Source organism: Marmota flaviventris, chromosome 8 (assembly GCF_047511675.1).
Source record: "Marmota flaviventris isolate mMarFla1 chromosome 8, mMarFla1.hap1, whole genome shotgun sequence".
In the NCBI taxonomy this organism is placed as follows: Eukaryota; Metazoa; Chordata; class Mammalia; order Rodentia; family Sciuridae; genus Marmota; species Marmota flaviventris.
The window spans coordinates 58,246,324-58,495,049 of record NC_092505.1 but is presented as its reverse complement, the minus strand read 5'-3'; the positions used below and the strand labels follow the sequence as shown (position 1 = coordinate 58,495,049).

The 248,726-nt window shown below is 38.9% G+C and overlaps 4 protein-coding genes across 4 annotated transcripts; 2 read left to right on the top strand and 2 right to left on the bottom strand.

Annotated features, from left to right (window-relative positions):
- Positions 1–95,198: 95,198 nt before the first annotated feature.
- Ndufb4 (NADH:ubiquinone oxidoreductase subunit B4) lies at positions 95,199–101,830 on the top strand. Its single transcript, XM_027935976.2, has 3 exons — positions 95,199–95,430; positions 100,234–100,380; positions 101,711–101,830. Exons 1-3 carry the CDS (start codon positions 95,251–95,253, stop codon positions 101,771–101,773), a joined length of 390 nt encoding a protein of 129 aa, XP_027791777.1. The 5' UTR covers positions 95,199–95,250; the 3' UTR covers positions 101,774–101,830.
- A 15,412-nt stretch (positions 101,831–117,242) lies between these two features.
- On the bottom strand, positions 117,243–162,509 carry Hgd (homogentisate 1,2-dioxygenase). The gene is made up of 14 exons (XM_027936093.2): positions 162,403–162,509; positions 155,278–155,349; positions 154,308–154,396; positions 150,253–150,358; positions 135,194–135,253; positions 133,005–133,096; positions 131,848–131,882; positions 130,821–130,900; positions 130,144–130,243; positions 128,254–128,378; positions 126,336–126,440; positions 123,992–124,118; positions 120,215–120,396; positions 117,243–117,603 (listed from the first exon to the last, which is right to left on the bottom strand). Exons 1-14 carry the CDS (start codon positions 162,415–162,417, stop codon positions 117,454–117,456), a joined length of 1,338 nt encoding a protein of 445 aa, XP_027791894.2. The 5' UTR covers positions 162,418–162,509; the 3' UTR covers positions 117,243–117,453.
- Positions 162,510–169,624: 7,115 nt separating this feature from the next.
- Rabl3 (RAB, member of RAS oncogene family like 3) lies at positions 169,625–218,353 on the bottom strand. The gene is made up of 8 exons (XM_027935977.2): positions 218,284–218,353; positions 213,721–213,812; positions 182,886–183,015; positions 180,852–180,966; positions 178,090–178,240; positions 174,213–174,284; positions 171,389–171,427; positions 169,625–170,809 (listed from the first exon to the last, which is right to left on the bottom strand). Exons 1-8 carry the CDS (start codon positions 218,327–218,329, stop codon positions 170,744–170,746), a joined length of 711 nt encoding a protein of 236 aa, XP_027791778.1. The 5' UTR covers positions 218,330–218,353; the 3' UTR covers positions 169,625–170,743.
- Positions 218,354–218,520: 167 nt separating this feature from the next.
- Gtf2e1 (general transcription factor IIE subunit 1) lies at positions 218,521–245,825 on the top strand. Its single transcript, XM_027936159.2, has 5 exons — positions 218,521–218,617; positions 222,759–223,241; positions 236,020–236,221; positions 240,582–240,823; positions 244,075–245,825. The coding sequence occupies exons 2-5, from the start codon at positions 222,794–222,796 to the stop codon at positions 244,503–244,505; spliced, it is 1,323 nt and encodes a 440-aa protein (XP_027791960.1). The 5' UTR covers positions 218,521–218,617; positions 222,759–222,793; the 3' UTR covers positions 244,506–245,825.
- The last annotated feature ends 2,901 nt before the right edge of the window (positions 245,826–248,726 follow it).

The window sequence follows — 248,726 nt, the reverse complement described above, 5'->3', positions numbered from 1 at the left end:
AGGAGAAAAACTGAAAGCATTTCCTCTAAAAACAGGAACATGTCAAGGGTGCCCACTTTCACAAACACTGCTATTTAATATAGTCCTTGAAACTCTAACCAGAGCAATCAGGCAAGAGAAGGAAATTAAAGGGATATAAATAGAAAAAGGAGCTCAAATTATCTATTTGCTGACAACATGTTCCTACATTTAGAAGACCCAGAAATTCTCCAGAAGACTTCTAGAGCTGATAAATGAATTCAGCAAAGTAGCAGAATATGAGATCAACACTCATATATCAATCATGTTCCTATACTCCAATAATGAATCTGCTAAAAAAGAAATTAGGAAAACGATCTCATTTCCAATAACCTCAAACAAACAAACAAAAGTTGGGAATCAATCTAACAAAAGAAGTGAATGACCTCTACAATAGAAACTATAGAACACTAAAGAAAGAAATTGAAGAAGACCTTAGAAAATGGAAAGATGTCTTATGTTCTTGGATAGGTAGAGTTAATTTTGTCCAAATGGCCATACTACCAAAAGCAATTCAGTGAAATCCTCATCAAAATACTGGTGACATTTGCCGCAACCAGTGTGGCCAAACTCATGGTTCCAATGAGGGGTGGTAGAGGAATTAGAAAAATAAAGACTCACACACGCAGATTGTGAGATTCTTTAGCTGGGATCAGGTGGAGTACTGCTCTCTAATGAAGAAGCAGATCTAAAGAGTTACGCTGGCCATTTATTTTATATGTGTCTCATTGTCAGGTTAAAAACTATACAAACATTTTTCTTTGTATTCAGGAAAGTTACAGAACTAGAGACATCTATGCAGCTTTTCCGCAATTGCAATCCACAATTGCATTCCACAGTTGCAGTGTGCAATGTTACGAGCTTTTTGTAATGCTCAAGAAGATCCATTGTTTAAAGTTACTGTTAAGGGACAGGATCAGGAGTAGCAGAGTTGGTGAAACATTGTGGTTGTCTAGCACGAGAATTCCTTTGTCCCCAGGAGCTATGAGCCTGAGATCAAGGTAGAAGTTGATAAGACTCTTGCACAGAACCTCCTCAGGCAGGGTGTTACCATAGCAGCTAGGCATCCTATACCCTTGCACAGAAACTTCCCCAGGCTCCGGGCATGCCACAGCCATGAGATCATCAGAGACACCCAGTCTTTGCTCTCCCATTCTCTGGCACCACTCTCCACAGACATTCTGACACAGAACTATAAAAACTAGTGCTGAAATTTATTTGGAAAACTAAGAGACCTAGAATAGCTAAAGCAACTCTTAGTGAGAAGAGCAAAGTGGGAGGCATCACAATATTGAACTTCAAATTATACTATAGGGCTATAGAAACAAAAACATCATGGCACTGGCACCAAAACAGTCATGAAAACCCATGGGACAAAATAGAAAATAGAATGACAAGCCCATATAAATAGTTACCTGACATTAGACAAATGTACCCAAAACATACATTGGAGAAGAGATGGCCTTTTAAACAAATGGTGCTGGGAAAACTGGAAATCTATATGCAGAAGAATGAAATTTCACCCCTATTTATCACCCTGCACAAAAATCAACTCAAAGTGGACCAAAGACCTAAGAATTAGATAAACAAACAAACAAAAACTCTGCAACTGCTAGAAGGAAATGTAGGCCAAACACTCCAATGTGTCAGTACAGGAACTGACTTCTTTAATAAGACTCCTGGAGTGCAAGAAATAAAATAAAAAAAACAATAAATGGGATGTCATTAAACTAAAAAGCTTCTGCACAGCAAAGGAAACAATTAAGAACACAAAGAGAAAGCCTACAGAGTAGAAGATCTTTACCATATGCTCCTCAGATAGGGCATTAATATCTAAAATGTACAAAGCACTCAAAAAACTTAACATCAAAAAAAATATCCCCAATTAACCCAATCAATAAATGGGCAAAAGAACTAAACAGATACTTCTCAAATAATGAAATACAAATTATCAACAAATATTTGAAAAAAATGTTCAACATCTCTAGCAATAAGGGAAATGCAAAATCAAAACTACACTGAGACTTCATCTCACTCCAGTCAGATTGGTAATTATCAAGAATTGCTTGTGGGACTGAAAATTAGTGCAACCATCCTGTAAAAGCAGTATGGATATTCCTCCAAAAACTAGGAATGGAACCACCATAGGACCCTGCTATTCCACTACTTGGTATTTATCCAAAAGATTTAAAATCAACATGCTGTAGTGATGCAGCCACATCCATGTTTATTGTAGCACAATTCACAATAGCCATGCTATAGAAACCTATATGCCCTTCAACAGATGAAGGACAGATAAAGAAAATGTGGTATATATACATAATGGAGTATTACTCAGCCATAAAGAAGAATGACTTTATGGTATTCATGGGTAGGAGAATGGAATTGGAATCTATCATGTTAAGTGAAATAAGCCAGACCCAAAAAATCAAAGGCTAATTTTTTCTCTCATATGCAGAAGCTACTTTAAAATAAGGAGATTGGGGAGAGAGATAGGGAAAAAAAAGAGAGTGTAATCTCATCAAAATAGAGGAAAGATCAGTGGAGTAAATGAAAGGGATTGAATAGTAGAATGGATCTGACCGAACTTTTGTATGTACATACATGAATATAGCACAGCAAATCCCAACATCAAGTGTATCCACAAGATGCTGATTTTAAAAAGCAACTATAAATAATTACAGAAAGAGGAGAGGAGGGGAGCAGAGGGAAGGACAGGGAAAGAGGAAGTGCTTGGAACTAAATTGGAGCAAATTGTCTTCCTCACTTTTGGGATTATGTCAAAACATATCCTAATTTTTTTAAATATTTTAAAAAAACAATTATTATATTACTGTTTACATAAATTGGTTAACAGTGATATGTGCTATAACTACTGTTTTTATAGAATATCAAGAACTAGTAAAGGGAAATATAAAATTATTTTTAAAAACTGCATATTAGAATCACTTAGGAAGAGTGAGGCTACTAACTCATTTTTGGCATCCAGAGAAATTTGCAGAATTCACACTTGTGTTGGGCTGAAATCAATGTTATAGAAAAAGGAGAAAGTCTCCAGGAAAGCCATGAACCACTGCAGCCTTTATCTTATTCATATTCACTGTTATTTCAGGGCATACCTTGGAGATACTTCTTCCAGGAAGCCTTCCCTAACCCCAGGCCTGAGTTAGATTCTCCCTTTTTAAGCATTTTTTAAAAAAATATTTATTTTTTAGTTGTAGTTGGACACAATACCTTTATTTTATTTCTTTATTTTTATGAGGATCGAACCCAGGGCCTCTCATGTGCGAGGCGAGCACTCTACCACTGAGCCACAATCCCAGCCCCCTTTTTAAGCCTTTTAATAGCCTCAACTCTAATCACTAGATGCCCGTAGTGCTTCCTGAATCGTAACAACCAAAATTGTCTTGAGATTTTGTCCTGTGTTTCCTGGGGCCAAGATCACTCCCAGTGGAGAACCACTGGCTTGGAGACACGAGGCACTGGAAGGGCAGCACAAGGACACCAACCAACAAGTCAGATGTGCTGGGCTCCGCCGAGTCCAACTGCAGGTTATTCCTCATCGCCTCATGACCTCACCTACTTTCCATCTTCTTTCTCCATCTCAGACTTTCACTTGGATGTTGGAAGTAGCAATGAGGCTTCTTCAGAAGCAATGATTATGTCTATGCTGCTTAGAAAAAAATCTTACACTCTCTTAGTCTTATAAGCAGGGCTTCTTTCCCTGGCCTTATTCCCATGCAAGAGGAATGCCTTCTTTCTGAGTGGGAGCTGCTCTCTGTGGGGCTTCATAAATACTCTAAGCTTTTAGGGCCTGGAGATCAGCTGAGACTCTTCAGAGAGAGCAGGTCTGCCTGGGGCTGGGGAGGTTCTGAGGAAGTTGCTGTCACAGGTACCCCACATAAGACATTACTTCTGAGGCTCCTCACCTCAACTTTTCTCTTTCATGCTTGGAAAATTTGAGCTGAACCAACTGTATAACATTAGCTGTAGTCAGGCCAAGGAGTGACGTTGCACAGAATGAATTTAATCATTGGAATGCTGCACATAAGTTGAATTCACTCTTCTTTCCAAAATGTAGTAACACAAGAAATAAGGCCACAGAGAAACTAGAGAGGGGGGATACGAATATATGTCATCCCACAACAGTACTGGGAGAGTGTTCCAAGATCCTACCTTCAAGGTCCAAGTTGGGGTGCAGGAGTGCTGATTTTCCTCCTTATATCCCTTCCTGTATCTCCCAGAACATTGCCAAACTTGTGAAAACCTTGTTTAGGTTGTTGTGGAACAGACAGCTCATCTAAGAAATCATGTTTTCTGCTGTATTAAGGGTACTAAGCTTCTCATTTTTCACTATGCCTCGTGATGAAATAGTCATTATCACATGACGGGGATCAAGGTGTGAAGGTAGGAAACGTGGAAGGACCAGTGGTCTCTATTAGAAGAACATGGGCCATACAGATGAGGCCCTTGGCCTCTCATCATTCCACATTTATGGGGCTTCTACCATGTTCCAGGCTCTGGGCTAAGCACAGGAGATGTAGATAGAAAAGATAGTTAGAAACTACTAGTTGGTGGACAGAGACAAAGAAGTGAATAACTAGCTGCCAGCCAGAGGGATAAGGATGGTGACAAGGGGTGATCGAGGTCTTCATAAGGGGCACCCTAAGTGAGATGGAACAGGGAAAGGGTTCCAAAGAGGACGCCTTGTAAGCAAATGGAAGCCATCCAAGTGAAAGACATGGATGGTTGGGAATAGGAATCTAGACAAAAGGCAATTTAGAGGCTTAGCAGGGAGAGAGAAGCCATGGACTGGAAGCAGTTTAGTGTGGTGGGCACCAAAAGGGTCTGTGGCACTTGTGGCATATACATGGAGGAATCTGTGTGAGGTACTTGGCTGCTTTTACTGGGAGTAAGGAGCCAGTTCAAGGCCAGATCTAGAGACACAGATGTCCCCACCACTGAAGCCTAGCTTGGCCTCAGCCAGAAAGCCCTGGGCTTCCTGCTGATTCTAAACGCAGGGATTCAGGTCCATAAGAAGGTAGCAGACCTAGAGTGTGTGTGTGTGTGTGTGTTTTTCCCTTTCTTTTTTATCTTGGCAGGTGGTGGAATTGAATTTCTTGAACTCTGCATGGGCATAGATATGCTAGTAACATTGTGTTTTGAGAGCTGCACCGAAGTGACCTTGAAGAGGTGTTCTGAGGGAGTGGACATGGGGAGTTCGGAAGTATAGTTCATTTTCATTTAAAAAAATGTTTCTTCCTATAAATCAGGGGGAGAAATGCAACTTTTATAGGTTATTGATACTAATTAGAGATAGGCAGTAACTATCGTCTGAGTTTCAAGGCACAGAGTCACAGTGGACCCTCTCAACGCCAGGTGTCACAGCTCTTTTGCCCATTTGTCCACACCCAACATCTCAGCAGAGTTAATAAACAATAATAAAGACTCAGAGATCCCAGCTTGGAGCTCCGAGTGTGAGACCCAGCCTCCTTCCCTAATGTGCGCCTGCTCCCTCATGTTTACCTTGCTCTGCTTTCCACTCTTCAGGGTCCCTCCCGTCACCCACAACACAGAACTCGTAAGAGAATTCCATCACATTTCAGAGCCAGATGGAACTTGCATAGCATATTAGCCAACCTCCTCATTTAACAGCTGAGGAAACATAATTCACCACCGAGAGCTGTTGGTAGACACCATTGTCTGCTGTACGCGCTGCGTAACAGAGAAATCTTGGTGGGCAGCAAGAGGACAAGAAGCAGAGGGACACAGAAAGGAGCAGAGGAGCTGGGCACACAACTGTAATCCCAGCCTCTGGGGAGGCTGAGGCAGGAGGATCACAAATTTAAGGCCCACCTCAGCAATTTAGTGACAACATGTCTCAAAATTAAAAAGGACTGGGATATAGTTCTTGCCAGGCTGCCTGGGTCTGTATGCTCTTGGGGTCCAGCTACATGCCTGCCTTCAGGCTCCATAAGATAGCACTGTAGGGCTGGGGATGTAGCTCAGTGGTAGTTTGAGAGGACCTGGGTTCAGTCCCTAGCACCATTAAAAAACACAAAACAAAAACACCCCTGTACCCTGATGACAAGAATTCCTTTTTTGATTTTGGTAGCTAAAATCGGTTTGTTACTTGGTATGCATAATGAGTCAATCCAGGAATGCAAAGTCACCTATAAGAGCAAGAATAGCTTTTAAGATGAAACCATGACAATTAGTTTCCTGTAGCTACTATAGTACATTAGCACAAACTGGATGGCTGGAACAACAGAAATTCATTCTCTCACAGTTCAGAAGCCCATAAGTCTGAACTCAGTATCAACAGGCTGAAATCAAGGTGTCAGTAGGGCATGCTTCTTCCAGAAGCTCTTGGGGAGGATCCACACTCTGCCTCTTCCAGTTTCTGGTGGCTGCTGGCATTCATTTACTTATGGCCACATCAGTCTAATCTCTGCCTCATGTTGCCATCTTGTCTCATGTCTGTTTATGGAATGTCCTCCCTCTCCCTTTCTTTTATAAGGACACTTATGATCACATTTGGGGTCACATGCATAATCCAGGATAATCTCATCCATCTCAAGATCTTTAATGCAATCACTTCTATAAAGACTCCTTTTTACCAATTAAGGTAACATTCCTAGGTGTGAGGAATTAGGGTTTGGATCTATTTCTGGCCATTATTTAGCCTAGTACAACTGGGCTATTTAAAAAACAAAGTTCCAGTTAAAAAGTGCGTTAGTTTTCTAAGGAAGGATAAAGAAAGGTAGAACCAATGAGTATTTTGAGCAGAAGGTGTCCAACCCAAAGAACACAAGGACCTGACTTTCAAGGTTGCTGAATCTCCTTGGAGAAGGTGGAGGCATCATGTTGTTTTGTTCCACCAGCTGCAGTCACCTAGCTAGCATCTATTTTTCTGAGTTCAAGAAACTTATAGTTTGGCTGCATGTATAGATTAACCTACATGACAGAATATGCTAATTTGTACACCAGATATCTAGTTTGTTAGCTCATTATATTTTCATTGTAAACTTAGAGGTCAGGATTTCAACTTTTTGTTGACTAATTTCTAAGTTTGGATCACAACATAATCAGGTTGTGAGATGAGGACTGTCCATCTACAAGTTCAGCAATACATTCACACACCAATAATGAATTCATCTCTGAAGGGAGAGTCAACTGAGTTTTAATTTCTCCAGTTTTCTAAGCAATGAGTCCTAACTTGAGTTACCTTCCCACTCTGGAACAATCAACCATGGCTAGGGAATGAGGCATCTTGAATATGCTGCTTTTATTTTATAATTATTTGGAAGGGATAAGTTGTTTTCCTTAAAAGTTGAAGATCATGGCAAATGAATGAAATATATGGTTCCCTGCAGTCTTTATTATTGTTTATTAACTCTCAGAAGTGTCACCCATACCATCTATTCAATCTTCTTCATGATCTTGTATTTGTGTATCTTTATAATTCATGGTAAAACTATAATTTCTCCTCCTTCCAATATATTTTTATTGCTTCTCCCCAATTAATCTTTATAAAGTATCTTTGATTTACTCTGTGGTGATTATTATTTATATATCATCTCTGTTTTTAGTCATATCTATGTACCTCATGTATTTTATTTTTAGTAATGAGGTTTGAATTCAAGAGTGCTCTACCACTGAGCTACATCCCCAGCCCTTTTATTTTTTATTTTGAAGCCAAATTTTGTTAAATTGCCCAGTCTGAACTCGAACTTGTGATCCTTCTCCTACTAAGGAAATTGTGAAGAACTAGTTTCATGATTTTTGAACTCCTAAGATAGTCCAAAAATGTCACAGTGTAGAGAAAGAGGAGGATTTGTAAAAGATCTCTTAGGCAGGCATGGTAAGCACACACCTATAATCCCAGCTACTTGGGAGGCTGAGGCAGGAGGATTGCAATTTTGAGGCCAGCCTGGGAAATTTATCAAGAGGAGCTTTGTATTATGCCAGAGACCCAAGAGAGGGAGTGCTGCCTTGTCCTAAAACCTAGCATAAGATGCTACCTTTGGACCACATGTGGAGCTGTGGAAGAAGGTACTCTCTGCATTTAGGGGACATAAAGCAATGGCACCTCAGTCCTACCTAAGTAAGGGTAGAAGTGTCTGGGTTAGGATTGGTTTCGCCTTTGGATTAATGCTAGATTTTAGCTTAAGCTAACTGTCCTGTACCAGAAAATGATGGACATTTCTCTCCATGAATGAATAATTAGGAGGAATGGTGTGGGACAAAGCTAGTGTTTGTTAATTACCTACTTGTATTGAATATTCTATAAATATCTTATTTTTTTATTTTCACTTATTATTTATTTCTTTGACGCAGTGCTAGAGATTGAACCCAGGGCCTTGTGCATGATAGGTAGGCAAGCACTTTACCTCTGAGCTACATTTCTAATCCTTATTTATTTAAAAATATTAACAAATATAAATTGCATGTTATGGTATGCAACATAAGATTTTGAAATATATAAGCATTGTGGAATGGTTAAATTAAGTTAATTAACAGATGTATTACCTCACATATTTATCCTTTATTTGTGGTAAGAACACTTAAAGGCAGACATGGTAGCACACACCTGTAATCTCAGCTACTTGGGAGGTTGAGGCAGGAGGATTGCAATTTTGAGGCTACCCTGGGCAGCTTATCAATAATCTGTCACAAACTAATTAAAAAAATAGGTGGGATGTGGCTCAGTGGTTGAATGTTTGCCTCATATGTGAGAGATCCTGGGTTCCATCCTCAGTATCACACAGAACAGAACAAACTCAAAACACTTAAAATCTGCTTTTTCAACAGTTCTCAAGTATACAATACATAGTTGTTAACTATAGTTTCCATGTGATACAGTTGATTTCTTAAATCATCAATTTTTAAAATTTTACTTATTTATTCTGATTTGTTATACATGACAGCAGAATACATCTCAGTTCATAGTACACATATAGAGCACATTTTTTCATGTCTCTGGTTGTTCACAAAGTAACATCACACCATTTGTGTCTTCATACAGGTACTTACGGTAATGATGTGCATCTCATTCCACTGTCTTTCCTACCCTCATGCCCCCACCCTTCCTCTCCCTTCCCTTTGCTCTATCTAAAGTTCCTCTATTCCTCCCGTGCTCAGCATCCACATATCAGAGAAAACATTCAGCCTTTTGTTTTTTTGTGGATCGGCTTACTTAGCATAATATTCTCCAACTCCATCCAGTTACCTGCAAATGCCATGATTTTTTTCTCTTTTAATGCTAAGTAATATTATTTCATGTATATATATCACAGTTCCTTTATTAATTCATCTATTGATGGACATATAGGTTTTTTCCACATTTAGCTATTGTGAATTGTGCTGCTATAAACACTGATGTGGCTGTGTCCCTATAGTATGCTGCTTTTAAGTCCTTTGGGTATAGACAGAGGAGTGGGATAGCTGGGTCAAATTGTGGTTCCTTTCCAAGTTTTCCAAGGAATCTCCTTACTGCTTTCCATATTGCCTGCACAAATTTGCAGTCCCACCAGCAGTGTATGAGTGTGCCTTTTCCCCCACATCCTCGCTAAACTTATTGTTGTCTTCATAATAGCTGCCATTCTGACTGGAGTAAGATGAAATCTTAGAGTAGTTTTGATTCACATTTCTCTAATTGATAAAGATGTTGAACATTTTTTCATATTGTTGATTGATTGTATATCACCTTCTGAGAAGTGTCTGTTCAGTTCCTTGGCCCATTTATTGATTGGGGTATTTGGTTTTTGGTGTTAAGTATTTTTAGTTCTTTATATATCCTAGAGATTAGTGCTCTTGTCGTGAGCCAACCGTGGGCTGTGTGTGTGAGCTATGAGCATTTGAACACATGAGGGGACTGGACTGACATTGCTGCTCTGACTGGGCTGTGTGACATAAGTGTCCTTTTTGCTCGCTCTGCCTTTGATCCCACACACCACCTGAGATGAGTATGGCTTTCCCAGATGTCAGTCAATTTGCTGACCACAAGACATCACCAAGCAACCCCAATGAAACTCAATCCCTTGCATTATTTGGGTTGACCTTTCTTGAATGTCTTTCCCCTCAATAAACAGGGTTTCAGGCATGCTCGCTCTCTCTTTCCAACAGACCCTTCAGGTGGAGAGTCGTCCCTGAGTCCTGCAAGCAAAAGTATTTCTGTGTGTTGTGTGTTTCTTTAGCCCTTTTCTTGGTTATTTATTTAGTCAGCCTTTATGAACTCAGCTCAGGGTGCCAGCCCAGCTAGCTGGTTATATGGTTTATCTGATGTGCCTGTCATAAAAATTTGCTTCCATTCTCTAGGCTCTTCTCTTCACTGATTGTTTCTTTTGCTGAGAAGAAGCTTTTCAGTTTGAATCCATCCCATTTATTGATTCTTGTTAAATCATTAAAGGGCACATAGTCTTGTTGATTTAAAGGTTGATATTATTGTTCCTTTTTTTACTTTTTCTTTTTGATAACTGGGAATTTAACCCAGAGGTGCTCAACCAATGAGTCTCATCCCCAGCCCTTTTTATTTTGAGGCAGGGTCTTGTTAATTTGCTTAGGGCCTCACTAAGTTGCTGAGGCTGGCTTTGAACTTGTGATCTTCCTACCTTAGGAAGTGGTTGGGATTACAGGCATGAGCCAATGCCCAGTTTATCTTTCCTTTTTTACATATAAACTAAGGCTTAGAGAGGTTAAATAAATTGTTTAAAATCACATTTAATAACTGGCAGAGCCCAAATTCAAATGTTAAGGTGTCAAATTCACAAATCTTCTGCTTTGCTGTCTGACTCTCAAGGAAGAGGGTGGAGTTTGGGGGAAATTGTCACACTTGTAATCCCAATGACTCAGGAAGCTGAAGCAGGAGGATCCAAAGTTAGCAACTTAGTTAAAAGAAAAAGAAAAAAAAAAGACTGGGGATGTAACTTAGTTGTAGAGTAACTCTGAGTTCAATCCCTAGTACCAAAAAAAAAAAAAAAAAAAAGAAAGAGAGAGAGAGAGAGAGAGAGATGGTTGGTAAAGTCTGTTAGGTGGCTGGCCACAGAGAATGGATGGGATTGGATCTCACTGTCTTTATTATTCCTTCCTGTTTTCCCAGTTGTGATGTGCATTGCCCCAGAATTTTCAGCCATCTCTTAAGATGCACTTTTATTTCAAAGGGAAAGGCTGGGCTGAGTTTTGCTCTCCACTGGGATCTGAAGGAATCAGCCAGGTCACTTCTTCCTGAGTGTACATAAAGAGATGGGAGGGGCCCACAGCAAGGGACCCATCGCCAAGAACATCTCAGGGTGGAGAGACCTCTGGAACATTTTTTCCACTCTGCATCAGACAGGGTAAAATTGATTAGCACTTAATTGGTTTCAGCTGTTCTTAACATGCTGCATAGAAAACTTCTATGTACTTTTCTAAATTCAATATTCCTTATGGTTAACATATTGAAAGCCAAAAATGTCCCTGAAGAAAGCACCAGAAATTAGTGATTTGGATCACATTGGGTTGTTTGCTATTGCTCACACATTTGGAATGCTCTGGGAATGCTAAATACCTTGGGTTGGATATTAGAAAAGTAAGAAACAATTCTATGTCTAGTAAGACTCTTGGGTAGATAACTGCCACTTATAGACATCCATGTTGAGTTCCAGCTTTCTTTGCATAGCCATGTGATTTGGAGTAAACCTTTTCACATCTCTGGACTGCACTGCTGAATCTAGTCCTGAAAATGAGGAGATTGAATGCAGTGATCTCAAAAGTTGCTCTCATACCTCAATTCTGTGATTTTCATTATTCTGATGTTTCACTATAATTCTGGAAACACAACAGTACAGTTCTAACTTGGTAAGAAATGTGAAGAATAACAACAGCAAATAGTGTCCAGGAAGCCAATGAGGCTTCAAAGGGCCAGAGGATACATTATAGGGTGGGAAAATCTGTTTCACTGTGTTCTTGGGCAAGGATAATTTAATCCCTCTGCCCTTTGTGTCTCCATCTATAAAAGGCAAATAAGAACACCTACTAATACAAAGATGTGCTCAATGCCGGGATGTAGCTCAAGGGTAGAGCATGTGCTTAGCTTGCACAAGGCCCTGGGTTTAAATGAAAGCATCCCCTCCCCAAGAAAAAATTTTGGTCAAAAGGTGGGGTGCAAAACGTGTGTGTCAGACACTGAGGGCCACAGATAGGTTGTAGCTTCTCAACTATACTGCTTTCTCAGTCCTCCTTTCTTTTCTTCCTTGCTTTCTCTAAAGTTTTTACCTTCCAACTTTGTCTTTTATTTATCCTCCCTTGCTACTTCTCATTTGATAACACCTTTTTTCTGGATCTTCTATTTTCCAAAGCTTGTGGATGACCAAGGTGGCAGCTAGAAGAGTGAAAAGTCCTAGAAAAATTCTGCCTTGTGACCTGGATGCTTAGGAGACCCTGAGAGGGAGCCATGTTCCCTACCCACTAGACTCTATAAGGTCCCAACACTTTTTGGCCCATTACTACCAGATCTCAAGTTAGCATTCATTTGACTAACTTACAGGCCTAACCCCAACACCTGGGGAACTCCTGACCCTCTTCTAGCTGCACCAGGAACTTCCTCAATCACCCCCGGGGATATAAGTATAAGTAGACTTACTTATACTTGAGCAGAGAGAAGTGAGGTACCTCCATTAAATGCCTTTATGTCCCTCAAAGCTAAAGATTCCTTTATGCCTGTATGCATAATAGCTTAATGTTGAAGATATCTCATGACTGGTACGCTGAACCCAGGATCCAGAACTTTAGGGTCATAGACTTTCACTATGGGTGCAGGGACATTTTTTAGAGTGCTGTTGTGAATGGTAGCAATGAAAGACTGATGGCTTTGGCTGTGATGGTTCTCTGGGAGTTATGTCCCTTCCCGATGGGGTATTTTGCATAAGGAATGCAAAGGGCTGTGATACTAAGGCAAAACTAGATATTGGATGTTTCAGGCTGTTTGTGAACCTCCCGGGCGGGGCCGGGGGGGGGGGTGTATTAACTGCGTGGAACTCTTTCCCAGGGACAAATCATGTACTGGGAGTCTGACATGTGGGTGAGAGTTCAGTCTTGGGCATTTACTCATGCATTTGGTGGTGCTAGCTTTCCTACATTGAAAAATGGACAAAAGCATTCTCTCCCTTTGGAAATGTCATGTGCCCACCTGAGAGGGGAGGGAAAGCTCGTAGGCAGCCAAGGCTTCCAGATGTCTTCTAATGGCTCTTTACCAAGCTCTGTCAGACTTGTCTGCGCATCCCTGATTCATGAAAGCAAAAAAAAAAAAAAAAAAAAAAAAAAAATAGAGGCTACCCAGGGAGCTCTTAGGAGCAGCAGAGTCCATAGTGCTGCCCACTCTTGTGTGCTAACTACCGTCTCGGAATCTGGATCTTTCCTGATTTTATTGAATACCCTTTACTGGACCTTTTCCTGGCATCCTGAGACTTCCATGTTATTTCAGGCAACAATCCTTTTGAGTTTAGCCATGGTTGGAAATGTTAGGGCATTTATGTAATAGAAATCAGAAAAAGAAGATAAAAGTGCTTTGTGCACTCTAAATGCTAGTGTTTATTACTTCGGTTGGTACATAAACCCCCATAACACCTCCCCCGTGGCACCCCTCTGTGTGCTGACAGAGGGCACAGCACCCTGTCATCTTGTGACTACATGCTGTTGTTCCCCAAGGAGAAGCCCAAGAACATCCTTCTAGCTTGGTCAGTCTTGGCGGTAAGCTCAGTCCCAGGAGGTCCTCATTCTGTTCTTCTTCCTGGTAGTCATGGCAACACTCAAACATAGACCCCAGGCATTTCCCATAATTAATCAACTCCAATTCACCTTGAGTTACAGATGGATGATGGAACGTCACCTAGTTTTAAAAATTATTAAAAAGAGAACAAGAGAGAACTTTTATTCTTAGAGTCACCCGCGCTCCTCAAGTGTTGCTCTGGCTCAGCTGTGGGGAGGAGGGTGTGGTTGGAATCATGGCCAAGCCCCACAGGCTCTCAGCACAGCTCTGTTTCTCCTCTGGGCTATTCTCCCAGCACTTCTGAAGGCTGCCCTTTCTTTCTCTGGCATCCTGTTAGAGTCAACTCATGTAAGCAATTTAATGAGCCAGCCAGCATTATACGATTTTTGCAAATTGAATGATAGAGGTTTATAAGGAAACAAGCCCTGATTATGAAAGGTGCCATGAATATCAAGTTCTACACTGCTGCTCTTGAATTGGCTTTTTTAAAATTAAAGAGCTGATTATAATTTTGGCATCAGAACTGCTAAAAAATATTAGGAACTGATTTGGAAATTCTAGGCTTTCAATTTGCCCATCCCCCCCCCTTATTTTTTTTTTTCAATCAGAAAATTTGGTATATCTTAAGATATTGCTTTTACCATAGGCCATAAACTGTATTCTCAGGTACTACGCCCTGGAAATATTCAGCTACTCAGAATATTGCTATTTATATTCAGAAAAGATTTTCTTTAAATCAATCAGGTTGACTTTACAAGTAATTAGGTTTGCTGAGACAAACCTCTGCTTTTCCAACTTTTTTAGTGGTGATGAAATTATGAGAACTATTCTATATCAAAATTATGCCTTTAGATATTATCCTATCAAAAATAAAGATTAAGGGAAAACAATGAAAAGAAACAGAGGAATAGGAGCAAACTCTATCCTTCCCTTGCCACCAGGCTCCCTCAGACTACTTGAGATTGGGCAGTTTCACTGTGGTCCAGTAGAGTTTAAATTCCCCTTCCTGTTAAGGATGACTAGGAAGAACTCCTCCCTAACAGAAGATTTTGTGTTCTGAAGTCATTGTGTTCTTAGGCTTCGGTCCAAAGTGACTTCATTTTTCTGCCTACTAGGATTTAAGAGAGGCTGTTCATGTGAGGGCAGCAGTTTTGTGAGCCAAAGTTGTCTTCCTTTTGACTGATATTAAGTAATAGTGAGCTGTGTGTTAAGAAGTCTATCAAGTTTCTCCAGAATTTCAATTAAGCATTGTAGAACTCTTGGCCAACCACACAGATAATTGAATACACATAATGGATCTGATAAACTTAATGAATTGGCATTGGGAAGGTATAGGAATAGCTGCTAAAACTCCAAAAACAGCAGTTCTCAATCTCACACTAGACACATCAAAATGAATTTCAGCTGTATCCTAACGTTGACATGAGAGTCATATGAGGGTTTGTGTTTTTAATTGGTTTGAATGGAATGGAAAAAATAATTCTAGAGTTTCAAAAGGAAATGAAAGGTTTAGTAATCCTGAGCCCATTTGCTAGGAATGGCGCAACCTTCTTAGCTACTAACATCAAACTTCCAGTAATTGACACCACTGTGAACCTAAAGTCCGTATTCTTGAGAGATGGTGGGAGAAGAAAATTGGCACTTGAAATCTATCCCTCAAGGTAGTTACTCTAGCCTTCAAGGAAAAAAAAAATGTTTCAAAAGCTACTTTAAAAAGATTATTCAAAGCTAGACCAAAATAAGGGGAATAAAAGAAAGGAGATCCCATGAAAATAGAACGGTGATCAGTAGAATAGAGGAAGGGTAGAGAGGGAGGGAGGAGGGATGAGAAAAAGAAGGAATGTTGGAATGAAATTGACCAAATAATGCTATGTACATATATGGATGTACCACACTGAATTGCACCTTTGTGTATATCTATAAGGCAGCAATTAAATAAATAGAAGGAAGACCAGTAGGAGACGGAGAACAGGGGAGGGGGAGGAAAGAAGGAGGAAAAAAGTACTGGGAACTGAAGTGGAGCAAATTATGTTCCATGCACAAAGATTATGTAAAAATGAACTCCAACATTATGCATAACTATAATACACTGATAAGACACTTTATCAGTACACTATAATATACCCATAAAACATCAGAAAGATAGTTCAAGGTGTGCAAAAAAGGATTTTTGTAGAACAATGGTTATGACAACATTATTTACTTTAGTGACAAACTGGAAACAAATAGCCAAAAAAAGTAGAAAACTGGTTAAACAAATTATGATACATTCACACAACCAAATCTCATGTAATCATAAAACAATGCCATGCTGCAGTAATTAAGTTCATAAGAACAATTGCGATATACATTAAGAGAAAAAAAAAACAGATTATAAAATTATAGAGTCTAAGTTAATAGTGGTATTTCTGGGGTGATGCCAAAAACCCTGAATTTTTTCTGCCCTTTTCTACATTTTCTTTGTAATCAAAGAGCAATAATTATCATAAGAAGCCACTTTATTTATGAATCTGCTGAAAGATGGTGCATAGCTTAATTCCATTTTTACTTGAGAACTCTCAGATTACTTAGCTTGTCAGAGATGCATCTACTTATAGTTCTCATCAATTTTTTAAAAATACCTATCACTTCCTCTCATGTTTGGAAACTTTCTGCTTTCTGTTTATGCAATGCATTGGGAAAATCAAATTTTCTTGTGCCAAAGCCATCAGAAATGGCCTTAATTTTGTTTCTGTGAAGTCTCTTTAGAAGTTGTTGGGTGGTGTTAATAGGCTGTTAAGTTGGTCAAGAAGCCATCAGGGCTGCAGTAAAATAGCTCTTTATTACTGCAAAAATCTCCACAGAAAAACTCCATCTTTAAAGCAGCAGGCACAACTCAGAAACTGAAAAGAAGACAGACATGTTAAGCCAGGGTGCTCCTGCATACACAGCATGGACCAAAATGCTCCTCTAAAGATGGAGAATTGAAGCTTCCAGCAGTAAAAGTGTAGGCTGGGAATAGATCAGTCTGTAGGTGAACTCAACCTGGTGGGGAAGGAGCCCTGTCCACTGCAATGTCACAGCACAAATGAAAATGAGTCTTGGCTAGACAGGAAATTCCATTAAATCATATTATCTTAGCATGTCAGGAAACAGTATCCATATACTAGCTGTGTCTGATTTAAGACTCATACGTTGAGGGAAAAATTACATTTTAAAAACTACAAAATCTCCGCAATAGCATCTCAACTCATGTCTGTCTGTATTTCACATACACATACACACACAGTGGGGGAAAAGATATTTAAAAATGGCAGTATCTGGAATTCTCAGTGTTCCCATAGAGCTCTTCCTTTCTCCAAGGTATTCATATTTTTTACCTCTACCCCACACCAGGTGCAAACCCAATTGCTTGAGGGATAATGAAGTAGCATTACTCCAGGCCCCTGGCTGCTCAGGTTACATGCTCTAGGGAAGGAGAAACTCCAACATAGACAGTGTGACTACAGAGTAGCTGACTGTGGGTTGAGAGGCACAGGAAAATGCAGTTGTTTGGTCCCATACCATGGAGAGGAGGAAACCAGGTCAGTGGAGGAAGAGTAAACTGAGAATGAGTAGAGATGGAAGAGAAAGGGTTAATAATATGAGCAAGATCACGATACCAAAGCGTGACCCAGGCAGGGTGGAGAATGAAGGAGATGTGTTCTGAGAATGAGCTGCTAAAGAAGGGTCACAGTAGGAGGTGTATAGTAAAGGCTGACTATTGAGGTAGAGATCTGTACATTGTTCATTGTCTTGGTTTTGTGTATCGAAAAATATCTTTAATTTTCTGTCTCTTAAGTTGTAGTCTACCTAGATGTAACTCTACATTGGGAGTTTTGTTCTTTCATCATTTTGAAGACTGCTTTCTCCGTTGTTTTGAAGTATTTAGGGTTGTAGCTGAGAAGTCTACTAGCATTTTTGTTCCTCCTCCTCCTCTTCTCTTAAAAATTAATCTCCGTTTTCTTTCTAGCAGTTTTAAGATTCCCTTTTATTCTCAGTGTTCTAAGCTTATTACAAAGTTCTTGGCTGGGGTTTTTATTTTTATTTTTTTTCGTATCAAGAATGAACTTTCAATAGGAAGGTTTGTGTGTTTTGCTCTGGAGAATTCTTGGCCAGCATTTTGATGTTAAGCACCTTGTGTTGCTTCTCTCTCTTTCTTTTCACTCTCTTTTTCTGGGATGTATATTATAGACTTATGACAACTCTTTTGAACTTTCTATCTTTCTGAGTTGAATTTGGGCATAAACTCTGCCCTATGAGCTTCCTAGTCACCAGTACTTCCTTTCCTGAGTCTAGAATTTATTCCATGTACTCAGCATTCTTATTTTACTAATTTTATTATTTATTTATTTATTTGGTAGTGGGGATTAAACCACTTTACCACTGAGCCACATTCCCCAGCCCTTTTAATTTTTTTGAGACAGGGTCTTGCTAAATTGCTTAAGGCCTCGCTAAGATGCTGAAACTGGCCTTGAACTTGGAATCCTCTTGCCTCAGCCTCCCCCGCTGCTGGAATTACAGGCTGTGCCACCGTGCCTGTCTACTCAGCATTTTTAAAATACCAAGAGCCATGGTTTCACTTCCCAGAGTTCTATTGGGTTATTTTGTATGTTTATCTGTTCTCGCTTCATTTATGCCTGTTTTTGTTTCAAAATGGCTAGTTCTTTTTTATAAATGTTATTTATAACTATTTGAGCATTCTTATTTTAACCAATTTGTCATACTTCATTAAAATTAATTTCCTACTGGAGTTTTATTCTGATTTCATATTCTACTGACTGTGTTTTTTAGGATTAGTTTTCATGAATTTTAAAATTTTGATTTGTAAGCTTTGTTTTTAATCAAAGTGTTTTGTTGTTTGTTTTTTCTCTTTTGTCTCCCTGTGTCCATTTCTGTAAGTCCAGTGGTTCTTTTACCTGACTCTCTGGAATCCCACCTCAAAACTGGGCAACTCAAGGTTGTTGGCCATGGTGATGTCACAGATATCTCAGGTCTAGTCACCAAGCCAGCATGTGCCTTTGGTCTTTTCCTGGTTTGAGGTCTGTATCTGTGATCTCTCACCTGGCTGGGCCCACAGATTCTCCTCAATCACAGCTCAGGCAGCCTCTGGCTAAGGACAGTGATCTGATTCAGGTCCCTTGTGTCAAACTCCCACACTCAGCCACTACCACCTGATTCTGATCCTAGAGACCATCAGGTCTGTGGTCTCAGTCCAACTCCCTCTTTTGCATTCTTTTTTAAAAAAATAATTTGTAGACATAGTACTATTTTCTTGAACTCCACAATGCCATTTTTGTCTACTTTTTTATAGTTTATCCATCTTTGCCATGTGTTTGGGGAAAAACAACAAGTTCAGTATAAACTTTCTGTCTAATTTTTAATTTTATGCAAAATAATTTTGCATATAGTGTGATATAGCATGATATTATGATACATATGTTCAATGTATAGTGATCAAATCAGTGATTGGCATATCTATCGCCTCAAATGTTTATCATTTCTTTGTGAAGAACATTAAAAATCTGTTCTTCTAGTTATTCTGTGATATACAATAAATGTTAACTATAATCACATTACTGGGCTATGGAACACTTGAACTTATTCCTCCTAACTATGACACAAACTTTAAAGTATTATTATTTCATTTTGATTTGGTTCAAAATGTTCCTCATATACTCTTTTTCCCTTTTTATTGTTTCCTTTTAGTTGTACATAACATTAGAATTCATTTTGACATAATTATATAAGCTCGGAATATGATTTTCCCTAATTGAGTGCTTAGTTACTTCCCCTTTCCGTCCTGTGCTCCTTCCCTCCTTCCCTTTCCTCTCTTCTATTGATCTTTCTGCTATTTACTTACAGTAATTTTTAAAAAATATTTATTTATTTTTTTAGGTGTAGATGGACACAACACAATGCCTTTATTTCTATGTGGTGCTGAGGATCAAACCTGCTAGGCGAGCGCTCTACCACTGAGCCACAATCCCAGCCCCTACTTACAGTAATTTTTTCAAGTTAGTGTCTTGTGAATATACATGATGGTATATTCATATATGTACATAGGAAACTTAGGTTAGATGCATTACTGTCTTTCCGTACCCTGTCCCTCCTTCTCTCTCCCTCTCAATCCCCTCAATCCCTTTTATCCAGTCCACCAATCTTTCTTCTTCTATTTTGATGGAATGCCCCTGACTTTTTTCCTCTCTCTTTCCCTTCCTCCCTCCCTCTCTCTCTCTCTCTCTCTCCCTTCCCTCCTCTCTCTCTCTCTTTCATTCTCTCCCTCTCTCTGTCTCTTTCTCCCCCGTCCCTTGTCCCCAACCCCTTATTTTGAATAGCTTCTGCGTATCAGAGAAAACATTCAACCTTTGACTTTTGGGGTCCAGCTTATTTAGAATGATAACCTCCATTTCCATCTATGTTCTTGTAAAAGCCATAATTTCATTCTTTTTATTGCTGAGTAATAATATTATGTCGTGTATATATACACCACATTTTCTTTATCCATTCATCTGCTGAAGGGCACCTGGGTTGGCTCCATAGCCTGGCTATTGTGAATCGTGTTGCTATAACCATTGATATGGTTGCATCACTGTAATATGCTGATTTTAAATCCTTTGGATATATACCGAGGATAGCTGGGTCATATGGTGGTTCTATCCCTAATTAGTTGTGGAATCTCCTTACTGCTTTCCAGAGTGGTTGCACCAATCTTCAAGACCCACCAGCAATGTATGAGTGTACCTTTTCCCCCACATCCTTGCCAACATTTACTGTTACTTGTATTCTTGATAATGCCATTCTGATTGGAGTGAGATGGAATTTCAGTGTGGTTTTGATTTGCATTTTCCCAATTGCTAGAGATTGAACATTTTTTCAAATATTTGCTGACCATTTGCATTTCAGCCTTTCAGAAGTGTCTGATTAGTTCTTTTGCCCATTTATTGATTGGGGTATTTTTTATTTTAGTGTTAAGTTTTTTGAGTTCTTTGTATATTCTGGGTATTGATGCTCTTAGGAGCAGGTGGTTAAGATCTTCCTGTCCAATTTTATTAGAAGTCCAACAACTGTTTTTAAACACCAATCTTGTTATGCTTTTACTTTTCTTGGACAAATGGTCATTAATAGTACATAGGCTATGGGTTATCATGCTTAAGGAAAAATGAGAATTTATATTTCGCAAAGCTAAGATGACTTGCTAAATATAAAAATAATGGGGCAGGATTTTCCCTCTCAAGAGAAACTGTTCTCACTAGAACACCAACTCTGCATATAGCTGGGCACAGTGGTACACGCTTATAATCCCAGCAGCTCGGGAGGCTAAGGCAGGAGGATTGCAAGTTCAAAGCCAGCCTCAGCAACTTAGTGAGGCCCCAAGCAACTTAGCAAGACCCTGTCTCTAAATAGAATATAAAAAATGGCTATAAACAAAAAACAAAAACAATAACAAAAGACAACTCTGCATCTGAATTGATTTGCAAATTTGGTGGTCTTTCAAGATCTAAAGTTTAGAAAAAGCTAAGTCTATGCTCTCAAGATTTTATGAAATCACAGGATGTTAGAGTTCAAAGGAACATCAAAGATCATGTAGCATATGGCCTTCTTTCTGGGTCTGGAAGAGGACACTAGGAAATTAAAGGTCTTGTTCAAGGTTACATAGTAAGCTAGAATTTGAATAACTGGGTCCTTTTAGGTTTATATTTTTCCAATAAAATCGTCCTTTGTGTATAGAAATGACAGAACTAAGAGCTTGAAAATTTCTACTGCAGTGTTTATTTATTTACAAAGTAGAGGTACTTCAAAGAACAAATCACATCCAGGTGTCTTAAATTCTCAAATGCAGTCAATTATGTGTTTTGTAAAAGGCAGTTATTTACACACCAGCATTTCTTGGTTTAGAAAGAAAGCTGAGTTAGCAAGGAGTCTCTTTATTCTGTCTGTCACAGGGTCATGTCCTTTTCAATGTCTGATCTAGATAAATATGAGAATAAAAATGAAAAATAGCTGAAAATATAAAGCTTCTTATATATTTCGAGGTGAGGCGTCCAAACATCAAATTCTGACTCTGATTAAGCAGAGAAGTGAAGTGGTTTACTACAGGAGTTTCACGTATCTCACAAATTCATGGAGAATGCTAGAGAACCAGATAAGCTTCCAGAAAGGACCCTACACTTTAGAACAAGCCTGCTGAGAAAAATCCCTGCTGCTGCAGGCACTGAGCACTATGTGCTAGAGTGACCTTGATGCTTATAGGAACTGGGTTTTATTGAAACCATAACTACCACCACAATCCCCACCATTTCTGCTGTGGATAATGCTCTGTACGGCCATGGGAGCTCAAGTTGTGACCTCTACTGACCCTGTAAGCCAGTCAGCTCCCTGTCCAAAGCTTCCTTCTTCAAGCACGAAGAAGGAATTCTTCACAGAAGATGTATCTGCTGTGTTTGGATATATCTAATTGGCACACTCTGGTTCACATACTAACAAGCTAGCTCCAAATGAGGGGAGGGGGGAAGCAAGTTTTCTTCAGTCGTAGAGAGACAGGGCTCTTAATATGGAAACTTCTTCCAATACAGCCACAATGTTCAGGTACCAGGTAGAGAGCAAGTTTGCCAACGTTTACTACATTTATAAGTTAAAATTGCCAAACAAATAAAAAATTTGAAGTGGCCACAGGGTTGCATTTGAAGTAAGATGGTCCATTTTCTAGACATTCTCCATTAACACTGCTAAATCCACCTCATTCTTCTGCACCCTGCACAGTGCTGCAGAAGGCCAGCCTATAAGTACTACACCAACCAGCTTCCTTTCCATTGACCTCTGGGTGGGTTTAACCCATGGGAGGGTCTGGCAGGAGTTGGGAAGTTAGCAGAAAGATGAGGTTTGGACATGTAGTCTCCAATTCCCTGTGTGTATATGTGTGTGTGTGTGTGTGTGTGTGTGTGTGTGTGTGTGTGTTACTGGGGATTGAACTCTGGGGCACTTTACCACTGAGCTGCTACATCCCCAGCCCCTTTTAATTTTTTTTAATTTTGTGACAGGGTTTCACAGGGTCTCACTTAGTTTCTTAGGGCATTGCTAATTTGCTGAAGCTGGCCTTGAACTTGTGATCCTCCTGCCTGAGCCTCCCAAACTGCTGGGATTACAAGCATGAGCCACCAAGCCTGATCCCCAAATTCCATCTTGATTGGGCTGCAGGTTATTTCTCTCCTGACAGCTCTTGTTGGGTGGTTCTCTTCTACTGTTGGGTTCTGACCGCCACTCTTCCCTCCTACATTTCAGATCTATGATTCCCACTAGACAATCCATCTCTTGTGGTTTATTGTACCTCTTACTACACCTTGTAATTTCTTTAAAATCTTCTCAATTATCCTATTTTCATGTGCCATCCCAACCCTGCCAGGATCCTGAATAACACACCCATCCCACCATGACACGTGCTCAGATCTTGTATTCTCTTTTCACCAAAGTGCTAGAATATATTTTTTGTTTTCCTCTGAAATATAAACTACTAATTAATTGAATTAGATGAAGATAATATTTTTAAATATGACAGTAGGAGAAATTTTTCATTAGGTTTTGAAATTTATTTTGTGTAGCTCTTGTCCTTTTTAGTCCTGGCCATGCATCATAGAAAGTTCTGGAAAAAAAAACAACCATGAATTTGGGGCCCCATTTCAGACCAGGGGATACCAGGGCATATGCCCTGACTGGTTCTGAGACAAACCACAGACAGATGTGAAGGAAGATGGATTCACAGAAACAACACAGCTTTATAGCTATTGCTGCTGCCTCTCTACACATACCAATGGACATATTGCCTTCTCAATACCACAACTGTGACAGTACTAAAATTAGTCCCCAAGTGGGTTTTTTTTTATGCAGAAGAAAATTATGTCTGAATTTGAATTCTCATAAAATTCTATAAAGGGCTTCTTTGCTTAAATGGCTGTTTTCCCTAGTTGGCTCTGATTGATGGATAATTTCTCCTCACATTCTAACAGATGTCTTAGCCATTTCTACCCCTGTTAACATAAAATACTCTCCACATAAAACTTTTACTTATATGACGTAGCATTGAATCAATGGAAATTTCTGTTGCATTCTTCTTTATAAAAAACAACAGCAACAAGGAAATAATAATGCAACAGAGTAAAAGAAATCAGCTGGCAGTGGAGGTTCAACCAACCCTCTCCATCTACTCTCATTGTGTAGGTAATCACTAATCTTCAGAATGAAGGACAGAGGAATTGCATTATCTTTGGTCTTGAAATACTGTTTTAGTATGGTCACTATTTACTAAATGTATTTGTGTGCCTATGTCTCCTTCACGTTTTATGGAGAATGAAGACATATGATATGTATAGCTAACAATACACGAGGAATGATGGTGAGAATTATTTAAGTCATATTAAATGCTAAATTGTGTGACATTCAATGGAAAAATATAGGGACGCCTAGTATGTTCTAGTGTAATATGTGTTTCAGTGTTTTGTTTTTTTTAACTAGTCAGCCATCTTGGACCAATGGATTTTGATGGATGACCCAGCTGGCAGTTATGATAATACCTCTCTTCCTAAGCCTCCTCTTAACATGGCTTGAAATTGCATTCCACTTGTAGCACCCACATTATAAACCTCTTCTAAAACTATTCCACAATAATGACTCTAAAACTAGATTTCTTATATCCCCCACTTATACAATTCATTTTTTTGAACCTACAAATAAATTCATACTCATTCCTATTCCATTATTCTGGTGTTTGAGGTCCATTATCCTAAGATAATTTGGACCCTGGTTCTGTCATTCAAAGTATTTAGGTTTCCTTCCCAACTTTGCTCACCTGAAACCACAATTGAGATAGGTCTTAACCATAAGGAGTTGTAGTGTGCGGTGAAGTTTGTGAAACTCTGTTGTCTGTATTATTTCATGTTGTCATCCAAGTCTCAGGAAGTGATTGTTCCCTTTCTCACAGGTGAGACCACTGAAGCTCAGGACAGTGAGATGACTTCCTAGTAACTGCAGCAGGATGAGAATACATGTCTTCAGACCAGTGCCTTGAGGCACTTTCTTTCTTTAAAACATTGAATATTTTTAATGGATTCTTTTATTTATTTGTAATTTTATAAATAACATGTTAAGTACATTAACATTGCATAAAACAAACACTAGAAATAAATTAATATCTTCCTTGGCCTTTCCTTCAACTCTATGTCCCTCTCCAAGAGCACAGCTTGGATTGTATTCTTCTCTTGTGCTTCATCGCTTTTGAAAATGGTTCATTTTGTGAAATATCATACGGTAATTTTTCTTCTGTAACTTGCTTTTTTCACATTTTAACACATTTTAGAGCACTTTCTAAGACAGTATTTACATATATTTTTTGTCTAATGCACAGTGTTACATTATAAGGATGTGTGTACAGATGGTCCCTGACTTATAATGGTCCAATTTATAATTTTTCTTTACAGTGGTGTGAAAAATGATATACATTCAGTAGAAAGCATACTTTGAATTTTGGTCTTTTCCTGAACTGGTAATGTGTGGTATGATACTCTATCCTGAGGCTGGCCAGTAGTGCCACAGCTCCTAGGGAGCCAGCAACTGTAAGGGAAATGACCCATGCTCCATAATGTCCTATGTTGCTAAGCTATGATGTATGGTAAATTAGGTGTATTAAGCACATTTGCAACTTATGATATTTTCAACTTATGATGGATGTTTCAGGATGTAGCCCCATCATAATTCCAAGAGTATTTGTGATGTATTTAACTGTCAATAGACATTACTATTGTTTTCTTTCATTTCATTACTTTTCATTACTACAATATTCAAAATATTGTAATGAAGATCTTGTGCATGAATCTTTGGGCACATTTGGGGAATTTCTCTAGGCTGTATATCTGGAAGTAGAATTATTGCTTGAAAGGGATGTCCACTTAAGATTTTGATAATGAATGCCAAAATTCCCCTCCAGAAAGGACATTTCAATGTGTATTTCCACCAAGTATATAAGAATTTCATTTCCTCATACTTTCAGTAATATTGATTAGCACTATTTGTGTTTTTTTACTAATGTAAATTACTCCAACTTTAATGAGCCTGAGCATTTTGTATTTCCTTTTCAAAGAATTGCTCATTATTTTTATAATATTTTCTGACTATACCTAATGTCTTCTTATGAACCAAAAAGGTGTTGAAGAATACAGGAATATGTATAGAGCTATAAACAACTTTATAGGCTTTCCCTACAATGGGTGTACATCTGCTAACAAAGAAATGAATGCAGATATTTGATGAGCAGCAGACCCCCCTATCATTCTACAAGCTGGGCAACATCCCTTCGTGGTGTTCAAATGAGTATCTGAGCATCTTTGCAAAGCACTGTGCTGAAAAAAAGATTCACTTTACCTGGTATTTCTATATTCTATATATTTTTGTTCTATCAGAAAATAATATGAAGGTTGTTTGTACTGTCTTAATGATTAGTTAATGTTTATGTAATGTCTCTTCAAGAATATTTTGCAGAAAGTAATGCTCAGCTCACTTTATAGATTCTCCAATTAATTTTCTTTCCATTTAAAAACATCTGTATTCTTGCATGGCTCATATTTCTGGCACTTACCCATTTTCTATTTCCCTGAGAAGAGAGGCAATGGTTCTGAGACCTATAATATTTTGCCAGTCTGCACAGCCTGTCTACTGAGTTCTGTCTGACTCTCTTCATTTCAAATTACTCTCTATGTTACCTATTTTACCTCTCCCAGTTTGAAGATCAAGTTCCTTAGTTGAGAATAAAGAAGCAATTGAGTGGCTCTGCCTTTCTTCTCTAAGAAGTCAGTTATTCTTTTCTTCATCTTTCTGCTTCAAACTGTGGTGTGTTTTTTAAAGTCCTCTCTGTGGTCTTCATTTAGCACTCCTCAGCTCATTCTTGAGTTTCACCTTGTAGGGTTTATATCACTGTCTTTCTCACCTTGGTATGTGTCCCTTCCCTAATTTTTTCATGTGTCATTTTGAAATACAGATTCATCCCAGAACCCCATGGGGGGTCATATTGGCTTCTGCAGTTAACATTACAGTACAAAGTTCATTTTTAAGAGATCCACATTTTAAAAAATCCTTTTTGTTGTCTGTAGCCTTTGTGTTATATTTATATTTCTACAGATTTTTTGAAGTTTGTTTCCCTTAGAACCTCAATGATATATCTACTATGATCAAAGGTTCTTCTTTTTTTTTTCTTTTATAGAATCTGGTATAACTTAATCTCATTATTTCATCTTCAGGAAGGCAAAGACTGCATTTTATTTCACATTTGTTTAAGTGAAGATTTCACACACACCCCTTCTATAATACTGGTGTTTGTAAGCCGGGGTGCTCTAACACTAAGCTATACCCCCAACCCTTTTTAGTTTAATTTTGAGACAAGGTCTTGCTAGGTTTCCCAGACTAGCCTTGAACTTGGGGTCTTTCTGCCTTCAGTTTCCTAAATAGCCGGGTATAAGCGTGTACCACCACACCCAGCTTGAAATCAAGACTTCTGTCATATAAACATCACTAACAAATTCTTCCTTGCTAGTTAGAATGCAGTGTAAGGTAGCAGTGCCTGTTATGTCTTTTAAAAAATGGAATTATCAAGAAGGCAAATCAAGAATGCACTAAAGTCTAAGATTGTTGTAGAGAGTTAGAACAGATATCTAAATAGTTGAAGCAACCAATCAGTATTACATCTTGCCTCTGACATTTTAATTATTTGATTTAGGAAAGCATCTTCCAGCTTCTCCATTCGGCCTGGCGTTCCTAGCCTGCTCCCATAAATAACGGTACTCCTTCACTCTTGTTTAGTTCTCTCCATATGCTGTACTTGTGGATGCCACATATTTTCAGTTTAGATGCTTGGTGGTAACATATACCCATTTTTACCTGACGTGTTTGATATTGAAAAGAACACACCATTCCACTGTTTTACCTGGTTCCACTTCCCAATAATATCTAGAAAATCATATTTATCAATGTAGTGGTGCTGTGGTACACCATCCATTCCTTTTCAGGAATAAATTTCTCAGTCCCTTTGGGGACTGCCTCAGCTGAAGAGAGTGTCCTCATCCCCAAGGCCATTCCAGGGTAGCCTACCTTTATTGACAAATCAGTGTGGATGGTAAAAGACTGGGTGTCCCTCTTGCCCCAGTTCAGGACAGCTCTATAGGGCCATCAGAACTCCTCAGCAGGGCTGGCTGCGGCATTCCACTGAGACTGCCTGAGTGCTCCGCTTCTCCCTCTGCTTAGTCTTATATCTTTCCTTCCCTTCCACAGGCCTTAATTCCCCAAATCACTGTCTAATAAACTTCTTAAATGCCAATCAGATTCCTGAGAAACCCAACAGGGGACCATCTGCTTATTTTTTGTTGTTGTTTAGTTTCCTTTTTGACAGAGTCTTGCTGTGTTGTCCAGGCTGGCCTTGAACATGGGATCTTCCTGTTCAGTCTTGAGAGTAGCTGGGACTATAGGCCTGCAGCACTGCACTTGGCTCAATTGGCTTGTTTTAAAACTTTGGTTATATTGTGTTATCTTGTACACTGAAATATGAATAATTGAGCCATCAGTATTATTCCCAGCCTAGTTCTTAAATGTATTATATTCTTGGAATTACTGGATTTCTCTTTCTTTTTCTGTGAATTGTTTTAATCCTTTTTATATTAACTTCTTTTTGTGGGATTTAAAAATTTTTTTCTCAGCCTTTTCTCCCTTCCCTCTGAACTTCCTGCAAAGACCTATTGTCATCCCCAAAGCATTTTTTCTATCCTTTTTAACATGCTTTTTAATTTGCTTTGGCAATAATATGCTATTTTGATATTATAAATCAGAGTTGAGAAGAAAATATATTAGCAACATCTTCTGAGACACATTTTCACCTCCAGCAATCTTCTTTATCCTCCAAAGGCACAACTGGAGGAGTCAAGAGAGTGTTGCTGCAGTCAGTCCTTCACCCATAACCCTCCCTCACCAGCAGTTCAGGGCCCTCTGTCTGAGTCTCACAGCCAGCAGGGATTCTCAGTAAGGTACTTCCTCTCAAGGGAGGGTCAACCAGGCTCACATTTTTGTAGGGGTTCTGAGGGCCAGGGAGCCCTCCATTGTCAGTTTGCTTCTGGCAACAAGATAGGACAGATTCAAGAGTTTACGAATCAGGATGAAGCAGGAGGAAGCATACTAGAGCAGGGAAAGGTTTCAAACCATGACGTGGATCTGACATCAGTGAAGTTAAAAGTGAAGGGGAACAGAATTGGACAGGGAGAACTTCACCCAGTGCTAGAGATCAAACAAGGTCTCAGCCAACCCAGTGAAGAAATTTGGAGCAAAGACTATTTGTTTTAGGTGTTCTATAATAAAGGAATGGCCAGACCCTCACATCCCTGCTGTGCTTAGTCACTGAAGGGGGCATGCCCCAGAAGAGCATGGCCTGGGCTTGAAGGTTGAGGTGTATCCTGATGGCTGAATGACAAGCTCTTTCTTGCATCTATAGCTGGCCCAGTCTCCTTCTTTATACATGGTCAGGCAGCTCCTTCAGGATCTAGTGGGCCTGTCTTTCTGCAGGGAGACTTAGGGAAGGAAGGTTGATAGGATGAGCTACATCCTCCATAACTCCAGCACTATCCAGGAGTGACCTTCTCATGGCTAACTGGGTAATGGATGATCCAGGCCCAGTATTTCATATTTTCACATGCTTTTTTGAACCATTGTCTATATCAACTGTGTCAGTTGGGTCCTCCAGGAAGAGATGCTAAGAAACAACTAAAATTCTTGAGTTTTGAAGTGGAAGGTACCTGAGAAAGATAAAGGGAAGAAAGCAGGACAAGATAGGGAAAGTTTTAGACCATGATACAGATCTAACCTCTGTGAGAAGGAAGAGCAAGGAAGCAGAATTGGAAAGGGAGAGAATCAGATTGCAATGCAGACTGATAGTTTTGGTCAACCCAATGGGGAACTGTTGAGAGCGGAAGGGGCCCCAGCAAACTTCCAGCTGCCAGCTGATGATTGGCTCACAGCGCCCCAGCAAACTTCCAGCTGCCAGATGATTGGCTCCTCTGCGGTGATGCTCATTGGGCTGTTTCCCCGCCCTTTCAGACCACAGAGCTGCTCATTGGGGGACTCTTTTGGCTCTGCCCGCAGGACCCAGCCAATCGGCCTCAAGAGCAGGAGGAGTGGGGGGTGGGTTGAGAGGCTTGTGGGAAGCAGGTGGTGGCAGTTGGGCTCTGAGGGAATTCCTGAAGAGCTCCTGTGGTGTGGTGTGTGTGTTCTAAAAATAAAGTTCGTTTGTGCTTGATAAGTGGCTCCTGAGTTGTGCCCAGCCAGACTGCGGCAGGGAACTCTGGATTAATGATGGTTTGGTTAGAGGAGCCTTGCATTGGAAGAAATGGTCAGTCCCTAGTCCCCACCATGCTTACTTCTGACTAGAGCTGTCTGGGAAGAGCATGGCCTTGGCATTAAAGCTGCAGAAAGTCAGCTGATTGGGTCTTTTAAAAATATTTTTAGTTATTGATGGACCTTTATTTTATTTATTTGTACGTGGTGCTGAAAATTGAACCCAGTGCTTCACGCATGCTAGGCAAGCACTCTACCACTGAGCTACAACCCCAACCCAGCTGATTGGATTTTTTCAGCTAACAGCAAGTTCTTTTCTGAAGGGAGATCTATGTGTTGCACCTCTCTGTTACCACACTTTGCCCAAGCATGCCAACTCAGACTTGATGGCATTAGAGAACTAGGTTTTCCCACCTCTTAGGTACAGTCACATATCCTGATTTGACCATGGCTTCACAAAGTGACCTATTATCAGGGGGTCTGAAAGTTTAGTTGCAGTAGAGGAAGGAAGCCCCTTTTATTCTGTAGTCTACAGAATAAAATAAATCTCATTGATGGGGAATCTGTCTCTAGAATACTAACATGATCTTCAGTGCTCATAAAGACTGAAAGCTTTACTACTAACTCTGCTTTTGGATTCTGAGATAGTCAAGACATCTATCCATTTCCAAAGAAGTGTTAAGGCACTAGGCTTTGTTGAAAGGGTAGACTTTAGGCAGGTCATGAGAACCTGGTCTGTCTTTGTTAGGTATCCAGAGGCCTCATTGTCCATATGTGGACTTTAGGTTGGATCCAATGTTCAAGAGATGGGTGATATTTAAATTCCTGAAGGACAAGCCATGCTTGTGATGCAGATTGTCATATTAATGGTATCTTCTGTTTTGATTTCTCATTTGTTTATTCTCCCAGTCTAGTTCAGCCTTACATAAACAATCCTGCCTCATAGAGGCTGTTCTAAAGTTTTTGAGGGAAGTATTCTTAATAGGAAGGACCTATTTCTCTAGAGGACCTATGCTTTGATAATTGTTTTAAAAAATGAGATATTAAAACAAATATTAGAGGGACTAATCTAAAGTTCTGATAACCAAAGAATGATCTTTCCACAGGGGCATTCATTAAGTCGCTCTCCTACACAATAAATACTTGGTACTACTCAGGTAGAAACAGCACCACCCCTCAAGTGCTACAATATCTTCCTCAGAGAGTATACTTTTTAGTCCCAAATCCTCCCTTATGAAGAAATAATTTTATTAGTAGTAGCTAACATTCAAATAGCAATTACTACCCAGGGACTCTTCTGAGCAACTTATAATTGTATAGTAACCCACTTTATTTTTACAACAATAACAGTACAAGGTAGGTGCTATTTTCCCCATTTATCAGATAGTGATACTGGAAAATAAGGAGTTACAGTTACTTTTTGAAGGTGATATAACCAGTAGGCAGTGAAACCAGGTATACATCAAAGTAACCTGGCTCTATGTCCACCTAGAAACCCCTAGACTACAATGCCTATTAAAAGATGCATCAAAGAGCTGGGGTTGTGGCTCAGTAGTAGAGCACTTGCCTAACATATGTGAGGCATTAGGTTCGAGCCTCAGCACCACATAAAAATAAATACATAAAATAAAGGCATTGTGTCCATCAACAACTAAAATTTTTTTAATTAAAAAAATGCATCAAACTTCCCTATAGCGCCTCAAGAAATCTTATAAGAGGATTCAAAAATAGGTCACTAATTGTTAAAATTTAAACCAGAGATGGGTCATTTGCTGGATGGAACCTCCCACTGTTTTATCCATTGGAAATCAATATTGCCATATGCCAGGGCTTTTCACCAGGGCTGATGATTCTGGAGCTGCAGAGAAGGTTAAGTCTGAATGGTGATCTTCTCCTAAACTGTTACTCTCTCACTCTTCCTTTCTATGCAGGCTTGGCCTATTAGCAAAGTAGTTAAGGAGAACCCCTCCCCGTTAGTTATCTACCATAACCAATTTATCTCTTCTCACCTGTTTGCCAAGACCATTCTGTGAGGCTCTTGTCTAGGAAACTATTCTGAGCCTCTTGATCTAGGAAACTGTGAGAAATCTTTTAATTTACTTTCTTCTTTTCTAAATTATTATTTTCTACCCTTAGGAAACAAGCAAAGCAATGAATATTTAGTAATAAATGAAGGTGGAAAGTAGACTAATCCATTTTGGAAAGATTTTTTGTACTGGAAGATTTTTTTCCCAGTTAACCTTCCATCTCCCATTACGCAGAAAATTAAATTAAAAAAGAATGTCTATTTCCCTGACCATGCTGGTTAATCCATATTTAAATGGAAAACAAAATTAATATTTACAATCATTATCAAATTTTTCTCTAGAGGACCTATTCATTTGATTAATGTTTCTTATTTGTAACTCTCTTACTTTGTGAATATCTCCAATCTAGTTTTTATTTTTCTTGTTTGAGAATGGTTTAAGAATTCTGCCTTAAGTACAAGAAAATGTTCCTGGAATTGGTCCATGAGATAAATATCACAGAGCTACTTGTGGAACTTGAAAATCTACATCATTTTTCATATGACCTAAACTGGAGTAGTGAAACATCTATGTGGTTCTGGTTTGTGTACTAGCACTGACTGGATCACACTGATATTGTATGATATACATTTACCAGCTTTTAGAAGTAACTGTGAACCCAATGTCATGTCCTTTCATCAAGTTTGTGGATGTAATATCTACAAGATTCTTCAAAACCTGTGGAGCATTTTCTAGTTTACAAGGAAGCTAAAACGATGATTTCTCAAATTGTGGTCCACCTACATCAGATCACTTTAGAGATGGTGCTAAAAATGAAGATTCTTAGGCTGCTTGCAGGATTACTGAATAAGAATATTCAGAAGCTGACCCTAAAATATGCATTTTTATAACTCTTAGGTGCACTGAAGTTTGAGAACCACAAGCTAACTATGGTAAATAGTGCAAGTTAAAATGGGTAACTTAGGAAGGTTTTTGTACTGGAAAACAGTTTTTTGGTATTCATAATCCAATTCTAAAATTTTTATAGAAAGGCAAACAAATTAGAATATTCAAAATAATTCTGAAGAAGAATAACAAGGTTGGAAGATTCATATTACTTGCTTTTAGGACTTACTAAAAAATTATAGTAATCAAAACTGTGTGGTATTGGCAAAAATTTAGACACATAGATTGGTGAAATAGAATAGAGTCCAGAAATAATCCATACACATATGGCCAAATGAGCTTTGACAAAGTGCATATGTAATTCAAAAGAAAAAGTACAATCTTTTCATCAAATGGTGCAAGAATAACCTAATGTCCATATTCATGAAAATGGATCTCAAATATTCTACAAAAATTAACTCAAAATGGATCATGAACATAAATATAAAACATAAAGCTATAAGACTTTAAGAAGAAGACGTAAGAGGATATCTTTGTGGGCTTGAGTTACTCAAGGTTCTTAGAACAGCAAAAGCACAATCTCTAAAAGAAAAACATTGGGATGGTGAACTAGAGGGAAGCTGTGTTTCTCAACTCCAAGACACAGGACTCAAGAGGGGGAATACTGCTTCTCTTTGAGATGGGTGAAAAAGGGACTTCACTGATACTCAATAATGGACAGAGAGCCTGGGAGGCTTGAAAATTTGGCGTGCATTAAACAAAGAAAAGGAACACAATTGGAGTGGGGCTCCTGGTGGGAGCAGGGAATTCCACGATTGGAAAAGGCTGAGAAGTGCTGCAGACATGGAGAACCCTGGGATCAGAGGGGCAGCCTGCCCTGGGCTGACCCAGAGGCTATTTGGCTCATTAAACTGGTGCACAAGATACTCTGAGTGTGCCATTTGTGCATGTGAAGCTGAGATAGGAGCCATCTTGGGGGGACTGCCCTATAGTGGCACCAACAGATTTGTAAGTTTGGGGCTGAGTCCAATACATGATTCCAGCAGATGCCAGCCGTGGGATCTAGACTGAACCTAGCAAATCCAGGGAATTTCAGTCATGGAGAGTATTTTTCCCTGGGGGAATACAGATCAGGGAGACCAGAGATAGCCTGCCTCCCTCCCCTCCTTTGAGTCCAGCAGTATGCAGAACCAGCAGCAGTAGGTTGGAAATTTGAACAGGCAGGAGTGATAATGCTTTGGGACAGACCCCAGGAGACCAGGAAGGACAACATACAAAAAACTTTCCTCTCTAAACAAAAGTTAACAATAGAAGGAGCTAAAGATAGGCTCCCCCATCCCATGAGTGGAGTGCTGAGGAACTACTGGGGTACAGTCCTAGAGGTGCATTGATTTAATATTGCCTGAAAACTCCCTACCCAATGAAACATCTGGGACTATAGTAGACCTAAGCCCTGCCCCCAGGAACTTCACCTACAGAAACCAATCTCACAGAACCCAGCAGCATCTATACCTTGAGAATACCTTGGGAACGAAGCCCACAGTGCTTCCCATTCCAGCCCACACCATTATACTGAGAAGAGAAGCTGAGAAACAGAAAGGCAGTTCAGCATAGACAGCAGCATATTTTCTCATTGACTATTCTGTTTTTTTTTTTTTTTTAATATGTACTGATTGATTCATGGCATTTACAGTATACATATTTGTTCCTGCTTTCTTGTTTCTAACATTTCTTGAAGGTAGTTATTTTTCCTGTGTCTTTTGAGGATTAGGGTTTTTGATTAGTCCATTTTGATTTGCTTTTGCATGTCTGTTTCATAGTTGTTTCCCTTTCCCTTTTCTCTTGCCAACAATCAAATGCTATTGTTCTCTTTTGCTCTTCCTTTAATTTTTTACTTCTATTTTTTCTCCTCCCCTATTATAAACAATACATCCTCTACCACCTCCGCATCTGCCCTACTCACCTTTTGAAATTGAAAGCCCTTTTCTACCCTCAAATCTCTTTTTTCCCTCCTCTTAATTAACTCAATTTTTAAGTTCTCTTATCACTAATTTCTTTATAAAATGCCAGACCCAACTACTAATGCTATAGCAACGATTAATATAGCAGAAGTTATAGATCACACCTATTGATTGATTTTATGCCAGACATAATTCATCATTACTTACTGTCTTTACTATAGAAATTGCTGATCCTGCCTTTTCTGCTTATTGTGTCAATTAACATTGTAAATGTCATAACAGGGACTAAGTATTTAATTTAGTGTTATATATTGTATGCATAGGTTGTGGCTGTTAGTTGGCTCTTCCTAATCTGTGAGGCACTAGAGACCTACAGGATCACTAAAAGCTCATAGGACAGAAACTTGGCTGCTTCAGATCCATTGAGGTAGATGGGTAGACACACAAACAAATATGAAATCAAGGGAACAAACCATCCCAAACAAACCAGAATGACTCAACAATAGACTCCACTGACACTGCAGCAATGTCAGAGATGGAATGTGGAAAGTTTATAGTCAAACTGATTTATGAGATAAAATATTATATAAGCAGTGAAATCAGGAAGGAAATACAAGAAGTGAAAGATCACTACAATAAGGAGATAGAAATTCTGTAGAAGAATCAATGTAAAATTCCCCAAATGCATGAATCAATAAACCAAATTAAAAATTCAACAAAAAGCATCACCAATAGACTAGACTATTTAGTATATAGATTTTCAGGCAACAAAGACAAAGTACATAATCTTGAAAATAAAGTTGATCATGAAGAAAAGAGGTTAAGAAACCATGAACAGAATTTTCAAGAAATATGGGATAATATTAAAAGGCCAAATCTGAGATTCATAGGAGTAAATGAAGGCTCTGAAGTACAAACAAAAGGAATGCATAATCTTTTCAATGCAATAATAACAATAATCATAAGAATGAAATGGAAAATCAAATACAGGAGGCATACAGCTGACCCACTCCTAGGCACATTATGAAAGTGCCTAACATACAAAATAAGGATACAATTTTAAAAGTTGCTGGCAAAAAATGACTGATCACATTTAGAAGTAAACCCATCTGTATCTCAGCTGATTATTCAACCCTGACCCTAAAAGCTATGAGGCCAACTAGAAAATGAGTTTTCTAGAAAATGAGGCCAACAAGAAAATGGATGCCAACTAAGAATACTATATCCAGCAAAACTAAGTTTCAGATTTGAAAGTGAGGTAAAAACTTTCCACTCTAAACAAAAGGTAAAAGAATTCACAACTAGAAAGCTGGCACTACAAAACACACTGAATAAACTATTTCATGAAGAAGAGAATACAAAGGAAAACTAGTAGAGGGTGAAATTACACTAGAAGAATAGTATATCAACAAATAATCTAATTCAACTTAAAAACTAGAAATAAATCAAAATGACAGGAAATAAAAATCATCTCTCAATGACTCTGAATGTTAATTAACTCAGCTCATCAATCAAAAGACCTAGATTGGTAGATTCAACAATATGCCGTCTCCAAGAGATTCACTTCATAGGCAAAGACATCCACCGATTGATGGTGAAAGGACGGGGGCGGGGAGGGGGGGAGGGGGGACACGGGACTTATCATTTACGTAGATCTTGTAAACAAGCAGGCGTTTCTATTCTCATATCTGATAAAGTGGACTTCAAGCCAAAGTTAATCAGAAGAGATAAAGAAGGCCATTGCATGCTACTTAAGGGAGTCACACAACAACAAGAAATAACAGTTGTAAATATTTATGCCCCAAACAATGGAGCATCCATGTACACCAAACAAACCTCCTCAATGTAAAAAAATCAGATAGATAGACCTCATCACAATAATGCTGGCTAACTTTAACATGCCTCCCTCATCCCTAGAGAGACCATCCAAACAAAAACTAAATAAAAAAGCTATAGAACTAAAAACATACAATTAATAGTTTAGACTTAAGAGACATATATAGAATATTTCACTGTCAATGACTGAATACACTTTATTCTCAGCTGGCACATGGAACATTTTCAAAAATAGACCATATTTTAGGCCACAAAGCTAATCTTAGTAAATATGTATTTTAAAAAAATAGAGATAACACCCTGCATTCAATCAGATCAAATTGGAATGAGATTAGAAATCAACAATATGATAAAAAATAGAAATTACTCTAATACTTGGAGACTAAATAATTCACTATTGAATGATAAATGGATAGTAGAAGAAATCAGGCGTGAAAAAAAAACTACTTAGAGGATAAATGAGACTAGCAATGCATCAAAATCTCTGGGACACTATGAAGGCAGTTCTAAGAGAAAAGTTCATAGCATTGAGCTCATTCATTAAAAAAAGTATAAAAATACCAAATAAGTTATCTAACATTACATCTCAAGGCCCTAGAAAAAAGAGCAAATCAACACCAAAATCAGCAAAAGACAGGAAATAATTCAAATCAGAGCTGAAATGCATGAAATTTTGAGATTAAAAATAATTCAAAAAATTAATGAATCAGAAAATTGATTCTCGAAAGAATAAACAAAATTGATAAACCCTTAGCCAAGCTACCTAAAAGAAAGAAAAACTCAAATTGTTAAAATATGTTGATAAAAATGGAAACATCACCACAGATACTACTGAAATATAGAGAATAATTGGAAACTGCTTTGAAAATTTATAGTCTAGTAAGCTAGAAAATATTGAAGACATTGACAAATTCCTAAAGACATATGACCTAGCCAAATTGAACCAGGAGGATGTAGAAAATTTAAACAGATTAATTTCAAATAATGAAATTTAAGAAGCCACTAAAAGCCTACCAACAAAGAAAATCCCAGAATCAGATAGATTCTCAGGAGAGTTTTATCAGGCCTTTAAAGAAGAACTAACACCAATCCTCCTCAAATTATTCCGTGGAATAGAAAAGGAGTAAACTCTTCCAAACACATTTTATGAAGCTAGTGTCACCCTGATTGCAAAACCAAAGACACATCAAGGAAAGAAAACTTCAGACTAATATCCTTGATGAACATAGATGCAAAAATTCTCAATGAAGTACTGGCAAATTACATACAAAAACACATTAAAAAAAAGATAGTGCAAGCTGGGTGCCTTGGCTCATGCCTATAATCCCAGTGGCTTGGGAGGCTGAAGCAGGAGGATCATGAGTTCAAAGCCAGCCTCAGCAAAAGCAAGGTGCTAAGCAACTCAGTGAGACCCTGTTTCTACGTAAAATACAAAATAAGGCGGGGGGATGTGGCTCAGTGGCCAAGTGCCCCTGAATTCAATCCCTGGTACCCCCCAAAAATAGTGCATCATAGGCTAGGGTATATAGCTCAGTTGGTAGAGTGCTTGCCTCACATGCAAAAGGCCCTGAGTTCAATCCCCAGCACCATACACACACACACACACACACACACACACACACACAAAAGATAGTGCATGATCATCAAGTGCAAGTTTGGTTCAATATATGGAAATCAATAAATGTAATTTATCACATAAATAGATGTAAAGACAAGAATCACATGATTATTATCTCAATAGATGCAGAAAAAGCATTTGACAAAATAGCATCAATTCATGATGAAAACACTAGAAAAAGTAGGGATAGAAGGAACAGACCTCAATATATTAAAAGCTATATATGACAGACCCAAGGCCAACATCATTCTAAGTTTAAGAAAAACTTAAAGCATTCCCTCTAAAAACAGGAATAAAACAAGGTTGCTCATTTTCACCACTTCTATTCAACATAGTCCTTGAATCTCTAGCCAGAGTAGTTAGGAAAAAGAAAGAAATTAATGAGATATGAGTAGGAAAATAAGAGCTAAAACTATCTGTTTGCCCACAACATAATTCTATATTAGAACATTACCCCCCCCCAAAAAAAAAAAAAACACTAGAAAACTTCTAGAACTCATAAATGAATTCAGAAAATTAGCAGGATACAAAATTAACCATCATAAATCAGTTGCATTCCAATATTCCAATGATAAAGCAGCTGAAAGAGAAATTAGGAAAACCATCTCATTCACAATAGCCTAGAAAAAAAAAGCAAAAAACAAACAAACAAAAAACCTTGGAAGTCAGTCTAACAGAAGAGGTGAAAGACTTTACAATGAAAACTACAGAAAGAAATTGAGGAATACTTTAGAAGATGGAAAGACCACCCATGTTCTTAGATAGGCAGAATCAAAATTGTCAAAAAAGTCATACTACCAAAAAAATGCGATTTCCATCAAAATTCCAATGATGTTCTTCATGGAAATAGAGAAGGCAGTCATGAAATTCATTTGGAAAAATAAGAAATCCAGAACACCCAAACAATCCTTAGAGGGAAAAGAAAAGCAGGAGGTTTCACAATATCACACCTTAAATTATACTACAGAGCTATAGTAACACAAAACCAGCATGGTATTGGCACCAAAATAGGCAAGAACACGAACGGAACAGAGTAGAAGACACAGAGAGAAACCCCAAAACCATGGTTACCTCATACTAGACAAAAGTGCCAAAAACCTATTAGGGAAAAGATAGCTTCTTCAACAAATGCTGCTGGGAAGACTGGAAATCCTTATGTAGTAGAATGAAATTTGACCCCTGTCTCACTCTGCACAAGACTCATTCAAAGTGGATCAAGGACCTAGTATTAGATCAGAAACCTTGCACTGACTAGAAGAAAATATAGGCCCAACACTCCAATATGCCAGGTCAGGAAATTACTTCCTTAACAAGACTCAAAAAGTACAAGAAGTAAAATCAATAATCAATAAATGGAATGGCATCAAACTAAATAGCTTCTTCACAGCAAACGAAACAATCAAGAACATGAAGAGAGAGCCTATAGAATGGGAGAAATCTTTGCCACCTGCACTTCAGATAGGGCTTTAATTTCCAGGATATATAAAGAACTCAAAAAACTTAACACCAAAAAAACCAAATAACCCAATCAATAAATGGGCAAAGAAACTGAACAGAGGCTTCACAGAAAAAGAAATAGAATAGTTATTTCATATATACAAATATATGAAAAAGTGCTCAACATCTCTAGTAATTAGGGAAATGAAAATCAAAACTACACTGAGAATTCATCTTACTCCAAGCAGAAGGATAATTATCAAGACTACAAGTAACAATATTAGTGAGATTGTGGGGCAAAAGGTACACTCATATATTGCTGGTGGGACTGCAAAGTAGTACAACCACTCTGGAAAGCAATATGGAGATTCCTCGAAAAACTAGGAATGGAACCACCCATATGACCCATTTACCCCACTCCTCATATATCCAAAAGATTTAAAATCAGCATACAGTGATGCAGCCACATCAATATTTATAGCAGCACAATTCACAATAGCTAAACTATAGAACCAACACAATAGCTAAGCTAAGGACACCAACATAGGTGCCTTTCAACAGGTGAATAGATAAAGAATATGTCACACACACACACACACACACACACACTGGAGTATTATTAAACCATAAAGAATGACTTTGTCATTTGCCAGCAAATGAATGGATCTGCTAATTGAATTAATCTGCTAATTAATTCAATTAGCATCATGCTAATTGAAATAAGCCAATTCAAAAAATCAAAGGTCAAATGTTTTCTTTGATATACCAAAGCTAAGGGGGAGTGGGTTCCACCATGCGACCAGCTCACTGGTTTAATTAAAGAGGTTCGTGGCATAAAAGTTAAATAGTGAAATCAAAATAGACACAGAGACTCAGTTACCTTTTTCTATGACCAGGTCTGAGATGGCTCTCACCTCTCTGGCTCACACCTCGAACCACCCAGTAGGGCAGCAAGGCTTACTCAGGGCTGGCAGGAGAGAGAGACAGAGCACGCCAGGGAGTGCCCTTTAATTGGGGAACAATAAATTCAGGGGAAAATTCCATCCAATGAAGGTCGAGGGGGGCAGCATTCCAAGGTCAGGGTCAGTGATTGGCCTCAGGGTCAGTGGTCAGTCACACCCCCACACGGACAGGCTCTCGCACCTGGAGAGGGTGGGGAAAGCTCCGACACAGTTTAGCCAGAGCGCCTCACACCCAATCTGGGAGTTGCCCAATTACGTGCGAGAATGGCTTCCCACAGGGGGGAAATAATAGATGTTCAGAAGAATGGAGGGAAGGGAGGAGGGTAGGAAAAGAAAAGACAGTGGAATGAATTGACATGATTTTCCTAAGTACATACATGAAATGAATTCCACCATTATGTACATGTACAGTCATACTGTATTCTTACATAGTATCAGCAAAGTTAAACATACACTTAGTATATCACCCAGCAATCTCACTTTTAGGTATTTGTTGTGGTTTGTAGAAAAGGTGTTCCACAAGATTGGGGTCCTAACTAGAATAAGACATATTCCATGTTTGTGAAATTATATCAAAATGAATTCTACTGTCATGTATAACTAAAAAGAACCAATAAATAAATTTAAAAAATTGATAAATGAGACTTGATCAAAATGTAAAATTTTGCTTTGCATAAACATTATTTAGAGAATGAAGGATAAGTTACAGATTGGGATAAAGTATTTATTTGCACATTGCAAAAATGGACAAAGGACTTTTATCCAAAACATATAACTCTCAAAACTCAACAGTAAGGAAAAAACTCAATAAAAATGTCATATTTGAATAGGTACTTCATCAAAAAATATAATGCATGAATGGCAAAGAAACACATGAAAATGCTCAACACCATTATTTATTAGAGAAACACTAATTGAAATCACAGTGCACAGTGAGATAACACTACATCTACTAGAGCGTCTAAAACCTCTCTCTCTCTCTCTGTTTCTCTCTCTCTCTCTCTCTCTAACAATTCTAAGAGCTGCTGTAGATATTGTGGAGAGACTGGAACTCATAATTGCTGATGATAACACCATGTCATAGTCGTATTGTATTCTTACATAGAATCATAAAGTAAAGTTAAACATACACTTAGCGTATCACCCAGCAATCTCACTTTTAAGTATTTGTTGTGGTTTGTAGAAAAGGTATTCTGCAAAAGCTCCTGGCTTTATTCAAGAGGTGAAATAATTAGATTATGAGAGCTGTAACCTAATTGATGGATTAATGATTTGAATTGACTAACTGGTAACTGTAGGCAGGTGTGGAGTGGCTGGAGAGAGTAGGTCACTGTGGTATGCCTTTTGGGTTTATATTTTGTCCCTAGCACTTAGCTCTTCTCTGCTTCTTGACTACCATGACATGAACAGCTTTGCTACACCATGCCCTTCCTCCACCCTTCTACCATGACTCTCTGCCTCACTTTAGGCCTAGAGAAAAGGAGGTGGCCAACTATAAACTGAACCTCTGAAACTGTGAGCTCAAAATAAGCTTCTCCTTTTGTCCTGGTCAGTGATTCTGGTGACAACAATGAGAAACTAAATAAGTATTTATCCAAGAGAAATGAAAACATATGCTCATAGGAAAACCCAGCATTATTCAAATTATCCCAAATTAGGAACTGAAATATCCTTCAACTGGTGAATAGATAGACTATGGTATGTCCATACAATGGAGTAGTACTCATAACGAAGAAAGAACCAAAGTACACCCAAATTAATGACTCCCAAATGCATTTTTTTTAAGTGAAACAAGCCAAAGGTACCTGCCCTATGATATATCTATTATATGACTTTTAGGAAAAGGCTAAACTGGACAGATAACTGATCAGTAGTCTCCAGGGACTCAGGGAAAGTGAAATTTTGACCATGAAAGGGCAGAATATATGAGGTGCCGCAGTCTGGCTGGGCACACAATCACGAGCCACCACACAGCTTGTAGATTCAAACAGCAACTCTTTATTCCCGAACTCACACCAGCCGTCTACAATCACGTTCTGGGGAAATCCACGTTCTCTGCCCAAATTCACGTTCTCTCCCAAATCCACCTCCACTGGGCTTCTGTCTCCCAAAATATACTGTCTGAATCACGTGAGAACTCAAGGGGAACTCAGGCAGCAGGATACGCCCTATTCCCAGGAGGAATAATCTTAAACCTTAAACCTGGAACCTAAACTGGGAACGCCCTAAACAGGATTATCTTAAAACCGGGAACACCCTAATCTGCCTTGGTCCTTGAGCAAGGTCACCTACATTCAATGTCGCTGCAACATGTCAGCAACATGGGGTACGCTGGCAAGGAAATTGTCATACCTACTTGGCTAATGGCTCCCAGCATCTCCCCCCTTCTGATTAATTAAACAACAAGCAATGTGGCTTAAGGACCGTGCCTGGTAGGTTGTCCAATTCAACATATGGTTCTTACCCGTCATCGGAAAACTGACCTTTAGGCGTCAGCCTCCTGTCTTAGGTTGGTACCACTGCAATTGAATCATACCCGTCACTGACTACCGGTCCAGCATACAGCCATACTTGTGGATAGGTCTATGCACCAGTGGGGGGGTGAGGTTCTTTGCCTCACCTCTGTTGGCCCCCAAGTTTGGCCTTGGTGCCAGTGGGGGAGTGAGGTTAATGTGGCTTATGGACCGTGCCTGGTAGGTTGTCCAATTCAACATATGGTTCTTACCCGTCATCGGAAAACTGACCTTTAGGCGTCAGCCTCCTGTCTTAGGTTGATACCACTGCAATTGGATCATACCCGTCACTGACTACCGGTCCAGCATAAGCCATTGGCCCCCAAATTTTAGACCATCATTAGCAGAAGGGAGGAGGATACAGAAATGCCACGACACCAAGCCAATTGACGGCTCCTTGAGAAAAATTGCATCACTGGTGACACCATCAGCAAAGATATGTCAGCACTACCACAATTAACATGGGGTGCGCTGGCAAGGAAATAAAAATTGCATCACTAGTGACACCATCAGCAAAGATATGCCAGCATTACCACAATTCGCTGCACCAAACGATAGTTACATAGTCCAGGCAAGTTCTGCAAGCAGTTCAAAGCAGAGGAATCTATCAATATGTCCATTTCCTCCCAAAATCCGTTTCCTCCCAAAGTAAGTTGACTCTTTGATTGAGCATTACTTGTTGAGTTCTTCACCGGCACTGGGATGGAGATAGGAATTCTGGCAATGATGCTAAAGAGACATTATCCTGAAAAGAATTATTAAATATAATGAAAAGGAAAGGTGAAAGTAAACAAACAGATCTGTTAACCTACTTTAAAAACAATCCTTAACAGCCTTTTACCTAATTTAAACTAGTAAACAAACAGATCTGTTAACCACCTTTAAAAACAATCCTTAACAGCTGTTTACCTAATTTAAATTAAACCATTTAAATCACGTGAATAAAAATAATAATAATTCGGATCCATTTTTTCATGAGCGCTCCTCATATAAGAAATATGGACATACGCACATACAGACATACAACACAAAACACAAGAGTGTACACAAACGTACAACACATAAGAAAATAGTAAAGGCCTTGTAGCTTTACCTAGGTGAAATCTCCATTGCAATGTTTAAAAACTCCACAGTCAAAAAATAAAACTGATCAGAAAAACATTAACCTAGGTTTGTATGAGCTCAAAAAATAAAAATAGAACCTTATGATGTGGAAAAATGCAATAATAAAATAGCTATTGAAAAAAGCATCCTGGTTAATCACTGTCGCAGATGTAAGAATGGCCAAGCTGGAGTTCTGGATATCAGCTGTTATGGATTTGAGTCAAATCATCTTCTTTTCGATCTGTAGAGACTGTTTTAGTTAATCTTTCTGGAATCCAAATGGGCTGCTGTTCTCCCTGTGGAAAAACACAAACAGACCCCCGACTCCAGACAATCACTGGGTCAGGACCTTTCCATTGTCCTGTTAGAATATCTTTCCAAAGTACTTTAGGCTTATGTACATTTTTTGGATACATATGCCTTTCCGCAGCACTAAGTCCTGATGAATCCAAATTTAAAAAGTTTAGAGTAAAAAGCGTTATTTTAAGTTTATCTTTGGGGGATATATACCCCCTTCCAATTCCCTCTTTTTGCTTTAATAAGTATGTTTTAATAGTTTGATGAGCTCTTTCAACTATGCCTTGTCCCTGTGGATTGTATGGGATTCCTGTTATATGAGTAATACCAAATGATGAGCAAAATTGTTTAAAAGAGGTAGAGGTATAGCCAGGACCATTATCGGTTTTTAGCTGTTTAGGAACGCCCACAGTGGCAAAATTTTGTAAGCAATGAGCTATAACATCTTTAGTTTTTTCTCCGGCATGAAGGGAGCCCATCAAAAATCCGGAAGAAGTATCAACTGTAACGTGTAAATATTTTAATTTTCCAAATTCTGGCAAGTGTGTGACGTCCATCTGCCAAATATGGTTAGGTATCAGTCCTCTAGGATTGACTCCAAGATTAACTTGTGGTAAAAATGTCACACAATTTTGACATTGTTTTATTATATGTCTGGCTTGTTCCTTAGTTATTTTAAAACGCTTTTGTAAAGTATTAGCATTAACATGAAACCTTTTATGAAAATTTGTAGCTTCTTCAAATGTAGAGAAAATATGTATGTCATGTGTAGTTTTATCTGCTAAATCATTGCCTAAACTAAGGGCTCCAGGCAATCCTGTATGTGCCCTAATATGTCCTATGAAGAATGGATCTTTTCTGTCCCAGATTAGACTTTGTATAGTGGAAAACAAAGAGAAAACAGTAGAAGAAGGGGAAATCCTACCAGCATCTTCAAGAGATACTATAGCATTAACTACATACTGACTAATTTCTTTTTGATGACAAAAATGGGAGTATTATGGGGAGATATGGAAGGTTGTATATGTCCTTCCGCTAATTGTTGTTTGACCAGATCATGGGCTACTTGTGTCTTTTCTTTAGTCAGGGGCCACTGAGGAACCCACACTGGTCTTTCTGATTTCCAAGTAATTTTGATTGTCTCAGTGGCCCTTTCTGAAAATCCAACCCATGTCTGTCTGTTCCTTGATCTATTTGTACTGGTGCTGCTATACCTTGCCCTTGTTTTCCTAATCTTTTTTCTTTCCTAAAGCCTTGTCTAGCCCTAGTAGTGGGCACATTAGGATTGATGTTATTTGTTAACGTCAAACCTAATTGATCTAGGACATCTCGTCCCCATAAATTTATAGGAAGATGATCCAATACATATGGCTGTATAGTTCCTTCACATCCTTCAGGATCCTTCCAATCTAATATCATAGAACTTCTATGGGGATTAGTCGCCACTCCTAGGCCTCGAAGCGTTTGAGTGGCTTGTTGTAATGGCCAATGTTTTGGCCATTCTTGACGAGAGATAATGCTAAGGTCAGCTCCTGTGTCCAGTAGCCCATTAAACTCATGACCTTGAATATTTAGTTTTAGCATTGGGCGAGAATCTAAATTTAAAGACAACATAGCCCAATCTACACCTGTGGAGCCTAATCCCCTGGAACCTCTTTCTACACTATGACTAGGAAATTTATTATGTAGGCTGGGTATTATTAACAATTGTGCTATTCTATCTCCAGGTGAAATTACTGATATACCTCTTGGAGAACTAGCTATAATTTTTATTTCACCTACATAATCGGGATCAATTACCCCAGGACTTATCATAAGTCCTTTTAATGTAGATGAACTACGTCCCAGTAATAAGCCTACTGTTCCTTGGGGAAGAGGTCCTTTTACTCCTGTGGGAATGATTTGAACTCCCATCTCTGGAGTTAATACTGCTCTGGCAGAGGCGCAGATGTCCAACCCTGCGCTCCCTCGGGTTTGTCTGATGAGGGATTTAATGGACAATGTGTCCTGGGCACTACCCTGATGGTGTTGCTGGGATCCTCCACTGCCCCGTATATTTGTGGTTGTGGGCCCCGGAGCATTGGGCCCCCCTGTCCGTTTTTTGGCAATGGAGCCTGATGCCTTTCTCCACGATATCTTGGATAAATACCTGGTCTTTGTCCGTTTTTTGATAAGGGAGTACCCTCTATGGTGGTTTGAGAACGGCATTCATTAGCCCAATGTCTCCCTCTACGGCATCGTGGGCAAATACCCGGTATTCTATTCCTTTGATACCTACTTTTGTTAAACCCTCCTCCTATGGGGCAATTCCTTTTAAAATGTCCTGTTTGTTCACAATCATAGCATGTTTTTGGCCTGGCATCTAAAGCCTGTTGTACTGCAGCTGCCAAGACTTGCCCTTGTTCATTAATATCTCTACATAATTTAATATATGTGTTTAAATCTTCATGTCTCCATGGTCTAATAACCTCTCTGCAGCAACGATTTGCTTGGTCATAAGCCAGTTGTTTTATTAATGGCATTGCTTGTTCTGTATCCCCAAAAATTTTGGCAGCCGTTTGAATTAGCCTATCTACAAAGTCAGCGTAAGGTTCATTAGCTCTCTGTATTACCTTAGATAGCTGACCTTGTAAATCTCCATGTCCTTGTAAAGTCTTCCATGCCCTAACTGCGTCTGCAGCAATTTGTGCATATATAGCAGGATCATATTCAATTTGTTGCCGTTGACCCTCATAAGGTCCTTTTCCTAACAACATATCTAGATTTCTTTGAGGGTAACCGGCTGCTGCATTTCGCCTAGCTGTCTCCGTGCAAAATTCCTCATTGGCAACCTTCCATAACAAATATTGTCCTCCATTTAGGACAGATTTACACATGCTAGCCCAATCTGCTGGCGTCATGTCCAAGTTAGTAATGGACTCAACCATGCTTACCGTGAAGGGAGCTTGGGGACCATAGGTTGTTACAGCCTCCTTTAACTGCTTCACTGTTTTAAAATCTAATGCACGGTGAATTCGCTGCCCTCCAGCCTGTTCAAGTACAGGGCATGCTAATCTTTGAGGTCCTGTCTCAGGATCCCATTTATCAACTACGGGGTTTGAGGGCCACTCAGCTGTCTCCATCGGTGGGGCTGTTGGTTGAATTACGCCCTCTTGTGATAAAACGGAGTTAGTAACAGCCTCCTGTTGTGGCCTTTTTCCTAACAACCCCTTTTCCTTTAAATTTTCTTCCTCTGTCTGACTAGCTCGAGAGACCTTCTCTTTTGCTTGATCTAGAATGTCTTTCTCCATGGTCTGAACCTCTAACAATTTACTTAACATCTTTTCGGTTTGTTTTTTACTAATTTCTAATCTACTATAAAGATAACGCAACCCAATAAGATAGCACAAAACAAAGCCGAAACTGAATGAAACAAAAACGGAATAAAAAATCATTGTATCAATTTTCTCTTCCTCAGGGCCGACAAACTTCAAACCTTTAGTCAACCATTTTTTCCAGTTTGCCTGAGAAATTTCTAGGGATAGGCAGCTTGAAACAAAAACAAGATAAATCAAAACAATAACACATTGTTTTTTGAATTGGTCACCCATTCTTTCGCTCTTCCTCAAGAGCGAGAAATTTCACTTACCTCTAAGCTTCAGAAGTTCCCCGTAGGGGCCACCAAATGCCGCAGTCTGGCTGGGCACACAATCACGAGCCACCACACAGCTTGTAGATTCAAACAGCAACTCTTTATTCCCGAACTCACACCAGCCATCTACAATCACGTTCTGGGGAAATCCACGTTCTCTGCCCAAATTCACGTTCTCTCCCAAATCCACCTCCACTGGGCTTCTGTCTCCCAAAATATACTGTCTGAATCACGTGAGAACTCAAGGGGAACTCAGGCAGCAGGATACGCCCTATTCCCAGGAGGAATAATCTTAAACCTTAAACCTGGAACCTAAACTGGGAACGCCCTAAACAGGATTATCTTAAAACCGGGAACACCCTAATCTGCCTTGGTCCTTGAGCAAGGTCACCTACATTCAATGTCGCTGCAACATGTCAGCAACATGGGGTACGCTGGCAAGGAAATTGTCATACCTACTTGGCTAATGGCTCCCAGCAATGAGGGAGCTTCTTAGAGGTAATGGAACTATTCCAAATTTTGATTGTGGTAATAGTTATATCACTCTATGTATTTGCCATGACACAGGACTATATGCCAAAAAGTACAAATTTTACTACATGAATTTTTTAAAAAATTTAATAATTTAGCTGAGACATATCTGATTTGAAACCACCCACAGAGGCAAATTAATATTTATTGAGCACCTATTATAAACAGGACCTGGATTGGTGGTGTGAGGGAAAACAAAGCCTCATGGTAAGCTCCTGTGCACTGATGCCAGTATACTGGGAGACAGGACACTACATGAGCAACTTCTATGGGGAAATGGAGGATTTTTTCCTAAAAAGGAACAAACAATGTATAAAAAAGGAACACTGGATTCTTACCATGAAAATAGTAAGCTTGGGGGAACTGTAAGGATGAGCCACATAAAACATAAATAAGATTGCAAACTAACCTAATTAAGATGGGAGAAAGTAATGAACAAGGAAAAATGTGGTCGTCTATCAGGAAGGGTAAGGCAGTATAAGCAAACTTTAAATGTTTTGAGGTTGAACCCAAGGATTGATGCTGTTTTTAAAAAGGCAAGTCAAGTAATTCAGTACAGATTCCTCCCAAGAAAGGGAAATGAAGAGATAAAAGGGCATGTAGTGTGTTGGTTTTGGATTCAATGAGAAATTTCTTTATTCTGTTTCTACCTCCTGTAAAATAGCTTCCTGCACTGAGAACTACTACTGAAAAGAAGTATCTCCCATAAGTGGAATGTTAAGGTTATTATCCAGCAACCTTTGTCTTTCCTGGGTGTGAGGGAATCACAGTAGTTAAGACTTTGTGATCAAAGAGGTCTAAAATTAAAGTATATGACTAAATAGTGCTTCTCAAAGCATGGATCCTGGACCAGTTTGCAAGACATCATTTGGCACTTGTTAGAAATGCAAATTATGAGGCTTTGTGCCAGAACTACTGAAGAAAAAACCCTGGAGTTGGCCCAGCAACCTGTGCTTTAGCAAGCGCTGCAGGTGATTCTGGTGATTAAAACTTTGGAGAATTGAGATGTTAAAATTCAATCACAAAGATATAATGAAAATCAGTGGAGTTAGAAGTAAGACAATGAGAGGGAGGGAGGAAGGAAAGGATTAGGAAAGAAAATATGGGAAGAATCTAATAGAACCGTGTGTGTGTGTGTGTGTGTGTGTGTGTGTGTATGTATGTGTGCGTGTGCGTGTGTGTGTGTGTGTGTGTATATATATCCCAAAGGGAATGTCTCCTTTCTATTTGTATAAAGAACAAATCAAAATAAATAAATAAATATGTGAAAGGAAGATCAGTAAAACAGAGGAGAGAGAAAAGGGGGGAGGGAGGAGGGAGGAAAGGGCAGGGAAATGGGAACTGAAATCGAATTCCTTGTAAGTATAATTATGTCAAAAGGAACCCAGATCCTATGTATAGATATAATGCTCTAATAAAAAAATTAAAGGATTATCTCTCATACAGTGAATGCTGTGCTTGACTTGTAACTTGCTGAAGCTAATTAAGGAATGTGACCTTTTAGTGATGCTCCTTAGGCAGACCCTCATTGGGCCTAACTGAAGGTTCTTCTGAAAAATAAGCACTGGGAATTGCTTATTACCAATCATGTAAGACTTAGAGGTTGGGTCTGTCCTGTGCAGAGTATTAGTTTTCAAAGCTTAATTAGCATGGCCACCTTGAGTCTCCTCCACCTTTCTAAAGCATCTCTATAAAGTTCTGACATTTCCTCCTCAGCACGATAGTAGGTGAATTTATTCCCCCTGACAGATGTTTTCTTTTCAGGCAAAGAAATAAACTCTTAACTCTGCTTCCTTTCTTAGTGTTAAAGGTCTGGTGGGCTTTGTTTTATCCATTTACAGACAGCAGGCAGTCATCAAATGTAAATTTATAAATCTAGGAGGTCAGGTTTATAAGTTTACATTTTCATCCCTGGACAAGCACTTTAGAATAATTGGAAGACCTCTGTTCTAATCCTTGTGCCAACCCAAATTGTGGGAAGGCCTTGGGCAAGCTACTTAGTGTCTCTTAGAGTCAGTTTACTCATCAGTAAACAGCCAGGGGCTAATTATCCCCATCCACCTCAGCTGACATAATGGCTGTGGCATTGTTTGGCAAAGTAGAAAGTGGATACACATGTAAGCATTATTATCATTTTGTGAGACTTTTTCAATACTGTACTTAATACCCTCAATTCCCCCTACCCCTTGTCATCAGAGCAATCCATCAGGAAAGTCTGCAGCCTGGCCATGGTCCAGAGTCTTCTGGAGGCCGAGGCAGCAGTACAACTAACATAATTTTGACATTACTCTGGTAAAATGGAATAACATAATATTCCAGCCTAGGGGATGATGGATAAAAACACTAGATGACTGTTGGAATACATAAAAGACTTTCCATCAGAACTTGGAAATGACATTAAAAATGGTCTCTGATTTCACAATAAAATGTGCTCCGATCCTTGGAATGAGTAATGAGCTCAGAGCAAATCCTCTGAGCTTCCCCAAAATGATGATCCAGTGAAAGCATTTTGCATGCTGAGTATATCATAACATGCAGGAAACAGGGTCCAGCTGATGTCCATGTCTATCCATCTTGGAGATGAACTTCTGCTTCTGGAAAAGAGGTGGCAATTTATGTGGAATTATTTGCTCAGGGTCAAATTGGTTCTTGCAGTGTAAACAGCATTTCTGAAGTTTTTCTGATAAATAATGTCTAGGTGCATTTTTAAATAATGTCTTGGTGCATACAATTATTACTGTATCTGTTATAGAAATGATCCAGAAATGTTTCCAGGGCCTGTAGGAATTACGGGTTTTCCAAATGTATTGAATTCCCATAGCTCTGGAGAATGGCAAGTCCAAGGTCAAAGCACCTTGAGGGTGTATCCTCACAGGATGGGAGGTGCAGAAGGGTTGAACTCATTCTCAAGCCCTGCTTTTGGTTTGTTTCTTTTCTTTTCTTTTTTTTGTGTGTGTGTATGTGTGTGTGTGTGTGTGTGTGTGTGTGTGTGTGAGAGAGAGAGAGAGAGAGAGAGAGAGAGAGAGAGAGAGAGAGAGAGAGAGACATACTGGCCATTGAACCCAGAGCCTTGGGCATGTCAGGGAAAGCAAGTGCTCTACCACTGAGATACTTCCAAAGCCTCTTTTTTATTTTTATTTTTTGAGACATGGTCTCACTAAGTTGCTCAGGTAGGGCTTGAATATGTGATTCTCCTGCCCTCGGTATCCCACATAGAGAGGATTAGAACCTATATGGTTTAGATGTGAGGTGTCCCCTGCACAGGGTCCTGTACTAGTGCAGGGATATTCAGAGGTGAAAAGACTGAATTGGGAGAGCTGTAACCTTCAGTCCACTCCAGGGTGAATGGACTGACTTGCTGGTTACTATAGGCAGGTGGAACATGGCTGGTTACTATAGGCAGTGGATCACTAGGGTCATATCCTGAAAGGGTTCTTCATCCCTGTAACCACTGCCCCACCCTCTTTCTCTCTGTGTCTCTGTCTCTGCCTATTGGCTGCCCTGAGGGGAGCATCTTTCCTCTGTTGGGCCCTTCCCCCATGATGGGCTGCCTCACCTTGAACCCAGAACAACAGAGTCAACAATCTATGGACTGAGACCACTGAAATCTTGACCCCGTGTAAACATTTTGTCCTCTAAGTTTTTCTTGTTGGTGTCTTGACCACAGCAATGATAAAGTTAAGTAAAACACAGCCGTAGGCCATGGTTCCTAGCTTGACATATACTTGTGTATATATGTAGTTTCTCATATCAGAGCCTATTAAATCATATTCAAATCTGTCTTGCATACATGTGTAACAACCAGTAACTAGTCTGGGACCTTGACCATGAACTGTTCTGTAGTTCAGTCTTAAAGTCAATGACATGCTGTTTATGGTCAGATCTATGCATGTGCCGTACAGGACTAGGACATTTAAAAAACTGAAAATCCCAGCTCTGCTTCTCAGAGAGCTAGGTTCTCCTCCCTTCATCTATACTTTGGACTCCTGCAGTCCCTGTTTTGGCTACTGTTGCTCACTCTGCCATGCCGCCATGGGATTTCTTTGGAGCTGGGTGTGAGAGATGGGGAAAGGGAAAAAAAGTTATTTTCTCCTGATTCTCTCTGATCATTGGATGACCTTTTCCTAATCTTTGAACCATATATAGAGGGGGCTTCTTCTAGAACTCTGCCCAGGCAAATGCCCACTTTCAGCTCTTGGTTAGTTTAGAGTCCATCCTGAGTTTTGATGGAGAAAACTCATCACATATTTTATGGTAGTTAAAATTCTGGTCTTTCCCACTCACCAGGTGCCATTTAATTTGTTAGCTCCATTTTACTCAGAATTGAATACTCTTTTTGAACCACTGAATTATTGTTGGGTTGTTGTTTTGGTTTAGTTTTTTTTTTGTTTGTTTGTTTGTTTTTGTTAAAGCAGCTAGGCCTTTCCTAACTTATGGAGTCCATTCCAGCACCCCTTTGTTTTTGCATTGCACATTTCTGCAACCCCTTAATCTTAGATTAATCCTAAAACCCACCTCTCTGCCCACTATACCTTAGTGATGTGGTGGGCTGAAGAAAATTAATTTATCCATGTGGCCTGGTGAGTTCCACTTGTGAAATACCTTCCTCCCATTTTTCAAAAAATTACTCTTAGTATTTGCCTTTTTATGCAAAACCCTGACTGCCAACCTCTTACTTTCTCAGAAAATGCCTTTACTACCTTCTTCTCAGAGAAAATGTAGCTAATAGGCAACTTCTTACTGATCACTTATAGATGTATCTAGCTATGTATCATTCCTCCTGTTTAATATAAAAATGTAATTCCTCCTTCCCTTCTCTAGTTGAAGAGCTGTTGCTTCCTATGCTCTGGATCCCTATCCTTCTGCCTTCTCATAGTAGTCACACATTACTGTCTCTCTTTCTTCCATTTCCCACTGATATTTAAGCATCAACTTGACTAGATTAAGGGATGCCTAGATAGCTGACAGAGTATGATTTTGGATGATGTCTGTGAGAATATTTCTATAGGAGATTGGCATATGAGTGGGTGGGTTCAGTAGAGAAGAGTCCCCCTTAACATAGGCAGGTATTCTTCAGTTGGCTGGGGACCTGGATAGAGGAAAACGCAGATGAAAGGTAAATGCACTCTCTTTTGGAGCTGGGATGACCTTCTTCTCCTGCCCTTGTACATCAAAACTCCAGAATCTCTGGCCTATGGACTCTGAGACTTGCGCTAGTGTCCTCCACTCCATCCTCCCCATCCCCACCTGCATTCTCAGGTCTTCCATCTGAGATTGAGGACCACACAATCAGTTTCCCTGTTTCTAGGGCTTTCAGACTTGTGTTGAGACCTGCCACCATCTCCCTGGGTCTCCAGCTTGCAGGTAACCTATTGCGGAGACTGCATATTCTCTATAATCACACAAGCAAATTCTTCTAATAAATCCCGCTCCCACTCCTGCTCCCGCTCCCCTCCCCCCTTCTCACCCCCGCTGCTCTTTCCTATTAGTTCTCTCTTGCTCTGGAGCTGACTAATTAGCTTGATTAATGAGTCCAACTAATACAGGCTCCTATACTTCAATCTATAACATAAAAAGTCTGCATCTCACTTCAAATTTTGCAAAATTTCCTAATGTCCCTCTGGCAATAGGGCAACCTAGCAGCTTTAATAATATTTAGATCTATGAGACTTAATATAATAAAATTTCATTTTTTCCTCATGAAAAATTCAGTGTAGGTATTCTTGATTGGGTTGCTCTTTTGGACGCTTCTTCTCTGACTCAGGGATGCAGATTTTTTTCATGCTGACCCACAAACATTTTCTACATGAGAACTTCGGGGTTGCTGTAGAAGGAAAGACATCTTGAAATAGTTTTCTACACACTTGGCCTGAGTGACCTACACCTTTTTACCCAGAGTTCTTTAGTCTAAACTGGTCCCATGGCTCCACTTGAAGAGAGCTGGGCAATGGCATCACTCACTGGGCAAATGCTTCCCAGCCTCATGTCTACTCTATGGAAGAGGAACTCAAGACTTCAGTGTTCAGCAGTCCCTCAGCTGCACCCCTTGCCCCTGGTCCTGCCACATATCCATCCACATGGACTGCACCATGATCTTTCCAAACTTGAATCCGATCATGTCCGTTCTCCATTTGGTACCTATCAGTTACTCCACTGCCCACTGAAAGAAGTCCAGCCCATTCATCAAGGCATTCGAGACCATTTAGAATTGAGCCTTTCCAGCCACACTTCCTACAGGATCTTAGACACTAATCCCACCAAACTGCTTCTAATTCCCAGAAGCTACTATAATGTAACCTGCCACTGTACACTAGCACATGGTCTTCCATTTTTCTGAAATGTTGCTCTTTGCTGTGTTTTGTGGACAAATTTCTACTGTCCTTTATTTGGAACCCCCCCTCCTTAAGTTTTGATGGTCATTTAGTTCCTTTGTGTCACCACTGAGTTTATGGAAAACCTCCATAGTGAGACCTTATGCCTTTTCCTGTTTAAACTGAGTTCCTTGAGAACTGGGATCATGATTCACTGTCTTACTATTTCCAATGACTAACACAGTGTTGGCCAAATGATGGATGCTTAATAAATATTTGTTTAATGAATAATTAAATTATTGAACCAGTGAGGTAGAATTTCAAATATTCCTTCTACCTGAATTTTAGTTTAATATTTATTCAATATTTTAAAAATTGGGGGCAAAATTATGAATTGGTGCTATAGTTATTGTATTTTCATTGATTAAGCAAGAATGACATTAAATTAAGATCTTATAGAAGTGCTCTCACATAAATTTTTGATTTGGTGAGGGAAGCTTCTTCACACTGCATCATTGAAATTCTTGAAGGTGATACAAGGTGGGCTGATGTGACAGGAAGTTAAAGTGACATGGATTTTTGCAGAAAGAATAGCAAATGTTTCAATTCAAAGTGCACAGAGAACAACCATAGAACTGAGACGACTTGAGTGACTGAGACAAAGAACTTGAGGAAATACTACTGCAGTCTGTAATATAAAAATGAAGCATGCAGAAGACGACGCTTCCCCAAATTCATCTTTTCTAAACCATCAAAAAATAGCTAAACTAGTTTAATATAGTTTTGAATTAATTTTATTTAATTAGTGATTCTTTGAAAATCATTCTCCCTCTATGTTGCATGTGATAATTCTTAGACTGGTTGATCAGCTCACCACCACTCCATCTCTAGCCAGTCCATGTAAGTGGAAATCACTGAATATTGAAAAATAACAAACAAAACCAAATACCTTGATGCCTTAATTATGTCCTTTGAACCATCGTGAGTTACTGTGACAAAGTGGGTGGTCTCCAATTTGGTCTGTTCTTGGACTTTGCCTCCCAGGGGGAGAGTCAGAGTGAGGCAGGAGTCTGATTTACCAAACTGAGATAAGGATCAGGAAAACTGTCCTTGCTGTGGAGGCTGGTGCAGAGCAGGAGAGGAGTGGAGATGATCTCAGCCTTCATTTCTGACATCAATTATGTCAAGGGATGGAAGCAACGGTGGGAAGTTTCCCTCTCTATTTGGAGATCAGGGTCACAAAGTCACCTTCTGAGTTGAACTAGCGAAATTTACACACAATGGATGAGATTAGCCATCTGTTGAAGAAATGCCAGAGACTGTGTGAAATAGGTGGGCCTCACTGCCGCAGTCTGGCTGGGCACAAAATCACGAGCCACTCAAACAGGAACAAACTTTATTTTTAAACTCCCGCCAATGCCCTGTATGCTCTCGGGAAAAATGCTGACCCACACATGTGGTGTTTCCTCGACCCCTCCAACAGGAAGTCCCTCCTCCGGAATTCCCTCCTACCACACTTTCCCAACCAATGGGAACTCTCCAGGAGTCCCGTGGCAGGCCGGGGTGGACAGCAGAGTCTAATATCCATATGAATGCAGATCTTAACATAATCATATCATCTCAATGGCTTGCTGGCATCACCTTTCAACCAAAAATGCCATGCATCATACTACTTGGCTATGGCTCTTAGCACCTCACAAAAATGCAATCTAGGTAGGTGATTTGGGAGTAAGCAGACAAAGACAAGTCCAGAATATATGTGTCATTTAGTAGTAGACTAAATCAATTGTATTGTGTATTGTGGGACAGAAGACTGTGTGAAGGTAGGTGTGGTGATGGTGGTAGTGGTAGACAGATGGAAGTGAAAGTGGTCAACTTGGGTTGAAATAAGTAAAAGCCCAAGTTCCCATAACTTGGCAGCGCTCACTCAAGCTCTGTGCAGATGAGAGACCCTTCCTTTTGCGCCCTTGTCATGACTGGGGCGCAATAGTCTGTAGTGAAGAGGAAGTTCCTTTCCCAGGCTCTCCTGCCTCCCTGAGTTTCCTTTGCCTGGCATTCTCGTTCACCCATTGTTGCCCAACCAGGGTTGTGCTCCACAGTGGACAGAAGCCTTTCAGTTTGGAGGAAGAAATGTGTCCCAGGGTAAATTGGTAAGCAGGGTATGAGATGAGGCTTATAGATTTGGAGTGACTCTGTATTCTGAAAATTTCTGATCCTGGTGAGAATAAATGGTGGCATTTGGAAAGAGGTCAGTTCCTTAAGCAGACACCACCCAAGAGACCTCTTGATAGGCAGCACAGTTCTCACAGAACATACCAACATTGTCATGGCCCCTCGCTGCCTGCAACAGACAGTGCCACAGTTTCCACTTGGGTTAATGACTGTCAACCCTATCAGACCTAGAGTCCTATTTTTAAATGAATGTTTTGTTATAGCACCTTTACTATTCTGAAAATAAATTTACAAATAATATAGCCTTCTACTCAGGGATTTTTAAAAACTCAATGTAATGTCTTAACTATAAAATAAAGAAAAATACTGGTAAAGAAGAATAAAGAATTTCTAATAAAATATCATGTACTGGAATGTGCTGATGCTTGGGGATGACTCACCAGAAGGCATAATGAAGTAGTGACAGACAAATGTAAGTGGTGCTAGGTGTTCAGGCAGCTCAAATACAAGATGCTGCTGCCAGTGGCGTGGTTTTCTGACACCGTGACTACTGTTGGTAAAGTTCTCAACCAAACAAAGTCATTCTTCTCTTGCTTTAGAAATATTTATGGGGCATTTACTGAAAAAAATCTAATTTATATTAGAACTTCATAAAAGTAATCTGTATGTCCACATAAAATGGAATTGAGTTTCACATCCAGATAAATACAAATATGATTTTCTTTTCTTTTTTTTTTCTTGGTACCAGGGATTGAACATTCAACCATTGAGCCACATCCCCAGCCCTTTTTTTGTATTAGGGTCTCTCCAAGTTGCTGAGGCTGCCTTTGAACTCACAATCCTCCTGTCTCAGCCTCCCAAGCTGCTGTAATTACAGGTATAGGAACTACACCTGGCTATAAATAGGGTTTTCATACTCATGTCTGATGTGACTTTTGAAAGTTACACAGAACACACATTTGGGTTTTTTGTTTGTTCGTTTTTGGTACCAGGGATTTAACCTGGGGTGCTTCACCACTGAGCAACATCCCCAGCTCTTTTTATTTTTATTTTTTAGACAGGGTCTCACTAAATTGCTTAGGGCCTTGCTAACTTGTTGAGATTGGCCTCAGACTTGCGCTTCTTCTGCCTCAGCCTCCTGAGTTGCAGGGATTATAGGCGTGGGCTGCCATACCCAGCTGGATGCACATTTCTTGATTGTGGTGCCTTGTGCTGTGCATGACTATGAAAGAAGTAGGCTCATCCTCTCACTACCTGATTGCCATCTTCTTACAATGACGAATCTGTACCTCTTGCACCCCCTACCACCTTCACTTCTTCTATGGGTATGTGTGTGTGCCAAAGGCACTCAACAGAGGGGAACTTTCCCATCACAAGGGGACACAGGGAGATGAGGATCACTAAAGGTATATATTTTAATGACCCAATAGGAGATAGGCCAATCAGTCCTGACTAACAAGTGGTGGCTGTGTCCCTTTCCTCAGTAGCTATTCAGGACAAAGATTTTGCAATCAATCCCCACCAATGGGCAATGGCCAAGTACTCTTACATCAAGGACAAAAGTTGAGGAGACTGCCTGCTGGGTGTGCCTGCTTTGGTTTTGATTGCTGTGTACCCTTCAGCATGTAGAAATAAAATTCTTGTCCTACCGACAGAGCTGATTAGTCTCCAAGTGTTTATTCTTGGCTCTTGAGGTGTCAGGACCCCAGGACCCCTGCTATTTCCAACAACTGGACCCCTAATATCTTTGGTTGCCCCTCAGTAAATGCCATCAGTGCCACCTAGGGAGCAGTATTAATGCTGTTGGAAAGCACTGAATTAAGTAAACAGAAACCCACATGGGGGTCCAAAATGATTTAAGTACCTATCCTGTGGCACAACCATCCCATGGCCTGGCATAACAGATGAATCCTGCTAGCAGGGGAAAAGGACAAGGCTGGATGGGTTGGATTGAATATCTAGTTTAGAATGAGAAAACAATTCCAGGTGGGACAATTAAGCCAGAACTTAGAGTGGAAACCAGGGTAAGAGTTTCAGGGACTCAGGCCAACACACGGAGAGGGTCAACCTAGAAAGAACTGTGGCTGCAGGTTATGTGAATACCCAAGTGTTATATTTTGGATCTTGAATGCCCCCAAAGGCCTGTGTTAAAGGCCACCAGCCTGTGGTGCTATTGGGAGGTGGTGGTACATTTAAGGGGGGGTGAGGCCTAGCAGAAGGAAGTTAGGTCACTGCGGGCAAAATGTTGAAGGGCCTATTGGGACCTCATTCCACGCTTCTCTCTTTGCTTCCCAGCTACAATGAGGTAGTTCCTCTGCGACATGCTCTTGCAATGATGTACTGTGCTGCCACAGGTCCAAAGCAACAGGGTCAAACAACCTTGGACTGGAAACAAACCAAAGTAAACTTTTCCTTCTTATACATTGATCATCTCAAGCATTTGGTCCCAGTGATGGAAAGCTGACTAATAGCAGATTTATTCTCCATGCCAGAGATCCCAGATCTGCCTGAAGGGGAAGAATTCTGGGTGATTCCAGGAGCCTAGAAGCATTGGCTTTGTTTCTGAGATTTAAGTCTGGGAAGGTGACTTATTTCCAAACTCCTCCTGTAGGCACAGCCCCGATCATAAATGCCTCTTCATCAGGCATGAACTCAAATAGCAGCAGCTGAAAAAGAAAGCCGAGGCTGTAGAGGCCAATAGCCTCAGTTCACCATTCCCAAGCATGTGCTCTTGAAGAGGGTATGTCTTCCACAGCCACACTGTAGTTCTTGAATTATTTTTTGCCCTAATTTTAACACAAGCTTATCTACTCATTACTAAAATGAATATATATATATGTTTTTTTTTTAAAGAACAGAACTTAAATGGCGTTCACAACCATTCCTCACCCTTCCCATATACCAGTTATCTATTGATTTTCTCAGGATAGACACAAAACAGCTGCTTGGAACTCATTTGCAGTCCATTTCCAAAAGTGAGGTCATGAAGGTGTGGCCATGAATTCAGGCAATGTTTATACTGACTACCACAATTTACAGGGATAAGTACATAATTCTGCTTGGAGCCCAGCCTGAGATCAGCCCCACAATCCATGCTTTGTGACTCAGAAGCCGAATACTCACACACTTGATATTCCCTGAAGTCCCTCTGAACGGATGATGCTTCGTTTCCTGTGATTTTGTTCCCAAAGCCTCATCCAAGGCAACTATCTATCTAATCTCTGCTCAGTGTTCAAATTATTTGATTTTTTTTAAACTCCAGTGGGTTGAGCAGGTTCTTTTGTGCACACAGTTCCTGGAAAAGTTGAAAGAAAGAGAGAGAGAGAGAGAGAGAGAGAGAGAAGCTCTTGTTTCAATTACAACCCTTTCAGAGGTCCTATTACTTCATCTGTCCCACATTAACCATAGTGGAGGGTCATGTTAGTGGAGGGTCATGAGAATAACAGGTCCAGCTTTATAGTCCTTGATGGAATGTATTTAGCAAAATTGAGCCTTTTTTAATTTAATTTTTTTATTAGCTATACATGACATTACAATGCTCTTGGCAATTCACACATTTGTATCATTGGGGTATAATTTCTCATTTAAAGAGAAAGGAAAGTTTTCTGTGCCTGAAAAAAGATTTTCCATTTTACTGTGTAATAAGAGGAAAGGAACTGCAGAAAAAATTATCTGCAATTACAGAACAATTAAGGAGACAGCTGATTTTTTTTTTCCTTCCAGAAGTTCCTCAGTCATGCTTGATATAACTGCTAAAGCACACACCTGAGGTCCCAAGTCCATCAGCTGACTTCTCACCTGCTCTGGACACCTCTGTCCCTCCACTCTCCCATCTCTTTATCCATAGCAGTTTCCAATCCTGGCTCAGCCCCTACGTTTTGAAAACATTTCTGGGCAGACTTGAGGGCTCCTTACCTTTTGGTTTTACTCTCAGTGCCACAGACCAACAATTTGGTTCCTTGGCAGTTGATGACCTGAGAGACCACCAGAAGCAGATCTAGAATGATACTTGGTGAAAAGGAATCTTCATACCTGTGCTAATCAAGTCCTCAGTGCATTTTTCTATGTGTCTTTTAGATTTTCTTCTTTTTTGTGTCTCAATTTAATCCAGATCCATTCCCCTCTCAGAAAATCCTTGATGGTTCCCTATGCCCGCCCCCCCCCCCCCAATCAAGCCTACACTTGTTAACATAGTAGTATCCAAGATCCTCTAAGATTTGCCCCAAGGAGCCTTTCTAACAACTTCTGCCATTGAAAAAGCAAAGCAGCTGAGCATGTAGCCCCAGGACTCAAAATCTGGCTTAGTGACTGTGAGCTGTGCGCTCAGCTAAGTAACTTAATCCTCTCTATGACTCAGTTTCCTCAACTGAGGAAATGGCATAATAATAATAATTATTTGAGTTGTGTGAGAATCAAGAGAATTAATAAATGTTAGGTGTTAAGAATAGCATGCTGCGGCTGAGGCTGTAGCTCAGTGGTAAAGTGCTTGCCTTGCATGTGTGAGGCACTGGGTTCAATCCTCAGCACCACATAAAAATAAAAAAAGATACTGTGTGTTCATCTACAACTAAAAAAAAAATAGCATGCTGACACACTATAAGCACTGTCTATTGCTATAGTTGTTATTACTCACTACCCTCAATTAACTTGAATTTTTCTATCTTTATGCCTTTTACCATAATTACCAATTTCTGAAATGCTCTCTCCTTCTTTTCACCCTCTAAGTTCTTCTTATCTTTTAAAGTATTCATCAAATTCTTCCTCTTCTGCAAACTTCCATGGACCATTCAATTTTCAATGTTCTCTTATTTATCTGTAGCTTTTGTGACCTATTCCACTAATTTCACAAGTAGTCATTTGTTACATCACGAAACTTCTTTTACTGCTGCTTTTACTCTTTACTGCTTTGTGGCAGTAATTTTGAATGTAATTTTCTCTGGAGCCCCCTGTTCTTTACCCTGTGAGTTCTTTGTACAGAACCGAATACCTGGTATATTGCCTTTCCAATATTAGCTCAATAAATATATATTTTTTTGAATTGACTTGATCTAACAGGTTGAATGCAGGATGCTATTCTTAACACCTAACATTTTGTTGGGTGCCTTTGGGAGCAGTGAACTGAAGTGAGAGTGGAAGAGTTGAAATTTTATTCTTTGCTTATGGAATATTTATGAAGTGTCTGTGCAAAACACTTCACTTTCACCTTGAATGTGGCATGGTACTCCCCACCCTGCCTCTCTCCAAGAGTAAATGCTGGGATATTCTGATTGATGAAACTAGTATGAGACCAGGCACTGTTTGGGGCCAAAGGGGTAGGTTTGGCAGCCAAAGGGCTCTTAGAACAGCAAGTTAGCCAGATGCAGAGAGGCAGGGGCAGAGTCCCCCAGGCATGGCTACAATTGTTGCTTCTACAAAGAAGTGTTATAAATTCAAACTTCCCTTCCTTGGCTGCTCAGATTTCCCCGTGGAAATCTTTGGCATCTAAGGGGAAGAGCCAAGCAAGATAGGAAAAGAGCCAGTGTGTTGTTAAGTCAATTCTTTGTGTTCTACAGGACTGGGCAAATTATATTGTTATTTTGTGTGTATATATGGATATGCACAAATTCCACTCTTACGTATAATTGTAATACACCAATAAAACCAAACTAACAAAGACTTTTGTGTTCTAGTCCAAATTATTTCATTAACTTCCTGGGTGGCCTTGGACACACTTCATAGACATGCAGCTCCCCTGCCTACCAGCAAGAGTGTTAGATCAATGTGTTATCTCGTGGGTTTCTGCCGACTCCAATATTCTATCACACTTGGATTCTTCTCACAGTGGAGTCATTGGTATCTACTAGTGGGGAGAGACACATCCTTCAGCTGGAATTCGCAGTCTTCTGACTGCTGAGATCCAATAGGATTTCTATAAAGTGGAGCTCAACTGAGTCAGTCCCTAGGGTATGGGATGGTCTCATTTCCTTGGGAGTAACCCTCTTACCACAGTCTTGAAATCCTTTTCCCTCTCCACCCAATCTGGGAATGTAAGGACTCACAGACTAGGATAATGAAGACAGAGCAGGGCAATAAGGAGCAAAGGACTTAAATTAGGGAGGTCTCTATTACTGGGTCAGTTGTCCTTCTCTCTAGATTACCAGTGAATGTTGCTGCCTTACAGTCCCTCCTGAAAGGACCAATGTCACAATTGTTGGTGACATTAGGAGATGAAGCAAGATTCCTCTGAGGCTTGGTGCCAAGTGTGTGTGCCAGTGGTCTGAGAACCCATCCAGACTTGGGCTCAGTTCTTACTAGGACATTACATTTGCCCATCTCCCCTCCCACTGCCAGAAGGTCATCCAGGATGTCCTTGGCAGCCTCATTCAGATGCTCTGGACAATCTCTCCTTTAGCACCACCTCTCCCACCCAACTTCAACCCACAGCAGCTCCTCCCACTAATCCTCCTCTATTCCCCCAGCCAGGGCAGTAAACCTGCCTTCTTATGTCCAGTTCCTGGGACGTGCAAGGCCAGAGCCTCATGTCTCTGGCCTGTAAGTTCATCTTGTGCCTGGAAAATCATGCTGCTATTACCTCCACCATGGGAAATTGTGCTATGTTCTAGGAGCCAGGAAATATGTGTGGCAAGCAGGGCATGTACAAAGATATCAGTTGTGGTAGAATGAGTAGCCAAGTGTGGAAACAGACATCTGTCCCAGTGACCTGCCTCACTTCCTGCTTTGTTTTCCGTCTTCCTGGCAGGGTAGCAGCCTGGCTAGGCACTTGGCTCTGTTAAGACTTGCTGGGTGGGGAGGAAGAGAAGAGAAAACACAAGGCCTGGACCTCCAGGGAGCTTTCTATCTGGTTAGAGCAGTAAGGCATGCACACACGTGCATTTGCACACACACGTTCTTGAGGGAGGCAGAGGGAATTTTACCCTGGGGCCCAGGTTCGGCTTAAGGCAACTTAAAACCCCAAGTTAATCTTTTGGGTGAGAAGATCCATAGTTATTTGATATGGAAGGCACAGTAGACCCCCCACCCACCCAAGAGGATGAAGAATCAAGCTTAAATTGGAAGATCTGGGCTCTAGTCTTAGGTTTCCACGTGTTATTTATGTGATGATAAATCCTCCCAATCCTCGGTTTCTTAATCTGGAAAATGGGGGGGGGAATAATTTCTCTTGCTCATCTCTCAGGGTTGTTGAGAGTACCAAATGAGATAAGTAGGTGAAAATGTTTTATGAGACACCATAGAGGTAAAAGATATCATTAATATTTTAAACTAAAATATATGATCATACAGAATGACAAAGTCTAAGGTTATTGGAACCTTAGAGATATCTACTCCAATATTTTTCACTTGCAGGCAATGAAATTGAGACTGGTAAGCAACCCAGGGATAAATAGCTAAGCTGGGCAGAGCCAAGACCAGAGAACAGCCTCTTCAAGGCTGTTCCCTGGAGCTGCAGGGGTTACCCCAGATCACCCAGTACAGCTCTCTGCCTCTATGAATGAATCTTTTGCTGCAGGCAGAGCCCCTTAGTCCTTTAGCCTCATGGAAAACATTATATGGCTAACCCTGGAGTCATTTACCCCCTTACTTTACCCCATACCAGCTCCATTTCTATTCCTTACCACCAGCCAACTCCTGTGAAAATGGCTTCCGAAGGAACCATGGATTGCAAGTTACATCACCCCCACATAATTGATGACCTTGCAGAAGAGACCCAGAGACAGGTTTGGGACAGCTTGTATGAAAAAGTGAGAGTCTTAGTAGCCAATCTAAATATTGCAGACAGAATTCTTGCAAGCCAGAGCTTTCTAAAACATCATTTGCCAAGATGGCTCACACCGTTGCAAGGCAAGAATCTAGGTACAAGCTTATGAAACAACTGGTACAGAGGCAGCCTTGGAGGGCATCCCTGGCAGGTAGGTGAAAGAGGACCATGAGCTTTTCAACTATTTCTCTCCAGCTGCTGCTATGGGCCTCTTAAGTTGTGAGTTCTTTTGTTTCTCAACGGAGAAGAGAACCCTGGAAGTTAGCTCATTCGGGGTATGCTTCCATCTCTACACTGGATGTTACCTGCAGCTTTTCCAAACATGAAGGTTCTGTTCTTTCAATGAATGTTTCCGGAGAAAAGTACATTGGCCTTGGCAGTTGACCTTCATTTCCTCTGACTCCTACTGATTAGAAGCAGGGAAATAGCCACTCCCCAAGTTTTCCACTTGAAAGTATGCTAAGTACTTGATCATAATAAACCCCTTTTACCTACATTTATCCAGACCTAATAATTTTAGAAACATTTTATCCACTTATTTACTTAATCATGTCCCTTCCCAAATGTTACCTCACTACCCCTTCCCTTTCCCCACAGTGCCCCTCACTCTTTTCTGGGGACCCACCTCTCTTTGCTACCTAAAAAAAGAAACTTTCCCATTTTCATTTCATCAACATTTGAATAAGCACAAGATGTTTAATTTGGGAACAGTGTCTGTGGGAAGGAGTGCTTTGTTAGTTCCTAAGTAATGCAAAGCTTAATTTAGAAAGTAATATAACCTTGTTGTTGTTTGGAAGTCACAGATTATGAATTGCACTGCAGAGGCAGCCTGCCTGATGATTTTGCAGCACTGGGTTTTTCTGTAGCAATTTCATTTCACTCTTGTTCAGTGACACAGGGGTCAGTCTAATGGAAGCATTTACTCCTTGGGGACCAGACCTTGGTCTCATTCATCCTCTCTGTGAGGCCAGGACCTGGCAAGGGCAAGCAAGTGTGGAGTTTTTTTTATAAGTTGAACTGCATCCTGTTGCCTGTCTGCCCCCTCCTCCCTCCAACCAGATTCTAGAATAGGAAATAACAGCAGCTACCTAGATTTGAGCAAGGCTGGGACAGGTGTGATCAGATCAAATCACCACTACCTTCCTTAGATCTTGGAGAAAGTTAAAGTGCCCCAAATGAAAAGTATCCTTTCCTATCAGATCAAAATTAGTCACTTCCTCTCAGGGACACACAGGACTAGACCCTGAAAACTGATGGGAACATAAATAGAATGGGACAGATTTGGAGGCAGGGTCCATGAAAGGAGGAAATTAGGAAGCTACCTCATCCCCACCACCTTAATACAAGTATTCAGGGCTGGAACTGAGATACACCGCTGTTGAGCCTCGCTGCCCCAGAGCTCTCAGTGAGTTCCAGGCAAAGTAGTCTTCTGTCACTTGATGGGGGTGTTTCTTGACTGTCATGGAATGTTCTAGCACCTTCAGATAATGATCATTCACATTTTTTTTAAATTCCTCAAGGCCCAAAATTTCTGAAAGAGAATATAAAATTCTGTTCCCTTCAAAGGTTGAGACAGATCTAGACTATGTGAGGGTGATTTGGAGAGAAAGACAAAGGACACATGGCTGTCTCTCCACTTCTCACCTGGAGTCCCTCGTCCTCCATCCTGAGAGTTCCAAGTATTTTCTGGAAATGAGAGGGGCTGCTTGGTTAGGACACTATCACTGGAGTTATATTCCATCTGGTGTAGGCAGCTTCTTTAAAAAAAAAAAAAAAAAAAAAAAACAAGAAAACCTTGGTCTGGCTGATCTAGGAAGGAGATGAGCATTGGGCATCAGTGGTTGGGGGGGTGGGGGCAGGTCGCAGTAACCAGTGGGCAGCAAAAATAGGACAGGGCAAGGGCAGCCCACTTGGAAGTCAGAGACATGAAAGATGTGACTTCACCGCCACACGCTGGCAGAGTTAGCCATTTTTGCTTCACAGCATATTTTAAGTTTTGTTCTGCGTTAGCTTGTGCCAAATCTTAAAAATCTTTCCGAGCTAAGCTTGTGGGTAGGTTCATCTCCATGCATTTTTTTTTTTTGTTAGGATTTACAAGTGGGTCAAGAGTGACACAGAGAAACAAGAAAACAGCTTTGACAGAAACACAAAAGCAGGAAAACCGAGGACAACAAAAATATACACACAAAGAAAAACTGGGAGAGCCTGAGAAAAGGCATGAGAGCAACGCAGAATGCGTTTTGGTTCTAGAGATTCCAGAAAGCCTGTTAAAACGGCATTTTCTGAGAGATGATAGCTGGGTCCCCCAGGATGGGCATCAGGCCATTCTGGCTGAAGCCATCCGGGATTAAGAACGAACCCGAAGAGAAGACAAAGCTCCATTGTTCTGTTAGTTCTTTGGCTTGGCTCCTGCCAACCTGTGCTGGGTTCTGACACACACCCTGAGCTCCCCCTGCTGGACACTCTTCAGAATTTCTTCATCTGGATCCAAAGTGGAATCGGATTACGTAACCTCTTCTCGAGTTGCTCCTCCCACCCACACTCCCCCCGCCAAATTCCTGGCTTCTGCAACGCCTGATTTCTATAGACTGGGCCGAATGCCCTGACTGATTGCCCTGGCCCTAAGGCCCAGAGAGGTCAGTCCTGAGAGACCCATGCTATAGAGAGGGCACGGAGGGAGGCTGGATGAACAAACCTCTACCGAACACGCACCACATAAAAAGTGCTGCGGAAAGGTCTGAATTAATCTGGCTTTCTGAGCTTGGGGAGGGGCATGGTCCCATTCAGGCCTGACCAACTGGAGCAGTCTTCCAAAGAAAATCTGAGCAAAGCCTGGCGCTGGTAGCAGCGATGGCTGAGGGTCTTCGTTGCCTTCTCTCTCCAGCTTCATCTTCTCTTCCTGCTCTGCATGAAAAGGAAGAGTTGCAATGAAGAGGAGAAATTGCAAAGCTCTTGGGCCAGAAAAGAGAGAAACACAAGTCTCCCCAAATGTCATGCCTATTCTACTACCAAGAATACCCTTTATTTCTGGGATGAAGGGCAGAGAGCTGGTCCCCACCCCTGCTCCACATTTCCCTCTCCTTAAGGTTGACATAAAGGCATATAGTGAGCCCTGTCCTGTCGTTACTAAAGTGGATTGAGATCTGAGCCACAAAAGCTGGACAGAGGCCTATGGGAGGAGAGAATCCGAGTTCAGAGAAGGGCACAGAGGTGAGGGAGAAGGAAAGAGGGAGAATAATAGAGGAGGAACAGGAAGTCTGCAACTGGGGAGTCTGCAACACCAGACAATAGACAGGGCTTAGTCAGACTCTCCCAGAAAGACTTTGAGTCAGTAATGGGGCCAGTTGAGGCTCTAGGCAGTAGACTCCCACTCTGGCTGTACATGGGCATCACCTTAGGACAGGGGGACAGATATCCAGACTTCTGGGTAGGATGTATGCTCACAAAAGGAACTCTTTTCCCTCCTCCCAGAGATTAGAAATCCAAACCATCTCTCTAAAAATCAGTAAGTTTTTCTTTCATAAATGGGCTGTGCTTCTCTCAGGGCAGAAAATAAAAAGGCTCCTAAAATATTAGCGTAGTGGTATAGGGTTATTTTCAAGGTCTGATTCCCTTTCCTTTGTTAATGATGAACAGAACAAACTTTACAGTAAAACATATTGCAAAAAGCAGTAATTGCCCTCAGGGAAATAGGGCCACTTGTGCTTTAGCTTCATTTTTACATGCTTGGCCTTGGCCTGCTGTGTCTTTCTCTTGTCCATCTTTCCTCCCTAGCTCCCCCTTTTCCTCTTATTCTGTCAGCCTTTTGCTCACTTTGTCCTGATCTCCCTGAGTTTCTGGCTTCCTGCCTTACTTACTTTTCTGTTGCTCCTATATCTGCTTCCCTGGTCAGGGTGCTGATGTGGAAGGACAGGGAAGAAAGCACTGGCTTATCTGTTTAGAGTTCCCAAAATGTCCGATGCCCAGCAGGGTTCTAATGGATCTACCAGATAGCCCACAAAACTTGAGGAGAATCAGGCTCTTTTAGTCAATATTCAGTCTGCAAACCACCTCTGAAAAACTACTGGCCAGCTGACAGCCCATAAAGTTATATTATTTTCTATCTTGAATAGCCCCTATTCATTTTTAAAAAATTGTTCTTATTAGTTGTACATGACAGTAGAATGTATTCTGACATATTATACATATACAGAGTATAATTTCTCATTCTTCTGGTTGTACATGATGCTCCTGTCCATTTCTACCATAGAAAAACATTTTATTGATTCGTGAGTCAATAGGAGCAGAAGGGCCTTGGCAGGCACTGCATATATACCAATAATGGTTATTTTTCACCAATGTAAGTCGCTAAAAAAATAACTGAAACTGACCCAGTTTAGTTTCTGATATATAAAAGAAAAAAATCAAAAACATAAAAAATGAAAAAATCAGGAATGCTCTGTAGAAGACATCATTTCTCTGTGCTGTTATAGCTGGAAAAAAAAATGTAGTAGTTTCTAAAATGCTCCTGGAATAAAATGGTTATTCAAAGAAGCCTGTTCTGCTGCCTGGTGGATCTCAGCTGGTCATAGCCAGCAGGGGGCGGCCTTCGGTCACAAACGAAGACTGCAGGGTGCATAGCAGGGACAGGGCAAGTGAAAATTCCAAGGTCATAAACTGGTTATTCTGAGCTGTAAACACCCACTTGGGCCTGTGCAGGCCCCCAGAGATCCTTGTCCAAGACTCTTGATAGATTATGAGAAGCTAGATTTCAAGTGACCAATTCTTCGAAACACTTTTTCTTTTGTTTACATGATTAAAACCTGGGCAGAAAAGCTGGATCTGAATTTCGCCCTCTGGGTGCGGCAAGCTATTTAACGTGCAGTCACTGCAGTGACTTGTGCCTTAAAGCTGCATAATGTTTGGAGTGAGGATGTTTGGGCTTACATCTGACTTAGAAAAGCCCGTGCTGGGCTGGGGTTGTGGCTCAGCAGTAGAGTGCTCTCCTAGCCCAGCCCTGGGTTCGATCCACAGCACCACATAAAAACAAATAAAATAAAGGTATTGTGTCCAACTATAACTAAAAAATATTAAAAATAAACAAACAAATGCTGTGTCATGGACTGGGTGAAGGCATCCCTACTGTTGGCCATTCCCTTTTGTTTAATGAATGAGAAGAAACCCTAGGAAAGGTAGAGATAGGAATGAAGACTGCTAGAAACGTTTCCTTGTGATCTGGGCCATGGTAGAACTCCACTCCTAAGTGTATACACCCAAAGGAACTGAACACACGTCAGCCCAAAAACCTGTATATGAATGTTCAAGGCACCATTATTCATCATAGGTAGAAAGTAGAAAGAAGCCACTGTCCCTGGACTGATGAATGGCTAAACAAAAGGTGGTACATTCACATAACAGAATATTAGTCATAAGATCTATGAAATATTGATACAACGTGGATTAATCTTGAAAACTCTGTACTAATTGAAGGAAGCCAGTCATAAAAGATTATGTATGATACCATATGAGATATCCAGAACATACAAATCTATAAAAACAAAAAAAAAATAGATTATTGGTTGCTGGGGGCTGGGGGAACAGAGGGATGAGAATTGACTCCTAGTAAGAGTGATATTTCTTTTTTAGAGCGATGAGAATGTCCTAAAATTAGATAATGGTGATGGTTGCACAAATCTGTGAATATACTAGCATCCACTGAATTGCACACTTTTAAAGAGTCAGTTTAAGTATGCAAATTATAACTCCATAAAACTATATACATATATGTGTGTGTGTATAAATATGTGTGTGTATGTATATATATGTGTATAAAATTTTTGGATATATATCATGAAGCAGAACAGACATTATAGAGGGAAACTTAGAGCAGGAAATCAGGAGAATATAAAAGAGTATTTGCCTTCTGGGAGAACCAGTCCCTCTTTCAATTAAAAAAAAAAAAGGTTTTAGATGAGAATAGAGTAGATTTAATGCAGGATAGAGATAGAGGTAGCCAAACTCAGCGTAGGAGGCAAAGAGAATTGTCCGCTGTGATGAGCCATCTCTGCGTCCTCTCCAGCTGACCCACTTGTGAAGAGTTTACACATTCAGTGTGGTCATGCTGGCTGTGGTAGGGTGGGTGCTGTTCTATTCAAGATAGGAGGGCTATGGAGAGTCAATGTCATGATGAACCCCTGTGCGGAGGGAAATGAGGGAAGATCACACTTTTCAGGCCACAGTAATAAGAAAGGCTTCCCAGGCTCTCAGGAAGTGGCAAAGAAGGAAGGTGATAATAATTAAGTCATCAGCTCAGCTTCTAGAGCCTCACAGTCACACTGGAGTCCCAGGAATATTATCAATAATGTCCACGGGGGCCGAAAAGTTGTGTTCTTTCCTTCTGGAGTCCCTACACATCACTTTCTAGACACCGAGCCCATGAGACCTCCCTTAATAAAACTTGGAAAAAGGGAAGCAATAGTGAAATAGATAAGGACCCAACTGAAAAGTCCAGTTAGTGTGACTGAAGCCACAGGTACAGCCTTGGTGGACACATCAGAGAGGACGTGTCCTATGAAGAAGACAAGGAGACTCATGTCATACTATATAATTGTGAAGAAAAAGTAACTGGAAGAATATAGGTTAAGTGCCAAAATAAATATTTCTTAAAAAAAAAAAGAAAAAAGAAGATGACAGTGGAAAATTTTTTCACTTGCCTGTTTATCAGAACCACCCAGTGGATCTGTCTTCTTGAGGCCAGAGACATTAAGCAGGGCCATTGATGTCCCACGCCTGCCTGAGCATAGCCTTCCACTACAGTTCGCTTGATATGTCTTTGATCTCTTACCTTCATTCAGTTCCTGGACAGAAATTGCAATACATTAATATCATTAGGTGCTATCAAATCAGAGTTTGTTTCTAAGATACACTGCAAGAAACTATATAAGAGTATACCTTTGAAATTTTTTGTTTACTGATTTAAAAAACTCAACAAAATCTTTCTGTCCTGTAATTGTTTATGGTGATCAGAGATGGCAATGATTCTAGAGTGTGATAAAATATTTATCACACTCTTGTGTTTGTCTCCGTGCCTGGTCCTCTGGGTGAATGTTACGCATTTTAGGAAACGGGAATATGTGTGACTACATCTTACAAAACTTGTCTAATTATAGGTTCAGCCAGGAATTGGGAACTCAGGACTTTCTATGTAGCTAAAGTTTCAAATGGGCATTGAAACTGGAGCTCAGAACACTTTCAGCTACATAGTAAGTAAGAAGTTAAAACTGTCGCGACCCCTCGCCAGCCAGGGAAACACGACACAGGATTCTTCTTTCAACAGTTTATTCAGGCCTTGAGTCATGTATCATCTTCTAGCGCCCGCGCCCGATACCCCCAAGCACAGCATAATAAAGCCCCCCGCATCCCAATCCTAAGCCGCCACGTGGATCTCTCTCATAGGGTGGTAAGGGATTATGTGCCAACTCTCCATAAAAGGAGTTGTTTACCACAGGCCACAGTGGAAGCTGGTGCCATCTTCTAATGGCGGCCACGATCTATAACAATGGCTTACCACAGTTCCCCCTTCTATTTTATAAAACAATGTAGGCGAAAGTAGAGGTCCTATCCCACTGTGCAGAAGTGGCTGCAATGTATGGTCCAGTCCTAAGGAGGCGCCTTCCCCAGACCTGATCCCATATCAGCCGACGCCTTTTTTCGTAGGGCGGGGCGTGGACGTTAAACCCGCATGCAATAGGACATGCTTTCCTTGAGGTCCGTTGAGGGATCACTCAAGTGCAGTGCTTTGCCTTGCATCCTGCATCGTGACGACGGCGAGAAGTAGGATAACACAGGTAGCCTGGTAATAATAACAAATTTTAAGTTGGCAACATAATCCCTAAGCCCCAGAGGAAGGTAAAGAGTCTGTAGCCGAGAAGAAAGACCAGTCCTGAAACCCATCTGCGTGCAATGGTAACAAGACCTGCAGAGTGCAAGGGCTATTCAGCACTGGGAGAGAATAAGGAAGAGGACATGCCAATCCCAGTGCAATGTGAAACTAACTTGGGGTGTAATGGCCCTGCCCAGAAAATCACTGTTTAAGATGTGCAAGCCAGATTTGTGGAGAAATGCCATTTTCTAAGGCCGCAAGAGCTTGTACAATCATAGCCTTTTCTTGTGCATGGCGAATTTTAAGGCGACAGAGAAGCCACAAACAAAGTACAACACCAAAGCAACACATTGCCCCCAAAATGCCCACTTTTATCCATTCCTTAAAGAAGGAAAAGGCAGAAGATAGCCAATTGGTGAATTGACCCAAAGTCACTGGTTCGACACGGGTGCTATTCAAAACAGCAATCTGAGTTAGTTGAGACTGGATCAAGTTTTCTGCTTCCATGGACCAGGTTCTGGATAGATACTCTCCGATGATGCGGGAGGCATTTCTGGAATCATTAAATCTGATAGAGGTTATACATAAATGCGCACGTTGATCGATACAACCCAAATGTACTAGATCAGACAACTCCTCAACTTGAGCTTGAAGCAGATCTATCCTTTGATTAGCAGCCAGAATCCCAGATAAAATGTGTTGATTAATTCTACTTTGAGATTCAAGTATAGTGGATGTTTGTTGAATAACCTGATTAATAGTGGCAGCAGTTTGTACCTGGCTGGCCATGGCTACTTCAGCTGTAACTGCTGCAACAGCAGATACCGCCATAGCTGTCACTATAGCTGCCGTAATTCCAAAATCTCTACGGGCTCTAATCAGTTCAACAATAGGAAAAGACTCTGGATCTGCAGTAACCGGAATTGGGACAAAGGTCGGAACTTTCATAACCACTGCCGTAGTCCAGGAGCCATTCCAACACTCAGACAAATAGCAGGTAGTATTAGAACAATTAAGCATCCCCTGTGATGTATCATTAGCCAAAATAAACAGGAACAGAGATTGGAGACAGACTGCTGCGGAGGGTAATGTAGCATTAGATAATTGTGAATTATTTGCAGAAATTTTAAGCCTCCTATTTCGCCCCGAGTCTTGGGTACTACCAGAAACATTAGACAGCCAACTTTGGACTCCTCGTAACTGAGCCAAAGCGGAAATATCAGCTGTGGCTCCCTTTTCATTGGAAATCAACCATTGAAACCAAGACCAACCTGCTCCTATAGAGGAATTATTGTTGGAAGAATTATACAAGTATCTTTTAAGAGAGGGGGAAAGAGAGAAACCTTTAGCGACCTGATGTTTCTCCCAAGAATGATCTTGGCAAGGTGTGAATGTTGGGGGGAAGCCACACTCAGGAGTGCAATAAGGAGAAGCCTTGAAATGAGTGGCATTAGAGGTCTGATTAGAAGGAGACAACGGAATTAACACCTGGGAAGTAATGGCCAGAGTGGTAATATTAAGCTCAGAAGTATTTGTCAAGTTTCTTGAGTTTTGGTTTTTCCCTGAGCTAATTTGTAGGAGCGCTGCAACCAAAACTCCCTGCGAGATCCAACTGTACTGCAATGGGTCCTCCCAGTTAGTCAAGTTCTTAAGTTTTAAATGGATGCAATCACCCTTGGAAAAACTGAAGCAAAAAACTCCTGTGAGATTGATGCTGGAGAGATTGAAAGACCGATCTTGGTCCCCTCTAGGGGAAACACAAGGAGCAGACATCTCACATGAAGTAGAAAAAAGAGTGGGGAGAACACTAGAATTGCTGTGAACCGGCATCAGCATTGGCCACGTTCGAGCTACCGCCCACCACTGCATTGATATCCCCTGTACCATCGATATCAGCATTAAAACCAGGACATTCAGTAGAAGGATGGTCCTCATCATGAGACTGTTGCAGCGCCTCCTGTTGTTGGTTGATTGATGTTGGGACTCTTCTTGTCAGGCGTTCTGGAACCCACACCGGCTCCGTCCGGTCCTGTGGGAAAACACAGACAGAACCTCGTGCCCATGCCAGCACGGGATCAGGCCCATACCATTGTCCAGAAAGTACATCTTTCCACTTAACGTGCCCAAAGTTCAGGGCAGAGGGCGAACAGTGCCTAGTCGCAGCAGAGCGCCCTTGGATGTCCAAATTCAAGAAATTAATAGTAAATAGAGCCAGGGAGAGGCGCTCTTTCGGGGTGTGGCCTAAGCCAATTCCCCCTTTTTGTTTTATTAATATCTCTTTTAGAGTCTTATGAGTATGCTCTACAATACCCTGACCTTGTGGATTGTAAGGTAAACCATGGACAAGCTGGATACCCATCTGGTTGCAAAAGGAAGAAAATTGTCGTCCAGTATACGTTGGACCATTATCCGTTTTAATGGTCTGTGGTAAGCCCCATGCTGCCCAGGCTTCTAAGCAATGCATGATAACATTTCCAGCCTTTTCACCAGACAAAGCAGAAGCATGGATAATGCCAGAACAAGTATCCACAGACACATGGACATACTTAAGTTTGCCAAAGTCGGGAACATGAGTAACATCCATTTGCCATATAGTTAAAGACCGCAAACTATAAGGATTTACGCCCACAGAAGGAGGATGATGTAAAATGACACAATTAGGGCAATCCAAGACAATCTGGCGAGCATCAGCACGGGAGATAGTAAAGCGCTTTTGAAGTGCTCGTGCATTGACATGAAATTTACTATGAAAGTTTCTAGCTTGATCTAAGGAGGAAACGGGGAACATCCAAAAAGGACGAGTAGCAAGATCAGCTTGGGCATTGCCAGCAGAAAGAGCACCCGGTAAACCTGTGTGGGCTCGAATATGCAGGGGGTGAAAACAGGCGGAGCGATTCCAAATCAATTTTTGAAGGTGTAGAAAAAGAGAAGACATCACTTCTGATGTATGTATGGGACCTATAGCTTCCAACACTTTTAAAGCTTGAACTACATAGACAGAATCTGAGATCAAATTAAAAGGAAATGGACATTGTTCAAAAACTTTTATGACAATTTGTAGTTCCACCCATTGCGGATTGCCAGGAGCAAACTGATGTTGAATAGGAGGTTGATCATTTATCACATAAGCCCCAATACCAGTTTTAGATCCATCTGTAAAGATATTTGCAGCTCCTGGAATAGGCGTAGAAGAAGTGATTTTAGGAAAAATAATAGGATGTTCCTTAACAAATGTTATAAGAGGATGTGAAGGATAGTGATTATCTATCTCTCCTGGAAAAGAGCATCGCAATATAGCCCAATTATCCAGGTTGGCACACAAAACTTGAATTTGTTGACAAGTATAAGGGACAATCACAGACATTGGAGGAAAACCAAAAAATTGTATGCTTTGTTGTATCCCTAACATAGCTAAGGAAGCAACTGCATCAGGATAATACTCAAGAGATTTTGCAGGGGATATACGTGGATGTATCCACAATAAAGGACCATCTTGCCACAAAACTCCAGTGGGTTGCCGTACAGTGGCGAGCACACATAATTGAAGAGGCTTATCCTCTTGACACCTGCAAAGGCTAGCATGCTGTATAGCCTCCTCCACTTTCAGCAGCGCTGATTTTGTTTCCTCAGTAAGATGCCGAGGGGAAGAAAGGTCTGAATCACCTTTAAGAATTTCATACAAGGGTTTTAATTCAGCATTGGGAATATGTAAATAACCCCTAATCCAATTTATGTCACCCAATAGTTTTTGGAAATCATTCAAGGTACGTAAATTATCAGTCCTGAGAGTCACCTTTTGGGGTGTAATAGTTTTACAAGAGATACTAGCACCAAGATAATCAATAGAATCTCCTGTTTGTACTTTATCAGGTGAAATAAGCAAGCCCTTTGATTGCAATAAATGTACCAAATCAGTGTAAGCTGCTTCCAACATATTTTTGGTTTTGGCTGCCAGCAATATGTCATCCATATAATGTATACACTTTAACAATGGATACTTTTGTCTGAGTGGAACAATGGTCGCTCCTACAAACATTTGACACATTGTAGGACTATTGGCCATGTCTTGAGGTAAAACCACCCATTCAAACCTTTGATCAGGTTCCTCATGATTACATGAAGGCAGAGTAAAAGCAAAACGTTTGGAGTCCTGAGGATGCAATGGAATGGAAAAGAAACAATCTTTAATATCTATACATATCATTGGCCAATTTTTTGGAATTGTTGAAAGCAAAGGCAAACCTCTCTGAATGGGTCCCATGAGCTGCATTTGAGCATTAATGGCCCGTAGATCATGTAACAACCGCCATTTTCCAGACTTCTTTTTAATAATAAATATGGGTGTATTCCATGGAGAAGTGGAGGGCTTTATATGTCCCAACTTTAATTGTTCTTGTACTAAAGCACAAGCTGCAGTCAATTTTTTAGAGGGGAGCGGCCACTGAGGAACCCACATTGGCTCCCCTGTATTCCAGGTAATGGGCACCTGATCCTCAGCGGCCCCTAAGAAAAACCCAGCCCATGTCTATTAAATTTTTGTTGAGGTTCTAAGTGATGTCTACATCCCTGCAAAATTTTTCCTAATCCAAGACCTGGTCTATATCCCATGTCCTGCATTATCTTTTGGGCAACTGTTGAATATTCATTACTAAGTTGAAACCCCATGTCCTTCATAAGATCACGTCCCCATAGAGAGATTGGGAGATCGAGCACATATGGTTGAAAAGTGCCAGAACGTCCTTCAGAATCTTTCCATGATAAATGCCTGCAGCTGACTTGTGGAGCTTGAGCATATCCCAAACCTCTTAGTGATTGATCTGAGAGCTGCATTGGCCATCCCTTTGACCAGTCCTTTAAAGCAATTATGCTACGATTTGCCCCAGTATCTAGTAATCCTAAAATTGATTTGCTTTTTATAGTTAACTTTAAAGTAGGATGGTTCTTCATATCTAAGGACAAGTAAATGCAATTCCCTCCGGTGGTTCCAATTTTATCATTTGTCCTCAAAAAGGAATCAGCAGGAAAGCGGGTATGTAAACTGGGTAGAATTAGCAATTGGGCAATCCGGTCTCCTGGGGAAATGGACACAATGCCTTTTGGGGCCTCCACCATAACCTTTACTGTTCCCACCATGTCCGGATTAATAATCCCAGGGAAAACATGAAGGCCCCGTAGGATAGAGGAAGCACGCCCAATCAGTAAGCCCACAGTGCCAGGTGGTAAAGGTCCTTTAAATTCAGTTTCCACCAGTTGGACTCCCATTTTAGGTGTTAATACGAGTCTGGCGGCGGAGCAGAGGTTCAGTCCCGCGGCACCTGCAGTGGCTCTCCGCGATTCTTGGGATGGTGCAGGGACGGCTAGGACTCGGTTTTCATTGTCCCATTTTCCATTGCCCCATATATTTGTGGGCCCTGGGGTCGCGGGCCCCCCTGGCCGTTTTTTGACATGTTTCTATCTTTTAAAGGCTGACCATGTATATCTTTGATGGACCTACACTCATTAGCCCAATGCTTTCCCTTTTTACATCTGGGGCATAAGCCCAGTTGACGGCTAACAGAGGTGGGCTCAATTTTGGATGTTCCCTTTTTGTTAGGACATTCTCGTTTAAAATGTCCTCTTTGATTGCCCCCAAAACACTTTTCGGCAACAGGGCTGGATTTATGTGATAATTGAAGGACAGCAGCAGCAAGGCCTGCATTAGTTAACGGCCCACCTATTTTTCTACAGACTTTCATCTAGGCCTTTATACCTTTGTTTTTATAAGGAGTAATAGCTGCTTTACATTTTTTAGTACATTGTTCAAAGACAAGTTGTTTAATCAAGGGCATTGCTCTATCAGGGTCACCAAAGATTTTTCCTGCGGTATCCACCATCCTAGCAACAAAGTCTGAGAAAGGTTCTGTAGGGCCCTGTATTATTTTAGTCAGATTGCCAGACACTTCTCCTCTATTTGGGAGTGATTTCCATGCACGGATACAAATGTTATTAATCTGTTCATATACCTCAGGGGGGTATCCTGTTTGTTGATTAGCAAATCTGCCCTGTCCCAAAAGCATATCCTTATCCCAGGCAGGGCGTCCCGCTGCATGATTTTGTGCAGCCTGCTTTACCGCGCCCTCTAGCATAAATGCTCTTCAGTCCAAGTATTTGCCTGGGGAGACACAAGCGCGCACTAGACTAGCCCAATCTGAAGGAGTCATGCAAAATCTAGTAAGTCCCTCCACCTGAGTAAGGGTGAAAGCCGCATCCATGCCATAAGTGCGGACAGATTTTGCCAAGGTTTTAATTATCTTAAAGTCTAAAGGCTCATGATATCTTCCCCTGTTATTGTCCTGAAATACAGGGTATGCAAGTCCCATATCTGTATTAACTGTCCTCCAAACTTGTGCATGAAAAGATCTCCCGGAACCTTGGCTCCCCCCCACATACGGGGGTGGGGCAACCGGCACCATATCTTCTTCTAGGTATTCTACCTCCTCCTCCTCAGAGTTTTGTTGACCGATATTAGATCCCTTCCCCTTCTTACAGTAGGCCTGCGTGCCCTGTATCTCCTTTTTCTTCTTTTTCATTTTTATCTTGCGTAGTTGTTGTAGCAATATATCAAGGTCCTCAGAACTCTCTGAGTCGCTTGTGTTCTCAGGCGTTTTTAATTCGGTCAAGTCTGGGTAGAGCCTTCTCCTATTTTTAGTTTCAGGCTCTCTTGCTTTCTCACTACTCTTACTCTTAATACTCTCTGCCACTTCACTATGTGATCCTTCAGATTTTTCCTCATGTAGTTGCTCAAGAACAGCTTGACCCTCACTCACAGCTTCTTGGCATTTACTATCTACTATACATCCTCTAACTAACTTCCAAAGTGGTATAACACCACCCTCTAAGGTGCCTTGCTCACGAGCGAAATCTAGATCTTTCCCTAATTTGTCCCAGCTAGGAACCGTAAGACTCCCTGAAAAGGCAAACCAAGGAGCTGCTATATCAGCTTCTCTCAAAAACATCTGCAAAGTACTCTGCTTTACCTTAAGTCCTTTTGAACGTAGCAACCCATCTAGGGCCAACAAAATTGGGCTTGAAGAGGTAGCGCCCATAATGTTTTCAGAGCTATAAAGAAAGTGAAAGTACAAAAGCTCCGCTCTCTCTTTCTTTACAGAGGAGCGTCCCGCTATTAGCTTGCGGATTCCCACTTTACCTGGGAACTTACCGGTGCACCCCCTGACTGCTGAAAGTTCTGGATCCTGGGTTCGGGGAATATGGTTCCCCGTACGGGCCACCAATTGTCGCGACCCCTCGCCAGCCAGGGAAACACGACACAGGATTCTTCTTTCAACAGTTTATTCAGGCCTTGAGTCATGTATCATCTTCTAGCGCCCGCGCCCGATACCCCCAAGCACAGCATAATAAAGCCCCCCGCATCCCAATCCTAAACCGCCATGTGGATCTCTCTCATAGGGTGGTAAGGGATTATGTGCCAACTCTCCATGAAAGGAGTTGTTTACCACAGGCCACAGTGGAAGCTGGTGCCATCTTCTAATGGCGGCCACGATCTATAACAATGGCTTACCACATAAAACAACTGGTGAGATACCAATTGTCTTTGATAAATTGCATGAGCTTAAAAACTGAAAGGATTGATTTGGGAGTTGGGCAGATCTGGATTTAAACCGGGCTTCTTCCTTCAGTTACCTCTTGAGTAAATGTGTTTTGATCATCTACCACCTGCCAGGCACTGTGTTAGGCAATGACACTAAAAAGTACATGAGAAAGACAGTCTCTGTCCTTCTGCAGCTTGGAGTCCTACAGCCCCAGTAAATACTAGTTATCTCTAAAAAGTTATTAAACTTTCTGCATCTAGATCTGTAAAATGGAAAAGAACACACCTAATGTTGAAGGTTGGTATAAGGGTTCAACTGAATCCCTTAAACAAAATGCCTAGGATGTTGCATTTTGAAAGCATTCTTTCCCTTCCGATGTACACACCTTCTTGGTACCATTTTGTCATTTGATACCACATACTATTCCCTCTAACTGAACCTTCCTAGCTTAAAAGGAGACCAAATGGGCAAAGGTGCTTTGGCAAATCCCAAAGCACTTCCATTAGGAGACACTAAGTATTATAGTTGAGAACTTGGGGGTTGGCATCAGAAAGACCCCGGTTAGAAACCGACTCTGCCACTTGCTGATATGGGGCAAGTTATTTAACCTTTTGAGCTTCAGTTTCCTCCTCTGTAAAATGGGGCTAATAACCGCCATCCTCCTGTAGTTATTGAGGGATTGAGGAGATACTATATACAAAACACTTGGCTCAGTGTTTGGCACATAGCGGGACTGAGTAAAGCCTGCTATCATTATTTGTCTTACTTGTAGAACATCAATTTTCAGCACTGGCACTGGTCTTGATTGGCATCATGGCCAACTCCACACTTTAAAGAAGAGGAAACAGGTTCAGAGTGGTTTGGCCAAGTCATACTGTTAGTTGGAGGCAGAACAGGAAACTCTGATTCTTACCTCGAAATCCTTCATCTTTATTTCATGTTTCACAGATGGATTTGACTAAAATGTTGGTTCGAGGAACATTGAGTTTGCACATGTAGAGTGGGATAAGAAGCCATGCTCCCCTCCTGAGACTCATTTCTTTATGTACAGTGTTGGAGTTGGCTAATTGATTCTATTCAAGGTTCTAAGACACCAAGCCTTTCTGAGGAGAAGACATGAAAAATAAGTAACCATGAACTACTTCACCTGACCCTTACTAAGTTCAGACTTGTGATCTATTTCAATATCAGGTATAAACAAATATAGGATTCTCCCTCCATGCTCCTCTTTACAAGGCTGCTATGTCTGACCTTGTAGGTGGCTGCTCATTCCATGACACTGATTTCCAAACTGCAGAGCATAACCTATGAGTGAGTCTTGAAATGAAGTGAATGGGTCAATAAATTAGATAGAAGAGAATTTAAATTATCAAAATGGATCCCGGGGCTGGGGTTGTGGCTAAGCGGTAGAGCGCTCGCCTAGCCTGTGGGTAAGCCCTGGGTTCGAACCTCAGCACCACATAAAAATAAGTGAATAAAATAAAGGTATTGTGTCAACTACAGCTAAAAAATGATTTTTAAAAAATGTATCCCAAGTAGTAATAAGTATGATTTTGTAAAATCCTGTGCAAGTTGATTTAAGTACTATGACATCACAATTTAAAAATATTTTTTAGGATGGGCAACAACCAAAAAAAAAAAACCTGAAAGGTACTGCTTCAAGACATGATCTTATTTTTTTGCACTTTTAAGTTACCCATTCATTCATTCACTCAACAAACATTTGTTGAACACCTACTAAAAGCCAGACACTGTTCTAGGCCCTGAAAATACAGCAGTGAGTAAAATAGAGAAAGATTCCTGTACTCATGGGGTTTGCTCTTTGATGAGGGAAACACAAGAAATACATAGGTAAGGTACAAAATTTAGGAATAGAAAAATTACAGATAAAGAGAGGAACAAGAAGGAGGGAAGGAAGGAATCCATGACATTCATAATCAATAACCCAGAAAAAGCATTGTTGTCACTTTGGTTTGTGTCCTTACAGACCTTTCTCCATGTGCAGGTGTCATTCATCTTGACATTCTGTGGACATCAGGATTGCAGGTCATGTGATGTACATGGTGGACACTGACCAAAATCTGGTCCTTGGAATTATGGGTTTCTCTAATTCTACTTTTCTCCCTCTCCCATCTGTCTCACAGTTGGCTCCACGTAGCCACTTTTTTTTTTTTTTTTTTTTCTGTACTAACTGTACTGTCAGGTCCTCAATCCCAGGCATCTTGATCTCTGTTGCTTATGAAATGGGCACAGTGCCGGGGTCCACTCATGGGAAAGTTCTGTGTCAGGGTTCTGTTGCACAACGATTTCTAATGTCAATGATTTCATCACTTTATAGATAACAACATCAAAGTCCAGAGAGACTGTGACTTGTCCAGCTTCTCCCCAGTGGGAAGTAGAGGCAAAAGGCTGAAATGTCTTGTGTGTCACCATTTGAGAGCTTTGGTTTGGCTTCTCCATCCACCATGCATTCTAAATTCCCTCCTTATTGTAGCAACATGTTTTAAAAAATTAAAGATACTAAGGTTTCATATTTGCTGTTTTAAGTTGCTGTTTTCCAAGAGGTATAAAGTGGTTAGACTTATCCTGGTATAAAAGATAATTAAAGTAGTAAAATTCCTTGTATTTTGTGATTGCCATACTAAAAGCCTTAAAAAGGAATGGACTAAGAAGCTGCACCTGGGCCCAGCAAACCAGAAGATAGAATTGCATCCTTTCCAAAAAACAGGGTTTAGGCTTCAATGGCACTGACTTTCCATCCTACTTTAACAAGCTAGTCCACGAGGTAACTTTACCCTTAAAAACTCTGAAAAATTTTTTTGAAGAGATGGTTTATGGTAGAGAGCAAGGAACTTAAAATGGAAGAGGTTTGGACTCTAGCCCCTTCTGCTGGGTGACCTGCAACTAGTCACTTCCCCCCTCTGAGCCTGTTTTTTCCTTTCTTTCTTTTTTTAAATTATAATGTGCAGTGTGGACTAGATAGAGATTTGCAAAGGGTGGTCAGTGGGGCTTTCCAACACATATTGAGTGGAGGCTCAGAACCTGGGATTCCAGAATACTGCCTCCTCACCCTCTCCTTTCCCCTCCCTCAAAACAGCTACCTTTTGATTTAACAGGAAGAGAATTGTAAAAGATTTTCTTTAAAAGAAAGGTTCTGGTTTTGTTTGTTTGTTTGTGGTGCTGGGGATTGAACCCAAGGTCTCTGGCATGCTAGGCAAGCTCTCTACACTGAGTTACGCTCCTAGCCCAGATCTACTGGTTAATAGCATTTAAAATTCACCAGAACAGCCAGGCGTGGTGGCACATGCCTGTAATACCAACTGCCTGGGGAGGCTGCGGCAGGAGATTTGCAAATTCAAAGCCAGCCTCAGCAACTTAGCTAGATACCACCCCCCACTCCCCCACCTACCCCCCAGGTCTCAAAAAGGTGTAGGGATATAGCTCAGTGATAGAGCACTTCTGGGTTCAATCTCCAGTGCCCGCCCTTCTCCCTGCCCCCACAAAAACAAAATCACTAGAAATGCTTTGAAAGATCCTTGCCACTTCTAACATTCTATAGTTTCTTTGCTCTGTGGACATACCCACCAATCATCCCTAAATTATAATATTCTCTCTGCTGACCCATACTGTGCAGCATGTATTATGCTGGCCATAAAGCTTCTGGAAGAGAGCTTATCTGGTAATCCTGCCCTAATAATGTTGCAGCCAGCAGGGAAGAACATTCGAGCAGCGCTTTTTGCTGACCAGGGATTTTATTTTATTTTCTTAATTTGCAGGCATTTGTTCCAAGTGCTTTGGAAGAACAATCCCAAAATTGTCCCCAGTCCTGGCCAGCACGGCAGCATCTCATTCATGAGCTGCTCCTTTGTGTAGCAAAAGCCATTGTGCAAAGCCATTCCTAACTGCTGCCTGCGGCCGGTGAACAGCGATTCAGGTTGCATCCCACACTCTCTCCTGCACACTGTTTTTCTGGTTGTCTGTCTCATTGTGTGCTCCCAAAGTTGCCCCTGAAATCCAGCCATCTTTGGCTGCACCACAGTCTGGGCTGAACCGGGCCGCGCCTTCCTAGTCCTGCCTAGAGCACAGCCCTTTCTGGTACTGAGGAATTTCACACGCAAGGTGGCTGCTTTTCTTGCTCCAGAGTGGAGTGAGAGCATTTTTCCTTTACAAAGAACAATTTAAATTTCCATTAAAGCTCACAGATGCTAAAATCAGACAGAGATAAATCAGCAGTTTCTACTCACTGCCGGTCAGTAAGGTTCAAGAACTTGCTGGAAGACATGTACATCAGGATGTAGAAGGGGAAAGTGAACAGTGAGTATAGCATTCTGAGTGTTCTTTGCCTCATTTAATCTTTATGACAACCCTCCTAAGTAGGTATCGTACTCTCGGCCCCATTTGAAAGACAAATAAACAGACTGGGAGAAGTAGAATAACTTGTCTAGACACACGCTTAAGAAGTGGCAGATGCAGGAATTGAACTTGTTCTATCTGGCACCAAATGCTCTGTTCTTCCCACTACACCATGCTGCCTTCTTGAGCATGCTGACTCATTTGGGAAGTTATATAAGCTTGTAAATCACTCTGAGATTCCCAGATAATGTGACTGCATAAAGAAGAACAAAGTGTTGCCATGAGGAGCTCTGGTGCAGTGGCGGAAGCTTGTGCTAGGCACTGCGCAGTTGGGAAGGACTCGGCAGAACTCTGCACCAGTGGGCTCTGAACCAGAGGCGATCGTTTGTTCCTTCCCCTCCCAACCTGTTCTGCAAATAAACAGAATTTTCATGATAAATATAAAAATAAATCTATTCCTCCATTTAATGTATAGTTAGTGACTGATACAAACTTTGGTCACCCTCAGAAGGTATGCCAAGGTGCCCAGGGTCAGGCATTTTGGTATCACTCAAGACAGTGCTTCCATCAGGGGAAGTAAGGAAAGCTGGCCTTTAGTATTACCTACATACCATTTTTATTGACTAGAGAAGTGTCACAGTCAGATTTGGACTTCAGGAAGTTATTTTTGGCCTCACCCCTATTCCATATGTTCAGCACTCCACACTCAAGGCCTGTGGCCCCTGCAGCATGGCTTGGCAGCATGCTCAGTCCATGTACCACGCAGACCAGAAGTTCTGGGGAGCACAAGACCCTGAGACCAGCCCTACAGCAATGATGAGTGAAGGGTTGCAGGGTGAAGACCCCCAGCTTCCCTGTAAGTCAAGTGGGATGACTCTGAGCCCTGTTCTATACTGTCTTCCAGAATTTTCTAGTAGGATGAAGCTTCAGAGCCTCAAAGTGCTTGGTAACACACCTTTTATTGGTTCCCTGTCTCATGTCTCAGCCCCCAGGGTTTCCTGGGGTCACCTCTCAAGTAGGTTATTTATCATCAAATCCTGTCTCAGGTTGTGTTTTTAGGAGAACCCAAATAGTGACTATTAAGTACTTGATGTAAAGATAGGTAATGGAGGTTGGATTAAGGGAGCTAAAGTGGGAGTGAAAAGGAGGGGAGAAAGAGGAAGAATATTTGCTCTGAGATTGAGGACTTCAAATAGGGAACTCCTACAACTCAATAGGAACAAAACAAACAACAACAAACCAATAGCCCAATTTTAAAATAGTCTAAGGACTTGAACCGACATTTCTCCAAAGAAGATACATAAATGGTCAACAGGTATAAGAAAAAATGCTCACCATCACTACTCATCAGGGAAGTGAAAATCAAAACCACAGTGAAATATCACCTCATACCTCACAAGATGATGAGGATAAAGAAACAAGACAATGTATGTTGGTGAGGATGTGGAGGAAAGTGGAACCCTTCTACACTGCTGGTGGGAATGTAAAATGGTGCAGCTGCTATGGATCCTCAAAATTATTGAAAATAGAACTATCAAGTGAACAAGCAATCCGCTGCAGACTATTTATCCAGAAGAAAATAGTAGAACTGGATCTTGAAACAGTATAAGCACTCTCACGTTCACAGCAGCACCCATCACAACAGCTAAATTGTAAAAACAGCTGGAATGTCCATCAAAAGACAAATGGATTTGCCCCATGTGGTGGTGTGGTGGCGCATGCCTGTAATCCCAGAGGCTCAGGAGGCTGAGACAGGAGAATTGCCAGTTCAAACTCAGGCTCAGCAATGGGGAGGTGCTAAGCAACTCAGGGAGACCCTGTGTCTAAATAGAATACAAAATAGGGCTAGGGATTTTGCTCAGTGGTCAAGGCCCACGAATTCAATACCCGATACCCAAAAAAAAAAAAAAAAAAAAAGAATGGATTAATGTATATTATATTTATATGTATTATATATGTAATGTATAGTATATATAGTATATATAAACCTACATACAGTAGAATACTATTCATCTTTAAAAAGGAAAGAAATTCTGTAGTAGAGCAATATGAATGAAGCTTGAGGACATGCTAAGTGAAATAAGCCAGTCAGAGAAGACTAATATTGTAGGATTTCATTTATATGAGTACCTAAATAGTCATATTCATAGAATCATAAATCATAGAATGGTGGTTGCTGGGGGGTTTGAGGGAGGGAGAAGGTCAAGTTATCAACAGGAGCATTGTGTTTCAGTCAGGGAAGGCAAATGAATGCTCCAGAGCCACTGGACAGCATTGTAACTGTAGTAAAATTAATACATACTTCATGTTGTTAAGGGGGTAGATCTGGTGTTAAATGCTCTTTCCACAATAAACAACAAAACAGGTTAAACAGTGGTAAGTGAATAGGGAAGGAAAGAGGAGACCATGTAAGGCCTCTGGGCCTCTGGTGTAAGCTACTAGACGGATGCCGATGCCATAGCTGAACCGGGGACTACATCCAGGAGGTAAGAATCTGTGGGAGAAAAGGGCATTGGGCTCTGGTTTGCAAGAGTGAAAGTGCCTCCTTTGCCCAGAGCATCTTCCCAAACCTCTTACCAGAGTGCCTGAAGCTCTATATTAATCACTCCTTTCACTTGCTTTTTTCCAGACTCCAACTTTTTAAATGTTCCTGAGATTATTGGTACTTTTGTTATGTATGGTAACAGCACTGGGATTATAGAGGAAAAAAATCCTTAACTGTGAGAAATACATGCCACAATATTTAATGACAGTGTAAAATGAAACACTGTCAGGGATTGCTTTCAGCTAATCTAGCAAAAAGAAAACTGAAATGTATACGTACAGAGATGAATAAAACAGTATTGGAAAAATACATAAAATCATAAAAGCTGGGGACTAAAAGCATGTGTTCATTACACCATTTCCTCTACTTCTAAGTGTTTGAAAATTTTCACGATAAAAAGAAGTACTCTGGGCTGGGGCTAGGGCTCAGTGGCAGAGGGCTTGCCTTGCACATGTGAGGCACTGGGTTTGATCCTTAGCACCACATAAAAAAATAAGTCAACAAAAAATAAAGATATTTTTTAAATGCCAGATATTTATTTAAGCATAAAAATCAATTAAAAAAAAAAAAAAGTACTCTGGTACTTTCAAAAGCTCCCAGGAGGATATTCTATCCAATTGTCTTTAACACCTGTGAAAAAACAACTACAAAAAATGTATTTTACAAGAATAGGAAGCTATATTCCATGTATGTATGGTATGTTAAAATGAATTCTACTGTCATGTATAACTAAAAAATAACAAAAAATAAATAAAATTTTAAAAAAAGTGTTTAAAATTTTTGCCTTTTATATATTTAGAAGCAAAGAAGCTTGGTTCTTTCAAGAAATAGATTTGTTAGGAGCTGGATTTTAAAAGAGAAAAAAAACAGGATTCAGGATGTAGAATATTATAAAGTCAACTAGATTCAATAGCTAGTTGATTTTACCTAAGGGAGCCTAAGAAAGCATCTAATGACTCTACCACATCTTCCCATGCTGGTTCTACATCAGGCGATTTGTATGCATGATCTCATTTTATTTCCCAAACTGTGAGTAGGGATCCAGAAAGGTTCAAAGGGTCAGGTCTTTAACTTAACCATGAGGTGATATATTGCAAGGGTATTGGGAGAAATATTCTGGGTTTGGAGCTCCATGTTTCTAGTTTCAAAGTCTGGTATATTCCACAGCCTTCAGCTCAGCTCACTGAGGTCACCTAGGTCAGCTTGCCAATCCAAGAGGTGATCACTCACAATATGGCTCCTCAAATTGATTTCCTGAAAATTGGCTTTGGTTAGGACAAGCCTAAATAAAGAGAAATGAAGAGCATGCTCCATGGGCAGGGATGGCAAGGTGCATAGATCAAGTGAAGATTGTCAGGGAAGCATCAAAGCTGTTCACCCCAGACCCTTGAGAGACTGATGGGTTGCCAGGAAGGCTGAGGTAGACACAGCACTTAGAACAGCTGACTAGGAGAGAAGGAAAGATAAAATGAACTGTAAATAAGCAAACAACTCCGTGAGCAAATATAAAATGTTAAGAAAAGTGCCGTTTCCTTATTCTAAGTACTTATTTGCTTTTTTAAAAAAAATCAACTTAAGGCCCATTAAAGGACATTGTTAAGTAATTACAATTTTTTCCTTCTGTTGGAATATTATATGTTCATAATACTATGGATATTATTATCTATAGTAAAAATGCTAGAAAGCTGCATATAGATAGATAGATAGATAGATAGATAGATAGATAGATAGATATAGATATATAATTTTTTTTTCAGTACTGGGGATTGAACCCAGTCAAATGCTCTACCACCGAGCTACACCCCCAGCCAAAATTACAATTTTCTAAAACCATTTTCTATGTGGAAAAAAGATTGAAAGAAAAAAATATTTAAAAAGTTATGTGATTGTTCTTAGTTTGTAGAAATATGGATTTTTAATATTTTTTCATTTTATTTTTAAATTCTCAAAATGAAATGTGTTAATTTTATAATAGGAGGTAAAAACAGAAAAGAAAAAAGAAATCCAAAAATTTTTTATTTTATTGTTTATCCTGACTTAATCTGGGTAATGAAAATGATTATAGGAATAAAAGAATTTAAAGACATTTATAGTTGCATGTTGACAATTTAAATATAATTTAATTTAAGTATAATTTGGTAGGAAATCTGAGCAAACTTCATGACTGGGTCTCCATCCCTTTTGCTTGATCTTAAACTTGAGAAAGTCTGTTCATCTCAAAATCATACCAATGATACCAGACTTCTAGCAACAGATCTTTCCCTAGAACTCAGGAGGTTAAATATATACAGCAATATTTTAAATAAGCCAACTTTTTGGTATATTCAACAAGACTCAAGAGTTAGACTTTGTAAATCATAGTCTTTGAGGGGGCAGACTTTGTGCTGAACTTTAGAAAGCCAGAGTCAATCCAAGAGAAAAATTCTACTGTATCTCCTACCTGGATTGAAAACTTCTCCCCAAGACCCTTTTACCAAGAGCTACACCCATCTACAGAACCTATAGTGCTTTGGCAGGGGGTAGTGTCTTCTTTTCACTGACTCTGAAATGGAAACATTGGATATTTGTCATTTAGAAATATGAAACTCGGTAGTTTCCTTTTTTCATTTTCTTTTTTAAATTTGGTATTGGGGATTGAGCCCAGGGGCACTCAACCACTGAGTCACATCCCCAGCTCTATTTTGTATTTTATTTAGGGACAGGGTCTCACTGAGTGCTTAGTGCCTCACAGTTGCTGAGGCTGGCTTTGAACTCGAGATCCTTCTGCCTCAGCCTCCTAAGCCACTGGGATTACAGGCATGTGCCACCGTGCTCGGCTCAGTAGCTTTCTTTAAGAAATTTTAACCAACTCTGAAGAAAATAAATACATGTTTCACATTAGGACTAGCCATGTGTCCTACATCCAGGATGTGAAACTCTGCAGCACAAATATCCAGTAAGAAACAGACTTGCTCTTTAGAAGAGAGGAAGAGAAAACTAAGTATAAAACTGTATCTGTATCTGGGGGTTTTAAGGGAAAGGTTTTCCAGGGGATGTGACCTTTGCAGCAGACCTTCATGGACATAATTTAGTCAGCTGCAGACAGCAGTAAGGGCATAGGATGGCATTAATGGGGAGAAGAATATTAACAAGCAAAACACAAGATAAAAAGAACCAATACTTTCTGTTCCAAATTTTATAATCGTCAAGTGGTCCTATGAACTGAGACCCCAGGAGTCATGGCCTGGCCTATGGCAGGGCTTTGTTTTGGTGGGTGAGGACTGGAGCCCTGGGAGGCAGGTGAAGGAGGAGGCAGCTTGGCTGGAGGGGCTCCAAAAGAAGGGATGAGACAGCTCCTATTGCTGGAGAGATAAGAACTTACCAGCAAAGAAGAGATGTTTGAAGGGCACTGTGAAGGGCATTTTGTTTTGTGATATGCTCCTCCTCTTCGGCATATTCTGAAATCTTTGGTAAAAATCTGTTTCCGGTCAATGTGCTGGACTTGAACGTTGAATTAGTTGTGTGGGGGGACAGTGTTGAGGGCTAATGTGTGTGGTATATGGTATGTGGCCTGGAAGTACAGGTGGGATGGAAGCAGAGGCAGAAAGAGGGGTGCAGATGCACTTGGTTAATATACTCATTCTGAGGTGACGAAAGGCAACTAGTTATTCATTCATCACTGTATGATGTGCCAGTACTGTGCTAGGTTAAGCCAAGTGTGATGTGGTCCTGGTCTTCAAAGAGCCTACATTCTAGTTAGTGGAGGCTGGGGGTGGGGGGGTGGGCAGGAATTGACTAAATAATAAAAATGATCAAATTAGGATTGCAGTTAGTATTATGAAGGAGAGGTCTATTGTGCTAGGAAAGTTCATGGAGGGATTTGACATTGTTGGTTAGTTAAGGAGAGAGAGAATTGAGTTCTGAGGGATAAACAGGAATACAGTGTAGTGTAAAGAAAAGAAAGTGCACAGGCCCTGTGGAAGGCAGGAACTAAGAGAAGCTGGTGTAGTCTGGGCACAGAGTGACACAGAACATGGAGCCTAGCGTAGCTGAGAAGGCAGGAAGCAGACTGCATGGGGTGCCATAAACCAGGTACCCCATTTAATAAGAAGTGATAGGATCGTATATATTTTAGAAGAGCACACTGGCTGCTGTACAGAAAAGAAATGGTAATATGGAAAGAGTAGACGCAGGTGAGAAAACCAACCTGGAGGCTGAGCTCTCCCCAAGCAGAAGATGATGACAGGGCAATATCTGATCACCAAGAAGAAGGCATAACTACAGCCTCAACTACAGCCTCAACTATGAGGATAGACCCTATCATATATTAAATTAAAAACTTCCAAGAAAATGTCCCCTTACATTAGGTACAAAACTTATTGCTCCATTCAAGTACAAATATGCACTTATGTAAGTGACTTTAGTAATAAGAACAGATATATGCTAACATAGGAAGCAAAGACTGTCTCTGAAAAGAGGAATGCAAAATGTAATATTCATAAGCTTTTGGATATGTCTACTTGACAGATGTGTTTCTAAGTGTACTGTATATTTTTAGGCAGAGATCTTTTTCTTTTTTTTTCCCTCCTGGTTGGTTTGTATACAGCACACTAAATGGATGGAACAATGAAACTATTATGTAGGAATTACTTTGTCTTTGTGATTACAACAATTAACTGAAGCATGCATTTAAAAAATTTCCATATCACCTTCAATTCACACTGAGGTCTCTAATCTTGCTCAAGGAAAAATTAACAAACCATAATGGCATTAAGAGATTATAGTAAAATTCTATATTGGAATTAGATCAAATAGACAAAATGAATAAGGTTATGAAGAGATCCAAACCACACCATTACCAATCTTGTCCTAACTTTGCACTCACAAAATATTTTAAAAGTTTACGTGGCAGTATTATGAAAGCTGATTATTCATAATTACAAGGGTGTGTGTACTTTGTAATAACACATTGAACAGAATATGTATGATTTGTGCATTTTCTTTCTGAAAATTATATTTCAGTAAAATATTTTATTTTGAAAAAGTCAACCCAACTACAAGACCAAAAAAAAAAAAAGCTGACTACATATAAAGTTCCAAAGAGAATCTAAGCAGATTTCAAAGGACCAAAATTTTCTTATCAAAGTTCTTTCACAATAAGGCAATTAAATTATAAATTAACAATAAAAATATGGTTAAAACATATTTTGGGGGGAAAAACATCTTTTGGGGGGGGAACATCTTTTGAAAAACAAGAAATTAATTTCAAGTAATATATGAATTAAAAAATAATGAAAATTATGAAATATTCAACACTATATGATAATGAAAATACTAAAATTTATGAAGATGTAACTAAATATACAGAATTAAATTCACATTACAAACTATAAAAACAAAAAATGAATAAGAAAAGCATTCAGTTTAAGAAGCTAGAAAAAGATAATAAAACGTAAGAAATGCAGAAGTAAAAGAAATAATTATAAAATTAAAAATTCTTGTTTATAGGTAATTAAAACAATAAAAATGGAACCCAAATAAAAAAACATCTCAGCAATTTATTATGTGGATGTTGACAGTCTGATTCTAAAGTTCATTTGGAGAGGCAAAATAAAAAAAAAAAATTTCAGAATAGCAATATTTTAAGAATCTCCCAGAAACTCGAAAAAATACAGACTCCTAGGTTCCCTATGAATTTCCAAGAGGAGAATGAAATTAGGAGTTTAAAAAACTCCATAGTTTTTAAAATTTTTATTAGAGTTTTATAGTTATACATAGTACTTGGGTTCATTCTGACAAACTTATACATGCATGGAAATCTATTTCAGTTCATGATCCTCCCTTTTCTCTCTCCTTTCTCCCCTCTCTCCCCTCTCCTATTCTCCTTCCTCTACTCTACTAGACTTCCTTATACTCATCTATTAATTTATATGTTATCCTATCCTTCCCTCCCCCTTTCCTTTATTTTTACTCTAACTTCCACATGAGAGAAAACATTGGATCTTTGGGTTTCTTAAAACAACCCCATATTTTTAACAATAATCTTAAATGATCCTTATGATAATCAGCAAAGTGTAGAAATAACCAATTACCTTAATTCATCCAAAGATCTTGCTTTAACAAAGTTTCTCTTTCCCTCTTAAGAAATCTTTTTTAACCTTGTCAGCCAGCTTGTACACACTGTACTTCTTCCTTTATCTTTTTATTCTTTTTAATACCCCTCTTCCTAGAGCAGGGTCTAAAACAAAAGATTTTCCCCATTGTATCTACTAGTCTTTAGAATTTTACCACCTGCTCCTGCCTGTTCTTTTTGCACTGATTGTCAGCTCCTGGAAGACAAATACCCCAGTCTCCATTTCTTCTGTCTTTCCCTCCACTGGGCCTAGAAGATTGACTGACTAGTGTGCAGTATGCTTCACGTGGTGGGTGCTTAATAAATTTTTTAAAACAGTATTAAAATGCTGAATAAATTTGACAGCAGTATTGCTCTTCATTACTTAAAGTGCCAACACTTTCTAGCTCCCTTCTCTGCCTAGCAACCATTTTCCACATACCTTTATGTCCCCAGACAGTACAGCCAAGCTGAGGCTTTCTTTTAATTCAGTTTTCCTTGCCTGAATTATGGAAAAACTGTTTACATTGTTTCCCCTGAGGAGTATCTTTATTGGTGCCCAAAGATACTTCTGTAAAACTTGTTTCTTTTTCCCTTTGGGGATGGGTGCGGGGTAGAGGAATGAAGGTTACGTTTAGTATGCTAACCACACCCCCTCCTTTTTTTTTTTTTTTGTATTGTTGATTGAACCCAGGGGCACTTTTCCACTGACCTGCATCCTCCGCCCTTTTTAAATTTTGAGACAGGGTCTCCCTAAATTGCTGAAGCTGGCCTCCAACTTGCAATGATCCTGCCTCAGCCTCCTGAGTCCCTGGGATTACAGGCGAGGTCATCTTGCTGGCTACTCCATCTTTTATGGTGAGAGACAATGCCCCTTTGTGTATCTTCATGTCTATAAAGATGTTTTTCATTTTTAGTACCCGAACTGTACTAAGGAGTTTAAGTAAGAAGTTTTAGCTTCTTAAGGTATTGTTTCTTCATGAGCTTTATTCAGTTTCTCATTCTCCGCCCACTACACTTAGGCAATCCTTCTTTCTATATATCGTTCTTATCATCCTCCTATTATTTCATTCCTACGAAAAGTGTGGTACTATGTTGTGTAACCTAACGCGGTAAGGTACAGACAAGCTTTTTATTTTGGATTGGGAATTACTTTTCACAAAGCACTTCGACATCTACTTTATTTATTTAGTGCCCGCAATTTTGCTAGATGGATAAAATAGGGATCATTATCTCCAAGATAAGGGAAAGGAACTCAGAGACATTGACTTTTCCAAGGTCACACAGTATGGTTTTACCCACAACGAAAACTAGACTTTGAATGCAAGAGCTAGACCGGTTTCATTGTCCCGTCCAGTCTCACATGTCACCTTCACCAAGGTCTCCTAAAACGCAGCAGAAAGACTGACAGTGGATGGCTACGGGGAGCTGCACACTGCGCATGCGCACACCGCGCACACACCGCAGATACAGAGCTCGCTAGTGGAGGAAGGTCCAGAACAAAACGCGGCTTTTGGTTAAACTCCACCCCTGCGATCCCAGTAACGCGCAGGCGCACTTCCTGAGGCTGCGTTTCCGATTGCCAGGGGCGGGCCTCAGCCACGCAGGCGCAGTTGCGCCAGGGCGCCAAGATGTCGTTTCCAAAGTATAAGCCCTCGCGTCTGGCCACTCTACCCCCTACCCTCGACCCCGCCGAATACGACATATCTCCGGAAACCCGGAAGGCGCAAGCTGAGAGGTTGGCCATAAGAGCCCGGCTTAAACGGGAGTATCTGCTTCAGTACAACGACCCCAACCGCCGAGGGCTCATCGTGAGTGGGGGGCCGGCCGGGCGGGACTCTCGGGCCGGAGTCTGGACGGTCCCCGCAGACTGGGCAGCCCAGATAGGCCAAGGGGGACCAAATGGTGGGCGGCCGCCGTACCCAGTCCGTGTTATACACCGGGGCCCTCTTCCAGGCCCCGAAGACAGGCTGACTCCTTAGCCCTTTGACCTTGGCCAGAGAGCTTGGTCAGGTTGATCACTTCCCTTCTGGGTGATCTTGAGAAAGTGGCTCAGCTCTGCATAGCTCCGTCTTTCCTACCTGAAAAACAGGCATAACTGTTACTTCCTCTCTTACCAGGCGGTTTTGAAGATTAAATGAGATAAGACACGTGACTGGCCTGGCATGTAGCAAGTGTGTTCAGAACCCCTCCACATACACCCATATATGTATAATTAAAGAAGGTATTTTTATATCTTTCTGATCACAATTAGTAGGAATACTGCTCACTCCTGATGGGAATATAGTGATTCTTCATCTCATGTTTTTTAAAGACCCCACAGCTTCCTGAAGCTTTGGACTTTAGAAGTAAGACCCCAAGGCACTACACATTGGCAAACTTGACTTCGGGCAACTTACTTAACCCCCCTAATTCATAGTGGTTTTTTTTTGTTTGTTTTTGTTTTTTAATGTTCATACAGAATTGAGATTAAATGAGGTAGTTCGTGTAACAGTTTCAGAGAATAATATATGCCCAGTAAGTAGATAGTTACTATTTAGCAAGTGTGCTTTTACACAGTTTTCTGTGCAAGAGCTGTCAAAATATTTCAAAGAAGATGTTTAAAAAGATGACTTTTTAAAAATATATCATTATTTTATTTTTATGTGGTGCTGAGGATTGAACCCAGTGCCTCAGGCACACCAGGCAAGTGCGCTACCACTTGAGCCACATCCCCAGCCCTAAAAAGATGACTTTTAGTGGGCATAGTGGCACACTCTTATAGACCCAGCGGCTAGGGAGGCTTGAGGCAGGAGGATCTCTAGTTCAAAACCAGTCTCAGCAACTGCTAGGAACTAAGCAACTCAGTGAGACCCTGTCTCTAAATAAAATCCAAAATAGAGCGGGGGATGTGACTCAGTGGTCCTATGCCTCTGACTTTTGCACTGGTGTTCTATAGAAAATTTTGAAAGTTGTGAGTATTGAAGGAAAGTTACAACGTGCCAGACACTGTACCTTTCTGAATATTTCTTTATTCAAATGTGGTCACAACTATTCAATGCATTAAGGTCTATTACTCTGACATTTTTCCAGATGAGATGATAGCAGGGGAAAAAAGATATCTCATTCAGATATACCCATTAGCAAGTCATAGAGCTGAATTTGAACCCCGGTCTCTGCAACCCACAGTATTTGCTTTTACCTAGTTAGCGGTACTCTTTGCTACCACAATTTGTCTACTTGGGAAGAAGGTTCAGAAAAGCACATCTGTTATGTACATGTGCACATAATTGAATTTGATGTTAGATAGTACATACTAAAACAAGAAATAAAAAAAGATGAACCCTAGATTTTCTCTTTTCCAGCTCTATGACCCAGGGCTGTTTTAGTTTTCTCATCTGTAAAATAGAAATAGCAATACCTGTCTCTTTAGTTGTTTTGTTAATTGAATATGTGGCATGCTCATTAATCAATACCTGTAAATTCTCTTTCCTAATCTTTGGGCATTTAGGAATGATTGATTTAGTCAGTGAATAATTGCCAGGGTCTGTTATGGGCCTATTTTAGATGCTGAGGTAACAGGAGGACAAATCCAGCAAAAAAATCCTCTCCTTGTAGATCTTTCTTTCCAGTGGTAGAGCAAGCAAGTGGTAATAAGCAAGTTAAAAAATGAAATAATTTAACATAATAGTCATAAGTGGTATGAAAAGAAAGATAGTGAAGGGATTAGACTCCACTCGGATATAGCAGGAAGGATAAGCAGCTGCTTGGAATATAACATTTTGAATGAAGGTCTGATGAAATTAAGGCCAGGGAGCTAACCTCATGTAGGAAGTAGCATGCTAGTTAGTGAGGATGATAAATACAAGGCTCTTAGGCAGGAGTGTCCTGGCTAATTCAAAAAATGTTATCCCAGTGAATCTGGAGGCTAAGGCAGGAGAATCACAAATTCAGTGATTTAGCAAGATTCTGTATCAAAACTATAAAAATAAGAAAGACTAGAGATATAGTACGCTCAGTGGCAAAGTGCCTTTGGGTTCAGTTCGCAGTACCCCACCTCACCCCACCCCACCCCACCCCAAATTGCTTAAGTAGAGAAGGATGATGGCTGAGTGGAAAAGATGAGGTCAGAGAGGTACCTGGGACTAGGTCACATCAGGTTTGTAAGGATTTCTACTGAGAAGGGAGTAACATAATCTGGGATTTAGATTTTAACAAGTTCTCTCTAGTTGCTTAGTTGAGAATTGAATATGGGGAAGCAAGGGCAGGAACAGAAAGATGAGTTAGGAGTAACTGAATGTCTTAATTTATAGTTGCTACCAGGATAGTGGCAGTGGAGATGGTAAGAAGTGGTTGATTCTGGGTAGGTTTTAAAAATAGAGCCAAACAATTTTGCTAGCAGATTGTATGTGGTATATGAGAGAAAGGGAGAAGTCCAAGAAGACCTAATGTTTTTGACCTAAGCAATTAGAAGAATGAAGTTGCCTTTTAAAGGATAGAGAAGGAACTGGTATAGAGATGGAATTGAATATTATAGAGTCAGTTTTGGATGAGTGACATTCGAGATGTCTGTTTGACAATATGTCAGTGTTGAATAGGTGATTGGATATTAAGTCTGGAGTTCAGGGTAGCAGTCTAGGGCTAGGGGTATAATTTTGGGAGTTATTAGCCTATGGATAGCTATGAAAGTCAAGTGGCTGGATAATATCATTAATGGAGTGAATGTAGTTAGGAAAGAGCAGCAAGGCCCGAGGTACTACTGTATTGGGTACATGGAAGAGATTGGGGACATGGAAGGAAAAGAGCAAAAGAGATGAAGAGAGCATGGCCAGTTAGGAGGAAAATTAAGCAGGTGTGGACCCTGGAAGTCAAGGGAAGAAATAGTTTCAAGGACTATTCACTATGTCAAATGCTGCTGAAACTCCATTGGATGATGAGCAGTGTCACAGAAGGAAAGCTGTTTCCCATGGTGTGTCTTTTAGAACATCTCTTAATCTCTCTTAATGAACCATGGTCATAAGGCAGTTGATGTCTTTATAAAAAAATGTCTGTTTATGGAAGATAGATCTGGCAGGTAGATATTAAAGCATAAAAAGGTGTCTGGCAGGTTGAGATGTCTGTTGCTAGATCATCATTCAAATGCCTTTATAGCAGAAGTGATAGAAGAACAGATGTATTTATCTTTCATGTATCGAGATCCAATATCCCTTTGAACCTGTATTTTGTGTCCTTACCCTCTTTACTGTTTCTGTTCACACTGTAGGCATAGTAATGAACACTGCAGCAAAATGCTGTTGTGTTTGCTTTCATTTTAATATGGTGTGTTAATATTAATAGTTTCTAGAGCAGCAGAAGGTATTTTTGGATTTTGAGTCTAGTAGTGAGTGTTCGCACCCTGAAGGAATTTCAGCCTGATTGAAAGCAAGGGGAGCATTTTCACCAAAAGGTTTTTTTATTTCCAGCTCTAGCTGATTATCTCAGGGTAAAATTGCTGTAATTCAGTTTGGTTTAAAATTTGACTGTGGAAGACCCAGTTAAATTATTTTAGTCTTACCACTTGTGACTTAATGTTAGTTAGGACCCTGAATGTTCAGTTAATTGGAGAGAATAATTTTGTAAAATCATTTGGGGATTGAGCTAATTAAATTTAATTATGTGTTTGGGTAGGTTTGCTATTCTTAGGTAGTTATTCTAATATAAAATATGTTACAATGGGCAATTACCTGTCTTTCTTTTAACCAAGACAAGCTGATTATTTTTCTTTACAACTTTGACCTTTCTATAAAACTTTTAATAGTGTGAAATACACTAATTTTGCTTTTAAAATATCAGTTTAAGAAACTTACATTTCACTTAACCTACTTCTGCCTTCGTCTTCCTGCAGCTTATTTGTAGCCTGGAAAGATCAGTATTGGAATGGCACTAAGAAAGTTCCTAGACAAAATTCAAAGCTTGATACTTCCCTTATCACCTTTCAGCTCCTCTTCCTTTCAATCAGCTTGAAATCTTCAGGGTGTGAACACTCACTTGACTCAGAAGTTCAAAAATACCTTCTGCTGCTCTAGAAACTATTAATATTATCACACCATATAAGATGAAAGCAAATATAATAGCGTTCTACAGCAGTGTTCATTACTTTGCCTATAGTGCAAAAATAGTGAAAAGGGTGAGGACATAATATACAGGTTCAAAGGGATGTTTGAGCTCAGTGTAATACATTCTAAGGTATGAAATCTGCCTGTCTTCACGCACCATGGGAATTCTGTGTGGTTTTGATAGTCATACTTCAAGAAAGATAATGAAGCTGAAAACAGTCTAGAGAACAATAGATAAAACTAATAAGGGAGAAAAAGTGGCTTCATGATAGTTTGATAAGGATTCTTAAATAAATAGAAAACTAAAGGATGTTAAGAATATTTTAAATTCTGAAGGATTTGAATAGGATTATCAGTATTATTTTAAAAATAGCTAGAAAGGAAAGATCTTTACTGAAACTAATTAGGAATATTCAGGGTGTATCCTTAACTGTTGTGGAGAAGGAAATTTACATCTTCTATGCTCCTTCACAGAAATCCTGATGAATTTGTTTCTTAGTATCACCCAAGTTTTATAATTTTTGTTTTCATTTATTTCAGGAAGATCCTGCCTTAATTCGCTGGACCTACGCAAGATCAGCAAATATCTATCCAAATTTCAGACCCACTCCCAAGAACTCACTCTTAGGAGCTCTGTTTGGAATTGGACCCCTCTTCTTCTGGTATTATGTTTTTAAAACTGATAGGGTAAGTATGAGAACCAGGTGTTTGTTATTAGTGTGATAGGTTCCTTTGGGAGATACCAGCTACAGCTCCTAATATTGCCACCAGTGCCCCTTCCACTTTAGCCCTGAACTCTTCTTTCCCTTTCTTCTTTTATCTTTATTCCTTTCCAGTAAGAGTTAAAATAGGAAGTTTTCAATTATATGTTTGGTTTTATTGCTTTGTTGTTTGTATATCAATATAAGTGTACTTTTTTAAAAATCATGGTAGCCTCTAGGCATTTCAGATTTGATTTAATGACTACTCTATAATTTAAAGAAATAAAATGGCCAATTTAAATTTCTAAAACTTGACCTTAGCTCATGAAGTAGTTTTTAGATAACATAAGGACCTTACTGTGATTGTTAAGCAAAAGAATACTGAAATAACTTTTTTTTTTAATATTTTTTTTAGTTGTAGATGGACACAATACCTTTATTTTATTTGTTAATTTTTATATGGTGCTGGGGATTGAACCCAGTGCCTCACCCATGCTAGGCAAGCACTCTACCACTGAGCCACAACCCTGGCCCCCTGAAATAACTTTTTTAAAGTTAAATTTTTTTTTTTCATTACAAGATATGTAGAAACTAAACTTTTGTGATTAACTTTAAGATACCTTTGCAAAATCTTCATTTAGTTTCTTTGTTCATTTGTTTTAAAAGAGAGATTTATTGGGTCAAGTATTAGCAGAATACATAAATCATATAGCATGTTCCCCTTTGGCATGAATTCTCTTTATGTTGGTCATATTTTGTGAATTAATGTTAAAACATGTTGATAACCCTAACAACAGAGAAGCATAGGCAGCCTGGGCTGGGAATCACTGCGCTGAGAGGCCTATGTGTATGATTGCAGAGAAAGCTAAGCTTACCTCTGGCACTAGGCCACTTACTCCTGGCTCTGGACCCTGAGCCACAGCCCCCAGGCCTTGTGATGCCATCTGGACTGGAGCCCATTCAATCTACCATTGTTTTAAGCTGTCCAGCCCATTCTCTATCAGAGTTCATGTCTTTTGATTGTGTGATAAATTGGTCACTCTTTCCCACAAGGTGTTTGGTTTTGTTTTTCAATATATGCTTTTTAGTGGAGTAATTTATTTTTAATTCCTGAAATGTGGGTAAGGAAATTTTTGAGTAGGAGCAATTTCTTGTTGTCTCTTTAATTCTTCAGCTTACTACTTCCTCCCACTCCTTGAACTTTAGATGATGGGACTGCAATTAAGTTTGGAATATTTTATTCTGATTTTCAGAATTGTACCGTGAGTCATTCCAGAATGCATTGTTTTTAATGTACTTTTTTTCTGTCTATACAGGATAGGAAGGAAAAACTTATCCAGGAAGGAAAATTGGACCGAAAATTTAATATCTCCTATTAAGTCTGGGAATGATGACTAATATATTCTTGCTTAATAAATCTTCTAATAATTATTAAATAGTTTCTCTTTCTTGGCATTATTTTGATTCAGTGTTAAAACTTGCTTATACCCTAACAACAAAGAAGCAAAAGTATCCTGTTCTGGGAATCACTGCCATATCACTGTTACATGCTGAGAATACAACATGTTAGGACAGACTTAGTATCTGTGCTTAAGGAGTACATACTCACAACTGTTCATTGAGCAGTTCTTACTTGAATTAGCTTATGTGTTTGGTACCACTTAATACCTAACTCCTTGTCTGGTCCCAGTTATAATACAAGGGAAAAGTAACAACAGTTTAAAAGATATTCAGGGAAAATGATATAGGTAAACTGATAAGGAAATAGCTCTGTTTGAATTTAGGAAAACGACATTTGACCTGGGTTTAAGTTCATAAAACAAAACAAGAGCACAAAAGGGCAAAATATGTAGGAATATGGCTGGACTGGAGGCCTCAGTGGGGTGAGAAGATGGAGGGTGGAGGTCATGGTGAGGAACAAAAATACATTGGTCAAGAGTGTGGGCTTTGGAGGTCAGATCTGGTTAGAAGACACAATTTAAATTTAGCAGTTGGAATTCTGGGCTTCTGTTTCCTCATCTACAGCATGGTGATAGTAATGATCACTACCTCAAAAGATCAGGAACATGAAAATAAAATAACAGTGCTAATAAAATAACACCTACTCCCTGCTTTATAATTCAGTCCTGAAACAGTGTGATGACAATTTCATCCATGAAGACAGTAAAATCAAGTACTGTAGATGAACGGTATACTTTGTAGGGATAATTTACAGGAGTATATTGGTTTTTAACTTTCAAAGCATACATACTACTATTCTCATTTGATTCTGGTATTAACCTTTATTATACTAAAAAACAAAGCCAGAGAGAGGCTTGTGTTTACGTAACTTATGTTAGGATCTGAAAGAACAGGAGTGGGAGACTGGGAAGAGTGAAACATGGAAGGAGGGAAAGCCCATCAAATGTGTGCTATTGACCTCTTGCCTCTGAGAGGAACAGGCTCCCACAAGGGACCTCTGAGGAGACCTATAGAATGTAGAGTCTTTTCCTTCCAACATTTTGCCACTGAACCACATCCCAGTCCCTAAAATGGTTCTTCCAGGCATATGTGGAAGAGGAAGGAATCTTAAGGCAGAAAGCAAGGTGATGGGCTGTGCATCTGAGGCATTGTATTGTCAGGTCACACCTGCAGGCAACTAATAGTGGCAGCCATAACAGGAGTGAAAAGACAGATCAAATGGTTGTGAGGCAGGCACACAGGTATATGATTTCTTTACTCCATTGACTATTTAGATCTGTTTGTGCATAAAATCCAATCTATAATATGTCCTCGAAGGTGATGGCTAGATAGAATCTAGAGAACAATGTAGGAGAAACAAGCTACAGTCTACACTATTGCTACTGGCCCCTCTCCCCCAACCATGTCCCTTTCTTGGTCATCACTTTAGCAGATCTAGATTGCTTGCCTGATGGAGTCACCAAGAACTACATTTCCAAAGACAAGAACCTTAGTTACTCTACTCATCATCAGGCCTTTGTTGTGGCAATCTCCTGTTTATAGTTTGCTTGGATGCTAAGGCATCAAGATACTCCAGTGAATTCCTTGGTCTCCAGACAGGAAGGGATCTTCCTGTCCCCATTGTGTAGCAGTTACTCTGGCTCCCTGTAATTAGTGTCACTGATGCCAATATGGAAACTTATGGTCTTCGTTCCCAGACACAAGAAGAAGCCCCCAGATAACCAGTAGGTAGTCATAGCTTCAGATTTTTTGCTTCCCTGGCACAGCTGTGTTCTCCCCATGTTCCACCATGCTGGGACTTCTTAAGTAGCAAAACAAAATTCATGGAGAAGTGAAGCACACATTCCACAAGTTAGTCATTGGGATGGCAAAAGGAGCCAATCCTACTTTTCTTGGTTCTCAGACTCAGGGGTCCTAGCTGTTAGGGCATAGCACTGTATCTATTGCATCCACATAGCCAACTCTGCAGGATGTCCCCAAGCAGACACCTTAGCTTAGTCTTCAGTAGGTTTACCTGAACTCACTTGTGCTATGTCCACCTGCCATCATGACCCAGTGCTTCTGAAATGCAGATCATGGTGGAGAGCTTTTGTTGAATGGTTACTTGGTATGGTGGATGCCCAGCTGCTTTTAGAATGGTGAATTGTTCTCTGCTGCAGAAGGCATAATCTTTCTTCAGAATCTTAGGAGCCTGCACGACAACTATACTATTTGCAAGAGACTCTAAGCAACATCCAGCTATACCACAAATTCCTGGAGTGTTGGGCTCCATTTAAAACTGGTAGCTTGGCTGGGGGTATAGCTCCATGGTAGAGTGCTTGTCTGACATGTGTGAGGCCCTGGTTTTGATCGCCAGCACCACACACACACACACACACAAAAAAAAAAAAAACTGGTACCTTTATGAATCACCCCATAAGTAGGTCAGAGCAGTGTTTCCAAGCGGGGTATGCATTGCCTCTGGGATCCAGAGACTGACAAAGAGGTACTTTTTTCTTAATAAGAGTGTATGTTCTGTGGAAAAACTTGTCCTTGACTTTGGAGGTGGCTGTCCTGGCATGCTGAAAACCACTGGATCCTCAGACATCCTGATTTGGAAAGCTTCTAAACCTGTATAGACATTATCTCCCACTTTCTGCTATCTCATCCTATGATACTGAAAAAATGAGAAGCCTAATCTGTGAGTGAACTGAAGCTTTGAGGCAGAAATAATGGACAGTATGAGAAACAGCAATTCAGGGGGACCAGAGTGCTAGACACATGGAGAAGCTGTGTGTAATGGGGGAATGTTGGAGTAAAAATCCAGGAATTTCTGCAAAATGGACCTTCAAACCATCTTGGATCTATAGCCAAATCATGTGATTCTCATTTCAATATCCATGGGATTCCTGTTTTTAATTTGCTCCTGACTATATCATTACAATTACTGTCTGCCCCTGCCTCCCCCAGCCCTCTTAATGGCCATTATTCTTAAATTGTTCTCCAGACTTCAAAGAATTGTAATACTTTATTCTCATTTTACTAGAGGGCAAAAGCGGTAGGAATCCTACTTTGACTTTCAGTTGTCTCTTTTAGGTAACTGTGATGTATTTTTCTCTTAATGCAAATGTGTAAGTCTGTTGTAAGAAAACTATAAGGTAGTTAAGTAAGAGAAAAAAATAAAAATCATTCCCAATTCCATCACACAGAGATAATATTTTGGTATGTATCTTTCTAAAGTGTTCTTTTTGCCCTCTCTGCTTATATATCCCCACCCCCAACCAAAAGAGATCCACTGTGCATAATGATTTGTAAGCTTCTGGTTCCATGATTTGTCTTGAATGTTTTTCCATGGAATGACATGATTTTCCTGTAATTAATTTCTTTTTCCCTTTCTTTTCTTTTTTCTTTTGTTTTTGGCTCCAGGGATTGAACCTGGGGCACTTACCCATGGAGTCACATCCCCAGCCCTTTTTATATTATATTTAGATCAGGGTCTAACTAAGTTGCTTAGGGATTTGCTAAATTGCTGAGTCTCACTTTAAACTTGAGATCCTTCTGCCTCAGCCTCCCGAGCCACTGGGATTATAGGCATGCACTACAATGCCTGGCTCTTTTCTTTATTTTTAATGCTGGGTATTGAACCCAGGGCCTGGTACCTGTGCTACCACTGAAATTATAATGTACCACTTAGCCCTACAGCATTTATTTAGTGGTTGCTATTATTTAAGTATTTAAAGTCTTTGTGCCTCAGTTTCCTTATCTTTATGATAGATATACTAATTACATAGTATTGTTTCAAGAGCTATTACTTATAAAAGACTTTAAAAGTGAAATATAGTCTCAATGATTATTTACTATTATTATTTTTAAACCTGAATGATGAAATATATTGAAAATTGACCTTTTGTTTATTATTAAGACTTAACATTATTCACATATTTTTTTGTCCATTTATGTTTATTTTGATGATTACTTGTTCAAATCTATTACCTATCTTTTCTGATGTGATATGTCTTTTTCTTAATGATTTTAAGACTTAAATAAGATAAATTAAATATAGTAATCCTTGATCATACCAATATTCTTTTATCAGGAATCATCTAGTGTCCCTTAGTAATGAGAAAAAATATTTACAAAGTATCCTTGATGCCAAAATGTTGAAAGAAAGCAATATTCAGAGCAGTTTTTGCATAGCAGGAATTAAAAAAAAATTGTAGTTGTAGATGGACAACATGGCTTGTTTTATTTGTTTCATTTTTTATTTAGTGCTAAGGATCGAACCCAGTACCTCACACATCCTTGGCGAGTGCTGTGCCACTGAGGTACAGCCCCAGCCCCGCATAGCAGGAATTTTTAACACTAAGAATTATTGAGCAGTGTGTTCTTATGAGTCTAATCAATTTAAAAATATTTTTTAATCAGTAAGAAAAAATGTCTCAAATGAGTAGTCTGATGAGAACATACCAATTGCCACCTTGTCTGAGTTCCAAATGCTGCCATCTGTCTCACTGTTGCTGCTAGCACAGGGCACTGGAGCCCACACTGGTACTGCTGAGCATCCAGAAAAATGACAAGTGTGTAATGAGGAAGGTAATCAGGAACCAGATCATAAGGCCCTTGTCACACAAAGAGCTCAGACTTCTGCATGATGGAAGTGAGAGCCATTGAAGGTATTAAGCAGGACTAACCTAATTGGATTTGCATTCCTGGAAGAGCACTCTGGTTCCTGGGTGGAGGATGATCATAGAGCAAGGGAGGCTGCAGGAATACCAGTAATGAGGCTGTGAATTTTCAGTCAGACATGATTTTCAATTTTTGAGGCAGTCCTCATTGCAGAATAAAGCAGCCCCTGCCAATCCCAAGATGACTCATCTGGATGTGAACTTGTCAAAAGCTTTATGAATGTCTAAGTATATTATCTCTATTAGTTTCCCTTTATGCACATGCATGAGGAGTCAGTCTTCTTAATAATTCCTTATCCTTGTATGACACCCTTCCCCTTTTCTGAAATAGTCTTGCTTCCCTGACAGACTAGTTTGTTTGAGTACTATGTCTTTTTATCTTTTAGCATGGATCCTGCCTGTAGAAAAAGATCATATCTGTGCTCTGAAATCACTTGGATCCTGTCCCTGATTTGTTTTCCTTATTGTGTTTTTTCATTTCTAGAGGCAGCTGATACAGTCTTCACATAACTTTGGGGGAGGTACAGTGTACTTCTTATCTCTCTCTGTATTGTTCAGGATATCAACGAGGCATCTGAAGATATTAGAAATCTGTAAAAGAAGCTGTTTCCATCAAATTTTCATGATTGTAAAACGTGGACAACACTTTAAATTGCTAAAAATATAATTCTATAATGTATTAAACTATCTGGGGCTGGGGATGTGGCTCAGTGGTACAGCACTTGCCTAGCATGGGTGAGGTCCCAGGTTCAATTCCAAGCACCACAGAAAAACAAAAGAAAAAAATATTCTGAATTTTCAAATTTCCACTGCCACTTGCTATCTTTGTGTGAACAAAAACAATTTTATCGTGTTTCTATTTCTCTTTTGGCAGACCTGTTGGTGCCTGTGTCTATGACTATAATTCTTCCCCTCTTACTGCCTTGATTAATGCCATTTTTCTGGCTGAGATAGAGACTTCTCAGTCTGCTGAGACTCACCATGGCCTGGGGAAACACCAAGACATATCATCTACCTGGAGACTCTTCATTTCGAATTACTAAGAAAGTGCAAGGTGAATCAATATCTCATGGCCAAACTTCAGACTCAGAGGATTAAAGAAAGCTCAACATCTGACCTCTGAATTTCCCTGGAGATGGATGGCTGGTAGAATTCTGAGAATTCTGGAGCAAACCTGGCACTAGAGTTCAAGTTAATTTCTTTCCCCTGATCACAAGGAATAACACCTTAGTTTTGAGTCAATTCTTTGCTTCTGTCACCAGTTGCTTTAAAATCATACATCTCTTATAATTAAGCTTTGGAAGAATTTGGGGGCTGGGCGATGGAGGAAATTGGCTAAGGCTACTGCAACAGAGGAGGGACTTGAGGGCTGTAATCTGGTATGAAATTGTTAAGGGGAAGACACTGGGCAAAGGAGCCTGTGTCTTACTGAATTCTTATAGGACAAAAATTGGCCTGCAAGCATTCTGTGCATTGATCAACCACTTACTGAGCCCCTGTCATTTTCTAGAATACACCATCATGAAGAATATATAAATCATTCTTAGAGGAACTCACAGTTGAAAAAGACAATTATAGCAGCCAATACTTAATTGTCTTTTTTAATGTGTCTATTTTTTAAATGTCTTTGTTAGTGTGTTGAGCTTTACATTATAGTGGGGTTCATTTTGACATATTCATTAATATTTATATAGCATAATTTGCTCCCTTTCAATTCCCAGTACTGTCCTTTTTCCTCCCTCTCATCTCCTTTCTCTATTTTACTGGTCTTCCTCATATTTATTTAATGTTTTTAAATTGGTATAATATGATTATATATAAAAGGGGAACTCATTGTGATATATTCTATGCACACAGCATAATTTTGTCAATTTTATTCTGCACTTCCTCCCCTCTCCTATTGTTCCTCTCTCCTCCTGGATCGCCTTCCTCTACTCCACTGTTCTCCTTTCTAAGTTCATGAGATCACCCTCTTTTTTAATTACTTATTTCTCTTTATCCTCTGTATATGAGAGAAAACATTTAAGCTTTGACTTTCTGAATCTGGCTTATTTCACTTAGCATTATGTTCTCTAGTTCCATTTTCCAGCAAATGACATAATTTTGTTCTTCTTTATGGCTGAGTAGAACTCCATTGTGCATACATACCATATTTTATCCATTCATTTGTTGATGGATACCTAAACTAGTTCCATTACTTGGTGATTATGAACTGAACTACTATAAGCATTAGAATGCATTTATCACTATCATATGCTCATTTCTGCTCTTTTGGATAAATACCAAGGAGTAGAATAGCTGGGTCATATGGTGGTTCCACTTGTAATCTCTTGAGGCATTCCATGATGCTTTCCAAAGTGGCTGTACTAATTTGCAGTAGGTAGGAAACGTCTCTGGAAGTTCTTTGCACATTTAAGTACTTAAAAAACATTGCGTGTTTTATACAATCAAAACCACAAAGTTTTATAAAGAGGTTTTATTCATATTTTATATAGGATGTAAAAAGCATCAGGGTCTTATTATTCTGCGTGAGGTGGCTGGGGTGATGATGGGATTGTCAATTATGCTGAAGCCATCTCTTATAAACTAAATAGGCAACTCTCCCTCCAAAATCATGCTTTGCAGAAGGGGTAACCCATAAATGATTTGGTTCTTTCAGGTATTTGAGAGAAGACCCCAATACAGGCCATAAGAAGGATAAGCTGCCATTGGTCTGCAGATCCTAGGGACAGGTGATTTTCTGGAGACACTGGGAAAAGAAGCCTGTGTCTTATTGAATTGTTATAGGACAAAAATTGACCTGCAAGCCTCCTTTGCATTGATCAAACACTTACTGAGCCCCTGTCTTTTCTAGCATTGAGGACACCAACATGAAGAAGATATATATCCCTCTTAGAGGAACTCACACAAAAGACAATTGCAGCATCCAGCACTTAAGAAGCTCTGACATTTGGGCTGGGGTTTGTGGCTCAGCAGTAAAGCACTCACCTAGAATGTTCGAGGACCTGGGTTCAATCCTCAGCACCATATAAAAATAAATAAATAAAATAAAGGTATTGTGTCCACCTACAACAGAAGCCCTGACATGTATACTAAGTTAAACTAAGGGATTTAAACATCTCCTAAAATACTTCAAAACAACCTTTGCATGTAGGTCCTACTATCTTCAATACATAGGCAAGATTTAGAGGGGTTAATAATGCCCATGTCCACAGAGCTGGTAAGGGTTGAAGTAGGACATATATCTGGGCATCCTCCCTCCAAAGTGTGTCTTTCACCACTCTTTGAAAGGGATAAAGATAGACATGGTGGGGAGTTGGGTTCAGAGAAAGGACACCAAATCCAGCCCGGAGAATATAAAACATGTCACCATACAGAGCAGGGACTTTCACTTGCACTTTTAGGCTTTCTAGGACATGCCAAATGTTAAAGCTGAAGAATCTTTAAAGATATGCTAGGCTCGCAGCTTTCTACAGGAAAGGTTTGGATAGGAGAAATGACTTTTCCAATTATTGAAGAAATCCTGCTAATTTGAAGATTAGGATTTTTTTTTTTTTTTTTTTTTTTTTTTTTTTTTGTGGTGGACAGGGGGTACCAGGATTAAACCTAGGAGTGTTTAAACACTGAGCCACATCCCCAGCCCCTTTTTAAATATTTTATTTAGAGACAAGGTCTTGCTAAGTTGCTTAGGGCCTCACTAAGTTGCTGAGGCTGGCTTTGAACTCCGCGATTCTTTTGTCTCAGCCTCCTGAGTCGCTGGGATTATAGGTGTGTGCCACCACACCTAGCAAGAGTAGGATTCTTGGTTTTGGTTAGGAACCACTGCTCTGATTGCCTTTGTCACCTACTCGTGATTAGTATCTGACAATTGCCAATTTTCTGACCTCATATAAACAGAAGACTGACAGGCCATTTTAATTGGCAAAGATTTGGGAATAAATCAGGCAGATGTTTAAAGCATTTTATGTGTAAACCAAGTATTGGCAGACATACCTTTTCTTGAGACTGTGAAGGCATTCAAACCCAATGGCTCCTGTACTAGTGGCTGAAGTGCCATTAGATGGTATTTATGGCAGGCACTAAGTGTTGCCCACAGCCCAGTTGCACTAGGGGGAAGTGGGATATCCTCACCCATGTCCCCCACGTGCGTGGAATTTTCCTCTGCGTGGAGTGAGCTGGCTGTGACATAAAGCTAAGAAAAGAAGGAGGTGAAAAAAAACCATACTACACAGAAAGTAATTTCAGAAAGCTGGGGTGGGGTGGCTCTTTGACCTTAGAGGTTGAGCTTCTATACTGGGAAGAGAGAGAGAGAGAGAGAGAGAGAGAGAGAGAGAGAGAGAGAGAGAGAGAGAGAGGCCACTTTTGCTTTATTATATATGGGGAAACCTCAAAGGTTTTCCATAGAATGTTCTTCTGCCAAATAAGGTAGGAGGTGGGCTGTCCCTGCCCAGTGGGTTACTCCCAGTTCTGGAGCTGTCCCATTAGTAGAGTGAGAGCAGACATCTCAGGCCTTGGGCAGTCTACACACAGGAATGCTGGGATCATTCTCAAGGGGAGATCTAAGTCCTCCATGGCTCAGTATCAAGTCAAGATCACTCAAGTAGCTTAACGAGTGGCACACCACAGGATGTGTGACTGAGAGATCAAAGAAAATATCCAGAAATGGCATATGAGACATAAGGTTTATCAAAAAATGCTTTTATTGGGCTGGGGATGGGGCTCAGCAGTAGAGCACTCGCCTAGCATGTGCAAGGCACTGGTTCAATCCTCGGCAACACATAAAAATAAATAAATAAAATAAAGACATTGTGTCCAACTACAAATATATATATAAATTCTTTTATAAGGAAGGTCCTGTGGTGATGAGCTGGATAAATAGTGCCTCCACTTTCCATGGTCTATCTGGTACTTTGCCAGTGAACATTTCTCCATCCCTCATGATGCTTTGACCAATGGTGTTCGGCTAGACAAGCATTTATCCTCTCCACTGTACTCTGCTCTGCCCCAGTTACCACAAGATGGCGGTTTTATGGGTTAGGTGACAGAAGCAGTGACATCATCAGCTTATCTCACTTTGTCCCATTGTATGACCAGCATTTTAAGAAATTCGGTTGCATGCAAGAAAGCAGCTTTTTACCAGTGAAACTGACTTGTCCCAAATCCCAGTATGCATGAGAGAAAGCCAGTGTTCTTCAAGATAATTATCTGGAATGTGTTCTTAGTGGATCTATATCCTCTCATTAAGAGAAATGACATCATAAAATATACCTGCCCTTCAGATTTTAATTTTATGCATGTAATCCAAAACGAAGGCAGTAAATGTTCATGAATTTGTGATACAGCTCCGTTTGTACAGTTTTTCTCCCAGGGACTGCATAGCTTTGCATATGCTTAACTTTTTCAAGGCATCACCATTAATAGTGCCATAGAGGTTTGAGTTGAAGCTTCCAATATAAAAGTTTAGATTTTAAAAACCTATATTAGGCTATTAAGAGTCCCAAAGATCCCCATCATTAACCAGGATTGTTCCAGGAAAAGCTCTGTACATAGTCACACAAAAATGCTTTTTTTTTCAAAGCCAGTTTAGAGTCTGTCTTTAGCTCCTACTTCAATTGATCCATTAACACACATTGTAGAGATTTTAAATTAAACTTCAATTAAACTTGCTTAAATTAAATTTTCTTTCTCTTAGGCCTAAAATGACTAGAAGGATAAAACATTTCCTTTTTTCCCATACTTTAGACATCTGTTACTTACTATATTAGAAGGGTACACACCTTTCTCTTCTGCTAGATGCTAATTTATTTAGGGACAAGGACTCTGGCTCACTTACTCTGGTATCTCCTACAGTAGGTGGCACCATAGCCTCCCTGAGCCAGGAACTGAGGATTCACTGAGCCACAATGGTAACAATAAACAATAACAATAATAATAGCCGGCATTTTCCTTTGCTCCCCCTGTTCTGAAAACAAGTGGGTGCCTTCAGCACATTAGATCATTTAGCCCTCACAAAATCCCTGTGAAATAAATAATTTTCTTTTTCCAAATCAGGAATAGTAAAACTTAGAGAGGTTGTAAATTGCTCAAGCTCACTTGATTACAAAAAAGTACAGTCGGAATTTCAAATTTATGTTCTTTATTTCTTTCTCTTTTTGTGCTACTGGGGATTGAACCCAGGGGCACTCAACCACTGAGCTGCATCCCCAGCTTTTTACAATATTCTGAGACAGATTCTCACTACGTTGCCAAAGCTGGCCTCAAACTTGTGATCCTCCTGTCTCAGCCTCCCAAGTTCCTGAGATTACAGTGATGTGCTATGGTGCTCAGCCAGAGCATATATTCTTAATTACTATTCTTTACAAAAGTTGAAATTCAGGTATAAAAGTTATTATGTTATTAACTATCTAACAGTTATATTTAAAAACTAGTGTTATTGAGGGAAAGGTGAAATACTGGAAAATTATATTGACCAAATAAATTATTTTGTTATATCATGTACATGTATGTATGAAGCAATGACTCCCACTATTATGTACAATTACAATGCACCAATACAAATATGGGAAAAATCATGAAGAAAAATATTTAGAATTGCTTCCCAGTGTAAAGACTCTTTAAATTCCTTTACTTAATTACAATAAAAATAAAAACAACAAAGAAAAGAAAACCTTAGTGTATCAATATCAAGATTTAAAAAACTCACTCTGAATAATAGTGACTTGCTGTACAGTGCTTATTATATGATAGGCATTATTCTAAGCAACTTACCTATCTTAACTCATTTATCTAATACTGTGAAGTAGGTACTATCATTATCATTTTATAGCTGAGGAAAGAGAAATTCAGAGAGGTTAAGTAACTCAGGGTCACATAGCTAACAAGTTGTAGAACCTGGATTTGAACCTGGGCAGTTTGGATTTAGCATTTGTGCCTTTAACCACACACTATACTGGCTGACTAGAGTATAAATTTAGAACATACCTCAGATTTTGTGATATAATTATATAAATTGATTATATCAAGAAGGCTAGCAGATCACTAAGCATAACAAAGAAGTTTAAATGTCAGCGCTCAAGCTATTATTTTTATTTAGTAGTAGACTATCTCCAGAAGTACAAAATTTCCTTAAAACTCAGTAGTGATAACTCATCACTCTGGACAGTCATAAAACAGAAAGTGCATGTTAACTTCTCACTTAATAGTTTACATCTAGGTCTTAGCTTCCATTCACACCCCTTTCCCCAACTCTCACTTTCTGATGGGGATAGTCACCTCAAAACACTGCCCAGGAGCCTGCTTTTCCAAGCCCTCATCCCACTCTGCCATCCCATCCCATTTCATGTTTACTGGAAACTGGAGGAGATTCAGGGATTTTTCTTTTTCTTTTCCTTTTTTTTTTTTTTTAATTTGCCTCCTTTTTGTAGACTCTAGGAAACCCTGAGTTGGACCAAGATCTGAGGTTGGAAAAGTATGTTTTTACTACTGATTTTAAATTTCTGAAACAGTGGTCCTTGGCCTTACCTGTGCATTGAACTCAGCTGAGGAGTTTCAAAAAAGTTCTCACAGCTGGGCTTCCTCTCTAATGCCTCTGATTTAGTCAGTCTGTGGTGTACCCTGGGCTCTGAGAGTTCAAGAAGCTGCTGGAAGCTCCAAAGCACAGCTGAAGTTGAGACCCACTTTGTCTACTGACATTTAGCACAGGACAGCTCTTTGTTGTAGGAGACTGTCGTGTGCATTGGAGGGTGTTTCTCAGCATCCCCAACCTTTACTGGCCAGGAGTCCTTTCTCTCGTTGTGACAACCATACCTGCCTGGAGATTTTGCTAGATGTCTTGCTAGGTGGAGGATGGGGGAACAAAACCACCTGCTTTGAAAACCACTGGTGCAGAGTCATTGTTAGTAGCCTGGGCTGTGAGACAAATCTCAGACGGGAAGAGAGAAGGGTGGCTGCTATCACACCCTTCTCTAATAGCAAAATATGCCAAGATGCTGCCGGGTACTGTCAGAAAACCCTCCTGTCATGGCAAGAAGCCTGATCAGGATTTTGTTCTTTAGGTTTTTGTATTTCGAATCAAAGAGATGGAATATTTCTTGAGGAACATCATAAAGGAAGGCATCATGGAGAACAGGGAATTAAGGAAATGATACAAATCTTCATAGATGATCTGAGGCACAACAGAAGAAAACTAAATCTTTTTTTAATTAGAGTGAACAGTCTGGCCTGGGTAAAATACTGTCTGTAGCTGGAGTGTAGCTGCCAGGAGCAAGGAAATAATGCACAAGGGCTTGGGTGCAAAGTGTGTGGACACCTGGAACGCTGGGGAGAGCCCAGAAAGCACCATGAGACAGAGAAAGTGAGAGAAAGAAAGGAAGCAAATAGTGATGCATTAACAATAATTTGACCCTGTGGGTGCCTGGAACTTACTCCCTTGGAGAGTCTCAGGGAGCCCAGGGCAGAACATAAGCCTCAGAAGTGTGGGGTGAGAGAGCTGCTGTATTTATCCACCAATTTCCATTTATCATTTGTCAGGGCCATTTATCCTCAGCAGTTAGGCTGAGCTCTGGTTTTGTCCTCAGGTGGAGTTGCAAGTGTGGACCATTGAGAGCAGTGGATGGTGATTGCTGATGGAATATGGTAGGGGCTGGGGGACACTGGCAGTTTCTGTGACAGTGGTCAAATTTTAAAATTATTTAAAGGCATTCATGCTTTTGCTAGCTAAATATATTTAATTTTTAATAAAGATTTTATTATATTGAAGAATATTGGGAAAGCATACCAATATTTGTCACTCTCAAAGTTACCTCTACCTTATTTTTGAGACCATGAAGTACCACTGCCAGAAACCCAGCAGTCATCTCAGCCCTGACTGAAATGACTCAACTCCTTTTCCTCACTCTTTACACCCTATGCAACAAGCCCTTTCAGGTCCACTCCAGAACATTCTGGAAGTTTTCAGGCCCTGTCTGTGTTGCTACCCCATTAGTTCAGGATGATGTTATTTTTCCCTGGACTATTAATAGCCTCCTCCTATGCTTCTCACGTCTCCTCTTCTTTCAGCTCCTTGAACCCACAAGGCACTTTGTTGGAATATTACTCCTCTTCCTCCTTCCACCCCACTCCACCCCCACTCTTCCAATGACTTGCTTCTTCCCATCCTTCAGATCTGGATAAATGTCACTTCTTCATTGAGGACCAGATCTCCTACCTGTTGTTCTATCTCAATCCCTGTTTATTTTCTTCTCAGCATGCTTTAACTGTAATTATTTTGTTTGTTGATTTTGTCTGTCTCCCTTTCTAAAATGTAATCTGTGTGAGAGCAAGCATCACATCTATCTCCTTGAGCCCTTCATCCCTCATAGGATTGCCAAATTCACAAATAGATGATACCAAGTTAAATTTGAAGTTCAGATAAACTTTGAGTAATTTTTTAATAGAAAAATGTCCAGGAATCGCATGACATTCTTACACTAAAAATGATTGGTGGTTTGTCTGAAATTCAAACTTATCTGGGCATCTAGCAGAACGGGCAAGTCTAGTCTTTAGGTCCTGACCCATAGCTAATTCTCATTACACATCTTTGAATGAGAACTTGGTAGCAGCATATCAAAACTGCTACTATGGCAACAAAGTGGGGGAAATGTAATAAAACTACAGAACTGAAGCAGTGACAAACATCTGTTCCTATAATGTTTCTGATTTGTGTGTCTGCTTAACCCCAGAGCATCTAATCAACTCAGACCCAAAGTCTTGGGCAGCTCAATAGTCTGGGTGGGATGCTGACCATAGTAAGGGAGCTATCAGGTACAACACTGTTATTTATTTACGGTTTTTTTTTTTTTTTTGGTACTAGGGATTGAACTCAGGGACACTCAACCACTGAGCCACATCCCCAGTCGTATTTTGTATTTTATTTAGAGTCAGGGTCTCACTGAGTTGCTTAGCTTCTCACTTTTGCTGAGGCTGGCTTTGAACTCATGATCCTCCTACCTTGGCTTCCCAAGTGGCTGGGATTACAAGTGTAGGCCACTGTGCCAGGCCCTGCCTCATTTTTATCATGGCTCTATGCCTCAATCTTGATTTCCTCTGACCCTGATCTCCCAGAATGTCTGCAACCCAAGGAGAGATACTGCTTCTTCCTTTTCAACCACTCATCTCTAGCACCTTGCTTTGGAGCTGGGAGTAAGGACTCAACATACAGGTATCAAATGGTTTAATAAATGAGTGAATAGTAGGTTGAACAACTATTCCAGCTTGACTAGGACTGAAGGGTGTCCTGGGATACAGGGCTTTAGTTGCAAAATTTGGAGTAGTCATGGGCAAATCAGAACAGCAGATCACCCAAGAGAATGAAATCTCTCTTCTTGGGGACAGGGATTTTTGCTCAATATCATCATATTGGCTGTTACATGACCACCAAGATTAGATAGACTATAGTCCTGACTGCCCATCTATTTTAGGCTCACAGATGTAAGTTTGAAACTCTGCTGACCCCTTGGAATTCCCCATGCATGGAATAAATCCTAAGAATTTGACCTCATGCTTCATCCTTCCTGGTCTTGTGGACCCCGAGGGATGCTTACATTGTTCTCATAAAATGAAGGCCCTCTGGACAACTACATGGGCAGGAGTGTTAGCCTTGGTCCAGCCTCTTGGATTTACTTGGCTCACCAGTCCTGGCCAGTACAGATAAGCCTCATCTAGACTTAATTATAATCATTCATCATTTCAACAGAATAGCAGCAAATTTATTGAGTAAGTAAGCTGATAGCCATAGAACTTTACTAATAGATTTCCACACATGTTCTGACTTATTTGACTATGAAAAAATGAGTTCTCATTCTAACCAACCCTCTTCCCTGTTACTTCTAGAAGGCACAAGGTTCTCAGGGAAATGGCACAAATCCATTCTCATGTATGGTAACGATGCTCCAGGCTCAGTTGAATTCTGCTGGTTTCCTGGAATTGGGGGTGAAGTGGCTCTTGAGAGGCTCCCAGCATTTGTAGTAGTTCTCATCTAAACAATTGGAGGTCTTGAGTCCCCACTTGGTGACCACCAAATTTAGGGAAGATTCAAACATAAATGCCTGTAGGAAATGAGGATGGAGATAAGAAGGGACCAGGTAGACAATAAAGAACATTTCATTAACTGTCAAGAGAAGGTGTAGGTTAGCAAAATCTTCAACTCATCAATTGGTGAGGAGAGGAAATCCACACCCTGGGTTCTGGCTCTGGTCCTACCACTCAGAAGCTGATGAGACCTTGTGCAAAACCTTTAGCTACTCAGGGCCTCGAGTTTCATTCTGTGAGGTGGAATTGGGCACTTAGGCCTCACATTATTCTCATAGCATTATGGAGCTCATTTTACTAGATCCAAGAGCAGAGGTGGGAGAGTCCTAAGATATTCTTCTTCTCAGGGGTCATCACTTACCATGGCCATGTCCTTGTGAGAGAGGACAGTCTCTCTGTTTTTCAAAGGAGGAAGCTAAGGCTCAGAGCTAGGAAGTGAATTGATAAGTTGTGGCAAGGCTGAGATTTGAGCTTGCTCTTTCAAGACTCTGACCAAGAAATCAGATGGGAAAAAGAAAAGGAGGAAGAAGAGGAGTGGAAAGGAAAAGGCAGGAATGACTATAGCACTTTTAAAGTCATATCCCAGTAGGGTCTGAATGGTGTATCTCACACTGTTCTGGATATTTTTGTCAACAACAGAAAGAATATTTAAATATTCTGTGCAACTTAGATATTTCAGCTTCATCAGTAGCTGATATTCCTACCACAGTGGCCTTAAAAAATAAGAGCAAAACCAAAAACCAACCAACCAACCTATGATTCTTATATACTCACATTAAAAAATTTAAAGAATATAGCTTTTGTGTGTGGGGGGGAAAGGGGCTTCACACATGCTAGGCAAGAGATCTATCGACTGAAAGACATTCCCAGCCAAGATATTTAAAGAATATAGCAGACAAAAGAGAAATGATACAGTTTTCTTGTGATACTATTTGGAGCACCCATATTAATGTTTGTTGTCTCGTTACATTACCTTCTGTTTGCCTACATCAATGGAGATAAGTGTTCTTGCCTGACTTCCTATGGCAGACTCCATGTGAGCTCTGGATGAGATTTATGGAGTGTTATGTAAGGTATAAAGCTCTATTCAGGTATAGCTGTTATGGCAATTAATATTGCTGTCTTTTGCTGACTGCTTCCTAGGTGCTTCCTAGAATACTAAAAGCCCCGTCCCAACTAAGCTACAGAGACCATATTATATCAAGTTAATCATTCCAAACTAGAATAAGAATAAGGCGTCTACAATTCCCTTAGGTCTAAAATTATATAATGGGAATGAGTGAGGGAAACTCAAAGTTGGGTAAAGTGTTGGGTACTCCTCATCAGGTATTGTGGGCTCCCGGATACTCTGGGTCTCTCAACCTAATACCTCTACATGGACAGCTCTTTCCTACTACTCGTCTAGATCCAGACATTACCTGAAGTCTCGCTCGTTATAAAAACTGCTTCCTGGTAACAATGACTATCCAAAGCCAATTTACGGGACCAACCAATGGTTACTGTGTGACAACTCAGGAGTAGCCTGTGCACTTTCAGGAGGCTTCAGAAACAATAGCTTAAATAAGATTGTCAAACCATGAGACAGAGATATAGGGGTCTTATAAGAACCCTGCAGATACCCTTGCAAGGGACCTCAGCATAAACCAAATCCAAGCAGATGGGAGGTACTCTATTCCTTCCTCCTCCAAGCAGCTCCACCAACTCTGGCTTTGCAGTTAAGACCCAAAGCAAATTGCACTGGACAGATGGACAGCTAGGGCTCACTGCTTAGGTAATTTATGAGCTGGGCAGGGAGTCAAGCAGGTCTGTGTTATAGATTTTAAACCAGGTAACATTGGAGACATTTGTTTAAAAATGTAAAACGAATTTGCATATGATTTAGCATAAAATTACTTCTTGTGGTCGATTAACTCTACCTCCAAGAATGCAAGAATAAAATAAAATCAAGTACCGCAGCCAACTGCAATTGTGTTCAGCCTCAGTGTTTACAGCCGGACACCGGAAGAATACAAAACAGTTTCTAAATCCCATCAGTTTCATTCTATGCCAAAGCAGAGCCAAGAAAAATGAGAAAACAGCTGAGATCTTGCTCACAAGCTTTGACCAGAGTAAGGCAAAGGCTTGCTGACCCTCCTTGGCTTGAGAAACAGGCTGAAGGTGACATCCTGCCTCCCCTGCTGTTGTGGCCCTGGAGGGTTATTGCCCAAAGCAGAAGACTCAAAAACAGAGCGCAGGCACAGGGCTGCATATGGATATTAATAATATTTCCTTGCATTTGAGCGGTTCATAAGATTAACTCACAACCATCTGCTGGGCTGGATAGCATGGCTTTTCTACAGATGGGGAAAATGGAGCACAGAGAAGTAAAGTGACTTGTTCAAGGTCACACAAGAATTAAGGATAAGATTTGAATGTAGGTCTGACTCCAAGTCCAAAGGTCTTCCTACACCCCATACCATAAGTCTAGTATGTATATGAGTGGGTATATTTATATACACGTAAACTTGCACAATCAGACACACAACTCTTCCTAGTCCACCTCTGTGACTTTGGAGAAAAAAGGCACTTTCCTCTCAACACAGTTGGGGAGCCCAGAGGCCACCAGAGCCTGGCATTTAATTTGCTTACCATGGTGCCATCAGCAATCCTCTCAGGAGCCAGCTTGGCCTTGCTGGCCTTCTCAAAGCAATCTGCATCAGGGCCGTGGGGGGTCATGGCACTGTGCAGGCTGCCTCCCCCTGGCAGGAATCCACCTTGCTTTGCCTCGTAGTGACCTCGGATGAGTCCCATGAATTCACTCATGCAGTTCCCTGGGAAGGTTGAAGTATTATTATTTTTATTATTTAAGGCAAGAATAATAAACATCAAGACCTCTAAAATATTATTCCTGCAGAATGCCAAGAAGATACGAGGATCTGATAAATTTTATAGGATTAATAAAGAGTATGGTTAGACAGAAAAACAACATTCTTGGTAGGCAAAGCTCTACTCCATGGCATGTAGATGAAAGTCTTGAGTTCCTGCATCTGAAAGAAACTAGACTAGATCTAAAGAAATCAAGGCCCAGACAAGATAATAATAAAAATGGAAATCATAATAACAAGTGGATAGATTCCCGTATTAAAGTCATCTTCTCTTCTAGATCAGAGCTCCTTCCTCAATAGCTGCAGCACAGCAGTACATAGTGTCACCACATTTCTGGTTCCCAGTCTAGAAAGATGAAATGGTGTGTGTGTGTGTGTGTGTGTGTGTACTGATGGACGGTGATGTAATGGAAAGAAGCTTAGATTTACAGTTCATTATTAAATGATAATCTGTGTGACAGAATCTTGATATCTACAAAACACAGACTATAAATGATATTCATCTTAACAAAGATTATCTTTCTGTATCTTAATTGAATATAATCTTATTCTTCTGTGCTGAGAGCCACGGCTGAGTCTGGCTCTCAGCACTTCTGTTCTTCTATAATACTAAATCTTAAAATTGGAAAGGATTCTTACTGCTACTCAACACAGAAGAATTTTCTATTCTTTTTTTTAGTTGTTGATGGACCTAAAAAAATATTTTATTTATTTATATGTGGTGCTGAGAATCAAACCCAGTGCCTCACAAATGGTAAGCAAGCACTCTGCCACTGAGCTACATCCCCAGCCCCAAATTTTCTGTATCTTTATTGACAGATTCCTGGATTCTACCTGAATGCCTTCTAAGAATGGAAGTTCTCCATTCTACCAAGAAGTCTATCATGTAACTTAACAACTCTGGGTGTAAGAAAGTTCTTTTCTATATTAAATGGAAATGTACTTTCATATAATTTAAATTCATTGGTCTTAATTGTGCTTTCTGGAGTCACACACAATTTGACAGACATTACCAGCTCCCACTCTTTCAATCTTATGTTTTTATTGTAATAAAGGTTTTTATTAGAATAATAACACATTTAGAACAAGAATTAAAGAAATATAACACCTGAGTGAACTTAAGTGTCTTTCCATCTCCATCTGCCATCTACCTATCTCTCCATTCATCACCCATTTCCTACTTTACCCATCTGCCCATCTTTCCAATGTATATAATTAGACACTATGCTAAGTTCTGTGATACAGACAGGAATAAGAAATAATCTGTTTAATGCTATTCATAGTCTGTCCTATGAAGAGTGCTGAGAATGCAAACCATGCCAGAGTAGAGATATGGAAGTCACAACACTTGCAAAGTCAAACATTTGTCTTATCCATGCCCTGCCCTTCTTTCTCATATGCAAAGTACAAATGTGTACCCAAATACTTTTGTAATCCACTGAGCAGCTGCGCCCACCCTGCCTCCAAAGTAAAAGCTGCTGTGGGATCCTACAGAGTAAGTGAGAAAGTAACAACCCTTACTAAGGGGATGAGACCCAGGTCATACATAGTTCTATTAGGTTCTCCACAAAGCAGAAATACAGGAAAAGAAGCGAATGGAAGCAGGAAGTATCCACATTTTTAAAACAGTTCTGCTCTTAAATTTGCTGTCACGCTCCCCACTCTAGTATATATCCTCAGGGTCACCTTCCCAGCTTAATTTTAAGAAGAGAGCAAGATGGAATTCAGCTTTGATCTGAATATGAATTTAGGTAGCAATGAGTTTGGCTATAACATTTCTACATCACTTTCGATATTTCAAAGGACAGTGGGAGGGTAGACCTTGCCTTTCTGATTAAAGCTGAATCTCTTTGACTAAAATGCATTGAAATGACTAGAGGCAATATTTCTAGGGAAATAATTCTCTGCTTCTCCTTTAAAGTCACATCAAAGTAGCAAAGATTCTGAGTATTGCTAAAGCAATAGTTTTTAATATCTCTGGCAAAACTAATTTCTAACTTAGGGTTCCCAACCTACTCAGGATCACCATACATTTATGAGATCTATCCTGGGGCCAAATTTACTTAGGGAGTCATTAAAAAAATTATAGGAGGCATTTCACAAGGCCATTTGTTTCACATGGTCTGAAGGAGAGATGAAGACGAAGGAGGGTTGATATTCTATAGCACAGTAGTGAACTTGACCATGTCATAACACTCTATTATCCCTCTGCATAGGTGGGGTGACAAACCTGTTACTATTTCTCAACAAAAGGTCTGTAGACCTTCTTCTACAATAGAGTACCTTGGCTTGCTGGCCTAACATGCAGATTTGGAAGTTCTACTTTAAAGCCAATGAATTAAACTCCATGGGGTGGGCCTTGAGAATAAACTTAAAAAGAAAAAAAGAAAGTCATTTTTGATGGTAACACCTGAAAAGGGAGATGCCAACATCCGACTATGAGATCCTCATCCTGAGGATCTTACTTCCCCAACCTCACAGATGCCTAAGTTACCCATTTTGTTTTCTAGAATGTTCTAACTGAGATCTATCCTAGAGTCTTTCTAGAGTTCTACATCCAAAAATGACAATCTCTGGGAAGCAGAATTATACATCAAATTTTAGATTTGATTTTTCAGCTAGTTATTGTACAGTTAAAAATGTCAAGTTCACTAAAATAGCCATGACCTAATGTATTCTTGATGATGTATTCACTTGTTGAATAAATATTTATTAGATGTGTATTATGTGCCAGGCATTAGGCCAGCAGCAGCAGTGAGTGGTCATAAATGTCTTCTGGCATCAGAGATGTTCTGCAATTAAATCCTTACTCTTTCAGTAACTAGCTTGTGAGGGCTAGAGAGTTACTTAATCTCTCTGTGTCTATTTCATCTTCTGAAAAATAGAAGGAGGACAATGATATTACCTACCTCTTGCAGCTGTTATTTAAATTAAATGAGTTAATATTTTTAAAGAATTTATGATGGGGACTTAGGAACTGACCAATAATCATTAACCATTAGTCACAATAATATTAACAAAACAAAAATAGTAGATTTGTTAGCTCCAGTTCTAAGCAACAAATGTTCTGTAGAAACTCCTTCCAGAATAGAGTCTCTCCCCTAGTGTAGACAGTAATCTGCTTGGTCCTGCTTAAGTAACTAGAAAAGGCACATTTTACTGGCTCTTGAACCATGCTTAAGTAATAAACTTCCTCAAATCAACGAACAACTAATTACATCACTGCTATTCCCCATTCTATAAAAGAAAAATCTGAAAATTATGGAAACTTCTTGTTTTCTGCTTTACTAATCTTTCTGCATCTCTTCAGGTCCAGAGAAATGGGGATCTAGGCCCCAAATTGATGCATCCCTGCCATTCTGCAGGGATTATGCTTGAGCAGCTTGAAGCCTGGGTACAGCATGGGACTGGGGAGGCAGGATCCAGAGCTCTGGGCAAGGTGGGGTGTCCAGAAACAACCTGGGCACTATTCCCAGTGCTTAGTGTTCACTGCTTTGCTGTCTCTAGTCTCCAAATGTGGCTTGGTAAAAGAAAGACTTACTGTGGTAATAGGGAGGCCTGAAAGTCTTATCAGCAACCCCCCATCGAGGTGGGAAGATAACAAAATCAGCAATGGCCACTCCAGGGCGGACAGACTTGGCAGTCAACACTGTGAAAATGGATGGGTCCTGTAACACAAAAGGAAAGGCAGAATGCACAATGCCAGGAAGGGACTGGACAATGACAAATGCGTCATCAGCACATGAAACTGCTTTCAAGTTGACAGTCTAATTTCTGATCCAATGACAGAAGTCTGGACTTCTGCTTGAGGTGCACTAATCACTCATCTGACTGTCCCCTCGCTGTGCTTGAAGCAAAACGAATTCACACCAGCTAAGAGCATTCTGAGCTGCCTTTTCACCCTGCTGAGCCCACATTATCCACACCCTGCTACCCTACTAATCCTAGAGCCATTGTGTCTGCCTTCCAATCTTGGACCAGGGTGTCAAGGAGCTCCAAACAAAAGATATGCTCAGAGAAATGTGGACACAGAAATAAAACAGCGTCTAAGTTTTGGTGTCGATGGGTTTCTCTTTGGGGGAATCAGAGATTCCAGATGGTAACCATGGAAAGTCACTGGTTCATTGCTTTCTGATCAATTAACTCTCAGATCTAAAATACAATATTTATATCAACTATATATATATATATATATATATATATATATATATATATATAGTTGTATATAGTGATAACTATATATATAACTATATAGTGATAACTATATATCACCAACTTGTTGGTGATAGTGTAGAGGAGTTAGGTTGAGAGTCAAGATTATGCTTTTAAAGATCTTTAGACTCCTTCAGTGGAAAAGCTGAGATTCAATTTAATTGAAATTAACAATTGTGTTCAATTTCAGATGCCATGCCAACATCTAGGGAGTCCAAGATGATCGGGTCGATTCTCTGCCCCGTTAGCTCTAACTGAGGGGAGAGGAAAGAGAGTATCTCTACCCCCAAAAAAAAATCAGGAAAGGCTTGAAAAAGCAGGTGTCCTTTAAGCCTGGTGTTAAAAATGAACAGAAGAAAGGAAAGAAGGGAGGGAGGCAGGGAAGGAAGAAAGAAGGAAAGGAGGAGGGAAGAAAAGAAGGGGACTTTAATCACAGAAAAGAGAAACAACATCCAAGTGCACAGAGGTTTTGTTAAGAGGAGAGATAGTTAAAACCCAGGGTGCATTGACAGAAGGAAGAGGGGCAAGAGGTGGTATTAAAAAATGAGTCCAGGACCAGATGGTGAAAAGCATCAAATACCACGCTTCAGAGCTCAGACTTAATCCTAAGCCATGGGGAGCTTGTGAAGGTTTTCTAATGCAGTGGTGGAATGATCAGATCTGAATTTTGGAAAAATAACTACAGCAGCAGCACAGAGAAGATTGAACCTGTGTAAATTCAAATGAAAAAAAAAAAAAAAAAAAACAACACAATCTTCATTGCTTGGAGAGTTAACATTGCTTCATCCATCATGGGAAATGGCTAAAACTATTAAAGGAAACATAGTAAGGCTAAAATAAAGCTTTATCAGTGCCTCAATATGCTTCTTCATGTTGGTATGGGTTTGGCGTCCCAATTTTCTTTTTTCCCTTTGGCTTTATTAAGAGTTACTCTTGTTCAGAAAGGTAGTTTTGTTCCTCCAGAGATAAGCTGAACTGGTTCAGAATAATCCTTCTTTCTCTGATTTTCTGGCTAATTATCCCTCCTGCTTGTGGGCTGTTAATCTATTATGAACTAGGCTGCAAAATGAATTTCCCCCAGGATCTCAGAACTAACACTTATGGAGTATCTGGAGCCTCAGGAGGGGCTACATTGTAGACTGGGGACCTGTTTGTGGCCCCCTAATTGACTGAAAATATGACCAACTTCGTATACTAGGATTTCTTTGGTGGAAGTTCAAGTACTGAATATTATGAGTGACTTTAAGAGGGCTGTCTGCTCTATCGCTATCAATAACAGCCGGGAGTAGAGGTACCTGGGTGGCAGCCAGAGCAGTAGGGTAGACTCCTAAGATGTGAGGAGGACAGAGACTTCTTGAAATCCATAAATGTTCTTTTCTTCTGACTCTAACACTAATATTAGCAGTTGTGTGGGGTTTTTTTTTAAGTTTTTGCCCACTTATGAGAATTATTGTGATTACACTGTAGAGAACTAGGCTGTGTTGAAGGATGAATGTTGAGTTCTTGGTATCCTCATTAGCTACATTATTGACACCTTCACCAAAGGACAAATGACTCTCTCTAGGCCTTCCAAGGGTGACCTTGGAAATATTAAATCTGTGACTGCTACCAATCTGCTGTGGATCCCCTTCCACCCAAAGGTTGCCCCATCCCCAGGACCCCTCCAGACTTACTGCATGGTCAAAGGCCACTGAGTTGATGACCATGAAGTTCTCCAGGTTGTACTTGTAGGGTGTATAGTTCCCGTGCCACGCCACGACATTGAACGGGGAGACAAGCTAATCACAAGAAGGATAAAAAGATGATCTTAGTATCTAAAGTTTTTGTAACTGTGATCTTACAGTATATATTGAGCACAACTCTTTTTATTTGATATTGTTTAAATCTAATTATACCATCCTTCGAGAGAAGTATACTCTTAATTACTCTGTGGTTGCTTCACACACCCTTGACCAAGCCCTCACTTGGCTACTGACCCTATCTTTCTTGTTCATAAGCCGCAGCTGCCTTTTGATTACATGTGCAGCAGAAGCACAGTTACCAAGTGGTGTCTCTTCAATGATTTTTACCATAAATATAGGAATCTGTGGATGCTATCAATTCTCAATCTTGGCTACCCTCTGTTTCCTGGTACAGTGGGCACTTCCTATGCAAATCTCAGGCTTTTGCAACCTAGAAGAGCTACCCATAAACATAATGCTTGAGTTGGTGAGTATAGGGGTAGGGAGCAGACCCCTAATATTTCTAGCCCCAAGGATTAGCAACTTCAGAGTGACCCCAAGGTCCTTCTTGATCCTGTATGGGGTAGGAGGGGATCAGTGTTCTGTTATAGAATGGTGGTCTCCAGTGCTGCTTAGGGTCTATTCAGGAAAAGGGATCCAACTCAGAATGTTCTAAGGACTTCAGTGAACAGACTACCCACAGAGGTGTGATTAGAGATAAGTAGAGGTGTGGAGGTATCTGAGCCTCACAGCAGTGGGAAGGCATTGTCATTCCTAGATGTGAGAAATAAGGGAGGGCAATACTGTGACAGAACTCCAGCAAGGGCTAGAATCATGAAAAAGAGGTGTCCCAGAGGTATGCTAGTATATATTTAACAACTGGCTTTCTGGGGGAAAACATCATTGATTTACAGCATTTGCTGATTTCTGGAGCACAAATACCCTCACCACGATCATTTTTGTGCAACTAATGTGAAATTGCTGAAAACAGAGCTGTGAAGAGGTGTGCATATCAGCTCTTGTGAGTTAACATCAACAAGCTTCTCAGAGGTTTCAACACAAATAGTTCCTGAACCACTTCTGAGAACCCCCAATCCTAAGATGAGGGTGACAATGTATGTGCCTCAAGGGTTGATTTCCAGAACCAAACTGGTTGGCCTCTGCTAGTTGGCATGACCTCTAGGTGCTGTTCAAGGAAAATAACATACCTTGTCAAATACAAGCAATAAGTCAGATGGACAAAAAATAACGTTAGTAGAAGAGATCTTTGGGTTCTTTTTATTATATGATTAATTTACTTTAATATATACAATATATTAAGAACAACACATAGTAACATTACCAGTTCTATACAGTAATCATTTATAAAGTTATTTTTATTATTTTCTGGGCCTTTGCTTATGCCCTGGGTTTACCAAGCTGGTGGTATAAACCAAACCAAGTTAATTAACTGAGTTCTATTTGTTTTGTATTAAACATTATTTGTATTTGAAATAAGGTAGTCACTGCAGAACATAAATCTTAGTTGATCTTCTTGTTAACTCATTTTCCTTTTCAGAACACATTCTCTGCCTGCATATTTTGTTTTCCACAGCATTTATAGAGACCTACATATTTCCAGGATTTTCATTGATTGGTGAGCAGAAACAGCATAACCTTAGGAGTCAGAAGGATGTGAATTTGAATGCTGGTTCTGCTATTTACAGGGACATTTGTAAATTATTTCTCATTACCTGGTCTGTTTTCAGGTGTAGCACTTTTAGTGGTGTTTTAAAGATGAAAGGATGTATGGAAGGTACCTAATACTGGTCTTGGCCATCAGTAGATACCTTTTCATTCCCTCTCCTGTCTGCCAACCCTCTTATTTTACCTGTTTGGCAGCAAACAGCTTGCCCTGGTATTTATTAATCACAGTGTAACCACCTGGTACTTGACGATCTTCATACCAGGCAACAGGTATCAAGAAATCACGAGGATTGGCCAAGCCATTGGCTCCTAAAACACAGTAACCCAAAGTCCTTTTAGACACTTGAAATCACATATGAAAGATGCTCACAAAGAGAAAGGCCTTCTTTCTGGTTAAGAGCCACTCAACAAATTGCTTTCATTGCTTAAAGACAGTCGATTCCTAATCTTCTACCTTTTCTGGAGGACCCAAGGAATTTGGTCAATTGGAATTTTACAGTTATCACCTTTATCATCACCAACATCATATCCTAAAGTTTTGGAGTGACTATGTTTTACAAAATCATTTTATATGCATTATTGATCACTACAGGTGAGAAGAAAGGACTAGAAAAGAAGAAAAGGGAAAATCTGACCGAAAATCAGGTATTTGTCTTTCTGAGGAAACTCTGATGACTCTAGAACACATCTACAGTCCTTGATCTCAGATAGGAAGGACCACCACCATCATTCCAGGCAGGCCTCTGCTCCTTAGTCAGAACTCAAAATCCAGGACTGTAAAGTTGCTCTCCAGCCTGAAAATTCTATCTTCCATTCAGGGAAAAAGGCTTCAGGATGTGCCTGCTTAGCTCTGCCTCAGAGCTAGTGTTCCCTCAGAGAAGGAAAATAAATCAAAAGACCAAATATGAAAAGCATAAGTGCAAAAACATAATTTAACTCTGAGAGGAAAGACCTGGGGAGTGTTTTATCATTTCCAGCTCCTGGGGTTAAATAAAATAAGCCCCCAGCTGGTTAGTAAATTATATATATTTTCCGGAGGGTACATGTTCCGGGGAACCTGGAGGCTACGCTGCCTGCGGAACAGCAGGAAGCCAGACCAAAGTGGGAAGAGTGGGTGGTGAGCAGGATGACAGACGGCCCACCAGGGCTCCAGCTGCTTCTCTGCTGCCTCCCACCTTCCTCTGAATATTTGGATCCCCCAGGGGAGTGACCAGAAGGCACATGCTGGCCTGTCCTTGTTTTGCTCTGAAAAGCTGTTGACAAGGAAAGCAACTGGGAGGTGTGGCCACAGATGGAACCCAGGGCCAGTTTCCCAGCTCTCCTTGCACTCCAAAGGGAGGCTTCGAGAACAACCCCTCCTAACACCTTCTCTTCTCTCCTGAATCTCCAGCCTCCAGCTTGCCAGAAGAATGAGGACTGGGGGACCTCGGTTCACTTTAGGAAGTTTTAATCTGCCTCACGGCAGCTGTTGTTTCTGTTTTTTCATAGTACTGAGCGATGCCCTTTTTTTACTGTTAAGCATGTGGATTTTGTGCAGTGTGCTCAGGAGAAAAGTGAGGTTCCTAGACTGTGTGTCACTCAGTCCCCTCCCCCTTTCCATAGGAATGGCCACCTGGCTATTGTTATGGCTTTCCCCACTTCCTGTCTATACCCAACCCACTAATGTAAGAAAGTAATTATTCACAAAGCTCATTCCCATTTGTATGCTTTTGCTTAAAGTTATTCCCTTTCCTCTTCTCCTCAACTTTCCATCAAGAATTAGTCAAATCTCATCTCTTTTGTGAAGCTGTTTCTGGTGACCCCACCCACAGTAACCCAAACTTCTACATCCTTTGCAGAAATGTATTACACACTGTCTTTATCTCCAGTGGTTTATAATATTATTCTAGAAGGAAATTTGTAATGTGTTGGCTTAGGTCATTTTCTGTTATGCATATATTTTATGGGAAGACACTTGGTCTAGCTGAAGAGGAAAGCTGAGATTTGAATGAGGTGGAGAGGGGGAAGGATTTTTAGCTTTCATGCAATTATCTGTGTCCTCAAGCAAGGCTGAGAGGCTAGAGTGAAGATTTACCAATGGGTCCCAGGTCAGGTAACTCAAAGTGGACACCATAGACTTCCAGGATGTAGCCCCTGGTCTCTTCAAAGACATCTATGCTGAACCGCATTCCTCTCTGGAATTGAAAGCAGACACAGGGGTGGCCTCTTAAATCATACTTGTAGTTATAGAGAAGCTGCCACAGAGCCACAGGCAGTCCCACATGCAAAAGCAAAGCACTAGTTTGTTGAGGTATGTTGGAGAGGTGACCAGATCAAAGATGAATTAGGAAGAAAAGCTTCATTTCTAATCATGCCTGTGACTCAAGCCAATTCTAGTCTAATTTCTGCTTGGGTCCAGAAGTAAAAGTAGCCCAGATTTAGTCACATTAAAAAATAAATAAAAACAAACAACAACAAAAATAATTTTCACTGCCTCCTACCTTCAATAGAACCTTATCCACAGTGGGCATAAACACTTAGAAACATGAATGACGAATGCTCTTTGCTCCGTGGTTGTGTGCTATATTAAAGCAAAGCAGCACCCAAGCCTGCTTACCCTTCGGCACATGAAGCCTTCTGAGCAACTCAAACTCCCTCCCCCTTGCCCAGACATGACAGAGAAATTTTATAGTTGGAAATAGAAGCAGCTGAAACATCTGATTGCTCCCAAATTAGGGAGAGGCAGGGAGGAGAAGGGGGCACATTACCAACCTGAATGACGCAGATCTCATTGGGCTGCACAAGCATCTTGCCAAACTCAGTGTAAATGAGAAGCTTCCCTTTCTGGGGAACTGATAAAAAAAGACAGGGCATTGGTGAGCAACCCTCTTTGTGCAAGAACTATTTCATAAAGGCTTAAGGGCTGCATTTGCTTTTTATTTCACATAAAAAGAGCTTTACTCTATGTCTGGCGGGGGTGGGGAAATGCATATTCCAACAACTTCAGTTAGTTATTTTACTATCTGGAAGAATGTGAATAATAATAATAATAATAATAATAATAATAATACCGATTTTTCCCCCAGCTTCTAGGTGAGGAGCTTGTAAATGTACAATTTTGTGAATCGACAAAAAAAGTGCATTGCATTTCTAATGTCTATACCAAAATGTTGGTTTCAAGATATTAACACTAAAACCACCAAATGGAATGGGAAGATTGGAAAAAAAATGATTAGACCTTACATTTTAGATGGTCTCATGAAAGTTTGTATTTCTATTGCAGTTATCAATGACAGATGGGCTTTTCTTGGGTAAGTTTGAAGGTAAACAGAGTTATATTAAAAAAAAATTTAGTTGTATATGGACACAATGCATTTATTTTATTTATTTATTTATATGTGGGTGCTAAGGATTGAATCCAGTGTCTCACACATGTTAGGCAAGTGATCTACCACTGAGCCAAAACCCCAGCCCCCAGAGTTAAGTTAATAAGTTAATCACATGCTGGTACCACTTATTTCTTCTCAGCTGCCCAGATCTCCCACTTTAGAAAGGCCCAGAGAAGATGATTTAGTTCTGTAATTGTAAAGGCAGAAACCAGGAAATAGAGTAGGAGTTTTGAGGTATGCAAGGAATCTTTTCCAGAGCACCAGTGGCCTCTAGACTTCAGTCTATAAATTGCATTAAATTAAATAAAACAGATTTGAGAATGAAGGAAAATAATAGGTCGAAAATTAGAAAGCAGCTTGTGGCTAGAGATCAATGAACAGTGAAGGGGTCTGAAATCGTCAGAACTTACCAATCAAGAAGTCCCCATCTGAATTATAAAAGCATCTGAAACATACAGAGTATTTCCTGTCATCTTCAGTTTTAACACTGTCTAGACAAGTGAATTCATTTACTAATTATTGCTTTGTGCCTACTATGTACCAGGCTTAGCATTGGGTATATCACGGTGAGCAGAATGACCCAGTCTTTGCCCTCATGGAGCTTAGAGCCTGGTAGGGAGTCAGATCGCAAACAAACAATTACAGAACTAAATCACTGCAAACTACAATAGCCCTTGAAAGTCAAGTTCAGATAAATGAAAGAAAAGGGATCTGCACTAGTTTGGGAAGATAGCAAAAATTTCCCTGAAGGCGGGACTCTTGGCCTGGGAGCTGAAGGTATTATCCAGGCCAGGGGAGAGGACAATCCAGACAAAAGGACCAGCATGCACAGGTGCTCTGTGGCAAAAGGGCCCATGCAGGTTGAAAGAAGTGAATGAAGGCCAGTGTGGCTTGAGTGGAGGGGAATGTGGCTCAATATGAGGCTGGACTAAAAGGGAGGTTGCCAATGACTTGCCATAGGACTATGATCTTGGTCTTCATTTGGGGCTCAGAGAAGTTAAATGACTCATGCAAGACCGAAATTGGGTTTTGGATGCAACATCTGGTTCTACTGGCAGGACAAAACAGCTGCACTAGTCTGTTTCCCAAAGAAAACGCAGGAATGCCATTTTTTAAAAAACAATTATTTAAAAAACGCCAGTATATAAACTGCTTTTCACAGAAAGCTTGAAGCCAAGTCTATCAGCGTGGCCTGCCACTGACAGGTGGCCTAATGACTGCCCCTGCTGTGACTTTGATCTCAAGAGCAGACCTTAGAAATTGAGAATATTCTGGCCCAAATCCACCTAAAGATAAAATGCTTTTTGTACCACACCTTCATTCCAGGGTCTCACCTTCCTTTTTTTCTGTTGACCCTCTTGTTTGTCACAAGAGTCAGTAAAAATAGAAAATGCTTATTTATTATTATTTTCAACAAATATATATTAATATTTCTCTGAGGGAAAAAATAACAAAAATAACAATGTCTGTGCAGGTGTGACTGTGTAAAAGTGGATACTTGTCCTTCACCTTCTGGCAACAGCCCTTGGGGAATGGGGATGCCCAGCCCTAGCACTGAGTCCCTTACCTGTTCTCCATGGAAGTGTTGCACAGGAAAATATGGACAGCAAGCCCATTGTTAGACCTGATGTCTCCAGCTCCACACAAGGTGTGCAGACCCTGGGAGAGACCCATGGGAGACAGAGGTTGAATACTAGTTGTGCCCAAGAGACCAGCCTTCGCCCTGCCCCCCGCATCCCCCCCCCCCACCACGGCCCACCAAGGTCATGAGGCAAGGTTTCAGAAGGCTCTCTCCTTGGGGACCAGAGAGACATTTGGGATCTGGGCTAACTCTGGGGAGCCTGGAATTTACACTTATGTATGGTTGTTTGTGCTCACCCTACCTTTCAGCTGTGACCTGAATATGGCTATCTTAATGGCTACATCATATAGATTTATGAGGCAAGAGTTCACTAATTTTAATTACTTCAAAAGTGTGCTTAAGTTCAACCTGGAGGAGCAATTCCATTCAAGGTGATATTAAATATCAAGGGGGCTTAGGGAAAATGGTGGCAGCTTCAGGTGCCGGTTAATGCCCTCCAGTCCACCCCCATATGAGCAGTCCTCTGCTTGTGAAGCAGTCAATCTAATCTCTCCAGAATAGGAAAAAAGAAAAACATATTCTAACTGACTATTCTAACATATTCTCTCTGCTGTGTGACCAGATGATTGATACCCAGTGGGGAACACACAATCCTTCTCAGAAAGCTCCCAGCCCCAAAGCTATAGATGGAAGAACCCAAAAGGAGAAGGTTCTGCTCCTCAGAGACCCATAATTCACACAGGAAGTGGGAAATTTCTTTTTATATTTTAATTTGGATTGCAAGTTTGTGGTCTATTGAAGTGAGTCTATACAGGATTTTGAAGCATTTACTAAGGGTAAAGATTTTATCAAGACAATTTAAACAATTTGGCCTTCTGGCTGAATACCTAGACAGTCCCTAGGTAAACTATGTGCCAAGTTGATCTGCAGAACACTCCACTGGCCTTTTGGAGCCCCACCTCCCTATGGCTCCCTCTGGGCACAAGTATTATTATAGTACTCCACCCCTGTAACTGCCAACAGAGCTGCCAATCAGCTATGTACTAACTACAGCTGCCGTCCTGCGTTGATGCCCACTCATCCACTTCAGGGGTTCATGAACTTGGATGAGAAAATTTTTCTATTTATTTTCTCTAATCTTTGAGTGAAATTCATCATTCCCTTTAATTAATATGAATAGAGGCAACAAATCACAGCAGTATTAGAGGTGCCTGTGTTCAATGTTAGAAATCATGGATATTTTCATGTCATATATCACAGGTATATCAAAGCATCATTTTTGCTCATATCACAATTATTTCCCATATAGCTCATTACTTAGTACACTAACAAGAAATCATATATATGACTATAAATCAAACACAATTTGATTTTTTAAAATTTTTTTATCATTGTGTTTCAATATAATTGTCTTCTTTGTGATTTTAAGTAATTTCTTTCACACATTAAAATTATAGGTATCTGGGCTGGGGATGTGGCTCAAGCGCTAGCACACTCGCCTGGCAAGCGCGGGGCACTGGGTTCGATCCTCAGCACCACATAAAGATGTTGTGTCCGCCAAAACTAAAAAAGAATAAATGTTAAAAAGTTCTCTCTCTCTCTATTAAAAAAAAAAAATTATAGGTATCCCTGGGTGCAGTGGCATATTCTTGCTACCGAGGAGGCTGAAGAAGGAGGATTGTGAGTTTGAGGCCAGCCTGGGCAACTTAGAGATAAGCTGTCTCAAAGTGAAAAACAAAAAGGGCTGGAGATATAGTTCAGTGGTGCGGTACTTGCCCAGCATGTACAAAGCTCTAGATTCAATCTCCAGCACTGCAAACAAAGCAAACAAAACCCCCATGGGTCTGAGCAGACTATCAAAGGGACCCATGGAGCAAAAAGGATAAGATCCTCTGTTCTAACTTCAAGAGAAGAAGCTCGAGGTAGGGACACATCCACTGCCCATTGGCCTTTCTGAGATGTAAAAGCTCACTAATGCCCTTTGGTGAACCATGGACTCATGTTGTGCCTATAAGGAAGACATCCCTTTGCCAGCTCCCCATTGGCAGACACAGGTGGGTTTGTCTCTGCTGCCTCCAAATAAGGCTGCTTCTGATTGGCATTCAGCCTGTGAATGGTGAGGTCATTCACTGCAGAAGAGAGGAGGGCTATGGGAAGGTGTAGCATTGACTTACGCTCACAAAGTCCACTTTCTTCTGAGAGGGTTTTGGAATCTCAAATGGTTTCCATCTAAGCTGGAAAAGAAATATGCACACAGGAAAAGGATTTCACAAAGGGAAAACCATAGGCTTTCTAAATACAATACAGAGCATCAATTACAAGGAAAAAAGAGGTCAGCTGCTCCCTCTGAGGTTTGGACTACTTTTGATTTTGTTATTTTAAAATTAATGATAATCCATCATTTCTTTAGAGGGGGTCTACTGGTGTATGTGTGCATATCATGTGCACATGCGTGATGTGTGTGAGTTGAAATCTATATGAATAAAAACTGTCTTTGTTCCTTAGAACTTTCAATTATAGAAATAAAGAGAAATCATTGCTTTCTCATATAGAAGCTGTTTGTTTCTTTTAGCATTTTGCTCAGGCACATCAGCAAGTTTTGACTGATGCCGCTTTTCCTGCTATTTATAATCAGCTCCTTTTCCTGGCATGCCAGCTTCTCTGTGTGGGCTCCTGACACTGCAGGGGAAGGTTCTACTTCTACTTCCAGCCCTTCGAGTTTTGAATTATTTCCTTAAGAGAAAGAAAAAGCACCCAGCTGAGATTGGATTTGGTAAATGCAATACCGGGTTCAGTTTCTTCATCAAACCCTGCGTTTGTCCCTAGGCTGCCTGATGGTTCAGTTTAAATCATAACAATCTTTAATTTAATAATGAACTGATCTAAGGAAGTGGGGAGAAGAATCAGCAGGTTCAGACCTCACTTGGATTGTCAGCCCAGCACTTATTAATCAACGCAATGGCAGCCTGATCCAGCCAGGCTGGTGGCTAATACACCCAGCCACCCCAGGGCATATCTCAGGAGTGACCTACACCCCAGGGCTGGCTCCTTTGGCTACAGTGCCTGATGAAGGCAGGCTGGAAAGGGCCTCCCTCAGGTCCCAGGGCTCAGCTCATTTGTATGTCTGATGGGCAGCCAGATGGGAAAGAAAGCAGCAAATGCAAGAGGAGGCAATGGAGTTATTCTGCCTCTCTGACACACACAGTCAGGCAACAGCCTTCATTTCTTAAAAGCAAAGCAGATTGATCACATTCTGAGACAACTTTAAAAGACCTGAGCTGGGCATGGTGGCACATATCTGTAATCCCAGCAGCTCAGGAGGCTGAGGCAGGAGGATTGCAAGTTCAAAGCCAGTCTCAGCAACTTAGTGGGGCCCTAAGCAACTCAATGAGACCTATCTCTAAATAAAATACAAAAAAGGGCTGGAGATGTGGCTCAGTGGTTAAGTGCCCCTGGGTTCAATCCTCGGTACCAAAAAGTAAAATAAAATAAAATGACATGAAAGGTGGATTTGAAAAAGATCATTCAAATAATGCTTCCAAGAAAGAAGAAAATACTTTAGGACTGATTTCATTAAGGATGATTTCTCTTGGGGGAAGAGAGGGGTACTTGAAAGCAAGGATGTAGGAAAGGCACTGTTGACATTTTTGTGCTGCATTTATTGCAGGGGCTGTGCTTCATAGGATATTTAGTATCAACTCTGACCTCTACCCACTAGATGCCAGTAGCTTCCCTCCAAGTTGTAAAAATCAAAAATATCCCCAGACATTGTCAAATATCCCTTGAGGGGCAAATATCCCTTGGTTAAGAACTATGGAAACAGAAGGACATTCCCCTGACCTCAGGAAGAGCTACAACTGAGCACTGTTGGATTCTGTGTGTGTGTGTGTGCTGGGATTGAACCCACATGTGCATGCTCAGCGTGTGCTCTGCCACTGACACAGCCCCAACCCTGAGCACTGCCGGAGTTTTGAGAGGAGGTTCTGGTCTGCTACTAACTACCTGCTGCTTCAGTCTAAGTAGCAGTGCAGTGTTTGCATACCAAGGAAAATTGTCAGAAAAAGACTCATCATTTTAGATTTCCCAATGGAAGAGATTTAAGTATCAGATCAATGGTTACCTGGGCAACCCTTTAGCTCTAACCAGAGATTCCCAACCTGATTTTTCAACCCGACCCATGGAAATTACCTGGAGAGGTTTTGAATCCAAGACCAAATTAAATCAGAATCTAAGAAGGTGGGCCCTGGCATCAGTATTTTATAAAAGCTCTCCTAATGTGCAGCTACACTTTAGAATCACCACACCCAACTTGGAGATTCTGATATTATTGCATTGCTGAACCAAATATCATGCTCGGGAAAAAAAACACCCAGTCAACCAACCAAGCCACAAACCAACCTGACAACCAACCAATCAATCAACTAACCTGTGGCATCCTGGGCCAAATGACAGTGACAATGCCACTACCAACTAGCAAAGAAATTTAAATAACGCAAGCGTAAGGATCTACAATCTAAGAAAAGAACAAGAAAAGAGAGAAGAAAGCAAAAAGGGAAAGAAAGAGAGGGAGAGTGAGAGATCCAGCTCTCAACAGCAAGGGAAGTGAGAGGACCTGAAGGGCAGATGAAAAGACAAGCATGTGATGATGTAGGAAGCATGCCTTCCTCAGGGCCCACAGCCCGATGAAGCAGTGGCCTTGATGAACCTTCTCTAATGCAAAAAATGATTCCCTTCAAATGACAGATGGTGTGGGGAGAGGAATCATTTATTTCTTGGGTCCAATGGCAACAGATTGTTCATAGTCTATATTCCAAATGTGTTGGGCCTATTATGAAGGATGATAAAGACCCCAAGGTGATTCTGATAAACTCAGTACCCAGAGAAGGAAGCCAGCTTTGGGTACTCTAGCAAGATTTTGGTAAAGAGCCTTGATGTGATATTTTGGTGAATGTGAGCAAGGGGATTCAGGAAAAGGATGAACAGGAAGAGTCCATGGAGTGCAGGGTATAAACACCTCCTGCCAAAAACAGATGCTCAGCTTAATTGTACATATGCTGTGGATCAGTACCCCTCTGATCCAAGGCCAGACCAAGGGGATGGTGCATGCGGCTGAACCAGGAGACTTGGTTTGGGGTACTGCCTCCATTCCCATTTACTCTGTGACCTCAGGCAGGTCATTTTCTCTCTCTGAATTGTGTTTTCTTACATGTAATAATGAGGTACTGGTAAGAACTATAGTTCCATAAGTCTCTTCAGAGAAGAGCTTTTATAAAAAGTGAAGAATGCTTATTAGCTTATTCACTCCTTGCTGTGGATTGTGTCCTCTCCAAATTCCTATGTTGAACTTCTAATCTCCAATGTGATTGTTTTGAAGATAGGAACTTTAGGAGGTAGATAAGGTTCAATGAAATCATAATTTGGGGGGTTCTAATCCAATAAGATGGGTGGCCTTCTAAGAAGAAGAGATCTCACTCTCTTTCCATATGTACTCAGAGGAAAAGCCACGTGAAGATGTAGTGAGAAGGTAGTACAAGCTAAAGAGAAGAGGCCTTACAAGACACCAACCCTCCTAGCAACTTGATCTGGGACTTCCAGTCTCCAGAACTGTGAGAAAATAAATTTCTATCGCTTAAACCACCAGTCTAAGGCATTTTGTTACAGCAGTCCAATAAGATTAATATAACCCAACAACTTTCTAGTTGTAGGTTTTAATGGTGTATTTTATTCATACTCTATGTTATCACTAAATGGCTCTCCCATGCAGAATTTCATAATTAAACATTTCAAAAACAATGACATCAGTTGTAATGCATGATGCAGTGTCTTGATTATGATAGGCATCAATAAATATTTATTGAATGATTGAATGAGTAAATAAATAAATGGCACTGAGCATGATGCTTATATTTCAAGGAATGAGAATAAAGCAAATTTGTGAGAGCTTTCAGAGTAAAATGACATTCAGGCAATAATTAGCAAATTAACATATTTTTAAAAATCCAAAGATGATTTCTAAAACATAAGTCAGTTCTTCATGCATGTGAAAAATTATCACTTCTACATCCATTCTGATTTTCTGTCCAGTTCTATCAACTATTGAGTGAAGAGTGTTAAAGTTTCCAGCTATAATTGTGGATTTGTCTATTTCTCCTTTGAGTTCTGTCATGGATTTACATACTTTGCAATTGTACCCTACAAATCCTATTGGAAAATAAACTGTTTCTTACTAAATGTGGGGTGATAAAAATAATTTTAAAAGCATCTTCAAGAGTATCCAAAGTTATAATTAAAAATTCTTTAACATTATCCAAGGAGGAAGACAGATAATTGGTGGCAATATTTAATGAACAAGATTCAAAATTCATACTCAGAGATGAAAAGGAAATATGAAAGAATCAGTCTCAGTATTTTCCAAAGTTAGAAGACTGGGAGTTGGGCTAGATGATCTGAATATCCCTTTCAACATTGAGATTCTTTGATTTACTGAGATTCTATCCAAAATTGCCATGAACTCAATTAAATTGGATGAATTGAAGGCTCTTAATGACATTAACTGGCTAGAAGTAGACATGTCATTAGAAGTCAGTACCAACTATCCAAGAATTTTGAAGTAATTTGTGGGTTAGATAGTGATCCTAATGTTCAAGCAATTATTAGCAGCAGCCATGACTGAGAGAAGTCCAGGGTAATTGGTAGTGGTGAGTTTCAGTCCAGACAGGGAATATAAGGGTGAATAAAATAAAACAGTGGCTCATTGAATTCCTCAATAAATAGCAATTTGAGGGGAAAAGGAGAGAGAATCAGGCTTTGATTCTCTCTTTCTTTGATTCGTTGGACTTCTTTGATGGGCAAGAATACAGATAGGGAAGATCCAAGTCTCACTAATTTATCTAGACTTTCTAAAGTCTTTCAAGAGGCTACCAGAAAAGATAAGCCATACTTTTTGACCTTATCTTTGAAAGTAAATCTAAGGGCTTTATATTCATTATTCAGTGCCATGGTTTAAATGCCATATTATTCAGCTTCCCTTTTCTATTATGAAATACCTGATAGGAATAGCCTATAAAGAGAAAAGAAAGGTTTATTTTGGCTCATGGTCCGAGATTTAGAAGCCCCACTTCTTTGGGTCCCTAGGGAAAGAGGCACATCATGACAGGAGCATGTGGCACAGAAAACCGCTCAATTCATGAGCAAGGAAGCAAAGGAGAGAAAGAAGAAGAGACTAGGGCCCCACTATCTCCTCAAGGGCACACACTCACTGATCTGAGGACCCACAAAGGCCTTACCTCCTGGAGGTTACATCAGCTCCCAATAGTGCCACCCTGGGAACCAAGTCTTTGATACATTGGGAGACAATCATTCAAACCATAGCAAATGCACTGAAAAGTTTATATGTTGAAAACATAATCCTCAAATTCATATGCCAGTGGTATTTGGAGGTGGAGTCTTGGAAAAATAGTTAGGATTAGATGAGGTCATGAAGGTGGGGACCCCAGGATGGTATTAATTACTTTATAAGAGGAAGAGAAACCTAGGCTAGCATGTCTGCTGTGTCTCACCATATCATGTCTTTTATCATGTTATGATGCAACAAGAAGGCCCTCACCAGATGCAGCACCGTACTCTTGGACTTCCCAGCCTCTAGAACCCTGAATTAAATAAACCTTTATTCTTTTTTAATTTTTATTTTTTTAGTTGTTGATAAATCTTTATTTTATTTATTTACATGTGGTGCTGAGAATTGAACCCAGTGCCTCACACATACCAGGCAAGTGTGCTACCGCTGAGCCACAGCCTCAGCCCCCATACTTCTATTCTTTATAACTTACTCCTTCTCATGTATTTTGTTACGGCAACAGAAAATGGACTAATAGGGTTGGAGATGTAGCTCAGTGGTATAGGACTTACTTAGTCTGCATTAGCCCTGGGTTTCATCACCAGCTCCACAAAAGTGAGGAAATAAAGAAAAGAAAACAGACTAAGATACTCATCACCTTGCATAGATCATGGAAGACAGTAGTCAATATATGTTGGATGACTTCATCCTCACAACTCTCTGAAGCACTTATGATTATTATTCTCTCTTATTTTAGAAGTAAGAAAACTGATAACTTAGAGAAGATAAATTTTCTCTCCTAAGAACTGATGCTAAAACTCTTTTGGTCACTTTTTAATGTATACCCTAAGCACTTTGAGCTCAACCCGTCTTGATCTGCTTCACAAACTACTGATTTTCTTTCCTCCTAAACCCAGCTTGACCTCTATGTTCTTGACCTCTAATGTTGGTCTTGGTCTTTCATTCTGACCCTTATTTGCTCCAGTGCTGAGTTGCCCTGGCCCAGTCTGATTCCTGGGACCCTACTCCTTATATGACCCTTCAGGATCCGAATTCTTGTCCAAACCCTTCACATTAATTTGTTCAAACAATATTCATTGATTCTTTCCATGTGTCAGATCATATGCTAGGTGCTGAAGGTTTCTGCTCTCAGGGAAACAGTTCCAGAAAATCCTGGAAGTATGGAGAATTTCTTATAAGAAAACAAGGATACAGATAATGTAAGTGACTTTGGAAGAAACACGTAAACAGGAATATTCCCTCAGGAATAAATGCTGGAACGGGGCCTATTTAACACTCTTATATATGAAAAACAAGAGACACAAGCAATAAAATCATTGGTTTGTGGACAGCTTCAATTTCTTTCCAAGGAGTAAAATGTAAGTTGATAAAGATGTATTGTAAAAAAGATCTAGCAAGCTGTCCAAAAAGGGCTGAACAGGGCAATGTACATGGTAATGTTGGCAAACTCCAGTGGATGCATTTATGGAAATGCAATCTAGTCTATTTATAGGATGATGAGATCTGAGCTACAGGAAGTATCAACAATTGCAATATTAAATGTTTGGAATACGGTACATGCTGGGTACTGCAGATAAGACAAAGATGATGGAGATATAAATTATATTCTAAGATACCCTGAAAAATATTGAAATTTTAGTTTTTTTTTAAAAAAAAGTGGTATTTAAAATGAGTCTTAAATTATGGGTGGGATTTTGGTGCGTGGATATTTGTAAACAAAAGGAAAATCCAAGTAAATGTAACAGCATAAAGCACCAAGGAAAGAGAATTCAGGATATTTTCCTGGAAAAAAGTATGGTTTTAGTATGACTGAAAAATAGGGCACATGGCAGAAAGTAGAGGGTTTGAAAGCTCATGACAGGGAACTGGTCTTGATCTTCTATCTTGGGAGCTTGTACTTAACTGTCTGGGCAGTGGAGGGGTGGACTGATGGTGGGGTTTAAAGATTTCAGAGATAGTAATTCAGTAAGCTGAATCTGGCAGCACAATGTGGGATGGGGTAAGGAAGCCCCATGGATCAATTAGGAGGCCATTATAAAGTTAGGCAAGAGCAAATGAAGCCTGTACTAAGCAGAGTCAGGAGAAGGAAGAAGAGAACCAAAGACATTTTAGAAGCAGGCTCTACAGCAATATTTCTTAAAGTGTGGTCCAAGGCCAATATGAGTGGAATCACTTGGAGGCACTCCTGTACACCATCTTAGATCTATTAGACTGGAATATTTGGAGAGCAAGGCTTTGGATTCCACATTTTCAACAAGACTCTCTGGTTAACTCTTATGTATACTTTGGGAATCACCATGTTGTGGACTTGCCACTTAATTCCACATAGAAGGAAAAAATCAAAAGTTCTTAAAAATGACTCTAAGGTGGGCTGGGGTGGTGGCTCAGTGGCAGAGTGCTTGCCTTGCACTTGTGAGTCACTGGGTTCAATTCCAGCACCACATAAAAATAAATAAACAAAATAAAGATATGTGTCCATTAAAAAAAAGACTCTAAAGATTCAAACCTGGGTGTGTGAAAGAATGGTTGTCAGTAACAGGCTTAGAAAAGCCAGGGGGAGACAATAGTTTGGATGGGACTGTCACATCCTCCGTACAGGATCTTTTGAGTTGGAACATACACATGGCAACATCCAATGCAGTTTCTGAAATTGGAGGGAAGATTTGTAAAACATACTTCAGAGAGATGACATTTAATGTCATGGCTATAAATGACATTTATTCAATTTTTTATAAGAAGAAAACCTGGGAGATTAAAAAGATGGCAAGAGGGAGATAAAGTGGATGATAGGATGTAAATATTGACACTAGCTCTAGAATGGCTTCTGAATTCCAAAGTTGTATGAATGACTCCTTGCAATGTGGCCTACAAGGTTATAGCAAGCTCTGGGCTGGAGTTATGTTGGATAAAGTTATGCCTTAACAATACTACCTGCTGAGGTGTGTACATATACATGTGTTGAGGGGGCCCCAGGGAGAGGTGAGAAGCAAAGTGAGCTAGAAATATCATCTGTTGTCAAGGAGTTCCTCCCCGCAGTTCATTCCAGTGGGGCGTTTCTCATCAACAACTATCCCTTCAGCTCTAAGGCAAAGAGAATCCAATAAAAGTGGTAACCAATGGCCAACATTTGGAAGGAAATGGGGAGAAAGTAGAGGAAGAGTATTATAGGCTTTATTGTATTTTTCTTAAATTCCATATGTTGAAATTCCAACCCAGTACCCCAGATGAAACTGCATTTATAGATATAATCTTTTTTTTGTTCTTTTTAGATATATGTGACAGTATATTTTGACACATAATACATACATGGAGTATAACTTATATAGATAGAATCTTTATAGAAATAAGTTAAAATGAAATTATGTTCCTAGGATTGGCTTAACTGAATATTCTTATACATTCTTATATAAAGAAGAAATGTGGATACACACACAGGGAGAAGACAACTGCCTACAAGCCAAGGAAAGAGGCCTCAGATACTTCAATCTTGGGATGAAAGTGAGAATGTAAATCTTCCTTGGTTAGGTCACCCAGCCTATTTTTTGTTATGGAATCCCTAGGAAACTATTACAGAAGGGGAAGGGGAAATGTGTGTAATAAGAAGGGAAAGATAAGGGTGAAAAAGACAATTAGGAAGAGGAGCAGGGAAAAGAGATAATGTACTTCCCCATTTTCCAGGCAGAAGATGGAGACAAGAGGGAGGTAGAATCTTAGTTCAGGACCCTGGAGAGCACTCATTTTGCAGGTTTAGGAGTCAATGCAATGCTATAAAGGTCAGAGATTCAGGAAAGAGGGAGGTCAGCTGTTCATGCTTTGGGATGCTGCAGAGACAAGAGCTGGTATTAGCCATTGATGATTTATAATGGTTGATGATCAACTATTATAAATCATGGATGATTAGAAATCATGGATCATGGATGATTTATAATAATGGAAACAACCTAAATATATGGCAATAGAAGAATTGCTTTACAAACATATTGAATTATAATACAGCATTAAAAATTTATCTTCCCTCACCAGGCATGGTGGTGCATCCCTATAATCCCAGCGGCTCAAGAAGCTAAGGCAAGAGGATGGCGAGTTCAAAGCCAGCCTCAGCAATGGCAAGATGCTAAGCAACTCAGTGAGACCCTGTCTCTAAATAAAATTGGGAATGTGACTCAGTGGTTGAGTGCCCCTGGGTTCAATTTCCGGTATCCATCCCCCCAAAATTATCTGTCCTCAAGGAGTTTACAAAGGCACAAAATATAATATTTAAGTTTAAATAAATAGAATGTAAATCTGTATTACATCATGACCACAATAAAAGTAAATGTATGCGTGTGTATATATATATATATATATATATATATATATATATATATATATATATCTGATTTCTTAAAAATTAATAGCATTCACAGCCTCCTCCTCTTTCCATCCAGATTCTCTATGAAAAATTCTGATTTCCCCATTTTCACTGCAATCCCTTGAACTCCAGCGTCACCGCAGAGATCAGTGCTTTGTGTGTGTGTCTCCTAGGAAAAGAATGGGAGAATCTACACAGCAAGTGCCATTTTATAGAGGAGGAAGGTAAGAGGAAGAGGAAAGCTGAGAAGCAGTGGTAACATGGTACCAGGAGCTTGGGGAAGGGAAGAGGTGAAGGAAAAGAGAACTCTGGGCAAGAGAGGGTAGGTGTCTGGGGAAAATTGGAGAAAGGAGATTTTTTTAAAAAGTTTTGCCTAGGCTGAGGGTGTTGCTCAGTGGTGGGGCACTTGCTTAAATACATGAGGCCCTGAGTTTGATACCCAGCTCCAGAAAAAAAAAAGTGGGGGCTGGGCTAGCTGCTCATAGAGTCTTGGGCAAAAGCTTCAAGATGTAGGAAAACCTAAGACATTTGGGTAGGGAGGGGCTTTCAGAATGGCAAAACCTGAACAGTTTGACAAATTAGACAGCAAATAACTCTGTAAGGATATATTGTTTTGAAACATTTTTTGATAATTTGCATGAACTGGGGACAGAAGGAATTCTATGATATGGCCTTTACTTAGCTTTGAGGTAATTCTAATATGGTAATTGGAACCAAGAGGTAATTTCCTCAGTTGATGTTTTAACTGGGCCAAGAGTCTGACTTCCCCCAAATCAAAAGTTCAGGATGTAGTAATAAGAAGTTTTTAAAAACTCTGAGTTCTACACTGGAATGCTGATTCAAGAATGCTAATTGAAATCTGTAAAACTGTGGTTGAATTGGATGCAGGCTTATTCATTAAATTCTGAGACTTCACAAACTAGAGGAAGACATATGATAAAATTAGACATACTTCTTATGTGAGATATTAATGTACTGAGTTTGTGTCCATGGGCTGAATTTAAATGTACTTAGGAGTTCGCATGAATTCTTGCATGACTGATTAAATATATACTAAAGGAAATGAAAATTTGGGGGGGAATAGTCTCCATCTTCCTAGGAGTGACGATGATGATCACTATCAAGGGTGACGGTGATGATCATCTATCCCATAATGCTCTCTGTGGCACTGAATGTTAGACTAGAGGAAACATTAGGCAGTTTTCAGGTCTTCACATTTCCAGAGATGGCCAATATGGGTAGTTAGTGAAACTGTTGAAGTAAAGGCTTTGATTAATAGTTGAAGGCATACTTATATAGGCTGCAGCTGGGAAGTACTGTCAGGCACCTAAATATAATTTTCTCAGACTTTCTGGGTGAGAGTCTGGAGCACATATTTGGAAGAGGTTATGAGAGGGAAAAGTGATGAATGCAGAATGTTGTGGTTAATTAATGAGGCATAAAATTGGAAAGAGATATTAACTTGTCAAGGAGAAGATGAAAAGACAAAAGGATAGATTTTGCCAAGAACAGCCAGGGTGTGTGTATCAGAGAAGGGGAAGCAGATGGCAGGTGACACAGGTCACAGGTCGGGAGGATGGTAAAGAGCTACCTCGTTGGAGCTGATGTTCATGAAGGCACTGTGAAGTTCTGAAGTATGTCTCTCCCAGTGTGTGAACACAGGGCTGTGAACGAGTAGGGGATATATTGGAGAATGGTCACCATCCAAAAAATGTTCAAAGAATTCAAAACAGGAGAAAAGGAACAAGTTGAAGGGCAAATGCAAAGCAATGTTAGAATGGAAAACCACAGAAGCCAGTGGGAAACAAATACAGATTGAGCAGATAGGAATTTCTGATACAGCTCTTTTGATGACTCTGTGAACTCAGACTTTGAGTACAGTGCCATGAACTTCTCTGTTAAAATGTATGTTAACTGTGAAAGAATGAATTAACATCTGCAACTGATACACCCATCACTCTCACCTCTGATGTGAGACTTCCACTTTTTTACTTTATTAATTCCTATATCATTTGAGGTTTTTATAAACATATGTTACTTGTGTAATAAGATGAAACTAGAAAAATTCTATTGGAACAGGGTTAGTTTTGATAAAAGAAAAAAGTTTTGAAATGTCCTAAACTTAATGATAAAAGCCAGAGGGTGGAGGGCAAAAGAAGTCAGGAAAGTTAACCAGCTAACAGCTTGGGGAAAAACCAGGAAAAAAAAGAAAGAAAGAAAGAAAAAGAAAAAAGGACAATAATGTTGAAATCTTGAGTGAAATCCAAACATAGTGAGCAACAGGGTCACCACACTTTGTTTGCTTATAACTTTTGGGACTGTTAACTTCAACCAATCTAGACACAACAGTTGTTCTCTTCATGACTTCCCTCCTACCCAAAAAGCTTTCCTGCTCAAGATTATCCCACCTCTTTGATCTATAAGTCAATGTAATTCACAGTGCTTGCCTACCCCAAAGTTTTTTTTTTTACCAAGAAAAAATTACCCCAAGAATTTTAAAGTATTCTTGGCTCTGATCTGCTTCACAACTTTGCTATTGATAGTTGTGGCAACCTGTCCCAAGATCCAGTCCTTTCCTTTTCTGGGTAGCATCTATGAATGGCTCAATAAATGCTTGGTTCCTTGGTCCTTAGAGTTTGAGTTTCATGGCTTCCATCAATATGTTATCTATACCTCAAAATAACTATTAAGAAGATATAAAATGGACTTACAAATTGAGTTATACAAAAGAATTATATTAACAGGGACTTTACAAGTAAAATTATATTTTAAAAGTATGGCTCCACTGTTGCCCACAAAACCACAAACAAATACATCTATGAGGATGTATTAAGGTTTGGAGGCCTCGACAACTGCTGTGATCAAGGCGAGCAGGTAGGGGGCGCTGGAACTCCAAGGCCCAATCCTGTTTACCACTAGTGATTTGTTATCTTAAAGACCACATGATTGAAATTCCTGAAATCTGTCCATGGAATTTTCTGGAAATCCTTCATTTAGTCTAGCTCAATAGTCCTTAAATTTAGTATATGTAAAAATTACCTTACTAGGCAGCACACACAGAACCATGCATCCTATACTTTATGGGTGATTAAAAAGATTTTCAGTTATAATTTTGTGCCTAACTTTTGTCTTGCTAATTTTACAACCACATGTAATAGGAACTTTGGCTCTGAAAGAGTGAACAGTCAGAAACATAAAAGAATCACCTGTGCCACCCAAAGAAAGAACTAGAAAACTTACTGGGATCCAAATACCTTATCAATCTTCCCAAAGTGGTATATAATAAACGTTCAGTGGGCGTTAAGCCTGATCAGAAACCCCACAAAAGCACAGAGAAGAGATTAATAGTTGTTACCACACCCTGACAGGATTTTCATCTATTCTTCTGAAGGCAGCTCTAAGAGGTTACCTGAGAGACTTCATCTGCAGAATAAGACAACCTTTATTAGTAGTGAAGTGCCCCTCACCTTTCTTGAGCCTCAGACTTGAGGAAGAGGGGAAGTCAGGGTTTCCCGGGGTTAGTTGTGCAAATTGTGGCCCTGTACACACACACACACACACACACACACACACACACAAGGGATGTGTCCAGCTGACGGAGAAGGGGCAGGAGCTTTCTGAGCCCTTGTGTGGGCAGAGTCTGTGTGTGGGGTGGGGGTTGGAGCAGGGGCTGCCTGTTCCCCAACACGCTCAAAGGCAATATACAGGCCAGTGGGGGGCTGGGAGGATGTCTTCTGCACACATTAAACTTCAAAAAGGTTAAAGGTCAGATATTTAGACAAAATATACCAGTTTCATAATGGCTAACATTTTAATATTGATAATATTTTAAGATGGATAATTTTAAGGTGGATAATATTTTAAGATGATAACTCATATTTTCTGGACCCCGAATGCTAGTTTCCTTTTCTGTCCCTCCTAGAGAGGGGTAGGCCATATGTCAGCTGTACTTAGCTCTTCGAGATTTCTATAATTAAGGTAAGAAATGTAGCAGGGCAGGAAACCAAAGGTGACCATGAATTATTCCAGCTTTTGTTCTACAAAAAGTCTAAGTGCTTAGGGGAAGCAGATTTGCAGAGATTTGCAGGTTTAGATGAAATGTCTTGGTGGACAAAGGAGAAGCAAGTGATTTCCTTGGCTGAGGAGAGGAGCGACAGGGCAGATGGGGACCTCAGAATAAAAAAATAGCATAAATAGCATCAAATTAAAAACAAGTTTATCTGAATTTTATAAATTCTGAGATTTATATTCTACCACTGTCTTCAAGCGAATATATCAAAAGGGCTGTCTCAGAGTCATGGTTCTTGACAACTGCACGCCAGGCACTTTGTTCACACCTATTCTCTCTAGTAATCCTCACAACAACACTGCAAAGCAGATGCTGCTATCACATTTTATAAGTGAAACAACAGGGATCAAGGACACAACTAGTCAGTAGAAGGACGAGGGGTGCAAAGCCACGTTTGCTTTTTTTCCTGCACTGTAGACCAGTTATCAGTGACATGTACCTAAACTCAGAGACAAAGGGAATACACTGAGGTTCTCAGAAGGTTCACAACAAAAGAGCTCAGTCCTGTATAGTATTGAGTCTATCTCATTCCATGAGTAGATATCTCATTGATATGCTCAGCAGAGTATGTAGATAATACTGACCCCCAGAGGAAAAGCCCACTCCTCACTGAACCAAAAGGAGGGGTTCATGGGCAAAGACTAGAAGTTCCTAAGTCTGAAGAGAATGTGAAAGCAATCTGTCACAAGACTTAAAGAATCCTGCTCAGACAATAAGACCCTTATGTCTGTGCCAGAGTTCAGAGGCCTTTCTTCAAGAATGTCAGATATTTTGTGTATTCAATGGTAAATTTAGGCTAAAACAAAACTAAACAAGGGGTTGGGGATGTGGCTCACATAAAAATAAAACAAAGATGTTGTGTCCACCAAAAAATTAAAAAATAAATATTAAAAAAATAATAAAAATACTAAACAAAAAGCCTGTGGGCATGAAGGCATTTTGACCAGCCTATATAATTTCCATCCATCCAATTCACCCAGGCACTCCCCCCAGGTCTATAACACTCCTGTGGCCTATCTACATGCCATTAGGCTAGAAACAAACTCTCTCTCTCTCTCTCTCTCTCTCTCTCTCTCTCTCACACACACACACACACACACAATATCTCTCTCTCTCTCTCTTCTCTCTCTCACACACACACACACACAATCTCTCTCTCTCTCACACACACACACAATATCTCTCTCTCTCCTCTCTCTCTCTCTCTCACACACACACACACAATCTCTCTCTCTCTCTCTCTCTCTCTCTCTCTCTCTCTCTCTCTCTCACACACACACACACACACACACACAATCAATTCCCAAATCCCCTCCCAAGTTTGAGCCCCAAACAGACAAGCTAGCATTTATTTTAAAAAGCTGCCTTACTTTTCAAAGACTCTGTTCCTGACTTAAAGATTTCTAATCAAGGTATTGGTTATATGAGTAAGCTCCGATTCACAGGACCAGGTTACCTGGTTAGGATCAGGACCAACTTCATCCCAGTTGTGAGTGACATGGCCTTGGTCAATGGATTCAAAGGGCTTGTGAGAAACTGAAGGTAGAATCCTGTACAGCCAGCTAGGGAGAAACAAGAACACAAAGCCTCAGGGTAATGTTCTGAGTGACACAGAGACTGGCTCAGGAAGTGCCATCAGGAAGACCGTCAAATCAACAACCATCTATGGCTTTAATGTGAGAAGCAATGACAGCATTATTTCTTTTTTTATGTATTTATTTTTAATTGTGGATGGTCACAATACCTTTATTAATTAATTAATTTATATTTATGTGGTGCTGAGGATCAAACCCGTTGCCTCCCATGTGCTAGGCAAGCACTCTACCACTGAGCTACAGCCCCAGCCCAGCATTACTTCTTAATAACCATTTGCTGTCTGGAGCTCTGGCCCCTTCTCTATTTTACACTATATCATTTTTGGGATTGAGCTCCAGCTCCTAGATATTCCCATGCTGCCAAAAAATAAAGGACTCTCTTTCCCTCCCACCAGCTGTAAGAAGTACCTTAAGGGATATCAGTGCAGGGAAATCCATAGAAAAACCTTAGCTTATTATACCTCAAGGTGCTAATCCTTGCTCTCAAAGGCCAGGGAAGTGAATTCTATGTAGACTGAGAGAATATGGGTGTTATCTTTGTTATATAAATCTGTCTTTTTCTTTTAAAAATTATAGAAGTGATACATGGAGATGGGAAAAATAATTCAAGTAATTAAAAAAGTTGTGAAAGGCAAATGGTACCTTCTCTTCTACTTTCTTCATAGCTATTTCTTAGAGGCATCAGAGCTTAATGGGTTTCTTACATATTCTCTTAGATAATTCAAATGCGTATATAAGGAAAATTGTCAAATCATTTTACCACTTTACTCTCATACCAAGAATACATTAGAGGGGCTGATCATCCCCATCTTCCCTAAGATTATTTTCATCCTGAATGAGTAAACATTAGGGTTAGAATTAGGCTGAATATAAAGGTTTTTACATATTAGGTGCAGGAATTATTTTTATAAAAATTAGTAGAAGTTATTATAGAAAATAAAATAATAAGAAATGATATTATAATAAAAGAGGAGAATAGTAAATTATTTTTATTTGGAGCTATACCAGTTTTGTGGTTCCTAAGACCAACAGATCCTTTAAAGATCAAGAAAGCCATATTATTAGATATGGAGGCATGAATTGGCAGTTCTTGCATACTTTCTCAGTAAATGAGCTTTAATCTTCTATTAAATCTTTCTATTATGAAATATCTTTAATATTAGTCTTGTAGTGAAAAAATAGTCTCTTATTTTATATTTCCTTTATTATGAGTAAGGTTGAGAATCAGTTCATTTATTAGCACTTTGTAATTTTTCTATGAATTATCTGTTCAAGTCCTGTACTGTTTTCAGTTGGGTTATTTGTCTTTTTGACATTAATCTGAAGAGGTTTTTAAATCAATACTTCTGTACTCCAAAAAATGTTAGAGTACACGTCCATGTTTTATTTCAGTATACTTATAGTTTGTTGGTTTTTTTGTTTTCTTTCTTTTTTCCTCTTCACTTCCACTCTCTGTATGTGTTAAGGCCTGGGCTAATGTTCTGTCCACCAGGACCAGATCTCAGGCTTCAGGAAGGAAAGAAGAGTCTGATGAAAGAAATCTGAACAACACCAGGAGGAGAACCTTCCAGAAGTTGAGTGGGACACTGAAACTCACTACAAGGGACCAAAGTCTTTCCAAAGACCATTACCCTGATGGGGTACAGAAGGAGGCAGGACCCTACTTCCGACAATGGAAGAAGAGATCTGCTTAAAAGCCTTTGATCCTTTAAACCCAAGGAAAGTCTGCTTCAGGGCATGGGGGTAATTAATCTGGCCTGGCCCAATACTGAACCATCCAGGAGATAACTGGCTGACTTTGTTCTTCCATCTGATTCCTCCAACTCTTGAGGATGTGACCTCAGACCTTGGACCCACTAAACCTCTCCAACACCCAGTGGCATATGGGGTTGAAGGAATGTATGTGTATCTTGGAACCAGCTGTGTGATTCAGGGCAAGTTACTAAACTTCCCAGACCCTATGTTCCTCATCCTTATCTCCTAGGATTGTTGTGAGGACTAAAACAATTCATGTGTCGGAAATGACTGGCACGTATTAGGTGATCCTTTATTAGACGCTTTTGAACATTTTCACAAAATTCTTGAGGATATCCTTAGAGAGTTCTAAATAGATAGATGAGCCATGCCTAGTGCCCCTTATTTATTTATTTATTTATTTATTTATTTATTTATTTATTTATATCTGAGTTTATAAAACTCCCCAGGCACCTCTATGTTGCCCTGGACAGAGATTTAATTCTGACGCAGGGAACTTTGCCAGCTTCTAAATGAAATGCCAACAACTCCTTTTCAGCCTCCTGGAACACAACTCAGCTCCTGCTGGCTGAAGATATTGCTGAATAATGGGGGCAGGCAGCAGAATCTGGAGACCAGGTGGCCTGTTAGTGGATGGGCCATTAAAGTCAAGAACATAGTCACGAGGCCAGGTTGTCATAAATTAGAATGGATAGAAATTGCCTGTGTGCTTACCTTTATCCTATCCATTTGGGTTTGCAGAAGGAGAAATAATTAAATGCAATAGAATTTACCTCTGATTTTTAATATATATGAGAAACTATCTTCCCCTGTTCTTCCATGCACACATCTATCAAGAGAAACCAATATTGATACACATTTACTGCCTCCTGATACTGACCTTATACTATAGCACCTGCCATATCTTGTGCTTCAGCTCTCTAAAATACTCTGGAAATACTTCTAGAAATATTTCTAGAAATACTCTGGGATGGAAACAGAAGCTCTTCTATGGTGTCAATAATGATGATGATTTTATAATAACTCATGTTAATTCAGCACTAACCATGTGCCAGGAAATATGCTAAGCACTTTACACATATTCTTTCCACAACATCCTCACTAAAACTCTGAAATAGGTCCTGTAATTATCTCTGTTTTACAAATGAAGATCTAGAGGTTCTGAGAAGGCAGATGATTTGCCCATGGTCACCCAACTGAAGAAGAAGGAGCGTGGATTTAAAGTCAGGGGCCTGATTCCAGAGTGGGTAAGACTAACCACCAATGGAAACAATAGTTACATTGGTGTGGTCCTTTGTGTTTTTGTATTCACCATCTTACTGACTTCTCAGGAGGACCCTGTAGAGATAAACCCACCTCCTCCTTCTAAGCAGTATAATACCACCTGTCCTCTCCCCCAGATCTCCAAGGTCAGCAGCAGCCCTCTTCACAGATGCCTTAACCATAAAGTCCAATGATTAGATACTACTTATTTAAATCACGACACTTACAGCCTCCTCAATCTACCTCATCTACGGCAACCAGCCTGCCCCAGAGGAGTTGATCAAGAGAGGAAGTTCATTGGCTTGGCTTACAGGAATAGAGCAAGCAAGAATGTGACCTTCTGTGCTAATGAATGTGCTGCTTTCTAGGAAAGTCAAATTCCAAAGAGCAAAAACCTTACTAATTCAAAGCAGAAGGGGCCACAATACATGAATTTTTCAACTACTCAGGTTTTGCTTATCCAACATTTTCATGCAAAGAATGTAATGTTTTTGGTCAGCTGAGAAAGACACTGCTCTGAATCTTCTATAATTGTGATTTAATCATATGCAAAAATCAAAAAATAAGTAAATCAAAAAACAAAACTCAACTGAACAATCCTTAGAAGAAGACCAGAGTATTAGACATATTTTATTTTAAAAGAAGAAAAACACACTTCCTTCTGAGTACTGGTGAGAATTTGTAAGTGGAACTGGACTTGGGTTTTCTGTGTAGTTTGTTCCCTCACCATCTCCCACCAGTCACTTGATTCCAACTGGGAACAAGGCCCATTCCCCTCTACCTGTAACCCAGCACAGCCTAAAAGAAGAAGGATCCATGACCCTGGTAGGGGAGGTGGCACAAGGTCCTGGTCATAGTTCCCACTGTCTGCAGGTCAGAATTCATCTCATCCTCGTACCTTCTCTTATTGGTGCTCCGGGGACAAGTGAAAGCTGATCCTGAGAGCTGCTCAGCGTACAGATTGTAGGGGCAGACTTGAGGATTATTCTAAAACCAAAAGAGGCAATAAACAATGTTATTCAAATCCAAAAAGCATCCCCCTAAACCTTTCCACCAACCAGTTCAGTGGGGGAATCCTTCCTGAATGGGGAGACTCTGGGCGACTGCACATGACCACCCCAAGTCATTAATATTTCTTGTAATACCTTTTTATGTAAATGTCCCCCTGATTATAAAAGTAATATATGCTTATTGTAGAAAATTTATTAAATATGAAATCTAAAATCACCCATTATCTCACCAATCAGAAATAACCAATGTTAATCTGTAAGTGTATTTCTTTTCATTCTTATCCTCCAAAAATGAGGATCTTATGATACCTGTAACTGTGATAATCAGGACTTGCTTTTATTTTTTTAAGGAAATAATATATCAAAAGCATTTTTTGTGTGTGTGTGTGTGCCATGAAATATTCTCCAAAATATAACAGAGACATAAATGCCTCCAAAAAGTTTTGAGAGAATTTTGTTTACTGTAGTTTTGCAATTATAACCAACACTGGTACAAACGTCTTTGTACATATATTTCTAAAATAACTTATTTTCTCATCATTGTCATATCTTCTGCTGTTCAAAGGAACTAGAAGAAAAGACCCCTACCCCTGGATGTTGGGGTTTCTCCTGGAAATCCTACAGCTAATTTTACTAGTTTGAGTTGGGTACTTTGCCATAGGTAATAACCAGCAGTCCCCAAGTTGAATTTTTGTATTGTCATTGTTCTATATTCCATTTTTCCTAATAATTTGTGAAGCTTACAAACAGTTTACCTGCTAGATTAGAAGAACTTTGTTGGGTGGAGGCCTTTTGGCCTGAGGGATGGTCATCCAAGCCCATGAGTTAGTATTCTCTAAGAATTTTATTCACTCATACCTGTCCTTCAGGCAAGGAACCTGGACAGCGAGGGTCCTCTGAAGCACATTCATTCCCAAATCCAGAAATGTACTGCATGTAACAGAGACATAAATGCCACCATTATTGGGATATAAAGAACATTTCCCAACACTGACTGACTACAAAGGTAAGAATTTCTGCATGGTCACATGTTTGAGTATGATGTTCCAGACACAATATCTTTGCTATGTCTTGACATGTAAATCATTTAGGAAAGACTATGTATTTTGTATAAATTTTAAAGACTTCTATTTAATCAATACCCTTAGTGGTACTTGGTTGATTATGGGCTTATTTTTGCTTATCTCATCTCAAGAATAAGCTCTTTAATTCTAGTTCCATCTGGAAGTTCTTGGGAGGAAGATGGTTTAAGTCCAGATTAGAAGGATCTTGCTGGGCCTAGATTGCAATCTCCCTAAGCTTGGGAATCCATTCTCCCTCCATATCCTAGAAAAAAAAAAGAAACTGGGAAAATGTATGTGCATCTAAAATCACAGCAAAATCTTTGCCAGAAAGCTCTCTCCAAACTAGCCTTGCTGCAGGCAGAAACCTACGTTATCTGGCTCATCTATGGAGCACATGTATATTTATACTTATATCTGTGAGGATATGTGAAAATGAAGTTGAAAGGTAGGGGTGGCTTTCAGGAGATGTCTCAGCCCATAATTTTTCACAATGGCACAATGGAGCCTATTGTGATTGACATCTCTTAACTTTATACCCAGAAGGGAAAAGTTTAAGAGATTTCTCAATAAAGCAGATCATGGGGCATCCCTTGAAATTTACCGTCCCCCCTCCCATGGTAAATACTGCCTTATTGATCATAGTTAGTAAATGTCAATAAATATTGATTCCCAAAGCCATAGAGAGTGAAACTGAACCAAGTGTACTAGGATGACTGAAGTCACAAGCCTCTTATGAAATAAGTCCACAGTCAGCTGACATGGCACATGCTATTCTACCAGCTGTAAGAACCACAGTGGCTCTATACAGGAAAGTATCAGCTCTACCTCGCCCTTTGGATGTACTACAATTCCATTATCCTTCTAAAACAGCTTTTGTTTCTATGGAACTTTATTTTCAAAATGCCTGCAGCATTTATGGTCCTCTGGGCAATCTGATGAAGAAACAACAGATTTGTAGCATCTTGGCTCCTTACTGCCACCATCCAAGACCTGAGATTGACTCTTGCAGTATTTAACACACCTGTGAGTTTTGTCACAGGTCTGTCACTGGCTTCCTTGTTCTGTTATAAATTTCATGAAAGCTGGGACTATGGCAGTCTTGTTCTCTATGTACCCTGTGCCCTGAACCATGGAAGGTATTCAGTAGCTGTCTGTGGATTGATTTAGTTTTTCACTTATAGCCAGCTTCTACTATGAGTGCATATAGGGTTTGCTAAGTGGGGTTAGAGCCTCCTTTGCTCTAACTTAAACACCAATTGATTTTAGTTCAGGATAAGCAAAGTGCAGCCTCGCTGGGTGAGTGAAATGCCACCATCTGAGCACATTTCTTTAGAAGATATAAGAAGGATGGATGTGGGTGGAGGGTAGGCCCTCCAGAGTTCTTGGCAGCTCGGGGAAGGATGAGCTAGATGTAACATGCCTGGATGTGTGAGCGATGATCAGGCCAACAGTGTCTATATTTAGAAGGAATATTGAATGTGAAATGTTATGACCTAGAAAGCAATGAAAGTGAAATTATTCTTTTGCTTTCAGACACAGTTTTTGGGGTGGGGGGTGCTGAAGATTGAACCCGGCATCACATATGTTAAGCATGTGCTCTACCACTGAGTTATGTCTCCAGCCCCCGCAAATTTTTTGTATATTTGAAAATTCATCATCACACAAAAACCCCACCAAGTTATAATCAGATTTGTTCCCAGCAGCACTGTGCTGTTTGGAATGGTATTTTGGAGGAAAGTGGCAGAGATCATCCAACATTTTCATTCTCTACAGTGAAGCTGGCCAGAGACTCCCACCCAGAAGACCCTTACCCTAATTAAGCAGAAACCCCTACTATATTTGTAATATATAAGTTCCTCTTCAGAACGTTTTCTATCAGCGAAAACTTCTGCGTGCAGAAGGGTATGGGGGTCGGTAGTTTTCTCATTTTTGGCAAATGCACGGTTTGCAGGAAAAAAAAAAAAAAAGCTCGTGAAACCTGTCTGCAGAATAGAACAAAACACGCTCGTTATATGAACCTCCCAGCACCCCCCACTACTGGGTATAAAGTTCTAAGAATTTCTGTACACATTGTTCAGTAGAAGAATTCTTAGGCAAGAGCCACCTCTGATGAACCCTGCAGTCAATAAACCTGCTTCCTGAAAATTCCTCAGGTGTCCAGCCTCTTTGTCCTACTTCAACAGAATACAGTTTTCTTTTCTCAAAATGAACCTCATGCTCACCATCAACAGGGATTGAATTTGAGTTGCTGAGAATCGGTAATGACCCCAAATTATCTTCAATTCTGTGAAATGGAATTTTTGCCCAGCTTGTAACTGAAGCCACTGAGTATGACAGTGCCTTCTCTTTGTTCAGCTGCTGCATTGTTTCTCTCTGCAAGGAGAAAGGAAGGTTCCAGAGCTGCCCAGTACAGCTGAGCTTTCTGGCAGGCATGAGTGGATTTACTTATTAACCTTTCCCATTCTTTGCAGCTGTTGGCCTCAGAACAGAGGTTATATGTGTGTTCGGAACAAGGAAAAAGAGAGTTAGTGTATGTGATTCTGAAGCATTTGATTCAGGCTGTGCTTTAGAAAATAGAAAAGAAAGCAGAAAGAACAGCTGGTGGTTTGGAAGGGAGCCACCCCAGTGCTGAGAGAGGTGTGAGTTCTGAATCCCTTTCTCCAGTTTAGCTGCAGTGCATTGGCTCAAGAGGAGGTGGAAATTGCTGAGTCACTATTGACTCCTTTGGTTTTCTTAATCCTCGAGAGCAAAGTTACGGATGAGTTTATTAGAGTTTTAAAATGCCATCTCCCTCACTGCTGAAAGCTTCTGAATTGGGGAAACTGCACTTTGCAGCTGCTTTCTCAAGGCTCTGAGCTCAAAGACAGAATCTGAACTCTGCTTTTATCAGCCCTGAAAATCCAAGCATTCGACTCCAGCTGGTTCAGTGATTATGTAAAAATTACCTTATAGGAAAATGTAGCAAAATAAAAATCTGACATTAAGCTAATGTGTTTGTATGTTTGCTTCGTTTCAGATTTCAGAATAATTTGATTCAACATAAAAATATGATTTTCTTTCCAAGAGAATTTTATGCACATTTTCTAACTAAAGAATAAATTACTAAGCTCCATGTGACTTCAGTACCTTCAGTTCTTTGGCAGCTCACTAGTATACAGCTTTTTAATTCTCACCTGGTCCCCAGGATATGATTTACTGGTCAGAATAATTTTATGAGGTGCTTTCTTCTGAGTCAGATTCTAAGTACTACCTAATGGGACTAGCAAATGGTATATACCTCACTTCCTTTTACTGGTCATGAAGTAAAGTGAGAGAAGCCAGGGTAAAGATGGAACTACCATTACCTTTTTTACCTATGCAAAGAAGGAATCTGGTATTTCTGGCTAACATTAATTGTTAGGTCAACTTGCAGATATTGCTGTAGGTTGAGTAATGGACCTGAAATGTCTTAATCCCTGGAATTTAAGAGTATTACATTATGTAGTGAAAGAGAATTTTGCAGATATGACTAAGTAAAGGATCTTGGAGTGGGGCAATTCCTGTTTATTTGGGTGCACCCTAAATGTAATCATAAATATCATTTTGATACAGAGAAAGAGGGAGATTTGATTGCAAAAGATGATCTAAGTAGAGATCTGAGCAATGAACTTTGAAGAGAGAGGAAGTGGCCACAAACCAAGGTATGGAAACTGGAAGCTGATGGGACCAGGGAAACAGATTCTTGTGTAGAGTTTCCAAAAGAAAACTTCCAAGTTGACACCTTGACTTTAGTCCAGTGCAACTAATTTCAGACTTTTTAAGGCAGGAGTATAGGGTTAAAGTTTAAGCTGGTTGTGCATGCCTGTAATCCCAGTGGCTCAAGAGGCTGAAGCAGGAGGATTGCAAATTCTAAGCCAGCCTCAGCAATGTAGTGAGGCCCTAAGTAACTTAGTGAAACCCATCTCAAAATTAAAAAATAAAACTAAAAAGGGCTGGAGATATGACTCAGTAAGTAGTTAAGTGCCTCCAGAGGTAGGCAATCAATCTCTGGTTTAAAAAAAAAAAAATTAAGCTGGTGTTAGGAAGGGACTATATGCTTTATGCTTAAGATGAATAGGAAAAAGCCTCCCAACTACATTGGTTGTTTAAAATAAATAACAAGAAAATATCAAACTCATGCAAGCAGATCTGACCAAGCCCTTGACTGAAAGTAACCAGGAACCTCATTTAAATGCATTTCCATATTAAAGACATGCTCAGGAGGGAGACCTAACACAATTTTAGACACAATTTTGACCATGTGCCAAATGGTGCAGGCACAGTAAGAGATTGCAATGTAATCATGAATATTGTTATGTAACCTACAAATATGCAAATTCCTGATCCACAACTATATAAATATGTTGTTTGCCTTTTGACTTTCTTGCCATTCTGTCTATGGAATGGTCACTGCTGCCTGGCTACTCTGTTTATGGGGCTGCCACCTTTCTAAATTAATCAATGCAATAAATGATTCTTTCTAACCCTCTCTTTATTAGCCATGTTTGATTTCTGTCTTGAATGAGCTGATTGACCTGCTGAGCTGGTGACATTCTGACCTCCAGAACTGTAAGAGAATAAATTTGAGCTGTTTTAAGCCATAATACTGTGGTAACTTATGACTGCAGCAAAAGGAAACTAATTATGTAAGCCAATGTGTCCCCTCTCTAGCTAATCATTACAAGTCTTTTCAGAAATGTGATCAATATAAATTCAAAGCTAGGGAATCAAGTATCGGTGATGGGCTCCAATGTCTGCATGTAAAATCAGTTCTTCATTTTAGAAATGAAGAATCCAAAGCCTGGAGAATGAAGCAACTTAAGACTGTGGGACAGTTCACTTTTAGATTTAATTTTATTATTTTATCTTTTTACTTTTCTTCCCCTAGCTGTGCTTTAATGGAGATGTGATTTCATTTGAGGTTTTATGTTGATATATCCATTAAAATGAAGGAAAAAAAAAAAGACGAGAAACCTTTCTAAAGTTATGTAATGCTTATTGATTAGAATGTGCATGATGCAATCTGACTTTCTGCATTTAGATTTCTGACCTCTGCAGCTAACCTTTTCTTCTGGAGATTAGATAGCAGGCTGAGAATGCCTTTGAACTTGAGAACAAAGACCAGCATGCAATTTGCATTGGTGTGCTGGTGCTGTGCATAATAAATTGCTTAAAAATTACAGAAGGATAAGATTTTAGGTATAATTTATTTATAAATGGTAAGGATGTTTCCAGCCCTGCTGAAGTTCCTTGTAGGATTTTCATCAGAAAACAAAGTTTCTATGTTTTCTCCCTTTTCCGTGACCGAGCAGCCACCATTGACATGATGATCACATATCTATTCCCCTTACCCCTGCCCACTGCCCTGAGTTCCGGATCCATACATCCAACCACCTCCCAGGTATTTCCATTTGGCTGGATCTCCAGCAACTCCAGTTAAGCTGGATCACTGGGACTCCAGAACTTGCAGAACTCTGCATATTTTGTGTCTTTGCAGATGCTGTTTCCTCTGGCCCCATCATTTTTTACTTCACCAATGCCTACTTTTTTCCCAAGACTCAACCTAAGAATAGTCTCCTTTAGAAAGTTCCTCTTGACTCTACCTAAATTGGACTTACTTCCTACCCTAGATTAATCTGCAGCATCACACACTAGCACATACTATTTGCTGAATGAAAGAATGAGAGTAAACTCTCAGTCGGGCATAAAATAAACTCTTATTCTGGTGTTGAGTGTGTTTAGGATCCCTATTAATTAGAGAGATGTTAGGTTCTTCAAACTCAGCATATGTTAAAGGGCATTAGGGCAATGCTTAAACCCTGCATTCTGGGAGGGGGTCTGTCCCACTCAGTTTGAGCCAAGGTTCAGGGCAGTTCTGTTTAGCTCTACTTGCATCAGGCCCTGATGTCAGCCTGGGCTAGGCATTAGACATGATTGTAGATACTGGGGGATATTTTCCTTTCCCTGGCCTGAAGGCCCCAGTTTAGGAGAAGCCACCAAGACTTTTTTTCTGAGTCTGGGATTTGGATTCAGACAAAACCTAAGTACTAATCCAGTCTCTATCACCTCCCGGCAACAATCTTGAGCAAGTTATTTAGCTCTGAGCTTCACTTTTGTTATTGGTCAAATGGAAACAAGAGCATCTAGACACCAGGATTCTTTTGAGGATTACAATATAAGTTAATTCATAGTTAAATACATAGCACCTAAGAATACATAACCCACTCATGCTTTTCTAATGCACATTAATTGGAAAGAATTATTTCCTAGGGGAAGTGCTAGATACTGGTCAAAGCTGATTCTGAGTATCAAGATAACTTATCATATTAAGCATATCTGATTGGTTGCTGGAAGCAGTGCAGGAAGCTGTAGCTACAGGAACAGGTCAGAGACCCTGGGGTGAGAAACAGACTCAGTGAAAAGTGTGTCCATGGTGGAGGAGAGCCTTAGGAAATGCCTACATGTCCAAGACCATATTTGAAATGAAAAAAAGACAAGAGGTGGTCAGTATTGCTTTCCTTTATCAATTCTCCCTTGTCTCCCCCGTTATCTGCATAGACATTTCTGTGAAGCCTCTGAACACAGTTTTTTTCTTAATATTTATTTTTTAGTTGTAGTTGGATGCAAAACCTTTATTTTATTTGTTTTTATGTGGTGCTGAGGATTGAACCCAGGGCCTTGCCTCTGCAGTAGGCAAGTGCTCTACTGCTGAGCCACAACCCCAGTCCCTAACACAAGGATTTTGATCACTGGAGTTTTCAGAAACTTCTATCAATTCTGGCTAAAGAAGCCACTGCAAACTTGCTAGGTGGTTTCTTTTGGTGCTGGGGATGGAACCCAGGGCATTGAGCATACCTCTGAGCTATACCTCAGCCCCAGCCCCAGCCAGATGATTTCTTACCTTCAGCTCAGCCATTTCCCTTCTGCTTTAAGTGTGATGACTTGGAGAAATCCAGATCCAGGGAGAGTGTGCAGTCAAATGCTTCTTACCACCTTCCAGATGTTCTTGTTCCCAGTAATACACTGTGCCTCACTGGTCAGCAGGTCTCTCAAGGGAGCCAGAAGAATTGCTTAACCATTGAATATATTAGGGAGAAAGTCCAGCAATCTTTTACCTAAATGTCTTGCACAACTGTTTTGTTTTTCTTTGCAGTGCTGGCGGTCAAACCCAGGGTGTCACACTTGCTAGGCAAGCATTCTGCCACTGAACTACATCCCCAACCATGCTTTTGGTTTTTTATTAAACACAGACTATTTCTGAAAGAGTTTGCAAAAGCATTGTTCCTCTTTACCTGACATAAATATTGGCTAATTAATTATTTGTTTCACTTGAAAGAAGAAGACTTAGTACAAAAGGCAGAGAATTTAAAGCTATCTGGAAAAGGAAATGTGGGAGTTAGTGCCTGCTGATGATGGTAGTGGATTCTCTATTCAGTCCTGCCTCAGGCCAGGAAGGGATAGGGCAGATGCTCATTTCCCCAGAGAAGAGTGAGAAAATGAACTGTGCTCTCTTCCAGGTATTTCCACAGAACTTATTGAAGATAGGGCCTGAGCCCAAGAGTCTAGGCCTCTGCAGTTGCCTCGCAGGAATGAGCTCAGGTTTCTGGGTAAACTATTCAGAGCCTGAGCACTTTATTCAAAGCAAACTGAAATGTTTTCTACTATTTTTCTTAATTTCTTCAAATATATTTAGTTAATATATTTCTTATAAATTCTTTAGTAAACGTGTTCCCTAATGCCTTTCCCCCTCTAAAACCAGACAGGGGGATTACTCTCTAGCCATTTCTCCAAGGACTCCCTTGTCCTCCATCTTGGCATCTCTCCTCAGTCACCAGAAGGTAGTGACTTCATGGCTAGTGATATTCAGGAAGGAAGCAAATGTACCTCAAGTGCTTGCTTGTGCCAAGTTTTTCTACAGATACTACCTCATTTATTTTCACAAAAACAATTTTGTAAGGTAGGCTTTATTATCACATACTCAAATGCAACAGGCCAGGTAGAAAATGTAAATGAGTAAAGCAGGCTAAGTGATTTTTTTGAGATAAGATGTAGCTACAATTTTTAAACATTGGCAAAAGGAAGGAAACATTAAGTTAAAACTTTTGAGTCTAAGAGGTATTTGAAAATTTAGGTTTATTAGCTGTGCAGATGCTCCTCCCATTAAGAGATGAAATATTTTTCTTAGCAAACATGATACAAAGAAAAGAAAAATGCTTATGTCTTAGGACTTGTTCATTTTTTGCAGCCTGAGACTAATATGCAAATAAGCAGGACTATTAGCTTCCAGAGGTCCAGGCATCAGCCACGGTAACTGCCAAATATGTGAAGGAGGCAATTTGACTGTCAGGTGACTGCAGATGCATGAGTGATCCCAGATGAACTCAATAGAGACAAACCATCAGTTAAACCCAGCCCAAACTGCTGCTCTACAGAACTGTGAGCAAATAGAATGGTGTTATTGAATGCTATTAAGTTTTGGGGTTGGTTGTTAAGTGGTGATAGATAAAGGATTCATTTATGCAGTCAAAAACATATAAAGGCAGCCAGACACAGTGATGCAAACCGATAATCCCAGGAGCTCAGGAAGCTGAGGCAGGAAGATTGCAAGTTCAAAGCCAGCCTCAGCAACTTAGTGAGACCCTAAGCAACTCAGTGAGACCCTGTCTCTAAATAAAATACAAATAAGGGCTGGGGATGTGACTCAGTGGTTAAGTGCCACTGAGTTCAATCCCTGGTACAAAAAAAAAAAAAAAAAAAACAACCAAACAATAAACATATAAAGGCCTGAAATGTCTAGAGGTTGCCCGTTTGATACCTTCTCCTTAGACATCTAGGTCTAAGCACCCTCCAGAGGTCCCTGGGCTACAGCATATGCAGCAGCAGCAAAATAAGTTGTGTGAGGTGTTCACACAGAAAGAGCCAGACAAAAGGGAAACAAGTGATGTGTTAGTGACAAACTGAATTGATGCCTGCAGAGCGGGCAGCTTACAGGACATCTCAGCATGTCAGCATAGACAGATAATATTGTGGTATTCTTTATATAAGCTTGTGTGGAATTTATGTGCAAACCAGGAAGAAGGGGGTAGAGACCCCTGCTTTACTGAGGGTAAGTTTTCACTATTTGTGAAAGATTTAAACTCAAAATAGAAAGTAAATTCGAGGAAGATATCTCTTGCATATATGAGTTATGAGTACCTTGGACCTTGAATCTCTATTATCTTGGAAATTACCTTTGGGGGTTAAAAAAAAAAAAGCTTTAGTGCTTTATTTTTCCATAAACTTTCTGTGCTTTCTACTGAACCAGTTTTGATGGCAGATTTTAAAGGTGTTTCAGATCTTCCTTAGGAGTGGGAGATTTCTGAAGGAGTCAGAAATCTTGAGCTGTGTAATGTTTTGAACAACCAATAAAAAAAAAAAAAAACAAAAAAAAAAAGAAATCTGATCATTGTATGAAAAAAAACTTTGAGGGACCTGAAAATATTTAAAATTTAATTAACTTATCCCCAGACTTTAGGGATTCCTCCTAGGTAAGTTAACTTTATTTCCTGCCCTTTTCTATTTTTTGTTACAGCAATTAAATGAAAGAAGCATTTGCTTCATAACTACTATATGCGAGGCACTGTGCTATATACACCCAATGGATGTGAGATTAAATAAAATAGGTACAGATAGTTCTGATTCTATAATGGGTTTCTATTTGAATTAATATAATCACACATACCATTACAGACTGCAGTAAGTACTGTAATAGTGAAGAGTCCAGGATGTTAAGGGAGGTATCAGGGAGCACAGCCCAGACCAGCAGGGTCAGGGAAGGCTTCTTGGAGGAGGTGATGTCTGAGCCACATCACACAGAATGGGAGTTGGACAGAAAGGGCATTGAACAGGGGGAAGAAAAATGTGTACAAAGATAGAAAAGCAGAAGTGCAGTGTGTTCACTGAACTGTGTTAAGGGCCCTCTGACTAAAATTAGAAGAGTGGAGGGATCTAGTCAGAAAGGCTTCTGGGAAGGGAAAAAGTTTTGGCAGACATTTAAGGCAGGAAAAATAGAGATGAGTCAAGAGATGACCTTCTGGATGGGGTGATCAGCCTTCAAAAAAGGCATCAGGGTAGGAGTAGGTTGTATGGAGTTAACTGAAAAGCATATTGGATCCAAGCAGAGTCACAGTATCAAAGTAATGAGCAACAACAACAAAGCTGCTAAAATCCAGGCATAGGAGGATGAATTTGGTGAACCAATGCGGGGACATGTGGGGCAGAGAACCTGAAAAGCAGCAGGAATTGGAGACAGCAGACAGCTCTCTCAGCTTAAATGCAAAATAGGAGGTTAATTCTGCAGAAACTCTGAAAAAAAAATGTTCAAACTCACAAAGACCAGGGAGTTGGGGGCAGGATAGCACCAAACAAGTGTAATAAGCAGTGATGAGACCTCCAGCCTGCTTAGTGCTCAGGAGGCTGGGCCAAAAGAATGACTTGAGCCCAGGAGTTTGGGACCAGCCTGGACAACACAGAGAAACCTTGACTCAAAACCAAAACCAAACACCTCCAACCTCCTTTGCCCACTGTATTTCCAGAATGCTATCAGCAAGTATTTTATTCTCCAGATGTGAGTCTGGAAGATTTGTCTTTAGGACAGCGACTTGGAAATACTATACAATTGAGTAAATATTATTAAATATAAAATGAAAATTTTCTGGAGATACTTTTTATAATGAAGTGAATGTTCCTCTCTTTTAACTCACATATCTATAAATGAACAATTATTTCTAAAGGGAAATGAGAATTCAGTATTATTCAGAATTCAATATCATTTCATCCAGTTCTTTGTGGTTTTACATATGTAAATGTTGAGAAAATTTGTTCACATAAATAAGAAGGTATGAATGTTAGATTTTGTGATGGCTTCACTTCTCAATTAAACATCAAAAATCATAGTAATTTATCATTAAATATTATTTTAAATGATCTACTATCAACAACTCAATTAGGTTATTCTTTAATTGCATTGGAAGCAAGTAATTGGAAATCTGACTGGAAAGACTATTACTCAGCTATTGGAACCATTTACTTTAAATACTACACTTTCACTTAGAGGTACTTTGTCTAACTCATTTATTCAGAAGGGGCTGGGGAAATAAAAATGTTAATTTAATAGATCTTTTTAATGTAATATTTTTGATATTTTTTGACATTTTTATAGACTAAGGATTGCTATGGAAGAATGTGTCACAGCCTTGGCTATTTCTTATCAAAATTTTCCTCTTTGCTTGGAGAAATTATAAAAAAATTATGGGGAGTGGGACAGGTAAAGTCCTTAAATCAAAAAAATATTTAGGACTGTCCTATTGTTGGTATCTTGAAGACATTTGCAACCTGGGCAATATATTGTTGTACTATCGACAAAGATATATACAAATGGAAATTGATTATCTGGAAAATGATCTCCTTAAAACTATCTGTGGCTTATATACCCCTCAAAATGGATACTTGCATCTATCCCAATTTGAAGGCCAGTGACTCACACCGAGAAAATGGAAAACATACCCAAGAAGTTAGGGGATTCTTAGAGGGTAATGAGAGTAGGATCACAGAGCATTCCCTCTAGGATAAAGTTAGACAACAGAGAACTGCAGAACAGCTGCAAATAAAAGATGGGTCTCAGTGAGGTTTTGCATCTTGACTGGGGTTTAGAAGTTCTGTTCTTCACCATTACTTATTGATAGCCTTGGTAAAGTTTAGTGGTTGGACAACTGAGAAAAAAAGAGAGGTGGCTTATTTAAGATGATAAGGCACTGATTAGAAGGTACCTGGATTAGAAAGAAACACGTAGCGACAACAAAAATAGTAGTATATCAAAGGCCAACTCTTCCTGTTTGGCCAATAGGTGATGTGATCTCACATTCATCTTAGTATGTGTGACCTTAAGAGGGAAGAAACAGATCAGTTCCTTAAGGTGAGATCATGTAGCAGCAAAGATGAACTTTGATGAACTCTTTTATAACGGTGCTCATAAAAGTAGAATCTACAGTCTACGCATGTTCTTCTTTTTGATGTGTTCTGAAAGCCTGGATTTTGACTACCTGCATCAGAATCACCTGGTTTGTCAAGTTAAAAATACAAAATCCTGGCCTTATTCCATACATAAGAATTGGCTGGGGAATGAGGCAGAGAAGAAATTTTGGAATCTGTATTTTAAATGAGCACTTCAGGGAATTTTTATATACTTTTGAGTTTGAAAGCCTTTAAGTCCTTATATGAAATTGCAGGTTAATTGTAATGGAAAGTCAGATCTTTTTCGTATTCAATGGAGCAGCCCTGGCAAACTCTTGCCTCCCCATGTTTTACACAAGCAAACATACTGTGGAATATTTGAGGCCCAGGGCTAGATTTCCCAGAATATTTCTCTCCAACCACAATGATTTAGCTCAGTCGTGTGACTATGGAGAAATAAAATTTTAATTTCCTTCTCCTCTTTTCCCCAAAACAATATCCTCAGTTGAATTTCAACAGATACTAAATCAATGCAAACATCCTGTTAGTCCTTCAAACTTCTTAAAATAGAATGCTATCTGTGCTTTAAAAAATTCAATTAAACCACCATCTATTAAATACCCATATAAAGCCCTACCTTTGTTGGGTGCTATCACACACACTACTGAAATGAAGATTCCAAAACATAATGGCAGCAATTAAGAGCTCTTCATCTCAGTTTAATGGCCCAGAACATCAGTTCCATGAAGCACATTTTGAGAATGGACAGGAAAACAGTGTGTGGAACCCTTGGATTATATCATGAATGCTTCAAGGAAGGAAAATTATGAGAGCCTGAGCTAACCTTAACATGACTCAATCCCTTTGGAAGTAGCTCTTTTTAAAAGCAGTGTAGGGGAAGAGAGATTTCTTTTCTCATTCATGGCCACGTTCATGGCTGAGGCCCCTATAACAAAAGGCAGATTAACAGGAGAAAGGCATTTATTTGATGTTTATTTTATAATAAACTTATTTAATATAAATTTAAGACTCAGAGAAACAGAGAAATCTGTTTTTACTGACAGTTGTGCATTAGTATGATTGGCGGTTCATACTAATGAAACTAGCAAGGTCTGTATGTTCAGGTTCTGTTTGGTATCTATCTCTGTCTTGGAGGATAAGACAGATATAGGGAGGGTATCTCTGGAATAAAGGGTTTATGACCTAAATCACAGAGAAGGTTAACTAGATTTTATGACCTGCTTCAGGACAGAAAGAGTGAAGGGGAGGTATGAGTGACCTTCCCACTGTTTTCTCAAATGCCCAGGTGCTATATTTTGGAGTAACGTGTCCTGAACTCCATGAGCATTAAGGTGAAGAGAGCAGTCTAAATCCTTAATTGGATTCCAACTAAGGGTCTTGCCCACCTGAGGGACAGATGAATGGCAATATGCCTTCACATCTCGTCACCCCTACAATGTGTGAGAATATTGGTTTACAGCTCAGTTGGGGGAACAAAGCAACTTGCTCTATCAAAAAGGTAAGAAAATTAATACTTTCTAAAAACTATTTTTGTATTTATACTTATTATCTATAAGCAATTCTTAAGACTAATTCTTAGCATTCTTGACATTTTAAAAATTTTGGCAATGGTGGGGACCAAACCAAGGGTCTTAAATATGCTAGGTAAGCTGCTATCCTTTATAAAAAGGAAAATACAAAATATTTTAGCTGATTTAGGCTTTGTGTAGCATTTGGTTTCTACTTTTCAACTGCACAGCCTTTGGCATAACACATTTATACCAAATTCCATATTCAGATCATGATTTGCATTACTCTCCTTTATACTGAAAAAGAAACCAGAGCTAGGTCTTGTCAGTGAGGAAGTGAACTGGAGAATAATCTAGCTGATGAAAAGTGCTTTAAAAATGCTTTTTCAAATTCCCTAGACTGCCTTCTAAAAGCACTCACTTACATTATTTTTTAATATCCTCTTTCAGAATATCTTGATTTCTAAACTATTTTTGAAATTTAGTTAAAATGAATAAAAAACAAGAGCTGAAGTTGTGTATTTATTATTATTTTAAAAATTTGGAACAAGATCAGAAACAAAGGGAATATAGATGATATGGTAATAAAATAAAGCAACAAAGTACAGTTTTTTGAAACCAATTTTATGCACTAAGGAAGAAATAGAGTGGAGACAATTAAACAAGCAAAAGAGATAGATAAAAAATGATGGACAATTATGCACACATGCACATGAACACACACACGCCATTCCTCAAAAGCTCTGGAGTGATTGTGTAATCCAAGAATCCTAGTTCATAATTCATGTAAATGTGTTGCTGTGAAACTTATTTTTACTTCTCTCCATACATACATTGTTGAGACAGAATAATATCATCAGTAAACTATATTTAAGGAACATTTCAGGAGCTGAATTTTCTTAAAAACAAAGCAAAACAAACAAAAAACACTGAAGAGGTTGTAAATCTGTCTTTGTGAAGGTCTTAGATTTCATGATACCTATTTCCAAAGAGAAAACAGTAGAAGACTGCAGACAGTTGTAACCTAGAGTGAAGGAGCTGTCATTTTCTCACAGAATTCTTCTTTTTGGTACTGCTGTTCTCTATGCATTATTAATCTGTATTTATATTTAACTTCAGCTATTAGTCCGCCTCTCCCAGCCACCAAGCCATTTGCAACGAAGAGGAGAGGGAGATAAGGATTGCTATTCTTAGGTATTCCAGTGTGTGATGAGGGGGAGACAATTAAATAACACCATTTAGCATCTTTGAACATGACATAGATTGTTTTGGGTGGACAACTCAGGGCTGGTTAACATAAACTTTTCCCTCAAGAAAGTAAAAAGAATAGAGATACATTTTTGAAGTAGTTAATTAAGGCTTCAGCAATGAATGTGGGAAAATTACAGAGCCATAAAAACCCTCCAGTTCCAGTCAAGAGTAAATTTTCTCTGCAGTACTGTCACTGCTCATTTACTGCATCATGTTGACAATGTCTCATATTTCCACAAGGCTTTTATATAACCTATAAACAGGGACAGAAAGGTGAGGAACAGAGAGAACGGGGACAAAGTCTGGACCTCCCACATTGTCACTTCCTTTCATTTTTCCATTAAAGGGTGAGATTGAAGGAGCATTTTAAGATGATTTGTCTAAAGGCTGAGATGTTAATAATTGACACAGCAAGAGGAAAGCTGTGAAAACGGCCACTGCTTGCTCACTCTTCCAAAAGATGAGTGTAATTCAGTCATAATGAAGGCTCTTTAATGTTCCTCCCACAAACCTTTTTCGATCAGGAAAGCCTGAGATCTGCAGGCAAGAAAAATAATCATATATAAGTTTTAAGCAGAAAAATTCAAATGCTAATACTAAATTTTTCCCTATTTTTTGTTTCTGTATGTCAGCCTGTTGTTCATTATAGAACTAGCTTTCTGAGATTTTACTCAGAAAACCACAGATTAAATAATAAAGAAAATTCTACTAAAATGGAAAACATTTGCCAGTAAGTTGGTGATAATGTCAACTAAATCAGAAAGAATGAAGGTGAATCTCCTAATACTTACCTAATGGACTTTTATGTGAATTATCTATACTGTGACAAACAAAGGTATATCAGATATATACCTTTAGAGTCACAAGCAAATGATTTTCCTCTATTATTTGTAATATAGTCTTATTCTCGAATTCTTCTTGTATCTTGGATCCTTATTTTCCCTTTGCTCTGATTTTCTCCTTTTAAATTTAAATAAGACAGGATAAAATAAATTGCCTGTGCCTACAAAAGGCTCTTCCCCAACTTTTCAAAAAAACTACTTCTGAAAATAAATTTGGAAACCATTTCTCTCCAAATTTGAGAACCCATTTTATCAAGAAAAGACAGATACCAACCTGATTACCTTCTTTTAAAAAATATCTCTTTTCTATGACCTGTAAGAAACAAATAAAGAGTTTGAGACTTTGCACACATATCTGGAAAAAGCAGCTAACTGTAATGGGTCAGTGATGGGACTAAAAGGAATGTATCCAAATTAAGGATTTCATTTAACAGATGCAGACATTTTGTACAATGAGTTAAAATCTAGTGCCAATGAGATCAGGATTGCAAAAGTATTTCCAGAAAGGCCTGTTTCATTCCAAAAAGCATGAGAGATCAAAACAATAAATGAACAAACAAACAACTAAATGACAGAATAAGATAAGATCCCTGCAATTTCTAGAGCACAGTAGGAAATCTGGCTCTAAGTTTCCTAGCTGTTGATCTCAAAAGGCATGGAACAGAATCCATAGTTAAAGCAAAGCACTTGCCCATTATAATAGTACAGCTATTCCTTAAAGAGGACATCAATGTGATGTGGTGAATTGCCATATGCCTATAGGAAATAGTGATGAATTCTGTATATCCTTAATGTAGACAGATGATAACAAAGATAGTTAATTAGCTTCCTTTATGGACTTCATTGGCATCCTTAGTTCAGGGGTTCTGAATTGTCTGTATTTGATAAGTAGGAGAAATAAGTTAAATCAGTGGCTGTATCCGCACAAATCTCTCTCTACTATTGAAAAGAAACTCTCAAATATACATTCTAATGTAATGAGCTTGAGAACACCATATTTTCAGATGATGAAAAACATTTTTAAAAAATAATGAAATATGTTCTAACACTTGAGAAACTGCAATAGTTGTAGAGGCAGAGCTATTTTCTTTACATAGAGCAGCTGTGATAAGGAAAGTTAATTAAATAAGAACACAGGTTACCTGGAGAAGAGCTCTAATACATTCATAAAGAATTCCTCAGAATGAGAGTAGTGCATGTTCTTCCTGGCCTGTACTTTGACTGGCCTGAGAGCCAGATTATCCAGATTTTTTTTTTTTTTTTAATCTTGGAGTCTATGGTTAGGTTATTTTAAGCCACAAGAGACCCAAAGCAAAGTTGCATTCATTGGCTCAGGGGTAAAAATGCTGGTTCTGAAATGGTGTACATCTCAAAACACTTGATGCCACAAAAATAAGGAACTGCTTCCCTTTCCTCTGTCCATGGCATGACAGGAAAATCTTACCAGTTAGAGTAGTATTACTACTATCTAAGGAAGTCTGAAGAAGGAATTAGACTCCCTTTTGGAGAACAAATCTTTACATTAACTTCTGGAAGATCTGACATATAGAAAACTGGGTACAACTTTACTGCTAGATGCCTAGGATTTAGACAACCATATCAGGCTGTAGAGGTCTGGTCAACCTCAAAATCTACATATATTTTGTTGAGATTTAGGCAACAAAGAGAAATGACACTTTTTGCTTTTGCTGATAGTTCTTTACCCCCAACTTGTAATGTCCTTTTCTTACTAAACCTTACTGTCTTAAGACAATCAAATTGTTTCTTCTTCTTTAAAAATAAATGTTGCCCGACAACCTGGTTTATTCTAAGTAGGAGAATTAATTCTCTATATCTTCCTTTTTAAATTTCAAAATTAATAATTTAAAATTTTAAATAATATGCTGTGGAACCATTTTGGGCCAGACACAGACATTTATGATGTTGCTCTTTGGGGACAGAATTTTGTATGAGATGGGTGCAGTGGATCTAAACCAAATGGAAATTTTTATGCTTTAGGTTTGAAAACAATGTGGAGAGAAAATCTGGTTCTTTACAGTGTTCTCCAATGTTTTTCATGTTGTGGCATAATTAGAAAATGCTAATATTTGTACAGCACACCCCCTATCACCCAGACCTCCTGTCTGGAGGTTCTGGATGCTCTAAGAGCTGTGGCAATCAGTATCTGAACACATCTATACCCTATTTACCACACGCCACTTAAGTTCTGAGTGAGGCAAAATTTTCTTAATGGGCTAATATTAAACACAGAGGGGAGTATGGTTTATCTTCTGGTGACCTTGAAAAAAAGAAACAAATATTTATGATCTCTAAATAGTTAAAAAAAATTTTTTCATAATGAAGATCTACAAGGAGAAAAAATGTTTTTCTTAGGAGATTATACTTAAAAAGAAATATAATACAGAAGTTAATCTTTTTCAATGAGACATGCAGGGAAGCATCCTGTTTCATTTTACTATCCAATGTCAACATTGGGCAAACAACTTAAACTTGATTAATGTTACGTGCAATGCAGGTATTTGTTCTTGTGAAGGAAAGACCAGTATGCTGAGTCATCCTAAAGTTTCATTCTAGCTCAGTGATAATAAGATGACACCAGCAAAGAGTCAATAACCTGAAAGCAAAAGTTTCTATTCTGGAAATATTATGGGATCAAGAAAACAACATAACCTTACAAAGTTAGAGTAACATTTAACTTAATGGAGAATAATAATAACTCAAAAAACAGAAAGAACTCAGGCTTGTATTGTGCAGAATCTTCTCAGTGCAGTGCCTTTTTTGGGGGGGGCATGAGGAAGTAACAAAAAGAGTAGAAAATGAGTAAGCATAAATTGTCTCAAGGAGAGGAATTAGGTATGTTTTGAAAAACTCCACTTGAATCCAGTAGTTTTCACTCTTTGCTTAGAGAACACTGGTGATGGAATAAATACGTCAGCAGGCCTTGAGCAATTATATCAACAGATAAGAGAGGCCAAAATAGGTATTATTCAGGCTGTGAAGTTTGGGGTGAAGGAATAAAGGGACACAGCATTCCACAAAGACTTTAAACTCTCAAATATATAAATTACGTTTAAAAATAACTTAATTGAAGCCATTACCTTATCAAAAAACCTACTGATCTTGACAGCATTGGAAGAACCTGCAGCTAAATACCGAGGATTTGTACAATCCTAGAAAACATAAGAGCCACAAATAAAAGTTAGAAAGCAAAAGTTCTTCAATAATTTGAACTTTCTGTTGCACATTTCTATACTAAATAATTAGGATACTCTAATAAAATATTCAAATAATTTTCAAATTATGATGCACAAAGCAAAAAGGAAGGTATCAAAGAGAAGGCTACTTACTCTTTGTCATTTAAACAATTTTAGAGTATAGGGAATCAATTCATCATCAATTCATAAAGGAAGACAGAACTGTTTACTAACAAAACAAACAAAAAATAAGATACTAATCAGGTACCTGTCTGCATTTGTCCTGAAAACCAGAAATAGAGCCATTACAAACAGTCCTCATATTTTAGGACTAGGTACTCACTAGTGCTCAACTAAATACTATGCAGTTTATAAAACAGAATGAAGCATTAAAATAAGGATTTAGAGAAGTACAGAATAAATAGAAGAATTGTCAAGGATTTCTCCATCTTGTGGTAGGTCACAAAGATATACCCTTTTTGACATTAATAAATAAACACATTGTTATTATTATTCAGTAGGATTCTTTAAAATAGGGGGAAAATGGCACATTATATCATTACAGTAACTTATAAAGACCTTAAAAGACTTACTATCCTTCTCTTAGAATCTCAGTGTTATACTGTTTGTACTTGTCGCCATTGACATGCCACCTCAAAAGGCAGTGTACTTTGATGTTGACCTCAAATGCCACCTAAAACCAAACTGTGAGGATATCATGTTGGCTCCTTTGCAAGGATATTTGTCTGTGCCCCTTGAAAAACTACTGCAATTACTTTTTTGTAATCTTTAGATCTACATGGTTCCTTTCTAGTGAATTTAGTAACAATTAAATATTTTATCTACACAGAACATTTCAAGGATCACATTTTAAATTTCAGCAAGAACTTGCAATACATTCTCCAAAACCACAAAAAAGAAGAGACAACAAAAATTTTCAAAGATCACAAAAGAGCAGGGAAATCAGGGGTCTCTGAAGCCAGCAAGTTCTATATTTGAAAATCTGTGCCAATATTTCTACACTGTAAAATGCTGCTTAGGTGACTAAGCCTTTAATGTTGGGCTTACTCATTTGTGAAATGGGAATAATACTACTTATTCCATACAATTTTTGTGAAAATCAGTGAGATAATCCAAGTCTCGCACATAGCAGGTTCTGTAATATTAGTTCTCTTCCCCATTCTAAGAAAATGCGGATTGAATTTTCAGACACAAAAGCATCTAACACAATAAAGATAATTCTGTATATGGATTAGATGTGCTAAAACATCATCATTCACATTGTTATATTTGAAATAATGTTTGAGCACATTTCTACAGCTGTTGGGGCATAAAAATGAAAAATGTAAGACCTGAATTAGAAATGTTTTGCAAAATGAATATTGATTACCTAGTCATCAGAATGTCAAAGATACCAGAGATGATTCTAAAATATAGATAAATTACTAAATACAAAAACCAAATCAAACAGCAAACAAACCACATCAAACCTTAATTCTAGGAACCCACAATTTCAAGTTGCCTAGAGAATCTAAATCCCTATGATTTTGGGTGAAAATATTAAGAGCTGAAAGAGCCATCTGTCATTGATCATGGATGAGGGCAAAGTTTGAAAATTAATAGCTCTAAATAGCTCTTCTGAGCTTGAGAAAGGACTATTAAGTAGGGAAGATGTTTCAGTATGATCACGTTGAAATAAACACTTAATAGAAAAATTTGTACTAGACACAGTAAGTCTAACAAGATTTTATAAAAGTAAGTAATCTTCCACCATATAATAATTTCAATTATAAACAAGTTGCATTTACTCAGGCAGAACTTTAATTCTGCTTTTTGATGTATATATTTGTTATATTATCACTTTTCTTTAGTTTTAAGCAAATTCATATAATAACTGATGAACCAGCACTAATCCTAATATTGTTACATTAGTTTTTGAGGTCTTATATTTACTGGCTGAGTCTTTTTGACTCCTTTTGTTTTGAAACTCTTCCACCCAACTTTTCTCATTTTTTGCTTCCTATATCCTTATCACCGTCTCTTCTCTTTTATGTTTTGTTTCTGAAGCTATACACTGATAAAAGCTAAAACCATGATGTAATTTAAATTCTTTGGAGACTATGTGAGCTGAAGTCCTACTATTTGTATACCTTTACATCTTGCTAACAAATAAAGGTGGCCCTGCTTTTGTAAGGCAAGTAGGAATAACATACATCTAGAAATCCATGGGCACTAGAAATAAATTAAATGTTATCACTGGAATAAAATAAGTATATTCAATGGTAAATTTCCCTTTGGAAATAATGTTTAAATGAAGTAACCCCAGCACTTCTTCAATGTGGAAATTACATATCTCTAGAGTACAAATCCTCTGGCAGCACTGACTACTTGAAGTAGTCACAATGAATATTCCATAGTGTCAGCTGAGAAAAATAAGGCATTTTCTATTGCATAGCAGAATGTAAAGAAACAATGGAATGGCAGGTAAGAGCTGACTCAATTATGGGGACAGAGATGGGGTTAAATCAAGCAGTGTTCACAAATACTGATTCACAGAGCAAGAGCATCAGAATCACCTGAAGTATCTGCTGAGATTACAGACTTGGGGGTGGGGGTGTACTGTACTCAGTGGTAAAGTGTATGCTTAGCATGTGTCAGGTCCTGGCTTTGATCCCCAGTACCACTTAAAAAAAATGCAAAATTAAAGCATCCTAGACTTACCACCAGATATTATGAATAAAAATCTCCAGCTGTTTGGGCAGGTACTCAAAAATTTTTCACAGGTACTATTTGCAATATAAATATCCAGTCAGGTTTGAGTAACTGTTGGTCCACATGATTTCCAAGAGTTATTTCAGCTCCAAAATTGTTAATATTAGTTGGAGGATAAATAAGTGAGGAAGGGCTTAACTGTAGACCATAGGCTGTAGAGTTGAGAACACCTTACTTGACCTGTGTGATTTTGGCCTAGTTACCTCTTTCTCCTTCTTGTCTTCATGTTTAAGATCGGGATAGTAATATTATGTACTTCACAGTGTTGATGTGAAGATGATACATGTGAGATGATGTTTGTAAAGTACTAGAACAGGCACATAATAAGTACTCAACAAATGTTGGCCATTAGTATTATTAAACCACAACCACAGCATATCTGGAATGCAATACACTCAGTGATTATGTTATAGAAATCCTACTTGTGAACAATGACAACCATGACTAAAGGTGCTGGCCAGAATCCTCATCAGGGTAATGCTGACTGGCTTATAGGAGAACAGTTTCTTAGCCCTTTTAGCTCTCAGTTGTAATTAAACTAGCTATCTTAGGGGGGGACTCAATCCTCTCTATATGTGTACATTTATATAAATTAGTCTTTATGATGCACTCCTACTTTATAGTTTGCCCTTTAAAATAAATTTTGTTGTTTAAGCAGCTAGGAGGTTTTTCTAAAGCAAGAATAATCAAGCTAGATTCATCTTCATCAATTTAATTATTTTGATTTTGGTTTGGTTTAAAAAATAGTACTCTCAATTGAAAGCTCATGATTATATTATTTATAGAATAAAGTTTGAACATTTCAACATATCAATATACCAGGCTAAAGTTGACTATGACCACCTAGTCTAGATATGTGGATTCCAATCTTGTCTACATTTTGGACTAGAACTCCAACAATCTGACTTCAAGTATAAAGCTTCTTTCACTAGAATATATAATTTGAAAATAAGTCTTTGATCTTGCCTTTACCTTGTAATAATACACATACATTAGTGAAAATACATACCAGATTAATCTCTTCTGCATTGAAATCTTCAGCTAGGAAAGCAGTCCTAGTTAAAACTTCATGACGCTTGGTTTCATGAATCTGGTCCAGTTTAGTGCCTATTACCAAAAGTGGGATCTGATTATCTGCAAACTGTTCCTGATCATAATCCCTGTGATAAATAATAATGAAGAGGTGAACAGAATTTACCTTCCCAGTGCAGATGTGCAACATTTAAATACAAGTAATTTACACTATTTTCACTGATAATTGATTCCTGGCTCATCCATCACATACAAATTATTTTTCTTCCAATTTCTTCCATTTATTTGTTCATTTATCAATCCTTCACCATCATCTATTAAGGTCCAACTATTCATCTAACTATTCAACATTTGTTTTTGTATGTCTTTACAATAGTCTACTTGAACAACTGAGTGAGAGTGCTCACCAAGTATACCACAGTCATGTGACTTGACTTCCCCAAGGTCTGTCTTTTACGGCCAATGACTCAGAAATTTTTCATTGTAGAAGCAAAGAGTGGATTCAAACTTCAGGGTAGAAAAATGTAGGACCCTAACATGGTACTCAGGCCTTATGCCAGAGAGGAAGATGGCAAGCTCCTGGGTACTTTTTGGTGTATGCATAAGCTCTATATGTATCATGCATATTTCTATCTATAAATAAAGAAGAGATCACTTCAGGAAAGGAAGAAATAGGGAAGCAAAGGCTAGAATAAATTGAATGTAGGTGATGTCATAGCCCAAAGAAAGATCTATTAAACAAGTGGAAATGGTAGAAAACAATTGAAATGAAAGTGAATAGTGAGAGCAAAAAATGCATTACCAAATAGTTATTTGTTCTGACATGAGAGTATGGGAGACAAGGCAATCAATCATTTAGGGTTAGTGGTCTTGGGCCACTGGCTATTACAACAATTTTTTCTCTATTTATCTAAAGGATAGGGTGATATAAATGATATTTTTGAAAGAAATATAAATTCCATTGTTGAATTAATTGAAAGTCTGTTCATAGAATTAAAAGACTTATAATTCTGATATGTTCAAGCTCAATATATAATACCAAAATCTGCTTTTGAAGAATTTAGGACAGGGGCTGGGGTTGTGGCACTTGCCTAGCATGTGTGAGGCACTGGATTTGATCCTCAGCACCATATAAAAAAATAAAAAAACAAATAAAATAAAGGCATTGTGTCCATCTATAACTAAAAATATTTAAAATGAATTTACGACAGTAAATCAATATCATATAATCCAATCAACAAAACCCAGCTGAGCATAGTTTATTTTCTTTTCTTTAATACCAATTTTCTTTCTTTTGAGCAATTAAATTGGGGTGGAGGGCAAAATTACTAAATATTTATGCCCTTCACAATCAGCTTGGAACACAATTGTTTTCAACTACATAATATTCCATCTCATTCAAAAATTATTCTTCTATTTACTGCATCAAAGCCAATAATAGCTCAAGTTTAAGGCCTTTAAATTTTCTTACCAGCATCAATCCTGATTTGGACATTATTTGAAACTGACATTTAACTTATTAGAAAAAATTTCAGAGTGTCTGAGGAATTCACCAATTCTTTCTCATAAAAATTTTGTATATATTCTATCAAGTTTTTTTTTTTTTCTTTTTTTTGCAGTAGTGGGGATGATTGAATCCAGAGCCTGTGCTTGCCAGGCAAGAACTTCACCATTGAGCTACATGCCCAGGCAGATATCATCTTTGACACACATACATTTCTGTCACTTAAAGTATATGTAAAGCATATATATATGTGTGTGTATGTATGTGTGTATGTATATGTGTGTGTGTATATATATATATATATATATATATATTCTCTTATTTCTTTTTAGCTTTCCTTTTTTTCTTATTTTCTTTCATAAAATCTTAGTTCCAATTTGATCTTCAGTATTTTTTTAAACCATTAAGTGAAAAAACTGATGGGAAATTTTGTTATTGGTAGACAAACAAAGCTGATAACTGCTTAAAATCAGTTTTCTCTCATTGTGTAGGTTCTTTCTTCACATTCTTGTTTCCTTTGCTGTGTAGGTACATTTTGATATCATAGGATAATCTTTTCAGCAAATGGTGCTGGAACAACTGGACATTCAAATGCAAAAATTAACCTCAGTCAAAACCTCATATCTTCTATAAAACTAACTTAAAGCAGATTACAAATCTAAATATAAGCCCCAAACTATAAAACCTGCATAATCAGGGATTAGGCAGAGTTTTTACACATGATATCAAAATATAATCCAGAAAAAAAACTAAGAGATTAGATTTCATCTAAATGAAAACAAATGCTTTGTGAAAGACCCTATTAAGAAAATGAAAAGAACTATGTATGGCGCATGCCTATAATCCTAGAGAGACTCAGAAGGCTGAGGCAGAAAGATTGCAGGTTCAAGGCCTGCCTCAACAACTTAGTGAGACCCTCAGCAATTTAGCAGTACCCTGTCTCAAAATAAAAAATAAAAAGGACTGGGGTGTAGCTCAGGGATAAAGTGCTCTGGGTTCGATCCCCAGGAGAGAGAGAAAGAGAGAGAGAGAGAGAGAGAGAGAGAGAGAGAGAGAGAGAGAGAGAGACACAACACACACCCAGACAGACATACACACATATACACACACACACACACACACACACAAAGAGTGAATGAGAATGAAAAGATAATCTATAGACTAGGAGAAAATTTGCAAATAAAAAATGATTGTTATAACATTTCAAACCAACTGTAAAGTAATTCCAAGCTTACCCATTTGTCACTAAAACTCCAGTTGGCACTAAATCTCTATTGAGAGCTTCCAAAGACCAACGATACAAGTTTTGGGATGACTTCTTATTTGTTAAGTCATGTACTAAAATAATACCTAAAATAATCAGAGATAATAATCTTAGTATTGTAAACAACTCTTCTTCATATTGCAATTGACAAAATTAAGCTTAGTAAGTCCAAACATTACGTGGTTTAATCAATCTAATATTATAGTATGACTAACAATCTCAAACAATTAAAAAATTTTCTGTACAAATACTTAGAAATAATTAGCTATAAAACTGTCAGTTATATAATGAAAAAAATTCTAGAAGGGCTGGAAAAATATCTTTAAATATCTCTAATGTCTTTTCCTATTTTGCATTCAACACTTCCTGAGTGCCTACTCTATGTCTGATCCTACTTGCAGAACCACTTTATCAATCAAGAGCATCAAAACTAAAGTATAATTAGAAACCATATTCATTCAAAGTTACATTGTTTCTGCACTGTATATAGTCCTGCAACAGATACCAGTACAAACATATTACTTATACTCACTAAAAATACAATAAGAATGTAGTAAAGTGGTATTGATTTAATTTGCACAAACACTTTTCCTTAGCAGACAAAATGCAGCCCTAAAGATATTTGGGCTTGATCAACTTAACACTTTCTAGTTCTTGGAATTAATGGTTAGCTATGTAAGCTTGCTACCTATAAGAGATTTAGTTAATAGACAAAAGAAATATGCCACCAGGAAAGAGTAGGAAGAGATAATCAAGCACATAAATAGTATAAAATATCTATAACTTTTGAGACATTGAGAAAAATAACAAAATGTAATACGGTTCAGACATATAATTAAACTGAATCAATTAAGATCCTAGACAGAAAGGCAAAGTAGGTAATTATTTTAATAAGATAAAGATAAAAGAAGAAAGGCTTTAATGCTTAGTCTCTTGTGGTCAAAACTACAGGTTTTAAAATTCTCAATCCTTTCCTATATTAGCCTGATTCTACTGTGAAAAGAGAACGTAAAATTAATGATTTCTCCATCTTTGAATATGGGATACATCAACTTGAAAAATAAGGACAGAAGAAGCAGAATTAATTGGCTTCTCTAGTTTTTCAGCTGTCTGTATGACTAAGGTGCTTGTATAGTAGATTTGTTCCAACCAGCTCAGATAAACCTGTACTTCTGCTGTCTTGAGCAAATACAGATCTGACACGTGCCCCCTATCTAACTGTCCTCACAGAGGTTCTCACAGGCATCAAGAGCACAGAGAAAAAACCAAAAAACAAAAAAGAACTACTATTAAAGAATATAGTTAATGTTTATTTAGCACTTATGTGTCAGATTTTTAAATTATGTTATCTAGTTTAATTTTTGGAACAATCCTATGAAGTATTATTATATATTTCTACATCTGAGGAAATGAGGCTCAGAGAGGCTGAGTAACTTGCCTTAGGTAGGTAGGGTAGCCAGAATTTGACAAGGACTCCATGAACTGCAATTATGTCCTTTATTACACACCTCCATCTGAAAGTCTGCTTCTAAAACTTGAATATTTATAACTGGATGAAACATCTGCATCCCTAAAAACACCCTCAGGCAGCTCTTTAAAATTATATAGGTCTCTCTCTAAGGGGCAGATCAAAGAAATCTGCATCTCTGGATATCTGGCTTAAGACTATAGGATTCCACTCAACTGACTGGAGAAACAGCATTCCCAGGGACAGTGTTTTGAAAGTTCTGTTTTATGTCAAGTACCCAAAATAAAATTTAAATTCTCAATATTTTGTTTATGTCAATAATATAAATAGGACTTAGACAAAGCAGATGTTTACTATTCTGAATCACATGGTTAGAATCTAGAAACATAAGTTGAAATGTAATATGAATATTTAAGTCAAAAGTGGTATTTTAAATCTTTCTCAAATTAAGTTGAGTCTGGCATGCCATTAGCATTTCATATAAGGTATTATATATTCACAGACCATTAAAATAGGGTAAAAATAAAGACGCTTTACCATTCACAGAGTTGTAGAATACTGCTCTTGTGCTTTTCACACTGCTGGCACTGCCCACAGAGCCTCCAACATCCCATAATTCTATATAGTAGGTCCTCTCTTCTGGGGTTCCTTCTTTGTAGTCATGAACCTAACAAATTAATAAATTAAAATAACTATTATAGCCACTGAACAAACTAGTAGGCACTTCATTTAGTTTAAAGCACTGGACATTTCATTTCAGCATGTCCTTCTCAAATCACCACCTTCTATCTTTCAAGCTCACTCTGTCAAATACTTCAATTCTAATAGTCTTTGACCCCAGAAGACCCTACGGTTAATTGATTCTAAAATCTGTCACAGATCCCTCTTCTACTTCCAGCTTTAATTCTTTCCTAACTAAGCATAAATTCCATGATCTATCCTTACAGTTACTTCTTTGCCTTCCTCTCACATTGTATTCTGACAAAATCCCATTGCTGGTTATTTCCCCTATTCCATGTCTATGACCCAGCTACCTAAATGTAGAGTTTAGAAAAATTCACATTCAAGCTGACTGAATTCATTTTAAATTCAAGTATGCCTTTGGAACTGCCCTTCTATCAATCTTGTGGTTCATTTACCCTTTTCTTCTCCCAGGTAACTATTTCATATTTTCCCTTCTTTTTTGAACTTCAAATAACTCTTCCCATACTCAATAAGAGCTACTATCCTCACTTTCTATGATAGAATCATGTTTTAAAAAAGTACTTCTACAACTTGCTCTTCCCATCTCTATCTACCTCTCTGCATGTGCACCTATATCATCTGCTCTCCCTTCCACTATTCTTGTAGAAGACCATATCCCTATGAATAAATCCAAATCCTCCTCTGTGCATGAAATACTATCCCCAGTTTCTTACTTAAAGATGTAGTTATACCAATTCTCCCCTTTCTCTCCAATTTTTTCTTTTCTGGATAATTCACACCAGCATAACATACCATTTTTCTTTTCTCTTTTTTTCTCTTTCATTCCCTCCCTCCTTATCTTCCTCCCCCCTCCCCCCATACTGGGGATTGAACCTAGGGGTTTCTCTACCACTGAGCTATATCCCCAGCCCTTTTTCTTTTGAGACAGGGTCTCACTAAGTTTCTCAAACTGGTCTTGAACTTGTTATCCCCCTGCCTCAGTCTCTTGAGTAGCTGGGATTACAGGTATGTGCCACCACACCCAGCAATTTTTCCAATTTTCCAAAATAACCTTTTGACTTCAAGACCTCCTCCAGCTACCATGCTACTTTTCCATTCCTTTTCACAGAATAACCTTCCAAAGAGTGTCTATTCTGAACTCTTTTTCTCACTCTCTTTTGAACTCGTGCCTATGTAAAACTTTTGCCCCATTACCCTACTGAACTATTCCTGGTCAAGGTTAACCATGGCTAACTCCAAAGGTTAAGTGACAGTTTTTATTACATTCCACCATTTGATACAACTAATCATTCCTGTGTTTTGTGATACTACTTAAAGCTTCCAGGCTCTTACACCCTCCTGGTTTTCTTCTCACCTTCCTGGTTAATTCTTCTTAGTCTCCATTTGGTTCTCCCTATCTGACCTACAATTGTTGAAATATTCTTTAGCCTCTTATCTTCTCTATCAACATTCATTTTCTTGGCAATTTCATCTACTCTTATGATCTTAAATGTCATCTTTATGTTGAGGAATTTCAAGTTTATATTCATCTGGGAACTTCAGACTACCAATTTCACCAAACTATAATCTGGGCGTCTAAAAGACAATTCAAATTTAACATATCCAAAAATAATTTCCCAATCTCATTCCCAAACTTACTTCTCTTGCAGTTTTCTGTTTCAGAAAAAGGCAATTCCATCTTTCCAATTTGGGTCACAAACTTAAGAATGAATGATCTTTGACTCCTTTCATACTGTGCATCTGATTTGTCAGTAAATCCTGTTGCTTTGACTTTAAAAATATGTCCCAGATCTATTCATTATTCACTACATCCTCTATTATCACTCAGGTCAAAGTCTCTATACATCTCTTTGCCTGAGCTAATATACTGTATCCTGACCTATATCTTCACTAGAGGTATCTCACCCATCCCCCATTTGTTTTCCATACAGTAGAGGAATCCTTTAAAAGTCAAATTTAGATCATATTACCTTTCTGCACAAAACTCTCTAATGACTTTTTCACTCACAGTAAACTCCTAAGTTTCTTTCTCATGATTTAGACTTTTAATGCCTATTTAACCACTCAGAAACAAATTCTGACATATGGTGCCAAATTAAAGTGTGGTGGTTCAGGAGTACATATCAGAATCTTCCAAGAATTTTTTAATTTAAAAATATATATGCTAGACTTACTGAATTAGGATCATTGGGGTGAGTCCTAAGAAGGCATATTTTGAATAATTCTCCAAATAGTTCTGCTGTAACTCTCTAGTTAAGAATGTCTTATTTTAGGGCTGGGGTTATGGCTCAGCGGTAGAGCGCTCGCCTCGCACGTGCAAGGCCCTGGGTTCAATCCTCAGCATCAAATATAAATAAATAAAACAAAGTTAAAAAAAGAAACTTTATTAAAAAAAAGAATGGCTTATTTTATAGAATCAACCTTTCTATTATCAGGGGGCCTAGATTCTACTTTTTGATTGCAATGGAACTGTGATATATTTTGCTTCAGTTTCTTTGTATATATAATGAAGGAGTTGTATTATATGATTTCTAAAGTATCCACTAGCTTTGAATAATAAAAAAAGACAACTTAGGAGTTAAAATAGACTAAAACTCACATATCCAATAGAATACTTTATACTTTTACTTTATTCACAGTTTTTTGGTCTGAATTATTTTGGCCAAGGAAAAGCTTAAGTAAATGTAGTACTCTAAAGACAGCCACATTGACACTAAGAAAACCAGAATCAGACTGATGCCAAAGACAATACTGGACAGGAAAAATGAGAATAGCAAAAATGTAGTTGGGGACCATTTTGGATAATAAAAATTAATCTTGTATTCTGAAGTAAAAGGTATATTATTTTGCTATATGGAAATGTGATAACATTGATCCTGCCAAAAAATCAATAGAAAGGATACATTATGTGAGTTCTGTTTAAGGAAACAGAAATATATAACACATTTTAGAAAGATTTCTAAGAAAAACAATTGAAGGTAATACATGATGGTATAAGGAATAAGTTATAGAAGAGCTCAGCTACTTCCATAAAGTTTTTCTGATCTTGCCTCCCTCCTCTACAAACCAATCAGGACAGGTTAGCTCCTCCTTCTATTTGCTTCCATAACATCCTATATATTTCTATCTTTTCACTGACCACACTGTCTTGTCTCCTGATCTCTCTTCTTTTAGAGTCAAAGCTTGAGAGCAGAAATGATGTATTATTCATCTTTGTAGCCCTAGAAAATAGCATAATTCCTAGCACAAAACAGATGCTTAAGAGCAGGCCCAGCGGCCTGCTGAGGGGCAGAGCCGCCCCCCACCCCCCTCGCCTGCCAGGTAGGGGAAGGGTGACCACCGACAGAAAAGGCCCAGTGGCCCAGGGCGGGACAGAGCTTCCAATCACTCCTGCAAGGTAGGCGGGCCTGCGACCCACAGGCAGAAGAGGAGCAGTCGCCTGCTGAGAGGCTGAGCCACCCCCTCCCCCTGCGCCGGCATAGTAGAGGGAACTGGGACCAAACACAGAGCAGGCCCAGCGGCCTGCTGAGGGGCAGAGCCGCCCCCCACCCCCCTCGCCTGCCAGGTAGGGGAAGGGTGACCACCGACAGAAAAGGCCCAGTGGCCCGCGGCGGGACAGAGCTTCCAATCACTCCTGCAAGGTAGGCGGGCCTGCGACCCACCGGCAGAAGAGGAGCAGCCGCCTGCTGAGAGGCTGAGCCGCCCCCTCCCCCTGCGCCGGCATAGTAGAGGGAACTGGGACCAAACACAGAGCAGGCCCAGCGGCCTGCTGAGGGGCAGAGCCGCCCCCCACCCCCCTCGCCTGCCAAGTAGGGGAAGGGTGACCACCGACAGAAAAGGCCCAGTGGCCCGCGGCGGGACAGAGCTTCCAATCACTCCTGCAAGGTAGGCGGGCCTGCGACCCACCGGCAGAAGAGGAGCAGCCGCCTGCTGAGAGGCTGAGCCGCCCCCTCCCCCTGCGCCGGCATAGTAGAGGGAACTGGGACCAAACACAGAGCAGGCCCAGCGGCCTGCTGAGGGGCAGAGCCGCCCCCCACCCCCCTCGCCTGCCAGGTAGGGGAAGGGTGACCACCGACAGAAAAGGCCCAGTGGCCCGCGGCGGGACAGAGCTTCCAATCACTCCTGCAAGGTAGGCGGGCCTGCGACCCACCGGCAGAAGAGGAGCAGCGGCCTGCTGAGAGGCAGAGCCGCCCCCTCCCCCCCGCGCCTGCAAGGTAGTCGGAACTGAGACCACCATCAGAACAGGTCAGACCTGCAACCGAGAGACAGAACAGGCCCAGTGGCCTGAGGAAGGGTAGAGCCGCCCCCCCCCCACGCCTGCAAAGTAGGCGGACCTGCGACCCACAGGCAGTACAGCCCCAGAGGCCTGCAGAGGGGCAGTGCCGCTGCCTGCGCCTGCAAAGTAGGCAGAACTGCGACCACCGACAGAACAAGCCTAGCGGCCCGTAGAGGGACAGAGCCGCCGCCCGCGCCTGCAAGGACGGCGGACCTGCTACCGACTGGCAGAGCAGGCCCAGCGGCCTGCCGGCGTGGTAGGCACATTGCCCCAATTGGCGGAGGGGCAGAGCCGCCGCCCGCGCCTGCGAGGGAGACTTTGCAACTATACAAGACCAATATAAATATATAGGGGGAAAATTCAATAGCACAACAGTTTCACCAAGAAGAAAGGAACGCGAACAGTATGAAGAGACAAGGAAAGAAAGGACCACAAGCATTGCAGGTCAACTCAACTTTAGAAGAGGTAATAGCTGCAGCTGATGGAATGTCAGATAAAGAATTCAGGATATACATGCTTCAGATGATCTGGAGTCTCAAGGAAGACATCAGACAGCAAAATCAGACAATGAAAGATCACTTCAACAATGAATTACATAAACAAATCCAAGAAGCAAAAGATCAACTATACAGGGAAATAGAGGTTATAAAAAACAAACAAACAGAAATCCTAGAAATGCAGGAAGCAATAAGCCAACTTAAAAACTCAATTGAGAATACTACCAGCAGAGTAGAACACTTAGAAGACAGAACATCAGACAATGAAGATAAAGTATTTCAACTTGAAAAGAACATAGACAGCTCAGCAAGACTGTTAAGAAACCATGAGCAGAACATCCAAGAAATATGGGATAACATCAAGAGACCAAATTTAAGAGTCATTGGGATACAGGAAGGAACAGAGTTTCAAACCAAAGGAATGAGCAATCTATTCAATGAAATAATTCGAGAAAACTTCCCAGACTTGAAGAATGAGACAGAACCCCAAATCCTAGAAGCCTACAGGACGCCGAATGTGCAAAATCATAAGAGACCCACACCTAGACACATTATAATGAAGATGCCCAACATACAGAATAAGGAGAGAATTTTAAAAGCTACAAGAGAAAGGAAGCAGATCACATTTAGGGGTAAGCCAATCAGGATAACAGCTGATCTTTCAACACAGACTCTGAAAGCTAGAAGATCCTGGAATAACATATTTCAAACACTGAAAGAAAATGGGTTCCAACCAAGAATTGTGTTTCCAGCGAAATTAAGCTTCAGGATGGAAGATGAAATTAAAACCTTCCACGATAAACAAAAGTTAAAAGAATTTGCAGCTAGAAAACCATCTCTTCAAAACATCCTTGGCAAAACATTACAGGAAGAGGAAATGGAAAATAACAATGAAAACCAACAGTGGGAGGTAGGACACTAAAGGGGGGAAAATAATCAAAGTGGAAAACAAACCATGTTTAGTAACATAAATAAACAAATATGGCTGGAAGAACAACCCATATCTCAATAATAACCCTAAATGTTAATGGCTTAAACTCACCAATCAAGAGACACAGGCTAGTAGAATGGATCACAAAACAAGACCCAACAATATGCTGCCTACAGGAGACGCATTTGATAGGAAAAGACATACATAGGCTGAAGGTGAAAGGTTGGGAAAAATCATATCACTCATATGGACTTCGGAAACAAGCAGGAGTATCCATACTCATATCAAATAAAATAGATTTTAAGCCAAAGTTAATCAAAAGGGATAAAGAGGGACACTACATACTGCTCAAGGGAACCATACACCAACAAGACATAACAATCATAAATATATATGCCCCAAACAATGGTGCAGCTATGTTCATCAAACAAACTCTTCTCAAGTTCAAGAGTCTAATAGACCACCATACAATAATCATGGGAGACTTCAACACACCTCTCTCACCACTGGACAGATCTTCCAAACAAAAGTTGAATAAGGAAACTATAGAACTCAATAACACAATTAATAACCTAGACTTAATTGATATATATAGAATATACCACCCAACATCAAACAGTTACACTTTTTTCTCAGCAGCACATGGATCCTTCTCAAAAATAGATCATATATTATGTCACAGGGAAACTCTTAGACAATACAAAGGAGTAGAGATAATACCATGCATCCTATCTGATCATAATGGAATGGAACTGAAAATCAACGATAAAAGAAGGAAGGAAAAAGAATATATCACTTGGAGAATGAACAATAGGTTACTGAATGATCAATGGGTTATAGAAGACATCAAGGAGGAAATTAAAAAATTCTTAGAGATTAATGAAAACACAGACACAACATATCGGAATCTATGGGACACATTGAAAGCAGTTCTAAGAGGAAAATTCATTGCTTGGAGTTCATTCCTTAAAAAAAGAAAAAACCAACAAATAAATGATCTCATACTTCATCTCAAAATCCTAGAAAAAGAAGAGCAAAACAACAGCAAAAGAAGTAGAAGGCAAGAAATAATTAAAATCAGAGCTGAAATCAATGAAATCGAAACAAAAGAAACAATTGAAAAAATTGACAAAACTAAAAGTTGGTTCTTTGAAAAAATAAACAAAATCGACAGACCCTTAGCCATGCTAGCGAAGAGAAGAAGAGAGAGAACTCAAATCACTAACATACGGGATGAAAGAGGCAATATCACAACAGACACTTCAGAAATACAGAAGATAATCAAAAATTATTTTGAATCCTTATACTCCAATAAATTAGAAGATAGTGAAGGCATAGATAAATTTCTTAAGTCATATGATCTGCCCAGATTGAGTCAGGAGGATATAGACAACCTAAACAGACCAATATCAATTGAGGAAATAGAAGAAACCATCAAAAGACTACCAACTAAGAAAAGCCCAGGACCGGATGGGTATACAGCAGAGTTTTACAAAACCTTTAAAGAGGAACTAATACCAATACTTTTCAAGCTACTTCGGGAAATAGAAAAAGAGGGAGAACTTCCAAATTCATTCTACGAGGCCAACATCACCCTGATACCTAAACCAGACAAAGATACTTCAAAGAAAGAAAACTACAGACCAATATCTCTAATGAACCTAGATGCAAAAATCCTCAATAAAATTCTGGCCACTCGGATACAAAGGCACATCAAAAAAATTGTGCACCATGATCAAGTAGGATTCATCCCTGGGATGCAAGGCTGGTTCAATATAAGGAAATCAATAAATGTTATTCACCACATCAATAGACTTAAAAATAAGAACCATATGATCATCTCGATAGATGCGGAAAAAGCATTCGACAAAGTACAGCATCCCTTTATGTTCAAAACTCTAGAAAAACTAGGGATAACAGGAACATACCTCAATATTGTAAAAGCAATCTATGCTAAGCCTCAGGCTAGCATCATTCTGAATGGAGAAAAATTGAAGGCATTCCCTCTAAAATCTGGAACAAGACAGGGATGCCCTCTCTCACCACTTCTGTTCAACATAGTTCTCGAAACACTGGCCAGAGCAATTAGACAGACGAAAGAAATTAAAGGCATCAAAATAGGAAAAGAAGAACTTAAATTATCACTATTTGCAGATGACATGATTCTATACCTAGCAGACCCAAAAGGGTCTACAAAGAAACTATTAGAGCTAATCAATGAATTCAGCAAAGTGGCAGGATATAAAATCAACACGCATAAATCAAAGGCATTCCTGTATATCAGCGACAAATCCTCTGAAATGGAAATGAGGACAACCACTCCATTCACAATATCTTCAAAAAAAATAAAATACTTGGGAATCAACCTAACAAAAGAGGTGAAAGACTTATACAATGAAAACTACAGAACCCTAAAGAGAGAAATAGAAGAAGATCTTAGAAGATGGAAAAATATACCCTGTTCATGGATAGGCAGAACTAACATCATCAAAATGGCGATATTACCAAAAGTTCTCTATAGGTTTAATGCAATGCCAATCAAAATCCCAACGGCATTTCTTGTAGAAATAGAGAAAGCAATCATGAAATTCATATGGAAAAATAAAAGACCCAGAATAGCAAAAACAATGCTAAGCAGGAAGTGTGAATCAGGCGGTATAGCGATACCAGACTTCAAACTATATTACAGAGCAATAGTAACAAAAACAGCATGGTACTGGTACCAAAACAGGCGGGTGGACCAATGGTACAGAATAGAGGACACAGAAACCAATCCACAAAACTACAACTATCTTATATTTGATAAAGGGTCTAAAAGCATGCAATGGAGGAAGGATAGCATCTTCAACAAATGGTGCTGGGAAAACTGGAAATCCATATGCAACAAAATGAAACTGAATCCCTTTCTCTCGCCATGCACAAAAGTTAATTCAAAATGGATCAAGGAGCTTGATATCAAATCAGAGACGCGCCGTCTGATAGAAGAAAAAGTTGGCTACGATCTACAGTCGGTGGGGTCGGGCTCCAAATTCCTCAATAGGACACCCATAGCACAAAAGTTAATAACTAGAATCAACAAATGGGACTTACTCAAACTAAAAAGTTTTTTCTCAGCAAAAGATACAATAAGAGAGGTAAATAGAGAGCCTACATCCTGGGAACAAATCTTTACTCCTCACACTTCAGATAGAGCCCTAATATCCAGAGTATACAAAGAGCTCAAAAAATTAGACAATAAGAGAACAAACAACCCAATCAACAAATGGGCCAAGGACCTGAACAGACACTTCTCAGAGGAGGACATACAGTCAATCAACAAGTACATGAAAAAATGCTCACCATCTCTAGCAGTCAGAGAAATGCAAATCAAAACCACCCTAAGATACCATCTCACTCCAGTTAGATTGGCAGCCATTATGAAGTCAAACAACAACAAGTGCTGGCGAGGATGTGGGGAAAAGGGTACACTTGTACATTGCTGGTGGGACTGCAAATTGGTGCAGCCAATTTGGAAAGCAGTATGGAGATTTCTTGGAAAGCTGGGAATGGAGCCACCATTTGACCCAGCTATTCCCCTTCTCGGTCTATTCCCTAAAGACCTAAAAAGAGCATGCTACAGGGACACTGCTACATCGATGTTCATAGCAGCACAATTCACAATAGCTAGACTGTGGAACCAACCTAGATGCCCTTCAATGGATGAATGGATAAAAAAAATGTGGCATTTATACACAATGGAGTATTACTCTGCATTAAAAAATGACAAAATCATAGAATTTACAGGGAAATGGATGGCATTAGAGCAGATTATGCTAAGTGAAGCTAGCCAATCCCTAAAAAACAAATGTCAAATGTCTTCTTTGATATAAGGAGAGTAACTAAGAACAGAGTAGGGTCGAAGAGCATGAGAAGAAGATTAACATTAAACAGGGATGAGAGGTGGGAGGGAAAGGGAGAGAGAAGGGAAAATGCATGGAAATGGAAGGAGACCCTCAGAGTTATACAAAAGTACATACAAGAGGAAGTGAGGGGAAGGGGAAAAATAATACAAGGGGGACAAACGAATGTCAGTAAAGGGGGCAGAGAGAGAAGAGGGGAGGGGAGGGGAGGGGAGGGGAGGGGGGATAGTAGAGGATAGGAAAGACAGCAGAATACAACAGACACTAGTATGGCAATATGTAAATCAATGGATGTGTAACTGATGTGATTCTGCAATCTGTATATGGGGTAAAAATGGGAGCTCATAACCCACTTGAATCAAATTGTGAAATATGATATATCAAGAACTATGTAATGTTTTGAACAGCCAACAATAAAAAATTAAAAAAAAAAAAGAAAAAAAAAATAAATACAATTCAGTCTCCCCTTAAAAAAAAAAAAAACAAAACAGATGCTTAGACATGTTTGTTCAGTAAATGAATAAATTTCAGATATTTCAGCCTTCAAGGTTTTATTACATTTAGTTTATTAGTTTACCGTACTTTGATTCTTTTTAAGCACATTTCTGAGAATTAACTAAATCAGAACCACCAGAAACTTTGTTAAAAAAAATAGGATTTCTGAAGCTTCTAAGATGGGGCTCATCAGCAGTCTACATATTTTTTTAAAGCTCCTTACACAACTTTTATACAAAAGTTTAGAAACAATGGCAATACACATATTTTTTCTCTAAATTACTTCAAGTGCCTAACACTGCATCCCCTACAAGGCTACAACTTCCCTGAAAATCCTCATCATATAATTCCTGGGGAGCATTCCCTCTTAGTCTTACAATGTATCAAGTCTGTTAGCTAGGACCTTCTGTGGGCCAGATGACCCCACTCATCTATACTCTCCATCACAAAAAAACCTTCCCTAATCAAATCTTTTCATGTTTCTTTCTAGAATTAGAAGAGAAGGTATCCTTCTTCTTTCAAACTTGCTCTAATACTGGCTAAATTTAACTTAATTCACATGGAATGAGTCCGAAGAACCTAAAATCAGTAGCTTATAACTTATACCTCTGGTATTATATCTTCTACATGGGTGAATAATCTCCAAGGGAAAGGCTGACATTATAACAAGTATTGCTCTTGACACAATAAGTGGCACCCTCATGTTATAGTAAGAGCCCAACATGGTGAAGGACTTATACCAGACTGAAGAAGTGTGTTTTATTTAAATCAGGTCATCAAGGATCTAATACTTAAAAGTCATACAAGACCTTACAGCTCCACGGGAAGCAACAGTATATGCCTATCATCAAATGGGAAAAGGCAACACACTCCTCAATGCTGCTGCCACTTTGGACCTTTCTATTTACAGCCATCTCTAGAGATTTTTTTTTTTTTTACTAGCTACACATGACATTACAATGATCTTGACAGTTCACACATTTGAATCAAATGGGGTATAATTTCTCATTTTTCTGATTGTACAGGTTGCAGAATCACATCGGTCATACAGTCACCTATATACATACAGCAATAATAATGTCTATTTTATTCTGCTGCCCTTCCTATCCCCCCTTCCCCTCCCCTCCCCTTCCATCATTTCTCTCTACCGAATCTAATGTGACACACTTTTTTTTTCCTCCTCACATCATACATGTATTCTGTTGGAAATCAAATAAAGACAATGTATAAACGGTTTGTCTCATTTGAAGAGTATTTTTCATATGTATTTTTCTTTTTCTTTTTTGGTACTGGGGATTTAAACCAGAGGCACTCTATCACTAGGCTATATCCCCAGCCCTTTTTATTTTTTATTTTGAGAAAGGGTCTTACTAAGTTGCTCAGGGCCTTAATAAGTCTCAAACTTTTGATTCTTCTGCCTCAGCCTCCTGAGTCACTGGGATTATACAAGCATGCAACACTAGGCCTGCCTCATTGTAACTTTTAAAAGGCAAAAACAAATTGGGTGTGGTGGCACACACCTGTAATCCCAGCTGAGGCAGAAGGATTTCAAGTTCAAAGCCAAAGATGGCCGCGAATAGAGTGCATCACACCCCGTGTACCGCATCACTGCGCAGGTGAATAACGAGTTAGAACGACAAAAAACTATCTTATTAGGAATTTACAGCAAAATTGGGGTGCACCAAAACCTAGGGGAAGGATTTCCAGCACCGACGAGGTCCGGTAATTGAGTCTCAAACACAAGCCAACTGTGCGACCGGAGATCCAGGTTGACTGATCTGCGTGGCCGCCCCGCGGCTACAGACGGCGGGGCGCCGCCGAGAAGCGACCAGCAAGCAGAGAGAAACGTTGCTGCGGATTCTGTGGAATCCTGCCGGCTGTGCCCTCTCTGAGCCCCGGGCTGAGTTTGGGATTTCAGACGGGGAAGGAAACGGTCCAGCTCTATCCCCCACAACGGAAACTCCACCAAGGAAGCCAGCGGCCACCATCTTGGAGAGCTGAAGTAACCACCGCCAGTCTCCGACAGATTGCAACAATAAAACAGGTGTGTGTTACTCAACCCACCTCCCATACAGCAGGGAATTTGCATAAAATCTCTCCTAGGCTTTCTGGGGGAGGGAGTATCAGAATGAGCCTGCATAAAGACGCGGGGAAAGCTAGAGACACCTGACCTCCAACTCCCCCTCCCATCAGCAGCGAAAACGAAACCTGTCTTGCCAGCGCTGGGAGAGGGGCAAGCGGAAAAAATCAAAACAATAGAGTGCCTGGGTTCCCAATAGCCACCCTCCACACCCATCAAACGGCAGGCCCAGAGTACAGTTTGAACTGCCAAGAGGCATCACTCAGGGGAAGACTGGTTTAGCAGGAGAAGCCAGGACTAGCAGGAGAAACCAGGGGACTAGAGGCCAGGCCCTCGCGACTGGGCGGCTGGAGACCGCACGCCCGCGGGCGACAGCCCACCCGCTGCAGGCTTGACTGGGCAGCTGGAGTCTGCCCGCCCACCCGCCGGCAACCGAGCGCCCGCCAGCTGCCCACGCGACTGGACGGCTGGAGACCGCCTGCCCGCTGGCGACCGACCACGAGACTGGGCGGCTAGAGATTGCCCGCCCGCCGGCGACAGCCGACCCGCTGCCCGCGAAACTGGGCGGCTGGAGACCGCCCGCCTGCCGGCGACCGACCGACCGCGTGACTGGGCGGCTAGAGATCGCCCACCTGCCGGCGACTGAGCGCCCGCCAGCTGCCCACGCGACTGGACGGCTGGAGACCGCCTGCCCGCTGGCGACCGACCACGAGACTGGGCGGCTAGAGATTGCCCGCCCGCCGGCGACAGCCGACCCGCTGCCCGCGAAACTGGGCGGCTGGAGACCGCCCGCCTGCCGGCGACCGACCGACTGCGTGACTGGGCGGCTAGAGATCGCCCACCCGCCGGCAACTGAGCGCCCACCCAGTGCCTGCGCGACTGGGTGGCTGGAGACCACCTGCCCGCCGGCGACCAATCGCCCGCCGGCTGCCAGCGCGACTGGACGGCTGGAGTCTGCCTGCCTGCCGGCAACCGATCGCCCGCCGGCTGCCAGCGCGACTGGGTGGCTGGAGACCGCCCGCCCGCCGGCGACCGGGAGCTGAAACCAACCAGAGACAGTCCAGTCCCACCCCCCCATTCGGACACCCCGGCAAGGAGCCTGGGGCCCGCCATAGCAGAGAGGTGACGGACGTCACTGGAGCTCGGCCGTCAGAATTCCTTCCCAGCGGAATCCACTTTAGCAGGCATAGTCTACCAACACAAAGGAGAAACAACAGAGATATACAAAACCAAAACAAATCTATAGGAGAGAGCTGAAATACAGCAATCAAATAGAGCTGGAAAGTAACGTGAACAACATGAAAAAACAAGGGAAAAAAGGATTACAAACAATGCAGGACAACTTAAATCTACAGGAGGACCTAGAAGCATCAGAAACATGGATAGGGAAAGAACTCAAGGCATACCTAACTCAGATGGAAAGGAATATTAGAGAAGACATGAGACAGCAAGTCCAAGCAATGAAAGTATATTTTGAAAACGAATTAAACAAACAAATTCAAATGGCAAAGAACAAGCTTTACCAGGAGATAGAGATCTTAAAAAAAATCAAACAGTAATCCTAGAAATGCAGGAAATTATAAACCAAATTAAAAACTCAAACGAGAATATTACAAATAGACTAGATCAAGTAGAAGTCAGAACATCAGATAATGAAGACAAAGTTTATCAACTTGAAAAAAATATAGTCAACACAGAAAAGATGCTTAAATCTCACGAGCAATCTATTCAAGAGATATGGGATGTCATAAAAAAACCAAATTTCAGAGTCATCGGGATAGAAGAAGGCATAGAGATTCAAACCAAAGGAATGGACAACCTATTAAATGAAATAATTCTAGAAAACTTCCCAGAGATGAAAGATGGAATGGATTGCCAAATCATGGAAGCCTATAGGACCCCAAACATTCAAAACCGTAATAGACCAACTCCAAGACATATAATTATGAAGATAGCCAACATACAGAACAAGGAGAGAATATTAAAAGCTACGAGAGAAAGGAGGCAGATTACATTCAGGGGTAAACCAATTAGGTTAACAACTGATTTTTCATCACAGACTTTGAAAGCGAGAAGATCCTGGAACAATGTATTTCAAACGCTGAAAAATAATGGATTCCAACCAAGAATACTGTATCCAGCAAAATTAAGCTTCAGATTTGACAATGAAATTAAAATCTTCCACGATAAACAAAAGCTAAAAGAATTCGCAGCCAGAAAACCAGCACTGCAAAGTATTTTGAGAAAAATACTACAAGAAGAGGAATTGAAAAATAGTGCCCAAAACTAATAGCAGGAGGTATCTTAGTAAAGGGGGAGGAAAATAACCAAAAAGTAAAAACTAGCCAAACTAAAATAAATAAATAAATAAACATGACTGGAAGTACAAACCATATTTCAATTGTAACCTTAAATGTTAATGGCCTAAATTCACCAATCAAGAGACATAGGCTAGTAACCTGGATCAAAAAAACAAATCCAACAATATGCTGCCTTCAGGAGACTTATATGATAGGAAAAGACTTACACAGGCTGAAGGGAAAAGGTTGGGAAAAATCATACCACTCACATGGCCCTCGGAAGCAAGCAGGAGTGGCCATACTCATATCGAATAAAATCAACTTCAAACCTAAGTTAATCAAAAGGGATAAAGTAGGACACTATATACTGTTAAAAGGACCCATCCACCAACAAGACATAACAATTATCAATTTGTATGCACCAAACAATGGTGCTGCAACGTTCATAAAACAAACTCTCCTCAATTTCAAGAGTCAAATAGACTACAACACAATAATTATGGGTGACTTCAACACACCGCTCTCGCCATTAGACAGATCCTATAGACAAAAGCTGAATAAAGAAACTATGGAACTCAGTAACACAATCAATAACCTAGACTTAACCGACATATATAGAATATATCAACCATCATCAAGTGGATACACGTTCTTCTCAGCAGCACATGGATCCTACTCAAAGACAGACCATATATTACGCCATAGGGCAACTCTTAGTAAATATAAAGGTGTAGAGATAATACCATGCACCATGTCTGATCATAATGGAATGAAACTGGAAATCAATGATAAAAGAAGGAAGGAAAAATCCTACATCACATGGAAAATGAACAATATGTTACTGAATGATCAATGGGTTACAGAAGACATAAAGGAGGAGATAAAAAAATTCTTAGAGACAAATGACAATACAGACACAACATACCGGAATCTATGGGACACAATGAAAGCAGTTTTAAGAGGGAAATTCATTTCTTGGAGTTCTTTCCTCAAAAAAAGTAAAAACAAACAAATAAATGAAGTCACAGTACACCTCAAAAACCTAGAAAAGGAAAAGCAAAACAACAGCAAATGTAGTAGAAGACAAGAAATAATTAAAATCAGAGCAGAAATCAACAAAATTGAAGCAAAAAAAAAAAAAACCATTGAAAAAATTGATAAAACTAAAAGTTGGTTCTTTGAAAAAATAAATAAGATCGACAGGCCCTTAGCCATGCTAACGAAGAGAAGAAGAGGGAGAACTCAAATTACTAACATACGGGATGAAAAAGGCAATATCACAACAGACACTACAGAAATACAGAAGATAATTAGAAAGTATTTTGAAACCCTATATTCCAATAAAATAGAAGATAGTGACGATATCGATAAATTTCTTAAGTCATATGATCTGCCCAGATTGAGTCAGGAAGACACATACAATTTAAACAGACCAATAACAAAGGAAGAAATAGAAGAAGCCATCAAAAGACTACCAACCAAGAAAAGCCCTGGACCAGATGGGTATACAGCAGAGTTTACAAAACCTTCAACAAAGAATTAATACCAATACTTTTCAAGCTATTTCAAGAAATAGAAAAAGAAGGAGCTCTTCCAAATTCATTCTATGAGGCCAACATCACCCTGATCCCGAAACCAGACAAAGACACTTCAAAGAAAGAAAACTACAGACCAATATCTCTAATGAACTTGGATGCAAAAATTCTCAATAAAATCCTGGCAAATCGAATACAAAAGCATATCAAAAACATTGTGCACCATGATCAAGTAGGATTCATCCCTGGGATGCAAGGCTGGTTCAATATACGGAAATCAATAAATGCTATTCACCAGATCAACAGACTTAAAGATAAGAACCATATGATCATCTCGATAGATGCAGAAAAAGCATTCGACAAAGTACAGCATCCCTTTATGTTCAAAACACTAGAAAAAATAGGGATAACAGGAACTTACCTCAACATTGTAAAAGCTATATATGCTAAACCTCAGGCTAGCATCATCCTAAATGGAGAAAAACTGAAGGCATTCCCTCTAAAATCTGGAACAAGACAGGGATGCCCTCTATCACCACTTCTATTCAATTTAGTTCTTGAAATACTAGCCAGAGAAATTAGATAGACAAAAGAAATTAAAGGCATAAAAATAGGAAAAGAAGAACTTAAATTATCGCTATTTGCGGATGACATGATAATATATTTAACAGCCCCAAAAGGGTCTACAAAGAAACTGCTAGAGTTAATAAATGAATTCAGCAAAGTGGCAGGATATAAAATCAACACGCATAAATCAAAGGCATTCCTGTATATCAGCAACAAAACTTCTGAAATGGAAATGAGGAAAACCACTCCATTCACAATATGCTCAAAGAAAATAAGATACTTGGGAATCAACCTAACAAAAGAGGTGAAAGATTTATACAATGAAAACTACAGAACCCTAAAGAGAGAAATAGAAGAAGATCTTAGAAGATGGAAAAATGTACCCTGTTCATGGATAGGCAGAACTAACATCATCAAAATGGCGATATTACCCAAAGTTCTCTACAGGTTTAATGCGATGCCAATCAAAATCCCAATGGCATTTCTTGTAGAAATAGATAAAGCAATCATGAAATTCATATGGAAAAACAAAAGACCCAGAATAGCAAAAGCAATTCTACGCAGGAAGTGTGAATCGGGAGGTATAGCGATACCAGATTTCAAACTGTACTACAGAGCAATAGTAACAAAAACAGCGTGGTACTGGTACCAAAACAGGCAGGTGGACCAATGGTACAGAATAGAGGACACAGAGACCAATCCACAAAATTACAACTTTCTTATATTTGATAAAGGGGCTAAAAGCATGCAATGGAGGAAGGATAGCATCTTCAACAAATGGTGCTGGGAAAATTGGAAATCCATATGCAACAAAATGAAACTGAATCCCTTTCTCTCGCCATGCACAAAAGTTAACTCAAAATGGATCAAGGACCTAGATATCAAATCAGAGACACTGCATCTGATAGAAGAAAAAGTTGGCTACGATCTATATATTGTGGGGTCAGGCTCCAAATTCCTTAATAGGATGCCCATAGCCCAAGAGTTTATAACAAGAATAAATAAATGGGTCTTACTTAAACTAAAAAGTTTTTTCTCAGCAAGAGAAACAATAAAAGAGGTAAATAGAGAGCCTACATCCTGGGAACAAGTTTTTACCCCTCACACTTCAGATAGAGCCCTAATATCCAGAATATACAAAGAACTCAAAAAATTAAACAATAAGATAACAAATAACCCAATCAACAAATGGGCCAAGGACCTGAACAGACACTTCTCAGAGGAGGACATACAATCAATCAACAAGTACATGAAAAAATGCTCACCATCTCTAGCAGTCAGAGAAATGCAAATCAAAACCACCCTAAGATACCATCTCACTCCAGTAAGATTGGCAGCCATTAGGAAGTCAAACAACAATTAGTGTTGGCGAGGATGTGGGGAAAAGGGTACACTTGTACATTGCTGGTGGGACTGCAAATTGGTGAGGCCAATTTGGAAAGCAGTATGGAGATTCCTGGGAAAGCTGGGAATGGATCCACCATTTGACCCAGCTATCGCCCTTCTCGGACTATTCCCTGAGGATCTTAAAAGAGCGTACTATAGGGATACTGCCACATCAATGATCATAGCAGCACAATTCACAATAGCTAGACTGTGGAACTAACCTAGATGCCCTTCAATAGATGAATGGATAAAAAAAATGTGGCATTTATACACAATGGAGTATTACGCAGCACTAAAAAATGACAAAATCATGGAATTTGCAGGGAAATGGATGGCATTAGAGCAGATTATGCTAAGCGAAGCTAGCCAATCCTTAAAAAAACAAATGCCAAATGTCTTCTTTGATATAAAGAGAGCAACTAAGAACAGAACAGGGAGGAAGAGCATGAGGAAAAGATTAACATTAAACAGAGACGAGTGGGGGGAGAGAAAGGGAGAGAGAAGGGAAACTGTATGGAAATGGTAGGAGACCCTCTATGTTACACAAAATTACATATAAGAGGTTGTGAGGGGAAAGGGAGGGGGGAAACAAGGGAGAGAATTGAACAACAGCAGATGAGGTAGAGAGGGAAGATGGGAGGGGAGGGGAGGGGGGATAGTAGGGGATAGGAAAGGTAGCAGAATACAACAGTCACTAATATGCCTTTATGTAAAAATGTGAGTGTGTAACCGATGTGATTCTGCAATTTTTATTTGGGGTAAAAATCGGAGTTCATAACCCACTTGAGTCAAATGTATGAAAGATGATATATCATGAGCTTTGTAATGTTTTGAACAACCAATAAAAATAAGAAAAAAAAGAAAACAAAACAAACAAACAAAAAAAAAGTTCAAAGCCAGCCTCAGCAAAAGCAAGGCGTTAAGCAATTCAGTGAGACCCTGTCTCCAAATAAAATTCAAAATAGGGCTGGGGATGTGGTCGAGTGCCCCTGAGTTGAATCCCCAGTACCCAGAGGGGGGGGGAGGGGGGGAGAGAGAGAGACAGAGAGAGAGACAGAGAGAAAGAGCAACTAGTGAAATAGGAATTATTTGCCTAATTTACTGCTATGCTTCCAGTGCCTCAACCAGGTCTGGTAGCTAATAGGTATGCAACACATACAGTGAATGAACAAATAAATGAATAATATAGAGGTTACTGTTAACTGCCTCTTCCTTTCTAGTAATTTCTCTTTGCCTTTATCAAGTTTGTGTCCTCTATGTTTAAAACAAAACAAAACCCTTCCCTTTTATTCTGTACCCATTAATTTCTTTAACTTTTTTTTTAAAGAGAGAGAGAAAGTTTTTTTTAATATTTATTTTTTAGTTTTTGGTGGACACAACATCTTTATTTTATTTTTATGTGGTGCTAAGGATCGAACCCAGCGCTCCGTGCATGCCAGGTGAGCACACTACCACTTGAGCCACATCCCCAGCCCAATTTGTTTAACTTTTAAACTTTGTGAAAGACTGATTTAAACCTCTGTCTGTATTTCTTCTTTTGCCCAGACTTAGAGAGATGCTTTTGCTAAAAAGCACTAACTCTGGTATACAGGCAGCCCAACTAGGGAGACTTTCTGGATCTCAGCTATCTGGGTTTGGCCACTAGCCCACATAAAAAATAAGTGTTGGCGAAGATGTGGGGAAAAGACACACTCATACATTGCTGGTGGGACTGCAAATTAGTGCAGCCAATATGAAAAGCAGGATGGAGATTCCTTGGAAATCTGGGAATGGAACCACCATTTGACCCAGCTATCCCTCTCCTCAGTCTATACCCAAAAGACTTAAAAATAGCATACTACAGGGACACAGCCACATCAATGTTTATAGCAGCACAATTCACAATAGCTAAACTGTTGGGTCAACCTGAATGCCCTTCAATAGATGAATGGATAAAAAAAATGTGGCATATATACACAATGGAATTTTACTCAGCAATAAAAGAGAATAAAATCATGGCATTTTGGGGCTGGGGATATGACTCAAGTGGTAGCGCGCTCGCCTGGCATGCGTGCGGCCTGGGTTCGATCCTCAGCACCACATACAAACAAAGATGTTGTGTCCGCCAAAAACTAAAAAAAAATATATTAAAAAAAATTCTCTCTCTCTCTCTCTCTTAAAAAAAAATCATGGCATTTACAGGTAAATGGATGGCATTGGAGAAGATAATGCTAAGTGAAGTTAGCTGATCCCCCCCAAAACAAATGCCAAATGTTTTCTCTGATATAAGGAGGCTGACTCATAGTGGGGTAGGGACGGGGAGCATGGGAGGAATAAATGAATTCTAGATAGGGCAGAAGGGTGGGAGGGAAAGGGAGGGAGCAGGGGATTAGCAAGGAAGGTGGAATGTGATAGACATCATTATCCAAAGTACATGTATGAAGACACGAATTGGTGTCAACATTCTTTATATACAACCAGAGATATGAAAAATTGTGCTGATATGTGTAATGAGAATTGTAATGCATTCTGCTATCATTTATTTTTTTTAAAAATCAAAAAAAAGAATAAAAAATAGGCAAATGATAAAAAAAGGGGGAAATGAATTTTATGTGGTTTGATTAAGCTGCTGGTCCCACCTAAGCAGTTACTTTTTTTTTTTTTTTTTTTTTTTGGTATGGGGGCTTGAACTCAGGGGCATTCAACTACTGAGCCACATCCCCAGTCCTATTTTGTATTTTATTTAGAGACAGGGTCTCACTGAGTTGCTTAGCGCCTTGCTTTTGCTGAGACTGGCTTTGAACTTGTGATCCTCCTGCCTCAGCTGCCTGAGCCCCTAGGATTACAGGTGTGGGCCACTGTGCTGGCACCAGTTACAATTTATAGAAGCAAAAGCTAGGTGATATACATAATTTTAGCTAGGCTGTGTTAGCCAGGGAATATGTTAGTCTTAATTTCCCTGGTGTCTGTCCTCAGCACAAGGAAGTGTTTATTATCAGCATGAGGAGGAGCTCTCTGTTTCACCTCCTCACTTGAGGCCAGGGATGCCTGATAGGTAACTAAAAGCAGAATAAAAGCTTGGCATCTTTGCCTTAATTTTGTATCTATCTCTTTTATTACCTTAAATTTTGGGTCAGATTCCTGCTCAACTCTACATACAGTAATGTTAATCATTGAAGGAATGTTCATCCCAAAATGTTAATCTGCCCCTTTCAAGGACAAAGACAAGAGTAATTAAGGTATAAGAGTTACTAAATTAAGATTGTCAGCTGCCAGCTTTTGCAAATTCCTGTTCCAGACCCCTGGAGTGGTGCCTGGAAGTCTTCAAACAGTGGAACCTTTCAGGCAGATTAAACTGCCCTTCACCCCAATCCAAGCAAAAACAATTATCTCATGGGAACCAAAGTGCCCCCTTCCAGGATCACAGGTCTGATAAATGCCCTGTGAAACAAATGAAGAGTGCTCCCTATCCTTGACACCTGTAAGTCTTGTGTGACCAGAAATGAGATAATGATCAACCAGATCACAGTTTGACCAAGACTACTTCAGTATGCATACCTCTTGCCCCCTGTTCTATTCTCCCTCTAGTTAAAGCTGAAGCTCATGTCAGTACCCAGGTATACAGGGCTGAGATGCTTAATCTCACTTGCCTTCCCCAATACAGCCATACTAACTAATGTTTCTTTCCCACTTTGTATTGTTATTTTTTTCATTTGGTTTTGGGGTAAGTGGTTGGACCTGATTTATTGAGACCCCCAGCGTCAGGCCTTTGGCCTAGGTTGCTAGTAAAATATATCACAAATACACAATTGTTCTGTCACAAATACACAACTGTTCTTTCAAGTAACAACATTAATTTCATCATCACCAAATCCAGTATTTGTTTTTCTCTCTTGATCCTATATCTCTACAGCATTTCATACTAAAAATCAATCTATCCTTCATGAGATTTTAATTTATTTTTGTTCTTGTGGTAGTTCATTACCTCCTACTCCTGATCAATCATTACCTGACCCCTTTCACCTCATCTCTGTAGATATACTCCAATGTTCTTTCTTGTCTAAATTTTCTTTTTGAAAATCACGTTTGTAGCCACATGTGATGTCACGTGAGTGTAGTCCCAGCTACAGAGAAGTCTGAGGCAGGAGGCTTGCTTGAGCCCAGGAGCTTGTGAACTCAAGTGTGGGCAACACAGTGTGACTTTGTCTCACAAAAATACCACACAAAACACACACACACACAAAAAAAAAACAAAGGCCTCATTGGTTCTTATGGTTCAGAATTATTTCTATGAAGATGATTCTAACTCCAGAGTTCTTTCTTGAGTTTTAAAAACTTTTATTTTCAAATATTTTTTGGCCAATTTCTGTTGAAAAACTCAGAAATACCTCCCCTCCACCAAGTCCAGCACTGAACTTATCATTTTCTTCTCTTTTACCTATGATGTTACTCCCTTCCTGAGGAACAGTTACCAAGGCCACCCATTTAATCATTAATACCTAGCAGAATTTTATATTCTTCACATGCACACCACCCTTTTGGAACTACTTAATATTTATATTCTACATCAGTGCTGTCCCACAGAACTTTCTGCAATGAAGCAAATGTCCAATATAGTAACCACTAGCAACATTATTTCTGAGCAGTTGAAATGTGCCTTATTGAACTGAGGAACTAAACATTTAACTTTAGTTAATTTAAACTTAAATTACCACATGGGGCAATGGTCACTATATCAAATACCATCAGAATACCTATTTCTTAATATCAAGTACAAAGTAATAATAAAAAATACAAAATCTTGAAGCAGATTGCCTGGGTTTGAATCTCAACCCCATAATTTACTAGCAATGTGACCTTGGAAAAGTCAGGTTAACATCTCTGTGCCTCAACTTATTCATGGTCAAATGGGACACTAATAGTACCCTACTTTACAGATAATATATCATATATATAACTTTAAAATAATGTTAATAATGATAGTTAACCTTACTTTGATCTTTAAAATGATCATATATATGATCTTAAATGTAATATACATGTGTGTATACATATGTATGTGTATATATATATACATGTGTGTATCTATCAATCAATCAATCAATCTATCTATCTATCTTGTTCCCTCTGTTAGATCTACTTCATATTCTTAGTGAGAATAGACTATGCCTTTTCTTATTTCCCCCCAGTGCTTGTACATTGTTTGGACATTGTTGTCCAAAGAGGACATCAATATATATTGATTGTATGCAATGTGTGATTAGAGAGTTAAAATCCCATTAAAATGAACCAGAAATGGCAAATCAATTTTCTTATTTATAATCTGTGAAAAAATTAAACTTTGAAAGTCTTTATTTTTATAATTAGGAATAGTCATGCATTTATATAACTCCATTAGACTTGAGGTAACAAAACAACAAAAGAAAAATACCACAAAACAAAACCTTTCCTTCATTTAAAAATTAAAAAAAATTTTTTTTTAAAGTTGTAGATGGATACAATACATTTATTTACTTACTATGTAGTGCTGAGATCGAACCCAGTGCCTCATGCATGCTAAGCAGGCACTATACCACTGAACTACAACCCCAGCCCCCAACTTTTCCTTCTTTTATCTTCAATTCACTTATAAACACCTCTATGCTAAATACCGAATCCAAAATGTTAATTACTGAGTACCTACATATAAACTCATTAGCTTCAACCAGTACCTAAAATTAAACAATTATATTACCACCTTTATCCTCTCTATTTTTAGTTGGCTGTTACCAGATCTTAAACGAGCTAAATTGAGCAACTGTTTCTAAGAGTTTTGAAGAGGGGGTATTCATGTATCTACATTAGTTCTGGAGATTCCCTTTCACAAGTCTCAATAATATAGGAACTATAATTGTAATATAAAAGTTGCTGCAAGAGACAGTATCCTAGCTATTTAGGTAAAGTCTTTATAAGCTTTAAGCAGTTTTTTTTTTCCCTAGAGAGAACTATTTATTTTACTATAATAACAGTAAAAGTGTTTTACATGTCTATGACAATTTATTTTAAGATTAGTTTTAAAATGCTTTTTACAAAAAATTATTTTAATTAGGTATATATGACAGCAGAATGAATTTTGCTTCATTGTACACAATTTCAGCACAACTTTACATTTCTGTGGTTGTACATGATGTAGTGTTGTACCACATGTCCAGTCATACATGTACCTAGGGTAATGATGTCCATCTCATTCCACCATGTTTCCTACCTCCATTCCCCCTCACCATCCTTTGTCCCATCAAAGTTCCTCCATTTTCCCATGTCCCCCCAATTATAGATCAGCATCTACTTATTAGATAGAACATTTGGCCTTTGGTTTTTTGAAATTGGCTTACTTCATTTAGCTTGATATTCCATTGTGTATATGTACCACATTTTCTTTATATATTCGTCTACTGAAGGGCATTTAGGTTGCTTCTACAGTTTAGCTATTGTGAATTCAGCTGCTATGAACATCAATGTGGCTGCATTACTATAGTATGCTGATTTTAAGTCCTTTGGGTATAGACGGAGGAGTGGGATAGCTGGGTCAGATGGTGGTTCCATTCCAAGTGTTCTAAGGAATCTCCCTACTGCTTTCCAGAGTGGTTGCACCAATTTGCAGTCCCACCAACAATGAATGAGTGTGCCTTTTTACCTATATCTCACCATCATAAAATGGTTTTTATTTATGTTGTCAAAAATGTATTCTTTTCAAAGAAGAAAGACAGAGATCAACTAGCTTAAGATAACAATGAACGCAAGGTCATTTTCAGTCTCTCATGACCCATTCATCTACACAAATGTAATTCAGACCAGACTGGCTTTAAAAGAATCAATTAGTACCACACTCATGCCAATAAAATCAGTCACACTATTATATAACATTTTTTCTTTGACTATTTGTACTTTTTACTCCTGTATCCTCTTGTTTAATTTTATACCCTTCCAAGAATTCCTAGAACTACATGAAGAGTTCAAAAATCTTCAGTCTATTCTAAGCTAATTGCTAGGGAACCCTAATTACTTTCTTCAAAAGCAGGGGGCTTCCAAAAGGAATTGCTATTGTTGCTTCTAAAATTTGTTCAGTCTTGAGAACTAATTTCATGTTGGCCTGCTCTCCAGGATATGCATAAAAGTATTAATTGCAAATACAATCAAGTCCCCATTCTAACATAAGGGGATACTGACATAGTTTCTTTTGAAAATTTTGCTACTAGTTATACTTAGGAAATTTTACATATCTGTTACCCTCAGTTACTCTTCGGGTTGGGTCCTCAATTGGTCTCTCACATTTTTGTCCCCAAACTGCTCTCTGCTTTCTCCACACATCATTTAACCCTCAATGGTTTCTTACCTCCAAATATTTCCATTTTTCTCCTGGAACCTTACACCATTATTAAAAAAAATTCATCTTACCTTCAACCTCATTTTATTTCTAGTGCCTACCTTTACCCCTAATGCATTTCTCTTTGAGCCTCTCAGATATATGCCATTCACTCTTCAACACTCTACCTTCAAGTTGAGAAACAGGAAATGACTTGCTTACTCTCCAACGTTACTTCTATACATTGTTCTTCCACCTTATGTAAGAAATCTGTTCTTGTGAAGAGAGAGCCTACAGAATGGGAGAAAATCTTTACCACCTGAACCTCAGATAGAGCATTAATCTCTAGGGTATACAAAGAACTCAAAAAACTAAACACCAAACAAAAAATAAATAAATAACCCAATCAATAAATGGGCACAGGAACTGCTCAGGCAATTCACAGAATAAATATGATCAGTCAACAAATATATGAAAAAGTGTTCAACATCTCTAGCAATTGGAGAAATGCAAATTAAAACCACACTGAGATTTTATTTTACTCCAGTCAGAATGGCAATTATCAAGAACACAAGTAACAATAAATGTTGGTGAGAATGTGAAGAAAAAAGTACACTCATACATTCCTGGTGGGACTAAAAATTGGTGCAACCAGTCTGCAGAACAGTGTGGAGATTGACCCAGTTATTCCACTCCTCAGTATACACCCAAAGGACTTAAAATCAGCATACTATAGTAACGCAGCCACATCGATGTTAATAGCAGCTCAATTCACAATAACTAAGCTATGGAACCAACCTAGGTGCCCTTCAACAAATAAATGGATAAAGAAAATGTGGTATATATACACAATGGAATATTATTTAGCCATAAAGAAGAATGAAATTATGGCATTTTCCAGTAAATGGATGGATATGGAAACTGTCATGCTAAGTGAAATAAACTAATTTCCCAAAACCAAAGGGTGAATAGTCTCTATGATATACAAATGGTAACACACAATAAGGGGGTGCAGAGGGAAGGATAAAAGTTCATTGGATTAGACAAAAGGGAATGAAAGAAAGATGGGGAATGGGAATAGGAAAGACAGTAGAATGAATCTGACATAACTTTCCTTTGTTCATTATGAATACATGACCAGTGTAACTCCACATCATTTACAACTACAAGAATGGGAAGTTATATTCCACATATGTATGTCAAAATACACTCTATTGTCATGTATATCTAAAAATAACTTAAAAAAAGAAAAAAGAAAGAAACCTACTCTTTAGAATTTTTGGACAATCAGCTATACTCCCCCTCTCCTGCTGCCTTATTGTTAATACCCCGCAGCAGCTTCTTATCAGCATCTGATTCTTAGTCTTGCACCTCTGCTTTAAATCTTCTATTAACCACTTTTATGTCCACCTGGAAAACCAATTCCCCACTCTCCCCAGTGTTCCTCAAAATACTGTTCACCTCTACCAGAATCATCACAGATGTTTTGTAAAATGCAGATTCCAGGGTACTCTGAAAAAGAATATACAGGGGCAAGGTCCAAGAATCAAATGAAAACTGTCAGACTGGTCATTGAAACAAAATATATTTATATCCTATTTATAAGAGACACCATCAATATAAAGACATCAGAAATATGAAAGTGAAAAAATGGAAAAAGATTTGCAGCACAAATGCTAACTAACATAAATTGTTTTTGCTATTTTAATATCACAGAAGATAAACTTCAAGGTACAATGTATTACCAGGTATACACAGGGCCATATCACAATAATACACCATTAAATTCTTCAGGAAGTTTAAACAATCTTAAATTAGCATACATATAAGCTCAAAATACATAAACAAAAAACAGAATTAAAAAATGGACAAATCTATACTTATAGTAGGAGTTATAATACTCATTCCTTAGTAACTGATGAAACAGGCAGGCAGGAAAAAAAATCAATAGAGATATAGAACAATTAAACAAATAATTAACAATCTTGAGCTAATTGACATACTTAGAACACTGTACTCAACAAGCAAGACAAATTCTTTCAAAATCATAAATCACCACAACTAACACAAGAAAAAATACATTTTTCTAAATGTTATTGAAAAATTTCCCACATAGAAAAACTTAAGTTCAAATGGTTATACCTGTGAATTCAAATATCTAAGGAAAAAATAATACCAATCTTTTATAAACTCTTTTGGAGACAATATTCGTCAAGTATTTTTGTACATGTGTGATGCTGGGGATCAAACCCAGTGCCTCACGTATGCTAGTCAAATGCTCTATTGCTGAGCCACAACTCCAGCCCTTGCCAACTTTTTAATAAGGCTAATATAATCCTGATATCAAAATTCTACAAGGAGGGCTGGGGTTGCGGCTCAGTGGTAGAGCGCTTGCCTAGGCTATGTGAAGCACTGGGTTCGATCCTCAGCACCACATAAAAATAAAATAAACAGAATAAAGATATAGTGTCCATCTACAAAAAACAACAACAACAAAATTCTACAGGAGATTATAGAAAGGACAATAACAGGCCAACCTTTCTCATGAATTTAGATGCAAAAAACTGAAAAAAAAATAGGAAACTGGATCTAGTGATACATCAAAAGACAGGCTTATCAAGACCAAGTTGGATTTATTCCAGAATTGCAAGTTTGATTTAACATTTAAAAACCAACTAACATAATTTACCAAGACAAAAAAATTAACCAGGAAAATCATGATTATCATAACAATTCAACTGATAAAATTCAATACCCACTCATGATACAAACTTCTATCAAAATGGGACTAAAAGGAATTTCTTTAATAACTTGTACCTACAAAAAAATTTTACAGCAAACACTTTACTTCATGGTACAATTAAAAATTTCCCAAGATTGGAAATGAAACAAAGATGCATATTACTGACACTTTGATTTCACCTGGTACTGAGTTTTAGCTGACTCAATACTACAAAGGTAGGGGGCAAGGCAAAGGTGGAATATGTGCAGACTGGGCTCCAGGTGGGGGTAGGGTAAAGGGTAAAGGAAGGGACAAAATTTGACAAAAGTTCAATTTCAACTTCAAATTGTAAAGCACTAGAGTATAAGTGTGTATCTATTAAGCTTCTCTGATTCTCTTTATAAGCCTATAGACTAGATACAGCAGATACTGTTATTTACTTCTATTTTGTAGATGATGTAACTAAGCCTCAGGAAGTAAACTGATTAGTCCAAAGTCTCTCTTGAAGAAGCAAATGCAATTGACCCAGGGAGTGGTTGTTTACATCTAAGTTTCTTTTCAATGTGCCACACCTTTTGTAGAAAGGGACCTAGAAAAGTCTAAAGAAAAATTTTGTTCAGCATATGCTGTATGGTCTCCTAAACCTAAATAAAATTGCCATTGAATTCATGATCTAAAACTTCCATAAGAATTTAGAAACATGGTAGGCTAAAATAACACAGATAGGTTGATTTCCACTTCAAACTCATAGAAATGCTATAAAAATATTTTCAGAAAGATAAAGACAAAGAGAGATAAACTACCACAAAAGAAAGTCAAGAGAAAGAAAGGGATATCTCCAGAGGCTAGAAATGAAGACAGCACTTATATAAATATGAGTAAGAAACCAGAACTGAAACAAATTCAGATGTAGCTTCAGGGACTGGTGACTGGATTTTAGTGCCTGTCCAGGAATAGCAGACCCATTTTCCAGCTTTTAAGGCAAGCATGTGTACAGGTAAGTGATAAACCCTAAACTGTGGTTTCTTTCTTGAAATCTGGACTCTTGATGAGCTACCTAGTCAGTGAAAGAGACAGTTGGAAAAATTGTGTCTATAGATTCAGGGAAACAGAAAAAAACTTTTTGTCAAGGACTTCAGATGCGTGTGGTAGAGAACAGGCAAAAGGTCTAAAAGAAATGAAAATCGTAGGCCTGAGCTACAAATGGATGTTGGGGGAAATCTACATTATTTACATGACATGAAAACTGAGCTGAGAAATTATAAGAACCATGAACATTCCAGTGGGCCGTAGGAACAAAAGATATGAAAAGGCACTATACAAGGATAATTTTACAACATCTAAGAATTTAGAAACATGGTAGGACTTCAGCAGGATGAAGAAAAAAAAATTCTGCTGAAAATGTGAATATTTTCCAAGAATTACAAACAATACAAGGAGGTATATTTCTACAAAGTAGAGCAGTATATACAGCAAGTAGGAATCTTCTCCTATAGCTCCCCAAATAGTATAATCCAAAATATATACTATATAAACTATAAAGCAAGCATGTTGAAAATTATTACAATAAAAAGGGCAAACCACAGGGCTGTGACTCAGTGGTAGAGCAACTTGCCTTAGCATGTATGAAGCACTGGGTTCGATTCTTAGCACTGCACATGAATAAAGTCCATATATATATATATATATATATATATATATTTTTTTTTTTTTTTTTCTTATAAAGTACAGGGCTGGGGTTGTAGCTCAGTGGCAGAGCACTTGCCTCACACATGTGAGCACTGGGTTCGATCCTCAGTACCACATAAAAATAAATAAATAAAATAAAGATTTTTTTAAAAGTGTAAACCATATTGAAAAAAAATAGTACAGCTTGAAAATTTCGGGCATTTGATAAAGAACCAAAGGAACACCTAGAAATTTAAAATTATACTTATTTGAAAAACTGAGTAGATATGATAAAAAATAGATTAAATATAGCTGAAGAAATTCTTAGTTAATTGAAAGAAAAATATGAGTACATCATCTGGAATACATAAAAATTCAAAAGGAAGAGAGTGAATGAGGAGAGACAAACAGATAATGGCTTAAAATTTTGAAAAATGAAGATATGAGAAGTACAGCAATTTCTGAATAGAGTGATGAACAAAAACTCATTTGCACCTAAACATAGGTTAGTATAACTGCACAACATGAAAGATTAAAAAAAAAATAAAAAATATATTTTTTTAGTTGTAGATGGACACAATACCTTTTGCTTTATTTTTTATGTGGTGCTGAGGATCAAACCCAGTGCCACACACATGCTAGACAAGCGCTCTACCACTGAGCCACAATCCCAGCCCAAAACCCACATCTTTCATAAGTAACTAGAAATTAACTTAAGAATAGTAATTAGGTGGACAGAAGATTTCTAATTAATAGCAACACATGTTAGTCCCTATGCTTTATATTTTGCACCTGAATAGCACAGCTTAAAAAAAAAGATCAAATAGAAACTAAGACATGTAAAGCATTTAGCATAATACGTGGCACATACCAGCTGCCTAACAAATGCCAGCTTTTATTATTACTTAATGTTTACTGTAGTATAATCTAATCATGTAATTTGAAGGCATTATCTTTAGTATGACTACTAAAAACATAAGAGACACATACTCTGACATCCACTGAGCAGCCCACAGTCCATGATGGATTTCCCAACACTTGATTTTGGCAGAGAAGATGGACTAGTGAAGATTTTCCAACACCTGGAAAAGATACAAGAACTATAGTAATATGAAAGACATACTGAAATCTCTATGTTCAAAGTAAGAATAAGAATATGCAGTAATAATGGTATTTAAAGTGCAATATGTTTAAAGGTATGTTCAGATCATATCAATGATATAAGCTTGAAATAAGAATGAAAGTGAAGATAGTTAAGGGCAGTGATCCTTTTCAATTTAGCATCAAAATCAGAGAGCTGGATCCTGGTCCCAGGCTTTCCAATTTAGCATGTCTATAATAGCATCCAGGATTTTAAAATTTCTAACATGTTCTCAGGTGATACTGATGCTACTAGTCTGGGAGCTTCACTTTGAACCACTGGAGTAGGGCAATTTCATAATAACTAACCCCTTTCCTGGTAAATATTTGACTATCTACTCAGCCTATTTTAGGATTGCAGAATGTTAACAGATTTTAGAGGTAATCCATCTACCCTGTACACCCATGATGAGGTACAGGGTCCCTTTCATGGCACCCTGTTACCCTGTTACTGAATGCTGTCAGTAAGCAGGACTTACCATCTAACAAATCCATTTTCAGGCACTCCAATTCTCCCAGTTAGTGATTTTTTAAAAGCAGCACAAATTTACCCTTTGAATCAAAAGAGCAACTCTAATTTCTTCTACATCATGGTCTTTTACTTTGAAGCAGCATTTTATCTCATTTTAGATCTCCTTCTGGTCTTAAGGCAATCTAATTATTAATGCTAAGGGTGGCACTTGGGAGATCTGTATGAAGAAAGGGAATGAACACTCCCCTATACCTCTTTGGAGTCACTCATTCATTTAAAAGCATTTTGGGATTCCATTATGACAGGTATAGTTGGGGAATCTTTATGAATCACTAGCTACCTCAATGATTTAGATCATCTCTGTGAATTATTATGTATAAATCCATCACTTATGTTTATTCCTTCTATTGTGATGATATGCATGGTATACTTTAAAATAATACAAATATCATAAGCCTTTGCTTACATAGCTTGCTCTACCACAAACAGCCTATCCATCCTCTCTCTCCTCCCCCACTGACCTGGTCAATTACTCTTTCAAGACTCAGGAACATTCTAAAAAGTATTTTATGACTCCATACAGGTAGAACTAAGCACACCATCCAATGCACTTCCACTCTACCCAGTATATTTTCCTATAGGGCACTTTAAACAGTTTTACTCTTATTTCTAGGTTTTATTCACTGTTTAAGTTCCTTGAGTGTTGGGGCTGGGTTTTACTCCTTTTTTTTTTTTTTTTTTAATGGACAGTACTCAGAACAGGGCCTTAATCAGTATTTATTGACTAAAAGTTTCTATGTGAATGGGTATGGTTGTATTATGTCTGTGATACATAAGTGCTCTTTAAGCATCAAACTGGGAGGCCAGCCTTAGCAGCTTAGCAAGACCCTGTATATTAATAAATAAAAAATAAAAAGGGATGGGGGTATAACTTAGTGGATAGAGCACCTCCGGGTTTAATCCCCATATCATGGTAGGGGACAATTTGCAAGTTGTTATAGAATCTTCATAAACACTTAAATATTTCCATAGTACTTTATACAGTAGATATAATGATTTATTTAACTATTCTATCATTATTATAGATTTAGTGTGTTTAAAAAATTTCACTACACTAAGTTTTTATTTCTATTTAAACATTTGTTTAAAATTATTTCCTTGGTATGTCTTCCAAGAACATCAACATGTACAAGGGAAAAAAATTAAAAGTTCTTAATACATGTTGGCAAATTACTTTCATCTGATTACACTGTCACCAGTCACACATATGAACATGTAGCTGTTTTTCTTTATCTTTGCTATTTTGATAAGAGAAAAAAAACCCGAGACTTGCTTTATTCTGCTTTACTTTCTGGGAAAGATATAAATTATGATCATCTCTGTTCATCTTTCCCCTGCCCATTTATCTACTGGGTTTTATTATTAATTTATATGACCTCTTTATGCACTAAAGATATTAATAATCTAATATAATTGAAAAATTTCCCAAGGTTTTCTTTTTTCTTCTTTTTTAGCATATCAGCATTTAAGATTTCTGAGTACTCAAACTTCATTTCATTGCATATGTTCATTACTGAATTGCATGTTATCGTTAATCTTTAGGGCATATTGTTAACATTGTGTTTACATATGTTTATGTTGGAGCACATATCAAGGCATTTAGTTATCAGCTTCATGCAAGGCTTAAGTCCTAGTTTAGCTTTACTGTGTCAGGGTAAATATCTCTATGCAGTAATATTGTATATCTCTCCATGAACAAACAGCTTTAGGTGGTAAGTATTAGTGACAATGGATGAAACTAATAGTTAAGAAAGGCTGAAGTGCTAGGCATAGAGGCCAATTATTTATTTCTTTTGAGAATTTTAGGAGGTTCTGATTCTATATTTCTGTCGTTGAAGTAAATTAGATCAAAAGAATAAACTTGATTTGCTTTTGGGGAAAAAAGGCCCAATATAATCAAATAAATGTCAGCTCCAAATACAGTTGTTGGTAATGTATTAAGCTCATCCCTAATCTCTGAAAGAACAAAGAGAAAACAGTATGTTTATGTTATTAAGTCTTTCATGATTCTTAATAGATTATCAAATATTTCTGTCTGTAGGATACAAAAGAAGTCTCCGAATCTCAAGTCATTCCTTTATGTATTTGAAAAACTCTCAAAAGTTCACAAAGGAAATAAACCTTTTATTCAAAATTAACTTTGAAGTTTGAACATGAAGTGCAAAGTGTGTATTCTGACCTGTTAATTAGAAAATCACTGTTAAGAGGAAACTGATAAAAAGACAATAACCGACTTTGCACATAAAACCAAATAGTGAATGTGTGACAGGATCAATCACCTTCCAGGTGGGCATTATGCAGGCCCTGATGTCTCTTTTAAAACTAATGAAAAATGGGGTGGGTGGAGGGAAAACTTACTAACTGCCTGACTACTTTTCCACATTTAATGCAGTGGCCAATTCTACCTGTTATTGCAATGCACTGATTCTACAGTTTTAATCCCAGCATCTAATACAATATACCTACTGAAAAACACAATAAATAAACTAACTCCAATAGCATGTAACATGAAGGGACTGCTAGATACAATAGAAAATGGAATTACTTAGTAGAAAGAACATCTACTTTATACACCATTAAGATCTGTGTTAACTCTGGATTCTAGTCTTAAATTGTATTTGATGATGAGTATTGCCAAGTCCCTTTAGGCCACCATTACTTTCTTCATCAGTTACACCAAGTGATTTTATTGATTTAATGTCATTTTAAGCTCCACAATAAAAGAAATGAAATTGACATACATTGGGATTATATTTATAGATTTTCATAATGCAAGAATATTAAATAATATTTGAGGAATATTAAATAATACTTTTTGTAAGATATGTTGAATTGCAAATGTTCCCATGCAATGTGACGATGTTCCTCTCCCACCATAATTTGATATACTCTCTGTAAGGCTAGCTTTCAAGCTCTTTGGGGTATGTCCTCTTTGTCTCCAAGCATGTAACACAATGTCATCGCTTACAGCACACAAAGATCAAATCCAGAAAAGCACATCTATAACAGCATTTATTCAAGTTTTTAGGAGAGTCGTAGGTTATGTGGGAAAGAGAGTAAGGCTGTTGGAGCGATGGTGCAGATTTCAAAGGTAGTTTTCAAATGTCCAGGGAGTCAAAAGAAGTATTTTAACACTAGGATTAAGTTAGGCTCAGGATTAAGTCCTAGTCACTTTTGAGTGTGGCCTTCATCTTCATCTTTCTCTGTTTCCTACAATTCAGAACATAATAGGTTTTTCAGTTAAGATTAAATGAGAATATGGAAATCCATTTTTGGATTAAGAGTGAAATAGGATTACCACTCACTATTTCATTGCGTAACATATGTGTTTAAGCTCGTGGGTTCAAACCAGTTGTCATTTACAACTCTGCTACTCGCTTTTCTCTCCTCTATAATGGGGTCAAAGGACTAATCTTGGAATTAAATGAATTAATATACCAAAGCGCTCGCCAGTGTCATTCTTGGTGCACGTCAGACTTAACAAAATATTCTGAAGGCACTGTCCTACTAACTTCTGTACCCTTCCTTACACGGCTCCCAATAAAATAACAGCGCCAGCACTTTTAAAAGTAAGTCAATTGATAAAAAAATTATTATTATTTTAAATAAAGCAATTCTCTTAAGCAGCGGTCGCTCGGAAGCCGAACGTGGAAAACCGCAACCGCAGACCAAGGCGCTAACTCCACTACCAGCCCCCCACCACGCGACGACGGCGATTCGGCAAATGGAGCAAAGTCCTCTGGGAAGTGTAGTCTTTAGGCTCCGAAAGGGAACTCAGCTACAGACCGAAAAGCCAGGAAGCTGGGGACAGCAGTGAAGGGTGAGAGGTATTGGGTAACTGAAAAGTGTCGGGAGCCACAGAGGAGGGTTTAGCCGCTCACCTGAGTCTCCCAACACCAGTACCTTCACCCGATCCAGGGACGCCATCTTGCCACTGCTTTCGCTGGGGTCAACGCCTGTTCCGGGATTCTAGGCCAATCACAGCGGGACAGGGAGGGCACGGCCTTCAATTTCATTGGTCGGCCGCAGTGTGACTCTCTTGATTGAAGGCTAACCTATGGTGATAGGCTGGTCTGGTTAAAGGCAGCGAGTGGTTTCCTACGCCGGTCGCAGGAATAAGACGTTTTCTTTGTCGCACAGTGGCGTGGGCTTGTTTAAGCCGGTAGTTCAGGTGCTGAGGGAAGCTGTAGTGGGAGTGTTCGAGGATTCGCTTTGGTAAACCTGATTCCCTATTCCTTGTTCGCTGTGGCCCGGCGTCGTTTTTCACAGCTTCTCCTTTTCGCTCCTCTCTTCTTAACTGCCCCCCTCTCCCTAGCCACCTTTTATCTTTAGTCTTCCAAAGAACCATTGACCCCGGAGCGGCCCGTTTGCGACCTCGTGTAGGACGGATGTGGCTGCGCCGAGTGTGGCCCTGGACCCAACAGGAAGAGCTTGAGGGAATGTGGGGTCTCGGGGTCTCGCATTGGGGCGGATTGAACACTACTGAACGCGACTCGTGGAGGGCCGCGGGATCCCGGGGTTTCGCGGTAGTGTGCCGCTTTACGTGAAGGCGTGGCGCCTGCCATGAAATACAGTGACTGAGAAAACTGCAGGTATACGTGTGGAATCCAAGTTCTTCTGGAACTGAGCAGTAGTATACTGGAATAATTTAGCTGGACGCCCTGCATTCATTCTTCTTTTATTCTTTACCCAGTCAGCATAATCTTTCACAGTCGCGAATTTGATCTAGTCATATCTTGCTTAAAACCATTCTAAGAAAAAGATAGTGAAGAGTCTGCCTTCTTTTGTGGAGGAAGTGAATCATGGGGAAGCTGGCAGGGTAGGCTTGTGGGAAGAACACGTGCATAGCATTGAAAGTTTTATGTAAGCACTTGACTAGATGCTAGAAATTAATTGGTGAGCAAGATGAAGTCCCTGGACTTAGACATGGAGAAAGTGCTAGAAGGGGAACAGCTATGAAACATATGAAAGGAGGTCATTTTGTGCTACTGTAGAGAATCTGGGAAGCCTCTGAGAAAATGTGACTCGAGAAGGATGTGACTTGAAGGACAGTTAGGAGAAAATGGTTTGGGCTTAGCTGTGGACACAAAGTGAACAATAGGTGCAAGTAGAGAAAGCACGTGTGGCTCTTGCAGTCCTGAGTATGCTAGTGTGCTGGATATGAGGTTTACAAGGGTAGACGTGGAGCAGAGTGTTTTTTCAACTTTGTTTCTCCAGTTCCATGCTTGGGGCGTAATAGTCCTTAAATGTGTGCATAATTAGGATATATGTGGGTCTGGACTGGGTAGGGAGGTAGTTGAAGCTGGGAAATGACTGATGAACTATAAAATAAGAAAAGGAAAGGAGGGCATTGAGAGCACACACTCAACTGTCTCCAGAGACCAAGCTTCTTCCCTGTCTAGACGTGTCAACTGCTGTTCAGCTTCAGCTTGTTCCTATGTGAGGACATGGTCAGACATGGTCCTCCCCCCGCCCCCCCCACACACACATTTCCAGTTTTCCAGAGGAGCTGGAAGTTGAAATTTATGTGAAGTCATGATTTTTAAAATGTTGAATAATTTTTTTGGACAACTAATTTAGAAAATGTTCATAACATTCTTTGGGTGAAACAATGTATATGGCTAATCTTTGCATTTCATACATAACTTAAATGCAGGGATTGAGTAAGGAGATTGAGCATTGAGTGGGGAAGGGGAAGTGGTGGAGGAGAGAAGATGGTGATCAGGAAGGAGGATTTCAAAATACAGAGATTTGAACAAGATGGCTCAGTTTGTTCTTGTTCCTGAGCTCTAATTTTTTTTGTCAGGCTACTTGCTGGGCCATCATTAGAGCATTAGCATATGGTATTTTCTCAAAGGCATGCTACTAAAAGTGAATGCCTCATTTTTTTTTTTTTCCAAACACTGGTTCAGGTGTTACCACTTGTCATTGTACTACTTTTCCTAGTTACAGTGACTCAAAGCAAAGAGTTGTTTAAGATTTTTCCTATTCTGTTTCCTAAGTACTGTTGGGTCCTTTTGCTTTTGGTCTTTTGGTTCTGTGATTAAATTACATTCATCTTGTCCTTGGAATTTTTTGCTTTCTTAACCTGAGTTTCAGTTTTATTTCTGCAGCTCCTTATACTTCCATAGTGCCTCCACCTTTATTTCAGATCATTCTTCATATTGCTCCAAGACTCAATTTTATAAATAAGGGATTTTATTATGAATGCCATACTTAAATCAAACTCTTCCTGCTAGTCCTGAAAGCAGAACACTTTATGTTAATTACTTTATTTAATTTATACATCATCTGTATGAAAAAGGCATTGTTAATGACTTTTTATATATGCAGAACTTAAGGCTGAGTATTTACTGAGGTCTGTTGGATTGCAGAGTCCTCACGACACTCAATTACTGTCATCTCTAGGACTTACTAAGAGTGTTTAAGGCAAAGAAAACAGGCTAAATAAGTGCCACAGGTACCTCTCCATTGTGAAATGTGTGTTGGTAGGGTAAGTAGTTAGGGACTTTTGGTGTGTATTGCTTTTAAAATTAGTTTAGTGCCTAACCTGGCCCTCCTAGGCCAGTTGAAACAAAACTTCTGGGAGTGGGGTTCAGGATTGGTAGTCTTAAGATGCTCCCCAGATAATTCTACTTTACAGCCTGGGTTGAGAATCATTGATCTTGTGTATGGGGTAGGAGAAAGGAGAAAACAGTAGTAGAAAGCAATATTGGAAAATGAGTTATGTTGACATTTGTCTGCCATTCTTTGCTCTTTGGATGTTTCTGAAGCCATAATGTAGTCTGTCTATTGTAGAACATACAAAACAACAAAAGAACAGAACTAAGTTTAAGTACAGTGTATATACCAAATTGGAAGGGAAAACACACTGTGTCTAGGAATATGCCATGGTTCTATGGCATTCTTAAGCCCTGGGGAGTGACCTGAAGGCCCTAGGACCACAGGTTTGGATTGAGATGTTACTTTCTTATTTTACCTTGTATATAGTTAGGCTTGAGATTCATCTAAAGTATATCTTTTATTGCAATTGTAAGAATCTTTTCCTTTGTTACGGTAGAGCCTTATGTTTTTTTCCCAAAATGTGTGTGTAGATTGGTTATTTAGGAATTTTTTAACAATACAGGATTGTGCTATAAAAATATTTATTATAAAAGGAATGTTAAGTCTGAAAGTATTGATGATAATTTCAAATAAAAGGTTCAGTTGAAACTAGTTTTAATAGCAGAATATTATTCTTTGATGAGATAATTCAATGGCATATCTCTGTCAGAAATTTCTCTACTCCATAAGGAAATTTCACCATATCTAAAATGTTGTGGATAATCTGGCTACTTTTAATTTGGAATGTATCAAATTGATATGGAAACTCTCCTTGCTAATAAGTCCCTACTACCACTACTTACATTCTCATTTATTAATCACAACATCCCCTTACTTCTTGGAGAATAAATTGTCGCTTGAAGTTGTTTAAAGGATTTTGTTATGCTCACACAGCTACCAAACACAGAATGTCTAGAGCACAGGTTTTTTGACAGTATAAGTGTAAGAATGACATGCCAGCTTGGACTTTGAGAGGACAGCTTTCTGGCCCATGCCATGGACATTAGATCTATTTAGTTTCTCCTTAGACTTATAATGGATTCAGCATGTAGGGTATGTTGGTCTGTTTTCCCTCCCCGTTTTATTCTTTTTTAAAGACTAGGGTTATTTACTTAACTGTCAGATTTAACTTTTCAGGGTTGGTAAAGCTTTCTGGATCTAAGGGTTAATTTATTTCAAATTTATAGTAGTTAGATTTTTGTCAAATGTTCTAACGGGCAATTGCTTGTACTTTATTGATTTGTTGTGATTTTATTGTGAAAGCATGACTGAGTCAAACATCCTATAGTATTAGTAGAAAATTAAACTCAAGAAATAAAGACACTTTAAGTATGTGTTAACAGCTGGGTTTATCAGAGGGTTTCCAAAGATCTATATCATTAAGAATTGTTAGTACCTCATTGAGCATTTTTGTGTTTCTTGTTCTGAAATAACGTGGATTTGATGTAATATATCATTGTTATGAATAACAAGTCATTCTTTTTGAATCAAGCGCACTGTTGGCCATGAAAGTAAACATGTAGGAAATATGTCAAGCTTTTTAGCTATGATCTTGTGTACTCTATCGAGTAAAATCCTCCTCTTCCCTGTTAGATGCCTAGGTATTAGAAGCCTTTTAAGATAATGTTTGAGTACCTTTAGGCACTCCAAGAATAGTAGTAGGTACTGGCTAGCGGGTTGATTTTTCTACATTTAAAATGATTACCTTGTCTTCTTCCCTACTAATCCTGTTTTGTTTTGTTTCTGAATTTAGTATATTTAAAGTTGAAGGTTGCTGCTAAACTAAAGATGGCAGACCCAGATGTCCTGACTGAGGTTCCAGCAGCATTGAAGAGGTTAGCCAAGTACGTGATTCGGGGGTTTTATGGCATTGAGCACGCTTTGGCCTTGGACATTTTGATCCGGAACCCCTGTGTGAAAGAGGAAGACATGCTGGAGTTGCTCAAGTTTGATCGGAAGCAACTTCGATCAGTTTTGAACAATTTAAAGGGAGACAAATTCATCAAATGCAGAATGAGGGTAGAGACTGCTGCAGATGGGAAAACCACTCGCCATAACTACTACTTTATCAATTATCGAACTCTTGTTAATGTGGTAAAATATAAGTTGGACCACATGAGAAGGAGGATTGAAACGGATGAGAGAGATTCCACCAACCGGGCTTCCTTCAAATGTCCTGTCTGTAGTAATACTTTCACAGACTTAGAAGCTAATCAACTCTTTGATCCCATGACAGGTGAGACTTATTCCAGATTATGAATCAATTAAAATATGTGCCCATTTTCTTTTAATTCCTCTAAATTTTAAACCAATCATACCTTATCAGAAAAGTGAATGGATTAGTGTGACTCAGCATGCAAGTAGTTTTGCTATCCTGGTTGGCTGTCTGTAGTACTTTGAGAATCTTTTACAAAACCTTTCTCCTTCACAAGGGAGTACACTCATTCATGGGGTTTCCTGCCAATGACCCTTCTGCCCCCATCCCTACCCCTGACTTATAGTTGTGGCCTAAAGGATTAATTTTTTTATACTACTTTGAGGCTGTTCTGACAACTTTACTTTTGATCTCTTCTTTTAAAAAATATTTGAGCACTAACCAGTCACTGTGTATAGTTTTAACAAAATGTCTTTGAACATTTTGTTAGTGGAAATATAAAGTTCTATCAGGAGTACATAACAATGATGTATAATCTGGATTTGAGGAAAGCCTCCATAAAAAGTTAACAGCTGAAGGCCAGATGAAATAAGAGGGGAGACCTTTCCAAATTAATTAAAGGATAGATATTATTGTCTCAGTCATGTATTACTGAAACAGGGTTGGCAACAACATTAACTCACCTCATTTAATCCAACATTTGGTTTTAAGAATTTTTCTTAACACAATTTACAAAGCATGTATTTTCCAAAAATACAATGTATCTAGCATTATCATGAGAAGTTTTAACTTTATCATGCTGGATTATGGAGAGTTATTTTTAAACTAGAAAAGAGACTAGTTTTAATAATTACTCCATGGATTGATTTTTGTCTTATTTTCTAGAGATAAAAATATATATATAAGGAGTCAATGTTGTTAAATTATTCTTTTGTTATGTTGGAATTCAAGAGCATAGATTACTTTTTAGTTTAAATTTTTTTTTTACATTTTATAATTTATAACTATAGAGAAGTTTCTAATTTTAAACTTTTCATGTGAAACCTTTTGTTTTGAAAAATTACATATTTGTGTATGTGCTTAATTTTCTAATGTTTGTGTATGTTATGTATGGTTCATTCTAAAGAATTTAAAAAACTGAAATGGGAAATAATCCCACCATCAATTTAGGTTATTAGCAAATAAAACCAAAGAGAGCCTGTAACATTTATTTATTCTTATTGTGAGGTGTTTATTTTGGGTGAAAAATCATTTAAAGAATTTTCCTTGTCTGAACCTACTTATTTATACCCCGAAGGGGCTTAACTAGGAGAGATCTTGATTATAAGAAAAGATTAATTATCCTGGTATAATTGCTTGAGTATACTACAGAGGAAGGTTTTAGACTATATCTGGAGCTCTTTCAAAATAGACTAAACGAGTCTTGTGATTTTTGCCACTTACTCGAACATATTTCTTAAAAGAGCTCTGGGTTTTGGTTTTGTGATTCTCTGCAGATGTTGGTGTTACAGTGGTCCTGTCTTCATCACTCTTGACTGCAGTGGAAGGTGTTATCCAGTCCCTCAGAGAGGATAATCAGAAGTAATATGCTTCTACTGTATTTATTCATCATTTTGAGTCTTTCTTAATTTTATGAAACTTTCTAAAAGGAGGTGATTCCCCTATTTATATATCAGTTTTTAGGCAATTGATCCATGATGCTTTTTGAATTTTATCCAGGGTTAGTGTCTGAACAAAACTAGCTATAATCAGTTGCCTACAGAAAAGCTAGCCTAATATCCAAATATAGCCAGAGTTATATGAGTCAGTGAGTTGAGATAGAATAAAAAAGAGCTTGGAAATTTTATGAAAGAAAGCTACAACTGAGAGAGGTATGTTGTGTCTAGTCTGAACAATGTATTTAACATGAGAGTTATGGTTAGCATGAAGTTAGAAAGGAGGAGGTGCAGGAAAGCAAGAAAAAGTCACTTAACCTTGATGTTACTCAGAGGAGGGTATCCTGACCATCTTGGATGCTATTATTAAATTAGCAGTTTTTCCCCTATGTGAAGCTTGAGTTATCTTGATTGAAAATTTTATACTCATAAGTGGCCTTTTTCTGAGAATATACTTGACCTTTGTTGAGTTCCCTTTCAGGACAAAAATGCTGCTTAGTTGATATATTAGGCCCCAGTTTACTTATCAGGTTTTTTTTGTTGTTGTTTTTGTTTTTCTTTTACTAATACCTTTCTCTCGAGCTGAACATTCTCCTGAGAAATCTTTTGTCTTTTTCTCTTTGTTTGCTTCCTGTTTATTCAGTTTTCGTTCTTTCTCTCTGTTTTCCTTTGTACCCCTTCTGGGTACTTTGAGTTTATCTATTTTTTTCTGGTACCAATAAGATATTTTGAATACCTTTGTACATATCGTATTTTATTTCTGCTTAAGTTGAAAAAAACTTTTCAACTTAAGCAGAAATAAAATACGATATGTACAAAGGTAAAATACGATGTGTACAAAGGTATTCAAAATATCTTATTGGTACTTAAGAATTCTCAGTAGTAGACATATTGGCCAAAAGAATGTAGTCTTACAACTTCTGTAAAAGCATATATGGTACTGTAGTTTTAATGGGGATTGAATAAAATAAAATTGTTAGGTGGAATAAAAAATAGTTTGGAAGACCTAAATTACTAAATTTATCTAGAGTGAACAAAATACCATTTTAGGTAAACTCTGTGATAGAGAAATTTTGAATTTTTGAAAAAGGAATCATAAATCTTTAATAAAGTCTTAAAAATAGGAATTTAGAGATTATCTGGTTCCACTCCTCAAATGATATGTGTGGCTGCTACATATACCATGTCTGTGTTCTTGGATTTGGATGATCTTATGTAAGTCTAGGGATATATAAATTGCTAGGATGCTTTAGACTGATTAAGGAAGAGTATGATAGCATTTATGGAGATTCAGCTTACTTTGTGGCTTCTAGGAAAAAGACTTGGAGATACTAGGTTTAAGGGTTAGCATAAAGAAGTCTTTAATAACTAAACTATATCTGTAATAAATAACTCTTAAACATTACCACTAAAGGGAATAGATCTCTAGTGATAAGTTCCTAATTACTTGGAATATTCAAGTAAACTTGGTATCTACTTGATATTTGTATGTAAGCATGGGGTTAGATCATGGGTCCCTCTTGCTTTATGACTTCAAGTAAAGCTTTTTGGTTTAGATAAATAAACTATCTGAATCCTTATCATTGAAATTCTTTTTGCATTCCTTTTTTGTAACATTTACAAACTATGAGTCCTACATTTGTGAGACTCTCAAGACTTGTTAATAATGTTTGCCATCTTAGGTCAGACCACTTTTCCTGTCTTCATCTCCAAATATTTGGGACAGGAGATGTCTTATAAGCAATATTTTCAATCCCTAAAATGCTAAAAGCAGAGACAAATACAAAAAGAAATCTAGGATCATTTGCTTAATTGCTGATTCCTCAGTCATCTTTGGAATCTTTCCCAGAATGAGTTAATTAGAAAATTATAGAAAAATTGAAAGCTGTAGATTTGGGTGGTGATGGTAAATGTGGAAGAGGTGAATATTAGAATAAGTTAAATGAATATATGAAAACAAGTTATGGAAAGTTAGTAAGGAATATGTGCCTTCCCTCATCTATCTACCCTTCTCTATCTCCCAAACCTTTAGGTCTGCTTCTTAAATTTTGCCACTGATGATCTTGAGAATTTGAGTGCTTTTTTTTTTTTTAACTTTTGTGTTTTATCTCTCTTTTTTTAATTTTTATTTATTTATTTATTTATTTGTATTTTGGTGCTGACATAAAAGAAGACTTTTTGCGAAGAGTTGCTTTTGCTTTTTAGTTTTGATACTGGCATACATGTTTAGTTGTTGTCTTTCAAATATTCACATCAAAACCAACTTTTTGCTTGTCTACTACATGTTGAGATGAATTTGATTTAAGACTAACTTAGAGAATTTATTGCAAGTGAGTATTCATCCAAGTACCCTCTTTGAATTTATCATTTGTTGCCCTGCCCCCAAGTGTAGTACTTTTTTTTTTTTTCCTTTATGATACATTTCAAGATCTAGGAATAATGTATGGCTAGACCAGTTTAACAGAACAGTAGCCAATTTCATTGATAAATTCAATTGCAGTAGCGGGGATTGGGAGTTATATTGTGCACATCAATAATACATTTGAAATCTTATTAATTTCACAAATTAAACCTTCTCTGTTCTTGTCCTTTATGCACACATGAATATTATTGCAGTGTTATGTGTTCTTTAGTGAATTATTAAGGGGTAATTTTTCAAAATTTTATTTTAGGTAAAATAATTATATGAATGTACAACTTTGTTTCTGTCTTGTATACTATTAGATAATAACAATTTTTCTCCCTATATTTTTCCTTTGTCCAATTTAAATGAAGAAATTTGCTTTATGAAAATAAAGTTTGGGAATTAGAATAAAAGATGACTTTCTTAGACTTTAATTAGCATTTGACTAAATATTTTAACATATATCCTCTTGAATGTTCTGAGTTATACAACTTGTAACAAAGGGCTTGATAATTCTGGCAGAGTAGCCTGGAAATAACTACATAACTTATGCATATTAAGAAGGAATTGAGTGCTTTGGAACTGTTCAAAATAATATTTATTGGGGTTGGAGATGTAGTTCAGTAGTAGAGTGCTTGCCTAATATGTATGAGGAAAGCACTTTGATCCCCAGGACCACAAAAACAAACAAAAATTGGTTTTCATTTCAAAAATATGTAAGTAACATGTGAATGTAAACTTGTTTACATATGTGAAGTGGTAGGAAATAATGTATACTAAAATTACAAATCTAAGTTTTCCTTTCTGTGGCTCTTCTACTCAACCAGTCCCCATTCTTACCACCTTTCTCAGTCTTAACTGTTAAGTGTTATGGTCCTTCTTCCAGTACTTTTACCTTGCATACCTTTCTCTACCTTCTATTAAGCGCTTTTGAAATCTAACAAGGCAGTGGTTCTTAGTGAAATATTTTGTTACAACAGCTTGTGGTTATTATGCTTGGTCAACTTCTCACAGAATCATAGTTTTTTTTAGAACATTTATTACCTGGCATCCTTTTGCGTAATCATTGTGTTCAATGGACATGTCATTTCCAGAGGATTTTTTGTTTTTGTTTTTGTTTTTAAAGCAGTGGCTTTAAGACAGTAAAATAACAGTATGTTGGGATTCCAGAGGCCTGTGTTAACTTCAGTGTGTTATATACCATATATAGTTTTTGTCTACTCTAACTTCATACTACTCTAATTTGAAGCATAGTTAACATTTTAAAAGGATGGAGAAGCTTGGGTTGTTTTTATCCCTGCTTTTAGAGAATAATGGTAATCACTGAGTTAATTTGGAATCCTTGGTTAGGACCTACAACCTCCATATGTAGTAGTTTTCATATAGAAAATATGCTCTGTTTAATTATGGCATCTTCAGAAACATACTGTGACATAATGGAGAATGATATTTTCAGTTTTAGACAGTCTTATTTTACCAAGCTCCCCACTCCACTACCAATATACATAATTACAAAATATTCTATTGTAAGGTGGAAACAGTATCCAAATGTGTTTCCTAAAGTATTAGATAGCATTTTTATAGTGCAGTAAAATTAATCATATATGTTAATATAATGTCTTAAAGTTTATAGTTTTTTTTTTTTGAGTTGGGGTCTTACTGTGTGGCCCAGGCTGGTCTTGAGCTTCTGGGCTCAAGTGATTCTCCCATCCCAGCTTCCCAAGTGCTGGGACTATAAGCATGTGCCTGGCTCTTCGAGGGTTTTTTGGTAATCTTGTCTGGAAAAGTTTCAAGCTACATGTCTTGCTTGATTTTAAGCTACTCTAAGGGAGTCTCCTTGTTTTCATTAGCCAGTTCTGTTTTCACCCTTGCTGCCCATAGACTATTTGTTGCATTAGCCTTCTAAAGAGCACAACAGGTCATGTCACTCTTTTTTTTAAAACTCTCCAAAGGCTTCTCCCCTCACTCAGAAAATTTGTTAAGAGAATTTATAAGGTCTCTTATCCAGTCCCTTCAACCTTACCACCTCCGAACTTGAGAGACTTTATTTCTACCACTCTCCCATGTTCATAGGAGCCATCTTATTTATGTCTTGCAAACATCAGGCATGTCTTTGCTTCTTGCCTTTTTGCATGCTCTTTTCCCAGATATCTGCATGGCTTTCTGTGTTTTTTACTTTAAAATCTCCACTCATACATTTTTTCCCCCATAATACTTATCAGTACCTAATGTTATTGTTTTGTCTTGACTGATTTCCACTAGAATGTGGAATTTCCACTAGAATGTGCACTCCTGGAAAGGAGGTCAGAAGGTTGGCTAGACTTAGGAAAGCAGAATGTCAGAAAACTTGAGACTCCACTACTCACTGTTCTGGGATGAGGTCTCTGCAGCAACAGACATTTGATCCTTCCAGTTTCCTTGGCCAGCCTTGAGGGCTTGGGCTGCAACTTGACTCTCCCCCTTGTGCACTGCAGCACTGCTTCATAACAAAGCAGTTGTCCTCTTAAAATTAGTTAATTAGCTGAGCGATTGGGGTGGTCCACATGTGTTCAAGTCAGCCTCAACAATGGTGAGGTGCTGAGCAACTCAGTGAGACCCTTTCTTTAAATAAAATTCAAAGTAGGGCTGAGGACATGGCTCAGTGGTGGAGTGCCCCTGGGTTCAATCCCCAGTTCAAAAAAAAAGAAAAGAAAGAAAGAACAATTATTTCATTTTATTTGTGGTACTGGGGTTTGAACCCAGGGGTGCTTTACCATAGTAAGAATCAGTGAGCTACATACCCAGTCTTTTTTTATTTTTTGATCCAGGGTTTTTGCTAAATTGCTTAAGTCTCACTAAGTTGCTAAGGTTGGCCTTGGACTTGAAAACCCTTTGCCTCAGCCTCCTGTATTGCTGAAATTACGGGAGCATGTCTCTGTATCCAGCTAATTATTATTTTTATATTTGTAAGAATAAAATGTCTGAATAATATTCCAGTTACCTATAACATCTTTGACAGATCCTTGATTAATGTATTGTGGGCATTAACTTATAGCCTACTCATAGGATTTACAGTACTAATTAGGACTGTCTCAGAGAGTCATCTCATGAATTTCCTATATATGAATTTCTTTCATACCCTTTTAAAAAAATCCTTCTTTCCTGCCTTCTCCCCACCCCCATAAAACTTAATAGCACCCCATGTTATTTTTTTGTCTTGACTGATTCTCACTAAAATGTGAACTCTAGAAAAGCAGCTCAGAAGATTATTTAGGACTTGATGCTTAAGGTCTTCTACCCTCAGTCTCATTTTGTATCTGTTTTCTCAATTATAAATTTTCAAAGCACTTTCTTGCCAAACTAAGGATAAACAGTTTTTTCACTTTGTCTTGTATTGTTTTATAATTAAAGTGACATTTGTTAAAATGAATAATGTACTAGAAGCAGTGAAGTTGAAGGCCTTGGTCAACACTATAGATGCCATTTCTATGGTTTCTCAATTTTGTTGATCTTTACTTGTTGTTTGTTGTTTTTCTCTTTTGTTACCTGTTCCCCTTACTTTTCATATTTGGGGAGAAAGTTGAGATGGACTAGAATTTTCTCCCTGCACTCTACTCCTCCCTCTCCCACCTCACAATTAGTTCTCCACTCTTTCCTTCTGCTTTGGAGTGATAACTTTCTTGGAAGAGTCCTGAACCATAGAACAGGAGCATTTCTATAATACTGAATATATAACTATAACGTATTTTATTTATTTATTTATTTTTTAGAGAGAATTTTTTAAAATATTTAATTATTTATTTATGTATTTTAATTTTCGGTGGATACAACGTCTTTGTTTGTATGTGGTGCTGAGGATGGAACCCGGGCCACACGCATGCCAGGCGAGCGCGCTACTGCTTGAGCCACATCCCCAGCCCATATAACATAGTTTTAAAATGTATATTTGTAAAATGTCTTTTTTTTCTCTCTACTTTGAGTGCCTTTAATCTGCAACTGGATATATTTTGATCTTTCTGGAAAAACCTGATAGGTTAAGACTCAGCAAAGTAAATGCAGACATGTGAATTCTTTCTGTTCCATATTAAAACAAAACAACAACAACAAAAAGACGAGACCTGTAGTATATACATGGGAAAGGTTTGCTAAGTAGTTGCTGGCAAGAATGAGAGGAGGTTGGGAAAGGGATGTGTAATTCAGGATGGTAAATGAATTTAGTATTTTGAGTTAGACAAATTTGTATATGAATCCAGGTTTAATGGATTTTGTTTTCAAGTTATGATCTGGCAAACTTCCCTTATATGTCAGACTTGTCTTAGATGAATACATGAAAATATTTGTATTTCTTTCTTTTTTTTTTTTTGTAGTTTGGAGTATAGATATTAAACAAATGTGTTATCCTTGAACTCATTTTTTCCCTCAATCCCATGATTTGCCAGTCTTTGCCTTCAGAAACCTAGTAGCTTTCATTTTCTCTCAGCTACTGCATCATCAAATATAGCTAACATATACTCCCTTATGTGGCTTAGAGTCACTGTTTCAGGTTTTTGCCTTGATATTATATGTGAGAAAAATGGTACAGAGCACTGAGCTTCAATTCCAATTTCTTCTCTTGTTCTTGAGTAGTAAATTCTGTATGTACATCTTAGCATAGAGTAGTTTAGTTACAAGAAGATTTGGAATAGTTATCATTTTGATTACTTAATAGTAATTCTCCTTCAAGGGTGTGCATCAGAATTCTTTGTGATACTTCAAATTTATTTTCCTGGGCCCTACTCAGACCAATTGAATCGGTATATTTGGAGCAGGGCCTAAGTATTAATTCCACTACGATGAATTAATGTTTGTAAATATGTTCTTCAGTGGCTTTCCTTTTACCGAGGAATAAAGTCAAAATGAAGCATAGCATTCAAGACCCATTTAAGATCACCTAATTTCTTATAAATTTTGTTTTTTGCCATTCTCTCTGGTAACTATATTTTCACCATTGAAATTTCAAATTTCAGTGTAGTATAATTTTTCTTTTTTTTTTTTTAAAGAGAGAGTGAGAGACAGAGAGAGAGAGAGAGATAGTGAGAGAGAATTTTTTTTTTTAATATTTATTTTTTTAGTTTTCGGCGGGCACAACATCTTTGTTTGTATGTGGTGCTGAGGATCGAACCCGGGCCGCATGCATGCCAGGCGAGCGCGCTACTACTTGAGCCACATCCCCAGCCCGTAGTATAATTTTTCAACCACCTACTTGGTGATCTCTATTAGTACCTATCTTTAAACAATCAACTTAAATCCCATATGGATATGGTTTTTTTTAATTATTTTTAATTCAGCAGGTATTTGAGAGCTGTATTCAACCTTATTTTATATAATTTATTTTTGACTCCCACAGGATTATGTTTTGTTTCTGTTGAAGAGAAGAGGCTTAGAAGAGTTAGAGTATAATCTAAGATAGTGTGCCATCTAAACCCTCTCTAACCAAATTCAGTACTAACCTTTGTTACTAAATATAAAAGCTGGTTTTCATTCTTGTTGACTTTCAAAGTTAGGACCATACCATTTCCTTTAAACATATTCTGCCCCTCTGGTGATACTGTTTCTGTTTCTCAAGGATTCCATTTTCTTGGGCTTATACCTTGATAACCTATTCTTACTCTCCTCAATCTCTTTGGATACTCTGATCTACCTTGGCATCAGTTATCATCTCTATGTTCTCATATCTAAATTTCTAGTCTAAACTGCCTTTTTAGAAACTCTAAGCAGTTGTAAAGTGGGAATCTAACACACCTATTTCAATGGCCAGTGTATAACATGGATTCAGAAATTTAAAGCACCTTGATATCTGTCGCCTGCAAAAAGAAAAGAACTTTCTTTTTCTCTTTATCCTGGTAAGTGGTATTCTTGTGCAGTTGATGATGCTACAATCTTTATGTTGATGACCTTTAGTCAAAATCATGCTATATACACCTAGAGCAGCCAAAGTTATGTTTTTGGATGCTTTTTGCAGCAAGAGTAGTCATGTCCCATGGGGAGCTAGAGTGTCTCAGTAAGATGGCACTGGACAAACTTAGAGAATTTTGGCTTTTGTTGGGTAGTTTGCGGGAGGAGTCTAGAAAGTGGTGGGGTTTGCTCTAGACTAGGTGCTATCAAGAAGTGGGGAAATTCTATAATTTAGTACCTTAATAAATCTTCCCTACTAGGTGCGAGGAATAGGACAAAGCTAAAACTGAAATTGGTAAAGAGGTTCATTGGGCATTCCCCCCACCAGTGGTTTGTACAAAGTCCTTGCCTTGGACTCCACAGTGGTTTGTTTTGCCTCACTTCATCATGGTTACACAGGATCTTATTGGATATTAGTGAGCTGTGAGTCTAGCTGTGAAGGGCTGCTTTTCTCTCTCTTTTTTTCTTTTTAACTTATTTGGGATAGACATGGAAAATTATGTAGCATTTAGATAGTAGGAAGTCTCTCTTCTATTTTTTCTAACTTATTTGGGATAGACATGAAAAATTATGTAGTATTTAGATAGTAGGAAGATAGAGAATGTTTTAGACAAGGGTGTCTGAACAAGGAATTGATAGGCTATTGGCCACTAGGGCAGGTCAATAAAGAAACTTATTCCAGTAGGAATATATCGGTGGAATCTAGTGTTCCATCAAAGCATAAATGCATAGTTTGTTTATTCTGTATCTGGGCTAGAATGGGTAGGTATGAGGTTATATGTCAGTCACATATGGAGGCTTTTAAAGTGTGCCAGGCACTGTGTAAGTCAGCTTTACATCACTGACAAGAACAACTTAGAAGAGGAAAAGTTTATTTTGGCTGAGTTTCAGAGGTTCAGTCCATGGTCAGCCTACTCCATTGCTGTGAGCCTGAGGGGAGGCAGAACATCATGATGGAAAGCATGGCAGAGGAAAGCTGCTCAGCTCGTGGTGGCCAGGAAACAGAGCAGAGTGCAAAGCAGCCATAGACAAAAATCTCAAGGCATACCTCCAATAACTTACTTCCTCCAGCCATACCCTACCTGCATGTAGTTACTACTCAGTTCAGTGTCCTTTCAAATTATCAATCCATCAAATGGATTAGTCCACTGATTAGATCACAGTTTATGATCTAATCATTTCACGTCTGATCCTTCTTGCATTGTTTATCACATCAGATTTTAGCGGAACACCTCATATCCAAACCGTAACAGGCACTAATTACTTATCTGATATGTTTTAATCCCTGAGGTAAGTTGAGTTAGAAAGGATGGATGGTTCTTATGTAGAATAAACTGGAAACCCAAGTGCAGTGCTAGTTGTGTAGACTGTTAGATTACACTTATGTGCTTGAGTTTAACAGTTTGGGTTGATTTAATTCCCACCCTTCCTCTCAGCTAGTATTTTATTTATATGATCTTGAGCAAATTACTGAGCCCCTTAGAACTACTATATTTTATAGATTTCTTTCTTTCTTTGTTCCAGGGATTGAACCCAGTAGTGCTTAACCACTTAGCCACATCTCCTGCCTTTTTTATAATTTATTTAGAGACAGGGTCTCACTAAATTGTTCAGGGTTTCACTAAATTGCTGAGGCTGGTGTTGAAATTTCAATCCTTCTGCCTCAGCCCTCTTGAGTTGCTGCAATTACAGGTGTGCATCACTAACCCAGCTTATTTTATAGATTTAAATGGGCAATAATAATACAAAATTCAGAGGGTTGGTAGTACCTGACACTTCATAAAATCTTAACATAAAATAATTGCTGTTTTTTTCTTCTATTAGCTATGTGACTTTTGGCAAATCCCAAGTTCCTAAGAGTCTCAGTTCTCATATCACTTCCCAGGATTCGTATCCTTCTTGCATTGTTTGTCACATGAGATTTTAGTGGGACACCTCATATCCAAACCATAACAGGCACTAATAGAAGGATCAAAAGTAATATGTGGAAGCATTTTTTGAAACAAAGCACTGTTCAAATAAAATAATTTCTTGACAGATGATGGTGGTTGGTTATGAGGTTTGGAGCCAAATTCTTTAAGATCCTGAATTTGGGATGAGAAATTTTAGACTTTATGCTGTGTACATTAGAAATCCAGCAATCAAATACTTTAAAGCAAGAGGATAAGATGATAAAGGTGGTGGCATAGGAAACTTGGAATTAGAAAGGGAGAACTTAGAGGCCATATTTAGGAAGCCCTTTTATGAGTAAATGGTGGCCTAGATTTGAATAATGACAGTAGATGTGAAAAATCTAGGACATTCCTAAGGAATTACTGAAGTTTAGTTCTAAGTTGGATATGAGGAATATAGAAATAAGAGGTTTCTTGAATTTTAATTTTGGAAATTTTAATTTATACCTAAGTTTGTTTAGGTATAAATGGTTAATAAGTTTGAAGGAATAGCCATGTGGTGATATACAAGATGATCAGAAGCTTTTAGTTTTAGGTATTTTATTGGCTTTCTGTATGATGTAGACCCATATGATGTGAAAAGGAAGTTGTTGAGAAAGGGTACAAGTAGAGTGATAAGCTGTAAAGAATTTGGTTTTAAGTTAAAATGTATGTAAATATCTTAGAAATGTGATTAAAAACCATTGTGGTTGAAATTACTATGAAAAGTGATAGATGCATAGGGAGATGAGTAGATATGTAATAAATGTAGCAAAATGTTAATTGTAGAATGTAGAAGGTGGGTATATGGGTGTTCACTGTAAAATTCATTCAGCTGTTCTGCATATTTGAAAGTCTTACTAAAATGTTGGGGGAGGAGTGGAGACGAACTGTTTGCTAAAGGCTCTTCTGAAGCAGTTTACCTCTCTGACCTGAAAGTTTTGTTTTCTCTGTAGGAACTTTCCGCTGTACTTTTTGCCATACAGAGGTAGAAGAGGATGAATCAGCAATGCCCAAAAAAGATGCTCGCACACTTTTGGCAAGGTTTAATGAACAAATTGAGCCCATTTATGAATTGCTTCGGGAGACAGAGGATGTGAACTTGGCATATGAAATACTTGAGCCAGAACCCACAGAAATCCCAGCCCTGAAACAAAGGTGAGTGGAGGCCCTGTGCCCTTACCAAGGACCCTTAAACTTGCACTTATTTAACTTTGGAGAGCAAGAGTGGGTAAGTAATTTATCAGGAAACTAATGGCTACAATTTTACATAAGCTTTCCTTATGATGTAGACCCAAGTATGTAAAATGTGAAAGGGCAGTTGTTGGGAAAGGGTACAAGTAAGCTCTTGTACACTTGTGCTTATAATGAAATTTGTTTGTATTGAATGCAGAACAGTGTGGACCTTAGGCAAAAATCTTTAAATATTTCAGGTTTGACCTCAGCTACTCACTCTGCTCAGGCCTGCAGTAACTCAGCCAGTTGTTAGCTAATCCTAAATTAGTTGTGCCTCTTGGGGATATTTGAATTTTCCTAGACTGATTTTGAAGACTGAAATTCTTCCATATAGCATTTTCTTTTTTTTTTTTTTTTGTTTTTAAGACATTTTAGCTACACATTTCTTGCTTTCCTTAGTTTTGAATGTAACTTCCTTGAAAGTATAGTTGTTAATAATTTGACAGTAGCTCCCCATTTTTATCGTTGTGCACTAATGTCTGAATTGCAGAGTCAGCCTTTGTTCTACTATAAAAAGTGGTTATATTCTTTTTTGAAAAAGCATTAACAAGAACTGGGGTCAGTGAGTATTCTACTGCTTTGTGCTTTTCCTCTCTTCCCAGTATCAAGATAAATTTTTAACCACCTACTCGATGTAGAGCTTAATAAGTTCTGGTTGTACAGCTTTTAGGAATACTCTTAGTATTTTATTCCTTCTGGTCATGATGTTACAGGATAGAGGTTCCTGAGTTTCATTTGGGTGGTAAAAAAAATATATTCAGTTTTCCAGAGAAAGTTTTGCATCTCTACCAGTTATTGTGCATTTTCTAATCTGAGACTATACATCAGGATGGCCTTTGCCTATGATAACAGAAATCCAACTAGAAATAGATTGAACAGTACAAAAATTTGTCTTGCATGACCAGAAGCCCTGAGGCAGTACAGTTCAAAATTGGTTGATTTCACAGCTCAGTTACATCCTAAAGGATCTAGATTTGTTTCATCTTTATACTTTGCTTATCTTAGCATGCTGGTTATCTTCTTGGAAGCTAGTCTATGGTGACCTGTCTTTCTAGAGTATCACACTGTTTAAATTTCTATAACAGAATACTGTTATAGAAATAGACTCTTAACACAGTTATAGAGAGTTATAGACTCTTAACACAGTCCTTTGTTAACATTTATTTAAAATATTTTGTTCTTTCTTTCTAGCTTTCTTATTTTTTTTCTCTATTTAAAGTATTACTTATACCTTCACGAGATAGTTTTCGGAGTTAACACTAAAGGAGGAGCGTATATGAAAATTTTGTGTTCCTGAGTATGTATAAAGAAACAGATGCCAGGCCCAGTGGCTCATATCTGTATTCCCAACTAAGACTGAGTGTGTAACTCAGTGGTAGAGTGCCCCTGGGTTCAATTCCCAGTTCTGCAAGGAAAAACAAAAACAGAGTAGACTGAGAAAGAGTGGTCAAATCATTTGAGAAGGAAAGATAACTTTGTCTCTCTCAGGTGGGGTTACCTAGCAAAGCTCAAGAGACCCATTTTTGGGGTAGACTGGTATAGAGAACAGGCTCAGCATAACAGAGTAAAGGTGTTGGCTGAGGATAGAAGAGGTGTTGAAAAGATTCAGGGAGACAAATGGGTGAGGGAGGAGAGACTCAGAATGTAGAATAAGCACAAACATACAAACAGATCAGGCCAAGAAAAAGAAAAGTGAATGCTAAGGGAAACCAAAATTCAAAAAGCCAACACACCAAAATAAGCAGAGTCAGATTACATAGCCTTTTAGAAGACACTATTAATAGGTAAAAAACAGAACAAATATATGACTAGGGACTGGGGCTGGGGCTGTAGCTCAGTGGCAGAGTGCTTGCCTAGCATGTGTGGGGCACTGGGTTTGACCCTTACCACCATATAAAAATAAAACAAATAGGACATTTTGTCCACCTATAACTACAAAAAAATTTTTTTTAAAAAATGACTAGGGACAGATATGGTTCAATTGAGATAAACAGTTAATGGTACAAAAAGTAATATCACATGCATTCAGAAAGAAGTAGAAGATAGAAACCAGTTACTTACAACTGTTGCATGAAACTTCAGAATACAGCAAACAAATAGATGAATCAGATATATTTGGAAAGACTCAGAGTTGGGAGAACAGGCAACTGCTAGAATGTGGGAAACAGGAAGCAGATAGGAAGGCGGCAAAACAAGTGACTGAGACATGGAACAGACACAGTAGGTGCCAGAAAGAAAAGACTGTGGTAAAAAAGGTTTACAAAGTAGTCCTGAGTACAACTAGAGTAATGAAAAGAATGCAGAAGGTAGAAGAGGCAGAAGCTGGAAGGTATGAATTATATGATGGGGTCAGGATGGACTGAACAACTGGAAAGTGGGTGTTTGATTGCAAAAGTATCACTGGATCTGTACATATCCAGAGTCAGGACAGAAAGAATGGGACAAGTCCAAGTGTACCTCTTGAAGAAGGTCAGAAACAGTGTTGCAAAAGAGATGTAACAGGCTAGTCAGATACAAGGACAGAGATGAAACCTCAACTAAACACAAGACAGAAAGCCTGAGTAGGTATGAAGTGGGCCCAGAAAGAAATGTAGATCAATGTAGTTTCCAGAACAGACAAGGGACTAAAATGAAGGAAAAATAAGAAATGGCTTATGAGGATAGAAGGCAAAGGATTGATTATCATCATCAGAATGAGAGTCTTTACACACACAGTGGTCCAGGTTCCAAGGAAAAGACTCAGAGACATCAAGGAAAAACATGAAGCTGGAGCTGAAGCTGGGCTCTGTGGAAGTGCACTTGCCTGGCATGTGTGAGGCACTGGGTTCGATTCTCAGCACCGCATATAAATAAATGAAATAAGCGTCTATCAACAACTAAAAAAAATTTTTTTTAAAAATGAGGCCAAGAAATTCAGTCAGTGAACACTGAAAAGAAGATAGCAAAAGGAATAGATAGAGTCAGCAGTTAGTTCAAGGAACTTGAAATTTGCCTGGCGCTGTGGTGCATACCTATAATCCCAGCAACTCAGAAGGCTGAAACAGGAAGACTGCAAATTTGAGGCCACCCTTAACAACACAGTGAGACCCTGTCTCAAAATAAAAAGGGCTGGGAATGTGGCTCAGTGTTAAAAGAGTCCCTAGATTAAATACATAGTAAATACCTCCCACTACCCCCCCCCCCCCCAAAAAAAAAAGAAAAGAAACTGAATGTTTAAAGAATGAATATAGTTATAGCTATCTAAACAGCAAGGGGGTGCTGAGGATGTCCCTCAGGGTACAATGCTTGCCAGCATGTAGGAGTTCTGCATTCAATCCCCACTACTACAATAGATACATAGATAGAGAGGAAGGAGAAGGAGGAGTCCTGCATAAAAATTGATGGAAAAAAAAAACCAAAACAGTACTAGTTGACAGAAAGACAAGGTTTGAGCTCAAATACAGAATCAGGTATAGTCAAAAGAATTTGGAATAGATTGCAAGAAGTAGGGAAAGCAGGAATCAGCCAAAAGACAGAAAACTTGACTAACTCAGAAATGGGGGGACACAAGTGACCAGAGAAAAAGATGAGGAATGATCACACTTACATTAACAGACAAAGGTCAGGGGGGAGTAGAGGTAAGGAGCAAACAATACACAGAAAAATAGAACATAGTCCCTGTTGGGTAGAAACAGCAGTTGAGGACCTATACAAAGAGACAGCATTAGGTATGGAAATAGAACAATTTAACTTGATAGAAAATAGGCTGGTCTTTGCAGAGGGATATGTCATACTTTGTGAGTTGTAGAAGGAGAATTTAATTCTGAGTTGAGGTTTCACTCTATAGAATAATTTTCTAATAATCTCTGTGGTCAGCACTCAAAATCAGTTTGGATTATTCTGGGTTGAGCTAAGAAAATATATTTTAAATTCCAACATATTTTGTTTTTAAAATGAAAGATGTTACTGGGAAAGTTTTTAATTTTAATTTTTTTATCTTTTAGTGAATTATGTCACCATTATTCCTGCCTTCCCCTAAGTAGATTTATTGAACCATCTTAATCTATAAAACCATAGTCATTGATACACCATAGGATTTGGTGTTTAAGGAACTTAAAAAATAAATATGTCTTGTTCTAATCCATTCAACTTTCTCCTTGAGTTACAGAAGAGATTCCTGAGAATTATTAAAGCTGAAAAGCATTTATTCATAAGAATTTAGTGACCATCTCCAGCTATTCTTCTTTTCCAACACTGAGACTTAAGTTTTCTTCTTTTCTATTTTCCTCTAATCTTTTTATAGCAAGGACCGTTCAGCAACTCCTGCTGGAGCTGCTGGATTGGCAGGTGGGCACCACCGAGAAGCATGGACTACTAAAGGCCCTTCCTACGAAGACCTATACACTCAGAATGTTGTAATTAACATGGAAGATCAAGATGATGTTCATCGCACATCGCTGGAGGGAAAATCTGCCAAGGAGAGACCTATTTGGTTGAGAGAGAGTACTGTCCAAGGGGCCTATAGTTCTGAAGAGATGAAGGAAGGTAAGAGTCTATGTCTTGGGTTCAGTAGAAAATGAACTTAGTGGGAAATACCTGGAATATCACCTGATTGTAAAAGTACTATGGAGTAATGTAACTGTGATCATTCCTCATCTTGTTTTACAAATTCATCTCTCCTTTAATCTTCTACTTCCCTAATTTATATGTATTTTTATTTTTTTGAATTGAAAGCCATAACTGTACACTAGTCCAAATATTTTAATATTATTTCCTCTAAAATACCAAGGTGTTTGTGCTATTTGAAATATATACAAAGATGTCACATATGTAAAGGATTGAATATCTCACAGTCCATTGTTGATAAAAATTTATTCTAGAATAATTTGGAAATCTTCATGAGCCAGAAAGGGTTGAGAATTGCATAATAATCTTTACAAGTTTGAGAACTGCAAAATTTTGCTTTCTAAGTTTGGGTCTAGGGTACTGGATTCAAGAATGTGATATAGAAAATGGGAGGATCTAAGACTGGACACAAATACTATTCGAAAACTGGAAAACAGGTGGCAAGAAGTCTATGTTCCTCTGGTTATATCTCATCAATACCTATTCCCAGGTTATTTATTGTTATTAGCATATCACCTGAGAATGGTTCTTTAGTGGTAAAGAATCATCAGTAACTGAAAGTCACTTGATGTTGGCCTTTTCCCTAACCTCTTTTCCTTTTAAAAATGAACATTTAGTATACTGTATGCTCTAGGGATTGTAAAAGTACTATGGAGTTTTGGGTAGTACCTCTAGTGTGATTCTCTTTGATATTTTAACTCCAGTCAAAAAGAAGTTTTCCTTGACCACCTTACTTTTTACTCTTCCCTCCTCACTAACTAGTTTGCTGTGTTCAGTTATTTTGATTTAGGATGTTCTAGATTATATAGCAGTTAGACTGTCACTTTCATGATGTAGAACAGACTTCACTGGTGCATGTATGAAGTGAATTCTGTTTATTCTATACTTAAGTTTTCTTTAAACTTCAAGTCATGTTGGTATCTTTTCAAATGTTACAGACTTCAATCATGTCCTCTTTACTGAAAGTTCTAATTCCTTTCTATTCTACTTTCCTTACAAGTAGTCTTGTTGCCCAGAGCCATCTCCACCCATAGTTATTTTACTTTATGTTTTTTTCATACCATTTTCATCCTAATATACTTGAGATGTAGTGACCAGATACATGTTATAGATTAATATTAATACATAGATTAAATCATTAATGATTTCAGTTTTATTTCCCATATTTTTCTGATTTTTACCTGACATTTTGGTTGTTGCTTCGGTTATGGAAATATCATAATAGATGAGTAACTTCAGAAACATGTTCAGGTACCTTTTAGAATGCTCTCTTGTATTTTACAGCTTGGATCATGTCTTTAATATTTTAGATTATTTTTCTGTAGACAACATTTCTTTTGCACTTTTCTGTATAAAAGAGATCTGCTGCCTTTCTGCTCACTTACACAGTCGTTGGCTTTTCCTATATTTTTTGTTGTAGCTTGGACTTTAAGCCCCAGAATTTTTTATTGTCATCAGTGATCTCAGTTGTTTTATAGTATATATCTTAGTAATTTATAACTGTTAAATAAGACTTTTTACTTTATTTTCATTTATCCTTGCTTTTTTCTGTCTTTATCTATAAAAAAAAAAAAAATTCCTTTCTTTTCCAAACCACTTTGTTAGAAATCTCTTAGATATGACTTCATTTACTTTACGAAACTAATGTTTTTCTGCTAATTTCATATTTACTTTAAACATAAATAAAAACACTGTGTTGGTAACTATTTGGAACATTCTTTTCTTAGCAGTTTTCCCTTAGATACTTAAATGCCTTCCTTGCTGTTTTCTGTTGAAATACCACAGTAGCAAAAAAGATCACTGGGAGAGAGATTCTAACTTTGACAATGTTTTGAAGTGGTTAAACTTCTTTTCTTTTTTTTTCTCCTCTCTCTCTCTCTCTCTCTCTCTCTCTCTCTCTCTTTCTCCTCTCTTCTCTCTTCTCTCTCTCTCTCTCTCTCCTCTCTCTTCTCTCTCTGAATTGAACCCAGTGCCACTTTACCACTGAGGTACATCCTCAGCTCTTTTTATTTTTTATTTTGAAATAGGATCTCACTAAGTTATTGAGGGTGGCCTAAGTGCCAGGTCCATTCTAAGTACTTCACATTAACTTAATTGCCACAATAATTCAGTGAAGTAAATATTATTACTTTTTTCCCTTCAGGTATTGAGAAAAGTGAAGCAGGGAGAGTTGATATGAGTTGGCCAAATATCATACAGCTAATAAATTGTTAGTATTTGAATCAGGAATCAGGTTCAATTCAATACTTTTAATCCTCTTATATATTTAAATAGTATGTTTGGTATTATCAGAATGTAAAGTACAAATATCTTTCTTAAGTTTTTCATCTACATTTTATCAGTCAAAATGTACATACAAAATAGTAGATCTGTGATGAGAGAATGTTTATTCCTCAAATCAGATACCTATTATTTATGATGTTAGAAAATAAGTGCTTTGGGGGGAAATAGAGCTTTGATAAAGCAACATTTAAGTTAAAAACATGGAAGATGTAAGGTAGTAGTTGTATGAATAATTAGAGGAAAACTATTCCAGGCAAGACGGAGCAGGCATTACAATGCCCTGAGGTAGAGGTATGCCTGTATATGCCAGGAATACCAGGGAGGCCACCGTAGCTGGCACAGAATGAGTAAGAGGAAGAAGAGGTAAGAGGTAGGTGGTCAGGTGGTGTTTCAGATGGTGTAGGACCTCATGGGTCATTGCAAGGCCTTTGGCATTTACTCTGAGCAAGGTGAGAAGCCATGTTTTGATATTCTGTTATGCCAGCTTCTGTACTTGGTTCTTCATAGACATTATTTTATATATTTTTATCCATTGTCTTAGAAGGTAGATTCTTTTATCATCCTATTTTACAGAAAAGATATTGAACTTTAGAGGTTAAATAACTTGCTCAAGGTGATACAGCTTGCATATGGAAGAACCAGTATTCAAATCCATTGTATATTACTCATAAAATCTGTGTACTTGGCCATTATATTACTTAAGCTGCCGTTTGCGAGAAACATTTTGAATACTCTGTGGATAGCAACTCAAGAAATGAAACTGGTTAAGTCTGTGGTATTATATTATTATCTATTTAAATATAACACATTAAAATATGTATTTCATTAGCTATAAAGGATTTCTTTTTATATTTAAGGATGTTAACTTTCTGGGTTTTAACCCCCAGGTGGCATAGACATGGACGCATTTCAGGAGCGTGAGGAAGGCCGTGCAGGGCCTGATGATAATGAGGAGGTCATGCGAGCACTCCTCATTCATGAGAAAAAGACTCCCTCTGCCACAGCTGGCTCAGTGGGGGCAGCTGCTCCTGTGTCTGCTGCCAATGGCAGTGACTCAGAGAGTGAAACCAGTGAGTCTGATGATGACTCTCCACCTCGTCAATCAGCCGCTGTGGCTGCACACCGTCGGGAAGAGGATGAGGAAGATGAAGATGAGTTTGAGGAAGTAGCAGATGACCCCATTGTCATGGTGGCTGGCCGTCCTTTCTCTTACAGTGAAGTGAGCCAGCGGCCAGAGCTGGTGGCCCAGATGACACCAGAAGAGAAGGAAGCCTACATAGCAATGGGACAGCGCATGTTTGAGGACCTCTTTGAGTGATCTTTCCCTACCTTTTCCTCCTTTCTGTAATGCTCACTGCAAAAAGAAATTCCCCACCCTTGAAGAAAAGTGTTTCAGAGTCTTTCTGTCCCTGTTGATGTTAAGCAACTGTTAATGTTGCACAAAGAATAACAGAAATGAAAGTTCAATTTTTATGCCAGAAACTTCTCAGAAAGGTAGGTTGGCTGTAAGCATTCCCTTCCCTGCTATTACTACAGTATTAATATTTTACTGTATTCCTTCTCTAATTTTTTTCCTTTCCTTTGAAAGACATTTTTCTCCCTTTTGAAATGAGTAAGGAAAGCTCATAAGGTAAATTCATCTTACCTGCCTTCAGAAGCCTACTACAATAAATTACAATAATTTACTGATGACATCTTTTTACCTATTCTGACCAAATTTATTCCAAACAATTCCTTTTATTGCTGCCAATCCGAGCACATTGCTAATAGACAAACAACTAATGAGGGGAAACATATCAAAACTTCTTATTTCCCCCCAAATAAGGTTGGGGTCAAGATGTAAGGAGAGGTGAGGGAGTATGTGTGTGCAGAAGAGGGAAGGATGTGCTTGAATCTTGTGTAATTAATGTCTGATCTGGAATTCATGTCTTTAGAATTGACCACACTGGTAGATTTTTTTGTTTTGCTTAATGCCTTTTGGTTAGGATTTTGGGTGATAGAATACAGTATGCTTGTTAAGAAATTAGAAAAAAAACATGGACAAAGGACAAAAACTTCACATAAAGGGTCGAAGAGTGAAGGGTATTGGGAACAGTGCCTTAGAACTGCCTGAGTTTGTTATGATTTGAAAATCATTTATACAAAATCAAGACTGGTCCCATTTTTTTCATTCTATAGGCCTCTTGCCACTGCTGTAAGTTAAGAAGTTCATTCCCCCAGAAATAAGCATGGAATAATTGATTATTCTCTCACACACATTCTCTCCCTCTTTGTAAACATCGTTGAAGACTTGTCTCGCTTTTGATTCTTGTCAGACATGACATATACAGTGCATTCAGTATATTGCTGAGCATTACAACCTTAAGAAACATAGTTTATTTGGGTTCTAATATGTAGCATGGTATTATTCCTGAAGGCAGAACTTTAAAATAAAGGACTTTCATATAAGGATCTATAACAATTGTATTTTTTGTAATATTTTTCCTTGCATTGTAATTTTTAAGTATTTATCATTTTATAATCCATGTGTGAAATTAAAACAGCATTTTAGAATATCTGAGCCTTGTATGAAGTGATCTTTCATTTACCTGAGTTGTATTAATGACTGAATATTGACAATAAACCTATTTTATACTAACTGAAATTTGTTATTTTCTAGCCTCATAACATTTTAGAGTATAACTAAAATGTATATTCTTCCTATTAAAGTTTTTTCTCTTATAAATCATTGTTTCATGTAATAGATGCAATTGTATGGAATCTTAAAATTTTCTGGCAATAGTTGCCATAAGAATAACTTTATGCCAGGTGGCAATGTCACATGACTATAATTCCAGCAACTCAGGAGTCTGAGGCAGGATTATCACAAGTTCAAGGTCAACCTCTTCAATTTAGTGAGACCCTATCTCAAAATTTAAAAATTGATGGCTGGGTGTGGTGGCACATGCAGCAGCTTGGGAAGCTGAGGCAAGAAGATTGAGAGTTCAAAGCCAGCCTCAGCAATTTAGCAAGGCCCTAAGCAACTTAGCAAGACCGTGTCTCTAAACAAAATATAAAAAGGGTTGGGGATGTAAACTAAGTGGTTAAGCACCCCTGGGTTCATCCCTGGTACCTACCCCCTTCCCCTCCCCCAATGGGTTGGGGGTGTAGCTCAGTGGTTTAGTACCTCTGGGTCCAATCCCCAGTATTTAAAAAAAAAAAAAAAACATTGTTTTTTAAATTCTCATAGCTCTAGAAGTCAATAAGTAAAATGATAACCAGATGTTAATTTTTAAAACATAGTTACTTTAAAACTATATGGTCTTTTTTACTTTTTGTACCAGTGTAAAAGAATGTTAGAAGTGAAGGTAAAGGTATGAATAAGGGTACTCATTATAGCAGTTTACTCACTAAATGTGCATTAATCAGGAAATAAATATTTTCCTATGAAACCATATAGCCACTAGAAAGAATGAACTGACAAGAAAAGATATTCATGTTGTGTTAAATATAGGGATTTTTTTTTTTTTTTAATGGGGTCAGGGCAGGGGTATGTGTAAAGGAAAAAGTAGCTAACATAGTGCTATGTGCAGATACTGTTTTAACTCCTTTATATGTGTTAATTAAGCTTTTCTGGCAAAGCTTTGAGGTTTGTGTGTAAGTTTATATATATAAAATAATAAATAAGAATTACAGTGGGTATAAGAGTTACAGTGATCTAAATGTTATAATGGAAAAGATATTTCCATTTTGAAAAAATAATCAAAAGGACATTTAATGAATTTCATGTAGAAATTACCTGCAGAAATTGTGGAGTGATAAAAAGCAAGCTTTTTTTATGTTAATGTTAGGATTTTTTGGTGTGCTTTATTTTATTATATATTTTTTGGATCCTGGGCTAATCATTTCCTTAGATAAACATCTCTGAATTTATACTCAATAGGAAAATACAATTTAATATGTAAAGTTTTGACTGTTACCTCCATATTTCAATAATGTATAATAAAACTTAAAATATAGTTTGATATTTATCAGTCAGGGTTGTCTCAAGTTGGACAGTAATTTGATAAGGAAATCCAATCAGGGACAGAAAAACAAAAAAATGGTAACACTGTCAATTATTAAACTCTGAAGCTCTTAGTAAGGGCAAACTTATATACCAAGGAGATAGATACATGTAGTTGCAATGTCTCTTTACCCTAAGACAACTGAAATTATCATCCCCCACAGCCTTTAATAACGAATAGCAGGAACATGGTTTCTCTGAATATGGTTGACTATATTAATATAATTCAAATGTCAGCTGCTCGATTTAAATTTAAACCTTTATGATTTAAATGAAACACTTTTTTTTTTTTATTTGAGATGAAGTGTCTCAGGTTGTCCAGACTGGCCTCTAACTTGCAAGCCTCCTGCCTCAGTTACCCAAATTAAATGGAACTCTTATCGTAACATGGTGAAATACTTCTAGCAAATTAAAGCACAGATAACAGTTAATTCGGTTTCTCTTTCCCCATCTTGCCAAAGTACTTCACTTCTACTTGTCTGAATGAGGGAGAAATAATTGAATATTTTATGACTCTATTGGTATTGAGAGAATTGGACAGTGAATGGGAACAAGATTGGGAAGAGCAAGTTCATTTTCTTCTGTTCTTCTGGTTGGCTCTATGGCTAGATTCCCAGCCAGGACCACAATAGAAAGACTTAAATATGTACTTTCTTGTTCTCTTTATTTCCAAGTTTTAAAAAAGGAACTAAGAAATGACAATTTCTTTTTCTCTTTATTCCTGAGCTTTAAAAAAGATCTAAGAAATGAGGATAAAAGACTAATATGAAATTCTTTAGAATTTAGAAACTGATATAATTCTGGGTAACCTATTTGTTCGGCATTTTGTTTTCATCAAAGCTATTTCACATGTATTGCCTTTATTTATTTATTTTTGGTACCAGGGATTGAACCTAGGTGTGCTTAACCACTAAGTCACTTCCCCAGTCTTTTTTTTTTTTTTTTTTGACACCCCATCTAAGTTACTTAGGACCTTGCTCACTTGCTGAGACTGGCTTTGAATTTGCAACCCCCCCTGCCTCAGCCTCCAGGGTTGTGGGGATTACAGGCATATGCCACTTTGCCTGGCTCACATGCATTATCTTTAACAGATGTGGATTACTGTCATTTTTTTTTAAATAAAAAATCTTGGAAATGAGGAAGATTTTAGAAGGAAACCAGCCCTAAGGTAATTACACTATCTATTCTGTTTGTTCTTTCTGCTATAAAAAAAAAAAAAAAAAATCAAACTCTGGACTAGATAAGTACAGATACTCTCAAAATTTGTAAAATCAAAATGGGTTCGGAAGAGAAAACAATCATGAAATGTTCCTTTGGGAAGAGGAAAAAGAAAAGAAAATTGCTCTTGGGGAAGAGCAATTTCATTTTCTTCTGAGATTAAGGGATGAACTAATTTTGGCATGCCCTGGAGAGCAAGAACAAGTACCCTAGCTTCTCTTCAGAAAGAGCTTCATGTCGTTCTGAGCACCAGAGACAGCCTTTCCGATTCCAGTT

Excerpts from the sequence above, each read along its gene's own strand:
- Rabl3 (XM_027935977.2), bottom strand. The coding sequence starts at position 218,329 with ATGGCGTCCCTGGATCGGGTGAAGGTACTGGTGTTGGGAGACTCAG. Across the intron at positions 178,241-180,851 it reads GGAGTTTTAGTGACAAATGG|GGATTATGATCAGGAACAGT; the intron begins GTAAGCTTGGAA and ends TATTTATCACAG. Across the intron at positions 174,285-178,089 it reads ATGCAGAAGAGATTAATCTG|GATTGTACAAATCCTCGGTA; the intron begins GTATGTATTTTC and ends TATGTTTTCTAG.
- Hgd (XM_027936093.2), bottom strand. Across the intron at positions 135,254-150,252 it reads TTGGTCCTGATCCTAACCAG|CTTAGATGGAAACCATTTGA; the intron begins GTAACCTGGTCC and ends TTTCTTTTCCAG. Across the intron at positions 126,441-128,253 it reads AGCTGTTTGCTGCCAAACAG|CTTGTCTCCCCGTTCAATGT; the intron begins GTAAAATAAGAG and ends TCTTGTGATTAG.
- Gtf2e1 (XM_027936159.2), top strand. The coding sequence starts at position 222,794 with ATGGCAGACCCAGATGTCCTGACTGAGGTTCCAGCAGCATTGAAGAGG. Across the intron at positions 236,222-240,581 it reads ATCCCAGCCCTGAAACAAAG|CAAGGACCGTTCAGCAACTC; the intron begins GTGAGTGGAGGC and ends ATCTTTTTATAG. Across the intron at positions 240,824-244,074 it reads TTCTGAAGAGATGAAGGAAG|GTGGCATAGACATGGACGCA; the intron begins GTAAGAGTCTAT and ends TTTAACCCCCAG.
- Ndufb4 (XM_027935976.2), top strand. The coding sequence starts at position 95,251 with ATGTCGTTTCCAAAGTATAAGCCCTCGCGTCTGGCCACTCTACCCCCT. Across the intron at positions 95,431-100,233 it reads CCAACCGCCGAGGGCTCATC|GAAGATCCTGCCTTAATTCG; the intron begins GTGAGTGGGGGG and ends CATTTATTTCAG. Across the intron at positions 100,381-101,710 it reads ATGTTTTTAAAACTGATAGG|GATAGGAAGGAAAAACTTAT; the intron begins GTAAGTATGAGA and ends CTGTCTATACAG.